The sequence below is a fragment of the Sparus aurata genome, chromosome 7, assembly GCF_900880675.1.
Source record: "Sparus aurata chromosome 7, fSpaAur1.1, whole genome shotgun sequence".
In the NCBI taxonomy this organism is placed as follows: Eukaryota; Metazoa; Chordata; class Actinopteri; order Spariformes; family Sparidae; genus Sparus; species Sparus aurata.
The window spans coordinates 14,802,386-15,089,700 of NC_044193.1; the positions used below are offsets into that span (position 1 = coordinate 14,802,386).

The 287,315-nt window shown below is 42.0% G+C and overlaps 12 protein-coding genes across 22 annotated transcripts; 4 read left to right on the top strand and 8 right to left on the bottom strand.

The window, feature by feature from the left end:
- Positions 1-5,888: 5,888 nt before the first annotated feature.
- On the bottom strand, positions 5,889-25,979 carry tead3a (TEA domain family member 3 a). Of its 3 annotated transcripts, none has more exons than XM_030423870.1 (13): positions 25,740-25,979; positions 19,585-19,826; positions 12,334-12,398; positions 12,058-12,120; positions 10,427-10,438; positions 9,901-10,011; positions 9,756-9,799; positions 9,589-9,650; positions 9,364-9,497; positions 9,111-9,281; positions 8,064-8,204; positions 7,777-7,929; positions 5,889-7,690 (listed from the first exon to the last, which is right to left on the bottom strand). In XM_030423870.1, the coding sequence occupies exons 2-13, from the start codon at positions 19,730-19,732 to the stop codon at positions 7,577-7,579; spliced, it is 1,218 nt and encodes a 405-aa protein (XP_030279730.1). In that variant the 5' UTR covers positions 19,733-19,826; positions 25,740-25,979; the 3' UTR covers positions 5,889-7,576. The 3 variants fall into 3 exon arrangements, with proteins under 3 accessions (XP_030279730.1, XP_030279731.1, XP_030279732.1); XM_030423871.1 differs by lacking the exon at positions 25,740-25,979 and adding an exon at positions 25,086-25,104; XM_030423872.1 differs by lacking the exon at positions 10,427-10,438 and having other exon boundaries at positions 25,740-25,978.
- A 7,167-nt stretch (positions 25,980-33,146) lies between these two features.
- Positions 33,147-112,105, top strand: lgr6 (leucine-rich repeat containing G protein-coupled receptor 6). Of its 3 annotated transcripts, none has more exons than XM_030422604.1 (18): positions 33,147-33,681; positions 85,455-85,526; positions 92,166-92,237; positions 94,118-94,189; positions 97,830-98,045; positions 98,228-98,299; positions 101,428-101,496; positions 101,963-102,034; positions 102,181-102,252; positions 102,647-102,715; positions 103,113-103,184; positions 103,456-103,521; positions 103,636-103,707; positions 104,842-104,913; positions 105,679-105,804; positions 108,519-108,673; positions 109,620-109,700; positions 109,812-112,105. In XM_030422604.1, exons 2-18 carry the CDS (start codon positions 85,465-85,467, stop codon positions 111,065-111,067), a joined length of 2,676 nt encoding a protein of 891 aa, XP_030278464.1. In that variant the 5' UTR covers positions 33,147-33,681; positions 85,455-85,464; the 3' UTR covers positions 111,068-112,105. The 3 variants fall into 3 exon arrangements, with proteins under 3 accessions (XP_030278464.1, XP_030278462.1, XP_030278463.1); XM_030422602.1 differs by lacking the exon at positions 33,147-33,681 and adding an exon at positions 70,315-71,114; XM_030422603.1 differs by lacking the exon at positions 33,147-33,681 and adding an exon at positions 85,139-85,339.
- LOC115584821 (adenosine receptor A3) lies at positions 40,889-44,077 on the bottom strand. The gene is made up of 3 exons (XM_030422612.1): positions 43,717-44,077; positions 41,810-42,273; positions 40,889-41,694 (listed from the first exon to the last, which is right to left on the bottom strand). Exons 1-3 carry the CDS (start codon positions 44,052-44,054, stop codon positions 41,483-41,485), a joined length of 1,014 nt encoding a protein of 337 aa, XP_030278472.1. The 5' UTR covers positions 44,055-44,077; the 3' UTR covers positions 40,889-41,482.
- On the bottom strand, positions 45,981-49,946 carry LOC115584818 (transcription factor Spi-B). The gene is made up of 6 exons (XM_030422607.1): positions 49,317-49,946; positions 49,118-49,152; positions 47,458-47,671; positions 47,248-47,366; positions 46,910-47,066; positions 45,981-46,762 (listed from the first exon to the last, which is right to left on the bottom strand). The coding sequence occupies exons 2-6, from the start codon at positions 49,124-49,126 to the stop codon at positions 46,461-46,463; spliced, it is 801 nt and encodes a 266-aa protein (XP_030278467.1). The 5' UTR covers positions 49,127-49,152; positions 49,317-49,946; the 3' UTR covers positions 45,981-46,460.
- Positions 81,566-115,495, bottom strand: ube2t (ubiquitin-conjugating enzyme E2T (putative)). Of its 2 annotated transcripts, XM_030422610.1 has the most exons (7): positions 115,340-115,495; positions 114,970-115,078; positions 114,301-114,370; positions 113,770-113,875; positions 113,529-113,627; positions 112,818-112,901; positions 112,184-112,454 (listed from the first exon to the last, which is right to left on the bottom strand). In XM_030422610.1, exons 2-7 carry the CDS (start codon positions 115,076-115,078, stop codon positions 112,338-112,340), a joined length of 585 nt encoding a protein of 194 aa, XP_030278470.1. In that variant the 5' UTR covers positions 115,340-115,495; the 3' UTR covers positions 112,184-112,337. The 2 variants fall into 2 exon arrangements, with proteins under 2 accessions (XP_030278471.1, XP_030278470.1); XM_030422611.1 differs by lacking the exons at positions 112,184-112,454; positions 112,818-112,901 and adding an exon at positions 81,566-81,943.
- A 2,217-nt stretch (positions 115,496-117,712) lies between these two features.
- LOC115584819 (uncharacterized methyltransferase YdaC) lies at positions 117,713-119,877 on the bottom strand. Its single transcript, XM_030422608.1, has 4 exons — positions 119,719-119,877; positions 118,309-118,565; positions 118,037-118,217; positions 117,713-117,932 (listed from the first exon to the last, which is right to left on the bottom strand). The coding sequence occupies exons 2-4, from the start codon at positions 118,561-118,563 to the stop codon at positions 117,736-117,738; spliced, it is 633 nt and encodes a 210-aa protein (XP_030278468.1). The 5' UTR covers positions 118,564-118,565; positions 119,719-119,877; the 3' UTR covers positions 117,713-117,735.
- A 326-nt stretch (positions 119,878-120,203) lies between these two features.
- etv7 (ETS variant transcription factor 7) lies at positions 120,204-125,718 on the top strand. 2 transcript variants are annotated; one of them, XM_030422605.1, is made up of 10 exons: positions 120,204-120,293; positions 120,384-120,479; positions 120,710-120,857; positions 120,975-121,139; positions 121,222-121,380; positions 123,197-123,331; positions 123,467-123,604; positions 124,317-124,459; positions 124,544-124,644; positions 124,744-125,718. In XM_030422605.1, exons 2-10 carry the CDS (start codon positions 120,447-120,449, stop codon positions 124,913-124,915), a joined length of 1,194 nt encoding a protein of 397 aa, XP_030278465.1. In that variant the 5' UTR covers positions 120,204-120,293; positions 120,384-120,446; the 3' UTR covers positions 124,916-125,718. The 2 variants fall into 2 exon arrangements, with proteins under 2 accessions (XP_030278465.1, XP_030278466.1); XM_030422606.1 differs by having other exon boundaries at positions 120,254-120,479; positions 123,200-123,331.
- Positions 125,719-129,364: 3,646 nt separating this feature from the next.
- Positions 129,365-134,120, top strand: pnpla1 (patatin-like phospholipase domain containing 1). The gene is made up of 9 exons (XM_030423873.1): positions 129,365-129,658; positions 129,755-129,987; positions 130,433-130,498; positions 131,068-131,280; positions 131,721-131,781; positions 131,864-132,088; positions 132,604-132,721; positions 133,238-133,360; positions 133,914-134,120. Exons 1-9 carry the CDS (start codon positions 129,451-129,453, stop codon positions 134,110-134,112), a joined length of 1,446 nt encoding a protein of 481 aa, XP_030279733.1. The 5' UTR covers positions 129,365-129,450; the 3' UTR covers positions 134,113-134,120.
- Positions 134,121-146,519: 12,399 nt separating this feature from the next.
- Positions 146,520-162,527, bottom strand: kcna10a (potassium voltage-gated channel, shaker-related subfamily, member 10a). The gene is made up of 2 exons (XM_030421962.1): positions 162,234-162,527; positions 146,520-150,756 (listed from the first exon to the last, which is right to left on the bottom strand). The coding sequence occupies exon 2, from the start codon at positions 150,591-150,593 to the stop codon at positions 148,869-148,871; it is 1,725 nt and encodes a 574-aa protein (XP_030277822.1). The 5' UTR covers positions 150,594-150,756; positions 162,234-162,527; the 3' UTR covers positions 146,520-148,868.
- Positions 162,528-176,682: 14,155 nt separating this feature from the next.
- Positions 176,683-184,903, bottom strand: kcna2b (potassium voltage-gated channel, shaker-related subfamily, member 2b). Of its 3 annotated transcripts, none has more exons than XM_030423722.1 (3): positions 184,510-184,903; positions 183,457-183,598; positions 176,683-182,857 (listed from the first exon to the last, which is right to left on the bottom strand). In XM_030423722.1, the coding sequence occupies exon 3, from the start codon at positions 182,749-182,751 to the stop codon at positions 181,258-181,260; it is 1,494 nt and encodes a 497-aa protein (XP_030279582.1). In that variant the 5' UTR covers positions 182,752-182,857; positions 183,457-183,598; positions 184,510-184,903; the 3' UTR covers positions 176,683-181,257. The 3 variants fall into 3 exon arrangements, with proteins under 3 accessions (XP_030279582.1, XP_030279580.1, XP_030279581.1); XM_030423720.1 differs by having other exon boundaries at positions 184,479-184,903; XM_030423721.1 differs by having other exon boundaries at positions 183,457-183,673; positions 184,479-184,903.
- Positions 184,904-190,671: 5,768 nt separating this feature from the next.
- ngfa (nerve growth factor a (beta polypeptide)) lies at positions 190,672-283,326 on the top strand. Of its 2 annotated transcripts, none has more exons than XM_030423055.1 (3): positions 190,672-190,750; positions 280,876-280,983; positions 281,936-283,326. In XM_030423055.1, exon 3 carries the CDS (start codon positions 281,947-281,949, stop codon positions 282,835-282,837), a length of 891 nt encoding a protein of 296 aa, XP_030278915.1. In that variant the 5' UTR covers positions 190,672-190,750; positions 280,876-280,983; positions 281,936-281,946; the 3' UTR covers positions 282,838-283,326. The 2 variants fall into 2 exon arrangements, with proteins under 2 accessions (XP_030278915.1, XP_030278913.1); XM_030423053.1 differs by lacking the exon at positions 190,672-190,750 and adding an exon at positions 262,067-262,243.
- LOC115585033 (potassium voltage-gated channel subfamily A member 3) lies at positions 192,940-202,659 on the bottom strand. Of its 2 annotated transcripts, none has more exons than XR_003984652.1 (4): positions 199,095-200,506; positions 197,064-197,138; positions 194,501-196,410; positions 192,940-193,847 (listed from the first exon to the last, which is right to left on the bottom strand). XR_003984652.1 is itself a non-coding variant. In XM_030423052.1 (4 exons), the coding sequence occupies exon 1, from the start codon at positions 202,192-202,194 to the stop codon at positions 200,596-200,598; it is 1,599 nt and encodes a 532-aa protein (XP_030278912.1). In that variant the 5' UTR covers positions 202,195-202,659; the 3' UTR covers positions 192,942-193,847; positions 194,501-196,410; positions 197,064-197,138; positions 200,535-200,595. The 2 variants fall into 2 exon arrangements, 1 of the variants encoding a protein (XP_030278912.1); XM_030423052.1 differs by lacking the exon at positions 199,095-200,506 and adding an exon at positions 200,535-202,659 and having other exon boundaries at positions 192,942-193,847.
- Positions 283,327-287,315: the final 3,989 nt, after the last annotated feature.

The window sequence follows — 287,315 nt, forward strand, 5'->3', positions numbered from 1 at the left end:
CTCCCTGTCAGGAGGGCCACAGGGGGGTCCAGACTCAGAGTTACGGGGGCACTGGCCCCTGTTGCCCCCCAGAACCGCCCCTGAATGAAGGATGGGCCTCTGCCCAGAAAAGACCCTGTTATTTATTTATTTATTTTTTGGTGTGGATCCAGATAAAGCAGCCTTTTAGCGAAGCGTGGTCCGTGGACCACCTGTCCTCTGCAAGAACCTCCTAATGGTCCTAATGGAACTAGATAGATAATAACACCTCATAGATAAAATATCATGTTTTTAATTAAGTGTTTTACCAACTGCATGTGACACTGCGGGACTCCAAAGCATGTTTGAGTAGGATTGATGTGACCAAAACTTTATTCGATAAATTAACAATTTATGTCCAAAACGATGAGCCAATTGTCTGCTATGTGAGACTGACATTGTCTAGGTTGGAGTCAGACATTGCTACACTGATGTCTCCATTCTTCCCATTAAGGTGACAGCAGAGACGATTATGAGTGGGCAGTTTAGGCTAATTAGACCATCATCTAATTAGGCTATAGTTTGTAATATTATGTTGAAGTAGGCTGATTGTTTTTTTCATATTTTCTATGGCAGATGGCAGAAATAGAAAATACTTTTATTGTTCCATTGTATGATGTCGCCATCTAACTGTTTTTCAGCACACCTTTGAACACTTGAATTGTTGTGATGTGATGTGATGAACCACAATACTGATGTGACTGGTTATGACTTCATTTATATTGTTTATTACAGATCATGTTTGGGGGGATTGTGAGCAGTTCTTGGGCTGGAAAGCTTCGCACTAATCTGGCAACAGAAGACAGACAGTGACCTAGATATAACAGGTAGAAATATAACCTCGTCCCTGAGGCCCTCAGCTGGAGGGAGCGCTGGTGGAGTGTAGGCTAAGTATGTTTACAGAGTACACATTCAAGGTACTCGTTATTTAACTTGAGTTGACATTTTGTTCAACTTTATACTTGTGCTTCACCACATTTCAACAGGAAACACTATTTTATTCCACTATTGACAATTTTGTTTTAATTCTTCTACTGCAAAGTATGTTGCAGTATTTTACTACACACTGAAATATATCTGTAACCTTGACATGAACTGGAAAGTCCATAAAAATTGAAGTTATTAAATTGTATTTAAATTACCATAGTTTCTTCAGGGCCAAGTGTTAATACGTCACTGTATGAAGTGCATCATGGATTCAATATCAGTAAACAGCAGCATGTTCCTGAGACACTTTCTGTGTTATGATGGTTCATCAGTACTTACTGTTTTATGAAAACGTGTAGTTTTAAATGAGGTTTATGTGACACATATCTCTGCTGACCTCCAGAGTCAAATCTGAGGTATCAGCTGAATGCACTTCTGATTTAATGTGTTGCAAGCAGAGTATGTTACGTGATACACAAGAAACCTATAAGAAGTAACTATTTATCTCCCCTTGAATCCATTATTACTGACCTCCTCACCATGTGCATGTGTCATGACTGGTGATGCCCTTGTGATAAGTAAGTTGTGTACAATTAAAACATTATGGATTCCCAACAACTCCAACCCAAACAAGTATTAATCTGTGACAAAAATAGAAAGATATGTTTGTGGTTGTGTTGATCTAATTATCAGAACTGTTTACATTTCCTCTCTGAACGTTTTTCATGCAAAAGTAAAGAAAGGCACAGAAAAGACACGGAAGTAGATCATCATGGTATTAACCTCAGATTGTTCAGCATGCCTCAGTCAGGTCAGCAGTTTTAGAAAACGGCTTACATTTTGACAAACCTGTGTAAGGTATAGTCGAAATTCTGAGCAGCCTCTGGGTTAGATTAGGCTGGACTGCTTTTTTGTATCATGGGCGGACTGTGTTCGACAGAGTTGAGACAGGTCAGGGCATGAGCAAGTGTAAGTCATCCTGATGAGAGAGCAGACAAGCAGGGAAGAGTCAGAATGAGACGGTCAAAGATGGACGAAGAGAAGGAAAGACGGTGAGAACAGAGAGATGAAAAAACAAGATTATACGATGCTTATGCACATGCTCTCTGCATAACCGGATTGTTTTGGCTACGTTTCTGCAGGTGATATTTTCCCACCACACCCTTTGTCTCAATACTGCCAAGTTCATAAACGAATGTGTGCAATGTACCTCTGCTGTGTCTTTGTGTTTGTGGCTGCAGATAAAGTCAGCCCTAATTGGTTTACATATATCTACCATATTTTTTTTTTATCTATAGATAAAGGAACGTGTGTCAGGCATTTGTTTGATCGCCTGATAGCGTGAATTAATTCAAGCAGGTGAGATTATGGGCTCAAGACAAAGCAGCATTGTTCGATTAGATCTGATGGCTGAAGTCCAGAATGAAAAAAAGATGGATTGCGTGTAGTTTTAAAGCCAGATTGACGAGAATTGTGAAACTTTAATCACTGTTCATCCACGGCTCAATACTTTAGATTCGAGCGAGATGCACATGAGCAACCTGTTAACTATGCTGGCTATATTTTTGTACTGCTGTGATGCTGGCAGGCGTACGTGGTACATACCACACCCTGCCTTTGGCTTTGTGTATGTTTCACTGCTCATTACCATTAGTTCTGGCGGAATGGTCTGGTGAGATGAGTCTTTGCAGACAGATAACACTGATTAATGTGTGCCAAAAACAACAACAACAAGTTTGATTGTGGAAGTGAACATGTACAGGCTGTTTGCAATCAGCCGGCGATTTGTTAATATTTAACAGGGAGGGTGATCCAATAGGATCAACCCCCTGCCGCCACACCACCAACCAACACACAGCCATGTATAGTGGTAAGACTCAAGCTAATTCAGCGATGGGGAATCACAGATTGTTGTGCCCACATCTTTACAGAGACATGGTTCCATCACATCATCCCCAATCAAGCTATTGCACACACACATAGAAAATAAGACTCTAGACGAGGGGAGGGGGAACGCCATTGGCACTTGGTTAAAAAGCAGGTGTGCAGTTTTGGTCATTTTGCTAACAAAGGGGATGGAGTCCCCCACATATCACCTACTTTTTGTAACCCTTTCAGTGTTACAGTTTTGACATCTGCATAACGACAAGTGTCACTTATATCATTTTCTGCTGTTGAAGGTAAAAATAGATATTTCTTTCCATACTGAAAACCTGAACAAAAGGTTATAAAACTGGTTACCAGACAGACTGAAGTCACACTGCAATAAAAATCACTTGTATGTATACATTGCATATGTTGGCAACCTTTGTTTCCTTGGCAAGCCAATTCTAAGGTTGGTGCACACCCACACTCATAGCGCAGTGGAGGCAAAAAAATGCGGTGTGTGTTGGAATCTTAAGTTTATATCAGGACATGTCACATGTGATGCTGTCAGACTGACAAGATAGCAGAAGCCTTGTTGTTAATAATTAGTCAAACTTTGCCCTACAGAAGCAGTGCAGTATGATGTTGTGAACGTAGTACTACAGATGTTTTTCAGCCTATACCTTTTTTTTTATTTGTACGTCAATGAACTTTTAGTGTTAGTAACATTTTCCAAAGCACCGAACAGATGATTAAGAATCTAATTTAGGGTGTCACATTAAGTGTCTTTTTCTTTGACTGATTATACAAACCAAGATCAGTGCAAACGTATGTGAACTTGATGTGAATGTACTACCAGTGAGGTTACATAAATGTGACAGGAACAACAGGTATGTGTGTGTGTGTGTGTGTGTGTGTGTGTGTGTGTGTGTGACAAGATAAACAGGACACACTGACTGGGCGAGAACAATAAGTATGAAGAGAAAATAAAGTCTTCACATGCCAGTGCTTTATCACACCAGACTTCGCTTTGGGTGAGGGCATCAGTGCAAAGGACGCCAACAGACTGAACAGACTCATCAAGAAGGCAGGGTCTGTTGTTGGCTCTCAGCTTGTTGCCCTGGAGGAGCTGGCAGAGGACAGGATGATGGCAAAACTGCTGGCAATCATGGACAGTGCCTCTCACCCCCTCCACAGAACTCTGGACAAGCTTAACCCAGAGGAAAATGTTACTGCTCAAAGCTTGCTCCTTTATGGCTATGGAGCAGTAAAGGAGCTCAATGAGAGTTCTCATTTCAGTCTCGTTGTAGTCTTTTTTTGGTCTCAAACATTTCTCATTTGTTTCTCCTAAAATTCCATAGGAGCAATAGGTGAGACTTGAGACTTTACCGCTTAAACCTTGCTCCTTTCCAGCAGTGGGGAGACATTCTGAAACTTCATTGAGAGCTTGATGAGATCTCCTTTGAAACTTACAGGGAGCCCAAGTTGAGATTTTCTGCACCTGTTTCTCAGGAGAAGCAATTGAGAAACAGGAGAAATCAGCCACAGCCTCACTTTGGTCTCACATAGATCTCATAGTTGTCTAGGAGAAATGAATGAGACACTACTGAGATCTCTTTTCCAATTTTCGTTTCCTCTGGGAAGAGCAGCTTCAGCAATAGATTAACCAACTAGACTAGCCTCAAGGAACAGCACAGGAAATCATTCCAACCTGGTGCCATCAGACTTCATAACGCTCACTCCAAAAGGTTAAAATTACTATCACTGTTAACACTCAACCTTATCCTCTTGCACATTATGTTCCACTTACCTTTACACCTCGATACCTCAGGATTTTATTTATTTTATATTGGCGTAAGTATAGTATAGTATAAGTATGTTATTGTTTTTTAAAATTGTATAAAGTACTTTATTGTTTCTCTGTTTGCCCCTGTATTTTGATTGTATTTGTACTTGAATATACCTGCTGCTATGATAACCTATTTGCCCCTCTGGCATTAATAAAGTTATCTATCTATCTAACTATCAATCTATCTATCCCTTACCTGTTCTCTATTGACTTCTTTTAAAGTAAGGTGACAGCACCACCTAGCAGGCAAGAATGACAATTGCAATCTATGAAGCATCATCACTATTTAATGCAGCTTTGAACTAGTTTGATGTATTTATGGAATAGTTTTCTTACAAGCATGAGTCTCATGAGTGTATGTTTTTATGTTGATTGCGACCTCCTAAATAAGACATCATTATGAGATGGATGAGGTTTTGTTTTTATTCTTAATCTTAAACATTAATCTGAGATATAAAAAATATAATTGTCCAAGTGGTTGTGACATTTTTGTGGGACAGCTGACCACTGAATGGACCAGTTACAAAGGCTTTGCCTAAATTAAATCTGGGGTTTGGATCAGAAATGATGATAATAATGATGTGTTTACAGGTCTTGGAGAGTATTACTATATGAGCGAAGTAGCACAAAGCCTTTTGTAGGTTCAGAGGAAGCTGCATGTAATTTTATAAATTGCCTCCACTTTCTGCTGGTCTGTCTTAGTACTCCTTTAACACTATTGGACTAATTATGGACATTTTTATAAACAAATGATCAAAATCATAAAAATATATAATCAAAACAAATATAAATCAGAGTTTTCATAGAAAAAAGTATTCAAAGATCTTTAAAAAGGTTACTATGTTTTCATGTCATTTAGTAAACGGAATGATTTAGGAAGAGACTCCGGAAGTGTGAAATCTTTGGTAGTGATTTATATGCTTTGTGTATGCGAATGTCATCATCTGATGATCTGAAGTGTCTTTTAAAGCGTTTTCGGGCTTCCCTTGGTAACCTCCTTGTTTAACATTACAAAGCAATGAACTGTGGGTAATTCCCTCAGGCAAACTCTTACAGAGAGTAGTCATAAAGGGCTCAAAATGTCTGCGAGGGATCCATCATGCACTGGACGATTTGAAAGTGGGACAGTCCTGAACCCTCGTTGACTTGGCGGGAATGCGCCTCCAAGTCTGTCTGTGAACACTGAGATTGGGCCTAAGTGTTATTATGGAGACTTTAATAATAATAATTCTGCAAACACCATGTAATTTTATTGGTACAGCATAAAAGGCACAGATTCAATTCACTGAGCATACTTGACCAAAGGAGTGATGAGGCACAGCCAACTGAGTACACAGACAGGAAAAAATAAAAGAATAAACATTTTGGCTGACCACACAGTCAACCTGGTTATTTAAAACTGAACCAGTCGGCTCTTACAAATCTTTGTCACCTTCCGCATGGTTAAAGTTAATCCTGCCATGATAGGGGGTGATACAGTCGAATAACATTTACTATAAAAAAAAATAAAACATGCTGGTATCCACGTGTACCAGAAACCAAAAACATTACATAGAACGAGAGAAAAAAAAAGCAAGTGTAAGATGAATAATTTGCTAGTGTTATCACGCAAAAATCTACCCCAGTGCACTGTGGGTGACCTTAGTGTGGTCTGTACCATACATCAAAAACAATACAACCAAAACACCCATCATATACTGTATAATGCTTAGAGTAACACTTCTAACCGTGCTGGTAAAATACAAAAGAGAAAGCTCATCTTTACAAAAAAACAAGTCTTTTTACCTTGTTTTGGCTTATAAACAGTACCATTAACAAGTGTAGTGCACACATCCTATACATCAGTGCTCCTCAGGTTAAGGCTTTATGAGCCAAAGCACATTCTTATCCCAACTCACGTGGAGGTAGAAATACTGCAGGAAGCCCACACAGTCTACGTAAAAACAGTACTGTGTCAATAAACAGTAAAGATTGTTCCTTCACACCAAAGTGTGAACTGAATCTGAAACTGGTTGTGTGAACTACTTTGTTTCCAAAGACATGTGAGCCAAACTTGAAACACCTCCTTGAGCGCTGATGGAAAGATCTTTCCCTCCTCACCACTGGAAAACCTTTGAACAGCAAATGCACCTAAAACGATGTCTCACTTTATGCTTTGACACGTTTCTGTCAAATATAAATACGGTTTTAACGTCTTTACATGTAGTGCGTTACATTCTGAGAAGAGGCACACTCTTTCTGTTAGCGTTTTGAATAAAGTAACTGGAGATCGTGATTTCACACTTAGCGACGGCTCATTTAGCTCCTACCTTACAGAGATACTACAAACTGTAGAAAAAAAATAGTCATTGTGGCAGAATTACATTAACACTGATTAAATGATTTGTTTGCAAACCTATATTCAAACTCGTCTCATATCAGTCACACCTGTGACGTAAATGCAATTCCCCAGAAATGGCAATAAGTAATCATATGATTCATATTACATACGAATATCACCTGTCTACTGGTGTCTCGTGTTTGTCAGTTTGATTAAGTTCAAATTAAAATGAGAAGCCTGATATATTTGGAGCTCGACACTGAGTGATGTGCACAATCAGTTTCAACAGGTGAGACTTAATAACATCTTAACACACATTGATGATTATGCCAAGAATGACACCACATTTGTATAAAAATCTATGAAAATACATTTCACTTGAGTGTTTAAATCATTGTTTGTTGTGGAAATGTGTGCATAGTTTGACGGAAATGCATAAACGTTAAATAACAGGTGTGATGACAGTGTGACTGTTGGTCTGTTAAGGGAAAAGGTGTGTTTAGGAGTGGCGATTCTGAGTGTTTGAGCTGGAAATAGTGTTTATGCTGTATGTATCAAAAAAGTCTGGAGAGTCTCTGCATGCACGCAGGGTGCTGCTAGTCATTAACTAGTCGATAAACATGGTACTGTGCTCCGTGTTCACTTGTAGACACTTCAAACACAAAAGCGATGCACAGCAGAGTCTCCTGAGTTTCTCTGTTGGACACCACCTAGAGAGGACAAGACACTATGGTCAGGATTTTACAGTAAAATGTAGGAACAAACAGAGATACAAGATGTGCACAGACACACACACCTGTAGGATGGTGAAGTTCTCCAGTACACTGTTCATCATGTACTTCTCTGGCAGATGTTTGAGTTTGTGGATGAAGTTGATCATATATTCACACATGGGCGAACGATGGATGCGAAACACATACTTTCCTCCTTCCATATGTGCATATTCAGTCTGAATAGGGAAAATCCAAACACCCACGTCACAATTACATCACGTTATTCTGGGCTGACTCTTTTTAGAAAAAAAACAACAACAAAAAAACAAACAAACAAGGGGGGGGGGGGGGGGGGGGTTCATCTTCTCACCTCAACTTTCTCTACCACCTGTTTGCCAAAGGAGCAGACCTTTGTCGAGACACTGATGGTGATGTTTTCTGTTCCACTGTACTGGCTGCTAACACCATAGAACACACCTGAACCCTCCTCAATGTCGCTGCTCAGATCCGCCTGAAACACGCATAACAGGATGAACAGTGAGCAGGTGTGGAAAGCGGGAGATGAGAGGAAATCAGAGGACGTCAACGGCAAAGGCACAAATACTCATCTCTGATGTGCGTCGCTCCTGCACATGTCTAAGTCAAAGATATAACTGTGGCTCTTCATGCTGAATTTCATCATCTTCCTGTGACTTTACATTCTTTATGTAATGCATTTAAAAATGTCCCCTGTGGAGTTTATGACATCTACTAGTGCGATGGATCCGTTTTTCTACAAATGGGTCTCCATCTAGTTCGTCTGGTGCAGGCATGGGGTCAGATTTAAAATAATAAAATCTCATTACTTATATAGAAGGCATTTTCTTTGCTCCTCACATTTGGAACAAGCTATCTGAATACCTGAAGTCTGCCTAAAAAAAAAAAACAATGAGCAAATTTACTGCGGCTTTCAAATAATTAATTCATAACTTCTTTTTAACTGCAACTTTTCCTTTGCTTGCTCATTTTTATTCTTTAAATATGTATTATTTTAATCTGTAAATCATTTCCTTTTTTGGCCTCTAGTTTTCTTTCTTTTTTAAAACAATTTGAAAAATTGTTATTCTCTTATTTCAAATGTATTTCGATGCCCCCTGTTGATAAACTACTGTTTAACAAGCAACTAAACCCTTGCTCCAGCATCACATTTGCCTTGCTTCCCCCGTGTGGTGAAGGAAGTTATAACCTCCGACTGTAAGAGGACCTTTGTGATGCACAAGACTGACATCAACCATCTACTGCGCTGACTGTAATATAATCCAATATAAAAAGAAACACACATTTGAGATAACAACTTACGTCCTGTTCTGCAACATGCCTCTCCAAATCCACAGTTACTGAGAAACTATCAGTAGAAACTCTTGTGTTGTGTACTGACCCAGAACTTGACGAGGAAGAATGCGTTGTGTGGCCCTTTTTCATACAGCTCCTTCAGGCCTCCTTTCTTCTCAGAGAACTTGTCGTAAATCTGCCTCACGTCTATGGACTCCAACACGGGGTCATTGTAGCCCGGGTTTGATGGGCCAATGTGTACAAAAAGGTGTTTATACTGTTGGAAGGAAGGAGAAGTGATAAGAAAGACAGGAAAGATTTGTTTTTTGGCAAACATTATATTCTATAAATGTCTGTACCGTCTCTCTGTCTCTCTGTGTCTCCAGAAAAGCAGAGTACTCCAGTAGCCGTAGTTTTGCTGAGGCGATGGTTCTGTCTTGCCATACAGGAGCTGCTATAGCAGCAGGGCGATGGGGAGGCAGGGGTTCATAACCTGCCACACATTTAAACCACGAAAACACACAATTAACATTGCAAAAATCAATGCAAATTACTCTAATCAGTGAGCTTGTGTTGACACTTACCAATTGGAGCAGGGACAGGGGCTGATAGTGTAGTGTATGGTGGTTGTGCAAAGGGCTTGATGCTGAAAAAAGAAGGAGTAGGAACCCAAAAATGAGCAATGGTACCAGCTTAAGCATAAGACATAAGACATAAGACTTTTAACAAACAAATTGCAAGTGATGCTTACTCCTGAGAATGTCCAGGCTGTCCTGGCATAGGGCCGGGCCAAAACTAAACAAAGGAAAAGAATGGGAAACAGAGCAGATAGTATTACTCAGACTTTTACCCCAAGGGTAGAAAAGAACAGATGTGTCTGTGTTTTTGTGTCTCACTCTGACTGGTGGAGGGAACGGAGTCTGTGGTTTCATCACACTGGCAGACACAATCTGAGCAGATGAGAGGTTGGCTACTGTCTGCAGTGCCTTGTCTTTGGATACCTGGTCCTGAATAAGAAAGACACAGTAATACACAATGATAGCACACAATCTTAAAAATAAAATCAAGCAAAATTGATGTTAACTTCCCAGAGTCAGCCAACCTCCAAGGCCAGTTAAAACAGCGAGCCAGCCAACATATTACAATACTTCAGCATGATGCAGTTACTATGAGGGAAGAAAGGACAGAGTGCAAAGCAAATACAGGGGGATGCCAAAGCAGGAGGCGCAGAATGCTAACAGGCTAAGAGAGCTAACTGGAGCCATCACCAGAATTTAACTAAAGCCACTAAAAACAAAAAGTAATGAGCAGGATTTTTGAGTCTGGCAGGAGAACGACATTGTGGACTATCAAGTAACGTGATGCCAACCACAAAGCACAAAGCCTGAAGCAGAAATCTGTAGTTGTATAACCAAAACTTACCAAGTTCATGGCCTATGGCAAAGGAGACACATCATTGATTACTTGAGTACATTAAAAGTAGGTCAAAGATTCACTGTTAAACATTGAAGGAAACACTGAAATGACTACACCTCAAACCTACCTTGACAAACATCCTCACTTTAAGCTTTAAAGAAAAAAAAAAAGTCTACTGCATTGTTGGGACAAGCTACATTCTATAAATCTGTGCTGTCTTAAAGCCGCGTTCTAATGTTTATACCAGGAAATAAACTGCTCCTTATCTGAACAAGTTACACAGGACATGGTAAAACCACAAGAAAACTGCATACACAGAAAACATACATAGGAGAGAACATAAAGATCAGACGTGATGTGAAAGAGAAAACCAAAAATCATCATATGAGCACTTTAAAATGTCCAGAATGTAGGATTTAGGAGGCTCAGTGTTGCTGCTGCAGTGCCACTGCTACTAACCGCCCCATCTTTCTACATGGAGTTTGCCTTTGATAGTTATTGATAAAGAAGATTTTCCTTTACCTTTGTTTTAAAAATAGAGAGCAGAAGAGAGAAAAAAGACAGGTTAGCAATTTTCTTCGATGAATACCTTGAAAGTGCTGCTGGTGCATCAGTTACTATGATCCTTTGTTTCTTATATTAGATCCAACGAGCACTGAAGTATTAGCTAGCATTATTTCCCCATTAACTTCCCCAGAGTCTTCCCCACAAAATATATGAATATCTACAGAAGGAGCAGGTCTTCTTCCGCAGAGTGCACCATGTTCGTGTAGATGAGGGTAAGACGAAGGGTGTTCAGTTGGTTGCAATCTGCAACTACATCGCTAAGTGCCACTAAATCCAACACACTGGACCTTTAAATACTCCCTGCAAGTCTGTGTGTATGTAAGCATTCGTGTAAATTACTCCAGCCATGCACATGCTTAGGTCAACAAACACATTGCATCTCATGCAATTATCTGCCTGAAGCCCAAACCTTACTAAGTAAACTTATCAATTTTACTGCCATGCATAACAAAATCTTCCTTCACACATCTAATGATACATCAAAACATCTTGTGTTTACACCAAGCTGCCCAGACAACATCAAATATGGACAGAAAGCAAATAAATTAAACATTTTGCAGAGCCTAAGCTGGCCAGTCCATGAACTCACAGTCATTCACACTATCTCACTAACACTACAACAATTTGCCATGCTTTATCAGAAAATGGCTGAGTTCTTGCAGGCTCCACAGCCCCCCATCACATAGTTTTATTTTTGAGGGAGTGCATGTAAACTATGACAGAACCCCCAATGCATGTATTTATGTAGCCTCCTCCCTTACGAACACTTAGAGCGCAAAAAAGAAGCGTTAAATCTGCCATTAGCTCAGACAAAGACATCTATGGTGATTCAATGGGTCAAGTTGGATTCGGGCTACATGCAGCGCGAAGCAGCTAGCATGGTAAAGTCAGTTAGCGAATGTACCTTGAGCTTAGTCTGAATCTCACGCGACTTTCTCTTGGCCAAGACTTGCAGGTGACTAGAGACCTGACGAAGGACAGGATGAAGGAAAGAGGATGGAAGGAAAAAGGAAAGAGAAGGGGGGATATGACTACAGAGGGAAGGGAGAGTTGATTCGCTGTGCACCCACCTTGATGCTGCTCTGGTATTCTCGTACCCTCTTACGTGCCAGAACCTGAATGTGACTAGACACCTAAGGAGCCAGGGTTAGCCCCATGAAAAAACACACATTCACAGGGTGATTTAACATTTTTAATAACCATGGCGCAATAATAATCATTCAAACAAGGTGAATGGGCAAATTACAGCAAAATAAAAATGAATCAGGGGAAGGTAAGCTCCATCTTAAACACACTGTACAGTAAGCACATGGAAATACTGAAGGTTTCAAAACACCTGAGCTTACCTGTTTGCGTGTGCGTGTCTTCCCTGTACGTAGCTTGATATAGCGAGCTATCAGCTCATTTCGACCTAGAATTGAGAGAGGAACAGATAAAATCAAAAGTCAGTACTTAAACCAAATCCCCAGGAACAGAGCTGGGTTGTGAAAGGATCATCATTGGAAAAGGGACGAATGTAAACCAACAAATACACTTTATGGAGCATCACAACTCAAAAAATGACTATGTCATCAGAATTTGATTAATCTGGTCCAAAAACAGTGTAATTTAAAGGGGGCTTTATGAATACATTTTTAAATCCCATTTATGTATGCTGGAAGCCAACAGGAAGTCAGCCAGCACTTTAAGCCCAAAACACATGGAAGCACGAGAATGTCTACTGAGGTTTTTCTGATGCATATGCCCGCTGAGCTATTTTCATAGGATGCCATCTTCAAAAGCATCCATGACTTCAGCGGACAAAACATTTTCTGCCATTATAACACTTCAGTTACACACAAAACTTGCTGGTACATGGTGTATATATACTGTAAAAATGTGCATTGAAACCTAGCCGTTTTTAGACAGGGCACCAAGCCAAGCCAAGTCAATGACCTGCACTGTTGTGCGACCCACAGCCAGGGAGTTTTAAAACCAAGAAACAGCTGATCACAGCAGTCAGTTCATCATTTCATCGGCGGATATCAAGATGAGCAACTGGACAGTCGCTGAGATCCAAGAGATGCTAGCGTCTCCTCGGTCTCTGTGGCCGTTTGGTTGTGTTAGCTTGTTGTTGTGTCGGCAAGCTAAGAACGGTTGCTACTTTCAAATTAAAAGCCCCCCGCTAAGAATCCACTTCTAAACTCCAATGGAGTGCAATGTAAAGCTCTTATTTTGATGACAAATTTGTTGTCACGGTTCACAAAGTCACATGAGATATCGCGTGGATAGTTGTTGCCGGAAAACAGTAGCGTTCCACCTTAACTCTCCTCCAGGTTACATCGCATTCAGAAATCGACACTTCTCACTGGCAGGACAGTGGCTAGTGGAACAAGCAACTGCTAACTAGAGTTGTTTAAAAACTCTCTTTTCAATAAACTCTGCGAACACAAACAATGTTCTCAATGCTTGTGTTCATGTGAAGAGACCCTGGTGATACTTTGAGCAAAGTTTCATGTTGTGCGAACCTTCTTTGTGTTTTGAAAATAGCGATTTTGACGCCATTACAAAAGTGCCCGTAGAACTCCCATTGAAAATGAGTTTGACCCGAAAACTAAAAATACGGTAAATCTTAAAAGTGCCTCTTCTGTCGTAATTATGCTTTTACACAAAGGTTTGACTTGGGTACATTCACAAAAAAGGCAGAGGTTGCATTTTGGCAAGAGTTTCGCTTTAAGCTAAGCTTCCAAACCAGTCAGTGTCTATTTCAGTTTGTATCTTACAACATAAATCTCCTCAGAATCATAAACACGCCTCGCAAAACCATGAGTTCTTCATGTTTGTCAGCCAAGGGGGTCACAGTGACATCGAGGATGTGAACTGGTCAAATTTATATTTAGGTTGTAATGAATGCACTGGTCAAGCTTTGGTATGAAGGACAAGAAGAGAATGCATTTGAAATGAAGCTAGCAAAATTAATTGACTGCTCTTTTAGTGTATATAGGACGAGATGGTGTGGCTCTTATGAGTCCACTACATTCCCACGTGCACACAATTACACAGACTGTCAAGCTTTCAATTTCTTAGGCTGTATGATACTCTCATTAAGGACAGCGTGTTTTCAAGTCAGATCTGGCCTGGCTCGATGGCAGGGCTCCAAAGCAGATACACAAGTAGTGGGAATGGAGGGAAAAAGTGGAGATGTCATCAAAATGTGGTCGCTACAGACTGCATGTTCAGCTCTTTCTCTTGCAGCCTCCCCCAGCTCCAAACCACACCTGATGATCTGCTTGTCTCTAATCGTAACTGGTGAGCAACTCACTATTCACTCTGCTGCAGATGTCAAAATAACAGGGCGGCTAAAGATAAAGGTGACCAAATGAAGCCTTACAAACTCATTCCACGGCTATAGTCATTTAATCACATAAACACATGTACTAACATCATCATCACCACCATGCTTCTTTCTGGGAAGTGGTGTGATGCTGTAGGGACTTGGGTCACATCAGGCTGAGTCACATCTCTGCATCTCTGTGGAGTTACCAGAATTCCCCAAAATCCACTGCAGAGGCTGACTCAGACCCAGCAGTCTGCTCCAGTTCCCAAAACAGGACACTTTCCTGCAGCCTACCACTACTCCACTAAAGCCAAGTGTTTTTGCTTCCAAACCAACTCCAGTTTTATTTAGTGAAATATGAGTGATTTACACTCTGAGACAGGAGGCACACTGGAAAAGGTGTTAGGAAACATGGTATTACTTTGCAAAAGTTACATACAGAAAGTAAAACCTGCAACTCTTATTTCCCATGACTTATCTACAAAAGAAGTCTTTTTTTTTTAAAAGAGCCAGGCCAGCTCAGATTCAAGGTTCTTGAATACATTTTGGTTTGTGGTTTTTGAGTCACTTGCAATCAGTTTATCAAAGACAACATGGCCTACATTGGTTGTTTGATAACATGCAGTACTCTTTGAAATCTCCCCAATAATTCTATAATTTTTATTTCCAAAAGTCCTGTATTTTTTCATATGATATAATTAATATTGCAGAAAACGTCAATATAATGTCTGTTTTGCAAGAAGCCATAGTTTCATCGGTGTTGCCCCTGGAGTGCAAGAGCAAGTGATGTCTGTCATCATCCCTATTTGGGAATACATGCTTGGCCCCCCATTACACAGGATGACATCATGGTAGTAACATATGACAGAGCAAAAACAGCACAGGGACCGGAGCTCATTTACATCTGGCCTAGTTTAGCAGGAGAAACATACTCACAAGCACTGAGGTAAGCGGATTTTGCATTTTTATAAAATTCTTACATTAGTTTAAATTTCATCTTTTCCTTGTCAGTTGCACTAAGCTATTCAATTTACTGAGCATGTCTGATCTAGTTAAGTGAAACTAAAATGTTTGATTGTTTGGCCACGATATCCACATGGACATGAAATGTAATACAGAAAAGCTGCGCAAATTTAATCAGCTGAACTCGTGTTTGAGAATTAAACTCTAAAAGACACACTGCTGTCTAGGACAGAGTAACATGTCTGCAACATCTTCTAAACTGCTAAAATGTAAATAAAAGCAGCCACATATTTGTCGGTACATACAAGATGAGAAGTACATTCATAGAGTACAGCAATTCAGACATATTTAAGTTTATCACAGCATTGAGAGGAAGTGACTCAAAAGTTTGTGGGTGGTGTCCTCCAGGCTGGTATCAAAACAAGAGAGCATGTCCAAAGCATCAGTGTAGCTTTCTAATGCGTGAATGTGTGTAGCAGTGGGACTATCCTTGTTTATTGAGAAGGAAGTGGGGGGTGGTCAACACAGTGAGCCCACACTTCCACAAAAGGAGGAAAGGCCGCAATGTTGAAACAAACTTTCCCTTTCTGTCACAGGGGATCACATATCCCCTTCACCCTCACAACACACATTCACACATATACACACATAACACAGGCTGCTGCGAGCGGGAGTGCAAACCCTCAGCCAAAAAGCTTGGAATGTTAAATGCTAGCCAAGGTCTTCAAGAAGGTAGAAAAAGACATCAAAGCTCTACTCACAGGCGGCATCCTGGACAGATCCTAACTAGAATTATCACCTCACTACCAGTTTAGATCCATGTCAGTGGAGACCCATGTAATATACATGTATGTAGTGACGACTTAATTTCACTACACATATTGACATGCATGATGCCTGTGAATAATATCCAGAAACAACTAGGGCTGAACGATATATCGTTATCGTATCTATATCTAGATATGAACATTCAAGATATTCATATCGAAAAAGCAACGATATAAACGATATAGATTACCCCCTGCTCGCCCTGCATGTACAGCTCTGGCAGTTACAACAAACATCGTTTTTACGATTGCCCTTGAATGCAACGCTAAGGCCAGCCAATCACAAACCTTATTTCATGCTTGCTTTGGATCGACAGCTGAAGCCTACCAATGACAAACATACGAGGGCGGGAGTGAGGGAGACGGAGACTGAGACGCACACACACACTACATACTAGTGTTGCCAACTTGGCGACTTTCTAGCTAGTTTAGCGACTTTTCAGACCCTCTTAGCGACTTTATTTCTTAAAAGCGACTAGCGACAAATTTAGCGACTTATTCAGATCATCAGAGGAAAGGCGAGAAATATATTATATTGTAATTCTCCTGCTGCTCAGAGTCATCGCAATCCACTGCTCCTCTGCAGCAGCGCCGGGCTCTCTGCCCTCCCGAGCGGCTGCACAGGTGGCAGGCCGGTGTGTGTGTGGGGGGCTGGCTGGGGCAGCAGGAGCGTACGCTGCGGCCGCTCGCTCTGCGGATTTGAGACTGTATAGCTGCAATTTACTCTGTTTTGATCCGTTAATTCTATGACTTCATAGTCTTTCTAGATTCCACTGGTACTTTACCGCGATAACCTGAAGCTGCTGAGTCTCGATCTTCACTCTCACTCTTTCTCTCCAGGTTAGGATGTCATCGTTCATCTTGTAAAAATGCACATAGTTCGTTTGATCTTCTCCCTCCCTCTACTGTTGTTACTTCATATATATTTGTCTCTGTAGTGAGTTTGTGATTATTTGGTAAAGACTTCTCTATCAACCATTTGTATATGGCTTGACATAATCTCTTAATTTTTCTGAAAAATGCGTGGTTTTCATCGAATTCGTAGTCATATCGTATCGTATCGATATCTGGTGAGAATATCGAGATATGAAATTTTGTCCATATCGTTCAGCCCTAGAAACAACCTTGCTTTTGTCTCTTTGTGACACTTTTTACTGAGGATCAGAGTGAGCTGACATAGAGCTTCATCACATAGTGCAACAACACTCACTTGAAACTCAATACCAGGAAAACCAACAAGCTTGTGGTTGACTACTGCTGTATGTCTATTTGTGTTTCAGTTCATTGAGAAAATAAAAAAAAACAGAGTCAAATTACTTGTGTGTGTTCAGATGCTTGTCCAATTAAGCTGATTCTGATAGAGGAGAAAGTCAAAGCCATGACAACAGATAATGCTTCAAATATGGATGATGCTGGAAATGAACAACAAATTTTAAAACGTGGATGCTTCACACCCATCTTCAATGCGACAGAACTGAAGATCGATACAATAACCAGTTTGGATGTGTGCAGGTAAGACTAGTGTCACCAATTCAGAATCTGATCTGTGTAAATGTTATGATATTAAGCGACCGACTTTTTGAGTCATGGCCAAAAATGTGTTTTGTGAGTTCACAGTGACTTCTCACAGCCAAAGTTTAATCAACTCATCCTTGAGTCCAAACGGACATTTGTACCAGATGTAATCAGATTCCAAAAAAGGCATTCCTGAGATGTTGCTTTCACAAGATGGACAGCCTGAAAACATAATGCTCCTGGTCATGGCTGTTGCCAGCACAGATGTATAATAATAAAAAAAAAAAAAAAAAAACTACGACACTGCTTATATGTAGTGCCATAGACCAAAATGAACCAGTCTTTGAGTAATTACTGCAAAAGGGAATGAGCAACCAAGAAACTTCATCATAGGTTAACCCTAACTTGACCTGAAATATTAACCTGCTCGGTTCTTTGACCCTGTCAGTGCTAGCTGCCCTTTGACCTCAAAGCTAAGGAGCCCTCTCCCAAAATACCTTCAAGCAGATCACCTGGACACAAACTCACAGGTCTTAACAAGAACGATCAATAACCCACTGACTTTTTTGGGCCGTTGTAGCTCTTCATTGGAAGACCAAACCATACGGGCAATAAAGTTTCAGTTTAATTCATTCTGTAAAAGTTACGTCTGCCAGAGAGTCTAATCTGATGAGATACGGGATTTTTTTTTGCCAGTTTGGATTTTTTCTTGCTTTAGATGACTTATTATCACCTTCACCAAAGACATTTTTTTTTTATCATTATTATTATTTTTTTTTTTTCAAAGATTTTTTATGGCATAGACACCTTTATTAAGCAGTAGACAGATAGGAAATATGGGAGAGGGGGGGGGATGTGACATGCAGCAAAGGACCTCCGGCCTGAATCGAACCGGGGTCGGCTGCGTTTATGGCATGCGCTCTAACCACTCGACCACCTGCCCGCCCACCAAAGACATTTTTTTCACTTGGCTTGAGCAATATCCCAAAAATGTTATCATGATATTGTTACACCCAAATATCACAACAAATGACATATAGCCTCTGTCAAATCCCTTATCACTCCTTTTCCTCCCATTTTTAACTTGAAATATTCCTGCTACATCAGTCCAATTAACCTGTGGTAACCTCCGCCATCCTGGAATCATTGCTACCTTGTCGAACATCAAAGTGTGTCACTTCAGCTGCCACAACACCTCAAATGATGGCAAATATTGCAATACTGGATTGTATCCAATATCTGCCCAGGCCCATTTCACTCGTGTCCATTTGTCTGTTGGTTAGTTTGTCAGTAGGATTACAAAAAAAATGTCTCAGTTGGTGCATACCTGGGAGCCTTGACCACGTACTGTCCAAAAGTCATGTGAGAAACAAGTAAAGTATAATAATAACACTTGCAAGGCCACGTCCCTACAGACGTGCATTACTGCTGCTACATTCAAGTCATCAGACTCAAGAAAAGAGTTTGTTGAAGATTTTGTGGCTATATGTGCAGAGACTGACATCAGTATTGAGGAAATATGTTGTTGTCACCTCAATAAATTTAAGTTAATTTCTATTCAATTTGTGTACATTTTAGTCATTTACATTAAAAACACAGTTTTTGGTGGAATATAACAGTATAAGGTAAAAAAAACCGGGATTCCCAAAAATTAAAACGGGAAAAACAGAATACCCAAAAATTTAAACGGAAAAAAATTAATTTGGGAAAAAATTAAACAGATTTTATAGGGCCCTATAGTTGCCCAAATACAGAGTTTACATTGCATAGTGTTCCTTGGCTACCACCTCCACTGGTGTTAGCACCAGTGGGACTTAAAAACACCAGACTATGGTATCTAGTTCGGCATGTCATATCAGTCCAAAACCCAATGAATCAATTACATCAGGATAGGAACCCGATACAGTTGGAGGATCAAATCAATCCCACCGCTAATATAATTCATTATGTTAAAACAGACATTTGCAGTTCCTCACCATACATCTTCCCCTCGTCTGAAAGTATGATCTTCCTCCTGCCGCACGGGGGGTAGATGGCCAGAGCTTCCTGAAAGCTCTGCTCAATGTCAGGACTCCATACTCCCTCGGGGTCACCATCCAATCCACGGTCTGCCCCGTCTGCCATTGGTTCATCATCACCAACATCCTCCTGCGCCCCGTCGGGGCTGCCACGGCAACTCCACTCCGACGCAATGATGACGGCTCCAGCCACAACACACCTGTAACACATTAGGACAAAATTCTTAGAATTCATTGTTTGCTAAGGATTGCTGTCTTATTGTTATGCCGATTAAACTTTCCATTCTTACTTAGTATATGCAGTTTAAAATTATAATAACAAAGTCTGATTTAATTCTAAAAGGAACACATTTTTATAACAATGCCTCCCTCACACAGAGGTTGACAAGCAACCCTCTCATTTAGCTGGGGACCACCAGTTTGACGGCTTGAATAACAACTGTGGCTGGGAGCTGAATCTTGTTATGTTACTAAGCTAAAGTAAGCTGATATGTTTGTAATTTCAAACAGGATGTTTTCACTTTTAAGGGAGAAAAGCTTTAAGGGAAAGTACTAACCAATGCCTTTGGCAAATGCAATGCCATCTAAAGTGTAAACTTTACCAAATCCAATGAAAATCAGGACAGGGCTGCTCATGTCTAGAGCGACAGATGGGGAATCATGCATCATCTCTTATACCGAAGCCATGTCATACCATGTCATAATTCTTTTGATTGTTTACTATTACTTTTCTATAAATAATAAATAAAACCATAATTATTCGGGTAAAGGGAGCGTCAACAAAGACAAAAACAGTGCAATTGACAATGCTTGTACTGACCCGGGTTTCAGGATGGTTTTCTTCTACATTAAAAAAAACATTACACTAAATATATATCACATTGTCAGAGTAGCGAGTAGTATTTGTTTTGATAGCTGATGAATTGAGACAAAAGGGCAATGCAATCAGCAAGGTTTAATGAAATTAATCCTGCTGCCTCCTAGATGTTTGGAAAACAGTGCAGCTTTAAATCGTTGATTAAAGCAGCATATACAAACCCTTAAGTGTATGTACAGGTAACAATAAACAAAAGACATTTTTGTGGTCAGAGAAATGTTCTGTATCTTAAAACCACCAACAGCTGGAAATCACCACCACATGCCACTACCCACAACAAAAGCAGCTTGGAAATCCTTCTTAAATTTGATAACAAAGAAAACGTATGAAAACGCTCCATCTGACTATGGAAAGAAAACACCTTTTCCTTGTGATCCACATTAAAATCCCAAATTGGATTCAATCCAGTCAGCCTGTTCTCAATCTGAAACTCTTATCTAAATGGAAATCTTTCAAAATATGTTTTTCATTTAGGCTTCTATGACTGTCGAGAGAATCAGGCTCTGAGCAGCACAGAACCGAGGAGGATGCTAAAGCAACTCTTAATGATCAATCAGCATAAACCATACATGTGAACAAGTTATGAAAAGTGGTTCCATTTAAAAGTACAAGGAATAAAATCAAGGCAAAGTATTTGAGCCAGGAGCATTAGTGTCTACCTCTAAGGTGTCTGAGTCTAAAAGTGCTTTCCATTTGACCTGGAAGTTGGTAGTTGGAGGTAGGAATGATGTCACACCTGACTTGACTGCGTTCCAGTCTGAAAACCGGTTCTGGACAGATTACAGACTGTTAGCTTTTGTTAACAATACCAGTTCATCAACAATTCATGGGCTTTGGCCAATGTTAGATATTCATTTATATATAGTTTTCACAATATCCCTTATTGAACAGCATCGAACAGTATTTGTTTCCAGCTTTAGAAATATCGCAAATGATAACTGGCTATTTTATACCCCATATGTGTCTGGGTTTTGGATAGTGGGATAAAAGAGAGCCTAACTATTACACAATTAGTGGTGATGGCCACTCAAAAATGTTGTATAAAACTCTGTAACAATATAATATTAAAGATAGATAAGATAGCTTTTAGTTATCCCCAAGGGGAAATTAGGTCATCATAGCAGCGGTAAGTACAAATACAATCAAAGTGTAAGGGCAAATATACAATATGCAAACAAAACAATAGGGTACTTTAATAAAATTATTAGGTTCTTATTTGTATTTGTTCACAAAAATAATATAAAAACTTTTAAAAATGAGGCCTAGTGTCAGGATGGTCAAGAAAATCAAAATAGTGTCCCTGTACTTTACTGATCTACATCACACACATTGTGACGGATACACAAGAACCAGGATTAACTCTGCGGCTGCCGAGAACAGTGACAGATGTCTTGGACTCCAAGTGTCTCCACACTTCACCAAGAGCAAGATCAGATTCTTCTAAAGTTGTTTACAGCCTCCTTAGATACAGGTGGTATTAATAGCCCTCACATTCAAGGTTAATGACCTGACAAAAGATGGCAAAACATTAAGAGCTTGTGAATTCAAAAAGACACTGGCCAAGGTCAATCGAGACACCACCAGTCATTTTATCCTTTAAAAGGTTACACCATTAGATGGAAGATGACAGAGGACGGATTGACCATGGTTAGTCATTTTCCTTGCTCAATTGTTCAAGAGAAGCTAGTTTAAAAAGGCATTACTTGAGCCATGTGAACTTTCCAGAAGCCTGCAACTTTGTCTGCATGGGCCACATGAGGAAATTACACATTCTTTTGTTATTGTTGAGGATGCTCCAAGTCTCCTCAAACACAGGCGCACATATGCAACATGAATGCTGCCTGGTGTGTAATGTTTTCCAGAGTGTGGCTAACATGGTCCCTGCCACAGGAGAACCACAGAAGATCAGTGTGGTCACAGAGCTTTTCCTGCTGTGGTGGGCTTATTGGACACACTCTGCAGAGGTTTCAATCACTGCGCTGTTGCTATAGAGATCAGACTGGTCCTGGTGAGATAGTAAGAAAGAGCAGAGCCTAAAAGGTTTGTTTGTACTGACTGGATCGGATTATCCGTGGTGTTCTGTTTGAGGTCCTGGAGACATCCCCTTGGCATTATCAACAGCTCAAAAGCCAAAACAAAACAAAAAAAACTTTTTTTTTCTTCATTTTATCACCTTAAATCACTTTAAAAACAATATCCTTTAAATTATATTAACTGTATCTTATCTTAGCTTGATATACATTGGCTTTGGGTATCAGCCAATACCAATTACCAATCCGATACCAGTGCTCGTTAAAAAAGTAAGATGTTTTTTTTTCCTTTTAAAAGCTATTTATACTTCTAACCCTGTATGGATGTAATATAACTGCCATCATTGCTGGTAAAACCGTGCAGAGAATGATTGCCATACAACACTCTTCTATTTTCTTTTTTGACAGTCAGTCAAAACCGAGTGCAACAGTAATAACAAATAATTATTCCCTTTATATTACTCAGGGAACTCGTGATTCTGTGTCCACTTGGTGTGCAGAGTCAGAAAAGACATGGGGCACACGTCGGAGAGCCGAATGTCAGTCTTTCAGGCTACATGAAATGTGCTCCCTCACTCTCATAAAGTTTGGGGAAAACAGTCATGTGATGTGTCCTCAAATACTTTATACGGTTGCTGGTGTTAAAATTGGCAACGCTCGTACCACCCCTCAAAAATACCACCTTGCATACTGAAAATGTTGCTGTTGTGCTAATGGGGTTATCTCGAGTAAATTATCGTCAAATGGCTGACATGTTGCCAGCTCCATCTGACTCCTCTACCGCATAATTTAGAGACAGAAAGCAGCTACTTCTCAGTTAGCTATGCTTAATGTAACGTGCTGGAAAACAACTTTTTCTTTGCCACTCCGAAAACAGCAGTTCCTAGGGCCAGCACAGCGCAACTTCCTGTGTTGGCTTTTAGAGCAGGGAAGAAGAATCGATGCAAGGACTTGCGTACTCGCGGATACCTGCATTTTTGGCAGTATCAGAGGTATTTCAAATACTGGTATTGTAATCAGAACAACTCTATTGTAAAGTAAGTAGTTTATTGTTCTGCATTGAAAATCTGCAGAATCTCAAAGTTTTCATATTGAGGCATATCAGACACCATATACATGATACCAATATGTATGTGATGGGCTAATATTAGCCCGCCAATATATTGGTCGGGCTCTACCATGTAACAGTGCTTCCCATTGTGAAGTAACCCTGAGGGGTCACCATGATTTATATTTTCTTGTTTTGTCAAACATTGACTATTTTTCCTACAATACTTGATCATTTCACCAACCTGGAACAATGGGATTGAAATATTTTTGGGGCCAATGCCAAAACCGACATTAGGGGAGTAGTAAAGTTCCATTATCTGCTAATATTCTTTTATACACAGGGTATAGTAAATACATGGCATAAACACACATTTCAGTCTGTGGTAAACAAACTGCTGTTGGGTCTGGAGGATGCCAAACAAAAAGGAGATAAAGCTATTGTCAACAAAAAGGAAGTGTTAACTTTGATTTAATCACTTCACAATGCCAAATAATATACATTACTGATAGTAATTTAGTTGCTACCACAACCCTCCAGGAAGAGCAGCAGGCTTTTGAGACAACTTTTGCAGTGGCCAAACCATGTAATTACAACATCCCCGATGCACTGGGGTGCAAAAAGACTTTTCCCCATACACTTATAGTGTGAAAGAAGTGGCTGTAAGACGGTGGATGCATCTTTATATTGGAGTGGATATTAAACACAAAATGTAATATAATGCAGACGACTAACTATCGGTAATGAATGTTACTAAGTACATTTACTCACGTTGCTGATTACAGGCTGCATCACAGCCAAAGTAGTGTATTTTTTAAATTTTTTTTTTCCCCCAGCAATCACATTAACAAAAAACAGATTCTGTATGTCAGAAAAATGCTGAGTACTGGATATAATATTCAACCATATGTATAGGTTGCTTGTAATATTGATACTTAAGTACATTTATTGCCAGTAATGTTTTTGATAATTCAGTACAAGTAATATTTGTATGGGTGACCAAGTATTTTCAGACATCATCTTTGCTATTACAGAAGTATGTCAAGTGGCAATATCTCTCGGAAAACTTTTACAAAAAATAAACATTGTCAACTTCATAAATATAGACTTTGTAACTCATCTGTGGTACTGGAATGTGATAAAATGTAACATATAGAACGACCAGGTTACTGCTTCGGAAATCGTGCAGCTGATGCACCACAGCTGCAGCTTTATAAATTTGAATAGAGGTGATGCAAAGTTAGGACATTTGTGCACTGAAGGCATATGCCAGTTTCAATATAGCTCCCAGTGGCCAAAAGGTCAAGTGTTTAGTGGCGTGAGGAGCCAGTAGAGCATTGGGCTAAATAAAGCTATGAGCTCAGCAAACACTGACAAGACACATGCACATTACTGACTGCCTTCTGCTCCACCAGATTTCATCACAGTACACAGGTTTTCCATGTAGCTGACTGTTAGCACCACTTGTAGATCAGGCTTTAAGCACATAAAGGTAACATCTTACACCAGATTGTTAAGTCAGTCGGGACAGTTGTGCCGGAGTTGTAACAAAGGTTTCATTTGTCCTCTTGGCTTCTGTTGAACCAGTAAGACCAGTCACACATGTTGGCGGCACTTTCACAATAAGAAGAAACGAGTCCCATCTGATAGCATTGGAGAGGGGAAAATGAAATCACGTCCAACGGTTGGGAGCCGTTTAGCTAACTGTGAGTTAGCAAAATCCGCCTTTGATCCAAAGTTGGACAAAACTTGTATCTAAGTGAGTTAGAAGTTGTTTAAACCCTGCCCAACAACTTAAAAGTGTACGAAGAGGGGTATTTTCTACATTTCAGCGGATGTAGCACCGACAATCCGGTGATAACACGCTCGAGTTGGCATGCTAGTTTTGTTAGCTTGCGGGGCTAATAATACCTCAACAAACTCCACACTAAGTCCGGGGGACGCCTGAAAAGTCGGAGCAAAATACAGCACAAGAGTAGCGAACGGATAACACAGGAGCTCCCCGCCGAACACGGGAGGCTCTGAATCAGCAAAGCGGCAGCGGGAAAATGCGAAATATGTCAAATATCCCAAAACTTCAAGCGCACACGAAGCGAAGCAGCTGCTGCGGCACGAAAGTTGCAGCACACAACAAAGAAGTATCAGAGAGCGCACTCACCTCACAATGGCTTTCCTGCACTGCTGTTACAGCCGCTCACTCCTCTCCGGATACTCCGGCGACCAGAGTAGCTTTTGCTTCGAAGATATCGTGTCTTTCCTCGGCTAAGAAAAACGAGCGTGTTTGACAGAAAAAAAGGCGGAATGCCAAGTATGAGCTTGGTATGATATCAACGCGCGGAGGAAAACGCACAGAGCAGAGGCGTGGCGTCGAAAACACACGCGCACACGCAAAAGTTTTTGTGGGTCCCGACAAAAACGCAAACTCCTCCCACGACATCAGGCTGGTCCGGAGGGAGAGAGCAGGGGCAGGGAGAGGTGGTGGTGCTGCTGCTGGGAACATATAGGAAAGATAGGCCTGCTGTGTTTGGAAGACATCATGTGCCAATAATCAACTTTTAGTGCGGCCAAAAGTAATACTTGTGTTAAGAAAAAGATTTAAAGTTAAAATATAACTTTCCTAAAAGCGAAAGTCGCACTGACAAATAGTAGCCCACTCGAGAAAGTCTTATCTGATATTAAATCAAAAGTAATTAACTTCCACCAAATCACAGTTAGAATCGTTTTTTTTTAATTGCCAAGTTTTCACACAGACGCAAAAGATCAAACAAGACTTAAAATCGTTGAAAGATATAATAAAAAAATGAACAATAGAAATCTAGAATAGACATCAAAATACTAAATAACACAATACAAATGTAGAATAGAAATCAACAAACTAAGTGACAAAATAAAAATATAGAATCAACAGCAACACACACATGGACAGAATATAAACATACATGCACATAAGTATCAAAAGTGCAAGTAAAATGTACACTATTCAAAATGAGGTAGGGATATTGAGATATGGGTACATATATGCATTGGTATGCAATTGTAATGTGTCGGATTATTTTTGAGGGGACCAAAAATCTTCACAAAGCACAAAATAAAAATTTCAGATATGCAGTTTGAGTAGTGTGCATTACACGTATATTTACATTTATGTGTGTACTGCATGCTGTGGGCTGACTGATATGGGCCTGGAAGTTAAACAAATCAAATAATTAGTATTTTTCTGATTGTCAGAATCTGATACAAAAAAGCCCTACCTCAGCTCTGATGCAGCATGTAATCTGCAAAGTAACTTGTAACTAAAGTTATTAAACAAATGCAGGCCATTAAGGCCATTAAACTCGCTGAAAATGGAAATACTCAAGGAAAGTACAAGAACCTCAAAACTGTAGTCAAGTACAGTACTTAAAGGGGCACTATGTAGTGTCGGAGAAGACATTCAAACTCAGAGTTTCAATATTAACAATAATAATGAGGCAATAATACAAACTCATGAATTTTTTTTCTTCAATACCTGAATAAACAAGTGGTTTTCAGAGGAAAATTAGGTCCCAGAACAGTTTGAAGCTAGAAAGGTGGCGGAGTCCGCCACATATACACAGAGTACAACAGTATGAAATTGAGTCATCCGGATCAGTTTGTTGATTCAGTTTATTCAGTTGTGAAACTAAGAGGGATTGTTTATTTCACGTCAATGAAGGTCTTTCTCTTTTGATTTCTGTAACTACATAGTGCGTCTTTAAGTAAAAGACTTTCTTTATTTGCTAATCTTGAGGCCTCATATGTGCTCATATCTTGCATAATCTTAATAATGTGTTCAATCCAGTTGCAACGTAGCAAGATTGGGTCGTGTGCTGGTATTATTCCAGCATAAACAAAATATACCTAACGCACTGAAATGGGGGGTGTAAAGGGATCCAGCAAGTAATTTTTGACCCGTCACAGGTTAATGCATGTCTTCTGTATTTTGGTGTGCACACACAAATGAGCCATTGAGGTTTAATAGAAACATGAAAAATGAAAATAATTTACATTAAAATGAAAAATCTGGACACTCAACAATGATTTGAGCAGATATACAGGTGGATTAATGGATCAATTCAGGCTTTTTGTCATTTTTATTAGGGACTAAGAGAGACATATGTTGAAATGAGGTGTTGTCCGCTGTGTGCAGCACTACTATACAGCCCTACGGCAGTAAACATGGAGTGTGTGTTTATTTTCTGATGGTTATGTGTTTAGACACGCACAGCAGGAGGCAGTCAGTAGAAAATTACATTTACGGAGTAATTCATCATCATTATTTTCAAGTATGATACAAATACATCCTCGAGAATAAACTCTATTGTTTCAGCAGGTTTCCCTGATTAGTTTATTTTCATTTTCCCTGTGAGAAATTTCCCACTTATGATGTCATGTATCACATGATGCTGAAAACTATTCAACTCCTAGAAATGTGCTGACTGGGGAGAGAGCTGTCAAAGCTGCTCAGGGATCCAAACAGGCTTGTGTCAGCCCTGGTTAATGATTTACATCACCTACAGTATTACTCCCCCACACTGACAAGGTGAGAGTGATTAGAGGAAAAGGCCCTGCTTACAGCTGAAGCTGACAAGTAACAGTGACTCTATTGTAAAAGGAGATGTAATGGCCTCTGTGTGAAATGTCACGAGACTGACAAAGAGACTTAAACCCACTTATTCTCAACATGCCTCTCGACTGCTGACAATAAGCTCCTGTTTAATGGTTCAGATTAAAGGCTGACATCCGATCTGGACTCCTGCAGGACTCACTTACACCTGTTTTTAACAGTTGTCAAGTCAGTGTTGTTTAGTGAGGTGTAATGTCGAACCAAAAGTGAAAATGTAGCTGTCATCTACTCACCCGCTCACGCAGATGGAGAGTCAGGTGAAGTTTCGTTGTCCACAAAACATTTCTGGAGCTTCACAGCAAAACAGTGTTGCAGGCATTCTCCTAAACAGCCGCGGTAGATGGGGACTTGTCATAAAATGTAAAAAAAAATCAACAACCGAGAAGAAGACACAAAATGGATCCGTGCACCTTGTCTGGTTTAATCCAAGTCTCCAGAAGCCTCAATATCCCACATTGATTCAAAAAGTCTTTATTTAGACCCTTTTTGAAGCAGAAATCTTCAATGTAGCTGGTAAGCTAAACGTGTTATCACACATCCTGTCTTAAATGGGCACCACTTTATGTTTCTATCTTTTCTTTTCTTTTCTTTTCTTTCTTTCTTTCTTTCTTATTTTTTGTTGCAGCATTCAAAAAAGTCTCCATCTACTTCAGTTGTTAGGGAGAAAGCTCCAGAAATGTTTTGTGGGCTACAAAACATCAGCAAACTTTCCATCAGCATGGGGGTGATCACAATGAGTACATTTTGAATTTTTACGTTAACTTATCATACTACATTGCCATCCCCATATTTCTGACACTTGCAAGCCCCTTCTGCCCCTCCTCTGATTCCTTAGCGCTCTGATTAAAATGTGATGAGGCTATAAAAGTCACAGGACCAGACTCACAGGAGTGGTTGGGAATGGAAAAAGACATCCTATTGGGTCTGATTCTGTCCCTGCTAGTGGCCACAGGAGGGCAGTACCACTCCAGCCATGGGCATTTCGAAGGACGAGCAGGCCTCCGTTGACATGGAACTGATTGATGAAAACAGTGCACAGTAACAGCGAACAAATAAGCTTCTTGTTTTGTTGTTACAGGTGCTGCGGGTTTACAAAAGCCGGGGCCATTTCTTTTAGAAGGATTAAGATGTTCATAACTTAAAATATCAAAAAAAGCGACACAAATATTTGCTTTTACATGTGTGCAGGCGGGTGTTGTGCAGCCTCACCGTGAAATATACAGTGCATGGCTGATTGCCCAATGTCAGTGTACATGTACCAACATGTCTCGATTTCAACCTGCCTGTACAAAGTTCCCTCCCTTTCCCCAGTGAGGTCTGTGGCCTCAGCGGGGACTAGGTTCACTAGTTACAGGTAATTCATATTCTTTCCATGCTGAAAGTGAAGTAGAAAAGTATTTTTAATTCAAAATCTGTCAAAAATAATGGATTCAGCACATTTTGGCATTGATGTGTGTTTTCAGAGAGGTTAACTCCCTCCTCTTTATCATTGCCCTGTTCAAATAAAGAAAGTACAAGGGGAGTAAGCTTCAATCTATCTCTCTTATTGTTCACTTTCCACATCTGTCTCCGTGAGTCAGGAATTACCTAGAGGGTAGACTCTTTGGGTTTATTCATTTCATTTTCCAGAGTGATAAACTTGTTCTCAAGACTGGGAAAAAAAACCCTCACATCTTTATTCATTTTCTTACTTCTGTTGTTGTCATCATCTGCGCCCGAGTTCATATTGATATGTGAAACTTTTATCTCTAAGTAAGACTGATACAATACAATAGAATCAGGAGCGTCCAAATACAAACACACACACTCACACATACAACAATGCAACAATTACTTGTCCTTTTGATACTTTAGTATATCTAATAACAGACAATTTAAGACCTCTACTCAAGTATTTATGATTGACTTTTAGGTACATTTAACAACAACATTGGGATTATTCTTCCAATATTGCCTTTTCTGCTCACAAAAGGCATTTTCAGTAGTTTGCCACTAGATGGGGCGCCTCATCTTTCTAGAGCGAAAACTGCTTAAGAATGTAGTTTTACCAGAGCCAGTGACAGTGAAGAAATGTATCATTGATTTATATAAACCTATTTGTGAGAATATGTTCTGTCAAACAGTTGTAAATCATTTTGTTTATCATTGTCCTAATTTGGTAAATAAGAAGTTGCATTTATGTACAGAAACATGTGTGATGTTGAAGTTGATTTTTCTTATCACAACAGGAAAATTCAGGGGCTCAGTCTAATACCTGCAAAGATTTAAATAGGATTATTTTTTACATTTTCAGGTGGGCCCAGACCTAGGTGTTTCTATTGGCTACTGTATTCTGTCCATCAGCCAATCAGAGTAAAGCAAGCCCCGCATGACCCACCTGTTGAACAAGGACTGCATACATTTGCTAAAGGGTCATTAAAAATGAATTAACATTTGTTAAACGAGCCCTAGGCCTTTATAAATTCACTTCCCACTTAAATAGGCAATTGTCACTCACACTTATTCTGGCTCACTACAGTCTATGAAGCCTGTGTTTGTCCATCCAGCACCTGCAAAGCATCTTAGCCACGGATGCTCTCAGTCAGGTGAGTTGTTGTGTATTTCTAGTTAAGGAAATATCTAAAATTTATTTTGCTGTGGTTGTTTAATTTAAACCTTTGCAGTTTCAAATTATGTCAAAAAAAAAAAAATTAATAAAAAGTTAAAATTGGGCAAGGGAGTAATGTTAGCTTTTAGCAAGCTAGCTAGCAAGTGCTACTTTTAGCTAGTAGCCGTGTCTGAATCATTGAGAAGATATTTTGTCATGTGTCAGGATTCCAAAATCATTCCTTAAACAAGCTGAATCCCCAAACAGTTCAATAACTTTATGCACGTATACTTTTATGGCAATAACTTCACTGTTGCACCTTATAAATCACATTTTTGAATACTGAACCACAGAAAAAGGCCTCTCATAAAGGATGTCAACACTAAAACAGAGGGATGCCTTGACAGTATTTTAGCTCATTAGCTAAAATGTAGATTAATTAGCTAATTATGTCAGAATACAAACTATGTTCAGAAATGTGATAAGAAACAGTGGCAAATTTCGGAAGAGCTGTGGAAACAGGGTGCTTCAAAACTTGGAGATAAAAGATAATTGAATTAGTGATGCAGTTAGGCTCATTAAGAGAGCACGAATGAGTAAAGTGAAACTACTATTAGACTACTATTTATTATAAACGTGATATAACGCCCTGTGCACCAAGTTCAGGTGAGTACACAACTCATGACACATCCTCATGTCTGTGTGTTCATGTGTGTGTCCACCTGTGCGACGACGCACTTCGCTTTACCTTTTAAATTAATGTAAATATTTGACATTGGAAATGTTCCTGTGTAAATCCATTTGCATGTACAAGCAACCAAGCAGCTCGTGTTATTGATACCAGGAGAAAAGAAACAAAGTGAGAGTCACCCTGTGTGAACTGGGTGTGAGCAGCGAAACGCACTGTTATCAGATTCAGCTATCACACTCAGTTAAAGGCAGACTAACATCACAACTGGGTCACATCCTCTGAAAACTCTGCATGATGTCTCGAGTGATGAGTAGCTTGTGTTTGATATGAGATCCACTGTCCAGTGCTTCACTGCAGCTCATTATAAACTGTGAGTGAATGTCACCAACTTCTCTTTTTCCTATGAGAGTGTGTCAGTAAGAAATGTAATCATAATTGTGACTTTCCTTTGACAGTTATATAAATGTGACATCACTCATGATTAGTGGAAATGATCTTTTGTGCATCCCAATCTTCATTTTCACACCAATCAAACATGTCTTCTTACACCTGAAGAACACGATTTGTAGGCAAGGGCATTTCTGCAGCACTACAGTTCTTCAGTATAAAACTGTTTTGTGACACAATTTGTCTTTATCCAACAATTGTCACCTCTGTCATCTTGAACTTGGCTTTATTGTGATATTGATAATATTTCAGCTGGTTGTGCAGCCCCAGTTGCTGCAGTACATTCAGAGTACATCTGCCTCTGTACAGTACAGTACAGTCTAGCTGTGACTATATTTGTCCTCCCCTCCTTCTCTCTCTCTCTCTCTCTCTGTCTCTCGCAAGGGGACAGGAGAGTCTAGAGTTGGACGGCTGCCAAAAGAGGCCGGCCCGCCATGCAGCTGAAACTTTTACAAGCCGAGCAGGAAGAGACGCAGGGAGCGATCGAAGAAGAAAAGGAGGAAAAGAAAAAGTGAGAGAGACATCTAAGCTCCTTTTTCTCCCTCTCCATGTCTGTCTCCTCTCTGTGTTTCTGTCTGCCTCTCCTTCTTTTCTCTTTCCTTGTTAAAGCCATACTGTATTTGCCCGCCTTCGTTGGCAGGGGGTAAGTGTAGGGCTGGAGGACAGGACGGGAGGGAGGGAAGGGAGGGAGACTTTGGGTTCAGAGAGTTCAGCTGAGGAGAGAAATAAATGCATAAACAACAAAGGAGACGTGACGTCAGGTTGGAGGGGCTGTCCAACCTGCTGGCTGAATCCGAGCCTCCATGGAAGAACTGGATTGTTCGCACCACGTGTGTGTGTGTGTGTGTGTTTGTGTGAGTCTGTGTACAGTATGAGTGTGTGTGTGTCCATTGTCCTGTCTTCGAGAAAAGACTCATGTGGAGTTTAAGCAGAGAAGCTGGACCATTGTGGTCTGTTTTGTCTCCGCAGTGAGTGTTTGAGGACTGGGAGAACCCTCCAGAAACGTGTGTGTGAGTGTGTGTGCGCGTTGGTCAGTTTGAGGACTCAGGAACTCAGGTAGTACAGCAGCTGCAATGAGGAATTAACTGTTTCACCTACCAAAGACAAAGCAAGCGTCGTCTTTTGTCTACAAGTGGCTGATGTACGTTTTAAAACAAGAAGAGAAAGTATTTGTTCGACATTTAATGGTAAAAAGTATTCCTCAGCATTTTGAAAACGTCGTCAGCTCAAACGTGAGCGCCGATTCGTTGGCTTGGCTTGGGATACCCGCTCAGACATCAATGATTGGTCCACGAATGGGCTACAGAGAAGGTCGGCCATTTATGAACAGATGGACTTATGTTTTCTCTCCTAATGATTTGAGGTCATCTAGAGGCGGCAGCTCGCTGGTCCAAGATCTGCACTGATGTTCAACTGTCTCGCTGGTGTGAGAAAGCAAAGGGAGACCTGGGAAAGATGCCAACAGCCGAGGGAGAAAAAGAAAAGTCACATTCTGTGAAGTATCCACCCTGCTCGCTCATTGATCCATTTAGCTGAACTCCCTCAAACCCCTCCCACTTTGGAGGGCAGAAATTATCCCCTGATGGAGGGAGAGGACAAGTTGACGGAAGGATAGAGGGAGACTCGGAGAAAAAGCGGGCAGAATAAAGATGTCGAGAAAGACAGCGACCCTCCTGGGGATTTCTCTTGGAGGCGAGAGAGCTCGGTGGCAAATTGTCCCTCAGTTTAGAGTACGTACCTCAAGAGCAATTTGGGCTTTTTTTTTTTTCAGCCACTGTGTGCAAATGTGGTGTGATGGAACAACATGGCAGAAGTGTTAGGATCTGCTTGTCTCCCTCGCCATCTGTCTGTTGCTGCAGGATAGCATATAAGTACAGTACAAGGTGAGACGTGTGTTTTGGATGATTTACATACAAATTGTCAGCGTTGCTCCCAGCTGCTGTCCCACTGCTTTGTGTCACCGCTCACGACAGTTTCTTCTCTTTCTTTTCTCGTCTTTCCGTGTCTCACTCGCTTTCTTAACTCTTTTTCTCTGACTCCTCCTCTTTCTGTTCCCCCTCTCTCGCTACAGCATGTCCCTCCCTTCCTCTTTCTGTGTCTCTACACCCCCCTCGCCTCCTCCCCTCCCCTTTTCTCCCCTTCCCTCTTGGCAGCGGTGCCAAAGTGGGCAGGCAGATCGAGGCAAACACAGCACAGGGCAGAGCAGAGGGCGATCCAAAGGCTGGCGAATTGATTATGTGTATGTTTGTGTTTTGAAGTGTCCTCTGTATGTTCTGTCTGGCGCGCTTGTCTCCGTTTTGGTCATACGCAACTGCAGGTCATGTGAGTGCATTGTGAGTGTGTTGTGGCGCTTTTCTCTTTTTGTTGTGCACTGTGTGTTTGATACCGTGGCTTGTGTGTGTGTTGTAGGGCTGTGTGTGAGCAGACGTCCCTCTGTCACCCTGTGTACGGACAGACGCACTCACGCCAGTAGGAGGGGATTGTGGGAAGGGGGTGTAGCTCTCAGAGGGTGTGCTCTACTCCTCTCTTTTCCCTTCTTCCCGCCATCACGGCCCTCTTCTCCTCCAGTCGTCCGGCCCAGCCCTCGGCTCACGTACAGGCTCCAGGTATTTTTGCTTTTTTATCCTGCGACACCTCTTCCCGTCTTTCCCGCTGTCCTATAATCGCTCTCTTCTAGTTCCTCTCGCCCTCCTCTCTATCCTTTATCATGGTCTTCCTCCTGTAAATGTGCCTGCCGTCGTCGGTTGCCACGCTGCACTCCGCTCGCCGCCATTTTGGCTCAATGGACATAGCAGAAGAAACTTTTCTAGAGCTCAGAGGGACCCCTCGACTCCCTGCTGACCATCTTCTTTCTCCTGCCTCCATGATCTCTTTTTTTTCTGTCCCTGTCCCCTTCTTTCTCGCCCCTCTCTGCTCTCGGGCACCAGGCTCTGATGGTGTGGTGAACCGTCTTTCTGTGGCTTTTCCGTACTGAACAGGTGTCTCTTTGTAGACTGGCAGGAGGAAGGACAGGCCTTCTCGGTTACTTTCTGACCTCAGAGAGGTCGACCGAGCCACAGAGCTGTTGTTGTGTTCAGTGACCAGCGCTGAAGAGCTGCACCCACAACAGGACGAGTGAGACACTTTCTTATCATCACGAGCCGTTATGATAGCTCATACGAGGGCAATATTTACTTTGTTTCTCATTCCCCTCACACACTGTTTGCACTTTGAGCCACTGCGAAAGCTCACATATGTCCATGTGTGTGTGAGTTTAGCTAAAGGTGTGACAGATTGTTAATGGTGGCAACTGTAATGTCTGTCTTGTCACACTGCGGCGTAGGCTACTGTGTGTGATACTTACTTCAGAGTAAATTGAGGCAGAAGTGAAACCGAGTTCCAGACAGACAGACGATGCTGTAAAGAAACAGGCAGGATGATGAGCGAAAATTGCAGTTTAACATTCAAGAAGTAATGTTGCTGTTCTCTCTCATTTTTTCAGTAAAGCTGTTTTTTTTCCCCGGTGTGACCTGCCTGTCGCAAAAGATAAGAAATATGCGAGTAGCGTTTGTCCAATTGATGTCTATCTTACTCATTTGTAAGGAAACAGTCACATTATTGGTATTATGCAGCATATTTTGATCATAGTGTGGTGTCAGACACCAATATGCCATGAAACGAAGGTGAAATATCACTCTTTTGCGCTTCGAATTAGATAAAACAGTAACAGTAAATCAATCGACAGCTCGATCAGATCGTTCGACCTACTTTTAGCCAGATTTTTATGCGATTTAATAATTTGAAATATCTGAATGTTGGCTGTACAATTAGCAACTGCTTATTGTCAGTACTGTATCTTGGTCTAAATATGGGTTGGTGTTAAGATGGCGCCTTCGTGCCACGTGTTTAAGAAACCGTGAATATGAGCAGACCCTTTCAATATGGCCTTCACACTTTGTGGGTATACTACTCCTAATTCCTCTGCACAGACCTCGGTCGTTTCAAATTGCTAGGCTGTGGCATTAAGTGGCAAATTGATTCATAAAAAAAAGAACTAAAAGATCCTCTGTTTACGTATATCGACATGTGACAGTGATGAGAGGAAAATGTTAAGAAAGAAGAAGCTGTAGAGAGAAAGAGAGAGAACAAGGGTTACAGAGGCAGAAAGAGAGGTAGGAGTAGGAGAGCTCTTTCCCCGCCCTCTCTTATCCTCAGATGAACTTATTGTGTTGCCTCATAATGTTTCTGAGTTTTTTCTCCTAGAGGCAGTCAGGCTAACTTCCTGCATTCAGCCTCAACATATCTGATTGGTTGATATCTTGGCTGACCGGCCGCGGTTTGAAGCGAGGCAACAGGAAGTTTCTCTTCTCATGCAGGAAGCTGCAGCTGTTTCGTACCGACATACACCACTTTGCACTCTTGCACGCATACTGTTTGTATACAGGCTCACACGATATGCATGCACAGCCTCTTTGAAAAGGGAATACCTTTTTGATGTGTGTTTGCATATATGCATGATTGCATGTGCATTTGTGTTTATGGCCTGCTCTGTGTGGCATTAGTGAATGCTGTAACATGTGGGCGTGTAGCAACACGCCAGGCCAGGCATCTGAGCTATCAGAAACATTTGAAGCCATGGTAACCACACATCTCATCAGCACATTAGCAAAAGCATAGACAAGTGGTGGAGAGGAGAGAGGACTGAGAGTGTAGATGAAGAGGAGGACAGAAACCTTTGATGTATATTTTCTTCATTCAGAGCTTTTAGAAACACAGTTGGAGGATAAACTGCAGCTGAAAGAGCAGTGCTTCTTTTTTTCTTCCTGCAGCTAATAACTCATTATCTATAAAGTATATAAATATATAGTATACATATTTTTAAATGCATTTCAAATGTCGTGGCAAACTAACCCGAGAAACATCCATCATCTGGTATTCAACCTAGCTCCACTTCTTCTGTAGGTGTATACATAGTTGTTGGACACCATGAAAGTCAACACAATGGCTCTCTTATACTGCTGCCTTATCTGGGTCATACTATCTTTTCAACAAACACATTTTGCCCGACTTATTTACCTGGCTTTTACGCCTGTGAGTCCAACCATGGTTTACGCAACAAAACAGAGGAGAGCTGGAAGCATTTTCACTGAATTAACGGGCTCGGATAGAACGTGCTTCTTCTGCGTTCTCGGGTCAAGCCACTGCGCAGTGTTGTGTCTGTGTGGCTGTGTGTAAGTACACGCATATGGCAGCAGATTTCTGTAAACATGCATACATGCGAGCATGAGCCTTGTGCGTTTGCGCCTGGTTAATGAGGATATAGAGAACATCAGAGCGGGCACCATGCCAAGTGGGCACGGAAGAGGCTCAGTGCTCCCGTCCTTCGTCCTTTAATGTAGGAATCAGGCATTCCTCAGGGAGCGGGGCAGATGAGATAGCAGGTATGATAAAATCCCCATAGCGCTCTGTTGAGGATCAGCCCTCCTTCTTCTCGCTGCCAGATGCCTGGACAAATTTTTCCTCTAGATTAAGACACGAGTAAGACAAGACATCCGTTTGCATCTTTTTAACTGTGGGAATTCTTCATCCTGCCATTTATTGTGTGGCATACTTCCTCTGCCAACTCCAGCTCCCCCACTGCACCTCCTCCTCCTCTTTGCCCACCGCCACCACCACCTCCTTCCTCCCTCATTGAAATTCTGCCTGGCACACAGACACTGCCCATTCTTGGCACAAAGCTCAGAGAGAGAGAGAGAGAGAGAGAGAGAGAGAGAGAGAGAGAGAGAGAGAGAGAGAAACACACAAGAACCTGTACCAATCGTCTGGTGCCCCGTCCGTTGTGTCTGCCAAGCATTCATCCCGTCTCGCGGACCAAGGGACCAGGAAATCCAATAGGTATTTCCCTGCCTCTGCTTCCTGCGAAAATCTGCTCCAATTCTGAGGAGTTTTGTTGGCAACTGAGTGCGCTGTGTGTGTTTGGGGATTTTGCTGATTAATTTGTGTGTTTACGTCGTTTGTATTGGGCGAGAATAACTGCGATGAATCCTTCTATCCTTTCACAGCGAGGTGGGGGGGGGGAGCTCACGCCTGTTGTTTCTGTGATATTTTACGTTTAATTAATCGCATGGGCTTTGGCTTGTCAAAGATGGTGCTGTAGCGGTGGTTTTTCATGTATGTAAAATCGCAAAATAAATGGTGGTAATTTTCGTTCAACAGACATTTTGATTTTGTTCTTTTAACTTAATCCAAAAAAAAGAGTAGAGTAAGTGAACAATTTATTTGAAACAGCTTGCCTTTTTGATTTCTTGAAAGGCTTATTTTGTTTTCTTATTTTTGAGTCGTGGCAGGTTTATAAAAATGAATTTATTTTAAAACCAACATTGGATGTTTTACGTCTGAAACACAATCAGTGCTGTTTCTGTGGATACATCTGTTCCAAACTTATTGAAAAGATCTGTGGAAAAACACAAAAGAAACACATGTAACTGTCACCAAAAGGCAGATTAACTTACTAAAGCAGGAAATTGTTTCCAGAGAAACATACCCTCACAGCAGAGCAGCGTTATCAGGGGGCTAAGAGAGGACAAGGTCCTTGTTTACACGGAATACTGCTAATATGAATTTACTACCATTTAGCCACAATTCTGCTGAGGCAGACGCACAGACAGACGGTCTAATTGCTAGATCAGATTAACTCAATAGGCCACATTTCTCGTCGAAATCTTCAAGATCGTCGCGACTGCCCCACAGGCTCGTGGCATATTTATTGTGAAGCAGTTGAGAGAAAAAAATTATTTGACCCAGCTGAGCTGTGCGTGCCCCTTTTTATGTGCCACATAGACAAAGTCCGCGACCACAGACAACAGTGCCCAATAGAGCTCACATGACTGACCGAGTTTGGCCTCAGTGTTTCCAAAACAGTCGGGAGGTGCATGGCGAACAGGATGCCAATTTTCGCAATTAACCCAGAATCACAGAATTCTCAGCCAGCATTTAATGTTAAATTTTTTTTGTTGTTGTTGTCACTAAGATGTCCTGTTAAATCGGCATTAATATGACCGTGTCGTATCGCATGTTGTCTGCTGCCCTTGTCCTCCAAACACAGCTCCAGTCGGGGGACGTTTCTCGGGGACCAAACAGAGCCCGTAGATCTGTCACTGGCACAGTGGCAGAGTTGGGCATCGTGCCAGCACACCCCCTACCCACACCACCCCCTTCTGTCTGTCTAGTCTTCTGTAATCAGGCTAGCAGGGTCTACTGCATGCTAACTATGGGCCAGTCTGGACCAAGTCTCAGGGGTTGTGACTGTATGCTAATTTATGCAAGCAGTGTACCTCCTAACCCCTTTTTCTGTCTATTTGAGGCCCAGGTCTGGCAATTAGTCTGGCACTCATTAACCCTTCAGTCGCTGCTATGTTAACCTGCTTGCCCATGTCAACCCTTATCCCAGAAGAGTTTAGCAGTTAGTTAGGATGAGTAAGGTCTTTTCTAAGGGAATTTTATAAAAGTTTAAGTCACCAAAAATAGAATCTTCTTGCTCAGTGAGTGCCAAATTTTCGAACCAACCAAATGTTGATAGTATGAGTAAATTCACAGGAACATGGACGGGAACATTTTTCTCTGTGAACGTGCCAGCCGCCTGACAAGTTGTGTTCAAGTTGCTCTCTTACTTTGTACCCGCTGATAATGAGTGTGTCGTCTCGGATCTGTTGGCTTCATCTCTGCTCTTGGCACGCGATCGATTCTCCATCACTCTCGACCGAACAGCTGCTCTTTCTTAATCGTGAGACAGCAGGCTCGGAAAAAAAAAAAAAACTCCCGAAAGGTAGACCTTATAGTGTTTTTAAGCAGACCTAAAATGGCCGATGTGCGAGACGCCATTTTGTGTTTCCTTGTTGTGTTTTGGGGGGCAGAATCCCAGCCTTGTATTCAATCAGAGGCAGCTGGTGGAAGCCATATTTGCAGGCATCTGTGTGTGTACCTCCGTCTGAGAAGCTGCAGCCAGCCTACACAGGGATAGCCCACTGGAATGAGCTCAGTTTTTGGCAAAAACGGAAACGAATTCCTGGCACAGAGTCGTGCAGCTCTTTTTCTCCCCCCCCCTTCTTTCGATCACATGCCAGAGTCTCAGGAAGCCAGTGAGTTGTTTGTTGGGCTTTCACACATAAGTGGTCTGACTTTGCGATGTCTGGTTACCGTTAAATTATTTGTGTTTGATTTATTTTAATGGAACAGATTTCTTGAAGACGTAAAGGAACAAAACAAAAACGCTCGGTCGCTCGGCGAGGATGTGCCAATATGCAAAATCTCACCGGGTCTTCTTTTGTTTAGAAGTGATAAACGTTTCTCCGAATCTTGGCAGATGAAGACTTGCAGTCATGAAGCACCCGCAGCTTTTAGCCCTAAGTCGTGATTTTGAACTGTTTCCAGGAACGAAAACAAAGAATTACACACGGAGATAAACCTGAATTATACGATTACACGTTTTTTGTGCGGGGACCGAATTTGAACACATCGACAATGTAAATGTACACCTCTAAAGTTTTTAACCTTGCATGTATTTTACAGAGAAGAATCGTTTAATAAGATAACCCTCTCTGTCTCTTTTTCTGTGTACCATTGCAGGAGAGTTACCTTTGCGGATCTTTGATGTTGAAGCAACGTGGATGCTGTCCTTGGGGCTGAGGTAGTAGATTGAATAGTTGTGGGGTTGTGCAACCTCTTTTTGAGATAACTATACAATCTACTGTCTTTCCCAAGGAGACAGCTGAGTCAGCCACTCGCAGACTGTCATCTCCAGATGGGCAATCATGCCGTCCAATCAAAACATATGCTTGCAGCAATCAACATAATACACTGTGACAAGCATTGTTTGTTTTTTTTCCTGTGCTAGAGCAGGTGAAAGAGGTTTCATGCTCCCGAACCGGATGTGAACGTGTGGCGTGTTTGATTTGGGCTCTGTCAGGGTGAGGTAGTAGGTTGTATAGTTTGGTGGGTGGGATTGCAGCCTGCTCAGGTGATAACTATACAGTCTATTGCCTTCCCTGAGGAGTTCGCTGAACACTCATCAATCTTCGACACACTCTCACGGCTGAGCACCACATTTATTCTGAGATTTTCAGGGAAAAAAATCGCTGATATGTGCTGCTAAAGGTTAGCGATGCATTGATTGAAGCTGTCAAATTAGTTTCTCAAAAGTATGTAAACATCTCAATAAAGTCATGCCTGCCTCAAATCAGTTGTCCTATAATCCGTGAATCTGATCTTGACTTTGTTTGTCGTCACCTACTGCACTTCTGCTGGTGTCATGGTCAGCAGCAGCTGTTGGGTTTGTCAGTCTAGGGCACCCTCTAGTGGACACTCATGAGATCGCTTGGACTTAAATAAAGTTTGCAAGGGAACCAAACACTACTAGTGTGGATTTCACTCAAACAATTACAGCTGTGTGCAAGTTCTAAGTTGATTATCTGTCAAAAGCCTCAAAGTGATGGTCAAATTTTCTGACAGTCTCATGAATGCAAACCTCCAACATATTACGTAAAATGACCTTTGTTAGCGTGTGGTCTTCCCTCCTGATCCAAATGTCTGTGTGTGAGTGGCTCGGCTGCTTGTTCTTGATCGGGGAACTTGCTCAACCCCTTGGCAACAGTTTGTGTTCACGAGGAAGCGTCTCCATATTTGATTGTAAGCCTGTTGTATCTTTGGGATGCGATAAGCATAGACCACAGGGTTGACTGCTGAGTTGGCATGAGACAGGAGAATACCTGGAAAAATGGATTTGTCACTGTCAGATTTCACTGTTGGTAAGTATCTTGCATATGTGTGACATATAGAAAAGAAAATCCTCTGTCATTTATAAGGACTAGAAAAGCCACCTGCCTGTATAGAGCGTCCACTGCGGGACGGCCTCAGGACCGTGAAACAGCAACAGACAGTTCATCAGGTGCAGAGGAATCCAGCAGATGGCAAACAAAATGAGAACCAGAGCCAAGGAGCAGGCCAGCCTCTTCTCCCTGAGCAGAGAAGCCTGGGCTTGAGGACAGCTCTCCTTCAAACGGCCCTGTAGGCTCCAGAAGATTCGAGCGTAGAGCAGGGTCATGACCAGCAGGGGCACCATGACACATCCCAGGAAGTTGAAGTAGACCATGAACGGGAGGGAGATAACTGAGAGGAAGGTGCAGGGTGGAGAGGTGATGGAAGGGGAGGTTGCGTTGGTAAAGTCGGACGGTAGAGAGGAATCATTGCGCCAGCCAAACAGAGGGGTGAACCCCAGTAGGCAGGAAAGAGTCCAGCACAGAGACACGGCCGTCCATGAACGCTTCTGCGTGGCCAGGGCTTTGTATCTGAGGGTGAGGGTTGTAAGAAAGAGGGAGTGAAAGAGAGGTGATTAGTCAGCCATATTCAGATGGTTTTCCTACCTGCAATCTGGTTTTTCACAGTGGAAACACACGCAGAAATATATCACTACAGACCAAACCATGTAATCTCAATTAATGCCCTCAGCAGTGGCACATGACGCAACTCAGATTTCATCACTGGTAGCTGACCACCAGTAAATGGTTCAAACAAAAGATATGTTAAAGCAACATTATGTTTTATGTTTTATTACTTTTTTTATCTTAAAATAACAGTTTCAGAATAGTGTTGATGGTAAAGTGTCGTGTAATGGGGTGAGTGGTGTCTCTGTCTCAGCCACTCCGCCCCCGTATCACTTGTTTCTGTACGATGTAACCTCAGTTAGAGGGTCGGATCACAGGGTGTTTACTTCAACATAAAAGTTTTCAACACATAACATTTTAATGACATGAATTTTGTTTGTAGTTAGCAACTACATGTCGTGACAGAGTTGGGATTTGTATTTAAAACAGTGGTGGTGCACTCAGAAACTGTGGGGGGCGCCAAATCGCACAAAATGCCAATTTCTACATAATGTTGCTTTAAGTTGTTTAACGCTGCCGGACTGTGGATGTCTTGTGAAGGACTTGAGTCGGGAGTTTCCACCACAGTCCAACTGATGTGACTCACGCGCGTTCTCATGTGCCGACATCTCCCGCTGAACACAATAAAACACATTTATAATTGTCACAAGTCTTCTTTTTCTCTGCTCTGAATCACAGGTCATAAGTTGTCAGCTAGTAAGCAGATATTTGCTAAAAGGCCACAGTAACATGAAAGGAGACATATTATGCTAATTTTCAGGATGATAATTTTATTTTGGGTTACCACTAGAATTGATTTACATGCTTTAATGTTCAAAAACACATCAATTTTCTTATACTGTCCAGTGCTGCAGCACTGTATTCCCCCTAGGTCTGAAATGCTCTGTTTTAACTCCTGTTTCCTTAAGGCCCCTCCAGTTTCCTCTGATTGGTCAGCTCACACATGCTTGACAACAACAAAGCAGCTTTGCAAAATCACGTCCTCTTGCCAAACTAGGCATAAATTATGCACATTTTTGACATAGTGACATAGTGTGATGTCACAGTGTCACAGAATTAAAGGCGGGACTACTGATGAGGCGTTTTATGAGCAGTGTTTCCTGTGGGAGAAAGGAGCTTCAATTGGTGCTTCAACCTTTTTAACTTTCAAGATCTTTTACATGCCAAAGAACATATGTAATACACTGTAGGAAAGGAAATGATGTAAAAGCAAAATAGGTCTCCTTTAAATGGCTAGCGGTAGTAAAATTAGCAATGCTATCAGTGTTTGTTTTTGTGTCCCCATTAAGCATTGCTCTTAAAATATCATGTCATCCCCTTCAAAGTTGCTATTAGAATGGCTCCTACCTGAGCGGTGTGTGTAATCGGAGGTATCGGTCCACGGCGATAGCGAGCAGCGACAGCACAGAGGCCTGAGTCAGCACCAGTACAACGCAGCTGAGGAGCAGACACAGGTCAGAGGTCACACTCACCCAGCCATCTAGTAGCACAGCCAGCGGCACAGCAGCCACGCCCACCAGGAAGTCAGCCACCGCTAGGGAGATGAGGAAGCAGAAGGTCGGCTCCCGCAGGGAATCTCTGATACCAATACACACAGCACACACCACCAACACATTGCCAAGACAACAGGCCACAGCAATCAGCACTTCTAGGGCCGTGTAAGCCACCCAACTCCACTCAGCCATCACTGAAGACGATTGAGACCGTGGAAGATAGATGAGCTATGAAGTTTGATATAGCAGGTCTCCTTGAAGGCTGTGGACAGGTGGGATGAATTCCACAGTGGAGTTGAATCCAACATAATCCTGTGTTTGCTTCTCAGATAGCGTGTTCCTGCTTTCAGGCTTCAAATGACCCAAAAAACATCCGAACAGATGCTTTTTATACGCAAACAGGCGTGCACTCCATGGAGACACCATCTGTATTTCATCAGTTGGTTGAAAATCATTTCTCACACTGATGAATGTGACTCAGTAGCTTTAGAGGAGAGGATTGTCTGAATGAGCCATTTCCTCATAGGTCAGGGTGACACTAAAATAAACATCACAATAAATAGTACATTTATTGTTTTTTAAACTTAAGTTAATAGTTATTTCAGTGTTAACAAACAATAAAATGACAATTTAACAAGCACTTGTAAGGGTTTTATAAACAGATTTATAGATGAACTACTAAGTATAATAGACAGCAGTTATGACATAAAAATTAAAAATTGGTTTATAAAGCATCCTATTGTTTGTTAACAGTGAATTATAAAGTTCGGAGAAAGTACAAATCATTTGCTTGAGCAAAAGCAGTAATACTACCAAGTAGAAATACTTAATAATAAGTAAAGCAAAATTTGCTTAAAATATTTAGCGTGTGTCAATTTGGTGCCATATTTTGGTATGTATTATATTATAGATGAATCCATGTGTAAGCAGCACTTTAATATGATGTTGGTTTAAACTGATTTCAACTACTCTACATGCAGTTGGGGATTTTTTTTCACCAATGCAACAAATCTAATTCTGCAAAGTATCAAGTAACCAGTCATGGAAAGATACAAGACAAGACAGATAACAGTACAGTTACTTTTCTGAAATATAACTAAATTATTAAAACTACTGGTATTAAAATGATACTTGAGGAAAAGCACAAAGTATATATCTTAAATTCTACTCAGAGTATTAATTACTTTGGAACTGTTGTTTGATATGTTGTCAACAGCAGTGTTCGACCAAAGGGTTTTTCTGTTTCTCCAAATCTTCGTCGTGGTCATCTCTCCAAACCTGGACCTGCTGCAGTTTGTGATCAGACAGCCTCATTGTCTTCAAAAATGGCTGATAAAAGGTTTAGATATTAATTCAAATTGTACACAATTATGATTTTAAAAGTAACTACAGTAAGTAGATGATACATGATGCAATGTATACTTACTCACAAGTAAAATTACGGACTTGCAAAAAATCTAATTAAAGTAGAAGAACCCAGTAAACCGACTTAATAACAGTGACCTCGATAGTTGTAATCAGTTGCTTCCACCTAAAGCTGTCACATAAATGAAGAGGAGTATAAGGTACAACATTACCAACCTCAAGTACCTCAAAATCTTACCTCAGTAATACTTGAGTTAATGTATGTATTTATTTTCCACCACTGCTGTAGGTATGTCATACCAGAACAAGTCAGTGAATAGTCAGGAATGTTTATTGATATTATGTAATTTTCTCCTGTGTCATTTGGTTTCCAATGTACGTGTGTGGCCCCATCATTTGACTATGAAAATTAAATTGCTTTACTTTGGCAACTCTGTACTAGAAAGTAATACTCAACATCTGTGTGTGTGTGTGTGTGTGTGTGTGTGTGCGTGTGTGTGTGTGTGTGTATGTGTGTGTCCTGCTGCTGTGTGTGTTGTGTGCTGGGGGACTTTGTAGATGTTACTGATTGATAGGTCTGTTTTCAAGGGTGTTTTTTTAGTGCATGCTAGCTTTGCATACAATTTTGGCAATGTGTGTGTTTGTGCGGGTCTGTATGTGTGTTTATGGCGGTCGGTATTTACTTCTGATACTTACTATACAGTATGTCTTTGTTCACATATATAGATAGATAGATAGACCAAGTACATTAAGTATTCTGAAAGTAACTTCATATTTATTCAGTCATCTTAAGAAAGACATTTAAACAAACAGATCATGTATACGCAAACTAATTTCTTCAAGAAGTCTACACGATGACCTTGTATCTGCTGAATATCTGCAACACAGAATCACAAAAAAAAAAAACAACAGAAAAACAAAAGAGAAAACCACAACTTTTATTTTAAGTTCTACTTATGAAGTAGATATCATGTGATAACCTTTTAGATTTACGTACAGTATGTTTTAATGCCAGTCGACTTTTCACACATTGCCAATCCAGTGATTTTGTTTACGCCATCTCCAATATGGCTCCGTCCAATAGTGTTTCATCTCCTGGCCTTTAAAATACTCAGTATTCATTTGTTTTCTACATATCATAGAATTAGAATCAGCACCAAGGAAGACCACAGTGTTGAATATCCATCGTGCCTATCCCACTTCCATGCTTATATAAATTGGCCTTCATGCTCCCTACACTAAGTCTCCTTGTAGGCCTCTCAGTGTCTTCTCATCGAAGCGGTATGTCAGCTTCCTCTTCACCTTCTGGATCTCCCCTGTGCGGGAGTAGTTCCTCAGCGCCCGCGCCATCTTTTGGTAGGTCATAGTCTTGCGGTTGCCCTTTCGCCGGCCCCACAACTGCGCCAGGCGCTCCTTGTTCTGGGAGGAGAACTGGAACGTGCCGGCGGAGGACTGGACCCACCAGATGCAGCTCCGCATCGATGGCGTCTGCAGCATCTCGAACAGGAACTGGAACAAGCGCTCCTTCCTCTTTCCTGCAAAGAAGGAAGGGGATGTAAACACAAATGTGAGGTGATAGTGAGTCATTCATGTGTGTCTGTGTGAAAAAGCACATGGAAGTTTGGTGAAGATTTGTATTGTTGAGAGTTTTGGTGCACATGTGGAGATGTGTGCGTGGATACCTGAGAGTGGGGCGAGTGGCAGGGAGTCTCTGTCCTTCCTGCCCTCTCTGTCAGATGACGGTGACGGTGAATCTTGGTACTGGGAGCTACTAGACCGGGAGTCTGAGTCAGTGTATGCAGGCGGTTCATATGAATATGCTGAATATGCAACATGGTCCTGGAAACATATGGATTATTCACAAATGTGACTCACAATTCCCAATTAGAGTCAATCACAAAAGTCTAAATTCTGCGTCGAAATCCTGTAAATGTGTCACACAGCGATGTGGTGTTGTATTCAGCTTTGAAGGAGGTAATGAAGCTTTAATTTACAGAGAGATTGAAGTTCTTGAACTCACCCAGTGGTTGTCATGGGGACTAGTCCAGGCTGGAGGCAGGGCTTGATCTTTATATTCATCGTTTGGAGTATGAGAGCCACAGTACCATTTATACGGGTGCTGACCTAAGTAGCTATTCACTGTGGACAAACAGGCATAGGATGATAAATGATAACAAAAAAATCATCCTATTATCATGTTTTTTTTTTTTTTTATCAGCATCACACTAACCTGTGATCCTGGTGGCCTGGTGCGAGTGTGTATGTGTCTGTTGCCCCACGGCGTTTGGAGGTGACGCCGGCGTGCGTGCGGGCTGGACTTCTAGCGAGTGCTCCTGCAGGTACTCCTCGATGACCTCCAGATCCACCTCGGGACAGGAGGAGGGGGCCACTCCGCTCCAGGCCCCCCGCTCTCCGCTCAGCCCGATCTCGGTCACGTAAGCCATCTGACGGTGACAGAGCAGGGTGTTGAGACATCGCACACACTCTGGTTTGTGTGTTTGTGCAATGCGGACGAGGGAGAAAAGCACTTTGCATGACGGGTGACATTTATCAGGTGTAGCCTGAGGTGTAGTTATTATCAGACTGCACACCTGCTGTTATTTTTCATGAGAAGCACTGTTGTTCTGCTGTGCACCATTGTTCTGTGGCACATCATGCAGGGAAAATGTTGCTTTTGAGATGCACTCAATCATCAATTTTAAATGAGCTGTGCATTGTCTATGAATCAGAAATACTTTAATTATTTATTTACTTTCAACAGAATCATCCGTGTTCTGCATCATATTAAACATCAGCGATCATTGTAACATGATTCATTTTTTCCATCCGGATTTCCACACAGGCATGACGTTCAAGTGATATTTAAGCTGATCCGAGCTGTGTGTCGTGTTTGTGTCTTGAAAACAAGCCAGGCCATTACCATGTGTGTTTTAGTTTGACTGGCAAATTTATGCAAGTGCATGTGCCCTCAGCAGCAATAGGCAACATTCATGTAACAGTGATGTGTGGCTTAGCTGCTATTCCTACAAATAAGCTTTCACCCTCAGCCAGCACACATCAGTTACAGTTCAATGTACAGAAGGCGATACTGGAGAAAAGATAATTGATTGTTGTCATTCCCAGGTCGTCAAATATTGGCGCTTTGGGTCAGTGTTCGGCCTGAAAAGCGCCTGTACATGTATTTGATGTCCTGGGAATAAGACTCAGTACATTTACTCAAGTACTGTACTTAAGCACAATTCTGAGTTACTTTTACTAAAATTGTTTCCATTTTCTGACACTAAATACTTGATAAAACTTAATACCACTCCACTACACCTCGAAGGCAAATATTTTGTACTCTAACTCCACTACATTTACTTGATAACTTTACTTTCCAGTCTTTTTGCAAATTGCCAGCCGAATCCGAGCCAAATTAGCGCATGTGGAATTAATTTATTTGATCAGCAATCAGATTAAGATAAGGTAATTATAATTAAGATAGTTAAAGAAATTCTGAATATTCGATCCAACAGTCAGCCAGGTCAATAAATAAACTGACATCCTGTGTAAACATACATATGTAGCCTATAATTTACTTTTACTTTTAGTTTGTTTTTTACTCACGTACATTAATGGCCAGAATTGGGTACATTTAATATCAGTTACTTGAAAGTGACTTTCACTTTTACCAAAGTAATATTTTAACACGATATTGTTTCTTTTGACTTTTGGGTAAATTTTTCCAATTCTGAACTCAACAATCAACCATGTTTCTCCAGAATCCCCATCTCTACACATTTACCATGATAGTCTCTCCTGCTTTTGTAGGATTATAAACAGTCTTTGCCATTTGTGAGCTGACTTTCAAAAACAAAACGAACAACAAATATGAAAAATAATCCACTCACCGTCTCCATTTCTTCCAACACACGTGAAGGAATATCTGGAAAATAGAGAAAACATGCTTTAGACACCAGAATGCAACATGAACAGAGAAGTGAAAGAAGCTGTCACACAATCTTGACAGAGAATGACGCGTGAGACATGACAGCAAACTGACAAAGTCAGAACCTGAATGAGTGATCACAACAAACAGAAAATCTGTACCTTGTTAATTCAGAGGTGTACTCCTGTTTTCTGGTTCAGTGCAGTAGTATCCTCGGGCACTAGAGGGTGGAGACATGTGAATATACTCACCTGAATGATGCTCCACCTGGACGTCACCACACTTATAAGTCTTTGCAGACTTTTGGCCAAGCCCCTTTACAGTGGGAGTGGTTTCCAAAATGAAGGTTGTCTTTCTTGTCAGGTTTCTTTTTTTGTGTGTGTCTATTTGGTATAACAGCTTCTTCAGTGAGAGTTTTCAGCTTGACAGGTTGTTATTCCATGGAATCAAAACATGTGGTGTGATCTGTGGTTTCTTATCGTTATATATCCCAAAGCAGAGATGCCATGGAGGAAAATTATGTGGCTTTATATTTTAGACTTTGCATCATGGTTGGCTCAAACACACTTATGCAGAGGCAATGCGGCAATGTTTTGAGTTGAGGTAGGAGGGGGAAGATAGAAGAATGTGTGTGTTTTTTTTTTTTTTAAAGTTAAACTCTTAAACACATTTGCTAATATACAGTATATGCATGCAGCTCAGTCCCACTGGTATGTTCAAATTATTAACCCTTACCTACTTTTTGTTCTGACCTCTGAGCTCTTCACACGTGGTGCTGATCACAAACCGTTCTCCACATGTTTATGAGAGTAACCAGCTGACAAAGCTTCAGAGTTTGTGTTTTGTTTTGTTCAGTTCTATGGTTAATTATTAATGAGAAACATCTGACAAAATATGACTGAGTGACAAAAGTTTGTATGCGTATGTTGGCTGAACACTTCTCAATGAGAAAATGTTTCACAAAACAGAATAAAAAAATAGAGGATGAGGCGAGGTGAAATTTTAGGAAATATAATGAAAATGAGAGAATACACAGACAAAATAATAATAAATAGTACAAAATAATAAACAGACCGAAAGAGTGGTTATAGTCTGTTGTTATCTATTGTTGTCGCATCAAGTTAGATTAGCACTCGTATCCAATGACACACATCTGTACATTTGTACGTATGTTTCCATACCTACACAAATGAGTATATACAATGAGAACAATGCTTGTGAAACTGACCTTTTAGCTTAAGGGGTAAGAGTTTACTTTTATATTTATAATGTCTTTAATCAATACATTATACATAATTAAAACTCTAGTACAGTATATGAACTATGAAAGCTTCACGGGAGTGGATAAAGATGTTTCGACATGTTGAAATTCTAATCCACACACGAGAATGCAATGCTTCCATGGACCTTCTTTAGGTTATTTTTAAAATATCATTTTTAAATTAACCCCACTTTGAATTAAATAGATTTATGTGATTGATGTTCTTCAAGTGTTGATTAAAAGTTTGCGTTATTCCTGATTGTAAGTGAAGAGGATAGTCTGTGCGAGTTTGTGTGTTTGTGGCATGTTTTGTTTCCACATGTGGAAATTATGATCCACACGTGAACAAAAAAAATGAAATGAAAATGTCCACATGTGAACTACAGAACTTTCAGTGTCATTTATCATTGAAAGTTATGTACTTCACATGTGGACATTTTCATTCATATGTGAAGAAAGACAATCACTTGGGAAAATGTCCAGTTCACACTCAACATCATTGTCTTTTCACACCACTACTACCGCTACTAAATTGTTGACAAAAAGTGATAACAGTTATAAACCATTCATGAAACATTTACATAGAGCTCATGATTGCAAAATAAGATGGATTAAATTATCTTTAAATCTCCTACTTCGGCTAATGACAAAACATTTTTTTTTTGGCTATGAGAATCATTCTAGCGGGCTTATTCATCATGAACTCTGCTTGGCACGCCATGGCCATATACCCATCTAACTCATAGATAATCCACAATATTACTCTGAAATACTGCTTTGGGCAATGGTTAAGCTAACTGAGTAGTTAGTGACTTAAAGTCATTTACAGTAAGTCTCCCTCCAGGCTGTGAACACAACACAGACTGTAACGGTGCCTCTGAAAGTCAGTGCACTAAGTCTGCTATAGCATTGTTCTTCATAAACCATTGCGGGGGAAGTAAACAGCCACAGCTATTGCATCACACCCCACATTACGAACGCATGATGTCATTGTGTGCGAGTGAGCTTCTTCTTCTTTTGTTGTCGTTACATGTGTCATTAATTCAGACGGATATTCCGGTACACAGCCAGCACTGCAACAGCCATCTTTTTCGCACGGTGCGTGTTGCTGATGGGATTTCCCCGCTCCTGTCTAGGTCTGCGACGCACAGACTCTGATAGTGAAGCAGAAGAAGAAGTTTTTTCAAATATTTCCGACAGATCAGAATGAACTGTGTTAACCCTGCGATTCACTTGTGACCTCTTTAAGCTGTTCCTCTGCAATGCATCCTCGGATGGTATTGACTGGGATGACATGACGGGTAACCTTCAGATATAAACAAATGAGCAGTGACTGATGTTTAAAAATGCATTTGACACAGGTATTTATGGCCGGATAAGCAGTGTCACAATAAATCCAAATGCGGTGGCAGTAGTCGTCGACCTCCTTCAACTGATGATATATGATATGTATGTATTGGAAGGCAGGTATTTACACTACAAGTTTTATTCCTCGGCTATAATTTCAACAGTATCAGTAACTTTACAGCTTGTCAAGGTTTCATGTAGAAATTTATCACACTGAAATATGACAACAGGTCCCGACATTGTAAATTAATCAGAGTACACAAGGAAACAATTCAGGACAATGGGTCAAACAGCAAATAGCATTAAGAAATTAGGAAAACATGCTTTATATGTTTTTTTGTACCACTTAAAGAAGTACTTCATGGCTTTTGCATAAAACTGGGTTGGAGAAATACATGGATACTTTTGAATTTGGTGCTACATGACTGAAGCGACCGGGGGAAAAGGGGGCTTCTCATAAGGTGGAGAACCTACAACAACCAGAATGCATTGCGCTGCACTGGATCATAAACACCCCTGGGAGTTGAGCTCGTGGAAATGTTTAACTCGAATTACTGCTAAACAGTACACTGAAATATGTTTTTGTAAGCATATTAAAGTGAAAAATAGAGATGGAACGCGATCGTGGTTCATATTTTCAGCCTCTGTTTTCACAGTACAGAAACAAAATGGCGGCCACTTCCGCTTCACCATCTTTGTCTATTGCAGCTAAACGAAATGCTAAAAGGAGACCTATTATGCGTTCTCTTTTTATTCCTGACTAAGTTAAAAAGGCCAAAGTCCGCACCAACAGAAGCTTCTTTCTCCCACAGAAAACACTGCTCCTGAAACGCCTCGTCAGTAGCCCCAACTTTAATTCCGTGACTTTGTGACATCACACTACATCACCATGTCACACATTTGCATATCTATGCCTAGCGGCTAGTTTGGCTGGTAAGAACTGATTTAGTACAGCTGCTCTGTCACTGTTGGTAGTGCTGGTTCAGACATGTGTGAGCTGACCAATCAGAGGATACCTGGGGGTGGCCTTAAAGAGACAGTAGCGAAAACGCGAGCGTTTCAGACAGATTAGGAATACAGTGCTGAGAAAAATGATGTTTTTTCTCTTAACAATTAAAGCATTTAAACTTATTCTAATTTAGTAGTTACCCCCCAAAAAATCAGTGACAGAAAGGAAAATGTTTCTGAGACCATTTTAGGCAAGAAATAGACTGTAGTAACAGAATCCTGGTTTGAGTTAGTCGCAACTTCCATCACTTGATCCACTTTGATAAAAAGCTGGTTAAATATTGTGTATTTCTTTCTTTCTGGTGCTGGAGTGTAAAGATGTGTACAGGTACTTGAGCCTGTGCTCAGTCGTAGATTATTAAGGGTAAAAACTCTCAGAAAATGGATTGAAACAGTGCAGCAGCTGAGCAAATAGTGCCAGTGATTTCCCCCAGTGAGACAGGCTGACCACCTGGAGTATTGCCCTCTTTATCAACCTCTCGCTCCGTCTCTCACAGACACACACATGGACACAAGAACAGACACACACCCAGACAGCTACACACACATTCAAAAACGGAAGTGTTGCTGCTCTTCTCGTATGCACATATCACAGTTTTGAATTATTTCACACAAGTGGTTTGTTTTTGTTTTATAGTGCGCTGTGGTTTTTAAATTGAAGTCAGATAAGGTTGGGGAAACCTGTTAAGCAGGGTGGAGAAGCAGCTTCCTTGAAACATCAGGAGAGTTTCCCGTACTTGATGCGCATGATGTCACGCAGCCTTTTTCATTAACTCTTGAAATGCTAACTTTATATGGAAAAAGGGTGTAGGCACATCCAGACTGTAAGCAACGAATCCTACCGCGGAGTTGGCTTTAATCTTTATGATGTGGTTAAAACAAAGGTTCTGAATATAATTCCCATCAAGGTTAATATAATCGTCCTCCACCGCCCCCAAGATACGCATCATAATTCTCTTTTATGAGCCAGCTGTCATAACTGAGTGACGCAAACAACACAGGCACTACGGATTTGTTTTGTATGCAACTAATAATTACCTATTATAAACTGTGCTAATCTTTAATGTTATTTTTGCAAAGACGCACACTCAGGCATTTAATTGGGTCAGTACTGATTGCAGACTGCTTTAAAGTCTCAAGCTAACAGTTAGGAAGCCACATACCGGAGTCTGTTTTACTATTTACACTACTTTATACTTTTACTTAAGTCTCTCTTTCAAACTAAACAGTGATTGAATGATCTTCAAGTGCTGATTGAACGGAGATGGATAGAAAACCATTTTGTGTACCAATGTGCTTAATGTCAATGAGCATCACAGCAACTCGCCGGAAAATGGGAGAAAACTATTGTGTCCATTCGGATGTGATGTTTCAATTACTGCCAATCAGAGCCAGTGCCGATAAATACCCATGACAACTACAGATTCATTGGAGCTGGTAATGAATGCCAATTGTACAAAACAAAGGCCAGACAAATGCCAGTTGATAGGGGGTTTTAGTGGGGTTTTTTGTCCAGTGTGAAACAGGATATAGGTCAAGTCTCACAGCAGTTATGTTCAAATCAAGTCTTAAAAAGTCCAAATTGGAGCAACTGACTGCTGCATATCTGTCAGGGGGGACACTGAGATGAGTGGGCTGATAGCGACTGCACAAATCTTCACCTGTATAGTCTATTTTTTTCCCAAATAAAAAATAAAAAAATAACAAAGCGCCCACTTCCGGCAGAGAGAGTCACTACACAAATACTGTCGATATGCTTATGACGCCCTGTTTTCTTTGACCTACTCCCTACAGTTTCTCCCCCCCTCAGCTCTGCCAAACCAATCACTGCTGGCTGATGTGAAACGCGTCACTACCAATGCGACAGTGCGAGAAAATCGCCACAGACTCTCATCAAACTTTTTAGCAAGTAAGCAAATAAGTGCACTTCCCAAAGTGTCACACGATTTGGTCCTGGTTTGGGCAAAAATCTGTAAAGGAAATCCCATCTTGATCCAAAACAATGCATAGAGGGAATAAAAAAATGGATGCAGGTGTGACTGTAATGGAGGTCAGAGGCAGACTTTACCATTAAGCAGCTGCATGCACACCCAAAACTCCATCTCCAGTAGTCACAGTAGCAGTAGCAGTAGTAGCATTTGTTGAGAGCAGTGGAGGTAGATTTTGAAGGAGTGGCAGTGGAAGATATTGGGTGTCAAAAACTTTACAAGCTCAACAAAAAGACTTGATAAACGTGTTCGGAAAAACCCTCTGCTTTCAGTGAAATGGGTGACGGTTAGGATTCCTCTAGCGCAGCTTGCACCTGGAGGACTCAGACGACATGATAAGACCAGAGAGACATTGGACCCTCGCAGTCAGAAAGCGCAGAAGGCAGGTGGAACCTGAGAACTGACGCTCCATGGGGGCACGGAGGTTCTCTGATTTCTGTTTTCGGAATTGCCTTAAAAATGTTGTCATTCCGCTTCATGAAGAACAAGCGGGGGCGTTGGGCGCTAAAAATAAGAGTTTGCAGCCAAAAATAAACTCAGCTTGATGGAAGGGAGGTTTTGAATCCAAGGCAGATTTCAAGGAATGTGCAGCCATGTGGGCCCAAGAGATGTCAAAGATCACTCACTTTCTTACATGCACGAAGCACTTCTATTACTTCTATACGTATTATGTGGAGTGACATAACAGCTGCGGTACATCACACATCAAATTACACCTGTTTATTAATCTTTTGGAGGGCATCCTTTACAGTATTTTACTGCCTACAGGCCAAGCAGATGTGATCACAGTCATTCTGGAGCACCTTTTGTCAAATCTTAATCTCATGTCTCATTTCTGTTCTTGTTGAGCATGTGTGTGTAATGTTGTGTGTGTAGGTGTGTGTGTGTGTGTGTGTGTGTGAGAGAGAGAGTGAGAATTATTTGATCATCTCTCTGTATTACACCTGAGTCACTTGTGTTGTTTAACGGTCACAGAATGGCAGGTGAATAACACACACACACACACACACACACACACACACACACACAAACAATGGTGACCATCAGTGTGTCAAGTTGTGAAGCACTTGAGAGGGTTTTTTTTTCCACCGTTATCAACATGGTCATCAGTGACTGATGAGTGAGGGGCCAAGTGTGTATGTGTGTGTCTGTGTGTGTGTCCAGGTGTAGTGGGTTTACAGTTATAGCCAAACCCCTTAGATTAGTGAACGTACGCAAATCACCTGTACACATGAAGGTTACTGGGAAATCCCCTAACGCCTCGACAAAAAGGTGTGTGTGTGTGTTTGGGTGTGTGCGTGCATGTTTGTGTGTCAAGTGATAAAGCCATAATCCTATAATGAACCATCGCTGAGAAATATGTTAAACACACAGCAGCTAACATTGCACACGTTTGATTTAATAACATGTAAATGGGGGGCACAAGTTCACATTCCGTAATACATGTGAGTGTGTTACTCCAGTTAATGTATATTGGAGTGGTGGGTCGACCCGCCGATGATTTAATGATTTAATGAGCAACAGTTTTTCTTTTAAATTCTGTTTGATGTTCACACCCATGGGCAGGGTCCAAGTGGCAGAGGCCAGGTGAGTCAGGTTAACAACCTGGCAGGTGAGGAGGCAGTTGGACATGCCGTGGTGAGCTGTACACGCTGTCAGAGACGCTGGCAAGTATGCAAAACCTGAGGTTGACCCCCCAACATCACCAACCTCTAACACTCTCACACACTCCTGTCTGTATTTACCTTTGTCTCTGTCTACTGTTGACTCACTGCAAAAAAATGCAACCTTTTTGTTTATTTATTTATTTATGTTTTGGAAGTTTTTTCACACCATTACTTTGTATCTATTATGGTTTTGCAAGCTGCACTTTCTTAGCTAGTAAATGCTAATGTTGTTAACGCTGGTTAACGTTAACATTAGAGCAATACAATGAGGCAAACAATTAGAATCTGGGTACAGTATGGGAGATGGTGCACTGTTCACTCCTAAGAAAGCTGCTCAGTGGCACATGAAGCCAAAGAAGCTCAGCTTCCTGGATAAAAAAAACACCCAGACGTTCGGCTCTGTGGGGCCCAGAGAGCGTGCTAACTTCTGTTTCAGTGCCCTGCTAACCTGAATAGAGATTAAATGATTTAATTTTGCAGCTTTTCTAGACTTTCCCTATTTTATTGGACCTAAAGGCTCAAATCATGATGGTTGAAGCAAGTTTTTTAGGGCCCAAGTGCATCACTCAATGTCGTATTACATGTTTTGGCCACAACGAAAGTTTGCTTCATAACCTGGCCATCATCATTAGGGCTTGAGCAGTGCAGCAGTAAAAGCTGGAACCAACCATCATAATTCTAACCCAGAGATAAAAAAAAAACTATCATTTTGAACCTGACAACTTTAAAAAAATGTTTTAATTCACAATCATAATAGTGTTTTTAAGGAAAACAGATGCTTTTATTCTCCTCCTTTCTTAAAAGCTCTGTTACTCAAGTGATGTAGAAGCTTAGAAGCACTTTATTTATTCTGCTACTATACTTCCACTCTGCTACTGCTACATGTAACTAAATGCATAATTTACTTTGACTTGTACTTCGGATACTTAAGGACATTTAATATCAGACTTTTACTCAAGTACTATTTGTATGGATGACTGTCACTTTTACCAAAGTAACTTTTATACACAGTGTATTTACTTTTACTCAAGTATGACTTTTGGGTACTTTTTACAGTACTGCGTGCAAAATGCATATCATTTGTCATTTGAATATGGTTGCTATGCTACCAGCAGTGCAGAAGTCAAGAGGTCCCACTTCAGGAGGATCATATACATAACTCATATGGGAATGCTGGAGATAAGGAGTGGGATTGGGAACTGGTGGGACTTTGCATTCCCACGGAATATTGTTTGTGTCCTCCTGTGGGCAGTCCTACAATCTGTGGCCTCAATAAACACTCATAAAGCACACAGACACAGACACAGACACACAAACCCAGCAACCTTATCGGAACTACACATAAACTCGAGTGCGAAGACTGTACATAAATCATCTGTTTTCACAGCGAGATAAGAGACAGACAAAGAGAGCCAGAGCGAGAGAGTGAAATCTTTTCTGAGCTCGGAGCATAAAATAAAACATCTCCATGAGATTTTCCATCTTGCTTCCAAAGAATACAATAAAGGGCCTGAGGGTCTTTGATGAGCTATTTTGAAACCAGTCCCTGCTGCACAGAGGAAAGCCCACACACGCCACACTCAGAGAAGCCTCGAATATTTGTCCGTAAGCACAGCTTGACCAGATCGTTCTGTATTCTCCTGCTGGAGGCCCACACCCTCCACTCCACAGCTGTTGTCATGAAGGGAGGGCAGATGAAAACAATAGCTGTCTTTTTAATCAACCTCCCACATCTGAACTCGTCGCCTCATTAGCAACAAACCCTGCACATAACATCTGTCTGTTGTCCTGCTTTACATGGTATATGAACCTTTCAGAGGGTGATGGGGCTTGGTCATTTTCATGATGTTAACATTACAGAACAAAATGTTTTGCTGTCCTCTGCGGCGGTAAATGATACTGATACTGAAACAGGCAAACAATAACAGCACAATCTCCAACTGGGACCAAGACACACTTTGACCCGTAGAGGTCTAAGTCCCAGAGAAATGCTGTTGTTAGTAATGTGTTTGTAGCTGTATGCACAGGCAGCTTTGACACTTGGACTGCCATTGTTTTTTTTTTCCAGACTAACCAATTAATTGTTTGATCAATGGATGCCAAACAAAAAAAACTTTAAAGACTGACTTTCACAGTTTACAGTTTACCATCATCCAACTGATATCTATCTTCAAATTGCAAAGATTCTTCATTTTCTCTCTCAAATGCCAAAGAAAAGCAGCATATCCTCACATTTTAGACGCTGGAACCAGAAAAAAGTTTGACATTTTTGCTAGAAAAATGACACAGGATTATCAAAACAGTCGGCAGTAACTTTTCTTTCCATCAACTAATCAATTAAGTGAATAATCCTTGCAGCTCTACCTGGTGACAAACTAGTATGGAACAAAAGACAAGAACTGCACAGTTATACATGAATTTAAGACTCTACAGCTTGGTCTCGTCTCACCGCCAACTGCATTTTTACTTGGTCCTGTCTTGGCTCTCAGAATTTATTTCGAGACCAGTCAAGGCCACAACTGCAGGGACATCATTGTTGTTTGTCACATACTGTACTTAAAGATGGTTTCTAATGGAAGACAAGTCACCCAAAAAACCTGGTGCTTAAAACAAAAAATAGTAATGTGTGTGGGTATAATAAAGATGTTAAAGCTGACTTCAGCTCCTTGGTGTTTGTATTTGTCTGCCCATAGAAAACAATGTGAAATTCCTACACATAAAATTCACCTTTGCAATTCTTGTAGATTATTATATCTCATGGTAAACTTATATATACACAAGTAAAGAACATGTGGTGACTGTAAAGGACATTTCATTGGTGTTTTGTGGATGTTTTCACATGAAAATGAATCTTGAAGATCAATTTTAGGAGTTTTTCGCACTGGTCTACACCTTGACTCGGTCTCAACCCTTCATTGCCTTGGTCTCAGTACTATCTTATGATATCTCAGTTTAGGTGGTCTAGACGGCAACACTGACCAAAATACTGGCCAAAGAAATATTTCACTTGATGTGTCAGAGATTTACCAACGTTTTAGCAACTCACCCTGAATAGGACATACATGTTTCATTCACAACCCATCCAAGAGTTGTCCAGCTACCTCACAAAAAACACAAACCAGATCAGGGGATCACCAGCATCAAATTCATCTTCTTGGAACCATGAATATGTATAGATATAGTTTTATGGCAATCCATCAAATAGTTGAGATATTTCAGTCTGGATGAAAGTGCTGGACCAGCTGATCGACAATGTCATTGCTTTATGCAAAGGCATCAATCCAAACTCTCATCCCAGAATCATTAACAATCGAAGAACATTACGGCATCACAACCATTAGGCCTACATTTTGAAATACAATGTGCTAATACTGAGGATATCAGTTCACACAATCCAAGTGTTTGCAATCAATGTCAAGTTTAGTTGCATTTATTTGTCTTCAGTCTGAAAGTCACATCTTTAAATCTGACACTGAATCCACATATGTGGTGTATGATGTAATGGTCTCAGGAGAAAAAACACAAATTAAATATTGGTAAACATTCATTAGAAGTAGAAGGAGAAGTTCCAAACAGGATGTAGTGGGAAAATACTGCATATGTGACGTTCTCTGAGTAACTGACATTCTTCACAGCTCCTGTCAGGCCTCCATTGCTATTTGGGACACAACCCACACAACCTCGGTTCGATGCACTTCACAACTGTATTCGATAAATGTTAAATCTATGGAAACTACATGCAGTTGGGTTTTTTTTTTTTTTCCCCTGCTGTGATTTCTGCACCTCTAGGGGTGTCCAGTGGAGCCGGCATGCATGTGTTGCACTTTATGGTTAGCTCTGACTGCTCTAGAAAAGAGCTTGCGATATTATGGCAGGGGAAAGGCTTCCTCTTTCTACAGAAGGGCACGTCATTGTCTGAGCGACGGTCAGATATTTACCACTTCTACTTTGCTGAAATCGTTGTGTTGTGGAGGGCTGTGAGTTCCTGCGGTTTGGGTTTTTGTCCCTAAAAGTGCGAACTAAGCACTAGAAGAGTAGTGCTTATAAAGCAATGTCAAACACTCTTTGACATCATCACGTTTGAATCTTTTAAAGCACTGAAGTGCAGTATTGGCATTTAGAATTTGTGTCAGCATTACTCATTGGGATGAAATAATCCTTATCGTCAGAGAGACTACTTTCATCAGCCAAAAACAAAAGTATTTCACTTCACATATATCAGTTGCAAAGTATGTCTGAAGTTGATCAAAACAACAACACGTGCTGCAACTATAAAGGGGCTCTCCGGCTTTACACGAGGCCGTATCAACTTCTGTCTGAGATGCTTCCTAAGGAAAGACCCTGGTCACAGTGCACATTAAAATGCCTCCTCTGCAGAAAGAGACTCAAGCCCAAGAGCAGGGGGAAACCACCGATGCAATAACCACAGACTACAGAAAAAAAACAGAGAGAAAGCACATTCTCTGTGAGGATGGTATGGACTCAGAAGTGTTGCAACAGACATTATTTGTTAATTTAGTTGCTTTATCTTTTTAAAAATATATGTTTTTTTCTACTTTCTGTGTTGATTGTCAAGCAGCAACACATCAAGGCAATATACAGTATGAAGGCGTGTAAAAAACTGACTGGCAGGAGATCTGATTCTGATTGTGATTCTGGGAAATAACACAACACATCCTGCTAATCAAAGAGGTGAATGCAAATGCATCATTCCCCCTTGTTGTCTTACCCTTCACGGCTATAAACATCAGTTGGTTTTGTTTTGTCTACAGCTGTGTTTTTCAATCCTGTTTTTGGGAGGAAAGGTGTCCCAGCGCCAAAAAAAAAAATAAAATCAAAAAATCAAAAGATAAGCTCGTCATCGAGCTCTGCTGAAGCCTGATAATGACCCATTCGTTTGAATCAGGTGTGTCGTAGCGGGGAAAAATATAAAAGATGCAGGGCAGAAACCTAAAATAGAAGAAAGGGTCACTGAACCGTGCTTTGGTGCCAGACTGTGATGTCAGTTGTATTGAAGTCACTGGGAGATGCATGGAGAGACACGCTAAGACCAAACATATCTACATATGATGGAAAAACACACTTTACTGTACTGTACAAAGCTAAATATGAGATTGCAGAAAACTTAGTGGGTTTATCTCATGTGGATTGAAGAAGCTGCTGCATCTGTCAGTGCCAAGCTTGACTGTTATGAATTCAGCAGTAAATAAATTTACTGCTGAATTCATGACAGTCAAGCTAATTCAGCTTAAGACTTTTGGTTTGCTATTGAATTCCCTGATTTTATTGCATTTTCAAAATTGTAGATTTGCGAGCTTCGCACCTATAATGTATGGTATTGTGTTTTCTAAAGCACCCGAAATGTTTTTGTCTGGAAAGCTACCATGGAAATAAAGTTAAGCATTATTATGTTTGTTATTTATTTGCAAACACTCATAAAGAGTGTATTCACCATTGAATCCGGCTGAGACACTAGAAGGTTGTCTCCCTCAGCTGGTTGTTCAGCTCCCGGCCCGCTGTAGGGATGCTGTTCCGTCTTTACCTGAAGATGGCGCCATTTCATCAGTTTATTCATAAGTCAACTCCGGGGCCCACAAAGAGCACATACAGACAACACGGTACGATTTAAATGGATTATTGTAATCATGCTCTCAGTGATGATAAGCTTCATACTTCCCAGGTGCCTAATTCCTGTTTTTATAGCTGTAATCTTTCAACTGCTGCTGTGTACTTTTCAGACGGCTGGAATTCTCGGAGGCTCGTGTGAAACCTGCAATAATAAGTCTCCTCTCTTCATCTCCCACTGTATTGTGTTGAGTCTCCTGCGAGTCCTATCTAGGTTCTGCATGGATGGGACTCTATGGAGACAATCCAATACTTTCAGTCACTGTTAACATTCCACATCAGTCTCCCTCCACGCTGACACGGCTGATACGATCATACAGAACTGGGCACGATGGCACAAACATTCATCACGCACACACACGCACGCACACACTGCTGCAGAGGAGAACTTGCACACACACACATACGAAGGCATGATTAGACAGCCTTTCCCACAGTGAACACCACTTTATTTCTAGGTCAATCAACTTTTTATAGATCGTATTTACAGGTGAACCAGTCACATAGACAAACACCCATAAACTCACCCAGAAATACACACCCACTGATTGCAGCACCACTGGCGTCGCTCAGAATAGCATCAAACAGACTGGAGTGTCTCTCTGTTTGGCTGCGTGCAGGTGCAGACCTGTCCGCTTGAATCGGCCTATTTCACCATATTAACTCTCGTATATCACACTGGCACTGCAGAGACAAGAAGCAGAGCGCAGATCAAAACACAAGAACACTTTGTCTGGGTATGACAGAGGGAAAGTGTTTGGGTATTGTGCTTGTAAAGGGATCCGTACTCACCAAAGAGAATTATTCCGCTTCGTAAACAGATGTATTGTTGATGTGCGTCAATGAAAGTGACACAACAATACTTTCTGAAAGGGGCACTACGTAGTTGTGGAAATATTCTACCTCAGAATGTTGATATTTACATTATTAATGAGGTAATAATACAAACTTAGACATATTTATCTTTTCCATGATTAAATAAACAAGCTGCCCTCAGAGGAAAATCAGGTCCACAGAACACTGTTTGAAGCTAGAAAGGTGGCAGGGTCCGCCAAATATAAAGAAAGTATGAAACAGCGTGGAATTGTGTTGTCCTTTATCAGATCACTGATCACTGAAGATCTTTCTCTTTTGATTAAAATGTATTCCCCAAAACTACATAGTGCACCTTTAATAATTAATTATATACGATGATACTTCAACAATAACAAAACACACTGACACAGATATCTTCACACAGATTAACCCCTTGCTGGTGGAAAAAATAAGTTGTCTTGTTTTCTGTTGATGACGATAAGACTTTATTTGAATTGATCTGCTCCTGATCACTCCACAGTGCTCAGAGTGGGACAGGCTCCCTCTTATGTTTATTGTTAGTTACTGCACCAATTCTACCACTTTGGCCGTCAGTTGGCTCAGACCGAAATATCTCTAGATTTAATGGTCCACAATCAGGTAAGCATTTCTATATTATCGAACACTTTAGTCTATAGCCAAATAGCTACAAAACAAAACAAACATTCCAATACAAACCAGCTGTACTAGCACCACCTAGCAAATGCTGGCAACAGCATGTATGTGATATAATATGTATGATTTGTATTATGTGTGTCTAGCTGACAGCAGATGGAAATTAGCTTCAAGATTACTCTGTTGAAATACACCTCACGGTAACATTTAGAGCACAACCCCTATATTGGTTGGCTCATATTGGCCCGTCACAGATATATCGGTTTCATTGTTAAATGTTGTCTAATATGCGGCAATATTAATGTATTATCTTTTTTTTTTTAAGGGATTATAATGCAGATTAAGATTATAAGTAAGCAAGTCATAAAATATACATAATTATTTAATTTGTCATCTTAAACAATACTATTTACCTCAAGTCATGTTTATGTAACACATAATTTAAAATAATACAGTGTACACTGAGCATATATCAATATTCAAATCTATTTCTCACTAATACTGTATTGGCATCAGCCTGGGTAAAAAATAAAGGCCAAGACAGAGTGAGAAATGATGGGTAATTTGATGTAACATATTTGATATTATTTGATATTCCATAGCTCCAAATGTATTTGTGGCATTAAAACTCGTAAAATGTTTCGCCTTCTTAACAGAATGAAATTATATCTGATAACGTATCGTACGTTGTGCATCTCTAAAGTTAAAACATATCATTCCCACTGCTGGAAAGTAAGGGAACATGTTGACTGTTGTTATTTCAAAGGTCATACAAAGACTTTAAACTGATAATAATTGTGAGTTTATCTGAATAACTACACAGGACAACATGCTGCTGAAACAAGGAGGAAAACTTTAGTGTGAGGTGCCACTAAAGTACTTAAAGTTGAATCAAAAATCATTCTGAAGGTGTTTCACAGAAATGAACATAAACATAAACTTCCACCCTGAGGTGAAGTTCTGCTACCGGCTTGTAATGGAGTGCCATGACTAACCACGTCCCCAGGCCCACTATTGTCCCATAACACAGGGGGGAAAATACCTCCACCCCTGTTTTGCCCACTCACCAGCACCCACCTTGCTTCACTCCCCCACCCTGCCCCACCCTTGCATCCCCAACCCCTTACCTCATCCCCCTTCCTCTGCTGCTCTTTCGTTCATTCATTTCTTTCCTTTGTACTGTGAGATGCAGAGAGGAAGAGAGGGACGGGGGAGGGACGGAGGGACCTTTTGTTGGCTTTCAGGTGGTTTCACATGAAAAGCCTGAGTACACACCTAGGTTGCTGCCACCGGCGACCCTCGGCGTCTCACTTGCTTCCGCTGAGTATACCTGAGTTAGCCTTCAATTGCCTCTGTATGGCCCAGGCACGCACAAATACACACACAGGCACAATTTGCAAGCGCATACATTTGTAAGTGTGGACAACTACACACACACACACACACACACACACACCTATACCTGTTGGTGGTGGATGTGCATAGGTAGGTAAGGGAATAAGGTTTGTATGATGAGGGGAGTGTTTGGGGTGAGGAGGGATGGAGTGTGTGTGTTGGGGGGGTTGATTGCATGGCGACTTTGTCTGTTCTTCTTGCGAGGAGCTCAGGTAGCCTTGTGTGTGTGTGTTTTATTCCCAGGTAGACCACGGTGAGTGCTCTCAAGTTAGTGTCAGGTGTCAGGTAGCTACTTGTCTTTGTGTCTTCAAGGCTGCCGTTGCTTGGATAGTGTTTACAGCTCAGAGAGAACGGCGGAGACAGGGAGGACGGGGGGAGGAGAGGGGAGGGAGGCCGGGCTTTGATGTGATGCAGACTGTTTGATAGCGTGTGTGAGTGAGAGAGTGAGTGTGAGAAAGAAGAAGAGAGTTTGAGTAGGAGTGCACACATACTTTTCAGTGGCACGTACAAATGTCTGCACACAACCGTGTGCCGGAGCCGGTTCTTTCAAACCAGGGCAGGACCTAGACTTTCTGGGGCCCCTGAGAATAATTTGATTTGACCCCCACCAAACCCCCATAACCAGAACCTACAACATCAACACAGCATATCTTCACAATATCAAACAAACAAGCATTATATCATGGTAGCCAACAGGTCAAACCTAAAAAGAATTAACAATGAGCACAGTATAGTGTTAAACCATGGATGCTTGAAAGGAAAGTGGATACAGCGCATATTACCCGCTTTCAACCAAAGGGAAAAACAAGTGCTGGTTCTCGGCCACCAGCAAACCTTTCAAGAGCTGGTTGCTTTTGTAATGAGAACCACATTAGTCACATCATTCAGTCATCTCAAAATTCCCAGCATTGCAAGAAAAAACTACGGCAGACTACATTGTGTTGCTCTTGGCTTTGCACGCCTACATTGCCATCCAAATGCGACTGGTCCTCTGACCACAGTTGGCGGTCATAAGCACTTTGGTTGGTCCTTGACCTCAATAACACCGCCCTCATCCTGAGCAGTTCTTAGTTTTAGACCAGCAAGGCTCCTGGCCGGGAGCCATTTCTCTGGATGTCAAAATGCGAAGAACTGATTCCAGTGTAGGTACCAGCACCCGAGCCGCCCTGCTTGAAAGAGGAGTATACATGCAACACATCCCATTGAGCATGCACAGCATGCCTGTTGTTGTGAGTGGGTCCAATAGGCCTGGGACTACTTGTACAGCAGCCCTATTCTAAATGACCAGGAGAACATATATGTATCTTTACTTTTATTTGTGAAAAATACATTCACAATTAAAAACACAATAAAGATAACAATAAAAGTTTCCTATTACATTTCCCCAGCCCTGTAGCCTACACACGATCCTAGAAAACCATGTAGGCAATAGAAGGTATAGAGCTGAAAATCCTGCCTGACTTAATTGTCCATTTATTGCATTGAAAGCATTGAGACCGTGTCTGTTGGGACAAGCTCTGATTTCTTAGAAGCCAGTCTTGCTTACCCAGCAGTCGATCTCTCTCTCCCTGCCAGCAATCAACTTAAAAAAATGATTATCGAGTCCCATCATTCAAACAAGATGGTATCCTCCCCCTGCTTATGCAATGAACGAGAAAGGAAATTATCTGGTATCCATGCTCACTTTATCTAATCAAGACCGAGAACTCCAAAAAGAGGCGCTCCTGTCTGCTCTGAGAACACGCAGGAAGCCGGATCCTTGCATTCTGGTACCTACAGCGACAAAGGCAGAACGGGATAAGCTAGAAAGTGAAAAGAAAGTGTTGCACACTTTGGCTCCCGGTGCAATTTAATTTAACAGGGAAAGTTACCAAATCCAGGGCTCCGGATGACGGTTTATACTCACAGACAAGCCAAGCGACGTCAAAACACTTGAAGAAAAAGAAAGACGTAAGGACAACTGCAATGGATATATTGGTCTACACAATCCACAAAACAAAAACACACGATAGATACGATAAACTGTGTTGCATTTTTGCACAATTTGAGCAAAAGGCCTGCATGTGCTGCTTGTTTTACGTATAAAACTGTTGCAGGTGAATAACATGCTTTCTCAGCAGTGAAAATGTTTTAGATAGAGTTCTAGAGTCATAATCAACTAGATGTGCTAGTTGCCTTCTACAGCATATAATTCCTGTTTTTAGCAAAAATGGAAACCCGTCAAAACATCTGTAATTAAAAGTGAAAAGTGCCTGATGAGCAGAGACCAGCCAAGACCGCTATTTTCAAAGTTTAGCCACCCACTGACATGAATGGGGATAAAATGTTTAAACATGCATCTCTTCTAGACTTTCCAAATATTATTGGACAGAATGGATCAAATTCTGATGATGAAATAGGGCATTTGTTGTGTTTGTGATGCACGGAAAAGTGTACCTTCCAGGGTTAGGGTATAAGGGCGCATAAGAGGGATATGATGCCATTGACCTTATGAAAGTATGGATTTCTGAAGGATTTAACATTGTTGGGTCATTTGAGAGAATGTAAATACACATCAAAAACACATTGTTTATCGTCATTCTAACACAGAAAACATTATAAACAATTCCTTGAAAGCTGCTCTGTGTAGATTTGGAGAAGACATTTTAATTATGCCTGAATAAACAAACTGACCTTGAAGGACAAACACAATTCCATACTGTTTTACTTTGTTTATATGTGGCGGACCCTGCCACCTTACAAGCTTCGAACAGTGTTCTTGGGACCTTATTTTCCTCAACTTATGCTAGCAGAGGAAATTTGGACCAGGATGGCCCCGGGGGCTAGCTGGTTAGCATGCTAACTTAAGTAGATATCCCTGCAACACATAACTTCAACACAATTTATCACAATCAGTGGATGATGGCGGTAATTTCCTAAAATATTTTCCATTTAATGCTTTCAAGCATGCATTCAAATACATATAAGACCTGTGCATCAGGATATGAGCGTCTTTATTCCTACTAAATAATTTTAAAGGCACATTTCTAGTAGGCTGAAAATCAGTTGTGGTGTTAGACAGATATGGGAATTGCAGACCCCCCCGCCCATAGGAGAAAACTGGATTACACGGACTCACATTTAACCTTGCACACATCCATCAGAACTGTCAGAACAGGTGCGATTGGAACAAATATGTGCAAACTGCAGAGCGCAATGGTGTTTGCATGACTGTTACTGAGGGAACAAGGATAAAACATTTTAAAAAATGAGAAAAAGATAGAGAGACCCATAATAAAGAGAGGGAGAGAGAGAGAGAGAGAGAGAGAGAGAGACAGGAGACCAGACATGCAAGTTTTTACAGTATGTGTGTTTTAGGGCTCCCCTCGGGCCAGACAATTAAAGAGCATTTAAAAAGATGACAGAGCGCTGCGCCCGAGAGATGTATGAAGAGCATCTGCATGTTTTTTTTTGTGCATGTGTGCCTCTGGGAATGTGTGTGTGTGTGTGTGTGTGCAATTCATGGGTGTACTGTAAGATCACACAAGGTGCTCCTCTGAACTGTCTGCATATCTGCCTGTTTTTGCATCTGAGGTTGTGAGTGCTTGTGCAAAGAAGAAGAAGAAGAAAAAAAAGAATAAAAATATAACTTGAAAACAATGCACGCCACATTTTGAAACTGACAATAGACAGAGAGAGCAACACGGGCATTTCACTACAAAGAGGAAGAAAAGAGAGGACGGAGGGAGAGAGATGGATAGAGAGAGAGAGAGTGAGAGAGAGAGAGAGAGGGAAAGCGCATGAGAGAGAGACTATGTGAAGAACGGCTCTCAAAGACTTTTTGTGGGGCCGTAACAAAGGCCCCTCAGAAAACACAGTGGCATAGGAATGTTAATTAATTAATGAGAAACTATTCAGCCTACAGAGAATGGTGGAGAAAGAAAGACAGAGGAGAGCGACAGAGAGACGGACAGACCGGCCGGAGGGGTAGACAAACTCAAACTGGGTTCAAAGGCATTTATAACTGTATTGTTTTTTTATTTTTCAAACAGCATACCGTGCACTTATCCCAGGTCTCGTTTCAACATTTTTCGAGGCCTGTTTTGGGAATTTGCGTGTCATAAATTTTGACGTTGCATCTTTGTTCTTGGCTTTGCATGTGCGCGATTGTGCGCGCGTAACAAACTGCCGCTGTCAAAAATGAAAAGCTCCTCCAGCCTCGGCTTTCCAGGAACCGAGAGAGCGGCCCAAGTTTTTTTCCCACATTGACTACTGTGCATTTTTTTGAGTTAATCCAGTGGGGTTTGAAAAGAATTCATGAGTCCGCTTGGTTGTGAAATTTTTATCAAGTCGCGGAAGACCATGTAATCTTTCTGGTAAAACATGAAAATCAACAAAACTGGAGTTATGGGGTGCGATTTGAAGCTCACCCCATTAAGGATTTCCTCCGAATTTTTAGCTCAATCGTCGTTCTGTGCAGTGTTTGATTGTGAGATACTTCTGTAGGGAAAATTTCATGACCTCCCCTCCCTACTGCAGCTTTTTTACTGCTGGGAGATACGCCTGAAATCCAACAAAAGGAACTTCTGAATAAAGTCGGCGATCCTTTGAACTGTGAGCCAGTTTTCCTTTATTGGACATAATTATTGAATGCATTATTCGCCTACTTACAGGTGCATAAGCGTGTAAGGTTTAGTTGTGCAACATATGAGGCAGTGAGTAATTTTATAGCCTTATCTGGCTGTGCACGACTATCAGTTGTCCTCGGGAGAGTTTTAATTGCACTACTAAGTCCACACAAGCAGGAAATGTGTGTTGTAATAAAAGAGAAGCAAGGCCGGATGAGATTATTTTCAAGAATCTGCAGAAATCTTGCAAGTGAGCGCAGATAGACTATGAAACACAGATAGGCTTTAGCCCCGAGGCAGCTGACACTTCTTCACAAATCCACACTCTTCTCTCTATAGACTGGAGTGTGTGTATGTGAAATGGATACGTGGGCTCCTTTGCGCCGGTCGCTCATAATCTGTTATTTTCTATGGGTGCGTGTGTGTTTCCTGCGTGTGTGCGATCACGACATTCCAGCAGCAGAAACCTGAGAAGGTGTGACTTACGAGACACTGGATTCGGCTCTTTCTGGGGACTGAGGGGTGCTGAAGTGTCAGAATTCCAATTTCCTCCAAACAGTCACTCCCAGTCACACACTCTGACCCTCTGCATCTCTCTCACACAGCACAACACACTCTGCTCCGAAGTCTGATCATCCAGATCTCGCTTCTTCTTTTTTTTTTTACCCTAAACACTGTCTCTCATTTTCTCTCAGATCCATTCATAAGGTCCCACAAGGAGAAATCTTGTCTCACTGTCCCCCCCCCCCCCCCACTTCGTCACACTAAACACTCACTCTTTCTCTTCACATTGAGCTTCCAGGCAAACAGCGAGGAGAGGAAGAGAGGGAGAAAGAGAGGGGAGAGTTTGAGAATCGCGGGCCCCTCCTACTTTCCGGAGATGCTCCAGCCCATCCCTAAATTGTGGGCCAATGAGGGTGGCTCATTCACAACTCATGCGCTCCTTCTACAATAGGTAAGGAGTGAGACAGAGAGAGCAAGAGATATATACAAGGAGAGAGAGAGAGAGAGAGAGAGAGAGAGAAAGAGAGACTGTGTTTGGGGGAGAAAGACAGTGAGAAAGGAGAAGGGAAAAGAGTGAGAGGGACGAGGGGAAATAGTTGCAGCAGAATTCAGGCCTGGGGATGAAGTGGTGACCGAGAGGTGAAGTGATGAAGACATAGATCTGGTGACAGGGACAGACTGACAGTGTGGACAGCCTGCACAGGAGAAAGGCAGTGAGAAGAGAGCCAGGAGTATTAGGAAAAGCAAGGAAAACACTGGACCATTCTCACTCAAGTCACATCAAGTCTGCCTCAGAGAGGACAAGAGCGAGTGTGACACGGCAGAAATCCCTCCAGGTGTAGATGCAGACAGGTGGACAGTCAGACATGCTGTTTGTGCTTCTGCTCCTCTGTGTGGCTGGAAGAGTTTGGGGGTCCGCCCCCGGAGTGTGGGGGTACGGACGGATCCAGGAGAGGCAGGGGTCGGCGGCACCGCCGTGCCCGTCCCCGTGCCAGTGTGAGGAAGATGGGATCTTCGTCATGGTGGACTGCTCGGAGCTGGGACTATCATCTGTGCCAACCAACCTCAGTCCTCTCACCACTTACCTGTGAGTACCAGGTTCACTTTCCTCCTGCAGGCCTCTCGCTGTGTTCTGACTGTTTCCTGTCATCCTTTTCTTCAGTCTTTCTCCTCCTAAACTTTTCCACTTCCTCTTTCATTCATCATGGTTTAATGCCAATTGAATTCATGTATAGAAATAAAGACCTGCCCTGGTAATTAATTTGTAATCAAGACAACACACGCTGCTGAATTGGAGCTGGGACAGAAGGCAGCAGTCGGTGTGATGTGTGACCAGGAAACAGCAGCAGAAACCGCATGTACATAAAAACGGACAGGGCCGAGTGGGAACATGTGTGTGTGTGTGTGTGTGTGTGTGTGAGAGACAGATAGAGAGAGAGAGAGAGAGAGAGAGAGAGAGAGAGAGAGAGAGAGAGAGAGAGTGCGTTGACCACTATGGCAAAATTACTGGACCACTTCTTTCAGTATCAGGTTTCCGAGCGCCAACTGGAGACCCAGCGTGAGATTGCATGTGTGTGTGCGTGTGCTCATGTGTATGCCTTTGTGAGTGTGCGAGCACATGACACATGCATGTGTTTGAAAGAGGAAGTGTTTGAACACAGATGTCTAAATGTGTGTGAGATTTAATGAGCAGTTTTATGCCACTAATCTGTATTTCACTGGTCTGTGATGCCAAACCTCAGTGTGTAAACACATAGAAATTGCTAGCATGTGACCCAGAAAAAAAAAAAATGTAAACCTTTGTTTTCTTTTGGTTAATAACCTGATGAAATCGCCTCTTTGATGGTCTTAATTTTGCATTCACTGAGGAAAAGTTAATTTTGATTGCTGGGGAGTGTGTTTAAAAGGCTGGCCCGAGAAGTGACACCCTGTAAATATAAATTCAAAACATGATCATTAACATTACTCATCATGAGTTTTTTAACATAATGAGCTGCAGGAATTAAGCCCACTGCCCCCACCAGGATTATTATTATTTTTTTTTACAAGCAATGAGAGACTTATATTATGTAAAAGACAGGAGATCTGAGAAGTTTCTTACACCACCCTGCTGTGGCGTGCAGCCAGATCTGACGAAATGCTCCACTGAGTAAGCCTCTGAGGACAGATTAGAGACACTTTGTGATAACTGATATTGAAGTGATAGAAGTCAAATCCAGGAAACAGGGTGTGATAGAGCAGTTGCTCACTAGGGGCTGTGCGAGTATTACAAGAGTGGTGGGACAGAAAATCTGAGGGAGGGGAGGAAAGATCAACTGTTTACGTAGCGAACGGCTCGACGGGAGACAATTCTGTGTGAATGATGCCTGACTCTCGAGCGCCAGATTTCGCTGTGTTCCTTTGAAGTTAAAACACATGTAGGGTTTTATGGATGTAAAATACGGCCTCCTACTCTCATCCAGGAATCACTCTCCCTAAGACAACATCAGGCGGTTGGCTTGACAACAGGGCCCGTCGCAGCGCACTCGCTCATACTCACATGAGAAGAGAGATGAATCTGAGATGAATCTGACAGGGAGAGTGTTGAGCCTCCTCTTAAATAAAAGTCCCTCTAAGAAAGTCCACGCTGCTTTTTAACTACCACACAGACACACAAACAATCACACACAATCACACACACACACACACACACACACACACACACACACACACACACAAACACACATCATTCCCAACAAACTCAGGAGTAATTGTTCATTTCCCCTCGTTACCTAACAGTGGAACTGGACCAATTAGTGCGTTTGAGGGCTGATTTAGAATAAGATAAATAAACTCAGCGACCAACCGCACATGCCCACACACACTGCAGCTGGGAGGAGGAGAAGAAGAAGAGGAACAAGAAGAAGAAGAAGAAGAAGAAGAAGAAGAAGGAGAAGAAGAAGAAGAAGAGGGGAATGCTGGACAGCAGGAGAGATGCCGCAGCACATGAAGATTGAAGATAGAAAAGAATCACAGATTTCTCTTTTACCTCGCTGATAAAAATCATCAAACACAAACAAAACTCAGCCCACATGCACACACACACACGCACACACACAAAAAGCTCAGCACAGCAGGGTACAGTTTCTCATTTCGTCCTGGGTGATAAAAGGTTACAACAGCGGAGAGCCGCTCCAATCCTCACCAGGATCTGTCGAACTGTCCAGCACGCCCCGCTGTGCTGTGGAGGCTGGATTAGCCTCCCAGCACATACTGTAGGCTGCTGAGGTCACAGGGATTTGCTTGGGAACGGGCCACATTACAAACCACATCCACACAACGCTGTGAAAGTATATGACATCATTCACCCGTGTCATCGGAGATCTCTTCAAAGTGAGCGCGACTGTACGAGCTGCAGTGACCAAAAGGGCAATCCAGGCTATGAATGCTATGATTCACTCGTTTTTCTAGCGTTTATTTGCACATCTGGACGACCTTGCTGTTATATGCACGTGGAAATATAATGAAACACCAATTGATAAAAAAGAAAAAAGAGAAAAGAAAAAAAAAAAGAGCTCAATACAGGTTAACTCTGCAGAGGAATTCAGCTTTTCGGAAGATGCTCCGAGCAACTCGGAGCAGAGTGGGTAGAGATTTATGACAATAATCATTTCTGTGGGCAACACATGAAATGAGCTGTCATGTGAGACGCTTTGAAAGAGACCTTCTCTTTGATATCAGATTAGAGAGGAAAGACAGTGCCCAAGGGTGTGTGTGTGTGTATGTTGAGTTAAAGAACACCATGTACAGTACGTGAGGTCGGTTTTGTCATTTGTGTAGCTGCATGAGAGGTAAGAGAGAATAAATAAGTCAGCTGTCCTCAAGACAGACTTCAACATATTCAAAAGGGGCAATATGTAAGAATCTTAATTGTAAAACATTCAAAGATGTACTAAAATTATCAACAGAATGTGGAGAAATAACAGTTTTGTCATTATGACGTCAAATTTGTAAGGAAGTTGATTTTTGGGTCTCAACCCCAACTCCCCAGGGTTGGGTTGGCTGCACCCCAAGCCAAGTGTCCCAAAGTTTCAGTATTTGAAGAGTTGGGAATGAGACTTGTAAATCAACTGTTTTGCAAAGTGGACCTTTAAGTTAGCACACTAGCCTCGGCCTGTCCTGGTTCAAAGTTCCTGCACCAGCAATGTAAACACCAACACTTCCCCTGTGCTCTGAGTTCCAAGTCACAAACACTAGCTGCATGGCTAATTAAGCTAACTATCCAACAGCAGCTTGACTTGTTGACAGGCTGCTCCTTATTTGTTTTGAGGATGAATTTGACAGCTCACCAATTCTTACATGTTGCACCTTTCAATCAAATATTTAATCACACTGAAAATGATTAATTTGTTCATAGTTTGGCTGGTGTGCGACTGTTTCTAAGGTTGTCCCCCCTGTGCTTATGTTTACACACCCTCCATCCTGCCTCAGCGGTCTCCAGTGTGTGCGTAAGAGGAAAAGTGTGTGTGTGTTGTGCATCATATGTGGGTCTGTGACTGGAGTTGAGCAGCGATTAGGTGATGCTTTGTGGTAGCGGTGAGTGCGGTGAACTTCTAACGGTGTTTCGGCCGAGGCCAGGAAACCACAGCTAGCGCATTACCAGACAGAGGAAAACCAAGGAGTGTGTGAGTGTGCGCGTGTGTGTGCGCATGTGTGTGTGAAGACCACCCAGACTGCTGAGGGATTCTTTTTTTCTTCTAGTCAGTGAAGGTGAAACAAGAGTGTATAAAAAAAATGAAGAGAGGCAGGATGAAGAAAAGCTGCGAAAGCTGTCCAGGAGAAAGGAAACGATTCAAAATTGGTGAGAGAGAAACTGTGATCGGAAGATTTTGGAATACACACACAGACACACAAACACATACACGCACACACACAGGAGACAACATCCTGTCCCTGTACGGTGACCGTGACAGCAACAGTCGTGTGCGTGTCATTTAGCCATTATGTTGATGGAATGATTCCTATCATGAGCGACCGGGGGTCACACTGTAAACATCATGTCTGAGAGAGAGAAAGAGAGAGAGAGAGAGAGAGAGAGAGAGAGAAAAATAGTGTGTTTGTGTGTGTGTGTGTGTGTGTGTGCTGTCAGTGGAGGGTCCTCTATACAGCAGCTATCAGCTCAAGCATCAGTGTCCTGGCTCCAGACGTCTCTGGTAGCCCCCCCGCCTCAACTGCCCTCCCCTCCCTCCCTCTCTCTCTCTGTCTGCCTATCCTTCCTCCCCCAGACCTATTCTCCTTTCCTCACCTGTTTCCTCTGGCCTCTTTCACATAGACCAAGAATCCATACATTAAGTGCTCGAGCGTGTGTGTATGTGTGTGTGTGTGTATGTCTTCGGAGAGCAGGTGTTGAAGTTAATCATGCAGCACTAAGTGTAAATGTACGCTCACTGATCTTGGAAAGTCAAAATGAAGGCATACATAGCTCAGGGCAGCAGAGTGAGAGAAGTGAAGGGTGTGTACCTGAGCTGAAATGTGTAAATGTTTTCAAGGTGTCAGTGTGTGTGTGTGCGTGTGTGTGTGTTGGTTTGGGGGAGGCGCTTTGGCCATAAGCCATCCAGCCATCAGCTGTGATCAGAGTTAGAGAAGAGAGTTACGCACTTCTGATTGTGGAGAGGAAGAGAGCGGTGACACATGTCATCATAGTTAATCTGTTCTAATTTAAAAGTAGATCAACTATTTCCTTCCACCGATCCATCCGCCCTTCTTTTGTTCCTTCCTTCCTGCTCGCAAAACCTGAAGTGTTTCCTTAAAATCCCCGGAGGCCCCGCCGGCAGAAAAAAAGTCACCCGGGCCTGCTGCAAAAGCGATATTTATGCCAGGAGGGTGTTGGAGAGAAGGGATAGGCAGTTAGCGTTGGATAGTGCAGCGGTTTGTGGTTTCCTGAGAGCAACCTGGGAGGCTTTTAAATGTCGCTCAGGGACAGACGGCAGGTAGGCAGGTAGACGACAACAATGGAAACAATGAGGATTCCCTCGGGAGAGGCAGGCAGGGAAGACACAGAGGCCATAGTGTGCTCCGCCACTCCATATCCTGTCATTTAGAAAGAAGCAGAAAGCAATCATGACACAAGATCTTGAAGGGAACTAGGGTGGAGGAGGTGGAGGTAGAATATGTTTGGATCTGCATGTGGATAACGGTTGGTATTTGTCAGGGTCAGACATGTGCCCACTGACCAATGTGCAGATCTGTATGTTTCGTGTGATGGCAGCATGACACGCGTGTGACACAGGGGCTAGGAATGTGCTCCCAGTGACGTGTGGTCGAGGGGTGAAGGGCTCCTTCTGATTGAGAGGATTCAGAATGACTGCATGGCCCAGATTCCTATTCAGCCCCTCTCCAACCCTGGGAATCCATGGGAATGTTTGTGTGTGTGTGTGTGTGTGTGTGTGTGTGTGTGTGTGTGTGTGTGTGCATGAATCTGTGCAATTGCACCAGCCTCTCTTTCCCACTACAGAGAAGGCATTGTCTAATCCCTGGCCAGGCCACGACAAATGTCCCTAACTGTACTGGAGCGTATACGTGCATATGTGTCGATGCACATGTGCAGCCATGACCTGTGACTGTGCAAGCTGTCCTTTGTGTCAGTGTAAGTGCTTCTGTTCAGCCAAGACGTATACCAAGGCTAATCCTTTATTTTGTTTGTTTTTTTCTGTTTTCCCCAAATAAATGCCACACTTTTGTTTAAAATCGAATTCATGAAATTGATGTCGCTAGTTTGCTCTCAGTTTCCTGCAAATAGAAGAGAGTGTAATCTAGAAAAGTAGATCCTCTTTTGCTTTTGCCTCTCTTGTTTTAGACACAAACTTTATATCAGTTGCTCTCAAAGTTTTTATAATAATAAACTGACACAAATGAAACCACGGACAACCATTTGATGAGATTTTGCCCCGTTGTCTCTCATCGCATCCATGGGTGTATGAAACACATGACTAAAATAGTCATACAGTCTGTCATTGTGTTACTTATGGATGGAAAAATAACAATAATCTATAATAAAAGCTCATCCCCACTTTAGGAGGGACCTACCCCCTGGAACCATCCTTTTTGAAAACTGCTGCTTTACATCACAATGTCTTCAGCTTTCTCTTGATTTTATATCTTCATGTTTTCTGGTTTGTATAGTGAAGTGTAGTCTATTGTCTGTCTTCTATTTTGTCACTATATTTTCTCCTCTTTTTAAGACACTCAGTTTGATGCAAAAGTGAATTTACATGTGTTATTTTATAACGTTTTCACCAGTGTCCAAATTATGGTTAAGCAAAGTCAGATTTAGAGTGACACAGGGCTTTTCAAGTTTAATATTGGATTAGGCTACATTGAATTAGAGGGGACTTTTGGGACTTGGCGCTCTACTGAGTGCCATTCTGGTTTTATATGTTTTTCCGCTTCAGACAGTAAGTCCCCACATGAGTGTTTTCTTGTAAATAAGATTTTGTATTATTCGCCATTTTTCCACTCATTCTTAATATCCTAAATAAATCCCCATATAAGTTTTTGAACAAAAAAATAAATAGTGAGCTCTAGAAATAGAGGACAATCTTTACAAGGGTGTTGATAGCAGTGTGTGTGGGACATGGTTCTCCAAGTTCCCCCTGTATGTCAACATGGGTCTGTCTGTCTCCGTCTGCCTATCTGTGTGATCGCTGGCCAGGCCTGCCGACTAAAGTGGGGCTGGCAGCGTGCAGGTGATGACTAGTAAGAGTTAATGATACTTAATGCCCTCTCCAACAACGCACCCACACACACACACGTGCGCGCAGGCACCATCAAGACCCCCACGTGCACATTACACACAAGGAAACACATTGCTTGAGCATGGATGTATGTGTGTAAGTACTGCTTGAACACACACACGCGCACGCACACATACTGACTTAATGATGGTTAATGCCCTATCCAATCCCCCTGTGCAGCATCAAAGCCTTCCACAGAACAGTGCTGATACAGCAGTGCTAGCAGGGATTAGCTCGGGAGAATGGACCACTGAGACGGGAGTAAGGTAAGGGGGAAAAAGGAGGCAATCACAGACACACTTAAATGTCGCACACATGTGCACACACACACCTCAGGGCACACGCAACTACTCAGCAAATGAGAGGATCGGCACAGCGAAGTGGAAGTAGTGGTGGGATGTAGAAAACAGAAGGTGGGGAGATGAATGAAGCAGGGAGAGAAAGAACGGAAAGGACTCTTAATTTTGGAGGGTTAGGTTAACTGAATGCAGAAACAGCAGTCAGGTCACTCTGATGGCATGAGGCAATAGTATAATTCTTGCTAAGACTGGACACTTCACAGGTGTATTTTCCATCTGCCATAAAGGAAGGCTGGAGGGAATTCTGCCACTGCAGAGCCTCCGCAACTGCAGCCAGACTTACTCACGTCTCTATTACATGTCTGAGAAGGAGCAAAAGAGGAAATCTGGACTTTTTACATGCATGGCAAGAGGCCAAACTAAATCTCTTTAAACCAACAGCAGCCACATGTCCTCATTGGTATGGGGTAAGATTTCATCAAGCTCTGATCTAAGTTCAGGTCTAGATGTTATCCGGGGGTACTGTTAAATATATGGAGCAGATGAGCGGGTCACAGATCTGTGTGCGCAGCAGCGAGGAAGGAGCGAGCCAGGAGTGGATTTGAGCAGTCTTCTAACTAGATCCAGTGTCCTCCTGTTTCTGCCATTCAACCAAATGAAGTCATAATAGAGCCTGACACTAATACTCATCGGGTTTCATTTACCGTTGTATCCACTGCTGAGAATCTGCCTCGAATCAGCGTGCGGAAAGGAACACCTCGCTGTAAGGGATACCTCCTCAGGATGTGTGGAAAAGTGGTGAAATTTGTAACCGTTTTGGCCATTATGACAACGGTTTTCTGCGGTGTGCGTGTGTCCTGTGCTCGCGAAACATTTCTTCGACGTAGCACAAATTGTTCGCTTTGATTTAGGGGGAAACAAAAAAATGCTCTCGGACAACGAACATATATAAAAATCGACACGCCAAAACAACAGATTATTGGACCATGGGCAGGGCTATGAATGCCTTTCTGCCTTCCAAAGCTATGTCCTACCCACAACAGCTGCCTGTCAGTCCTGTCCACATGTTGGAGGCAGTTGTATGTTGTGGAGTGCCGACTGTTCCAACACTTCCTGTTCCATTACTGAAGTGCTTGACCTTTCACCCCCCTCCCCTCCATCTCATGACAGGGTGTGTGTGGGAGGACAAGGAGTGGACACAGAGTGTGGACGTGCACGTGTGCATGTGTGTGCGCACGGTATACCAGGGTATGAATAAGTCCCAGAGGGCATGAATATGTTTCCCATGACATGGCCTCAGACTAAACAGCCGCACTCTCTCCACCCAGACATCCGCCTGTCATTCTCCCCTAAACCGCAGCGAGCGGAAAAGAGCACAAAACATGGGAACACAAATACACAGACGCATCTCCCTTTTTCTGTTGTTATCTCCTCCCGCCCTCCCTCCCTCCCTCTCTGTTTCTGCGCTCCTTTGTAGCGGAGTCCTCCCCGTGGCCCTCCTTGTCCAGGTGAAAGACTTCTCCTCGCCCTCTCCCTCGCTCTTTGTGCCCCGTGAATGAGAGGAAGAGAGAATAAGAGAGGGAAAGATAAAGAGAGAGTGCCTTTGGACACAAAGGGCAGTGTACCCCTCCCAGGAAGTCTGGGAGAGAGGGAGAAAAAAAAACACATCTTTAGAGGAAGGAGGAGGGGAGGACAGCATTGTACCCTCCTTCCTGACTCTTTGTGTGTGTGTTGTGAGTGTGTGTGTGTGTATGTGTGCAAGCTCATGTGTGACCGCGAGAGAAACTGAATGCCAAAGCAAGTCAGTCTATTCAGATAGAAAAAAGCTAACACACTCAGACCTCAACCTCGCACACAGCACACACTCATTCGTCTCTCTCTTTCGGACGCGGATGCACGCACACACACACACACACACACAAACACATTAATGCACACAACCATTTAGGCCCTCTTAAAGGCGGCGCCTGAGCATTGACTACCAGTTGCATTGTGTGGAATAAAAGATCCTCTTTCATCGTGGCCTTAACTGTTTCAAAGAACTAAGCGGAGAGGATCAGACGGGCTGAATCCGACTGAAGACATTACTGTCATAGTTACAGTAAAAGACAGCCAAGGTGTGGCTCGAGCACCGCTAAAGCAGAACTTCTGCCCTCCAGGCAAGGCTCACGTTGTTGATTTCCACTAAAGATCTATTACTCTAATGTTCGTCACAGATAAGCTGCCTTCAAAGGTGCAGAGCTTACCGCCATTATTGGCTGTTTGTTTGCTCAGAGTCTCCACCTGAGTGAGGGAGAAAGGGATTGGCAGGGAGGCAAGAAGAAAGAGAGGGAGAGCAGAGGAGGAAGTGAGCGGGAAGACCTCAGGGTATGGTTCGATTTTGTGTGTGTGTGTAAGAGAAAAACATCCCTCTCAAGGGCAACAACGTAAGCCTGTTTTGTTTACATGCTTTTGCATGCTTTGTTATGTACTATACCTGCATGCAATTTTATGCTTGAGCAGCACGCCAGGAACTTTTCCATAAATTGCACACAAGTTTTTTTTTCCTTTTACTTTGAGACAACTCCTTCCAATTGAAATGTATTGAGTCATCTCCCCTCAGCTTTGTCTGACTGACACATATCACCATAGATGATAGAAACAGACACCTGACTGCTGCTCTGAGGGTACATTCACCCACCAGGGTGGTCCATCATTCACCCCACAAAAGCCACCCGGAGCCTGAAGTCTGTGCATATGTCTGTGCGTATGTGTGTGTGTACTTCACTGAACATGAACAGGGGTGTCTCTCATGTGATGTGGCCAGTTGTTTTGCTGTCCTAAATCACCAGCTCTTGTCAGAAATACTTCCAGTCTGAAATTGGCTACAACGGAGCTAGGGGCACATTGACACCCACACACACACCATGCCTTTGATCATTGCGCCGATAACATACTTCAGTAGTTCTGTTGACGGCGGAGAGGAAATATGACAAATCACATAATTGTAACTACCGGACTGTGTAACGCCATGCTCCAGTGGAAGTTTGAAGCAGAGATGGCGAGAGAAAAAGAGTGAGAGTGAGTGATAGAGTGGCATAAGAGAGGGTGGATAGAAAAGGGCCAAGGCTGATGAATGGAAATGTACCTCTGCTTCTTCATGCTTCCGTTCCCCCCTTAAGACTACCTCCTCGCCATGGTTACCCTATCAATCACAGCATAAAGCAGTCAAATATCCAGTGCTTTAACTTTCTTCCTGTGCCAAACCTTCCTCTCCTACACAAGCGTACACACACACACACACACACACACACACACACACACACACACACACACATACACACACACGCGCACACACACACACACACACAGAACGATCTATCAGAGCACATTGTGTATCTGCAGCTCATGGAACAATGTGTGGAACAGGTACGGCAAAATGTCTTATTAATCCTCTGATTGGTGCAATATCGGCCACAATTTCAAACACGTCACTGTGCTTAAACACACAAAATTACATTCACACACATGAAAAAAATATCTAATTCCTCTCCAGGGAAAACAGAAAGAGATCACTGTGGGCTTTGTCAGTCATTCCGCAGGTTCAAAGCGCAGGGGGATAAAAAGAACAGTTAAGAGGCATATTAGTGAGTGTGTTTGTTGAGGGATGAACACGGGTCTCCATGTCTGCATCCTCTGCTTGGGAGTCTTTAGTTTGTCATTCAGCAGCAGATGGAGATCTGAGGGGAGACGATGGCCTGTGTGCCTCTGGCGGTTGAGAGATGTGTCGTCCCGTGAGCCGAAAGGGGCTGTTTTCTTGACGCCGCGATGGCCAAGATAGTGCAGGACAGTTCCCTGCTGAAATCCTGCATGAAAAAAAAAAAGTAAATAAAGAAAAGAAACCACATGAACTTTCATTCTGTCCCTCAAACACACACACACACACACACACACACACACACACACACACACACACACACACAGCCCCACACAGCCATCCGTTTCCATGCCCCAGCAGCGTCCATGTATGATGTGGTGAACCAGGCAACCAGGGATTGTACCCACCACATCTGCAGGCTCATTGGAAAACAATAGGGGTGTGAAAATGAGCGACAGACATCTTACCACACACACCGCAGTCACCTATAAATGGAAATAAATATTGTACTGCACACACAGATACTAAGACGCACACTTGCACTCTCTCTCACATGAAGCACACACATGCCTGTAAAATGGGGACACACAAACCCCAGCTCTAATCGTAACTGCCATACGCTGCAGAGCCTGCAAAACCTTTAAGCGCTCCCTTTCTCATTTCTATTGCGGCCCGTTTATTTGCGCTGAAAATATCTGCATGTCGCAGCGCCAGCCGACACAATGCACATGTGGTAGTCATCAATCATAATTATCATGGTTTAAAAAAGCCACAGCTGTTATTTGATTTTAAAAACAAGCCATAGCGCAGCGCCTTCCAACGATACGTCAAGTTGTCAGCGGAGGCCTTGGCCTGCACAGCAGAAATGTCTCTCTCTCTCTCCCCGGCGTTGGAGAGCACAGCCGAGCTGAGCTGCATTCAACCTTTCCCAATGACTCACCACTGTGTGTCTTTATTTTTAAACATTTTCTCTCTCCATTGCTGCGTGTTTATTCTGTCTGAGTGAGGCCGCTGTTATGGACTTCACACAACGTTTGTTTATGGCTTCTTTAATCAGGACCAGATAATGGAGAGCTGTCTCCATCCATGGGCGCATCCCCAGAAGCTGCGTGTGTGTGTGTTTCCACGCTTTCACGATACTCCAGAATGTTCCAATACATATTTTTCTCTGCAGATTATTAGTACACAGACAAGGGACAGGATTAAAGTGTGTGTGTGTGTTGTTCATGAGGCCTCGTGAGGTGATCTTCCTGTGTTCTACGTGATCTCACCCAGTCTTGATTATGTCAGCTGGTTTACTGTTACTTCTGGCAGTGTCATTGCCATGGCAACTTTGTTATCACTTATATTTACCCCTGACTTTAATCAAGCAGTATGGTGCATTACACTTTTTGTATTCATTTGCAAATTTCCGCCTGGAGCCGGAACAGATTGTGCTGAAAATGGGACAAACTTGATTCACATCAACACAGGACTTTTGTTGAGACGGAGCCAGGGCTGGGAAAAAGTCATAGATCACACATTATTTGTAAATGTACTGAATCTTGTGGCTTTTTAAGTTAAGAAATTACTTTAACTATATTTCCTTTTGGGAGCTTTTACATTTTGTATTTGCCATACTTGTTTAAGGTGTCATGCATTAATCAATGCGATCTTGAGAATAACTGAAGCCTGTATTAGATAAGATAAACATAAAAATAGGCTTTATCATTTATTTTCATTTGCTTAACCTTTATTTAACCGATTGAGATTCTCTTTTTTCAAAGGTAATTTAAAGGCACCCTGTAGAGTTTTAATTGTAGACAAATGTGGACACATTAAGTTTTTTAACACCAAACTATATTGTGCATATCCTTCTAAAGTCCCATACCTTCTAAAACATTTGTGAAGTCTTTTGCGTTTTCTTTCCTTCTCTTTCACTGGCCTGTTGCTACCTTTTATGGTGCATCACCACTTTCAAAACTGTGTATGATGCCACTCCTGTGCTAAAGAAAGTGACAAACAAAAGATCCAGGATCCGTCCCCTTGTCTGGATGTTCACCAAAAGTTAATGGGGGTCTATTCTGGGCCGAGACCCATACTTCATCCAAGTTTCATGGAGATCTGTTTTGTAGTTTTTGTGTAATCCAGCTGACAAACCAACCAACAAACAGACATGGATGGAAACATAAACTTCTTGGTGGAGGTAACAATATGGGGTCCTGCTTGTCAAACATACAACAAAGATAAGATCAGTAATTGTGATCAGATTAACGCCGAACTTTGTTCTATAACAAACGAAAGCAATATCCATGTTTGCTCTCGACACTGATCGAAAGCACCCACTCTGCCTCTGTGTCCCTGAGAAACACCTTGAATCCTTCTCTCTGTAGTCGGACATCCCAGGAGGGGGCATCCATAGCAGGAAATTCCTATGGAAGTAAACTAACATACAATTATTATGCTTTCATAAGAAAAACATTCTATGTCAGCAAAGCCTGTGAAAACGCTACATAATTATCTGACCTGCAAAAACTGCTCCTCTCCTCGAAAAGGACACAACTAACACTGCAGGCGAGAACACAACTTCTCAACTTCCCAGCACCCGATGGTAACTGTTCAACCAAAACTGTTGGTATACCAAATTTGTCTTGTCATAACTGCCGAATATGACAGGCTGCTCAAATATCCAAATTGGTGACCCAGTATTGCCATGCAGTGTTTTTTCCACATCTCTCCCAAAGCCGAATACAGATCGCGCCTGCGGATAAATTCATCCAGCCCCCCGTCAGCTTGGCTGACTTGACAAACAAACATTGAGTGTGTCAAAACTCCCAACTGCAAAGGGCTTCTGAGAGCACAGTTTACACTTGCTAGCCCGGTGGTCTGGCTTTATGAGCAATGGTTAGTGTCATACACACACACAGGCACACACACACACACACACACAGGCACACGCACATACAAGCCTCTTGAAGACTCATGCAAGACCCCAAGGGCCGTGAAAGCAAAGAAGGGGTGACGTAACACCTTTTTGCTTTCATTGTGTTTATCAATGAGATGACCTTACATGACTGGGGCCACAGGGTTATGTATGTTTTCTACCAAAGGCTGACACGTAAGTTGTCCTCGTACTATCCGAAGTGTGAAAAAAGTAGGTTGTGTGTGTGTGTGCGAGCATCCTGCACCTCTCCCTCTTTGACCGCAACGCAGCTGCGTCAACACTCACCTCCCAACACACCCTCTCACGTCAGAGTGTGTGTCAGAGACGCCGAGAAATGGAGTGTGTCTATGTTAGAGCGGTGGACAAAGGGGGGAAAGGAGGTGGTCTCCTGAGAAACCTGAGGAAGAAAGAAAAGAAGAGGGGAAGACGGAGGGGGAGAGAGCGATAGATATGAAGGGAGACTGAGGGGTCACATCTCAGAGAAGGTAGAGTGAGACATCTGGAAAAGAGAAAGAGTCACTGGGACGAGGAGGAAATTACAGCTGCCCAACAATGATTCATTGGGGAAAATTCTCTTCTACATCTCTCTCTCCTCCCTCTCGTCCTCCAACCTCTACACCTAACTCGTTAACCTCTCTCTGCACACTACTCCCCGCTCCAAATGATTGATCGCCAGATGAAGTATGCGTTCAAAACATTTGTAATTTTGCATGTCCTGAGTGTCTTCAAAGAACATCGATAAGCTTTACACTGATTGATAATTTGATACTGATGCTCGCCCCTTTTCTTTCCCTAGGGACCTGAGCATGAACAACATCAGTGAGATCCAGCCCAGGGCCTTCCACCGACTGCACCTGTTATCGGAACTGTGAGTACAAAAAATCATTCACTTAATAAACCTCCATCGTCACAACTCACAGATGACAAGAAACAGCCATTCCCCGAGTCGCTGATATGTGCAGACCTCGGTGATGGGGATTGATGACTCTGGCCTGCCTCTGATCTCTCCTACCAAGAAAGTGCCTGCAGCAATAGGCTAGTAGATCTTGGGCCGGCTGCACAAAAGAGGGAGGCGAAGGGAACCTGATAGTCACTCGGAGAGTGAATATATGGTCCTTAAAGCGTTTGGAGAGCAGGTTCTGTGCTCAGCATCCAAGCCGCTGCTTTCTTGCCCTCCTTGACTTTGTTTCAGCTGGATAGCTCAGCAGGAGCAGGACACACATAGACAAGTCTCAGCCAAGACAAACACACACTATAGGAGAAGTTCAGGTCAGGATTGGGGGAAAATGAAAAGAGCAAAGATTTATGTTTTTTCTTGTTTATAACATTAAGTATAGTTAACATTTTAAATGATATGATATAGGTGCCAATACACTTAATGAGTTAAATACAGAAACAGACATTCTTTATGCTTTAACATACATTCTCTTTTCCCTATAAAAACTGAATTTAACGAACTAAACAAAATGTTAAAATATGCAAAGAATTTGACTCAGCCACTGTGACAAATTTCTACACTGCTATAGACGCACCCTGGTCAGTGCTTCAAAAAAGTCGAAGGTATTGGTTTCATTCTCACAGGGCTGATGAAAGTTCATACGCCGCAGAAAAATCACAAAACGTTTTGCGGTCGACCTGGCCGATACCTGATTTGACCACTCAGCAGAATGCGGCTTGGTCTCAGTTTGACAAAGCCTGTCCGCAGATATGCCCCAAGGGTCTGAATGTGTGTGTAAGTCGTGGTGGGCTTAGAGTGTGTATGTCAGCTTTCACCTGATTCTTTTACTTCTGAAGCCTTGCATTGTGTGTGTGTGTGTCTGTGTGCGTGCGCGTGTGTGCATGGGGTGTTTGAACAGTCCACTGTTTTCTTTACTAATTCTTGCAGCTGCAGCCGGTGAGGCATGAGCTAATGATGATGAAAGTAAAAGGTTAACATGGAAACCATTCAGTTGGAGCAGTAGAATGAAGTCGAACAATGAAGTTTTGTGACACCTTAAAGTTCGAGAATTAAATCTAAGACATTGATTTACTGTCGTTTATTGCGTTGCTCATCTGAACTTTTGCCGTCATACAAAAAAAACAAAACCGGGAAAGGTCAGATATTGCTGATGGTGTAATAATCAGAACCACATAGCGCAGAGTGATGCTGAACATCCACGCTGACATTTGCCTGCATTGGGGAAAAAGGCGGGTGGGGGTTTTGGATGCAGCTCCACCTGCAGTGTTTGTCCAGACACAATCCTCCCAGTGTTTTACAGCCCTGTTGATCTTGCTTCCTCCATATCGCTCTCAAGTTCTGACACTTTATGGAGATGTCTGTTGCTTTGTAACTCTTCCAAGGAGGATGTTCCCTGCCTTAGAGCCAATTTTTATAGCCTGCTGACCATTTCTGGAAACATGCTGGGACGATGATGATGTTTCCAAGGCAGGGAAAGGCACATTTCTGTCCTCCACACCTGTCAAGAGGGGTTAGGCAGATGAGCCAGAGCAGGTTACCGTAAACACATTGTAACTGCGACATGTTATAGCGCTTAGAGAAACAAACCGACGGCTCTAAACACAAACACAGTCGGTTTGAGAGCGAGAGCTTTTGATGTGGGTCTACAGCACTTGTTGGTAGCGCGGGGAGAGGCGAGGGCCAGGCAGGTTGCGACTGGTAGAGTGATAAATTGTTTGATGTTGGGCTCTACCTCCCTGCCTGCCCTCCTTTACTCACTCTATCTCCCTCCTTTCCACTTCATTCTTACAGACCCCCATCTCCATTTTACTGCAGGCTATTGCAAGTTTTTCGACTTTCTTCCCTTTTTTGGCTCGCTTCATGTTCCAGCGAACCAAAACAAATCTGCTTATGGCAAGAAGTCCAGCTTTCATCCTGTTTTACACCATGGGGAGGAGAGGAAATAAAATCTTATGAGCCACATAGAGTATCCCTCTGAAGCGTGGCTCATAAACATAAATGTCTTTGCCGAGTTCTATAGTGTCAAGGTGAAAACAGCTTATCCCTTTGAACCTTACGTAAGGTGATTAAAATCATTCATAAAGCAGGTACCGAGCCTCCCTTTGATTCAATGAGGCATTCATATCGATAATAAGACGCAAGTGTAATTAACCCTCCCTCCAGCTCTTTCTCTACCTCTAACTCCTCATTACTTAATTGTACTCTATTGATCTCAGATCCCTCTCATTAAGCCTTCATTCAGTGCTTTGATCTGTAAATCGTCTCTTAATTTAATCACACAAACCTGCACGCAACTGTCAGTCAGACGGAGCATGAAGAAAGGCGACTGAGAGGCAGACTGCATGTCTATAGATTAATGAGAGGGCAGCAATGCCCACGTTGCGGTACAGACTCAGTGACTAGTTACTCATCGACATATCAAAGTCATCCCCTCTCATCAAATGTTCCGCTCTAATATAAAAGATGTGCCACCTTTTCCTGATCTAATTGCAGCTTGGAACCGGCGGAGGGTGGTTTAACTGTAGGTGAAACTGTCATACTTCCTGAACACAAATTTAGAAGGCTTTCCGCCTATCATCAGTATCAAAGTCCGCACTGTCCGTACTTCGGGAGATCACATTTCACTCTAGATTTTCCTTTGACTTCCCTCGTAATCAGCCGTTTGGGTCGAGTCTCTCATGCTCATCTTATCATTACCTGTCGTCGTCACTCACCTCCTAAACACAGAGCTGAACTCTGCCCATTCAACATGGCCTGACAGGTGCAATGATCACTGGTTTTATTTAAACCCTCTGTCAACATTGGCTTTGCTTCACTTGATGCACAATTTTAGAAACTCTAGTGAAAGTGCGGCATAAGCTGTTATCAGCTTAAGACTGAAATTCTGATCATCCTGAACTTGCCTTATGAGTAGTGTTGCAACAGTATGAGATTTGCATGTTACGATTACCATCGCACCGTATCAGGGTATTACACAATTATTATAATCATTGTCATCAGTTACAATGACCCTTAATGAAAAGAGGACAGAAGGGTTTCTTGGTTCAACAAGTGCTTTAGTATAATAACGCCTTCAGACATGAAATTTCAGACCTGAAACTTGATATTAACTTGAAATCCATCCATGCATACTCTTCCGCTTATTCAGGGTCAGGTCGCAGTAGGCTTAAGTTATTCCAGACATCCTTCTTCCTAGCAACACTTTCCAGCTCCTTCTGGGTTATCCTGAGGCATTTCCAGGCCAGATGAGATAGAAAAATCCTCCAGCGAATTCTGGGTCTGCCACGAGATCTCCTCCCAGTTCGTCTTGTCCACAAAAGAGATGCCCAAGAGATATCCAAATCAGATGCCTGAACCACCTCAGCTTGCTCCTTTTGACACGAAGGAGCAGTGGCTCTATTCCGAGCTCCTCGCCCTATCTCTACGGCTGAACCCAGCTACCCTATCAAGGAAAATCTTTCCATATGGTTCTATTTGATAACAATAATATGGTGGAATTCATAAATTCATATAATCAACAACGATATCATCTATAAGCAAATGTACATGGTATGAAAATCGTGAACTTTCATACCATGGTATAACTTGATAACAGTATACCAAACAATAACAGTATAACAAATGTAAGAGAAGTGTTGAGTGGAGGCCAGCGCGGCGCTGCTTGTCTTCCCCTCGATGATAAGATTGTCTGCTGATAGGCCAGGTGAATGACGTAGGTGAGGGTGAAGAGGTTACTGTCGTGGAATAATTTGGAATAATATCAGTTGTTTTGATATGCCACAGCTGGAAGCATCTTGGTCAATTAAAACTTTTCCTTTTACTGTTGCCAACATAGTTTTTTGTTTGCTTGTCACTCTCACACACACAAATACCTTTCCACCCACCCACAGTCTATATTTTACTCCAATAATTTTGGAGGTTAACGCCAGGTTAAGTGGTTGACCCCAGAGGCTCAACCTCCGAACAGAAGTAGGGATAACGTTTCTATTGATGGAGCAAAGGGTGAAGAAGGTCAAACATGCATATACTTTCAGACACACCCACACACAGGCTGCCTTCTCTCTGATAAGACCTGTTTATCCTCTCCTTCTTCTTTCATCAGCGACTCCTATCAACCGTTCAAGCCCTGCTGCCGCTATGACGTCCTATCACTAACTGAGATAGCATCCCAAAATATGATGTTGTCTTCAATGTCTCGGCCTTTAATCCCTCTTTTTGCTTATTATTTCGAGGCAATGTGACATGGTGATACATAATGATAATCAGCAGTTGGTATGCTTCAGTAAAGCCCTCACAGATCAGCTCAGATATCAGGGTGGTCTCACCTTTGTTATCCCACTTCTCTCCCTTGCGTTTGATCTACACAGCCCCTCTTTTTTTTTTTTTTTTTATCTATAAATCACTTCAGTAGAGTTGAATAATGCTGAGGTGGAATTTTGTATCTACGCTGTCCAGGGGCCAAGAAAAATTCGAAACATCCCCAAATCAAATTAAAAGAAAAAACAGTTGGAGCCGTGGTTTGACAAGAGCAAGGCGCCTTTCATTAGAATGAGATTGATGTGGAACGACCAGGCGGCTGAGTGCGGAACATTCACTCAGACGTGTGATCATTTACACACACACGTACACACACAAAAAACACTCACTGATATCATGGAAACAGTTGGTCAGTGGCAACCGGCAGTGTTCTGTTGATGTCTATCAAGAAAGTCTGAACACTTCTTTTCCTTTTTCAATATCCATCTTCACTTTCGACATAATTACCCATTTGACAAATGAAGTCGGCAATGATTCCACTCTAATGCTGTTTTGGCTCCAATGGTTCAGCTAATAGAGAAAGGCTGGTTGGCAGTTGGACATGCACATCATACCATAGCCTTAACTACGATGTTTGCTTTCTGAAACTCTCAATTATTGGCCCTCCACATCCCCAAGTGAAAGGAAATGTATTTTTCTTTTGTGCTACCTATATCTTTTTTCCCTCCAATGCGCCTGTAACTAATCATTGCGTTTGAACACAAACCAGAATAAGGCACTTAAGGGGTCTTAGCAGAATGAGGCTTAGATCTATTTTACCGGTGTCAGGACCTCAGCAAGGCCTACTGAAAAAGATCCTCTGGAAAAGAAGCTATTGGACTGGTCCCCAGTGACCAGCTTTTGCAATAGCGAGAACTGAAATGGTACTGAAGAAGCAGACCGACCGTCCTCTGAGGGACAACAACCAAGCAGTAAACAGGTTTCTTTATGAGTGAAAATCTGATCTAAAAGCCAGTTGAACATGTTTATCTTGAAATAAGAATGATACTTGGATTTTTCGGGGTCAAAGGGCTGCAGATCAACTCTCTATACTGAGACATCATGTGTTTGAATGAGTTTTGACTGTGGTTTGAGAGGCATGACTAAATGGCAACACAATAGTTCGGATAACGATCAGTCCATTATGTATCCCAGAGTGCTTATGTGGGTGTGCATTTATCTGTATGTGCGGGTGTGTGTGTGTTTGATAAATACAAACTCCGTAAAAGCTCTAAACTGGGCTGAGTGTGAGATTTGGCAGGCATGCGTGGGGTTGTGTGGTTTGCCACTGCACAGTAATAAGACTGAGACATGTTGACATGAGTATCAGATGTCAGAGGGAGTTTGCTGGGAGCTATCGTCCATTACCATCTGGATGATAGTTGCTTGGAAAGGCAGGCAGAGCTTTAAATCAATATTTCAATACCCTGGCACTGATGGAGCAACTCGGCAGGCAGGCAAGCTGCTTAGCATAAGGCTGAAATGTCAAGTAAATGTCACCTGTATAGTACCGGTGTGAGGAGGAGGATGCCAATGAGTAACTTTTAACTTGTGTGTTTAATAAAAGTGGGTGGTCTTGAGCTGTGAAGAGCAAATCTGTGTTTAAACTGTGCTTACAGCTTGTGACCTTGAGAGTTACTCAGTTGGACCGAACGTTATTTATTTGGACATCTTATACACACTCACAAATGACCATTAGGTGCTGTGTTTGATAAACAAACTGATTGGATTGCTTGTGTGAATGTGTGTGGTTTCTCTCCCTCGCTGTCCACAAGGCCCCTCAGAATGGGCCCAATTTACCTCAAGGACATGGAAACTAGCACATGCACGTTCACACTGCACACACATGCGCCTGTGTGCACATACATAGTATACACCTTGCCATAAACACACTCGCATGCACATAAGCCAATATACTTTGACGCTGCACTTGTTGACCCAGTCTCAGTCTCATTCAATTGAGTCTTTACTCACTCATCAGGACTCCCAGGATTGGTTAAGGTTTCAGGGTGTGCTTTGGGCCAATAGCAACCACATTGAAGGGAATAGAATATTGTTATTTGCATACTGCCCCAACAGTAACCCCAAAGCTGGAACTCAAGGATGAAGTCATATTGCAGCCCAATCCAAAAACTCAGATGAAGGCAAAAGGCAAAACTTCTCTTATGAGACTTGTTAATTCTTCTGTGCATGAGCTTATATTTAATTTTTTCATGTTCTCCCTTTTGATCTCAGTGTTTCTTTCTCTCCTAGGCGTATCTCAGGGAATCAGCTGAGGTATATCTCAGGCCACGCCCTCCAGGGTCTCCACAACCTCAAAGTTCTGTAAGTAACCTCCTCCCTCCCTCCCACCCTATCCCGCTCCGGTGGTTCAGTCCTCACCCCGAGTGGGTTGTTGCACTCCAGCATTCTGGGGGGATGGAGTCGCGCTCCCGCCTTGAATAAAACACACAGGCCATGCATCATTAACTGTAGTTAAAGTTTATAGGCTGGGGGAGACCTGCCCTGCTTGCAGTTCCTTCATTCCCAAACACGTTTCAGTTGCAAGCATGCACACACACATACACTCTCTCTCTCACACACACACACACACACACAGGTGTAATGCAGGGACCTCCCAGTCACACCACCCACCGAGATTACAGCAAGTGACAAAAAAATCACTTAAAAACGCCATTCAAAGCTGCTCTCTCAACACCCCATTTCTCAGAGTGTGTTCGTAGCCTTATGATCCATGGCTGTTAGTACTGCCGTGAAATATTAAATCGCAAAAAATTTGCAAAACAACCATAAAGACCATGGTACTTTCTGACTTGTGAGGCATCTAATCATGAGTTTCGAGCGGGTGCAAGACAAGGGTATTAAGGAGGTTTTCATGAGCTTTGGCAACCAACTCAATTCCTTTTGGACCCTGGCTGAGAAGAGTTTGAGCAGGCCTGCCACAAAATATAAACTTAGCCGAAGAATTGTGCTTTGTAATTTGAGGGAATCTGGGGGATTACCGGGCGCACAAGTTGATCTTCTTTCACCTTGTGTTGTGAAACTCGCCGAGACAGAATGAGCAAACCAGCCATGAATCCTGGACTATTATGTCATTACTGCAGAAGGACACACATATGCTGCATTCATGCAAGTCTGCAAGAGCTCAAGCTTCACATTAAAACACCCGAGCAAACTTTGGATGGTCTCTTTGACCTCAGAGCAGCTGAGCTGTTCGTTTCCTTCCTCAATATATTAGTTAAAGTCAGGCCGTGTCAAACACAAATGGACCGCTGACCTTGTGAGGAATAACTGCAAAGTTCCTGCTGAAAGTCGCACACACCCAGACAGGCGCGCACGCACGCACGCACGCACGCACGCACGCACGCACGCACGCACACTTATACACACAAGGTTATGAACCCAGAGTGGAGTACAGCGAAGCTCCCCGTAGGGAATTTCTTTGAAACAGGAAAAGACTCAATTCGATGTATTTATCATGGCATCATCATCCCAGTGGAAACATTCCCCGGATCCTCTCAAACCTGAGTTTTTTTCTACACTGAAGCAATCATCGCATCTTACACAGGAGACTATTGTGAAATATACTGGATTGCGAAAGTTATGTAGATAAATACAATATGCTCTTTACATCTTGAGACATCTCAGGCCAACATTGCAGCCATCACTAATAACTAAATAAGTATAACAATTGTCTTGTTCTTGTACTAAACTACGGGACTCTTGTATTATGATAACTTTATTGTAAGCTAAGATGTTAACTATTGTTGACAAAAGGCCTTACACTCACAGACTGAGTATTGTGGCACCATGATGCCATGATAAAGGCAGAGACGTCTCGCGTGCCACTGTCAGACAACAGTTAACGATAAATACTTTAAAGAAAGAGGGAGAGAAAGGCGTAGAAAGCGAGGGAGGGAGAGGAAAGAGAGAGGGCTATTGTTTGCTCCCCACTTCCTCCTCGCTTTTTGCTCCATTCTTCTGAGAATGACATCAGCAGCCCACCCAAGGAGCTTCTCTTTCTCATTTCTTTCTACCCTTCACATTCTCTGCTTCTCTTCAAGCTTTCACTGGCCCTTTCCTCCTTGTGTCAGATTTCCCCTTGCGATGGAATTATTTGTTCTGCCTGATGTGCCCTCATGCAAGCCACACACACTCCATGACGTATTACACCTATAACTGAATCTTCTGTGTGTGACTTTCAGGATGCTGCAAAACAACCAGCTGGAGAGACTTCCTGATGATGCTCCGTGGGACCTTCCCAACCTCCTGTCCCTGTGAGTCCCTCTCTCTCTTAAACACACTAATCAAGCTCATTTATCTCATGCAGCAGGGAATTTAACATCCCCTGGCCACCCACCCACACTCTAACCGCAGTGCAGGTATAGAGTACCACTGACATATTACAGACTCCAACAGCTCGATGCTGTACTGTCTGACGGTAAGAGTCACAGCCTTACTGTGTCAGTGCAGTTCATGGTAGCATCTGGAAGCCATGAGGGAAACAGCAGACACTGCAGGTCGGGGAGAGCATCTCCAATGAGCTGTGAAACAACCCCATTTTCCATCAATTCCCCCTCTCTTCCTCCTCCTCTCCTCTCCCCCGTTCTTCTCCCACCACCCACACCGCTATCCCCCTGGCTAATGAGAGTGTTTGGTGGCATAATTGTCTCATCTGTGGGGTCAGTGTATGCGCATATGTGTGTATGTGTCGGCGCGAATGTTGGGCGGGTGCATGTGGACCACCTAATCTGTAATTCCTTACCCCTACCCATCTCTCCCGACATTGTACCGCACACGTACTCCACATCCCTGCTTTCCAAATTAATAATTCTGTGTAAATATCCATAAAGCCATTTCCTTCATCGCACACTAAAAATTGCTGGAGTTGTAACTTAGTAGGGGCGTGCACATGTAACTCCTCTACCACCTACAGAGTTTCTCTGTCCGGTAGAGAGCAGGCCTGCTCTCCCTCAACACACCGAGGCTGCGCACACACTCGCACATCTGCATACACGTGCAGCACTACAGTTTGGGCTGTGTGAGTGAACGGCTAACCTCACAATTTTCTGTCATGGTGATGTCTCTGTCTACGTCTTCAGTCTATGTATGTGTATGTGTGTGTGTGGTCTTTCTTCACATAGAGATGCTCCCAACAAATTAAAACACACACACACACACACACACACACACACACACACACACACACAGTGCACACAGAGCCAGTGTATAGAGACGCACCTTGTCATTATAGTAATGATAAGCCCGCCGGAGAAAGATTACTGGAAAGGCTTTGGAGAATGAAGCTTGTCGGCGCCTCTCACTGACATAAAACACGGCAGGTAAAAAGGGAGACAGCACCTCAGACAGCACATGGGCTTTAAATTGGTATAAATGTATAAAGGAGGGTTTAACCCAAAATAAATCATGTCTTAATCTTGGACAAGAATCCTTTTGTCAGCAGAGAACTGAGACTGACTCAAGAAATTTGTCCCACCGTTTGGAACAGACTAATTATAACACACAGTGTTTGGAGCTATCAGATGCAGACAGATGTGCTTTGGGTCCCAACCCACAAGTCAAGCAGCGTAATCACCAATGATGAGTTCCACAATCCATATTAATCAAAAAAGAACTCCCTGTTTTGGGAGATTTGACTTAATGGCAGTGAAACGTGCACCTCCAAGTTCTCCGTCATATAAACTTTTGGCCATCTGGAGAATCGAATCAGTGGCGGCAGGTTCCAAAGATCTCCTGGCTCATTTAAGATAACTTTCTCTTTCTGTCTCTATGTCTTTCTCCCGTAATTCCTCAGACTTTGATGTGACGGACAGGAAATAGTTGCTGCTTTATTGGCTTCCGTGGAACATTCCTGGTTCTGTCTGGACCTTCTGGAGAGCTGGCAGGTCCACCCAGAGGAGCAATTATTATTTTGCCCTGGAGATCAAACCAGAAAGTTGAAGGGTCTTCCGCAGCTTTCATCCTGCGATTTGGGTCAGGGACAAACAATGTCCACAGTTGGAGAGCACAGGATGCACAAGGACGATGTTTAGCACTAAAAGAAAAAAGTGTGCTCAGGAAGTCGACAAGATGAAAATTTCTTGAAGCTATTTGTGTATGCTAGCATGCTCATTCATGTGCATTTACACGTATGCTGGAGGGTGTTTCCCTGCCTTGTGTGTGAGCATCTGCCAGTGTATACAGTTGCCTCTCCTGATGGAAAATTTCCCTGGGGAGAAAAACCCAGAGTTCAGAGTTCAAGTTCAGATTTCACTTTGATGATGCTGTTTGTTTGGTGAAGCCTCTGAGGGGTGGGGAGGCTGAGGAGGAGCTGTAGTGCGAGAATCAAAGACCCACAGTGGAAGATTGATAAGGGAGGATGTTTGAAAGACGAACAAGAGTTAAGGAGTGCGACGCAAAGGGGTTCGCGGCGGCCGGGAGTGCATCAATGAAGATGTTAGAAACAAAATGTGAGTGTGAGAGAGGGGGCCGGAGGGAGGAAAAGGAGATTAATGAACAAGTGTGAAGGGCCAAAGAAAGAAGAATAGCAGGAGGAAGTGGTCTCAGCTTGTCAACTCTGCCCTGAGGGGATCATTCATCACTATGGACAGTGTGTATGCCTGTGTGCATTTATGTGGGGTGTGTGTGTCACAGTCCACACTCATTGCCTGTGGGTTGAGGGACACCAAAGGGGAGAGGGGACAAGGGTTTGTTGGGTTTGGTTAAAGAGATGAAAAGTGCAGGAGGTGACTCCAGTACATCTATGTCAAATGTCCTATTTGTAACTACGGTCAACGTGTATGAGAAACAAAACTGCCTGAGAATACGTATGTGTGCGTGTGTGTGCCTGATAAAAGTATCATGATTCTCTCTTTTATGTTTTGGTTTGACTTTCCAACACTGAGGGCCATGCCTTTGTTAGACTATCACATCTGGATCTTTAAATATCAACAGATCATTGGTTTTATGTCCGTACAACTATTTTTGATTCTTCAACAGTTTAACCTCATCCTGATGGTTTTTCCTAGGTTATGGTTAGGCAATATTAAATCAGACTTACCAAAAGTTTTCAACAAAAATACAGCCTTTGGTTATCCAACAATAAACAAAAAAGATAAAAAATAAAGTTTGGGTTCCTTAAATTTTCACCCGAGTAAACCCTCCTCACAAATATATCATTAGAGGATCTCTGAAAATAGAAGCAGTTAGTCAATAATCTTGGTGCACACAGTTAACTGAAAGTACAGCCGTAGACTACTGGTTAAATAGTTGTGTCATCTTTGAAGTGTTTTTTATTCTTCAGACATGTGCTAGTAGGCAGCTATTGATTTTGATGAACGAAAGGGAAAGTTTATTTTCGATCGATTTCCGACTTCAAAATTGTGACACCTCTAGTGCCTGGTGTTATTAATTTTCTTCAGGAGCTGTGTTTGTGTGTGACTGGTGGAAACGTCAGGGACTGATGGCTACAGCAGGACTCCAGTGGAAAGACTGAAGGAGGGAAGAACAGCTGAAGATGCATCTTTAACTGCTCCTCCCTCCATCACTTTTCCCCCTTTTCCAGACACTGAGGGAAGTCAGCTTTACTCAACATAAATAAAAAGTGAAGTAGAATAAAACAGACTCGCCGCAACTGTTCCTACACGTTTGTGTTTTTCTCATCTTACATTTCATACGTGTCTGTGCTGGTGAAGCTCGACGTGGCTTGTTTAGCATGGGAATAAATCATGAATGAGGAGCTTCTCAGAGGCTGCAGTGAAGATGAAAGGGGGAGAATTAAGGATGCCTAATTCTCATAATAACCTTCCTGTAAGCCAAGGTGTTTCAATGCCACAAATCAACCTCTAATGCACGCACATGGATGGATTCACATGCACAAAAGCCGACATTAGACTGTGTGATTATCTCACCCCGCAGGCGTCTGGATGCCAACCTGTTGTCTGAGGTTCCGGCGGGGGCCTTCAGAGGGGTTCGCTCTCTGAGACACCTGTGGCTGGACGACAACTCCCTGACAGAGATCCCAGTGACGGCCCTGGACTCCCTGCCCTCCCTGCAGGCTATGACGCTAGCCCTCAACCAGATCACACACATTCCTGATTATGCATTCACCAACCTCTCCGCCCTTGTCGTACTGTAAGTGACATCTTGGTTTGCTTACTTAATGCTCTCCTGAGTCTGGGTTTCTCAGCCTACCAGAGAAATGATTTGTTCTGTTGATTGAGAACAGGGCGGTGGTGATTGCAGCGTGGGAAAAAAAAGGTTTTTTGAGGAGGTAATCTCTGCTTTGTTTAAAGATATTTGTGGCCTTTTTCCAGACATCTCCATAACAACAAGATCCAGAGCATGGACGCGAGATGCTTCGAAGGTTTGCACAGTCTGGAGACACTGTGAGTTTTACACACATGCACACAGACAAATGCACGCACACACCTTTAGTTTCCCCAAATTTAACCACGACATTTTCACTGTCACGCAGACACACACACCCAGACACACACACACGCAAAAGTGATTTAATTTCATAGGCCCAAATGAGTACCTCCGCTGTTTCCCCAAACACTGATGCAGGCTTTTTGATGACAAAGCAGCAGCAAGTATCAACATTCATTCAGTACGGTAGTGTTTATGAAAATTACCTTGCCTACCCAGAAAAACTGGTTCTCAAACGTTTTCATGCCAAGGACCCTTTGACTGACACAAATTAGACCACGAACCCCCTTTTGATAAAATTTTGTCCCAGAGTCCCACATCTGACAAGACCTTTGCTTTGGGGTGTGTAATTAGAGAAAGTATATAAAACTCATGACCAAAATCTCCATACAGTCCGTCATAATGTTACTCACGGACAGAATAAAGTGAAAGTAAATTATTCCCCTTTGCTGTGGACCCACGGCCTTGGAATGACTCCAAGATATAAGAAAACTCGATGAAATTTAACCTCAAAAGCGCAATAAAACCCAAAGCCATCAATTTACCCACATCGTGTGTCTGACATTTATTTTTGTGTGTGAAAGTGTTTCTTGGAACACCTGAAATTAAAGTGTTTTTATAAATCAAACAAACCACACATGCCAAAGAATAATGAAGTGTAGTGGTAAATCATGCAGTCATAATGATTAATATCCTGGTAATTTCAACAGGTGCTTGAACGTTTTCTCGAAACCACAACCAACAAATGAACGACAGGAATGTGAAGATGAAAAGTTCCTCTTTGATTACCTTGAAGCAACATCACAGATCCCTCTGTGTTTTGTGAGTGTAATTGCTAAGCAGCACTGAGGTCAAATATGGCTCAGCGCGGCTACAGGAGAGTTGTTTGAGTGTACGTGCCGTAGTGTCGATAACTAGATCCTACCCGCACGCCAAAGTGAAAACCACAGGAAACTGACGGAGTCATATGAAGAGGTGAAAAAAGAAAGCGAGAGAAAGTGCAACTGTGTCCTCCTGCAAAATTCATGGTGGTCTGATGAAAACACCGTCTCTGGCATGCTGCTTAACAACCTGTTGAAGTGTAAAAAAAATTATGCGTTCCTTTCCACATGCATGTGTGTGGGCAGATAGGCAAGTACTACTTCTGCCTGTGCTCTCACAAGGCTATGGCCAACTTAACACTCAACCTAATAGCCATTATCCATGCTGGGAAATGAGAGGGAACAGGGTGTAAGTCAGAGGAGCCCTGCTTAAAGGGATGAAGGGGAAACTAGAGAATGAGAAAAAGAGAGATGGAGCTCTCTGGACCAGAATAGTGTGTGTTAAAGTGTTTGGACCGTCAGCAGCGAGGAGAGACAGATGATTCAGCGGGATAAGATGACAGGTGTCACTGACGTGGGGATTGTGCTGGTATGAGGGGTTAATCTCTCACAGTGGCCTCACTTATGAGAAATACGAGAGACCATCTGCATCACCACCACCCTCCCCAACCCCTAGTGTGTATTATAAAATCATTACTACGAGAAGCTGTCCAGGGGACTGCTGGAAAACATATGCAAACAAGACAGAGCAGACACAGACAGACACACATTTCACAACATTCGCTGCTGCTTGGGGAAAAACACACATTGTTACCTAGAAGTACTCCATCAAAGGCATTTTTGTTGTCTTATACTTGAAAAGAATAAAAATAAATCCAGTTGACTTTGACTTTCAGATATCCTTTGACCTGGAAGGCCCATAATGACAGCACACATACCAGGGAACATGTCTTAATATGGCAATAGACATACTTTGTATGCACTCACATGCACTCTACACACATTTCGCATGCACACAATCATACTTACAATTACGGTTGGATACTGAACTTGGCACTTTTAAGAATATAGCTGAATAACAGTGCTACTACACATTCACGTTAAATCAATCAGTGCCAAAAATCTGTTAAGTAATGTTGTAAAGAGAAAGAGAGCTAGGCACACCTGGACAAACATCAAATATATAAAAGCCAAAAAGTGTGCCATGTCTCCTGCAGCAGCCGTAGCTGACATTCGCACATCTTAATCAACAGCTTTATGTAATTAATTAGCTAGTTGAAGAAGTTGTATTTGGAGATAACTGGGCTTTTTCCACTGTCTTAGTTGAGACAGTGAATCTTAGAATTTTTATTAGTGTTAGCCAAACGTCAACCAATGGCTGTGTCAGAAATTCCTTACAGACATGCTGGTCGGTTTGCTAAAGTGGAATGTGAGATCTTTTAGTAAGTCCAAAACCTTGAATGTGAATTTTAAACTATTTACAGGGAAGTATTACAGCATGCAAGCACTGCTGTAGTAACAACTACAAAAGGAAAATGCGTTTTTTTCCTTCTTCTTCTTCTTGAGATTAGGCATACGATAAGCTGCAACGGTGTACTGCTGCCCTCTACTGTTTGTTTATAATGCTCTTTTTGACAGTAAGATTTTACAATATTGTGCTGATATTCTATCAGTTTCTACATTCCAGGTATCCAGGTTGAATAAAGTGAAGTGAAAAATCGCCAGCTGCTTCCAGGTCTTTGTACAGCTTCCCTCTTTGAACCAATATTTGTCATATTTGGTGACTTATTTTTTATTGTAATCAATAAGGTTTTAATATAGAAAGAGCAAGTAACTACTACATTATTCACTTCTTTGAGTCACTAGCTGGCACTATGTACTCACAATATACAGACAGGACATACCGTGAAAACCCGCCTCCTGCCACCTCCATGGTGAGCTGTGTCGACTATAGCAGCGGTTGTTTTGATTCAGCGTTTCCTGCGAAAGTAATCAGAGACGAACCTAAATAATCAGGTCATAGCTGCAAAGGTCAAGGGTCACATCCTAACTTCACGCTCTACAGCTGTCAGCCTCTCACAGAGGAGAGGAAATGGCTACATATACATGCGCAATCAGACTCACGTTCTCACACACAGAACATCATATATGGGTGAATTATGATTTGCATTGGAGGAAAGTGAAACCTCCATCTTTCCTTTGACTTAATGTTTCTATATATCATTTTCATTAAGACTCTTTATCGTCTTGTCTCTCTCTTTTAGGGATTTAAACTACAATGATCTACAGGAGTTCCCTGTGGCAATCAGGACATTGAGCAAGCTTCAGGAACTGTGAGCACACACATGTACACACACACACACACACACACACACACACACAAAAACACACCTGCCTGACATGACTATCATGGTTGCGTTATCCCAAGTAATCCCGTTAAGTGATTTTAATGTGGCACTCGGATACAATCTCTCTCGCCCTAAGCAGGTGCTGCTTACACACCCACGCACCCGCTCGCCTGCACATACACACTGACGCGCACGCACGCACACACCACGTTTTCCCCCAGCTTCAGCAGATGTTTCGCAGCGTGCATATGTGTCACAGATACAGCGTATGTGTGCATGTTTACGTCTCACTTATCCAAAAATGTTTTTCAGCTGTGCAACGGCAGGTGCAACATGAGGACACATGACTTGCCTCTCGCTCACAAACACACTCTGTCTCCAAACACACACACACAAAATCAGAAACATATTGATAGGCCATCTGACTAACAGTGTGTTTTTATATTTGCAGGGGCTTCCATAACAACAATATCAAAGCCATCCCTGAGAGGGCCTTTGTGGGAAACCCTCAGCTCCAAACAATGTGAGCTTAAACACTTAATGCTACAATGTGCATACACTGTATTGGATACACATGTAATTTCTATGTCATGTACTACACAACTCATTACCAAAAACAAATGAATCAGAATATGTCCAAAACATTTTTTTCTCTCTCTTTCCTTGCAGTCATTTCTATGAGAACCCCATCCAGTCTGTGGGAAAATCCGCCTTCCAGTTCTTACCTAAGCTGCACACACTGTGAGTATGTGGTCAATAAAAACCATTCCAGTGAGTTAGCCCAAACACTGTTTAAATCATCCTCCGTCCCCAGCAGTGAGAGTTGAGTGGACATGTGTAATGGCCTACTGAATGATGTTGTGTTAGCGTATTTGCTGCGCTGCGTGCTGATGTGGTAAGAGAGAGTGTGTTGTAAGAACATGTTGAATGGTGTGACTTATGATGTCGAGTGAGACAGCCAAAGCAGCCTTTGTTGATGTTGGAGGAGAAGTTTGATGGCTGAAATGAGCTGTTAGACAAGGTCTGTGTGTGTGTGTGTGTGTGTGTGTGTGTGTGTGTTTGTGTGAGTGAGTGAGTGAGTGAGAGAGAGGAAAAGTAAGAGAGAGCGTTTTCTGACATTTTTCTCCAACTGCAGTTCCCTTAACGGAGCAACACAGATTCAAGAGTTTCCTGATCTGAAAGGAACCACCAGCCTGGAAATTCTGTGAGTGTCTCCTTTGTCCACATGCACAGTATTATTTCACCTAGTGGGCCTTCACCACATACTGTACAACAACAAAGAATGTGAAAAGATGTAAAGGGTTGAGGACACAGATCCCAAGAGTACAAGGACAAAAGAGATAAAAGAACAGAGAGAGATAAGGGGAGCCAGGAGAAACAGAAAGAGAGAACATGTGTGTTTTAGGATTCTCAGAGAGAAAAGGGAAGAACAGGAGACTCAGAAAATAGATAGGGAGGCGTAGGCTAGTTATGCCACGCAGTGACAGGTTTGGCGGACCTACACAGCTCCCTGTCTGACCAAGTTAGACTCACTCGACTGGGGGATCCTTTCGCTTGCTTGCACTTCAACAATGATCAGAGGATTCTCTTTTTCTCTATAGGACGCTGACTCGGGCCGGTCTCTCAGCTCTCCCTCTGGATCTATGTGAGCAGCTGCCTCGCCTCAGAGTGCTGTGAGTACACACATACACATATTGGGGGGGGGGAGAAAGAGGTACAAAAACTGAAACCAAACTGTGGAGAGTTGTGCCCCGAAGCATTTGTACAATCATTGTGCTATGAAATCCAATCACCCTCCATTCCCCCTCAAATTATTGTCCTACTATATGGCCTTGCTCACAGAGCTGACTGTTCCCCCAAATAATCCTGTCACCCTCATAATTTCCCACGCTATAAATCCACAGCTGGTCACTGTGTTTATGTGTGCTTTGTGTATTGTTGCAGGGAGCTGTCTTACAACCAGATAGAGGATCTGCCCAGCTTTTACCACTGCTCTGCTTTGCAAGAGATGTGAGGAGTTTAAACCCCAACACAACTGCAAACAAATATGCATCAAAATCTGCTCCTCTGCACATTTCACATCATACTTACAGTATGCATGCCTATATGTGTTCATCTCAACAGAGGGCTGCAGCATAACCAGATCAGGAGGATAGAGTTGAGCACCTTCCAGCAACTTGTCTCTCTAAGAGCACTGTAAGTCTACCTTTGTTGTTAGATTCACGTTCATTTTCTTGAAAGTGGTGGAAGAAGTATTCAGATCATATACTCATACTATTCTGTTAAACTTAAAAATTCACTTAAGTAAAGATATGTAGTATCAGCATCCTATACAAAAACATTGTATAAGATGTTTTTGGAAGTGGTAGAAAGAGTATCAGTTTTGTGTTTTTGTCAACATTGGTTTTCATTGGTCTGTTTGTGATCAGATAGTCTTATAGGCTTCAAAAATGCAGATGAAATGTTTAGATATTCATTCAAATTGCATCCAGTACTCAATTACGCTTTTAAAAGTAACTAAGAAGTACAGACTTGTAAAATACAGCTATAATTAGTAACTTCCACCCCTGGTTTTTAAAGTATTACTGTTGCATCAATTTGCATGTTTCATTTTGCTGCTGTCCTATGGGAACCACAATGTTATCCATGAGCTAGGAATTTTCTTAACCTTTAAAGGAACATTTAATTCCTTTTTTTTCTAAGAAAAATTGTACTTCAAAATCACCAAATTTGGAGTTACATGGTTTTTACCTCACTAGAAGAACTTGTACTAAAAATTAGATATTTGCCTCCAAAATGTAGGGGAGTGGATGTATAAAGTGAAGTAAAAGTAAAGCTCCAACATAGTGATACTGACCCTTTGGGATTGTAGGGGCCAGGGTGGGTAAGCTGCCATCAGAAAGCATCAGTATATGATGAGTTGGGAATGTGACTCAAAAATCAACTACCAAAAGAAACTTAAAATATAGTTAAGGGAGTAAATGTACTTAGTTACATTCCAACACTATTTTCTCCAACATGTTATTTTCTTGGAAATTCATCATCAGTGGTTTCTGACTTTGGGGTCAGGACCCCTGAAAGAGTTCAAAAGACATTTCTGAGGGTTCATCAGATGATGAACAGGATGGGAAACAACAAACCAAAATTCTGAAACACAACTTGCAACTCTGCAAAATATTTAACTTCAAGCCAAAAACTTTGTGCAGCATTGCTCAAGATCAAACTAGGTACACTTAGGACCTTTTAGTGGAGATTGACATACAACATTTAGTGTGTAATTCCAGTACCTTTCGGTCCATTTCATTTCACTTTGATTCTTTTCTCTGACAGTGATCTGAGCTGGAATATGATCGAGTGGATCCACCCGGATGCCTTCACATCACTTCACTCTTTGATCAAACTGTGAGTAAACGGAAGATATATAACTGTCACTGAAAGACTCTTCTACCTTTCATCTGGTCCTTCTACAGTGCCACTCTTCTACCCTAGAAGGCATGCCAGATTTGTGCATCTTTAATTAAAGTTAAGCTGTGTGTCAGTGCTGCTGCCTTACACAAACACTCCACGCTTGACTGTGTGTGCCATAGACAACCTGTTGTCTTTGGCTCAGTCTACAGAGAACACAGATATGCATTTGTTATGTGAACACCCCCTCTGTGTGGCCAGGAGACTCATCTCAGGTCATGCCAATAAAAACTGCTTCTTTGTGTAAAGACTGGCTGAAGTATGCCTAGCTAAACAAGCAGATACGCTACATTGGAAAGGAAGCGTTATCTGATAGAGAGCGTTGTCTGAACAGTTTAAAATATCTATGAGACAAGGCTTTTTTGTTGCCATGGATGACCCTCGGCAAAATCTGCAATGAAAAACATTTTATAAACTTGAGCCAATCCTGGGCGACTGTGGCTCAGGGGTAGAGCCAGCGTCTTGTTATAGAAAGGACGCTGGTTCGGTTCCCCTGGTCTGCATGTTGAGGTGTCCTTGGGCAAGATACTCAACCCCAAACTGCTACTGATGTGCTGGACGGCACCTTGCATGGCAGCCACAGCCATCAGTGTATGAATGTATGTATGAATTACTGTAAGTCGCTTTGGACAAAGACATCTGCTAAATGCGGTAAACGTAATGATCCAACAGCCCCTCTATTTCTGTCTGTATTTATCTCAGGGACCTGACTGAGAACTGTCTCAGCTCAGTACCTGTTGCAGGTTTGGGGGGACTCACTCATCTCAAACTGAGGGGCAACACAGAGCTGTATGAGGCCTTCAGTCCTGATCACTTCCCACGCATGAGGTAACACACAACCACAGTCATGCATCCTCAACGTGAACTTTTTTTGTTTTCTCACCACAGACTGATTTAAGGTGACAACTTACCCAGGTGTGTATCCTGTGGCTGTAATAAACAATGGATAACTTCCCTTCCCTTTAATTATCTTTCATCTCACAATTTTCTATTAATATCATCAATTTACCGAAAGCATCCAAGGTTGACAATAAACTAATCACACTGTCTCCCTGCAAGCCATTCCTGAACTGAGCTAAAAAATGAGGAAGCATTTGTCAGCAGCAAGTTAATTCTTGTTATAAAGATCCCCAAAGGCAGTGGAGTTAAAAAACGGAGAGTGAGTTTCAAAGGCATCAGAGATGGCAGGTGATCAAGTGGCAATGTCGGCATAACTGTAGAACATCGCCAAAACAGAACTGCTGGCATAGAGCCATTCCAAAAACACTGCACATGCACAGTACATGTTTGGGTTCAAACATCCACTGCAAAGCTGATCTAGAGGTCAAAAAACGGACAGTTTCCCTACAGAAGATGAGGGGCTCTATCTTAACGATCTGAAACGCAAGTATCAAACGCAAAACTTAAGTAGCTTTGTGGGCCGATCTCAGGCGCTGTTGCTATTATGCCGGCGGGATAAATGACTCTTGCGCCCAACGCAAATCTAACATGGGTTGGTCTGAAGTAGCTACATTACTCATAGGTGTGGTTTGGGCGTAACGTGCAATAAACCAATCAGAGCGTCATCTCACATTCCTTTTAAAAGCAGGCGCGCTTGTTCCATGGCGGATTGCTATTATAATGGCGAATTTGCCAGGCGCACGCCAGGAGCGGTTCACAACCGAGGAGACCGACGTTCTCGTCAGGGCCGTAAAAGACCGAGAAGTGGCATTGTATGGGGATGGGAGAAACCCATCCAAATTAGCTTTGATTAAACGGGCGTGGGAGGAAATTGCCACAGTTGTTTCTACGGCTGGCATCGCCAGGACATCGCACCGGGCCTCGGGAGCAGTGTGCAAGGGCCAGCTGAGGAGGGAGCAGCGCAAACACCAAGGTGCAGAGGATCCAGACCCACTACACGCTGTGGCAGCATTGTCAGACTGGACCGCACTGGCCGGGATGCGGCAAGGTATTAATGCCCGTCTCGACCGGGTGGTGATGTTGCTGTGGCCTCTCAGGCGCATCGCCTCAAGTCTCCAAACGCACCACCTGCTCCTGTTGTGCCCCTTCCTCCTCGTCCCACTCCATCTCCGTCCACCCACTCCACTAGGAGCACATCGCGCATTGCCACTCCCGGACCCTCACGGCTATGGCGGGTGCGTCGTATATCGGCGGGAAAAATAATTTGTTCTTCTGTTTAAATCTTTTCAACTTTTTTTTTGTATGGTTTGCAAAAATGGGAACTGCTTCCTTGTAGATGAGAGAAGCAAAGTGTAGACTAGGTTTTTCCTGGTCTGTTGCGGAATTGTTTTCTGAAACAGCAAAATAGCACCAGTGAACGTTTGCGCCGGAACACGCCTCCTCTTTTCGCTGAACCGCCCCCGGGAACGCAAATTCATTCCCTGATTTAAGGACGTGCGTCTGTGGAGGGAAAATTCCAATGTGCGTCGAATGCAAAATAGGAATTATACAAGCGCCAGTGTACAATTCAATTGCGCTTAGTGCAAGATAGAGCCCGAGGAGTGTTGAGAGGATTACTGTGGAAACTTTACAGGTTACGGATTAGTAGTCACTGTTAAAAGTAACATCATTATTATTATTATTATTATAACAATCATTTGAGTTACTTAATTAAATTAATGTAATGTATTACATTGGATTTGATTGATCAACACACAAAATTTGAGTAGATACTGCCCAATGAATGGAGCCAGTTGAGACATATAAAGCTTCTTGTAAGCTTTCCTTCCCTGGATGGCGCTGTACTATTGTAAAATTTGCTTTGCTCGCCCACGTTGTCCAAGATATACCAAAAGAAAGCAGTCCTGCAAGATGTAAGTATGCAGAGCAGTTCATTTTATAAACTACATATAAGCTTTTTACCAAATAGAACATATTGTAATCCCTATTAAATCTAGAGGTGGGAATCACAATGTAAGACATGATAAATACGTATAACATTATGTTGCAAACGATTGCAATAGTATCACGACACAGTGATTTTGGGATTAGCGATACATTGCAAGACAGTCATCTAACGAGATATCCCGGTCTCTGTCTATAGAAAAGTATAGAATAGAAAAAGCCATAAACTAGTAAAAGCCTTAACTGCAAGAAAACAGAACAGTTCTGAAGTTAAAATGTTGATGGGAAGGATTACTAAATGTTTTCAATCTGTTTAAATAAAGTAGTGAGCCTGGCAAGTCAAATAGTCAGGGGAAACTGCATAAATCATGTGCACCTTTTAAGAAGAAACAACAAAAAAACAATATTTGATGCCAGTTTATCGGTAATCATATTGCAAAAGTGATACGGTGTTTTGTAACTGTAACTGTAACAGACTGCGATTACAGTTAGATTGTAATTTAATTACATGTATAAGCACTTGAAATAGCTTTGAAACTTTAATGCAAAATTGTCTTTAAAAGCTGAGCTAGTAATGCTCAATCTCACATTAAAATGAACATAAGTCTGAGGGATTTGTTTGTACATTTGTTAAGCCATCTGCTATGCATTGTTTTTTCCTGGTCTGTTGTCAATACTTCTGCATCTGTTTGTTTCAGGGTAATTGAGATGCCGTATGCCTACCAGTGCTGTGTGTATGGTTCCTGTGACAGCTACAAGCCAGCCAGCCAGTGGGACACAGAGCAGAGCAACACTGACGAGGACCTTCACAAGAGGACTGTAGCCATGTACCCTATCCACGCTGACGCACATTGTAAGAAAGCATGCAACTACGGTATCTGTGAGAGAATATACACAGTTTATAACACACATGGTACACACTTGGATGAGGGGTAAAGCAATAGATGAGAATCTGGGCCCCGTACGTGCTCATTGCGATATTACTGACACAGGCCCACTTGAAACATGTTAGAGCCGTGCTGAAACCGCAGCTACCTGGCAGTGTTGACCCTTCCATGCATTCCTGTGGCAGCCATAAAATATAAATACCAATAAACCACAATTAAGTTGAAATTAAAACCGTTATTCCAACTCCATTAAAGATGAAAATAAACAAATTCTGGGTGTACCAAAGGGTAACGATAACAAAAGATGATTAAACCATGACATATCGCTGATTAAAATTTATTCATCTTTAATTGTTAGAGAAACAGTGCCGGTGATGAAATTTCACGCAAGCGCCAATTATAGTCTATAAATATTATTTTTCTTTCATCGCAGAAGAATGTTAGATCACCTCCCTTATTGCACCAATCCCCTGCAGCCAGTGCCACCCACAATCTAACACGCATATACTGTGTAAGCTGTCATAAAACCTCACACAGGCTGAACAGACATTATAAAACAGATTGACTCTGAGGGTTCGGATTATGAGGTATGGTCATGTATTTTTTCATAAGGTTTTGATTTTATTTTGTTTTGATTTTTGTTTTCAGTTTAGCTTCAGCTAGTTTCCAGAGTGGGTTTCGCAATTCGCAAAAAACTGACGCTTTGGGTTTGACGGTCGGGTTGGTTGCCATCCCAAAGCCAGAAGTCAGAATTTGATGAGTTGGGAATGAGACTCAAAAATTGACTTTCTTATTAAATGAACCAAAAATGTTTTTATTCATGCTTATGTTTACTTTTCATTTTAGTTTAATGACTATTAAAAAAACTAGGTTGGATCTCTGATTGTTGACCATAACAATCCCTTATTCCAGATGACCCTGACCTCGAGGAGTTCCAACTGGAAATAGAGGAATCCAAACTACAGACCAGCGTCCAATGCACACCCACTCCAGGTAATTGAACTTACACATTCTGTGATAATAATCAAGCTTTTATCAATTGAGTGAATTGAATTCATTATGTTCAGTCTGTTTATCCACAGCTGACAATTTTTATGTTTGCAGGTCCTTTCCGTCCCTGTGACTCTCTGCTGGGCAGCTGGCTGGTTCGTGTTGGCTTGTGGTCCATCTCCTTGGTGTCTCTTCTGGGGAACTCCCTCCTGCTCCTGACCCTCTTCGGCTCACCCGGCTACTTGTCACCGCTTCGTTTCACTGTGGCCTGCATGGGTGCTTCCAACCTGCTTACAGGCGTGTGTACATTCACCCTGGCCCTCGTGGACGCTCTAACCCTGGGAGAGTTTGGTCACCATGGTGCCCGCTGGGAAGGGGGTCCTGGTTGTCAGGCAACAGGATGGGTCTGGGTCTTTGCATCTGAGGCGAGTGTGTTGCTGCTGACTCTGGCTGCTGTGCAGTGCGGCGTGAGCGTGACATGTGCCCGTGCCTATGGAAAGTCCCCATCCCTTGGGAGTGTACGCACATGTGCACTTTTCTGCCTCACTCTTTCCCTCACCCTTGCTTCTCTTCCACTGTTAGGGGTGGGGGAATATGGCTCCTCACCTTTCTGCCTTCCCTCGCCTCTGCCACCGCCATCCTCTCGGCTGGCTTCCTCCCTGGGCTTTCCCTTGGCGCTGATTATGATGAACACCCTGTGCTTGCTCATAGTGACTGGCTCCTACATCCGCCTCTACTGGGAGCTACTTCGGGGAGAGTGTGAGGGCCTGTGGGACTGTGCTATGATCAAACATGTTGCCTGGCTAATATTCACCAATGGCCTTCTCTATGTACCAGTAGCTTTCCTGTCCCTCTGCTCCCTCCTGGGTCTCCTCTCTCTGGGAGAGGAGGTGCTAAAATCAGTCCTCCTGCTTCTCCAGCCCCTTCCTGCCTGCCTCAACCCCCTCCTCTTCCTCCTTTTCACACGAGATCACTCCCAGTTCTTCTTCTGGCCTCACCCCAAAGCACGTCCACAGCTACGCAGGGACCGCACCCTGGACTCACTGGTTTCTGTGGAGACAGAGAAGAGCTCCTGCTCCGATTCGTCGACACAGGTTTCGCTCGCTGATACCGATGCCCTGTACAGCAGGGTGCCCCCGCTCCAACCCCGACTGGATCCAGTCAGGTTTTCCCACTGCTCCTCTACTTCCTCTGTTCCTCTCATCCCATGCCAGATACCCACTCCTACTGCCAGAGATAGAGACAGGGTGACAGAACGAGGGAGCATGAGCGACGATGAATGTGTCAAGAGTTTGGATCAAGATGTGATTCATAAAACTCGCTCTCTGTATCACTCTACCATGACTCCCTCGGCAACCTCTTCTCCATGAGCCTTAAAGCTAGCTGTCTGAATAGCTGCGGACACTCAAGGACCATCGAAACCACAGCAGCAAGACCAGCTCTGGGTTATCAATCCTTGAGCACCTAAGAATGAGTCCACACAGAGAGAGTAGAGTACTCAAGAAAAGTCTGTGAGAACACAACAAAGTGCCGAAAAGTTCCCTTCACAGTAAAGACAATTAAAGGAAACACCACGCTACATCATGACTGTTACAATAAAGGACAAATTCAGACACTACTCAGTGGACTGCGTCAGTCATGGACTCACATGACAAAAAGAAAGCTCAAATAAAACTGCATGGAAAATCTAAGCAACAGACAAATCAAAGGTTTAGCCAGGGGGATTTAGGTAGAACCAGTAGAATTTTAAGTTTAAAAGTTTATACTGAAATGTGATGAGACATGCAGCTTAGAGGTTACAGATTGTTTGGTTATATTTTAAGTGGAGTCATCTTATTTTTTTTTTTAAGTTCTATCCTATTGCTAAGGTCTGATTCAAAGAAAGGGAGTCATCATCGGACACACCAGAACATTTTTACCAGAGTAAGCTAACATTTGTATACACAGAAATGTTATTATCTCATATATTTCTTTGCAAATGTATAAAAGCTGTTATAAAATGTTACTGTTTATATGTGGCAGCAAAATGCAACAGGAAACAGATGGCACATTCAGTTTCATACAGTTTACATGATTTTGTCTCAAATATGTAACTCTGCCCACGGAGGGAAGCAGTTATAAAGACTGAATGGGATGTAGCTATCTTTCTACAGACATTAAAGTAGGCTAGCAATATGTACATACAATGTAACTACCTCTGAACTAGCATGGTATTGACTCACTACAGCCTTATGATGTTTGTCTCCCTTTTTATATGCAGCAAATATATAATTTTATATATTAAGAAATAAATCCTTAGTTTGTAAAAAAAAAACAAAAAAACAACCTTGCTATTTAGGATGTACATACTTTGTATACAACTGGTACGCATATGTTTGAATAAAATTATTACCTTCATATTGTACATACATCAACCACTCTACTTGCATGCTGCAAAGGTGAAACACACTTCCACACAACACTGAGCGATGAAGCTGAACGATGGATTAATGTTAAAAATAAACTTTAATAACACAACACAGACATAAAAATGACACATAAATATGTAGGTATTTCTCAATTGAGAGGAATGCATTCATAATAAAAAGTAATAAGTATTTGCACTAAAGAGACCGGAGGCTCAAACACCTGAGATAAAAACTACATGCAGGTTCTCTTTGCTGGCTCCTCTGCCTCCTGCTGTACACCGCATGTCTCTCTTTTACGTGATGAAGCTTTTTGATCTGGAGTATTTTCTTTGTTGCTCTCCACAACTCCCTGAACAAAGACAGATATTATTTTAGACAAAGGCAGCATTGCTCATCTATGGTCTTCCACAACCAAAAAACTGATAGAATATAGAGGTCACATATGAGTACAAATGCAATAAGCTGTATCACTTTGTAGAAAGTGAATACTGGAAACATTCAACTGATAGAGCACAGCACCACCTTGTGGGTAAAATATACAATTACACACAGCTAACACAAGGAAAGACATTATTGTGCTCTGGAGCAAACTACAATAACCATGCCACTCAGTAAGAGCAGTGCAACCTACCCAAAAAGGTCAGAATATAATTAAATTAAAATACTTAAAAGTGGAAAATTGCTTCCATCATCATACACCAGAGGGACTTACCTTATTTTTCTGAACAGCATGTTCCTGTGTCCATTTTCTGGCCTTCTCTGTGAACAGCTGTTTGTTGTATTTGAACTCTGATGACTGCATTTGAAAAATGTAAGCGTATTTTTACAGTTGTATGCAGTGAAAATACACACTTGATGACAGGGTGACCGTGCAAATGCTCTCAACTGCTAGTTTTAGGAAATTTTCATTAAAAATTAGAATACAGCTACTATCTACTTGCCGCAATGTCAATGAAAAGTTGGGTGAAGTTTGTTAGTCCACAAAACATTACTAGAGCTTTACAGCAATAGCATTCTCCTAAACTACTGATGTTGTTAGAAAGTTGTCCTAAGACATAAAAAACAACAACTGAAAGAAATTAAAATGGCTCCATTCAGCTCATCCGTTATATTCAGAAGATACTTTTCATTTTGGGGTAAACTTAACTTTTAGGATTGCAAGAGATTGTACTTTTGAGATAAGAAGTACCAGTGTTTCAGAGTGATATGTAAACAAGTTATTCTGGCATTTAGTAAAACTTCTGGCTTGTAATAAAAAGAAAGAAAGCATCCTGGAAGGAGCACTCGTTTCTTTTTCCAGGTACAAATTTTAGGCATAGTGGTATTTAGTTCTCAGCCATCCTGATGTCCAAAATCAATCTAATAAAGGAATTTTCGTAATCGTAAGTAGGTTTTTGTGAGTGCAGGATTATGTGTGACTCACAATATCGGCCATGAGCGGGTCATCTGGATTGGGCTCAGCCATGAGCAGCTGAATGGAGGTGAGGACTGTGGAGATGTTTAAGGATGGTTTCCAGGCACCCTGAATAAAATGAACAAAAGAAAAAAAAGAAAAAACATTCAATCCACTGTTAGCTGGTATATTGCCTCACTCATTCAAAGCAAAAGCCAGATGATGGAAATAAAACAATATTTTTTGGATTTTGTTTGTCACCAGTTACAACCTTTGGTGGGAGTTTGAGAGCATCATGACAAATACGTCCTGAATTGTCGATGTTTGGGTGGTAAATGGGAGTCAAGAATCGTATTTTAGGAGGCTCAAATGGGTACCTAGGAGAAAGAAAACAGTGGGTAAGTCTTGCTAGACTAGAGTAAGTTTTTATAACATAGAAAGGGAAGACAGAACACATCAGTGTTAATCCTTTGAGTGTCCTCCTTGTCTCTTTTAAGATCTCTGTGCCACATATTGAAGGATGTCTCAATTCCTAAAATGCTCCTTTCAACAGTAGGCTATATAAAAAAGGACGATGCAGCTGTGCCACACATCATATTTAATTGGTATCTCTTTAAAATGATGGCTCCAGAGCAATGATTTCTTATTTTGATAAATGCCTTTCGCTTAAACTCCTCCCTCTGCGTGTCTCTTCCTTGCCTACTCCGCTCACATCTGTGGTGGGAGGGACTCAGAGCTGAGGAGAGGAGGTGAGGAAAGGAATAAAAAATGTACAAACGCAGAAATTAAATAAGGGGTGTACCTCTCTGGGACCTTGATCTCTAAGGAGAAGAGTCCACCATCATATGGAGTATCTGTACCACCCATTATCTCTGTAAACCAGAAAAGTGTGAAATAAAGCATTATCAGGTAGCTTATCACATTCACTAGATTAGATTAGATGGGCTTTATTTATCCCACAACAGGAAAATTCACTTGTTACAACAGCTCAAGATGCACAAGTACAGGAAAAAGAAGCAGACAAATATACGTAAAGTTAAATAGAAAATAAATAGGAAAAAAATGTAGTTACAAAAACAATAACATATTTACAAAAAGCAAACATGTGAGTTGATCAAGTGATTGATCGGGTAGTGATTGAGTTAAGCAGTCTGATTGCTGTGGGATAAACGATCTACTACTACCACTCAAAATTAATTTGGTATATTGGGATATGGGTGCATATATGCGTGTGCATGGATATGCAATAAACGTCAAATTAAATGTGTTGCATTATTTGTGGGGACCAAATACCAATACACAAATTAAAAATTAAGATATGTCAGAAGAATACACAATCAAGTGAAACACTACAATATCCCAAGTAGTAGGAATAGTTGAGTAGTGGATGTGGTACACTGGTGCAACAAATTCCTGTTTTTTGTTGTTTTAATTATTTCAATTTCAAGACCTTAGCGCTGAGATCACTTACGTGCCCGGAGGTCGTCTATCCGTTCCTCGGTCTGCCAGCAGGTTATCCCGGGAGGGGGCTCGGTGCTCAGCATCTGGAGTTCACGCTTCAAACGGGAAGCCCTCTGCATCTGTAAGCAGAGGACTGTTATTACTTAAGTATTCATTTTCAACTGATAAAAAACATTCGCTCAAAAGTTTAGTTAGTTAGCATCACTGTTGCGTTTGACTTAATTTTATTCAACGTTAGCTGTCGTGTTAGAAGCTCCAAGCTAGTTAACTTAACGTTTACGTTTACTGATTATGTAAACCTGTTGTCTCTGTGAGTCAAGTAACAAAACCACGGTCGAAATAAGATGTTGCATACTCGATATTAAAACACACAGACTTACTTTTCTCCCGCTTTGATAACTGTCGTCCACTTCCCGACCTAAACTCAGTTAAACTTCACTTCTTAACTTCACACCACCGTCAGAGAGGAAGCGACGAAAGCTCTGTTTTGGATTTCCCTCTCCCTACGTCATCAACATCGCCCGCGCTTAACGTCTTCTTCTTCTCTTGTTTTAAAGGCGAGTTTTCACCAAGCCAGAACACGAGCGCCACCTGTCGTCGGCTTGCGAGTATTGTCTTTATGACGTGGATACAGCATGAACCTGAATCTCACAGCCTGTCTCACTTGCCAGAAAACCAACGAGGTCAGAGCTTCGTCGTTGATTGATGTGTACATTTTGGACAAACGAAGTTGGCGTGGATGAGTTTTCTATTCTCAAAATCTATCTTTATTTGATCAATTTGTCTATGTCTAACCCGAGGCCACTGTTATTAATTCTGTCTGTCTGTCTGTTTTTTTTTTTTTTACCCCTTATTTTACTAACAGTACAACCACCCAGAGCTGTAAAAAGTAAAAGCAACACTTCAGTAAAAGTAGATATAGAAAAGTAGATAGATAAAAAGATATCACGTTAAATTATCACTTTGCAAGGTCACCCTATGAATAACACTAAGTCTTTCAGTATGATATATTATATGTACTTGTAGTGGGAGAATACCTCCTTATCCGTCAAATTATTCCACTGTCAGACCCTGTAAATCTGCTCAAAGGTTAAAATCCAAATTAAAGGAGATACAGCTCTGAGTCTAAGTCCCAATCAGAGGTGAAATCCGCTCAGAACCTAAGTCCAGACCAGAGGCCAACCGCTCAGAGCCTAAGTCCCAAAATTGCTCAGAGACTAAGTCCCAAAATCAGAGGCGAGGCAAAAGGTCTTCAGTCAAAAAGGTGTTTATTCCAAGAGAAGTTACAATTCCATGAGTTACCCCGTGGCAACTGAGAAATCTCCCCTGATCACCCCCTTTTATACCTGGGGTCAAGGTCACCAACGCCCTTCTTGGACCACCCCCCTCGTCATGATCACGCAAGACTATCATCTTCATTTTTTAATGTGTTCCTTAATGCCTACAAAGTGTCTCACCCAGGCCCCTATCTGTGGCCTTGAGTGCTCCCTCACTCCAGCCTTGTTATTATAAAGGGAGTATCTGACCTTGGTCTTACATCAGGCTCATATTCACTGTTGGCACACAACTGCAAGGTGTATTTCTCAAATCAATTTATATGCATGGTCATAACCCAGTTTATATTTGTCACTACATACTTGAGTGTCAAAAGTAATTTTCTGGCACTAAATGTACTCATAAAAAAAAAGGTAAAAAGTATATCTAAGTGCTGTATCGTAGGCAACTGGACTCCTTTCATTTTCTTAAGGACATATCGAACTGAGGAAGCCTCTTGGGTGAGAGGGGAAACGAGTCGAGTTGCCTACAATACAGCAATTAGATTTTCCCTGACCTGGATGACTGAGAGCCTTCATCAACAGTAAATAGTATAATATTTGCCTCCAAAATGTAGTGGAAGTATGAAGTAATAGAACATTTTAATACTATGTAAAGTACAAGTGCTTCATGATTGTACTTTAGTAGTAGTTACTTTTTTGCATTCCATCACTGCAATCACTCCTGCATAGCTCAATGTTTTCATCTATAGGCTTCTATAAATACCTGTAAGTTTATCATCTTTTCTAATTGTAAAGTAGCGCAGAGGCACTTTTATGAGCAGCTTATTTATTGTCTGTAATTTTGAACGTTGTAACCGGTGCCCAACACTTCAATTAATGCATTGCAATAGTTTTTGAATTTTGCAGCAATACATCTTTCAACTTTGTTTTTATTTGATTTTATGAAATTCATATCATCACTTTCAGGTCATTCAGTTATTAAAAACAAAAGGCTAACTCACTTCCATTAAAAGTTCCAGTGTGTAGGATATAGGGGCATTTATGAGCAAAAATGTAATAGATCATATAAACATATTCATAATTGTTCTCATTGGCGTATTATCTCTTGAAACTGAGAATCATTGTGTTTTTTTGTTACCTTACAGTGAGCCTTTTACATCTACAGAGGGAGCAGGTACTCCTCCACAAGGTCCAACATGTTTCTAAGGCAGCCCAGAAAGGACAAACCAAATACTGGCACTGATGTGTTTTAAGCAGCCACCGAGAACGAAGGGCGACAAGGGGTGTGCAGTTGGTTGCAGTTTGGAACCACACTGCTCTAAGCCACTAAATCCTACACACTTGACCTTTAACATTTTTATGTGAATGCATAGAAAGCAAACATAATTAACAGCGGTGTTGTATTTCACTTCTTCTCTGTGTTTCTAGTTTGTTTCTATTCATGCATTAAAGAAAAATCACAACACAGACAACCTCTCACCCTCAGTTCAATTTTAATCTTATTTCAAGGCAGTGGCATAAATAGCCTGAAACGTGATGTGGTTGCTCTGTTTGTCTTCCATATTGACGTCACTGAAGCCAGAGTCTCTCAGAGCTGCCATGTAGGCCTCGGGGCGCCAGTTCTCTCCTGGCATCACTCGCTTTGCTGCAAAAGCAGCCACATTGCTCAGCCTCAGTGTGGTCACCATCAAGCCTCCTAGGACATTTGTGCAGTGAGAAGAAAGTCAAAAATAAGGAAGTTAATCGAAGAAAGTAGAGTAGAAATAAAGACTGGCTTACCATAACAACGTCATATCCTACCTGGTTTCATTACTCTGCGTATCTCTGCGGCTCCCTTCCTGAGGTCAGGCCAGAAGTAGTAGCAGTTACAGTGAAAAACTTTATCCACAGTGCTGTCTGCAAGAGGCATCGCTGCAACGTCACAGTGGTGCAGGGTCACTTTCCCACTGGCAATAAGTTCCTTAAGTCGCTCATTTGCCATCTGTAAGAGAAGAAGGAAAACTTTTCAGGAAACTTCAACAAACTTCAACATGAATGTGAAAAACAGACTTGACTTCCACTTTATACTTGACCTGATGCATGTACTCTGAGTAATCCACCCCTATGAGGTGGCCTGTGGGCTCTGTGAGCAGTTTGGCTGCTGACTGCAGACCCAGTCCAGGGCCGTGACCCAGCTCCAGCACTGTATCCCCTGGTTGGATCCCACTCAGCTTCACAGCATTTTCCTCAAGGATCCTGTTGCGTGCTGTAAGAAACCTACTGACCAGCCACCCTGCTACTGATCGTGTTGGGTGGCCCAACTGTTTGCCCAGTTTTTCAGCCCACATCACTGAAAAAAGATGACAGAAAAGACATGTGGGTCCAGGTTAATGCAGATGGATCCAAAAACTATTTTACAACCAGAGAATGCAACGCAAATGGGTGTAGCTCGCATAGCCAGTGACCCAGTGTTTACAAATCTTGACTAAGCACTGGTTTCCTGTTAGTGTTAACAATGCATAACAAAATGGTGGCATCATAGGTGACGCTGGGTACATGTTCCCACCACTTTTCTAAAATGACCAATTTTGTCGTCATCACTTTTTAATCGCACAAGTAGTTAAATTGTGCTTTAAAAAAGGAGCTTGCATCAAGACATATTTAAAAAAGACCAAAACAAATTAGATTAAATACATTTTTATTATTGGTCAAAACAGACTTTTTGGGACACCTGTACAACCAGAACTACTTTTAAAACAAACATAAATGAAATGTGCATTTAGGAGAAATTTAGATTATTGTGAAAATAAACATCACTGATTTATTGTAAACAAATAGTCCCTCTAGATGTTTTTTCGCTCTATAATTCCCCCCATGGCTGAACAGGATGTTTCTATCCATCTGTTATAATACTGGGGTCATAATCCATATTCACGCATCTACAGACACATACGTATGTGGAAACGATGCGTCACTGAGGAGCATATTATGCATACACGACTCAGCTGGGGCCCCTGCTGGCCACCCTGTGTGGGGCGCCACTGTGTATAAGTAGATCTAGCTCTTTTTAATCATGTTTTTCCCCCCAGTCCGCAATCAAATCAAAACATGAAGATTCACAGTGAGATTTTCAAGTAATGAGCAGTTATGATCCAGATATTTCAAAACTGGGGGATCAGCCTTTTTACTCAGTGGAGGGGCTCTCTGTGTCATCAGTTGTATCTTATAGTTCCTGTAGGTACTTCAATGTTATATTCATCATCATTTTGACACCGTACACTAAATAATATTACTTTATATGCTTGTAGTCCTTGCAGAGGCGTCCTGCGTCATGCCTGTCTATTTTCCCTACTTTCACCTGGCTGATACTGCCCCCTTGTGGTAGTTAAGTATACTACTTAGGTGGAAGCTTTCTCGCTGTGTTTGGGGGCGTCGAATCCGCTTGAACTACAGTTAAAACCCTGTCAGTTGTGTTTGCTCATGTTCTCTGATGGACTTCTTACCTATCCTGTAGTTCAGCAGTGTGTTCCTGCAGTGTAACAGTGTGATCCGGCCGTGTGTTTGGTCTTCAGTGAGTGCTGCGGGAGGAGGAGGAGGAGCTCCGAGGCGCACTCTGTCCTGTAGGATCACTCATGTATTAACACTCCCACTGTTTTTTTCTTTCACTCTCTCTCTTTTTTATGTATCTATCACTCACTTCCTGCTATTTTTTTTGACACCGCCACCTAGACCACCACGCACACACGCGCACGCACAAACACACACGTGCGCGCGCGCACGCACACACACACACACACACACACACACTGTCTGTCCTCAGTCAGATATTTCTAAAGCGTGAATAAAACACACAGAAAGAGATGTTCCTATATTTGAAGCAACTTTCCTGCAAACACGCAGAACTGTTGAGCTCTCACGTGTTTTTTTTGTTTGTTTTTTTAGGAAGCGCTTTCTGCGGTCGATTCCTCCAATCAGCCAACTTTGCACACACACACACACACACACACACACCCGCCCCCCTTCGACAGGATTGTGTTTCTTTCGTTTTCATTTCCCGGAAGGATCGAATATGAAAATAGTAGAGTTTTATTTCTCCGAGCGTTTTATACATTACTCCATTTGAAATGCACTTCCCGCAGGTTTGACCGTCACTTTGTTTCATTTTTAGGACGACTCGTGGGTTTGCTGTCAAGGAAATAATCGTACAGTCGAATAGATAGAGGACAGTTCCATGGAGAACGTTTCCCCGCCACCATTGGTCAAAGTAAGTCCAGAGCAAACTGTTGCTGTCACAGAGAGCACAACTGCATTATTTATGTTTTTTTATTTTATTTATTTAATTTTAAGATTGACATTATTCAATCTTGGGGAATGCTTTCTAAGAAAAAAAATGTTTTAAAGTCTCCTTGCATTGCTGTTTCTTTGCTGCCATTAAGTGGTGAAAATGTGCACTTCATGGGCACATATTCATGTGTTGGTGTTTTTTTTTTGCAGCAAGAAAACGGGGCAAACACTCCTGTGACTGTAGTGCATGGAAGCCAAGTCAACGTCCCTCTCAGTGTGCATCACTCCCCCCCTAACCAGCTTCCTGTGGTCAGTCCTCCCACTCAGGAGGACTTGTGGCATCTACCGGGACGGCTGCGTGAGTCAAACCCTGACATGCACAGTGGAGGACTTCACTGTATGCAGCAAAGCAGACACAAACGCCACCTGTCACAGTGGGGGTTTTGACCTCTTGACCTGTGCATCTCTTTTCCAGGAATAAACCCATCTCTGTGGGACAAGGAGGATGTTGCACACTGGCTCCACTGGGCTCAGAAGGAGTACTCTCTGCGCCGGCCCGAGAAGGGACGCTTTGAGATGAATGGTCGAGCCCTGTGCCTGCTCACCAAGGAGGACTTCAGGCGCCGTTGTCCCAGCTCAGGTAGGATCGAGTGCAGAAGGAGAGCGTGTGCCGACTACTTATGTGACTGTGTGGTAATGTGCACCCCCTTTCTTTTCCACAGGAGATGTCCTGTATGAGATCCTGCAGTGCGTAAAACAGCAAAGAAGGAGTGTAATGACTCCCTCTCAGGCAACCGGGAACATCCAGAGCCCGGTGAGCTGCCAGATCCCCCCGCAGAACGTTCAAGAGGGCCAGCCCCCCACAGTCAGTGACAGCCAAGGTCAGTAATGTCAAGGAGTAAATCCGCTAGACTCAGTTTCATTTTGAGAGACTCAGTTTCTCAGAAGCTATCAATAGACTAGAGAGAACTGTTGCCAGGACAGTTAACGTTTCTGCAATTCAGTAATCCGTACATTTGTGCTCGTCATAGGTTTCAAATTTATCAGTACATTTTTATGGCCTGATGGTCATATCTGAGGTGGAGGGGGAAAGGGGTGGAGCTACAGGGCAGAGGGCAGCTTGGGGAATACCACTGCATATCCACTCAGTGGCTGAGTTGCATTGTGGGTAATCTAGGCACCAGATTTTGAAAAGCAGTCCACTTGTCCAGCAGCGCCCTCCTACAACGCTGTTCGAATCATTATCAACGTTTTCAAAACAAAAAATCAAAGACATATCACCTTTTTTTTATTATTCCACGCATTCTTCTTCCTTTTTTCAAAACCCTGTGGCTGCGTCACCCATAATGCAGCTGAGCCGCTGAGTGACATGACTTGAGGCAATTTATCAGATTACATGCAGCTTCCTCTTGAGCCGAAACACTTGTATACTCATTTTTTCACATATGCAACACTCCCTAAGAACTGTAAAATTGCCCGTTACCCATTAATGAGACTTTGAACAATTTGCAGCCGTGTTTGCGGCAACAGAAAAAGGTTTTATAAGTAAAAACCTGCTCTTTTCCTAACCCTAACTAAGCTGTTTTTGTGCCCAAACCTTACCAGAAGCATTGCAGCAAGATAAAAGTTAACACTGATCCCAAAGAACCCATAAAGTTGTTGCAAGAAAGTTTTGCACGTCAGTGGTTTGCACGAACATACGTCAGCAACCTTTATTCTGGAAATTGAGTTCGGCAAAACAGGCACAGATGTTCAACAAAACAAGGACAGTCACATTTAAGCATTTCGTTCTTGCATACAGGAAAGATCAGGACAACAAACTATCGACACCAAGGTCATATTGTTCCAGTATTCAGATGTGGGCGCACACAATCATACTGTGCAAGATAATTGCTCGAGTGTGTTGCGTATCAAATAAAACTTGTTTATCCAGGTTAGATTGTACAAACACTTCCTGATCAGAGCAGCGGTACGCGCTGCACATGTGCAAACGAATCATGCAGGAATTCATTGCTCTCTCCTCCGACCGATTTATTGCATTTGTCGATACATCTGTCAGATTCTTGTTCCCAAGTCTTAATGCACGCTGCCCTGAAAACCACATGCAAGTCAAATTATCACTTTTTCTATACATGTGAGGACCAGGGGTTGAAAAAGATAGCACAATTTCAAAATGGCATGGATTATTATGTGTATAAAATGGAAATAAAACTTGTTGTAAGCAGTGCTTTAATGTCTCGCTACATTTTGATGAACCGAACCGCCTCATGTGTATCCTGCAATGTGTTGCATGTAAAAATGTATTTGCAGCTGCAACCGTAAACCGTAACCGTAAAGATAAATGTGGATGACCAAAAAGCACAAGGGCGGTCCTTGAGTAAAATGACTTTTCTTTTTACTCAGCCCTTATGTGAGGGCATTTTACCCTCCAGTAGAGGAGCACAAACACACTCTTTGTTTCACTGGACCATAAAGATGGTACTTTCTGTTTGAGGAACAGGACTTGTGCAAGTGGGTGTGCCATGATTACCTGGAAGCCAATTATCTTTGAACTCCAGAGTCCAGATCTAACACTTTGTCCAACATACTGCAACGAGTAGTGAAATGGCCTCTTTGAGTTTAGCAGTGAATGTAAAAACTGTTTTCTTTTACTTTCTGTTTAGCTCTTTTTTCACAGTTCCTCATATTTCTCTCTAGCAGTTTCCCTGGCTTTCACAACTGCAGTGTCGGCAGCTGTTGTAACCGCCATGACCAGCCAGCCAGAGCCCACGTCACCTCTCAGAGATCGTCCCATGATCTTTTATACCTACCCTGCTCCACTCACACACACCAGTGGGTATAAACAAAGGACAGTTATAAGAAATAAAGTTCCCCCGCAGATGTAATTATTCACATTTTTTTTTCTTCCGATTTTGCTTTCCACTCTCTGTTGCTCTCTGGATCTTTCCTTCACTCTCTCTATTATAGATGGATCAGCAGATATCTCCACGTCGCCCCACAACCAAGCCCCCACACAAACAGAGGGCATCACCCAGGAACCGCTCAACCTGTCCAGCAGAGAGAAGCCCAGGAGCCCACTGCACAAAGCCAACGGCCGCCTCCCAGGTAGCTTTCAAGTTGGTTTATTAACAGTATTTAGCCATAAAATATACAAAAAACAATGTAGTTTGGGTTAGAGAAAGTGCATACATATGTAAGAAAACTGGACAGCCGTTTAAATCAAGACATTTTTGATCACTAGGTGGGGTTGAAAAACTCACAGACACAAGCGTTTGATACATCAGCTTCTCAAGTTTTTTTTTATATTGAGGCATTCATCACTGTTTACTCATCGTGCAGCAGGGGTTTTGTTCTTCGAAGCAAAGAACAACACAGACAGGAGAGTTTTGAGATGGAGTTGTACTCTGATACATAAAGCTTTCTAAGCTTGGCATGAGACAAAGAAAAAAAAAATGTCAAGATTATCCTGGCCAACTGCGATTCATGGTATTTTCCTGATAATCATCAAAATATGCGTTAAAAACTCTAAAACATAGGCAACTGGAGTCGCTTTAAATTTTTTGGTGGGCTCCTCGTCTCCCTGCCATTCTCTAGTTTGGAATCCAAAGTATTTCCACACATTTAACTTTTATTGCGGCATATGCAGCCTTCACTTGTGGTGACAGGATTAGGAATTCAGCATGTCTGGAAAGATTGTTGAGTGTTTTTATCGCCATCTACCATAATATATCTTTTATCCTCCCACCCCTGTTGAACCCCTGATAACTGATGATGACAGTTTTGGCAACACGTGTCTTCTTGTTCTAATCATCTCCAGAGTGCAGACTGCTGTGGGACTACGTGTATCAGCTGCTGTGTGACGACCGTTACCAGGAATACATCAGATGGGAAGACCAGGGCAGCCTGGTGTTCAGGGTGGTTGACCCCAATGGATTGGCACGTCTCTGGGGAAACCACAAGGTAAGCACCCAGGTCTGTCTGTTTCATCTTGTGGGAGAAAAAACGCCCTCAATGACGTGTGGTCTCTTTTTTTTTTTTTCCCAGAACAGGGACAATATGACGTATGAGAAAATGTCCCGTGCTCTGCGGCACTACTACAAGCTGAACATCATCAAGAAGGAGCGAGGACAAAAACTCCTCTTCAGGTCTCTTTGTCTTTCCTCTTTGTCGCTCTCCTTCTCTCTTTTCCCCAAACCCAACATTCACATTTATGGACATCCCCTCTTCTCTTTCCCCACTTTTAGGTTTCTCAAACTCCCACAGGACATCAAGAAACCGCTGGCCGACTGCGGCGAGTCCCCAGAACACACTCCGCCTCAGGACGGAGACTTTCCGCACAGCAGTCCTGCACATGAGTTCAGCGAGGACCATTTTGAGGTTTCCCCTGATCGTGCTTCTCCACAGCCTCCCCCATAGGAAAAAAAACCAAACAAAAATAGTGTATTGAATGTATTTAATACGATAAAATAACACACATTATTACAGAGGATTATGGTGTATTTACCTTGCATTTTGAGCTTCAGAAAATAACCCATGCATGTACAGGTTTCACAAAATGTAATTCACATACAAATGTTCTGTACAGACACAATTCCAAAAAGGTTGGGACACCGTGCACAGCAAATACAAACCGAATGCAGGGACTTGAAAATGCTTTTCGACTGAACTTCAATTGAATACCACACAAAGACAAGATATTTAATGCTTAAATATGATAAACTTTGTTATTTTTTTGTAAAAAAATGTTCCAAAAAAAGTTTGGATTGCCAGTCCTTTTATATATGCCATGAACAGCATCCCAACCTTTCTGGGGAGTCAGGGTTGTTATGTATTGTGAGGAATTCTTGCACTGTGAGGTTGCTTTTAATTTTGCTGTGAATCGTTGTATTTATCACTGTGATCAGAGCGAACACTAATGTCAAGGGATGAGGAAAACTGTGAAAGAAATTACATCAATACTCAAACAGCCAGAACATCATAGGAACTAAAATTTCTCAGGCTTTTATTGTTTGGTGATTGTTCGTGGTCACACAAAAAACGTTTGACTTGCAGGTTGAATGCCAATTTGTGCAAGTCGTACAGTTTTTTTTTTTACATTTTATTTTACAAATAGTTTGCTTTATCAACCTCAAGTTGAGGTCTTGTTAAGTTTCACATTTGCAGTAGTCTGCGGGTTAATTGTCAACATTTTTCCTGCTTAATAAAATAAATCTTTTAAATGGTGCATCCAAAATGTGTTTATCTGTATACTCAAATAATGTCTCAGAACACGTATTACCTTATTGTTACTTTGATAGTAATAGATAGTAATTTAGTTATACTTTCACAAAATAAATAAAAACTCAAGAAAACAAAACAGTAGAAGAACACAAATTGGTCAGAACTACAATCCCCTTAAAAACATCACTTTCTGCGTTAGCAGGCTCAAAATATATGTAAAGAAAACCTACATACATTCATGGTACTTATTCTTGCCTGTACCCTCATGCTGGTATCTGTACCAGCAGGGGGTGCTGTGGTAGCACAGTACCCAGTGGATCAGTTGCAGAGGGACTACACTGCAGAAATGTGTGGCTCCTTTTGCAAACAATAAAAAATCTAAACATTTCAGTGTAAAAACTAAATAACTTCTATGGCAGCAACTTGGCACATAAAAGGTTGTGAAAAGGTTGAAAATCACAATAAATCGGTTTAAATTGACTGAATTTCATCAGTATATACAGGAGCAGCTCTACAGTGTTTAGGTTATGGGTTCTGGTGACCGTTGGCGACGTCACTAACAGGACTGTTGGCTGTGTAGTCTTTGCAACTACGTATTTTCACAGTTATACATTTCATTAGTTTTACGATATACTGTGACTTTCTCAACTTGAAGAATTAGCTTTTTAATGTTTAAACATCTTATGTGTGGCTCCATCGAGAGCAGAAGTCACGGCCCTCCCGGCAGACCCCACGAGAAAGTCGCAGTTTTAACACTATAAAGACTTCCCGCATTTTGACATGAAAATACGCTGAATGTTTTGTCACCTCAAAACACTGGTGATGTCCTCTGGATTCGACTGATTGTGCAGCAGTACTGATGTCTAACAGTGAGAGGCAGCAGCAGCACTAACAACCCAAAACAAGCTGTGATGATCGACTACACTCCTAATGTCATTTTAAGAGACCGGCGGCCAAGGATGAGATAGCAGCAACACCCTTAAACCATGATTTAATCCCTCTGGTTGTCCCTCCTCACTCCGGCTGGCTGCTTCCTCAAGTGAAGACTGTTATTTTGAACTCCTTTTAAGAGGTAACACAGGCCCTGGGGCAAAGTTATTAAAGACTGTATTGATAAGCTCTGACATCAGTGACTCTCTTATCTGTGCTGCAGCCAGAGCTATCGGTCCGGACAGGAGGAATAACTTATACTCACTGAGATATTTTTGATATTAGTGAATTTGCTGTTAAATGGTGCTCCTCTAGAAGCAACATTTAATTAATTATCTTTAAATATATGAATACATTGTGATCCAGTTCTGTCATTCACAGCGGTAGAACAGACTATGTGTTTGTTCTTTCACTATAAACCCTAAACCTCACCAGGTGCATGTTTAATCATCCAAAAGCTGTCGAACTAAAAACATTGTTTTTACCTTACTACTAATGTAATGACTAACAATTCAGTAAGTATTTAGAGTGATGGTGTTATCCACCTCTCAGAGATGACATGGTTCCTTTAGGAAATTCACTTGTTTTCCATGAAAAGTACATGTTCAATCTTTATTTTTAACAAAGACTGGACAAAGGAAAAACACAGATATAAAATAAATTTGTTTTACATAACTTTCAGTCTTTAAACATTGGTATGGAGGTCATTAGTCAGCCAAATTAGTCAGTTAGTTAACCTTGATGAGGCAATGTTCAGGATATTAGGAACTATAAATGAACATACTGTTTTCTGCAGACAGCATTGCCGTAACAAGGACCGCTGTATTTCACCTTTGGTTGACATGAACGTCCTGTTTTGATGAATAGGAATAGCAGTTTCCTTTGGCATAATCAGAATTTACCTCATGATGGTCATCATCTTCAGACACTTCCTTCTCTATTTCACAGATGAGATAAGTGTTCCAGAGTCACCGGAGGCCGTTGTCCTTTTGCTTCCGTTGCTCACAATGTCAAGCTCTGACAGTGCTTATACTGTATGAGTGTAATGTTTGTAGGACTCCAATGCAGAGACCCATTTTCATAGTGAATGTTCTTTACGCTTGTTAAGAAAAGGCATAATGAGTTTCATAAGGAAAATAAACTGTTTGTCTGGGTTAGTTTGACTTACAACATAATAGGAGGGTTAGATATCTCTTTTATTATGTGTACGTTGTATGTAGCCAGTGCCACGCACGTGAAAAGTGGTGCATCGTATTAATATAGACGAAATGCAAAACTCAGATGAAGATTTTAACGATTCTGTCAATAAAGGTTTACACAGGTTTTATGGTTTTATGGAAAGTTTATGGATTGGAGGGAACAAGTCGAGCCTTTGGAAGTTCTTACAATAGACCTGAATATACACAGGTCACTGAAAGTACTCGAGTTTATATATTTTGAACAATTTGATAATCATTTGCTCAACATTATTATATAGGCTATGTTTTGCTGACGGTGTGTTTGTCTCCTGCAGTTTTCTGTCATGACCATGACCCAGCACAATGCAAAAGCGTTTTTCTATTGACTTTATTGTTTATTGCCACAGAGAGGTAGTAACAGGGACATAATCCTGCTCCAGGGTGAAGCCTGTTGGACACCCTTCCTCTACACTCTGATTCCAAAGGGACGAGGATGGAGGATGGATGAGGAGATTTGTTTCCTGTGATACAAACATGTGCCGTGTGGTCTCTGTCATACAGCTATGTGCTATTCTGTTGAGATTTTGTTTTGTTTGCATGGGACCCTGTTTGGTCCTTTGCTCTCCTTCAGAAAGATGCAGCTCCCTCTATTGGTGTATATATGCTGTGCAGTTTTTGGCTAACCTGTAATGAGCACATCTGTGTAGTTTCACTGTGGTTTTGCCAGAATACACAGTGAGGAAGGGTGTTTTCTCTTTTTTGCCGTTTTTGTTGTTTACAAGAGGAATTCAGCACCCTGTACTGGCGCCATATATATGTGAGTTGAGCGCGTTGTCTCCTATTTGTATGAACAGAAATGAACCTGGATCTGTCCATCAGAGTATCCTGTGTTGGGTCCTTGAATTTGATGGGAATTGGGCCTGGAAGGCCCTTGGATTTCATGTGTAAGATAGAAAGTGAACACTTTTCCTTGATTAGGTAACATTAAAAAGACAAAAGAACAAGCGACTACTAAAGAATAAAACATGCGGTAGTCAAAGATTTTCATTACTCAGGAAAATCAACCAAGTACTTTGATAAATCTAAACAGATTCAAGATTTTCTTTGTGTACTTGCGGTGTATTTTCAATGCTGGCGTACTAACTCAGTTTTAGACATAGTGCTGTTGTTGTTGTCAATTTGAAAATTGTTACTGTGGCATTCCAATAAAGTATTTTCTTGCAGCTAAAAACACTTTTTTTTGTTGATATGTACTTTTAGTGATGTTTAGTTTTCATTCAGCACTGCTAGACTTCATGGGATTCACTTATTCAGTAGTATCACAAGGAAAGCCGGTGTGGGTCAAGCAAACCCCAAATCATTTTAATAAGACCAGAGATGGACAAAAAGTCATTGAGTGAGAGAATGTTGTGTGCCATATCACATGGGCATGACCAATATAGTATGGCTAATTGCGGGTGGTTTAAAACATGGATTGTGAGACAGTCCTCCAGTCTTCCCAGGATAACTCGTCTCAGCCGGCTCTGACTTGATCTACTTTTAAAAAACAGAAGGAGATTTTTTCAGTTTTCAACATCTAGAATCAAAAGATTTGAAAATTCAGAGTTCAAAACCCTTGTGGAAATGTCTCCGGGAGTTTCCAGCTGTCATTATCGTGAAGTTCCACCATGCATCTCCTTCTCCGGATCTGGATTCATGGCCACCTACCAGTTAGGGGTCGCCCAGTGCTTCCTAATTCACGCACCGTGGATACTCCGCATGGCACCTTGTGTCCTGGGTGCATCTGCTGGGTCTCTGGTTGCGGCTGCTGTGGTCTGTGAAATGAGCCCGGGTGAGTGACTCTATCCTTTTTTTAAATTTTTTTTAAAAATAATTTACTTCTATTGCATGTAACACTGTTTCTGACTTAGAGTCTTCTGTTTTACAGTTGGTATCCGGGATGAGATGCTACATTTTGTCAAACAGATGAAGGCTTTTACTCTTGGACCATTAAACCCCTCAATCAATATCTTCAACTGGTTGGAGGTGGTCTTACAGAAATATCTTCCTTCCGATGCACACCAGCTGGCCAACGGGCGCCTTGCTGTGGCTATGACCCGCCTGATCGACAGCAAGCTCATCATCAAGTCAGATTTCCAGTCCAAAGAGGATGTAATACAGGTCAGTATGTCACCTGAGCAGGTTAGAGGAAACAATAATGGTAACACTTAATTTAAGGTCCAGAAACTCTTTTGTTTTTTCATTTACCAGAAACATTTTTGAAGATTCTTTGAAGTTTCCCCCAAATTCCGACTCAAAATGTATTGAACATGACCAAAATAATATTTAGTAGTAATATCCTGCTATTTTCCAAGAAGCATTTAATGGATAACTAATGTTTTTATTTAACACATACAAAAAAAAGAGAGAAGAGAAGATGACCAGTTGCTCTGTTTAACAGAGTGAAGGCAACATTTGTATCAGGTGCTCTTGACCAACCGCTTATTGCGAAATGGAAAAATATTATCATTTTTGTGGTAATTTGTAAAAAACAAAAACAAACCTTTACAGTGATGATGATACCTATCACCAATTATTACCGTCTTTATTCCCATGCTGTCCCCAGGCTTTGTTGTGTAGCTGCTTTGTGCCTGGTTACTGCGGCATGCTGCCTCCATCTATTAAAGGAGTGGTGAGTGTTTGATGGCCTTATCAATATCAGTGGTTGAATATCAGTAACATTTACTCAAGTTACTGAAGTTCTAAAGTGAAAGTTTGAGGCACACGTACTTACATTTTTTTGCAACATTAGTCTTCTAATTCCCCTTATCTTAGAGGCGAAAATTATACATTTTACTCCACTGCATATATCTGACAGTTTTAGTTACTAGTTACTCGAAAGACTACAGTTTCTTCATACCTTTCCAGTCCAGTAAAATTTTTGATTTTAACTTTTAAATTTGTGATAAACTGAAGGATGAAATGTGCAGTGAAAATTCTACCTTCAATCTAAAAAGATAAATAATGTGATGCATTGCTGTGGATTTGACTGCTCAGCAGTATTTAAAGTAGTAAAACCTAAAAATCTACATGCAACACACATGAATGTAGCAGTGATATTCATCCAAAAATATCAGATAATGATAGTGAAACACTGCAGGACCTTTACTTGCATTGGAGCATTTTCACAGTGTGTTACTAGTTTTTTACCACACTTCAACCCCTGGTTCGTAATCTAATGTATGTGATCTTATCTCTCAGCATTATGTTGACGGAGGTTTCAGCAGCATGCAGCCACTACTGCCTGTACCCTGCAGCTCCATCTTGACGGTGTCTCCCTTCTCTGGAGAGATGGACATCTGTCCTGCTGACACACCCTGCATGTGGGACATGGTAGTGAGCGGAACCACCCTGAAAGGCAACATGGCGAACAGTCTGAGGATCCTGAACGCTCTCTACCCGATGGCTCTAGAGGTCAGACCCCTGATGTGTCCCACTGGACGGCTCGTTGCAAATGTTGGGACAATGTGTAAAACATAGATAATACAAAATGTTATTTTGCAAATTATTGTATTCTGTTTTTATTTAGGTGTTTGTCCCTTTTCTTGTGGAATGGGTGTTGGAGTATATTGGTAGCTGCCTAGGTGATGAAAAAATATACTTTAAAATGAAGATTTTTAGAAATGTGGTGCAGGAAAATTAAGTTTTGTTTGATAACAGTTGGGACTGAAAGATGAGCTTATAATTTGTGTGAAAAAATATGAAGCTGTAATGACAAATGAGCATATCAGCCAACCTAAATGTTTGAAATTTGATGAATCGGTGCATTTGTCCGACAGTAACACTGTATAATAGATCCTCTAAGGCAAGAGTTTATGAAATATTGTTCTGTTTGTGCATCTTCCTCTCTTTAGACTTTGGAACAAGCCTACGACAGCGGCTACAAAGACACCGTTCAATTTCTTGTGTCCAATGGTGGGTCAGCTGCCTCTATACATAAAAACGTTCTTCTTATGCCTCAATCTGTCTGTGCCTCACGTCTTCCCCTTGTTTGCAGATATTATCCCATACATGATGATGCACAGTGTATCCGATGACTGTGACCAATCCAAGACACGGATGCGTGTGGAGACTGACTTTAATAAAGAGAAGCAGATGAAAGCAGAAAAGGAGGCCGCAACACTGACGACTTTAACAGCCTGCAGAAGCTCTGCTGAGCAGGTATCGACTGGAAATCAACAAACTGAAGAACCTCTTCCCCACTTTGAGGTGGTAAAGAATGGTACGTCTTACACTCACACAAACACACTCTCACACACATTAAACATGCAGCATTTAACCGCCTGATCTGATTTCCTGTTCAGATGTACAGAAAATGTTGAATTAAATACACTGAGGTTAAAGTCTGTCCCAAGTTTCTTATGCTGGGTATCTAAGTACAGATTTAGCAAAACAGTTATTGTTAGTGCTACTACATGTTACTACAGACATCATTGGAGCGTCGAAGCACTGAGATCGAAACCAACAAAGTCAACCAATTCAGAGGGGTAGGGCGAGTCTTCTTGAGCAGTATGACTTCTATCTTCACTGTTCAAACAGAACCATACAGTGACAAGGAGCAATTTAGAATGCATTCATACTGGTTTCTCTTGTTAGATCCATGAACTGTACAAGCAAATTAAGCACGTGATCAGTTGGTAGATAATGTCACAGTCCCCTGACGGTATCACAGATTTTTTTTATCGAGATATCGTGGAATCCAGTATATCCTTACATCCCTTGTCGTACATGTTTCAGTTCTGCTGGACACCGGGTTAACCTATCTGGGCATGTTTGGACTCTCTGTGAAACTGCTATCCTTGCTGCTCTTGCCTCTCACCCTGTCGTTCTACACTGCACTCCAGTGCAGGCATAGGTAACACGTTCACTAAACACACAGTACATGACACGGACCCGACCGGTAAATGAAGGGCTACGGCCAACAGATGACGAGCTGAACTTTTTTACAAGTTAAAGAGGCCATATTATACTAATAGTTAGTGTCAGCTACAGATGAAGTGGATCTTCGCATCCGACTCAAAGCAAAAACAAGCAGATATTTCGCAACATTTTTTTTAATGTGGCACAGGAAATTAAACTGATGTGAACAATTAAATGAGAAAGGAATCAGATTTTTGGTGTCATAGTAGTTTTGCTAGGTGACATGATGCTAATTATAATCCACTTTTAACATATGTCAACTTAAATGTGAGTGACTGGGTTAGGATGTCCCTGTACTGCTCACCTGTTAATGAATCAGTATAAACTGATGGCAGTTTATGCAATCATCACTGTTTATAGTTGTGGTTCATTATGAGTTTAAAGAAGAAAAGCATTGTATTTTAATATGCAGTATTTTAGTGAGTCTTTCCTCCCTCTCTCTGTGTCTCAGAGTGGAGTTGCTGTTCAGCCAGGTGCCAGAGTTGATGTTCTGGGCGTGGCATGCCATGAGACACTTTACATTCTTCTTCTACAGCATATTCATCTGTAGCCTCAAGAAGAACATAAATGACCGGTAGGATGGCTCAATAATTACTGAAACTATGCGTGATACTTTCAGAAGTACTGTTTACTTGTTTAACCTCTAACCTTTGGGTTCTGTTCTTGTATAATACCAGTGGTGGAAATGTTCTTATCTGGGTTGAGGCGTGGGGGTATTTCACTCATTGCCATGACTGTTACATGCTGTACAAGCACTTCAAGCTTTTCTGTTCCACATTTTGAGTACAAATTTGAAGTTTCCCTGTCTTATTTCCGTTGCCATTTTCAATTCCATTGTCACAATTTACGCTGTCAGTTTGAGCAGTGCCATTTGAAATTTTGCATTTTTTTCATGTACACACATCATCATGATCATTTTATATTTAAAATGTACTTTTTCAATTTAACCTTTTTTTTTTACTCACAGCCGTATGATCGCTCATCGTGAAATAGCACATTTAATTATATCTCTTGCTCTGACCACTGGAACTGTGAATGTCTGAACAACCGTTTCTGATTAAATTTATGAACTCACCAGTATTTATAGCTAAAGGACCAGCGGGCTAATGGTTATCTCTGTGTTTTAGGATTATGCCCTTCATGATGCTGTTGGAATGGATGAACATTCAAGAACAATGTGAGGCTCCAAAAGGACAGAGGAATGTTACAGCTGTCCATCAGACTCCCTCTTCTGACCGTTCAAAAAATGTCAGGCATCGGAGTCAATACAGACAGTTTGTCACTGCATCACAGGATTACAAGAAACCAGAATTACATTGTATGTAGACAACAGAGTATTTATCTTTTTAGTTCACCAAGCAGAAATGCTAATGCTGTTTACTTGTGTAACTTGTGCAACAAAGGTTTTTGATGGTTGAGATTTCTATTTGTTGTTTTTTTTCCCCCCACTTTATTTAATGTCAGCTGGTTAAAGTGTTACTATTATTTTGTGCTTTTGATGGATCAGTAGCGAGAGCAGTGGCGGTTCTAGACCAGTTTTAATAGGGGGGCCAGGTTGGGGCTGGCTTTTTTGTTAGGGGGCGCATACAACCCGGAAAAAAAGTTAAATTCCTCATTCAGACAAAACAATGTTTACAATTTCAGCAATTTTGATTGGGTAGTAAACTGCTGAGACACTTTATTTCTGCCTTTCCCTTCAAAACAAAATCATTGCAAGAAATCTGTCATTGTGTTATTGATGCAGACTCCCTGTCAGGGGGGCCACAGGGGGGTCCAGACTCAGAGTTACGGGGGCACTGGCCCTTGTTGGCCCCCCCCCCCCCGCCAGAACCTCCCCTGAGCGAGAGGCCCAGTTGTAGCAGAAGCCATTCTGTGTGGTGGAATATGGAACTTATCCTACATTTCTATATGACAGAAACATTCCATGAGGATAAGCAGTCTGTTCTGAAGTTGGTATAGGGTGAAAATGCATGGGCTGGTCAAAAGAATCTCTTCATGATGTAGGCATGACTGTACAGATATTGTGTGGTCATGAGATATGCTCGTGGCAATGCTGTAAAGATATGCTGTGCAAAACTTTAGGCAATAGGGTTGAATGGGGCTGAAATGAAAGTTTCTTTCTCTGAAAACCAATTGTTACTAAACATCAAATCAAATCAATTCAAATGTATTTATATAGCCTTTATATACATCCTTTGCAGCGGTATAATGGCTGATTTAACAAAGTTCAAAAGTACAATTTGACAATTTTTTAAATTCTTTATTTTGGTCTAATGCACTAATGCAATGTTGTCAGGCAACATTACTGAGTCTCCGAAAGTCTAATGTGATATCCAGCTTACAGTAAACACTAACTAGTGGTTCAGCAGCTGACTTGTGTGAAAAATCAAATCCCATCATTAATTTGTCACGCAAACTTTTTGTGAAACGTTCAAGGCAAAAAATACTTAGAGTAGCCTCAGGGTGTTCATGTAATGTCTTACTCATTTCATTTATGCAGTAGAGGTGTCAACATGTCCTGTGATGTACCATTTTAACACTGCGCTCTTTCATTCTTTGTCCCCTTGAGTGTAAACATTTACTACCTTCCTACTACTGCTGTTCATTGATGTGATGTGTCATTGGTCTCTAGCATGCCCTAATTCCTTTTCCAAAGTGACTACAGAAAATTCTGGGAACTCTGACAAATGTTGGCCAATGTGACGCAAGAATCCATTCTTTTTGCCACTGTCATTTTGTAACACTGTTCTCCTGTACTCTGAGGATGAATAAATGGTGCTTCTCAAATTTGTTTTGTACAAGGTGTTTCTGTTTCTCTTGATAAACATTAAGCGATTGGTTAACACCACCATAACACCTAATCTTTTTAAAAACGGCTGTACATTTTGAGGCAAACAGTTTCTGTTGGACTGGCCAACAACTCATTTTGGCCGACAAACATGACGACAATCAATCACCTGACTCTTTTTTTCTTCTTCTTTTTTTCCGTCAAGGGATGGGCCAAATAATATAAATATGGATTGGCCAAAAATACATTATTTTGAGATACTGGGAGGATGGTATTGCAGTTTGTTTTGTTTTTTAATTAAAGCGAAACTCTAGCCAAAAAGCAACCAAGGCTTTATTTGGGATTGAATATGAGTCAAACCTTCGTGTAAAAGCATAATTACGACGAAAGAGGCACTTTTAAGATTTACCGTAGTTTCGGTTTTGGGCGCGTTAATTTTGAACGGGAGAGCTAGGGGCATGACATGCTAGCATCAAAATCGCTATTTTTAGAACACTAAGAAGGCTCGACACAACATGAAACTTTGCTCACAGCATCACCAGGGTCTCTACTCATGAACACGAGCATTGAGAACATTGTTTGTGCACACAGAGTTTATGAAACTCACGTTAGCTGCTGCATCTCCTGTGCGTCGCCATCATGGCACACAAATAAAGCCTCGGTTGCTTTTTGGCGAGAGTTTCGCTTTAAGATGAAGATCCAGAGTAACATTAATAATATCTAGGAGGGCCTTTAGTACAGTTAACAATTTGAAAGTGTCGCCGTCTTCTTCCTATTTCTCTCTTATTTTACCATTGAGATTCTTGTTGACTAGGAATTTAAGATGTCTAGATGAACGTTCAGTCATCTCACATCAACCTCTTTACAGTTCTGCTAAAAAGTTTTCATCATAATTTGTTCAACTAGGTGTTAGCAGCTGACAGTTTTTCATGCAAGAGTCCACATGTCAGTTTGGATGAATAACTTGAATACCTAACTAAAATGTGTCCTCGACAGTTAGCCAAGAAAATAGATGACAGAAAATTAAGGAAGAGAAAAATGCAACACAGCTCAAGATTGACCCAGGGGCACTGTAGTTCATAACCCCTCAGCTACACCAGATACAGTACACACTTTATAAGCTAATCCACCATTTACACTTCTGCCAGAAACACAACATGTGTTGGAACAGATCATTTGATCCCTGCGCTCCATGTCCTTTTCATACAGATGGCCTGTTACCTGTGGAGAGATCCTCTTATATAATGAGTGTGGACGGATCATACGGATAACACACACATCTGCTGCTGTCCTACACCAGCCACTGATCCAGCCAGTCAGCCGGCAACCAGCTGGCTTTGTAAAAACGGAGAGTAGATAGAAATACGCAGGGGTTCATACATTTAGGATACTCAGAAAAAGAGCAGATTCTGTTAATTAAAAAATTGTAAAGTCTCTCCTCTTCTATCGTATTAAAGGCCATTAAAATTTGATTTGAGGAAATGACTGACATGGCTAAAATTAGACCCCAAGCTGCTCCCTATCTCTTTGGTGATGGTACCTCTGAAAAGTGCATGACCTTTTCATTAATCCCCCTTTGGCAGCAGGGTAACCAGAGGGTATTTAGGTGATATGACCACACACAAACATTATGTTTGTGGGTTGTTTTTTTTCATAATTTTTGGTTGTGATTTCTTTTTTTATCATCATTATCATTTGAAAGGTGTGGGTTGCTGTGAGAGAGAGAGGGCAGAGGATGGACAGACGGAGAGGTTGGCCAACTTTGTGCTGAGTGCCGGTGCCCTCATGATGGAGCTGGAGGACTGAGGAGAAAAGAGGACGACCTTTGACATGATGAAAAAAGGTCGCGACCTTTGCAGAGACTGTGTTCACCATAATGCCCACATATAACTAAACAGAAGCAAAGCTCCGCCCCTTCTGGTGTTCCCCGTGGGACCTAATTTTAGGAAAAAATTAGAAGCGACGTCACCTATGCAACTCTTTTGTAACAGCTGATTGCTTGTTTAGGTTCACACCATTAGCGGACAGGTTAGGGATAAGGTAACCACCCCTTTCCAGCATGTTGGAGGCTGGCTTGGATAGTAACAATAATTTATGTGTAAAATTTCCACACTGCAGGTGTATAAAACAGGCTTTCAGGTGATTATGCCTTAAGACGGCGAGGGGAGAACGAGTAGGATGAGGCAGGAAGAGTGTAGCTTGTGCTGGACAGGGGACCAGATCAACATGTGTGAAAGACATACAAAAGAAATGGAGGGGAAATGAAAAAAAAAAGGATATGTCAGCCAGACAGTAAGATCTGATTATATAGTTTTGTCGAGCGTGTTGTCTTTTAATCTCAGGGTTGGTAGTTCACTGTCAGGCTACAGGCCACATGTCAAAGCAACTAGCCCCAGTTGGCCCTTATTGAGAAACTAAATCTACCTTGCATTCATCCTGTTATGGAGGCTCATGGTGGAATAACACCTCAACATAAGCTTATTCATGTTACGTTATGATTTGTCACCAAAGCTACACATTTTTTAGGCAGGTTTGAAGTCAGTATTTCTCCCTTTTCTCTCCAAAATATATGTTTGTCTGTCCACATGCATGTGGCACTGAGGTTCAGGTGTCAGAGATGTTTCCTGTGCTTGATATTGTACAAACCCTTACCATATTGTAGGTATTTTCTCAGTTTGTGCATGTGTATATCTACATGTCTAAGTGTGTCAGTGCGTGTGTGTGTGTGTGTGTGGGGAATAGCGGACAAGTAACTCTTGTATTTATTTATCCACCAAATGCCTTTTAACCCTCACAATCCTACACAATCTCATCTCACACACAAACACACACAGATAGGAATAATTTCTTTAATCTAATCTCTTCATTTCACACACATAAACGTAATAGATATGGCAGTGAGTCATTTTAACTTACTCATGTAGTAAATATAGCTGAAGTTATAAACGTGAGCAGGTACATTCGTAACTGAAGTTACAAACTGACTCTAAATGATTTTAGATTATTTTTAGACTCTCCAATAATTTATTGTTTCATTGTAATTACCTGCAAAACTAATGGCATTCCCATCAGCCTCAACTGGACTTTTGTTCCTAACTTTAGACCTCCAACACATCAGCATGTTAGCATTTAGCTCAAAGGCCTCGATTTTCTACTTGCCAAAAGAGTTTTGGAGATTGCCAATAAAAAGGCAGACGGGAGTGTTACGACCAGGGCCTAGGGGAAACCCTGGTGCAACATGAAAATGAGACTCCCCTCTTCCCACCCTTCAAGCACCACCAGCAGCGAAGTGTTTTTAAATGGTTTTATTCACAAATATAGTGTGTACACGATCACACATGCTGGCAGTCTGGGACAGCAGAGGACAGCTTACAGGAACTGAAGAGGAGCCGGCCCTTAAACTCTTGGCTTCCCGGCAGGAACCAATCAGCTCCCTGGGACAACCTGCAATCACTCAGACACACCTGCAACCAATCACACGCACACTCACGTAAAAGAGGGTTACTGAAACAGTCAAAAAGAAACATTTATGACCTCTAGGGTCGTAACAGAGAGGCAAATCAGCGCTCGCTCCTGTGAACAACGAACGTTATGTGTGAACTGTTTTGATCCAAGAGCTCGTCAAGAGCAGAGTAGTTGTGTGGCTGAATCTCAATTTTGTTTACGTCTGCTTCCCCATGAGATCACATGAGGGGGATCCCGTGGGAGCCCAGCTTTAGTCTTCAGAGCTGTAAAGCTGTGAAGACAAACCCCTGCAGCTACACAGAGCTCTGTTCACTGTTAATTCAAGATTAGTTAATATTGAAGATATCACATGTTCAAATTTGCGCCAAATTCGACACTGCGCTTCATTTAGGCATCAGAAATGAACCTGAAAAGTGTGAAGTAGATCTGAGGAACAGTTAAAAAGATATGCAAATAACACGCTGATATAAAGAGATTCCTTGCTTTGTAGTTTAATCTCAACACGTGGTCTCAAGAAATTGTGAAAAAAAGAGTAAGTTCTAGAAGATTCTTTGCCTTAAGATGCCCGACCAACTATCCTGCTGAGTTTGTTTGTCTGTCTTGAATGTGGGTAATCTGTGGGATCTGGAAGGGATAATTTAGATTAATTCTGTCCACTCAATCAAGCAGACCTAAACAGATGTTGCCAGGTTTCACTAGGGAGCACAACTTAGATGTTTTAATGAATGAGTTTGTTGTGTGTGTGTGTGTGTGTGTCCCACGTGGATCTCTTAGACCCTCGGCAGGAGTAATAAACAGCAACAGATTGACAGTTTTCTGCTTCTAATCCTTTCCTCCTCCTCCTCCGTCTTCCAAATTTAGAGCCCAGCTGATAAGATGAAGAAACACAGTCTTGGTGATGATGCCAGACACTGAGGCGTATCTTTTCCTTGCAAAGCTGACTGGCAACTCTCCATTTGTCTTAATTCAGACTTTCTTCACTTCTTCACCTCTCTCCTCTGTTGACATCTCATCACTTTATCTAATCATCCTTTTAATTTAGAGGGTTTCCTAGTGAGTAATGTGCCACAGTGTAATGTGCATTGGTTCAGGATTAAATTCATGTATATGCAGATCCTTTTACAGCTAAAAATCAGTGTTTTTGCGCATATTGAACAATTTAGCAATAATCAATAATATATGCCTCATACAGTATATATAGTGTATAATATCTCATACAGCATAATCTATTTGTAGTCTATCACGCTGCATTGTAGTTTGTAAATGGTGCAAGCGTCCGTACACATCACTTTGACTTGGATGAAAAGGTTCAATTTCCTTCCTTTGCTATATTTATTTCTCAATAGTAACAGCAATATTATTGTTGTGACGCACTTTTAAAGTAATTCTGACTTATCCTTCTTATCATACTTAAATACAGCCTGTTACACTTGAGCGTGAAATATAAAAGACAAGACCAAGATGCTATCGCTTGAGTCCATCTCATGACCGGCTGCGGTGACAAACAGTCCTGTTCAGAGCTGGAAGTGCAAAACTTTTTCTGCTGCACAGTCGAGAGTATTGTTTATCTTGGCCTGTTTTTTGTTCTTTCCAGGGAACGTTACAAAGAGTGATGTCTCTTTTTCTGGGACATCCTGCTTTCAAAGGCAAACCTCATAAACAGTTTCATGCTTTCATATCCAGTACAAACACAACAAGATCTGTTGGCCTCACATGCTCTCACGCAGTGTTTCTGCGGATAAAGGGTTTTGTCTACAGACACCTCAGTGAAGTAAATGTGGACGGATAAAATCTTCATACTGACCTTCTATTCAATGTACTTTTAATAGAAAGGTTTCGATTTTATTTGTTTGGAATATCAGTTATTTTGAACACACAGCTGGAGATGATTCATTATTTTCTTAGACTTTTGGCCTTCCTTTTGTTTAATTCACTCAACTGCTATTATTGGGAACAACATAAAAAGAGATAAGTTGGGATACTTGGGATACTAACATACTTGCTCATCAGCAAACCACGGATATGTTTTTATGTGTTTTTATTAATATTTCTACAATACATATATTACTTTCTGTAGGCTATCTGAGCTGACTTTCTTATCAGTCAGAGGGAACAGTGGTGGAGTGATGGTGAGGCCAGATGGCTTCTGGGTGAGAGGGTAGTTTTAGCAAGACAATAAGACATTTTCCAGCTGTCTTAGTTCAGCAACAAAACCGGGTATTTTAAGGCAAAACATGATCTTTTCCTCACCCTCAGCGGGTAGTTCTTTATGCCTTGCCCTTAACAAGACCTCAAGCTTCAAACTTGTAAAGTGGAAACATGAAAAGCAGACAAAAAAAGAATGTGAAGGTGAAACACTGAAGAAGGTTTCAACATATACAACATGATATGCAGAAACATACACGGCAACATTTATTTCGGTAACTGGGTTGCATCCAGACAGACAGAGTGAGTTGTGAAAGGTCAACTTATTGTAATGGCAGTGCATAGAAACAAGACGTTTAATATTCAAGTCGCTGATTAGGGTACAAATGTGTAAAAGTGTGAACATTTTGTGAAGAATGAAAGACAAAACTAATAACAAATCCTGGTGTTTCGTTCACTGGTTAATTCAAATCTGCAAACTGGGTCCCCTCTGTGTATGTGGACACGATGACAGACGGCTATCATCACCAGGCGCAGTTAATTATAGATGAACATACACACACACGGACACATGACACACAGCAGAGGAGGGAGGCCCTATAGCTGAAACAGAAATAAACTGTCTGCCAGCTCTTTCCTCTGTGTCACGCAAACCCTCTCTCTGTCCTGTATACCTAATTGTGCCCTCTTCTGTCTGTTTTTATCTCACCCGCTCCTCATATCTCTCTCTCCGATGTGGAACTTTCCATCAAAGCGTCTCGTTAATGATGGAGCGATCTCATGCATCTTTAAGTGCTTGACGGGGATCTTCCACTGAGCAGGTTCAACCCTGAGCTCACACAAACGGACCTTTCGAAAAAGTCAACAGGGCTGTTTAGATCATTTGCACTTGAATACTGTCTTGCAGGTGTGGAATTTCAGGATTTTTCCTTTTTTAAAAAAAAAAATCTCACAAGCATATGTGCAAAGAGATAGAATGGGATAAAGGATATGAAGCAAATTGTTCATCAGTTCATCATTTATTTAACGCTTCCTGTTGTTAGTGCTTTTAGGTCAGTGTGTGTCAAGTAATAATGTAAGCTTTCTAAATGAGAACTGCTGCAGGTGTTATGCAATGTGATAGTTTTATGTGATTTTATGTATGAAGTGCATTATGAGATTAACTGTTTAACCAAGATGCATGTTGTTGATGCCGACTGTATAAAGAGTCTTGAAAAGGCGGCTTCAGTGTTGACAGATGCTTGAAGCAGTTGAGTAGAAACATGTCATGGAATGGACAATGAATAAAATGTCCTTCAGCCAAACCAGATTGGGAGGCACCATAAGAAACAATAATCCTCTTTTAGCACAGATGAGTATTTAGGTAATGGGTTAAACGTGTGAAACTGTGTGTTTTTATTTAGATTTGTGTGTGTGTGTGTATGTGTGTGTGTGTGTGTGTGGAAGCCCGAACAGTCTAATTTTATGTTTCCCCAGCAGATTAACACTGCATGCAGAAGATAATTCTGTCACAAACAGGGTAAATGAGTCTAAAATTGTCCTTTTTTGAACCTGCACCAGCCGATGAACACACTGCTGCTGGCTGCTGCTCTCAATCTCATTGTGTCAGAGTGCTGTGTGCATATATAGCACAGATATAGTGTATGTACACATATTGATGTCCCCTTGAAGGTAGGTGATGGACAAATCTCTTCCAAAAAGTAGTACAATGCAGTTTATGTCACGTACAACACAAAACAAGATAAAATGTAATTTTAGATTCATATATTGTATATTTCAGATTATAAAGGGATTACTTTGGGCACTCGGACATTCCTAAAAAATGTATGTTTGTCACTCTTAAATGGAATACACGGTGAGTTTACTCCAATCTTGATTATTTGTATAAATCTGTCGCTTTAGATATAATTGCATTTATCGTAACTTATTTAGCTTTACAACAAATACGGAAAGTAATCTGGAAGTATCTATAATTAAGTTTGGGTAATCCCTGGATAACATTACCGATTACAATTTTGATGAGGTGTCTAGTGGCGGTAATTGAATACAATTTTAGTGACCTTCCCAACCTCGCCAGGGATGCAGGCAGACTGATTGGCTGTGGTTAAAACCCTACAGCGCCATGTGACTGTGGCACACACACACACACACGCACGCACGCACGCACATACACACACACACACACACACACATACACACACACACACACACACCCTGGATAGCACACACCCTGGATAAATCACCAGAAAGAGACACCCGGATTAATATCAAAAGCTGTTTTAGTCGTCGCTGATATGATGTGATATCTGGATTTAACATTTTGTTTTTTTTAAATCCAAGTTTGAAGCTCAACACTGTCTCTAATCAAAATGCAGCTGTTCGAGCACGCTTTGAGACCTGGAGCACCATAACAGACAAAGATTCAATCTGTTACATTTGTGTTACTAAATGGTTTCACTAATATTAAGATTTTCTGTCAAGTCGTTGAACAATCGCCTGTTGTTAACACTGAGTGAGTCAATCCTGCGAAATAGATTAAAATTACAAGCATGAATACAATGCTTGATGGTGATAAAGGATTACATGGCATGTAAAGATGATATATACACTTTATTATGAGCGATGGGCAGAGGAAAGGCATTAGCTCTGGGAAAACTAAGTAATGCTTCTTCATATTTCAAATTTGTCCTCATGTTTTTTTAAAATTTTGTCATCTTTTTTACTTCAACGTTTCATTGTAGCACTCTTCCTCAGTAGTTAGATTCCAGCTTTAGCCAGAGTTGAATGTTGGCTTCTTATGTTTCTGCAAACCACCCATACATTAACATTGTACTTGTCGTATGTACAGTATGTAGGTGTTGCAGAAACAACTGTTTGAGACAAGGCAAACCACCGGATATGTTAAATGAGATGAAATGACAGTTTCAGAATTGTTTGTGGCAACAAAGCTTCACATTTTCTTTGAGATATCAAGACAGCGCAGACTTTTTAATTTGATAAATGTGTTGATGGACACTTTTAGCATTAACTCCAGGCCAGTAATTCCAGCAATTACTGTCACAAGGCTTTTAGTTACACCTGTGTTTGACATGTCGAAACCTCAATTTGGAGAGCACTAAGTTAGAGAACAAGTGTTTTAGTTCAGGTTTCCGTACAGATAGAGCGGTCATCCACCAATCGAAGGATCATTGTATTGATTCCCAGCCCTTGCAGTCGACATGTCAAAGTTTCCTTGGGCGAGATGTCGAGCCCAAATTTTGCTCTTCCAGTGGAGTTTTTGTGCTTATGAATAGTTGAATTGCTCCTGATGAGCAGGTGGTGCCCTCGAAAAGCACTACAGTCCTTTGACACTTCATATAATACGTATATGCTTCAGATATTTTTAAATAATATGTATGCTTTTACAATAAAACTTCAGATAAAAACACATAAAATGTATGTATCTGCATCATACACACTATTTCCTTTTTCTGTGCTGCTGAACACAGTAAACACTGACAATGAGTTGGCTGATTATGTTTTAATGAACACACTCTGTATCTGTGGCCCAAGGGCATTCTCTGGAGAGTGATGTGACATCGTGCCCTCATAAGTGAGAAATTCAGAAAAAAGAGCTTTTGAGAAATCTGAAATAAAACAGTTATTTTCAGGGGAAGACTTGGAACAGAAACAAGTGTTTTTTTTTCTTCTTTACAAATCACAATTGTTGTCCAACATTAGGACATCACATTAGGACTGTACTTCATTAAGACTGAGTGTATGTTTACAATCATTCAGATATATGTGTGTGCGCCAGAGATCTCTTTCAATTGTAATTTATTTCCGCACCTAATTGTAACCTATCTATGTGGCTGCCAGACCTTTACCGGAGACCAGATAGCGTGTGAACTCCGCTCTCGTCTCCTGGCTGAAGTGTCATTTTCCCCTCCTTTCTCTCTTTTCAGCGCCAGCTCTGTTTTCACTCTTTGTCCTTGGATGACCCTCGTTTCCTCTAACTATTTAGTTATAATCTTGAGTCCTACATCCATTCATGGTTTAGGGTTACTGTTGTCAGGTTATACTGGAGCAAATGCAATCGCTTTTAATCATAGCTGGAAAAACAATTTTGGTTGAGCTGACAAATAAAACTCATCTGCGCTTGTTTTTCAGCAGCATTCCTAGAGTCTAGATGTTGGAAATACTGTGTTTGTGCCATTGTTCCCAACCCTGCATAATAACACGAGAACAGCTGTGATGTGATACAGAATCAAATTCAGCTCTAAAGTTGCCTGTGAGTGCATCTTAATCTGCATTGCCAAGCGGACATTTCTAGTGAATCAGAAGTTGTTGTGATAGTTCTATTGTTTATCACCAAATACCCTCTAACTTATATGCTTATAAGACAAATCGTTGCCTCTGATATTTAAGGAATGTGGTCACAGTCTCTTGCGGGGGGGGTGAATTTAGGATGAGGTCTATGTATCTCTCAGTGTGAGTTACATGATATTCAGCCTCCTACTTATACAGTATATAAACGTTTACTCTTAAGTTTTTCTTACAAATGTATTCAAAATAAGTGAAAAATATCTGCCAATGGAAGAGCAAGTCCTAGTTATATCACTGCAATGCTACATTTAAAGTTATGTCTTATATTGAGTCCATGAGAAAGAACCATTTCCCCACCATGAAGTAGCAAAAAGACTTTCAGACACCATCTCATTAGTGCTCTAACTACTATTGCCTGCCAAAAACATGTCCTCCACTTTGCCCACCAGCTTCCTATCATGAATATGCATAAATAAATGTTCCTTGTCATTCGGTATATGAGGAAATGATATGGAGTTCCTCTGCAAGTATTTATTATCAAAGGAGCCTTTCTTGGCCTGAGACGAGGTGTTGAGGCGAGAGAGATGGGTATCAGGTTAAGCTAGCTAGCATTGAGAGCTAGCAGGCTACTCCGTGTAAACCAGACACTGGCATCCTGTTGTTGTCTGGAAGACTTCCAGTTATACAGTTTCTGCACTGCCACACGAGCCTTGTTGATCTGACCTCTCTCTCTCTCCCTCTCTCTCTCTCTCTCTCTCTCTCTCTCTCTCTCTCTCTCTCTGTGTGTGTGTGTGTGTGTGTGTGTGTGTGTGTGTGTGTGTGTGTGTGAAAGCAGAGACAGGTTACACACACACACACAATCTCACTCAGTTCACCTCTGGGGAAATCACCGACTCACATTAATTTCTTAGAAACTTTTCCTAACCTTGACCATTTTGTTCATTCCAACTGAGGATGCTGACCCCAATTAAATCACCCATCACCATGTCGGATATGTTTCTATGAAAAGAGCACGAGACATGAAAAGATGTGATTTTAAAATCCCAGAATATATTGCATACATTACAGTAAATTGTATACTGAAATGTTATCATACATACAAATACAAATACAGTGTATTGGTCTTGTCGGTGTGATAAATCTGCTGTAGCCATGACAATGCAAGCCTCCTAACTTCTTGTACAGAGTGAGTTTACAGATGAGCGGCTCAACTAGTCGTAAAAACTGACGCCATACTGTGTAATCATCATCACCATGGAGCTCACACACACAGGAAACACATACACATAATCTTTGATCATATTATTACCCAGAGATTCAGACATGTCACCGGGCTAAAGCTATTACGAGATAAAATTATGTTCCTGGATCCCAATTAACACGCCTCATTTTCCACTTTTTAAGACTTCTCTCGAAAAGGCAAACAAGTTTAAAAAATAGATATTTATACAATTTACCACCAAAAGATCACACTGCTACAGCAGCTCCATTTATAATTAGTCGTCCAAAATAGAATGGATCATGGGACATTTTGGCCTATAATATCCCCTGGCCCTGAAACAACTTCCCTCTATCCCCTTTATTCAGCAGACATCTTTGGCTTCTTTCTTCTCTCTTTCACTTTCTTGGTACATTTTCTGATAATGGTGTCACCGAAATGTTTACTTTTTGTGAAATCCCAAATTTTGAAGGATAATATCTACATCATACACAAATAAGATCCACTGTATGTGTTAAATTGTACGCCAGGTCAGAATGCATTTAGCTCTCACAAACAATTTCTAGACTGGAGAAAGGTTACAACTTCTACACTTTAAACCAAGATGAAATCAAAAAATACTGAGTATATATATGCAAGATACACATGTAGGTATTACTGTAAGATTATGTATGGCAAATTCAGCAGAATCTCAACATTACATAAATTAAGGCACTCCATTATAATACATACTGTAGAGTCAGACTGCTAACGACAGTGGATAATTCTTACCCAAGCTACTCATCAAAGAGGATGAATAAATACAACAGAATCATGATACGTTTCTAAATTAATAAATACAGCAGGGCTACAATCTAGACACAAGTCACTTACTGACAACACATACAGGAGAAATGAACTTGTTTTTTTTTTGCTATTTTTTTACAACCTGACAAGTTAGCTATCTATAACTTGGCCATCAGTTATTTGATGACAGTGGTGGCATCTATTGGGCGCCAACTGAACATTTGCTGCAAGCGATGTTCCCAAAGAAAAAAAATGAAGTCAAATCATTTTTCAGATGCTACACACACACACACTGTCATGTAGATGCTCAGAATAATGTAACCTGTTGCTCACATTTTTCATAACCTACGAATTGTCCTGAATATCTGATGAAGCATCCGAAAAAAGGACATTACAAGTAGCAGCTCTGTAATTGTATAAACGTTTTAGGCTGTCACGTTTAACTTTTTCTTTTTGACTATCATTAAATACGACTAATTCAAACCTGTCTCAGGCCTATTCTTATCAGACTATAGTCACATGGCAGCCATTTTCTTCTGACGTCACGCTCAGGGTGGGAAGCTAAAATGCTGGGATGATGTTATGCTGCTGTGTTTCTAAACTTCAGCTCATACAAGCATAGGGAATCTGGAGAAATAGTTATAATTTCACCGCTTCTCGGTTGATGAGCAACTGAAAAGATGATGGTGAAAATCTGGTCGGACATAGGGCCCTACTTCAAGGTGAAATGACATATATGATAACCCATTAGCTCACGTTAGCATTCAATCATTTCCCAGTTATCATTACTGACTTTCAACCTGGAGCTTAGCAGTAGGACATCTAGGCTTTTCACCCTTGGTGTGATGTCACAAGAAAATGGCCGCTGTGTGATTATGGTCTATTATGTCAGGAGGCACTGTGAAAATCTCAGCAAAGCCAGTGGGAAAAATGTTCTAAGGAACAGGATTAGTGGCCAACGGATAATGAAAAAAGACCAAAATTATATGAGAAACTTAAACAATCATTATTAACCGTTGAATTATGACAATGCGAGATGTTTGACCTGTTTCTGTGCAACTAAAGGAAGAGTTGTAATACAAAGTAGACTTGAAATATGTTGACATACAATCCTGAATATAAACATAATGAATTCCTCCACTTCAATGGGCCAATTTCATATTAGACACAAAAGAGGTAAGTACAGCACATCCTGTACATCCTTATAAAACACTAAGTACATATATTCTTTTCATTGATCCCATGAGACCATCAGTCGGGGGAAATCCTAGCAGTTCATTTCCTCAGTACACTCCTCTTCTTTAATGTGTCTTTCCTGCTTTGTGGAAATGTCCCACCATTCAAAATTATGTCCTCCTTCCCTTTGTCACTTTACTAGATGCCATTGGCTTTATTTAGTGAGGTTCGACTACTGATTTTGTTATCTGTCTCAGCATTCATGGCTTGTTCTGCAGCATCTGTCAAGGGCAACTTCTCCTCTGCTTCCGTCTCTCTGTGGTAGAAGTAGTTGAAGTTGGAAACAATGACGGGGACAGGCAAGGCAATGGTGAGCACACCTGCGATGGCACACAAGGTGCCCACCACTTTACCCCCCATGGTAATAGGACACATGTCCCCGTAGCCGACTGTAGTCATGGTAACCACAGCCCACCAGAAGCCGTCAGGTATGCTGACAAACTGTGTGTTAGGCTCGTCTACCTCAGCAAAGTAGATAGCGCTGGAGAAAAGGATTACTCCGATGAAGAGGAAGAAGATGAGCAAGCCAAGCTCACGCATGCTGGCCTTCAGAGTCTGTCCAAGGATCTGCAGCCCCTTGGAGTGACGTGAGAGTTTGAATATACGAAACACCCTGACCAGACGGATGATACGCAGAATGGCTAAAGACATGTTCTGTCCTGAGCTCTCTTGTGGCGTCGTGATCATCTCTGTGATCACAGTAACAAAATACGGGATAATGGATATAATGTCAATCATGTTCATGAGGTTGTGGAAAAAATCCCTTTTGCTTGGACAGACCAAAAATCTCACACACAGCTCAAAGAAGAACCACGCAATGCAGGCGGTCTCAATGATGAAGAAGGGATCAGAGAAAGTTGTGGGCTTCACACCAGTTGGAGTCACAGGAGTGTAAAATGCAGATTGGTTGAAAGGCTGAACTGCCGTGGGCACAATTTGGTCTGTGTCATCTCTGAATTCTGGCAGAGTTTCCATGCAGAAAATAATGATGGATATGACAATAACAAATACAGACACCAGTGCAACACCTCGGGCTGCGTTTGAGCTTTCTGGGTACTCAAACAGCAGCCAGAATTGCCTATACACATCATTATCAGGTAGAGGGATCTCAACATCCTTAATGAATCCTTCATCTTCTCTGAACTGCTCCATTGCCTCAATTCCAAGCTCATAGAAAAGAATTTCATCTGCAAACACATCCAGGGGAACGTTAGCTGGACGTCTGATCTTGCCCCCTGACTGGTAGTAATATAAGATCCCATCAAAGCTGGGTCGGTTCCGATCAAAGAAGTACTCATTCCTCATTGGATCAAAGTAGTCCATCCTTTTTAAAGGATCTCCTAGTAGTGTGTCAGGAAACTGGTCCAAAGTTTTTAGCTGTGTCTCAAAACGAAGTCCGGCAATGTTAATGATGACTTTCTGGTCTCCATCATCCAGCCCTCGTTTATCTACAAACAAATCCTCGCAGCACTCCTTGGCTAGCCGGCTGAAGATCTTCTCACTCTCTTTGGTGCCCTCACTGTTTAGCAGCAATTTCCAGTTGGAAATCATACTGGCACAGCTACTGCGCCCCTGTCTGCCCGGACTTGGCATGGTTGGGGACTGGGGTATTGCTAGTGTCTGTGTATGTGGAGTGGGTGACGATGAGGTGGATTCCCACATGCAGGAGGGCACATGGCTGTGGAAGGGGGGCGTAGAGGACCACTGAGCAGCTCGCAGATGGTAGTTGCTGCCCAGGCTGCTGTGCTCTGGGGGTATGTCCACCGTGAGACACGTGGTCTCATCAGCATCGGTGTCCACCTCATCCTCCAGGCTGCCGTTGAGTTCATCCAGGCTCTCAAAGTCTACCAGCGCCACCTCCATGGCTGCGGTTCAGCCAGCGCAAAGCCTTGGGACCCCAGGATAACTTACAGACGGACAGATAGGCGGCTCAGTCACCAGAATCAGCAGCAGAGTTCTAGCAGCCAGTTATCAGCAGCACTTACAGAAAGCAGGAAACCCTCTTATCCTTGATCCCCTCCAATACCTGTAGAATGAGAGAGACAGAGAGGGTAAGACTCGTGTGTTTCTGTCAGTGGCAAGGGGTTTGTTTTGTGTTTATTGTAATCAGGTGACGTCGGAAAGCACATGTTTTATCATGTCTTCTTGTTTCTAAGATACCAGTCTCTCTTGAAACCAGCGTGTGAGAAGGATGGAAAAGAGAGGGAGATAGAGAAAGGAGGAGATGGAAAGAAAGAAGGCATCATAACAGTTGTAAGAATTCATTTGCCACTTTTTGACATAGTAGAAAACTCCCTGCTGCTTGTTGTCACAGTCGTTTATTGTGGAGGCACTGTCATGACTAATGTAACTTCGAAGAGGGAAAACAAAACAAAACAAAACAAGACAGTTACTAAGTATTTAGATGTAAGTTCAGCTAATGAAGGACTTGTTTATTTGTTTATGTGCTCTCTGACTGTTCAGATCACTTTGTTAGAGGGTTTGCACATGACATTTACTACTGTACACACACGGTATCTCTTATTAAACAGTTCAAACTAGTTCATGCTCTCACTGGCATACATTTGCACATGCATTATTTCTTCTTCCCGCACAAATATAACACCTGCTCAAGGTGCACACTCTGTAATGACTCAGATGCAGGTAGACGGCGAGGGTAGTGCAGGGTAACTGGGGCTGTGCATACATTAGTGCATAATTAACTGGCTGCACAGTGATAACATGGGCCTAGCTTCTTCCAGACACCGGGGCTCGCATTCAAACTGCATTGTGCTACATAATTTCTCCAAGAAATCAACTTAGCCCCTCACGTGCAATGTGCCTCTGACCTTAAATTGACCCCAGCCACTGTGAAATTTCCCCCAGCAGAAAGATTGCACTGATCTGAAGCCGTGCATGCTTTAATCTGGATGCATTTGTCTGAATGTGCACCTCTGTGTCCGTGTGTACTGTTCCTCTGCTGTCCATGTGTGTTTGTGTTTGTGTGTGTGTGTCCGAGTGCTGACGTCTGCAGATGTTTAATTAAAGACTCCAGAGATGAGTCACCAACTAAAACCAGTGCTAGTGATACCAATCCTGCTGGGAGATGGAGGAGAGACAGAGGGAGAGAGAGTGATGATAGAAAAAAGGAGGAGGACATGAAAATTGTTGGGAAGACAAATGTGGGTGGGATGGGGACGGAATGCAAAAAAGCACCAGAGTGACAAAAAAAGAGAATGGGAGTTGATCTGTGGGTGGACGGATAGACAAGATGATGAGAGAGCAGACATGACAGAGAGAGAGAGGGGTGGGTTATCAAGAGGAACAGATGATGACTCAGGGTTAAAACAATGTGAAAGACTATGCAAACAAAGCTGGTAACGATGCTGGGAAGAGGTTAGAAGAGGATTGTCTTTGCAACACATGACGAAAGCCATACAAAACGTAAAATAAGGTAATGAACCTCTCCTCTCCTAATCGCTCCTCTTGAACCACATGAATAAGAATGAAGTAATTTGACGGTTTGAACAACCGGCAACTTTCACATGATCCTAAAAATAGCAGTTGCAAAACCAGCATGCTGCCAAGATATCAGATCAATACCTAAATAACTAAATTAGTCAATTATATTGCATTGCTTGACCAACTCCTAATGTTTTTTCCAATAATATGCCATCGACATTTAATTTAGCCTGACGTAGTGAACAGAACTGCCCACTCTCTGAAAATAATGGAGAGACAAGTGTCTGTGCCGACTCTCCAGGGAGACAAATGGTTTTCAAAACATGGTCGCACTGATTCAGATGACCTCAGATCTTTTGCGGCAGAAATGTTTAGGTTAAGATTTTGCTTTCTCTTAAAAACAGAATGACATCTGACAATGTGTAATGTGCTCTCTGTGTTAGGGATTGAATTTCATGAGCTGCAATGTGGAAAAATCTGCTCTATCCAAGGAAGAAACAAGGTAATGGGACCTTCAGTATAAACTCCCCAGATAAGCTTATAGACAGAGTAATAAGCAAGCAACACACACCTTACCTTTCTTCACAAGAAGCCTAAAGACCCTGTGTGTACAATACGCTGCAAAAAGCAAAAACAGGAGAGGGTATACAACGTTTCCTCCACAGGTTCTGCCACTGCTGCAGTTTCCTGCTACCTCCTCAATTGGCATCAGAAGGACTAATCTATCACGGACTACATTGGGTAACCTTATGCTGGAGTAGAAACTAGAGCTGGGGCAAAGGCCACATGCACACACATGTGCACACACGAACACATGCACACAAGCACGCAAACAGGCGACAGCAAAACAAAGAAGGGCAGTAAAAGCAAATAAATCTGGCAACAAATATCCACAAATTAAGTATACTCGTTGATATTTTTTCTTTATGCAGGTGTGTGTAAGAATGTGTTTGTCTGGCCACATGTACGCCATCGCTCAGTGACCTCAGGGATGTTGTGCTCAAAGCCCTCTGGACTGGAACGGTGCGATTAGATCCTCAGATCTGTCCATGCTTGACTCACTCACCCTACACACACACACACAAAGACAGAGAGGCCGTATCCATAACTGACTTATTTACAGTATCACAATAAATAATTGATGTTTAACAACTCCATTAACATGTTCAACACGACAGGGGAAAGAACGAACAATGAGAGAGTGACATGGCCACGGGAAAGCACTCTTTCTCACCCCCACACGGCTTTCTCCAACTTTCACTTTCCACTCATCTGAGCTCCGATGTCATCACCTCCTTCAACTCTTTAACTATAATCCCCGGTCTAAGCTGGACGCCTTGTGAACATGCATTTTTAATGATGTTCAGTCTCATATCTTCTGTCACTGGAGCAGGAAGAAAAAAAAGGGCAATTTAATCCTTTAAAGGCACCCCTAAGTATATTTGCTGTGAATGATTTTATGTCAAATTCCTCAGGGCGATACTGATACACACTCGAACATACATCCCTGTCCTCACGTCGTAAAATATATTTAAACACACAGGCACGGAAGGTGAGCAGCCACTCTTATGAATCCTAGAGCATGTGTGAACAACTGGTCCTTTCAAGGTGTTTTTTGGGCGTCATTTGTGTGATTGTGAGATTCATTAAATCCTGTTTAATGAAGAACATACATACTCTCAGTAGTGTATAAGCATGTGAAAATGCATATGTGCAGAAGTTAAGTATCTATGTACGTAAGAGTGAGCATATATATGTAAAAGTTGGTTCTTGAGCATAACATACATGAAAAATTGTAACGTACAATAATTAGTGATATCCATGCTCCCAATCTTGCAGCTTTGGCAGCCCAGTGTCAAACCACTGATAACTTTACATCTTTATGTGTCATACTGAATTTCACAATACATGTAATTTCACGTTCACATTATAAATATGACCTTACTCTCATATCAGGATGGTGGTTAACCAAGAGTGCTGCCAATCGAGTGATGGAGATTTTGTTTCTACATGTGAAACCACCAGATGTTTTTGAAAAGGCACCACGGCATTTAAACACTTTTAAGTGTGGAGCCACTGGATATTTTTAAGGAGACCTCTGGACAATTTCCAGCCATGGTTGTGGTGACAAGTGTCATTAAGGAGACCCCGTGACGTATCCAGTTATTCTGATCCTACCTGTGACTGGTGTTAACAATCCTTAACAATATTTTCTCCACTTAAGTCTATGGCGACATTAAGACTCCTGAGGATGTTAACCCTAGCAGAGCTCAAGATGACATTGATGCCTTTTTTTCACATCTGGCCAGAAGGCACATCTTATATAAATGGACTCTTCACCTCCAACATATGGACACTGGATTTAAGATGCTATGTACTATTTAAAATTTACAAGATCTATTTCATTAAGGGATCAGCTTATTTCCCACCTGGCAGCCATCTTTAACTCTTGTGGCAGTTGTGGGAGTTGTAGTGAAGTCCACTACACCCTTTATAAACTCATATATCTTGCATGTACAGTTTATTAACGTAATTAGGTTTTTCTTTTTGACCAATGGGGTATGGTTGTTTATATAAGATCCCCACTTATTTTGTTAGTATAAAAGGTCCCCACTGCACCCGCACCTGAGAGGCAAAAAAGGGACCCAACTACCTGTATGATCATTGACTGCACAAAAAAACGGAGAGATTGTCAATCTAATGTTACCAGTCGCATAATAGTAGGTTGCACCGTGTTAAGTGTAGCCCCCTTCTGGCCCTCGATTTAGAAAAATCAGTGCAGAAGATAAAGTGCATGGATGTATCAAATTTACCTTTGCTGACTTCCTAGTGGGCAGGGAAGTGTTTCAGGAGAAAGAAGAAGAAAAAACTACAGGATTTAAAAAGGAATAGCTACTTAGGATATAAGTGTACTAATACATTGACATATGCATGAAAAAAAACTACTCTAGCAGCTGTGCTCTGAAGCTGTGAGGACAAAAAGCTTCGGCAGTGTCACCTTGACTCGTGTTAGGACAGCGTAAAACAGAGGTGTCATATGGGGCCCAAGCCAACCCACGGTGGTCCGAATATTCTAGCCATGCTATTAATACCCACGGGGCAGTCATAGTGCGAAAACCCGTGCCCTAATGCACGAAAATACAGGCAAGCACTGCAGACATTTGGTGGGAAAAAAGCTCTGAGTGGGACAATAAGGGAATCTGCACCATAAATATGGTATTGCCTGCTGCGCTGAGCTGCTGTACATTTCAGTAAGCTCGCCATGGTGACTTTACCGCATGTGTGTAAACATGAACAGATGTTCAGGCAGATCTAGCTTAACCGGGAGGCAATCCTTTGCCTGCGGGTTAGCAAAAAATGCATTTACATGTATTACCAATATTTACCCTACATTTCAAAACATTGTATAGCATTTGCTAACAATTAACCTCTTCTGCTTTCATTGATAAGAATACATATTTGCAATGTAAACAGCGGTAACACCACTGTTACTGTCTCAGAAGGTGTCACGCAGGCGCAGTGTTTGCACTTAACACAGACGCTGTGTCTCTCCAAGTAAGCTGATTTAAGTCAGGTATCTGCCTCCTCCCCATTAAGAGCCATCACATAATGTCAAGTTTGTTAGTTTAGGAACAACACTGGTGTTTAAGAGCTCAGACCTGAAGCTTCAGATGTTTCATAAAAGCCCAACAATTGATCCAAATTGACCTGTTTTAAATCATGAACATGAAACATATCACAGAATATCCTCAGATCCAGATCCTATTTAGCAGAACCCTGATTTTGGTTTAGCTTTAGCTATCCTTTTTGACATATACTCAATTGAAAACGGTACAAACATGTCAAATTCTATATTTTCCATGATCAATGTAAGCGATTTGTATAAAGACACACATTCAATGTGAACACTTGTATTGAATGCTTGAAAAGACCTGATTTACCTGGCTAACAGGTTTATTTGTAACAGGCGATAGTCTCATGGTTGGGTATGAAAGGGAAATCTTCAGAAGGCTGGAGAGGTTCATATCTTTGGGAAATACAGGGACTGTGTGATATTACTACACAGGCACACTGCATTCTGTTTTTACTCACGTTTTACACAGCATCCCTACTTTTTTTTAGACCCCATGCTGCACTCCACTGTTGAGCTGTCAATCACCTTCAAACGACTGTTCACTTCACTCAGCACAAACTGTAGTCTGAACTCCAACATACTTTACAGAATGATATTCATTATCACAAGAATAAATCTGCAGCGTGCCAGATGTTTGCAGCTGAGCTCAGTCAGTGTATCGGCTAAGTGCGCTCTCAGAAGTGCGTAGGCGTTAACTTTCTATTCTGCGTAAAGAACCAAGCGGAGACACTCTCACTTCAGTTTGCAGTAAATACAGTACGATTGACCTTGTACTGTATGTTGGACCCTTTGACATGCTCCTGTGATGTGGTGTGGGGTTTCCTGCTGTGTGAGGGCACAGAGCTGGTATTTTTGGACCAGAGTTTTGGACCTATTAAGCAGATTAATACAGGCTGGGCAGCTCAGTGCTATAAGCCGAGGGATCTCTTCCGTCAGATCAACACAGATACAGCGAGCCATCACAGATATGCACACAAACACGGAGGGTTACCCACCTTTTCCACACACACACACACACACACACACACACACACACACACACACACACACACACACACATATACTGAGAGGCTGCACTTACTCGGGGAAATATTATGCTGCTTGATGCATCAGAGAGAACATAGAGAATGATTGAGCAAACGGTTACTAAGAAAAGAATGAGGCCATTATCAATTTTTAAGCATTCATGGCTATTTTCATTTATTGTAAAGGCACGCTATGAATCTTCTGCCACTACTGGTGACTCAATCAAAAATGTAGACACACTATGAAGTAGCATGGGATCATGGGCCTCACTGACGATGATGAAATCTTTCTGAAATGCCTCTGGCAGAAATGTAAGACGATTTACTGTTTCAAAGTTTTGTTCCTACTACATTTAGCCACGTTCACGCTCTTCCTTCCTCTCTCTTTGCCTCTCTCCTGGAAGTCATAGTGACAGACAGTCGTACAGATGGCAATTGAGAGTGTATTTTTAATCACACATCTATTATCGGAATAACTGTTTTTTTTTTAGAATATCGTAACCTCTTCCCGCTCGTGAGCTTTTCAATCACTTACTATAATATGAATTAAAAAATGTCCATTTGGTAATTCAGTTCGTATGACCGGAGCCAAACGCTGCCTCTCATTAATGGAGCTAAAAATAGACACAACATGGCCCCTCGATGATCTTCAGCGTGTGCCATATGAGGTGACACTATGTCGGCATGTTTTTCCTGTAGTGTGTGTTTGAGTGTTTGTGTGAAGAGAAAATGTGAGCAAAGATCAGGCAAAACACTTTTTTAAAGGAATGTGTTCTAGTTATTCTGTATATATTCACCTGTTTGAACAACCACAAACACAGTTTTGTCAGCTCCTCCCCTGGTGCACTGTGCAGATTACAATTCAGCACCATGCCATCATTACTATGTCAGTATGATGCAGCAATTGCAGTTAAAGTTGATATAAATCCAGTGCTTGCTTGAAAATAGTGGTTTCCATGAAGTCACCTGTCACAGTTCTGTTGAGTCTTAGAGGCAGCTTGAAATCTGTCTTGTAATTGATGTAAAAACCTCTTGATGTGAAGATGGATGCTTGTATGTCTCTGTGTTGTTGTTGATTGAAGAAGATAATTCTGGGAGAAACCGCAGCTTGATTGTTAACCAAAGCCCACGGTGACTGAAGTATGTTAAACCTTGGAAGGTTCAGCTGTTCAGAAATGCATCATTTTCAATGGTGAACTGAAGAGAGCTGACATTAAATAATGTTGACATTTTTCTTTTTTTTTTTTTTTAACCCATTTTACCCACCCTTACTCCAGACATCTGTAGCATCTGGAGCAGATTTGTGGTCTACGGGCAGCCACGAGGCATTCATAAGATGTCACTGATGCTGACATGGGTGTGTCTGTAGGCTCCAGGCCAAGTCCCAGTGCACAGCAGCTGGGACCAAAATCCTCCCTTGGCCTTCTGACAAGACACACATAAACACACACACACACACAGACACACACACACACACACACACACACACACACACACACAGACACACACACACCCACACACACACACACACACACGCACACACACACACACACACACACACACAAAACAACAACATCACAACTGATGTACAGCCCAAATCACTTCCTAAATCAAAAACTTCCCATGGGGCATCTAAAAACAGCACATGGGCCATCTTTAGACACTGAAAACACTGAAGGCAAGTATACAGGGTCATCAAAAGTCATTTATCATACAAATAATAATTCAATAGATTTCAATAGTAGTTTTATTTTTTTCTATGTTCCAACTCACCTGGGCTTACAGCTTGAAGCCTTTCCCCAAATTCTTCATTAACTAGTTTTTAGATCTGCAGCACCTGCCTGTCAATCAGCAGTAAGCAGAAATTAAACATCTAATAGCTGTTGCTGGTTAGGCTACTGCCTAATGCCTGTTGAAAAGTACACGACAGTGCAGTTACATGAACGAACAATGAGCAAATTAGTGTTTTTGTTAACTGGAAGTGCCAGATGGTTTGTTACACAGGGCCATCTGGAAAGGTGCTACTAAAAAAAAAAAAGGACTGTAAAAAAAAAAAAAAAAAAAAAAGAATACTTGGCAGGTGAGTGGACAATCTGTCTGTCACCAGCTATCATGGGCTAACCTCAACCAATCAGATCTACAGCAGGAAAGTGCTACCACCAGTGGTGCCTGTTGGTCAATCAAACTCTCAGACAGTAGAGAGAAGAGCGAAAACATCTTTACCATCCTCTGTCAATGAAATACACTCTGCAGTTCTGATAAAACTTATGCTATAGCAGCACTTACACTAAACGCTTGAGGAGCTGCCATTATTGTTTTCAAGTGAACAGTTGCTTCTCTTAGGGCGCACTCACACTTCTCCCAGCTGAAGCATGATTGTGCCATTGTCCCATGACATCGTACCGTGGTAGCATCAGGGCGGAGAACATTTAAGTCGTTTTGGTCATAAACGGCCCTCTCACATTCCTGGATTTCAAGGCGGCGTAAAACACAGTTATACTTCAAGTCCACGTTTTGCACCTTTGCTTGTGCTTACACGAGCAACAGCACCGTGCCAAAGCACATCTCCGTGTATCATGGTATGGAGCGCTCACACTAGTCAAACAAACTGGAATTTGGGGGTCAAACGTTCTTGTCGTGGTACAGATGGCCTAGTGTGAGTGTGAAAAGATGATTCAGACTGGTCAACTCTTGTTGCTTTGGGGCATCCGCAATTAACACCGAGGCTGACAAAAAGATTGATGTGTCTTTAAGTGCAGAGCCATGCTGGCACCAGACAAACATAGCCAGGAGCGAACCATTATCACGGCAAAGTTGTACAAAAACAGTGCGCGCTGCAGGTCTTCTTCGTGATAAAGGCAGGATAAAATTTACAGCATATCAGGTCGTACAAAAACACACGTTTCATCATCTTTTTCCCACTGAGTCCTGCCAACGTAAAACAAGGAGACACAAACATCTCTAAAGTAAAAAAAACAAAACTGTTCTAACTTCTAACAGAAAATATGTTCCCATAACTCACGGTAATAAGCTGATTGAGAAAATAGGCTTTCAGGTTCTTTAAGAAGTCATTTTGTCACTGTGAGTGATCTGCCTATAAAGATATAGATTTTTCTGAACACCTCCTGAACAGCGAGCAAGTGCTATTATCTCTCCCCGTATAGCAAGAAGACAGTTAAATCCTAAATCCAAAAAGGTCAAAAGGTCAAATGTTATGATTTCATTTGACCTCAAAAGCAGTGAAACAGACTCACTCTCACCCCTCCCACCGTCTACTGGGCAGAACACCCCCGCCCCGGCCGTCCTTCTCCGCAGTGGGGATTAAATCCGTCTCATTTACAGGAATATTATGTTGGTTTTTTAGAAGCAGTTTTTTTTTGTGCCAGAGCTAGACGAGGAAAATATGGCCATCTGGTCTGACTCTCCATTACATATCACTAATCTAAGGTGGCGCACAAACAAGCCACACACGTGCACGTTATCCAGACACACACGCACACACAGATAACAGATTTTGACAATGCATATTGAGTGAATCCCCACATCTGCTTGCTAAATAACCATATGATGCATACTCTGCATCAGTAGCAGATTGCTAACTTGGACAGTGTGGAAGGGTTCAAAGCAGCAAGTTTACTGGTGCATTTCATGAAAACGTAACCACTGATGGTGTTCAGCAAGATAGTATGGGGATTTACGGCTTTTGGCTGCTGATGGTGGTAAAAAGATAGCAATTGTTTGCTTTTTGCTCCAACTTTAAGAGTGTGACTGGATCACAAAATGGAGTGTGCGTGCGTGCCATGATAGGTGGGTGGAAGATGGAGGGCCTCAGCTGAGTTGTAAGCGATTCCAGGAGGAATGAGGGAGTAAATTAGACGTTTAAATATTCAAGGAATCAGACCGAACTTTAATTAAAGAGGATGTATGTGTAGATGGCTGCATGAAACCCTGCATCAGACAAAGGGTAACAGATCATGGCATTAAATATTAAGTCAAACTGTGGTCGCATTATTCCAGTCAGGGGCCAGACAGAGGCAGGAAGTCATACGAGGTGCTCTTCACCCAAAGGTGTCACTTCTCATACATGTCAAAGTTAAACATCCTTCTTCTTACTTTTGTTATAGTTGTATCGGCCACATTCCAGATCAAGGTTTACCCATGAAACACGCATGACAGCCTACACTCATTAAACATTACATTCATAATGCAAGGTGAGCTTCTAGCTTTCCTCGATCATCTTTGACAATAGTTGAAAATCAGAGATCGGCCAATCAGGGGCGTGTTCAGAAGGGCGGGTCTGGAGTGGCGTTGGCCATCCCTGAAATCTAATTGGCCACCCCATTATTCTTAAGGTATGATTGGCTACCAGCAGGAGGTGGGACCTTAGTTTAAACCAACAGTTTGATGAGTATTTTTACATGTGTGACTTTTTTCTTTTGTATTTAATCTACTTTTGGAAACTTGACATTATATTTGTTTGGTCCCACTCTGTTGTGTTGTGACTGCTGGGACATTTTATCTTTCAAGTTTTTGTAAATTGCTCTGGATTAAAACGTCATCTAAATTAATGTAATGTTATGCAAAAATAAACCAAAAGAACGGGAATGTTAGACCCTTTAAGACACTTTATTGTTGGTAGTTAACAACATGGAATGAAGGAATATGTTTATTTCAGGGCTAATTCAGATACAGATTATTAGTAATCAAGAATACCGATATTTCGAACTGATATAAATTTGCAAAAAATTTAATGAAAATTGTAGTGTCAAAAATTTGAATAATCCTAAATGAAAAGAAGCAGTTTACTGAAGTACTGCTGCACTATTTTGTCGCACAAGTAGGAATTTGAGGTTCTTTTCCATTTTCTGCCCACTTTAACTTGATCTCCACATCAATTATTAGATTGTTAATTACTTAGCACAATTTAAATTCAGTTGTTATATCTGAATAATCGAAAAAGAAATGCTGAATATCGGCTCTGATTATCGACCAGGTCGATTCTCGGTCTACTGAGATGGAAAAGGGGCAAAATAGTGCACTAAACATAATGACTGAGTTAAGTATGATACAGCTAATGATGAATCTTTTTCAGCAAATCCAACTTTATAGACTCTTAAATCAGTAGGTTTGTTCATTCTAACGAATAAGCTATGCGTCCTTTCCCTCTAATATGTTTGCATCACTTTTCACCTTCCCCATTTATTGTGAAAAAAAGTCAGATAAAAGCGTTAAAGTGAAAGAAATAAGCTGTGCTGTGTCTATGGTCCAGGCAGGAGACACACAGGAGCCACGCTCATGCAGCTGTGCAACAGCTGGATGCACACACAAAAAAGACTGAGCGCCTGCACAGGGACCTGGAGCACTTGTTCCAACAGGTGGTTCGAGGAGAGGAAAGCGGCCTACCTTCAGCACCGTGACGATCCCGCAGACTTCCGGGCGTTGTTGGTGAAAGTTTGGTGCTCCGGGCCGCGCCGGAGGCATGGTTAGTGCGCTCTGGATCGACTGACCACAGCGCGCTTCCTGTCACTGTCACCCCGGGGCTGACCGCACAGACAGCAGGCACGGCGGAGGTGCCCCGGCCAATCACCCAGGGGCCAGATGTGAGAGTGATATAACAACAGCATGATTACGTTTAATTTGGCCAATTCCCCGCTCGCAAAATCCCTGTTTTTCTTCGTCCTCCAACCAAAGCTGTGTCGCTTTATCTCGAGGGGAGGAGAGAGAGGGACCGAGGGAGACAGGGCGAGAGAGAGAGAGAGAGAGAGAGAGAGAGAGAGGGAGAGAGAGAGAGAGAGAGAGAGAGAGCGAGGGAGAGAGAGAAAGTGAGTGAGTGGGGATGGTGGGGGGGGACTAAGGAGATTAAAAAAGGGATGTTTCCTAACCTGCCTTATGCTCTCTTGACCACCATCAGCCATAATATCTTTCTACACTCATCTCTAACCACACTACTGAAGCAAAGAGCATCTAAATGTATTTCAAATTGCAGGCTCACAAGTCTGTCTTTACAGTAAACAATGCTGAAGTGCCCATGTGTGCAAAGGCAGCAGCTAATGTTTTCCACACAGGCTGCAAAGCGATTCCTGTCTAAAGTGGCTCCAGCAGCGTAAGAAATGGGGGGGCGACAGTCCTCCCCCTTTGTGCACAAATGCATTTCAAAGCGCAGCTGGAGTTAATGTGAAGCTTCAGCAGTCTGATTTCAGTCAGTTGGTTTTCGTTTACATTCTTTTTTGTGCGCCCCCTGAGAGGTTTTCTTGCTGAGACAAAAAGGATGGGTGGTAGGCTAATACCCGGTGATAATTTGTACTGTACCATTTAGTCTATGACTCCTTCAACTTTTCCAGACTCATGATGGACGGTCGGATCAGAATTGAACCTCCAGAACCAGAGATATGGTCCTCTCTGTTTAATCCTGGCCTGTACATCACCCACAGTTAAGGTAACGCTGTGTAGTTTTGGGGAAGAAATTTGAATCAGAATAGATTTTCTTCTATTTACTTTTTAATGCCTAAACAAACATACTCATATATTTTCATGACTGAATGAACAAACTGGGCTTGAAGGACAACACAATTTCATACTGATTTTCCTCTGAGATCAGTTGGTTTATTCAGTTATGAAAAAAATGAGTATTTCTGAGCTGGTATTATTACAGGTATCTCAGTTTGAATTTCTTCTCCAAAACTTCATTGTGCTTCTTTATAAGGTTGTATAGCTTGTCGAAATATTGACATTGCAATATGGATGAGTGCAATACCCAAACCACAAGAGGCTGCAAGTTTCTGTCAAAGGTAAAATGTGCGAGAAAAACAACATTATAATGAAGTACTGTCACACTACAGAGATGCCCTGGCCTCCAAATCTCGTTCTCCAGATGTAAGAAAACATGTTTTTCTGCTGGAAAACCTAATCACAGAAACTCCATTCAGAGATTCTAGTACCTGGTTAGGGTTAGGTGTACTGGCTGTGAAATTCGGACCCCGGCGTGTTTCATCTCTTTTCTTGTATTTGGAAGCCTGATCCTCTAATGCCTGCTTCATTTTCTCTCTAAGCTTTTCAGCTCCTCCTTTACTTTCTGACATTTTCATCTGATCTCGCTGTTGTTGATGCACGTCTCCAGATTGTTGAGGCAACTGGGGGCAAGCAAGGCCATCGGTCAAACAAGTCTCCTAGCAAGCCTTTCTTTGTAACTTTTGGGAAGAAAACACCCAAATTAAATAAATGGTGGACACATCAGTCTACACATCACACCTCTTTTTTCCTGTTCAACTTAGTCTTCTGTCCCAACCAATGCCAACTCAAGTGACATCACTTGAGGTGTTTATCAGACTTTGTACATCTCTCTCCGGAGCAACAGTTTTTCTGCTACTTTTTTCACCTTTTTACCGACTCTGATGTGTGAAATCAGTGTGGATTGGAGCGGAGTTCTCCTTTCTAAAGACTGTAAACTGACATTATTTGACTGCTGAACTATACAGAGAATTGTTGGCTGTATTTCTCATCTCTTACATTGTACTTGCTTGTATGAAATAAATCGTTTTACTGCCAGCAGAGGGACTATTACTGCGACCCACACATGTGGCCATCTAAGTGTTGTTTAATGATGATGAACCTTCCTTTAACACGGTCTTATTGTATATTCCATATAGGCATTTTACTTATGATGATTCCACCAGCAGCACTTTGTTGTATCTATTGCATAAGTAAATACCTATATTGCATTTCATTAGGGCCATGCAGGTCAAAGGTGTAAACTTCCCGTGGTTGTGGAGGATTGATTCATGCATTGCTCACAGTCGTAAGTTGCCATCACCACCCTCTAAATATATGCCTCCGCTGGCTGACCCCTGGAGCCTCAGGCTTGGAAAGAGAGATGCCACTGTCTGGCTCCTGACTGAGCATGGATCGTTACACGGTCACATGTCAAGTGGCCCAAAGTGTGGACAGGCTGCCCTCTGCAGGCATCTGGTGGCAATGCACTTTGGTGCACACAGTTTGTTCATGGGCAGTTTTTTTTTGTTGTTGTTGCACTTTCCATCAATTTTCTAATTTCCCTAATGTATGTTTTTGTTTAGATCTGATGTTGTGTGACTGTTTGCAGTTATTTGTGAATGTGACCTGTGGAATTTTGTCCAGGGGAAATTGCCCTGAATTACTGGCCATGTTTTTCCAGTTAAATGGAGACAGAAAACACATCAGTTACGTGACATGAAATGAAGAGAGCAGGTTCCATGCTATTAACTTAAAGGGGCTATTTGTAACAATTTGTAGCAACTTACGTGTATACATCACTATTTTATTGGACACATACGAGCAGACTGTAACGTGACGTGAAAACTGAGACCTTGCCCGTCTCTCTTAGCTGCCTACACAAGTTGTTTAATGCTGCTGGACTGTGGATTTCTTCTTGAAAGGCTCGGGTCAGGTTTAATGATAATACAACAAGCCAGACTAGACGTAGGCAACCAGGACTTTAGATAACAAACAGGAGCCATCCCAGTACAGATATTGCATGAAAAGCATATGTGTTGCTCTTAAGATGCATCCCTGAGACTAGTTCTCTAACCCATATGCTAGACCTAAGAGTCAGCTGTACAGTACAGACATTTTACACTACCAGATTAAGATATCCTGCCAGAAATAGATTATGACCTAAAGTAGCTTTTGCTATGTTACATCGGTCGTAAATATCAGAGACATTAGGAGACGTTTTGTTGTTGTTTGTCATTTACTGCTTATTCATAGCTTAGCTGACGTGTATCTCACAGCTGCTGCACAGCCACACAAGTCTGGATCATTCTGCCTGTTTATGTGCGTTTCCACCACCTCGCTCCATATTCACGATCAGGGACGTCAACTTCCAGGAAGCCTGTTCTGCATGTCTCAACAGGCCTGATCCCCTGCTCATCTCTCACACGCTCACTCACACGTCTGTGTTTTCCCAATTTCTCCCAAAACTGCTACTGCCAATGTTCTGTCTCTGCTCTGCTTTCCCATCAGAATCACAAAAAAGTAGGCCAAAAGAAGAACTACAAAGACAAAAGCTCACGAGGAAGGAACAGAAAAGGGAAGATTTTGCCCAAGACTGTTATATTATGCTTCTGGTTTATATTGTATTTCTTCCTGAGGGAATAAACAGCCCACTTGCTCATCTTATTCTGCAATAATTCAGCAAATTGCTTCATCTGTCATTGGTATGGTTTCAAGCCTCCTGTCCCCTGCTTGTTGCCTGGTCTCTCTCAAGCTGTATCACAGATTTTCTTAAAAAGTTTGGGACCCATTAAAGGTCCCAGTGTATAGGATTCATTGGCATCTAGTGGTGAGGTTGCAGATTGCAACCAACTGGACACCCCTCATCTCGCTCTTTTATACAGTGGCTGCTAAGAATGTGATGAAATGAGAAAGCGTCTTTCTATAGCAGCAGTGACCTTTCTGGGCTTTCTTTTTTTCGATATAGAAGAGATGAGTGAAGGCTATGGCGCCCAATAAGCAGTATTAGGTGTCAAGGGCACTTCATCAATGTGAATTCTCCAACTATTAGTCTGCATCATACTTTTTTTGGTTCAAGTGGGACTTGATCTGGCGAACTTCGAGTCCCCAAGCCAAGACCCTACAGACATAGCTATTGCCACCTTCTGCTCGTCTTGAAGCTTATATGGTGAAGTTTCAGGAGCAGGACCACACCTCAACAGCGCCAACTTCCGATATTCCTATAAATAACCACCTGACCCTCTCCTCGTCTTCGCTCTCGTATTCTGCGCCCCTCCCCCCCACCCAATTTCTCTCTCCCTGTTTCTTCTTTTCTTTCCTCTCCTTCGTAGGACCATGAGGGTGTCCGTCGCTGCCCGAGTGCTGCGGCGGATTCTCTACAGAGCTTCCCCACAACGCACTCGAAGAGCTCGAAGAACCAAGATCTTCAACGTTTTGTTTTCTCGTTCTTTCGTAATAAATCGTTTAAACGTATCTTGTTGAAGGTGTGGTCCTTGCTAGTGAAATTATGGTTTGTACTTGGTTTGTGGTTTTGCGCCTGGATTTTTTGCTATCATCACCTGCCTTTTGTTTTTGCATGATGCTTTAGCTCATTAACACTTGCTCTTTGTCACATCTTCCCGTCTTGCCTTAGTGTCTTCGGTTTGGGTCCGTTTTGCTCAACACAACAGCTATAATGATTAATCTAAGACCCTCACTCTTCTAAATTAACCCTTGAGTTATAGATACAATTACTAAAGCTAAGTAACCATCGATTGCTAATGCTCCCCAATCACCAGCCCATTATGTAATCCACGTCTGATGCATACTTGATCAATACACTAAGAGGTATGAAGAGCAAAACAAAGAGCCGATTAGTGTGTGTGTGTGTGTGTGTGTGTGTATGTGTGTGTCCAGTGAGCTTGTGTGACCACATTTGCAAATCTGTGTTTATCTTGTGTGGGCGGATATAAAGTCATCTCTACAATCAATCAAAGATGACTGTGTCCTTACTAAGTTCACTGCTTACTTGAGGCTCACGCCCAGATAACGCAAACTGGAACCTGCGACATAGAAAAGCACAAACACACCTGGAGATGGACAGAATATACATTCCAAAAGAGAAAAAGGGAGACATGGAAAACCAAAATGGAGACCAGGGGGAATTTTGTAGAACATGGATTTTGAATTTATGAATTATTTATGCGGTTGAGATATTTTAAGCCCCCCATATAATGTCTGTGAGCAATGAGTGGGTGGAGGTAAAGAGAGGAGAGGAAGTGGGTATCATTTGCCTGTTTCCTCACTGTAGTGACGATTATTGTACTTAAACGTACACACACGCACACACACACACTAACACCCTCTCAACATGGACAGAACAAGAACTATGAAAGAATCCTTGATGCTCATCAGCACTTTTAAACATCAACAGGAGAAATCTCTCTGCCCTCATGTAAATGGGTTTATTTTTGGATACTGGAATTGAGATGTTTTCGCAACAGCGTGTCCAAGCTGTTAACCGATATTGACAGTCGCAGAGCAGTTTCTCTTCACTGTAATAAAACGAGGAAAGCAAAACTGAAACAACTGTCCCATTCTACAACAATGAAAGCAAAATAAGAAAGCTCTCTGTTGATTTATTTTATTACGTCTTTTTTCAGTGTGTTTATTTTTTCTTTAAAGACAACCCTCTAAAAAAGAGAAAGAAGTGTTTGCGTGTCACCTTATAAAGGCAGCCACATTTGTTAACAGCATTTGTTAACAGCATTTAATGCAGCAAATCTAAAATGTGACACAACTGATTTGATGCACACAGTGTAAAAGGTGTGAAACACGCTGGACAGTTCTCCTGTAACACACACAGAGAGAAAGGATCCCTGATTTAGCTTTCCTCATGCCTGCTCGTGGACACTGGGGGCAGATAGAATAACAAATGTGGAATGAATGAAGGAGGAGTGTGTTTGTGGTGAGGGAATCGTCATCCTCTGTCCACTCAGCAAAGATCCTGCTGCATGCAGAGATGTAGCGTCAAGCTTAAAAATCCTGATATCCTGATGTGTTTTTTTTTCCTGTGATGCAAGTTCACTGCATTAGGCCATTCATGAAAGCCGCAGGGCTAGCAGAAGTCATGCTGTTTGTCAGTCTGGACACACACTGAGTCTCGCAGGACTTTGAAATCACTATTTTAATTGGTACCCTTTAGCTGAGTAGGATTTTGGCGTCTTTTCCTTCATAGTCTGATACCCACAAAGGCACAGAGGTCATCTCCAGGGTAACTAAGGTTCTGTACTTCAGACAGTGCTGGTTGCCTCCTGTCCTGCAGCTAAATAAATGCTGGAAAAGAAACGTTGGGTGCGGCATGTTTTCCTTTTCTCCTTTATTTTAACATGCATGATTTTTAGGAGTCTTCGTCACTGCTGTGCTAATCAATTAGTTGTTTAAGTACCCTGAAGCCATACTCGTGCAGAAGTAAAGCTTTGGTGTTATTTATTACTTTGGTAATAAATCTACTTAAGTTTTTAAAAAATCTAAGGTAAAAGTCCACTCTACGTATATTTATGTATGGTTTAGTATGGATCAACCAGTTATCAATCTGGTTGATTATTAGATCTGATAGAATAAATTAACTTATGGAACTAGTAACTAAAGTTATTAAATGAATACACTGGAGCCTCCATTATTTTTAACATTTATTCAATAACTTTAGTTACTAATTACTGTGCAGACTGCATGCAGAGCCAAAGCAGCGCATTTTAGAATTAAAGTTTTTCTCAATTGTTTACACACAAAAACTAGTACTTGAGACAAAATGACCACAACATGTAACTCATGCACCAACCCCCTGAACCAATTCTGCTAAACTAGAGGCACAATTCCTGCTTTACACTCAAATTGCAGTTCTAAAACACACTTTTTTCAAAACACTACACACAATTCTCTGCATTTGGCACAATTTTCATGAAGAAAATCTCTTGCTTTCACAAAGAACACTCTGTCATTCAAAATTATGAAGTGAACTGCCCTACTATGCACACTGACTCATCACATGGGCAAACACCTAGACACCTTACACAACACACTCATTCCACCAGAGCAGCTCAGGTACGTTGTCATTTGGGACAATGTAAGTTTCCACTGGGCTGCTCTGGTTCGTAACTGGTTCACTGCCCAACCACGCTTTATCTCCCTCCATATTCTCCATTCCTCAATACTATTGAGAATTTTTTGTAAAGTGTACGACCCAAATCCACAAATCCACAAATGCGTATACACCTTCTCCAAGCTATGGAAGACGCATGTGGATATATAGCAGTTGGTGCTTTTCATGGCTGGATTCACCATGCTAGGTGATGTTTCTCTTGCTGCTTGGCCAGGGAAAACATTGCTTGTGATGTGGATGAGGTGCTGTGGCCAGACCGAAACAGAGGAGATCATGCTGCACAGTTTTTTATTTTCATTTTTATTTTTTTACTGTAACTGTGTACAGTAAATTCTTCTGTTGTTTTGTAGGTAGACCGTATATTGTTGTATATGCACTTTGTGTTGGTTGGGATGTACACTGTGTACATTGTGTTTGTGGGAAAAATAAAATATATCTGTTAACGTGTATTTGTGTGTTCTGAGTATAAAAAAAATATTCTCAAATATTTTACATCACACTTATATAGTACTGACTGTAGTAAGTGTAACTGAGCAAAAAAGGCCTAAATCATTATGATGAATGAAGAAGACGTGTTTTCCATTCATCATAGTGTTTTACACTGAGCACATCCGTGTTCAACTGGTTCTTATAAATGTCTATTCATTTGATGGTTTGTGTGTGTCATTTGAAAACAAAATACCATTTTGAGAAGAAATAACATTGTTTTGAATGTAATGTTCAATTTTGCAGGAGAATTGAGGGGTTTTGCCCATTGTGTGTGTGATTTTTGATTTGTGTGTAGAGTTCTGAGAGCATGAGGCATGCTTTCAGAAAATGTGTGTAAACAATCGAGAAAAACTGTAATACATATACATATATACATTAATACTCATAATCATAAAAATGCTGAATATAACATCCAATATTCCATCGAGAAGGTTATCTGTTGTGCCATAGTATGAAGTATGCACTGCACATGCATGTAAATATATGTATAATTTACTTTTACTTGCGTTTTCAATACTTAAGTACATCTATTGCTCGAAAGTCACAGATGATATTCAGGTACATTTAATATCTGACACTTTACAGTTTTTTTCAATCGCTAACAAGCGCTTACCCATACTTCAGATACTTTTTCTAAACTCTTAACACAGACTCACACCTACAAAACACAATTGGCCAAATGGATAATTTTCTTCTCAAAAACACATCTTGTTAAATATATACTAACTCTTCATTTCAAAATAGAACACACCAACTTTACCAAAACACTGGAAATCTGACTCAAAATGAAATTATTCTGTCAAAGAATAACACTTGTTTTCACTTCACAAGGTACATGCAGTCAATCAAAGTACACCAGGTTTCAAAATACTGGCTATTGCTGACATTAAAAAAACTGCATAGACTTTTATGTTTCAGTTTTACAGGTATTTGCATGCAAAACATGCAATCCACCGTTTTTACACTAAATTTCTTGGTTGGGAACTGTATGTCCACATGTAATGTTCACATTCAAAAGCATTGCAGTAAAAAGCAAATCAGTTTTTTTTTCCTTTACTGTTTACTACAGGATGTACAGTAGAAATACTGTTTACAACATGATAGAACAGAAAAGCTTTACAGTATTGCTTACAGTGAACAAAATATCCATGAAACACACAAGAGCATTCTGAACAAAAAAACAACAGCAAAAAGCCCAGATAAAAAGGGGGGGAACTAAAAAAAAGCACAAAATTACTGTATCTAATCTCTGCAATCTTCAGGGTTAGGCCACATGTTTTCATCAACATCGCATCGGATATTATCCAAGGCAATGCACCTGGGATAAAACCGCTTGGTTTGTCGGATCCACCCTTGGCAATCATCAACAGTGATGTCCCTGCAGCCAGCATCCATGGCTTCAAGGAGAGACATCTGGTCATGTGGCTGATGGTCATACTCCTTCCACCTCCATGCAGAAAAGAACCCTAACCCTCCTCTATGGGGTTGAGGAAAGGTGAATAGGGTGGAAGGAAGAGACGTACCAGTCTTGGGTGGACTTCAAACTATGTTGTTATTGCTTGCGAATGATGGAAAGCCACATTGTCCCAGGTGATTACAAAGGTTCTCATGTTTTCACCCTCCTGATCCTGCTCTGGAACCAGCAGGCGCTGGTGGAGATCATTGAGAAAGGCAAGAAGGCGCTCGGTATTGTAGGGTCCAACCTGAAATCTGTGAAGGAGTAATCCTGCATTTGCAATTGCTACACATGGTAATGTTTGCCCCTCTCTGTCCTGGCACATCAACTGTGGCCCTTTTTCCAATTACATTTCGTCCACGTCGACGCCTTTTGGCCAGATTGAATCCTGCCTCATCTATGTATATTAATTCATGAGCGGCCTGGTTGGCCTCCAATTCCATAACTCTCTGAAACAAAGTTTATGTAAATCTCATTACTGTATACCATACTGTACTGTAACCTATTACTGTGTAGGTACCTACTTGCAAAGTGCAAAGCTTATAGAACTGGACATTGAATTGAATATACAGTACTATACCTGGATATTGTCGTTGTAGCTCCTTGACTCTCTCACTGTTCCTCTCAAAGGGAACAGTGTAGAGCTGCTTCATCCGCACTCTGTGTTTGGACAATGTCCGCGTAATGGTTGTGAGGCTGATGCTATCGATATTGTCAAATATCTCATGGTCCTCCACAATTGTAGTTTGAATTTCATGCAGTTTTATTTCATCATTTGCAACAACCATTTCTACAATGGCAAGCTCTTGATCATTATTGAGGAGCTTTCCTCTTCCCCCAGAGGGAGGAAGACGTTGCATTCTTTAGAGGGACAAAAAAAAAATCAACATATGCATTACTGTATGGCCTTATTGACATGTCAAGTGAGAATAGAAACAATCCATGTAAAATGCAATACTTACCTGTTGGTTTGTTGAAAGATGCGTATAATGGAGGCAACCATCGATCGCCTCAAATTGGGCTGCACTCTTTCACCAGCCTCTCTTAGTGAAAGACCGTGGTTGATTACATGGCCAATGATAGTGGCACGAATTTCATCACTGACTTCTGTTCTTGCAGCCCTTGGAATGCCACCACCACGCATTCTTACACCTCTACCTTGCCCTCTCCTTGGGCCTGCTCTTCTCCCTGGCCCTGCTCCTCTCACTGCACCTCTCACTGCACCTGCTCCTCTCACTGCTCCTGCACCTCTCACTGCTCCTGCACCTCTCACTGCATCTCTCACTGGGCCTGCTCTTCTCCCTGGGCCCCTTGCTCTTACTCTTCCTCGTCCAGACATTACAGTGTTTGTCTTTTTCTGTTTCTGTTTCCAAAAACATTACTCCTCAAAGTCCTCCTTTTAACCCCTGCCACTGAGCCTAAGCCAGACTGCAATCAGCTGTGGTTGGCCCAATTTACCCAACATAAATCAGCTGTGTGTCAATTATTCAATTGTTTGTTTATTATCAGCTGAGATATATTGTTTTTGAACTGATATCATTGCAGAGGCAGAGGTTTTTATACTTTATCTAAGGTTTGGAATATTGTTTTTGCTATCGTGTTAACATTCGTAAATAATACAAAAACAATCCATAATTTTGTTGGGAGGTATTGTCTGTTAAGAAAATGTAAGCATTGTGGAAATGTGTTCACTGACTGCATATTGTGTGAAAACGATATGAAATGTGTGAATGGCCACAATAGACCGATGCTGTGCTAATTGTGTTTAGAGTTTCGAAAATGTGACAACTGGTTGGTAATATGATGCATCCGCCTCCATATATATATATCTATTTATGAATTGGTGTCCTTACCTACTGGACTAACTGATAGTCAGCTGCATACAAAAAAATAAAGGGTTTAAAGCCAAGATGCTGAATTTATTATACATGATGTCTATCCTATTCAGTGTCACTTCAAACTTGTGTTTTAAATAGTGGAAATTACTTTGTTAAACACAGCTCACTGTAAACAGATACTCTGTGCTATAAATGCTTCTTCCGGGGAGACCAGATAACAGGGGAGACCCTCGCAGTGCGGCTGTCTGTGGCTGTAAGTAAAGGTATATGATGGCGAGTAGCCTATAGAATGTGGGCCGGACCCATAAATCAGTTCAGCTCATTAGACACACTGACAGGCTGAAGCTCTCCCAGTGGTGCGCTCTTTTTTTCCTCATTCATCCACCTCCTCTGATTCCCAAAGTCTGAGCCTTGCTTCCACTCCACCCCCACTATTATTTACTCCATATTTTAACCTCGCATCGTCCCTGCATCTGGTTTACTGTATATTTTATAATTTTCCATTATACCTCCTATATATAAACTGTGCCATATACACAGCCCTCTGGCAGTCTAACTACCTAAACATGAAGGAGATATTCCCTATACAGAAAGGAAACCTGCTGCAGGGCTATTTATAGAGGAGGTTAATACAGGGGGCATCCTTGGCTGGGGGAGGAGTGATGAAAAAAGGGCTTCCCCTGCTCTAGACACACACACACACACACACACACACACACACACACACACACATATACACATGCACATGAATGAATGTACAGATGTGCAAAAAGGACGTACACAGGCTTCCCTTATGGAACCTGGTGTGTCACAAATAAAGTTCAGGTTGACAGGCAATTAACTTGACTATGAATTGGTCTATAAATCAGTACATACCGCAGTTGGCAAATGTTCACAGCATGTGAGGCATTCACTGGGTCTATTGGATATTGCCTCATCTAGCATGCAAACACAAGTGCACTTGTGTCCATCAAACTGACACCCAGTTAAGAGAGAAACTGGTTGTGAAAACCTTTTGGCAATATTTCATATTTTAAATCATTTTGTGAATTGTTGCCAACAATACAAAAGCGTTAGTCGTTACAAGACCTGGGATTAAAGGATAAAATCACCTGAAAAATGTTTGCTCAGGTCGGATGAAATGTCCTAGTCCACAAAACATTGCTTGAGCTTCACAGCAAAGCAGTGTTGCAGCATTATCTCAGACAGCTGAACTGACAGATGGGAACTTTACTTAAAATGTAAAAAAAAAAAAAAAATACAACCAAAAGAAAACAGAAATTGTCTCTGGTGTAATCCAAGTCTCTAGAAGCCAGGAGATCTCAAATTGATTTTAAAACAGGGTGACCAGACTAGACAGGAGCTAAAACAGAGCATTTCCGACAGAGGAGAAACACCGTGCTGTAGCACTGGACAGTGTGAAAATACGGGTGTGTTTTTTGAGCACTAAAGCATGTAAAATAGTGCAAAATCAAAAAGAAAAGAAAAGAAAAATGTAATTACCTGAAAAGTGTGTGTTACAATGCTGTCTTGCTGTGAAGCTCCAAAAATGTTTTGTGGAAGACAAAACTTCACCTGACTTCGCTTTTGCATTAAGGGAGAGTAGATGATGACTACATTTTCATTTTTGGGTGAACTTATCCTTTAACCTGACACACATTGACAGCATGATAAACCACAGACATGGGATAAAGATGGAATATTGGCTGTCTGACTGCCTTAAAAAAGAACTTGAACGAAGCTATGTTTAATACATTTCTAATCAAACAGCAATCAGTGGATCAATACCCATCAGTCATCTTGGAAAGCTGCCTGGCCACTGTCATCAGCTGATATACCGGAACCAGGCCAACTGAGACGGCCAGAGGGAGCATTATACTCCCGCTAATATACGTCTGAGAGGAGAATCAGATCACTCATTGTGCATTACTTTGGTGCTTAGCGCTGCTGGAGAGGGACGAACATGAGAGAAAATGTGTGGGAGATGAAACATGAGAGGGGCAAATAACAGAGAGGGAAAGAGAGAACAGACTCGAGCAGCAGTGACGAGAGCAGACGGGGGAGACAACGAGAGGAGAGACAAACATTTCCAGCTGCCAGGGGAAGTGTTAGACTCTATGAAACGGTACTGATAGAGAAAATGTTTGTACTTGTCCCACTCTATTTTGCACCAGGGGTCAAGAGCTGTTGCTCTCCTAACTCTTCCTCACACTCTCAGCCTCACTTCCTCTCTTGCTGGCTTTATAAATAGACCACTTCGCTATCAGAGTAGACCGCAGAGAGCATCAGATTCACTTAAGGAGAGGAGCGAGACACAAAACCATTGAGGACGTGATGGTCGATACTCGATTCACATACACATTCGGTAATGGCTCCACTGGTGGTTTCATCAATTTACATTGTTTATGGAACTTTTAGGTTTGTCTTTAGAGTGGCTTCTGTTTGCTTTGCTTGAGGAGCATCAAGGATGAATATTTTATGAATACAAGAGTACGGACATGTTAAAAACTGTTCATGATTCAGTGATTTTTGCAATGTTTTGCCACAGGATCTACAGTAAATTCTTGGATTACATTCAAACAACCACTTTAGTCAGAAGAGGCTGATACAATCTGGCCCAATCTGAACGTGCAAACCTACGATAATCTGTTAAATAAGAAAATATCAGCGCCTAATAACCATGTAAACATTTGATCATTTCATTGGTTGGAATAAATACATTCTTTCGCATGCGCCTTTTCAGTGGTTGACGTTCCAACCCAGAGGGACAGAAACATCAGTAGCAAAACCAGACCGACCCAGAAACACAGATTTTGTTCCCAGGACTGAGGGGAACAGTCAGAGCAAATGAATGAATGACTAAATTACATTTTCTCAATAAAGTTTGAAAAAACCCTTCTTATTCTCCTTTATCAGTTTCATTTGCAGCAAGTTAGATGCTTCATAGAGGGCAGAACCACTTTGCTCTCGTCAAAAAAGTTACATTACATTACATTCTTTGGGGCACACCTTATCTAATCACTTTAATTAGAGCCCTTGTAGACAGTTAGTTTGGAATATCTAGTCAGAGTGATATTAATCAGAGCAATATTGTCCATTCAACCGCAGCTACTGAGCCACGACTTTGAAGAAGTAAATCTGGTAACCATGAAACTGCAATTCGCTGTCTTGTCCAGGACTCTCCTGAAAGAGAGAGTTTAAATCTCAGTAAGACTTTTTCCTGGTTTAATCAAGGTTAAAGAAAAAAAAACTACAGAAAAAGAAATTATTTTCTGTTCATTTCTGGACATACAAAGTATAAAGTAATGCTGATAATCAATGAGCCCAGCAGCTAGTTTTAGCTGGCATGCTTACATCAGCAACACGATGAGACAAACTGATCTTTATATGTTTTTGAATTTTCATGAAATATGAAATGCATGAGAAAGACACAACAGTAGCTTGAGGTTATCATAAAGGTGTTATTATTGATATCATCATCAAGACCATCATTGTTCATCATCGTTTTATAATTTACAATTCTTCTGTCTGATGAAAGTATCTCTTTGTATTCTCTGTGAAAGCCTTCAGATCCACACTTCCCTTCATGTGTAGCAACAGGCAATCTGCTTATTGGTTCAGTCTTTTTCCGTACAATTGTAGAAAAACACAGGCTTTTTTTTTTTTTTTTTACAGATAGTTGAGTGCCACCATGACCGCAATACAGTGAAGAGGCTGAGGATTGTCTCGCCCTCATACACACACATTTGAGACTGGCAAATAGCTGAAGGAGTTAGAGGAAGAGGAGGAAGTAGAGTAAGTGCAGGCGGTCGCCCTGGGGTAAATATGTATTAAGACAGTACAGACAGAATGCATTTGACCGAAGGCTGCATGTGTATTCAGTTAAGCCTCAGCCCCTGCACTGTGCAAGGCTCAAAGGTGAGCCAATAATAACATTCAAATAGAAAAAAACATAGTGAAAAAAACAAACAGGTCAATTATATAGCGTCTGATGACACAAACAAGTTTAAGTTCTCATAGAAATTATATTTGCTTTTGGATTTCTTAATACACTTCCACTGTTAGTCCCTGGAGCACATAAGACCTAAGAGTTAATCCACCTACTACTATACAACTTTAGTTTTTTAGGATTAATTCGGCAAGCATACACTTGGATTCCCTGCTACACAGGAATCTGTACATGGCAGAAGCTTGTTTTAAAGCTGACGCTTTTAAGACATCATTGAAAGCAGCTGTTCAAACTCTTACATACATTGTTTACATGGCTACGTGTGTTCACCACCAGCAGTGGGTTCAAGTCCGTTCACTTTGTGGCATCGACAGAACCACAGGCGCCCGTCCTGACAGCAGACGTGGCCGTAAAGGTGCATCCGGTGGCAAAAGACTGGTTTTCCTTAGTTCAGATCATCCTGATGTGCCGTCCTGTTGGTTTTTTTGTCTTGACATAGTGTCACTTCAGTGGTGTGCTTGGTTAACGAGAGAGGAAAAGACGGCAGTACAGACAAAGTTTTCAAGCCACGTAAAGTCACATAGGTGTTCGAGGAGAGTTTAGAAAAATACAAGAACAGCAAAGGAGGTTGTGGGCAGTGTTTATCTTACTTTCATTACAATATCTCCCTTCTCAACCTTTCCTTTCTTTTATACCCAGTAGCTGGCCGTGGCTGATGATGCAGCAACACGTGCTCGTAGATCTCACCTCATGTGAGCATTACATTGGCATTCCTTTTTAGTAGTCTTTGTTTAATGTACTATATGCATCTGTGGAATATATAAACAGGCTGTAAACAGTGTGCTATGGGTTGAGCAGAGTATACAGAGCACTACAGTCGTTCCAGCCTTGAGTCAAGGAGAGCGGTGCTACCCCATTGTCTCTAAAAGCTACACACTCAGCCCTCTGTTGCTCTGGCAATCTCTTTGTCTTCCTCAGTCTCTCAAACACACACACACACTTGCACAAACAACAGCGCACACCGAGCATGATGGACCTATACATCAGAGAAACGGGCACTCAGACAGTCCCCTGGAGCATTATGATACACTTGGCTGAGCAAAAAGTCTGACTGACTGACTGACTGTTTGGATTTGTGTGCATCCACTGGGCTGGCAGCAGATAGTATCTGCTGTTGTGCTTTCACTATAAGACACAGTTACTGGGCCGTGACTGCAAAAACGTTAAAGCTGAAGGGAGCAGTACATTAGTTATTGTATGAGCTGTGGATCATAGGTGCGAGAGTCAATGTGGCTCGCTGTTTCCTCTCATGTCTGACCTGCTGTTTTTTCAAGCCTCCTCACAATAGCGACAACCCTCTCCGCTTCACATGGATCGACAGTATTTCCGACAGCAATGGCAAGAAGAAGCATATGCAAAGCATGACAAATCCTTCATACAGTATATTGCACATAGCGCCATTACCTCAACAGCTATAGGAATATATGTATGTCAAATTTGCTATTTAAGTATTATTCATACGACTTCATTCTACAGTGAATACTTCAAAGGACATGCTGCGCTACAATAGTAGGTCTGTTATGAAGGACACATACGCTAGGTTCTGCATCATGAGGGCAAAATGCAGGCGATGGAATGATTGTTTGAACTGAGTAGCAAAATATAGACACTATAAATACTCACACAAATTACAGTAATATCATTTACAAACCCAATACAGTTTGCCAGGTGGCTGCACATCTGTCTCCGGTCACCAGATATTCAAGAAAGAAACACTATAAAATCTAACAGTGAAATAATGTATATATTCTTTTCATTTCTACTTGGTCCAGTGGCAGGTAAATTTGACAAATTTCTCCCAAAAATTACAAAATGTAGTCATCATATACTCTCCTGCGTGCGGATTGAAAGTCGGGTGAGGTTTTTTTAGTCCACACAACATTTCTGGAGCTTCAACGCAAAACGGTGTTGCAGCATTCTCCTAAACAACGGACTTAGTGAAAAGTCACTTGTTTTACCCCAAAAATCAAACAGTAAAAAATCTAAAATTTACAGTACAAAACGATGAGGAGGAAGCATAAAATGATGCCGGATTATAGTCTGCAGAGTGGAGGCAGGAGGACAAGCAAGTGAGGCAGGGGCAAATTCTGGAAGCAAGTTGAGTGAAGTTTTGAATGTATTTCTTCTTCTAGGGACCTGTTTCATCTGAAAATTGAGCCGAGTGGAGGGCTCAAGCTCACCTCTGCCTCTGGGTCGGGTTGCCAAGTACCATGACACACAGTCCCACAAAAAGACTGAGACACCCCTGCTTGATTTATGCCACTGTGCAATCAGGAGACCAATAGAAGAAATTATGGCTAAAAGCCAGAGCATCTGAAGGGGGTGCTCTAGCTTAACTGCAAGTGAAGGTTGTGAGGACCCATTGTCTGTTTTCTTTTTTTTTCCCAGGTGTTTTTTTTACATTTTAAGACAAGAACCAATCTTCTTCATTTGTCAAGTCCAATGCTGCACTGCTGTTTTGCTGTGAAGCTCCAGAAATGTTTCGTGGACTAACAAACTTTCCCCCTGATTTTCTATCAGCATAAGGAAGAGCACATAATAACCAAATTCTCTCTCTCTCTTTTTTTTTTTATGTTGTAGAGGGCATGACAGGCTAAAATGATTTATCCTTTTAATTAGGTAGGAGCAATTCATTCGCTTCTCCAGCAGGACTGAAAAATACAAAGCTGACTTTGCTGGTATGACAATAAATGGACCTTAAAACGTGTCATAGATCAATTTTAGTCATCAATGAGCTCTGTCCTTATTACGAACACATTAAAATAGTTAATTTATCTGCCACGAACCGTGTGTTGAAATGAAACCAAAATCTCACCCTAGTTTATGCTTTATCTCATTTGTATCTGTTTCTACAAACATGGAATGCTATGAAGTCAGTAACAGGGACACTTACGCTGCACAGCGGTGTTAAACTGAACACTTGGACCCAGGTGGCAGCTAAGAGAGACACTTAACGGTGCAGTTAAGGGGATGGAGAAATAGGCACTCACTCAGAACTCTACAGAGAACTTTTTTCACTATCTGTCTGTCCACCTTGGACAAAAATGTAGGTGAGAAGCACACATTCATCATATCATTTCCAAAAAAAAAAGCAACAGTAACACATTTAAAAAAAGAGAGAGATTTCCTCTGTTCACCTGCGAGCGTGAGCGTGCACTGGCTGGAACCATAAAGAAAGGCATAGTCATGGCTGAGAGTGTACAAACTGTAAATCCACTTGAGCTTCATCAAGGAGAACTGGCAGGAAGAAGAAGGTGGTGCGCTATTGTGGTCCAGAATTACAGCACAGTGCTGTCATTTACGTCGGTCTCTACAGAGACCACTGGCCTGTACTAGACGATATCTAGTGAGGGCCTGGGGAGGGATGCGAGTGCTTCTTCTCTGGCAGACAGAAGCAACAAATGACCAGTTGGCCAAAAGCATATTAGTATCGCTCGCTCTCTGTTGCTCAAATTCAGTATTCCCCTGACAGAACAGCTGCGATCTTGTTGATTTTATGTTTCTCTGAGTCAGGACCTTGGCAGTTTGAGCCGCAGATTGAAGTTGCTCACGAGTGCTGATAGTATGGCCTCTTTTATAATTGCAAGTTAATAGGTTAAAAATAAAGGTTATGCTGATCTTAATTCTTGTTATCGTGCATCAACTCTAGGCAGTTTGAGCAAGAAGTTAGAAACTACTGATCCCTTTACACTGTTAATATTGATTATTACTGGTTAGGCTACTATTTGGCTACTGATGCGAGCAGGATGACTACTGTCACATAGGTAAGACTAACACCATGCAGACACTGACAATGTCCTAAATGAGACGGGTGGCAGTCCTATGATATGCGCCTTAGCATACGGGAGAACATGAGGTCTTCTCTAATGACATTTTTCGCCGTGTAAATCTCACACATCTGCTCTGGACTCCCACACTGGGAACCGTATGTTGGCCAACACGGGGAGTCGTACCTTAATCCTCCCTGTTACAATCTCCATAGAGCTCAGCATCTACAGTGCCTCACATTATACATCCGTACGCTTTTTAGTAATGTTCACATAGTTAGTGTTGGCCAGGGTGCAGTTTCCTGTTTTCATGCCCTCAAGTCTGAAGTCCTCAGTGCTGTAGTTCACAGCCTCCTGGATCTCCACATAGTCAGACTTACTGGGAGAGGACACACTGCCGCTCCGACCACTCTTCTTTAGATCGTCAGCTGAGCTGGCTTTATGCACACTTGGACTTAGATATTGTGCCTGCTCCTCGCCCTCTGTCTCTCTGTGGTAGAAGTAGTTGAAGTTGGACACAATGACAGGTACAGGCAGGGCAATAGTCAGCACACCGGCAATTGCGCAGAGAGACCCCACGATCTTGCCTCCGATGGTCGTTGGGACCATGTCTCCGTAGCCCACGGTGGTCATGGAAACCACAGCCCACCAAAAGGCCTCAGGGATGCTGCTGAACTGGGAGTTTGGCTCGTCTGCTTCCGCGAAGTAGACAGCACTGGAGAAAAGGATCACACCGATAAAGAGGAAGAAGATGAGGAGGCCAAGCTCTCGCATGCTGGCCTTCAGAGTCTGTCCCAGGATTTGCAGCCCCTTGGAGTGACGAGATAGTTTAAAGATACGAAACACCCTGACCAGACGGATGACACGGAGGATCGCCAGAGACATCGCCTGCTGTCCTGCTTCTCTGTCTTCTGGCCTCTCTGCTAACTCTGTGCCCAGGGTGATGAAGTAAGGGATGATGGCCACAATATCAATGATGTTCATGATGTTGCCAAAAAACCCAGCTTTACTGGGACAGGCAAAGAACCTAACCAGGAACTCAAAAGAGAACCAGATGATGCAGAGTGTCTCCACGATGAAGAAGGGATCTGTAAAATAATTTGAGCCCTCATAGACATAGGTGCCGTTCAAAATGGACTGGAATGGATAATTGTATTCTTCGTCATTTCGGAAAACCGGCAGCGTCTCCAGACAGAAACTGACGATCGAGATAAGAATCACCATGACAGAGATGATGGCGATGATGCGAGCAGGACCTGAGCTTTCTGGATACTCAAATAGCAGCCACACTTGTTTCTGAAACTCATTCTCTGGCAGAGGCCGCTCCTCTTCCTTAATGAAACCTTCATCCTCCCTGAAGATTTCCATAGCCTCCTCACCCAGTTGATAAAACCGGATCTCCTCGGAAAAAATGTCCAGGGTCACATTAACAGGCCGGCGCAGCCTCCCTCCTGATTGGTAGTAATAGAGAATGGCGTCAAAACTCGGTCTATTCCGGTCAAAAAAGTACTCGTTCCGGAGAGGATCAAAATACCTCATCCTTTTCTTGGGGTCCCCCAAAAGTGTCTCGGGAAACTGGGAGAGGGTTTTGAGCTGCGTCTCGAAGCGCAAGCCTGAGATGTTGATGACGACCCTCTCGCAGCAGTCATGATCCGGATCTGGGTCGTACTGGTCATGAGGCTGACCCGGATGTGCCGCCGCTTCATCCGCAGGGTCGCTGGTAGCAACTGTCATTCTGGAGGAAGATGGGACCTGCAGGTTTCAGACAAGGTGGGGCCACTTTGGGCCTCGAGGAGATGAAGGCTCTGGTTTGGGTACAGGCAGATCTGCCTGTGATGAGCTACGGGACAGGGAAAAGAGCAGAGAGAAGCTGCAATAATGAATTCCAAAATGTTCATTTAGATTTTGAGCATGCAAATCCAACAACTTATTGCAAGTTATTGCATTTCTGAGACATTCATCTTATCAAAACACAAGATCTTGGCACACACCAAAAGTGAATGTAATTCCCAGAAAATGAAAATAGGCAAGAGCAGGGTGGTAGAAAGTAAGAAACGGGCAGGGAGCAGAACCATTTGAGAGAATTGGCTCCATTGTGTCTATGTGTATTAGGTTATGAGTTCTCTCTCATATGAGCGCAATGCAGGATCAATATGCTCGCCCAGTAATACTGTATCAGCTCTCACAGGGTGCAATTACAACCAACCAATCTGATTATGTGCTGAGTGCTCCATACGATCTCTGAGATGAATTTCCTCTCTCTATATATGACAAACACCCCCTCCAAAAAAACCAAAACAAAAGCTGAGTAACACTCGATAAAGTCGCTGATCAAATGAATATTTAATTGTGTGTGTGTATGGAGACATACAGCCACGTTATGATATTTGAGAAGAATTTGGGCAGGTAAGGAGAAGAAACAAAATCAACAAGTCCTACCTATTCGCTCTGACACTCGCGGGTCTTGGTGACAGCGTGTCCTCTGCACAAAGTTCCCCAGCAGAAGTGTCCGCTCAAGAGTCGGCCTCCTCAGTCAGAGCGGCTCCCTCCCACCGGCCATTTATCACCCGAACCTCCGGCTCTGCAGCAACGTAGCAGTGGGAGTGGCAGAGGGGGACAAGGCGTGAGGATGCAAGAGTTACCTCTCTCCCCTCAGCTGTGACCAGCAGATGCATGCTGAGTTAGGCTACAGGTTGAAGCTGGTGGCGGGCGACGGTACTGATGGTGTTGTGTGAATAAAGTGGTTGATGTCTTAAAACGCTGGCACCAGCGAAACATGCCGCTCCCTACTTCAAAAACAATACGCTGCCACATCAACAGCAAACGTGATCCTCTAGGCTGATGTCTTACTGACTTACTGGGGAGGGAAGGAGGGGTGTGTGGGGGGAGTGAGGCGCTCACATTTCGTCTAAAGCGGAATCGCCTGTTGGATCCCCAAACAGGGGGTTATTATTTCTTATTTTTAGCTCGTTAAAACAGTATTCATCTCCTCTCATCTTCCTCCACCTAGATCGGATCATCTTTTTTCTTCCTTTTCTTTCCTGATTCACTGGTGTTATCCAAACGAAAACACCAGTGATGCACATTAGTAACAAATGGAGGCGTATGTTCACAACCCATTCCATGGAATAACGCAGCTCCTCTGACAGCGTTTTATTTAAAAAAAAAAATCTTTTATTTTGTTAAGGTAAACAACAATTTTGGCAACAAAAGCAAGTTCAAGTTCATGCACTCAGATATTCAAACATTACATGTCGGTGTTGGGAGTTGATCGGCAAGCGCGGGTGGTGAGTTAGTTTGGAGAGGCAGGTGCCAGACATGCTCAAGCCATTCGCAGCCCCTCTCCTGTGAGGATCATTCACAGCCACAACAAGACCCCCCCATGCACTAACAGCAAAGCAGCATAGCATCATCTCTCGGGGCTACAGCATTAATTCAGATAATGGCATGCAGGAATTCACCCTGGTTCTCTTGGTGCGCAGACGCATTTACATTTATTCCGTTTGTCTCCTCTTTAAAGGTGCCTTGAGGTCGTGAGTCCGCTCCTTCATAGCTCTCCTTCTTCCCTTTGTTTGACCAGTCTGTCCAGCGGCTGTGTCATCTCATCACGACCATCCCTTCTTCCCATGACGCTCATATTTCACCACAATTCACCATAGTTGGGACGCGTGGGCTGCAGTCGGGCATCGCAGCGCATACTAAAAGAGCCGTCTTGCGCGCCTCGCCCCATCCCCGACACTCCTGTCCTCGCTGCTACACATTAAAGGGGAAGCGTCGCTCTCGCCACAGGGTGGAAACGGCGTTTTCCAACAAAACATGCGCGTCTCAGGAGAGGACTAAGACTACAACAACACGCATAGGTAGAAGCTGACAGCAGGGTGAGGAAAAGATCTCCCCTCCTCTCTGGTGCATCACTTGACATCACCAACAATGTAGCGATTTCTTTGACCTGGAGGAATGTGAGGGCAAAAAGAAGTCACAGAAAACAAAGGGAGAAGCTTTTGATCTAAAATGAGGGGGGATTCATTGAAGGAATGAGGGATTGTGCAGGCAGCATGCACAGGCATCCCCCTGTGCATGCTGTGGCCACTGTGTGAACAGGTCAAATCCTGGGTCAACCTGCCTCCTGACCCCCTTGAGTCATTTCCCGTTTCTAATGGCTTGAGTGCTTGACTGTGTGCCCATGTTTCAGTGCATCACTGTCTGTTTTTGTGCTTTTTTTCTTCTGTCTGCACGAATATAGAACATAACATATAACTAGAATGGCACTGGTTAAAGTTTATATCTCTGCCAGGGCTTCACAGTCCCCTTTAATTCAACCAACCATGCCAGAATAAAACTCCATAGCCCTGTATCAGTCTGAATTATAAACCACCTGTAACTGCTTCACCACAATTAAAGATCCATGCAATGTTTCCTGAGAAATTCCCCAAAATGTTGAAAAATCCAGAAACATTGAATATATAATGCCAGCTTTTTACGATCTTGAGTCTTAAAAATGCAGGTCTAATGCTGTCTTTAGTTTGGTTGCCCTCACAGGGTAGGGCAGGGAAGTCAGGTAAAAAGAAAGAAAAAGTAAGAATAGAATACTGTGCGCAAACACACATTTTTATTTGGACACACTGAATTGTGCTAAAGTAGCCTATATTCTTGATTTTTTATTTTTTTTTGTTAATCAATGCATTATTTCCTGAGAAGCTGAATATGTCAAAAATGTCTCTTCTCGCAATGTTAAGGAAAGTGAGAAAAAATTATTGGATCCTCACCAAACGTTATTGGGGTCTGTTCTTAGCAGAGATCCATCCTCCATCCAAGTTTCATGGAAATCCATCCGGTAGATTTTATGTAATCCTGCTGAAAAAAACAACAACCGAGCAACAAACTAGAATGGCACTCTGTAGAGTGCATACTTCCGCAAATCCCCTTTAATTCAATCAAGCCTGATCTAATGTCAAATAAAACATGTTTAAATCCACTAAATTCAGATTTTTTTTTGTTTCACATAAAATTGTACTCACTCATAGATACCAGCCACCTAAAATTGCCTGATTTTTTCATCCAGATCCATGAATTAATCCCTGAGAAATTATTAAGAAACACCTTTTCTTGCCACTTTAAAGAAAGTGAGAAAAAATTCTTGGATCCATTCCCTCATCCAGATCTGCAGCAAAAGTTAATGGGGTCTTTTCTGGGCTGAGACCTGTCCTCCATCCAAATTTTGTGGAAATCCGTACAGTAGTTTTTGTGTACTCTTGCTGACAAACCAACCAACCAACAAACAAACAAATAAACAGACACGGATGGAAACATAACCTCCTCTGCAGAGGTAATAAAATGTGTTTGCTGCCTGTGGGGTCCTCAGTGTTTGCGTGATTCAGAGGCAGGCTCTAGTATAATTTGTTGAGCCGCTGGTTATTCTGTGCTCATTTACAGACTTGCATACTGTATCACAGTCTGCTAATAACTGCCCGGACCTAATGAGCACATGCAGCCACAAATTCTAACACACACAGGATCGATGCTAGCGGATCTCACAAACAAGATGAGGTTTATGCTGAGAATCCAACGATTACATTACTGGATCAGCTCTCACAGCGAAGGTTTCCTCCACTGCTCGAAAGTGGGCCAGGTGAAATCCCAGATATATCTCAAGGCAGAGAGTGGCAATCACACAAGAAAGAAAAAGAGACTCTACAACTCCCTAAAGAATACAGGAGAAACACCACATGGCCTCCTCCTTATGTGTTCTCCTTGCTCTGCCCAAGGACAGGTTCAGCATAATATGCAATCCTTCACCGATCGAAATGTCAAAAGACTGATTAAGATGGCGACATGGGACCACAGGGACTGCAGCAGTAGTTCACTCTGCTCATAACCAATCTGCCACTCAGGCTGAAGGTCTAAATGAGGAGCTATTGACACTTTTACATAAACGGACTGATTGATGGCCGGGCACTCTTTAATCCTCATCGTCCGTGAATGTAAATGAAGAGGGTCCAATAACAAATGCAGGGCAGCTAAGGACCCAGCCACCAATATCCAATGCTGGGTGTCAGCAGTGTAATGATTTATCATCCACCACCACATTCAAAGCAGTCATCTATTACAGTTTTACTAGCAGCAAGAGGCACTAAGAGAATATGATGTGGGATTGAGTTTGTTGGGATTGGGGGAAAGGTGAGTCATATCCTCTCATGATTGTAATGTTTGATTTAACTATTCTGCATTTACAGTTAGCATACACTTAACATTTCATGTTTAATGTAATGTTTATAACCATGACTAGTAACTAACTTTACTAGGAGCATAGTGGCCCCTAACTAAAATCACAAAATTTAGGGGCGCATGTATGTATGTGTATATATATATATATATATATATATATATATATATATATATATATATATATATATAGCAAGTTGTAACTGCTCCCAGATGTTGGAGGAAAACACAAGATAAAGTCAATATGTCTGATACACTGAAGAGAAATGTTGTAATGTACACAACAATGGTTGAAGTACATAAGAAGTTTATTTGTACCATGAGATGAAGATGATTGGAATAGTGTTTTGAGAGGGATCATATGAAATCTTGTGACTGTTACAATTGAATGTGTTGTTTCTCATTATTTCATAGAATGAGGAGAGACTGCCTCTCCTTAGTCAACATCTATGCGCTGCGTGTGTGTGGCTCTTAAAAGAGAAAAAATGTGTCGAACTTGGTGTTTGACCATCTCTCTTTTGCACTAGACAAGCGACTGATTTTAAGTTGCCACGACAGAAGATTCTTATTGAGTTTGTTGGCGCCCAAGGCTAAAATCCTGTGGGGGCCCCTCTAGCCAGAGTTTACTGTTAAGTTTTAAATAATCTGAAACCAACAAAAAATTTACAAAATCCAAACTTTTTTTTAATTTCCAATGGTCACATCAGTAGAATTTTCAAGTTCATTAATAACCAGAAAACTTTAAATGTAAATTAATACCTAAACACCTTGTGACATTGTAAATAACCCCCATTATAAGGCCAGTGATAATGAACATGTAAAGCATTTTGAGGCAGCAGCGGTGCACAGTATACTGTCTCTATGAGAGGTTTAAAAATGTGCCTGGCTTTGCCTCTCCCCTGCCTTGCCCCTCTGCTGGCACAAAGTGGACCTAAACTTTTTAGGGCCATTAACCCCCGTAAACATTTAAGATCCTCAGTTGTGTGTCTCCAGTTCCCTCTCACCTTCAGGTTGTGCCAAGTCTCAGAGTGGCACAATTGATTCTGTTTTGTGTTCAGCCGAGCAGACCAAATGGAACCACCCAGAGAAACTTAAGAATGCTTTCAAACTAATGACCCCACATGACTGCTTTGTCTGAGAACTTTTTCACAGTACAAAACATTTTGTTTTAAAATTTAAATCTGGCTCTGACTTTGTGCAAGCTGGGGTTGCATGATATCATTCCCGTGATATCAACTCATTTCATTAATTTACTAAGAGAATCATTTCACGCAATCCCACACAAATCATTCTGTCGAGATGATTAGCATATTTGTGCATCGGTGTGTGAGTCAGCAGATCTCCACGCCTAAAACCTCCACCCTTCTCTTTGCAGCAGAACATGTGGAAGGGAGAGAGGGAGGTGGAGAGACAAGGGTGTTGATCCAACTTATGACAGCAGACTGCAGGGGAGGAGCTTTTTCCTGGGTGACCTCTGCTGGTGCTGCAGCAGGTGATCACTCACGTACATGAAGTACACACAGATTTAATAAGCTACTGTATCGGCATGACCAGCTCACGTCCACAAGTCAAAACTCCATGTTAGGAAACTAAACCTCTGTTTATCCCTTTCACACAGCGTGGCTGCTTTGTCTCTGTTACACTAATATTCCTAAATTACTGGATGACAGCTCCACATGCCACCTAATCTTTCGCCCACCTTTTCCGAACATGCATGCCATGTTTGCCTCCAAATAACACTCCACAACGGGGATTCTCCCCTGTGACAACCTGCCAAGGAACTTTAATCCCCACTTTAGCTTCTTTTGACCCATCAACCTTCTTTTCCCACTCATTTATCTCCCTCCCTGCATGTCTCCCTCTGGGGTCCCCGCTATATTTAGAGATTAACCTTGGAGGTTCTCTACCTGCCTGTTGAGAGCAGCCAGGCCGATGATGATCACCGCTTTCACGATGAGATATGTGTCCTTACCTTCGGAGTAGAGTACTCCGCTATTGATTCTCGATGCGGTTTCACTTTCTGTGGTTTTTGTCAGCCGTTCGAAAAACAAGGAAAAATCAATGACCGACAGTAACTCCGGAGGTGTGGCTTAGCTCAGAGAGGAAAGTTTTGAGTGTATTAATAACATCCATACTGCATGACGAGGTACATGAACATCTATGCTATATGCAGAGGTATCCTTGACAATGAGTCTTGGCCAATGTTGAATGAATGTGCAGTGACACTAAGGAAATTAAAGGAAAGAAAGGTTGGTTAAAGATGGAGTGAGGGGACTAACGGAGTCAACAGGAAATGTGGCTAGAGGTGTGCAGAAAATGAAAATGACGGGGAGGGATGGCACAATAGAGGTGGAAGGGGTAGCATATAAAGGTCACAGCGACGGAGTGATGAGTCATTCAGTCAAGCAGCAACATCTCTCTCTCTCTCTCCGTGTCTTGTCTGTGTGTTTCGAACGATCACCCTCTCCACCATCTGTCCGTTTGCTGTGACAGCAAAAACTGAGATGACTGGCAGCCGATCACTCCTCCCACCAGCTAGGAAAAAAACAGGTCTTAACATCCGGGTTTGAATGTTTTTTGTGCGCCTGCATGTGGTGGTGCACATGTGTATGCCCGAGATTGTTGTGTTTTGTGTGTTTGTATCGAACATATGTCTGCATGTGTCTCCTGTGGCTAGAAACTTGAAGTGACTAGCCAATCAGCATCCAGGAGTAATCTGATCTATGCCAAGGCACTAGCAACAGCATCATCCTCCTTAGCAACCATCCCTCCCAGCTGCCAATAGTGGGGCTCTGCTCGTGAGCATGTAAAGATCACTCCATTGAATGTCACAGAGAAAGTGAAGGTGGCAAGAGGAAAGCTTGAAATTGTTTAATCTTATGTTATGTTAGGTATATTTTGTAATCATGCATGTGCCTATTTTTTATAAGTTGTTTATTAAAAGATTAATAGATTTTTTGAAAAGCTTTTAAAGGGTCTTCAGTGAATTCAGGTCAAGTCAAATCCGATTGTTCCATAGGGCTTTAAAACCTAATGATATAACAATTAGTGAATCTTTAGTTTTGGATGAAGAAAAACGTTCCTTTTTCTTCACTCTCACTGCTCTCCCAGTGTTGTTGTCTGCTGCAGCGGGCAGCTATTTTAAACAAGAAAGCTCTAAAACCCACCTTCTCAGCCACAAACAGGAGACAGGCAGAATTAGTGTCTAGCTGGTGAACATAGTGGAACATTTAGCATTTACAATGAAGATGTAAAACATTTTCTTTTCAATTAATTTTGGGCTGCTGCTTCCGCAGACTGGGATTACACTGGATGAGCTGTATGGGGCTATCTTGTCTTTGTTTGTTTTTTTTTTGTTTTTTTGGGCGGGGGGAGGGGGTTCTTTAGGTTTTTACACTTTAAAACGTCCACTCTACTTCAGCTGTTAAGGAAAATGCTACGTCGTTGTTTTGTTGTGAAGCTACAGAAATGTTAAGTGGCGGCAAAACCAGATTTTTACATCTGCATTAGGGTGAGTAGATAATGACTGAATTTTATCTTTTTGGGCAAAAGTGATGATGAGCTAATGTTGTATCATAAACTCATTAGTAGTTGTTACAGACCTGAGATTTGTATTTGCGACAGTGGTTAAAGTCAGAAACTGTGGGGGGCGCCAATTCGCATAATAAGCCGGTTTCTACATAATGTTACTTTAAAGTCTTAATTAATTTAAAGTCAATCCATGCTCATGGAGATGATATTTCCTTTCATCATCAGTATACCTGTTATCCTGTATGTTGTTTTAGTTTAAATATAATAATCAAATCTTGGCCCAAGAGTTGTGTTGGCATTGTCATAACTCTGCTAGACCTGCTGCGGAGTCACTGCACGTTGTGACCAAATCTGCCATTGAGGCAATACACTTATCCTTTGCCAGACACACGCACACACAGGCACACACATATATACGATAAAACACAATGCACAGAGACGATAAAAACGACAGCACCGATCCCTTTCAGACACCATTTACACTTAAAAAAGCTGTAAAAGTTCGTACTGAGAGCTTCAGCCTGCACCTGTAGAGGGCTGAATCTGTTCTATGTGGCCACTTTCTATACCTTCCAACAACTCTCCCTTGTTGCTATGGAGATTTCCTGCTGTAGCGCAATGGCTGCTGGTGAGCTTTGATGATGTCATGGGTGTTTTTGTGAGCGTGGTTGTATCTTTAAGTAACGTGTTTAGTAAGTGAAAGATTACGGGCAACGAGCCTGGAAGAGAAAGAGTACAAAGCGGGATAATTGTGCTGGAATGATAAACACTGAGTCTAGACGACATCACCAATATGCCTTAAAGAAAGGCAGCTTGATTCTCGCGGACACACAATAGCCCAGAGGGATGGCAGAGTTACTAGCGAGCTGCAGGGCTCTCTGGAGCAATAAAGCACACTTGCTCATACACAGGGTGACAGTGTGATGGCTGCAAACCTCTGGTAGAATGTTAATATTTATCTCCTCTGCACAGGCACGCATGATATGAAGTTTTCCACTGGGCTCATACACAGTTCAGCTCTCTTTAAGGTCCAGTTGAATGTGTTTCAAATGGAGATTATGTTCTTCTGGGAAAAGCTGGGAATCACCATTCCTTTCTCCAAGCCAAATACAAATCCCCAGTCCTTCTGTCTACAGAACAGTGTCTTTTTTATTTTATTATGCTGCAGTATACTTTCATTAAGAGCTGGTCTTCTAATCCTGTTAAAGAGAGGTTGTATTGTTCTGACTGTTGATCACAAATGCAGAGTAGACTTCTGTTCTAGAGATTTGTTCGCTTCTCGAAGAATGTCACTTTGTGAGGGTCCCTTGTTCTGCTGTCCCGTATTAGGGGTCCCCCTTCCTTCTCTCAGACAGAATAGTGCCTTTTATCATTCTAATTGTCCTGAAGGCACATTGATTATGAACTGACCTTCTCACCCTGTTAGAGAGAGGTTGTCTTGTTGATCACAACTGCAGAGGAAACTTCTGTTGGGTGAGAGCTTCTCTGGGTTTGGTCTTCTAAAGTGCTGCGAGCCAAGCAACGTTGTTCACTTCTCAAAGAATGTCACGTTGTGAGGGTCCCCAGTCCTGTCAGAGTGAATAGTGTCTCTCATTGTTCTATTGTCCTGTAGTGCAGTTTCATAAATAACTGCCCTACTCACCCTGTTAAAGAGAAGTTGTCTTGTACTGTCGGTTGAGCACAGCTACAGAGGAGACTTCTGTTGTGCGAGTGTTTCTGTGTAATGGGCCTTCTGAAGTGCTGCCAAACAACATTGCTCGCTTCTAAATGGCTGTCAATGAGTGAGGCTCCACATGGGAAACACTTATTTAACACTGACATTTGCTGCACACAGTGTGTCAATGGATATTAATGCCTCAATTAACGTAGGAAATTGGAGTAATTTTGAACAATTGTTGAACCATCAGCCCTTACTTCAAATTCTACAATGAATTTACACAACGGAGGGAATGACAGACATGGATTAACTGTACAGAAACATCCACACAGGGGTTGTTATGTAGTTACAAACGTCTCTGATCATTTGCAACATCCTAGAAAGTCACTCAGTGCAGGTCAGTGATCAGCAATTGAACCTTGATATTCTCCCAGACATAAATGAGCACCATTACCTCAGTAATTGAGTGAACGCAGGCTGCGGCCCCTCGCAAAGAAAGACATTACAACTCATAATCTCTTTATATGGGTCATGTTAAAGACGGAACATAGTAACACAGAACAAATACCAGTATACACAGCCTTCCCCTGACAATATTCTACCCCGTCCCCGAAAAGACACCTGTGCACTCTGGGATACAAGAGAGCTATTCACAGGCATGTGTATACGTGTGTGTTTGTTGTGTCTGCGTTTGTGTGTGCATGCCTTTGTATTGTTCTCTGTGTCAGGGGAATAGCTGCGACCAGCACACATACATATGTGTTTAACGTATTAGCAATACAGAGCACACAGAGCTAAGAAAGGCATATGGCTAACAGTCTTTGATTGGTATCACAGTTTCATATCAGCAAATCACGGGTGGCCTCAGACTTTGCCACTTTTGACTCGAAGCAAAAAGCTGTTTGTCAGTTAATGTCCGTAATGAATATCATTACCCAGAAGTATGAGGACAGAATGTAGAAATCTGTGTAAAGTCCAGGAATTAGATGTGCTTTGCAAATTGCTGGCTGTTTCCTGTATCTGTCCTTTTGAATTGTATATAGAAAGCGGTATGGAGATATGTCAGAGTCCAAAACACAGTTCCAGCTGAATCCTGTCACTGCCTGGTTCACTTCTGATCTTGTGATGGTTCCATCAACTCCAGAAAAGAAGCAGTCGCGAAAACTGCAGCTACAAAATCGTATGTGTGATATTTTTATGCATCTGTTATTCTTGCGATTGCATTTTGTTGCATTTTGGATTGAGTGGTGATCCTCCAGAGGGGGAGACCTGCTAAGCACCGCTTGTTAGAAGGCCAGGTTTGAGGACGCGAGTCAGGAGGAGGAGGGTAGGGAAGTTAAAATTGATCCAGTGGGAGCTCTGTTTCAACTCTTAACTTTGGCCCACCGGGCCCAACAGGAAGACCACAGTCACTGCGCTCCTAAAAGGAAGAAAAAAGGTCACTGCAGATAAACAGGGAATCTGTACCTCTCTAAAATGAGACATTTCACCCATGTCATATCCGCTCTCAATTATTAGAATAAATGCTGGCAATGCATGTTTCTGCAAACCATGGATATGCTAAAACTTAACAATTCTATTGGTTACAACTCAAGTTTCTTAAGGTTAAATTTTCCATTTTATCTTATGACAACATTTACTTTCTAGCTAGGTTTAGGCACAAAAAACACGTATTTAGGATTGGGAAGACATTACATTTTTGCTTAAAATAGCTTATTTTATTGCCACAAACAAGGCTAGAGAATTCCAATATCTATTATTTGTCACCACAAACACGGCTTAAAAATGGTCTCCTTAAAAAAAATGTATCTAGTGGTCACTCTTACAAATCTTGAAACACTTCCAGTCACCTCACCTTAAGTCCACCACCATCCCCTTCATCTCAAGGTATGAAAGACAGCTCGTAACCATGTAATGCAAATGTGATATGAAATGTTTTATAGAAATGTTGGTATGGTACATATCCTACAACATCTACAAATGTGGAAATGGTGGTTTGCAAAAACGTTAACTGCTAACATTTTTTCCTGGCGGCTGGGCTGTATTGTCCCCCCCAAAATACAGTCTATTTACCTAAAAGGGAGGCAGTCTAACTGGGATCGTCAGGATTTCCAGGAGGTTGTATTGTTCTGACTGTTGATCACAAATGCAGAGTAGACTTCTGTTCTAGAGATTTGTTCGCTTCTCGAAGAATGTCACTTTGTGAGGGTCCCTTGTTCTGCTGTCCCGTATTAGGGGTCCCCCTTCCTTCTCTCAGACAGAATAGTGCCTTTTATCATTCTAATTGTCCTGAAGGCACATTGATTATGAACTGACCTTCTCACCCTGTTAGAGAGAGGTTGTCTTGTTGATCACAACTGCAGAGGAAACTTCTGTTAGGTGAGAGCTTCTCTGGGTTTGGTCTTCTAAAGTGCTGCGAGCATTGCAACGTTGTTCACTTCTCAAAGAATGTCACGTTGTGAGGGTCCCCAGTCCTGTCAGAGTGAATAGTGTCTCTCATTGTTCTATTGTCCTGTAGTGCAGTTTCATAAATAACTGCCCTACTCACCCTGTTAAAGAGAAGTTGTCTTGTACTGTTGGTTGAGCACAGCTACAGAGGAGACTTCTGTTGTGCGAGTGTTTCTGTGTAATGGGCCTTCTGAAGTGCTGCCAAACAACATTGCTCGCTTCTCAATGGCTGTCAATGAGTGAGGCTCCACATGGGAAACACTTATTTAACACTGACATTTGCTGCACACAGTGTGTCAATGGATATTAATGCCTCAATTAACGTAGGAAATTGGAGTAATTTTGAACAATTGTTGAACCATCAGCCCTTACTTCAAATTCTACAATGAATTTACACAACGGAGGGAATGACAGACATGGATTAACTGTACAGAAACATCCACACAGGGGTTGTTATGTAGTTACAAACGTCTCTGGTCATTTGCAACATCCTAGAAAGTCACTCAGTGCAGGTCAGTGATCAGCAATTGAACCTTGATATTCTCCCAGACATAAATGAGCACCATTACCTCAGTAATTGAGTGAACGCAGGCTGCGGCCCCTCGCAAAGAAAGACATTACAACTCATAATCTCTTTATATGGGTCATGTTAAAGACGGAACATAGTAACACAGAACAAATACCAGTATACACAGCCTTCCCCTGACAATATTCTACCCCGTCCCCGAAAAGACACCTGTGCACTCTGGGATACAAGAGAGCTATTCACAGGCATGTGTATACGTGTGTGTTTGTTGTGTCTGCGTTTGTGTGTGCATGCCTTTGTATTGTTCTCTGTGTCAGGGGAATAGCTGCGACCAGCACACATACATATGTGTTTAACGTATTAGCAATACAGAGCACACAGAGCTAAGAAAGGCATATGGCTAACAGTCTTTGATTGGTATCACAGTTTCATATCAGCAAATCACGGGTGGCCTCAGACTTTGCCACTTTTGACTCGAAGCAAAAAGCTGTTTGTCAGTTAATGTCCGTAATGAATATCATTACCCAGAAGTATGAAGACAGAATGTAGAAATCTGTGTAAAGTCCAGGAATTAGATGTGCTTTGCAAATTGCTGGCTGTTTCCTGTATCTGTCCTTTTGAATTGTATATAGAAAGCGGTATGGAGATATGTCAGAGTCCAAAACACAGTTCCAGCTGAATCCTGTCACTGCCTGGTTCACTTCTGATCTTGTGATGGTTCCATCAACTCCAGAAAAGAAGCAGTCGCGAAAACTGCAGCTACAAAATCGTATGTGTGATATTTTTATGCATCTGTTATTCTTGCGATTGCATTTTGTTGCATTTTGGATTGAGTGGTGATCCTCCAGAGGGGGAGACCTGCTAAGCACCGCTTGTTAGAAGGCCAGGTTTGAGGACGCGAGTCAGGAGGAGGAGGGTAGGGAAGTTAAAATTGATCCAGTGGGAGCTCTGTTTCAACTCTTAACTTTGGCCCACCGGGCCCAACAGGAAGACCACAGTCACTGCGCTCCTAAAAGGAAGAAAAAAGGTCACTGCAGATAAACAGGGAATCTGTACCTCTCTAAAATGAGACATTTCACCCATGTCATATCCGCTCTCAATTATTAGAATAAATGCTGGCAATGCATGTTTCTGCAAACCATGGATATGCTAAAACTTAACAATTCTATTGGTTACAACTCAAGTTTCTTAAGGTTAAATTTTCCATTTTATCTTATGACAACATTTACTTTCTAGCTAGGTTTAGGCACAAAAAACACGTATTTAGGATTGGGAAGACATTACATTTTTGCTTAAAATAGCTTATTTTATTGCCACAAACAAGGCTAGAGAATTCCAATATCTATTATTTGTCACCACAAACACGGCTTAAAAATGGTCTCCTTAAAAAAAATGTATCTAGTGGTCACTCTTACAAATCTTGAAACACTTCCAGTCACCTCACCTTAAGTCCACCACCATCCCCTTCATCTCAAGGTATGAAAGACAGCTCGTAACCATGTAATGCAAATGTGATATGAAATGTTTTATAGAAATGTTGGTATGGTACATATCCTACAACATCTACAAATGTGGAAATGGTGGTTTGCAAAAACGTTAACTGCTAACATTTTTTCCTGGCGGCTGGGCTGTACTGTCCCCCCCAAAATACAGTCTATTTACCTAAAAGGGAGGCAGTCTAACTGGGATCGTCAGGATTTCCAGGAGGTCTGTGCAAAAAAATTCAACAACTTTCACCTAGGAGAAAGAGAGAGAGGAAGATGAGGTAGAGGGGGGAGAGGAAGAGGAGGAGGAGGAGGAGGAGGAGAAAAGAGAAGAAAAAGCAAAATTGTTAGAGCCACACAGCGTAGCCAGACCCATCACACAGCTCGGTGGTCTTATTAACAATGCAAGGCTGCGCCTTTTCTCCCTGCTGTCTCATTATCTCTCATGCGAAAATCAAACTGTAAACACCGATAGTTCAGAGGGAGAGGAAGATGGGAAGAGTAGATTAGAAGAGAGGAGAGGAGAGGAGAGGAGAGGAGAGGAGCACTTTTAAACTTTTGGAGAGAGACCATCTTGTAACACGAAGGGGAACATTTCCTCTGAACTTTGCTCACTGTCAGCCTCATTTCCCATTAAGCTGTCCTCGGGTGAAGTAGATGTGCATCCTAATGACCCACTTACTGCAAATTACACTGAATCAGAGCGTCAACTAAACGTCTATACAGTAGTAAACATAAAGAAAGAGGCGCAGAGGTAAGGAGAGGAAATTAGGCTGACAGAAATAAATGTAACACACAAGTGAGCGGCGGAGATGCACACAAGCACAAGTGGACAGAAATAGAACTGAAGAGAAGAGCGTGCAATCGCACAGTAATGTACTCCACTACATCTTTGTTTTTGTCTCTAACTATCCATTCCGCACGAGGCCATGAGAATAGCTTCCTGACTGACCAATCTCGTTGGATAATAAACAAGTCTCTTCTGTGATATATCTCGCTCACTGATCAATAGACCAGTGTTTCCCCTCACTGGCGCTTTTGTGCGAATTGAGAAATGAGCAGGCCATTTAACTGATGACTTATATGGAGTTTTTCACTGACAAAAACACGAGGTCAAGGTCAGGGGTCAAAACGGAAAAGGAATAATCAATGAAGAGGTCGGTCTGTGGGACCTCCCACTTTGCCTTCGGGCCGAGCCAGCTAATGAGGCCGCCCTAATTATTACTCTACCATGACTGCAGAGGTACACATATTATTAGTGTAGCGACACAACACATGTGCTCATGCAAGTCGCACTGATTCATAACATTGCTGTAGAAGTTTTATCTCCTTCTCACCGTCTGTATCAGTTAATCACAGTCGGAGACGATATGGAACATAAATCTAGACATAAATCTGCAGAGACAGCAGCAAGACAAGACTATGTTGCAGGAAAAAAAGGGGCAGGTTTTCAGCGGGTTAACATCCACAGGTGTTTTTTAGAGTTGTTACAAGCACACAAGTCATAATTTACTGTTCAGCAAATAAAACACAGAACAAACAGCCTTCATTAAACAATATCTGTTCATCAAACAGTCTGTTTGCTCTTGCTGTCTGGTATCTCGGGGTTATTTGACCTTTGTGTCTCTTTGATGTCAATGGCAAGAGAAGAACGAGGTCACACAGCGAAGCGCAGCCACCTGTTCTTTTGGCAGGAGATGGTGATTGGCCACCAGGAGGCAGCGCTGAGGCCAGCTGGGTGGTTGCACGCGGTTGGTGCCCTTATTGTGTCATGAACAAAGTCAGCTGAAGGTTAAGAAAACCTTGGAACACTGCAGGAGCATCAGGCCCAGGATATAAGATAGGGGAAAGCCCTATCTAAGCCCTACCTAAGCTCTGACAGGGAGCCTAAATATGAAACCCTCAACTGATGTGAGACTGTTATGTTGAGCATTAAGGATTAAAAAAAAAACACACTTTCACTTGCATCATGTTTTGATATTAACTATAAAACCGATGCACGGATTGTAGGGACTCCATGTGATCTGCACCTGTGTGTGGTGATGTCCTTTCTTATGTTCGGGTCACACTCCAAATTGGACTGACATGCCTGAATTGAAACACTGATGTAAATCTGCAAACATGAAAAAAAAAATCAAAAAAAAAACAAAAAACACACTGCTTCGTGGCTAATGGTAAGAGGCATGACAGTGCTGGAAAAAAGACTCACCAGTTTCATCAGTGGGAGAACAGCAGCCTCTGCTGGGCGCCCGCAGTAGCGCACTCCAGACAGCCAGACACAATGCGCTCCCAGTCCCATTCATAATTCCTCACGCGCTGCTGCCTCTCCATCCTCTCTCTCTCTTTCGCTCTCTCTCTCTATCTCTCTCCCGGCTCATCATCGCCTCTCTGAGTTGTGCCTGGTTCATTTTCAGTTCATTGTGGCAATTCGTAAACAGACCTCTCTCTCTCTCTCTCTCTCTCTCTCTTTCTTTCTTTCTTTCTTTCTTTCTTTTTACTCCAATTTGTGTTTAAGCCAGTGGGCCGAGCTCTTTGGTGAGCGATAGTGGCGCTGGGTATGGTTGGGCTCGTGTTTTTTACGCACGCGAGAAAAAAACAAAAAACAAAACAGTCTTATTAAAGCCTGTTTCGATGAGGATCTTCGATTTAGCTTCCAAGCCATCTGGGAGGTTACTGTGGAAACAAGGATGCCATGGCAACGGTGACCGGGGTTACCGAGGAAACGACCGTCACCATGGAGACTGCATCACAGCGGGCTATATTTGAGGCATCCAAAGAGAAGCACGCGCCATCTTTGATCGCTGTGTGTGTGTGTATTTGTGTGTGCGCGCTGTGTTTTCCTCTCTCACGTGTGTCCTGCCCCGATGAAAACACACACTAACTGTCGGCGCGGGGCCACGTGTGTGTGTGTGTGTGTGTGTGTGTGTGTATGGTGCCGTTTACGCGTTAAAAAGCCTATCAGGACAGTATATATTTTTTGTTTGTTTGTTTAAAAGACAGTAGCATTTGGACTAGACTTTAACGCACAATTAAGGCATAGCACAGAACGGTCTAATTGAATAATATATGCAGAACTGTGTTTTTCAGACATCACATGTGTTTTAACACACACACACACACATAACTAAATGATTCTGAATATTATACACAGGCTATGACTGACTGAATCACGACTCATAACGCATGTTAATACAATGTGAGTGTCCGTCGAGGCGCGTACATGTGAGCTCATCTTTCACAGTCATAAAGCCTCTATAACAACCTGTTGTGGTAACACGTGGGCTGTTGCACTCTGCACAACAGGTCCTCACTCAGGGAGGAATAGTAGGCCTGACACCTCAAGGAGCTCTCTCTCTCTCTCTCTCTCTCTCGCTCTCTCTCTTCAAGCGCGAATGGAACCAGACAGAATTATGAACTCGGATCGCTGAAATGGGAAAATCCTGATTCTTTGAATGGAGCACAATGCAGCGTCTCTGAACAGACAGGGGTTGTTTTTTTTTGTTTTTTTTTTTGCCTCTCTCTGTATTCCTTTCTCTCTGCGTCTGATATACGCGCTGCTTCCACACACGCTGGTGCGCAACGACAGAGCCAGCTGTGTGTTGACACTCCCCCCACCCCACCCCACCCCACCCCCCAAACCCCACCTCACCTCGCCTCGCCTTTCCTCCACCCCCCTCCACCCTCCTGCGCTCGGGGCCGTGACTCACTGGCTACACGTCGGTGAAAATCTTTTTGTTTATGTTGACACAATTGTTTTGCGTGGTGGTGGTGTTGGTGGTGGGGAAGTTGGGCTGCTGTTTGAACGCGCTGTTGATCCCGTGCTCCTCTATCACCATGTACTCGCTCTTGCTGAGTGAGGAAGAGGAGCGAGTCTTCCTCAGCTCCTCTGTGTCTGCCAGAGGCTGACAGCTGCCCACGTGCAGGTACTGTGCCTGCTCCTCGCCCTCTGTCTCTCTGTGGTAGAAATAGTTGAAATTGGAGACGATGACGGGTACAGGCAGGGCAATGGTCAGCACACCGGCGATGGCGCACAGAGAACCCACAATTTTCCCCCCGATTGTAACGGGGTGCATGTCTCCATACCCCACGGTGGTCATGGTGACAACAGCCCACCAGAATGCGTCCGGGATGCTGTTGAAACCCGATTCTGGGTCGTCTGCCTCAGCAAAGTAAACAGCGCTGGAGAAGAGGATGACACCGATGAACAGGAAGAAGATCAGCAGGCCCAGCTCACGCATGCTGGCCTTCAGAGTCTGTCCTAAAATCTGAAGCCCCTTTGAGTGACGCGAGAGTTTGAAGATGCGAAACACCCGGACAAGCCTAATTACGCGCAGAATGGCTAATGACATGGCCTGCTGTCCGTTTCCCTGCCTCTCTGCCAGCTCTGTGCCCAGGGTGATGAAATAGGGGATGATGGCCACGATGTCAATAATGTTCATGATGTTTTTGGAGAACGTGGCTTTACTCGGGCATGCAAAGAAGCGCACCAGCAGCTCGAAGGAGAACCAGATGATGCACAGCGTCTCCACCACGAAGAACGGGTCTGAGAAGGGGCTGACGAAATATGGGAGCGTGCCATTAATCACAGGCGCAATGGTGATCGGATCCCTGTTCTCGTCCCTGAACTCCGGTAGTGTCTCTAAGCAGAAGATGACAATGGAGATGAGAATGACCAGGACAGACACTATCGCTATGCCCCTCGCGGGACCCGAGCTCTCTGGGTATTCAAAAAGCAGCCACACCTGTCTTTGAAATTCATTCTCTGGCAACGGCCGCTCTTCCTCCTTTATGAAGCCCTCATCCTCCCTGAACTTCTCCATAGCCTCCTCGCCCAGTTCATAAAACCGGATCTCCTCAGAGAAAATGTCAATGGGCACGTTGACGGGTCTTCGGATGCGCCCGCCGGACTGGTAGTAGTACAGGATGGCATCAAAGCTAGGTCGGTTCCGATCGAAAAAGTACTCGTTCCTGAGGGGATCAAAGTACCTCATCCTCTTCTTCGGGTCCCCCAGCAGCGTCTCTGGGAACTGGGACAGAGTCTTGAGCTGCGTCTCGAAGCGTAACCCTGAGATGTTGATGACGACCCGCTCGCAGCATTCGTGGTCCGGTTCGTATCGGTCCAGAGAGTGGTGGCCCGGGAGAGCCGCCGACTCTTCTAGCATGTTGTCACACGCCACGACCGTCATCACGTCGGCCTCTGTCTCGGTGTATCCGTGGTTCACCAGATTGTCGCCCCGGGTTTTGGTCACGCTCGGCGGGGGTGATTGCAGGAGGCTGAGGTGGTCGTCCATGCGCGGTTGAAGACGCATACAGGGGCGGCCGCCTCGCCCCCTGTGCGAACCCCGGTCAACGACAGCCGCCGCCACAGCCTCGTCTCCTCCACCGTCTCTCTCCCTCTCTCTCTTCTTTTGCTTCACTTTCACTCTCTACTGTTGCTGTTCCCGCCCACAGGGAGAGATCTGGGTTTATAAACAAGCCTACCACCCGCCCACGGCGCGCCAGCGCTGGGTACCTTTCTCTGTCCTCCGCCAATCGCAGGACGCACCGATGTACACAAGAAGCAACAGACGGGCATCATTCAACACCATCGTTTGGGCGTGCCCGCCTCCCTCTGCCCCTCTCTCCGTCCTGTAGACACGCGCTCAAGCACACATACACACGCTTGCAGGACGAGTCCAATCAGTCTTCTTTTTAAACAAGGTCACTGCCCACTGATAGGACATTTTCAAATAGGCTACTCATAAATATATCAGAGCCTCATTTTCGTTTTCTTTTTTCCCCCGAGACAGCCTTAAGAGTTGCGCCATTACGCACAGCCTTTTGTCTGATCCAAGAACAGATTTGGGTGCGCCATCGTGGTCAGATTAAAAGCATTTGGAAATTGAATTTAAATGTGACGTCGGTTTCTTCATTGCGGGCAAAAACGATGGTTTTAAGGACTGGCATCGCATCGGAGATCAGAAGTACAGTTGATGCTTGAGTCACAGAGAGGGGATGCTACGTGTTTAAGTGAGCAAAGAGGAGCAAATGGGGAGGGCGGGGCCGGCAGAGAGGTCAAACAGGTCGATATGAGAGAGAGACAGGGCTTTTTCAAGCAAAAAGCAGTATCCGGAAGAATATCAAATATGTAGTATGAGCATCACATCCTGAGGAATACGCTGATGGTCGTGACATGGAGGGACACTTCCCCTCTGTAATATTTAAGGGCCAATCTTCTGAATGTCAAAAGGGTAAGGACAGAACACAACATCACTGGTCCTGTGACAAATTGGATATATTGAAACAGGCAGGGTGAAAGAGAGTAATCCTGACCATCACCACCTAAACCTGACCAGTTTCTCCTCTCATGGATTATCAGCAATGCCCAGCCAACTTTACAACTTTGCGCAGAGTGTCTTAAAACCTTAAAGTGACCAACTCCGGATGTGTGGTGACTTGACCCCACATTTCATCACTATTATACGAGAAAAGGCAAGAAAATTGAGTGCGGCAGTGATACATCGCAGGCAGATATCAATCAATAGACTATTTCTTAGCCATCAGTTGTTTCTCCAGGGGCTTCCTCGAACAATCATTTTACTGTCTAGTGATATAAATTGCAGGGATATTTCTGAAGCGACGCCCCTGGGTGCTGCTGTCCGAGGTGCTGAAATGAAAAACCGAGAGAAAGTTACCACAGACCAAGAGTTGTTTTTTTTTCTGACTTTTTTTTACAAAAATATTTCCATGGCAGAACTCTCCTGCAGGCAGAAACAATCATTGATTAAGTCAACCCGAGTGGGAGGAGACAAAGCAGTGCAGGGAGCAGCACTAAAGCTCGGTGAAAAATGCAAGCAGTCAGAGAAATCTGGCAGCGCAACCACTGCTGTCTCTTAAATGCTGAGCTGCTCATGAATTAATCGGAAAATTCATTGTTTTCTGCTTTTTTAAAAAATTGTATTGGCTCCTTTTGTCAATCTTTTCCTTATGTCTCGGTGCCCTAGTGACATCAGAGTCACCATGGGAACCAAAAACAGCAATGACGCTGTTTCATGTCCAGCTGGGGACATTTGCTGCACCTCCTTCACTGAGCCTGGTTCAAATTGTCAAACAGGTTACCATACTGTATTTGAAACCTGTATGGTCAGTATTTGGAGTGTGTGTACATATATATCCAGTACATAGGAGGAAATGAGGACAGTCTCCCAAGGTGAGAACATTCTGACATGAAGGTCTTTAGAAGTATTGCCAAAGCCAGACACTTGTGTTTTCTCCCTTGTGTGTGTGCGTATATGTGTGTGTGTCTGTGGGGAGGTGTAAGTGGGTGGGTGGTGGTGGATTTGTGAGCTTATAATAAAATGAGAGAGCGCAGGCATGAAGGTTGGCCGATTCCTCTCCGCAAAAAAAAAAAAAAAAAAACATCAAATAGTTGGCTAGTGGCATAAACCATTTCAGCAACTCTCTGCTAGCTCCTCAGACATTCACACTGTAGTGTTTACCGTCACGCTCTGTGTATGCAAACACACTCTCAGACAACAAACCAACAAGTGGTGGAATCACAATGCCAAAAGGAGGGAAAGAGACGTTGGGATAATTGTGATGGATAACTCTGCCTGCTGCTCATGAGCATCCGCTTCCTCCTGATCAAATTAAAAGAGAGTCGGATGACTGGACTAATCTGAGAAGTTGCCCATCAACATGGGAAATGTGAGGGAACTCCCAACCTGACGCGCAGCCCCATCCTTGCATGCGGGGGCAGTCGGGGATGTTACATTTCGTCTACTCCCTGGATTCTTTACCCAACTTGAATCGTAAGTGTAGAATGACAAAACAAAACCACAACCAAGAAATGAGAAGTTTTACTTACCCACAGTGTCTTTTTTTATATTGCCACTGGGGGGCACCAAGATTGGTTTTGACCCAAAACAACAAAGCAAGACAAAAAACCTTAAGCAAATGATTTACCTTGTAGAGCCCCAGAGAGAGAGAGAGAGAGCGCAAGAGAAAGAAGATAAACTGTATATTACCAGCAGCAGGGTCTAGGTTAAACTTAAACTAAGTTACACTTTTTAATCATAATTTAGACCTTTTCATCAGGACGTCAAACAAGCAAGTACAAATACTCAAGTTTTGTCATTAAGGTCAACAATTGTGACCTTTTGATCTCAAAATAACAGCTTCAGAGTAATTCTGATGGTAATAGTCTTGTACGAGGGTGAATGGTGTCTCTGTCTCAGCCACTCTGACCCCCATCACATGTAACTTCAGTGAAAGGGTCTAATCACAGCTTTACATGCATGTTAACTCCAACATACAAGTTTTAAACACGTAACCTCGTTACAATGTAATGAGTTTTATTTCTAGTCAGCACCTACGTTGCATCCGACAAATTGTTACAGACCTGGGATTTGTATTCACGACAGTGGTGTTGCACTCAGAAACTGTGGGGGTCGCCAAAATCGCACAAACTGCCAATTTCTACATAACAACAATTTCTTTTTCTAGAAGTACTTGTACTTTTCATTACCTGTTGCTTTAATTTTCTATTTCAGTATATTACACAGGAAGTTTGTACTTTTATTCCACCATAATATTTTCACTCATTTTCAATCAATTTGATAATCATTACATGGTAAATAAATTGTTAATTCAGCTTTAGTTAATTGTTGTTTGACTGTTAACAATACTTGTAAATGTAAATGTAATAACATGTAAATGGTTAATGAATACTGTGTAGTTCATCTATAAAGATCAGATTGCAGCTGATGTTTACAAACCTGATGTTTACAGTTGCTCAGTATATGGTTTATCAAGCAATTCATTGTTTGTTAATCATGAAATAGGTATTAATTAAAGACTGGTTATATATAAATGTACTGTAATGTAATTTATTAATGATATTTATCTTAAGGGGTACCATTAAAACCCATTGTTACTTTCAAATTTGTTCTTTTTAACTAGAGAAATTGTCTCTACTTTTACGTCTAATACTTCAGTCAGTTTCAGTGCAGATATGCTTGTAATTGTGGTATTGCTACTTTTAAGGTCGTATTTGTAAGTAAGTTGACTTTTAAGTCGCATTCCTGATGCTTTAGGATTGTAGGTTGGGTCGGCCGTCGTCCTAAAGCATCAGTATTTGATGAGTTGGGAATTAGACTTGTAAATCAACTATATTCCAACTGTACATTTTCTGAAGTTTTCCTCCACCTACCTACCTAATGAATATTTTTCTCTCACTATTACAATGACAGTGATTCTAAAAATGTACTGAAACAGAACAGAGGTTTGATGGAAGTATAATTTCGGAAGCATGGTTGTCATAAAAAATGCATGTAACTAGGCTTACAGAGTCTATACTTGCTATTTTCTTTAAATAATGTAATACCTATATGTATAATGACAAAGATTACTAAGAGCTGTGACATCGACGCGTTCAGTGTGAAGCCTGTTTTTTTAATGAGGCCACATTGAAGCTGTCTTGTATTAAAAGGGCCAGTCAGTCCACGGGGAGAGAGCTCAGGGACAGCCACAGGGCCTTTTAATGTGGTTTCCACTCTCCATGTTAAATATAGGACCACCCCAACTCCCTTATTAACCTACGAAATTGGGCTACCTTGCACATTGCACTTGAATGCCTCAAAGTGGAATGTGGCTGACTGAAAGGCATTGAAACAGGCCCAGAGAGCATGTGAGGGGGAAGTGGGTCATTTTGCAGGAAGAACAGCTTAGCTGGCTGAGGTCATGGACATCTGGTTGCACTTGAGAAAAATAGGCTGGTTTGGATCTTCTGCGAGGGATGCACAGCAGCATCCATCTGCGCAGTTCCTGGAAAAAGAGTAAACTTGATGTCTTTAAGAGAAAAACTAAGGATGAGGAATCACGTATCTGGCAACCCGTCCCACCAGTCAGCATGAAATGTTGTGGTTGTTCGTTAATGTGATCAGTTTCTTTCAAAAAGTGTTCCATCTCCTCAGGAAATATTAGCATTTGCTTCACTACCACCCACCACACGACTGCCAGTGCTGCTGTAATGGAACATCTATTTTCATGATTGTTTGTCTTATTTGCTTTGCTTGTATCTAATTAGGCTCTGCCCTTCCCATCCGGCCGAGTCCACATTGTTTAGTTTTTTTCATCCTTCTGCGTAGATTTTTCTTTTCTTCATGATGGGTTGAATGTTGTTGCCGTGCCAGTTTCCTTGAGTGCAAGTTGTACTTGCTAAACAAAGATGGCTCTAATAGCAAAAAACAAGTCACACCCTATTGGATACAGTGGTGCTTTCGACCTACATGCTACCATCAGCATGCTTAACATGTTCGCATTGACGGTGCTATCAGGCTGATGTTTAATAGATGTTCATAATCTTATTTAGCATATTAGCATGCTGGCATTTGCTTATCAGCATGAAGCACATAGTACAGCAGAGTCCAGTAGTTAAGATATTCAAGTTTTGACCAAAGTAATGACTGACTGAAAGACTTACATTGCCATTCTAGCATGGCTAAAAAGTAATACAAGTATTTCTTATATTTTTGCTTTATAGTTGTAAAGATAAAACTAGTCACAGGAAGGGAAAATGATCAAATGGCAATGACATGTCTGAGCATGTGAACATATAAATCTAAAAGATGGACTTACTCTATGATGGGAAAACTTCATGTAGGTTGTGATTGGAGGCAATCCATCATTTTGGCTCTGGAAATACGTGTCGGCTGATCACATGTCTGCGAAGCTGTGGAGAAAGTTTAAGCGCTTTTCTGGTTTTATTCCTCGGGAGAGGCCTTAGGGAACAGCAGGAGGACTAATGTCAGAGGAAGATGGAGACGGGCAGACAGACATCTTTTATTCACAAGGGAACAGGAGTCTAATTTATATGGTGAGCGAGTCATCGCATGCAGGATTTACGTACATCGCTAATCTACATTTATGGCAAACCTTTTAAACTGTTCTGCACGAAAAGTTAATTTGGGAAGACGGAAAATAATTTGCATAGCATTATTTTTATTGCTTCCTGGGCAAGCTGATGCAATGACGTGCTATTGTGGGATGCAATGACAGCCATAGTCATGACTCTTTGTTATTACCCCGAGACAACTAATTAAATCCACCAGTAATCTATATGATAAATTAGATCCAGACTCTAATCTGTACACTTTTTTTTTTACAAGCAGTGTCTTCCTGTTACTCAGCCACTGACATGCCCACATCCATCCCACATCCTCTTGCTCTTCCACGTGCACATAAACAATAAAAGCACACAGGGGTGCTGAGGGGTCCCATATGGACAAAGCACCTGTGTGTGTGGACTAATTAATCAACAGCTCATATTAGCATAACTATAGATATCAGGACAGGAGTGCAGCTGTACACGACAGAAGAGGGAGACGGGAGGAGAGGCAGAGAGGGAGCGGACAGGGCCATTCGTTTAACAAAGCCAGACTGGCCAGAAGCCACATCAGGTCCTGCTGTAACCCCGGCAACGGAGAGAGGGATGGGGGAAGGAAAGGGTGAAGGAGAGGCAGCAACGTGGCTGAAACTCATCTGGCTGTGGCACTGTGTTATTGTTTGAGCTGGACGATCATCTGTACATGCTGGGTGGAGACAAAGAGGTAAACAACCAGTGGGCTTGCGGGTAAGGCGCGCCACATGTGGATGCACAAACACAGAGAAAAACACAAGGTCAGTCTTTGCTTGGGTTTGAGTGAATTCCCCACTTAAAGGCATTACTTTCTCAGGTTATATTGGATCTAGGAAGGAGTTCCAGCATGACTAGAGTGTCACAAATTGGAAGATGCAGTGGCAGGCGATATGTATCCATAATAGATACAGTCCCAACAGAGCAAATCATCTGCAGGGGAGAGAGAGGGGCTTCCCTGCTTCATGCACCACCCATCACTTCCTTTTGGATACGGAATGAGGACAGAAACAGGAAGACAAAAACCTTCACATTTGCAGAAGATAACACTGCAGGGCTGAAGTTGATTGAACTGTATATTAAGGCTCTGGAGACCACGCAGGACTTTGATGAATTATAAAGCCTTGTAATTATCTATTAATTAGACTGTTTGTCTTTGTGTTCTGCCCTACTTAGACCCTACTTAGGAAACCAAATCTTTCTCATACTGGAGAGCAAGAGTGAGTAAGAGCTACAACCACGAGAACAGCTGCCGGGTAATTGCATTTCACTTCATGTCAGTCCATAAAACATAAACCACAGTGCGTTTTCTTTCCCATGGTAGCAGATCTGGTAGCAAAGAGCTGGGGAAGACATGATCGTGGGCATCCCAGGATTTGAAATGCAGAAATGGGAGATCATCATCACCATCCCCCCCTTCAACCCCTCTCTAGGTTGACATCGCTCGCACCATACTTTCTCACATCATTTTCTCCCCCTCTGTGTCTCTCACCTCCACTCATCCCTTTCCACGCCTTATAATCTTTTTTTCTCAACGGCCTGACTTTATAACATTTCGGTGCTGTCCTTGGAGGCAAGACATATCATCTCCTTTACACTCCCCACTGTATGTCGGCATCCCTTTATTTAATTTCATTACTTTCCTGAGGACAAAGGGTAGGGACGTACACGTTTTCAACTGTATATTGAATTTCATAATGGAATTTCCCTTTTTGCAAAATGTCATCATTTGCAAGTAATTTGGGAAAGTAAGTGCAATTAAAAACACGTCAGAAGTGCTAATTGGCTGATATGATGCTTTTTAACAAGGAAAAAATGATAAAGATGTAAACATTCAATAAGGTGCACAAAAATGTAGAAGTAGTTCCTAAGTAACGAGTGAAGAATTAATCGGGAACGACTTGATAGTTAATGAAAAGTTAATGCGTACTTCCTGACTAACTGTGATTTCAAGACTATATAGTAGATAATGAAGAGTTAAAGACACCATTTATTCATTAATATAATATCTCCCAGTCTGTTCTCCAGTAACTCATCATTAATTACTGTATAGTTCCTGACTCACAGTTAATCAGGAATTACTCATTAACAATTCATTAATCATCAATATCACTCGTTCCTCAGTTACTACTCACACTATTTGTGTACCTTATGGGAAAGTGTTACTCACAAGACTTGCAGATTTTATATTACACACTATCTTATGAAGTATATTGACAATGCTGAATCAGCTCAGTTGCATTTATTCATTTATTTTAGCTGTTGACTGTTGCAAGTGCCTGTTTATGTATTACGATACGTGGAGTATTATTTATAAATGGAACATATTTGCGGCCATCTGTGTTTACAGTTTACCTCTGTTTGACATGCTGCTCTCTACACTGCTGCCTGACTCCATCTTTCCGCTAACGCTCTGTTCAGGAAAGCCACCGTGTCCCCAGTTGGTCCAGATGGTTGTTGGTACACACAGAGAAATGCTGTATGCTCCAGTGCATCCACAGAGGCCGACTGTCCTCCACATGACAGGGTGGATCTCTTCTCTCAGTTTCAGCATGAATTCATTTCGGACACAAATTATTAAAACACTGCCTTTTTTTGGGATGTCAATTGTTGTTATTCCTGTGAAAAGGTACGTGGATGATGACAATAACATTTCACAAAAATGTACATTTAGGATTATAATTGTATCACTCAATTACAACTGTATGCTAACTGTATAACTCTATTGAATAATCACCTGAAACTTAATATGATCGTCATTTTGCTACCTTATAATTAGCCTTTTATATCTACAGAGGGAGCTGATCCTTTTCCCATCTCCACCTCCAAGTTTCTACAAACACCTTCCACAAGGCTTGTAGAAAAGGTTGATTCAGTTGATTGCAATCTGCAAATTCACCACTTAATCCTGCACACTGGATCTTTAAAGCAGCTATTATCATGCACCTGCTTTTAAAAACAGATGGGGGTCAACACAGAAGAGAGCAGCCTAGCTTGACTAGTGGAGATACCGAACATTTACCCTGTTTTTCCAGTTCATTAACGTGTGGAGCTGAGCGAGAATGAAACATCATAACTGTTTTTCGAAAACATCAATGAGCCTGTATTCTACCGACAGAAAGCTTCAGAGATTTATCACTGCAAACAACACGATTTAGAGAAGAAGGTCCATGCTCATGTCGAATGACCCCCAGTGGTAATGGTCAATACAAAGAGAAAATGCCAGTAGATGGCTAAGGAGTGCCGCTCCAAAAAATCCAAGTATTAGAAACCAGGTTCTCTCTGGACCCAAGGACATATCATGAAACCAAAAACTGAGAGGTTAGACTTGTGCTTTGCTTTGTGATCGATAATTCATAACCAAAAATTGCCAAGGCACACTGCAGTGTTTAGTTATTATGACTTATTTTACAAGTCGAACCCAGAATGCACAAATATTGCAATACCTGTCGACTATAGTGCTATGCAGTGAAAGGCGCGTGCTGCATGTAAAAGTGCGCTAGTCCTGTACTGTCTCTACTGTGACAGACTCTGATGTAGCTTTTTTAATCCTTTCAGTTGAAGACAGCCTGCTGATGATGGCAATCCATTAAAGTTTGTGCAGATAAGCTCGGGAGAAGCAGTTACAGCAAAGTCATGCTAGCGACTCTGTGAGCCTGTAATTAGGCACAGCAGATCAAATATGCTAATGACATTGTTAATATGTTGATGTTTAGCAGGTATTATGTTTACCCTCCGCTTAATCTTTGCTAGTAAGCATCAGACTAATAGGGATTCGCAAAACCCTACATTCTTCCACCAACAGTGAAACAGCTGTGTAAGACTAACCTGTGGTTCTTGTTATTCACACCATTTTTTGCTAGAAAAGGAAAACAGTAGGTGAAAGGGTTATATTAAATAAAACTGTACAGAGTGAGTAGAGTCTAGCTGCAGGTGGATGCATGCTGGAGGACTTCAGGGACGGTGGCTTCCACTGTAGGCCACCCGTCTGCCCCATTTCCATATTTCTCTTCCATGACTTTTTCCCGCTGTGTTTCACAGACAGATGAAAAGGGAAAGGGAAGGTGTTTGAGCCCAAGCATGTGTGTTTGTGTCACGTGCGTGGTGTGTGCTTGAGTGATGGTGTCATGGGAGGTTCAATACCTTTTCAAAGCCTGCCTTGACTCCACAGAGGCAGAGGCAATAAGTCATTAATAGAACCAAGCTGACGCACACACACTTTGTGGCTGGCGCTCCTTGGTGGCCCTCTGGCCTCCATCTACGCTCCCTCTCAGGCCGCACACCCTTGGTAAGTGGGTCAGGCCGTCTTTGCCAACAGCAACGGTGTGAACATGCACTTTTCTCCTTTTGTTAATTTTTCTTTTGCTCCTTTCACCTCTGGTCACACTCCCCATCTCACCATATATAAATCTTGCCTCGTCTATTTTTAGCATCACCTCCTGAATTATCGCCCCTCTACTGTACATCTGGCGCGCTCAACAAATGTGCAAACGTCTGAGTGCATGGAGGACATTTAAGTAATACACAAACTAATTGTTAATCCCCTTGAGTACAAGATCACACAGCCACACTACTATCTACAGATTCAGCAGTCTTTAATGACAGTTTGCCTTCATTAACATATTACTACATACATGACAAGTCACCTCTAGGTCCCCTGGGACCAACTAACATCTACACAGTTTGACAAGATTCTTTGTAAAAACCCACTGTCATTATCATGTTCATGCAAATGAAGGCTAAACCAAGAAAGTTTACGATTATTGACTTCACGTACATTCCTTTTTAACGATTGATGCAGTCAAGGTTAACTTTGCATGATGTGGGTTTAGACAAGGGACAGTGTCAGTACAGGTGAACCGTAAGTCCCTATATTTGCATACACTTTTGCTGACTCTGAAAAACCCATCTAGATTTCATGTAGTACATGTCTGTAAATTGTGGATATGTTCTTTATCTAAAATCTTTATGATGCAACTTTTTGTCTCTTTAAATTAGATTTTGAATTTTATTTTCTGGTTAGGTTCAGGCACAAAATCCACTTGGTGAGAGTTAAGAAAAGATCATGTTTTCACTTAATATACCTGTTTTGGGCGTCACAAACACGGCTGGAGATGTCCCATTTTCTTATTAAAACATATGCTTTTTGCCCCCATAATAAAGGATTCGATATTGCCTTTGGTCCTCTTAAAATGATCCAGTTGTGTCACACTTACAAATGTTGAAATGTACTCTGGAACTGCAGTCACTGGTATGTTTAACTTTAAAATTTGGCATCCAAAAGAATACTTTCTGTCACTGTACGGTGGCACAGAGCTCGGGGAGCAAAGCGGAGCGCTGTAATCGGCGCTGCAGCCCAGGCTCGCAACAACACAACTGGGGCTAATGCTCATTAGCTCCGTACTACTACCACACTCCATACGCATATAGAGACCGAAGCTAGGGAGCTCCGGGACAGAACCAGATACACAGAGACTTGGACACATCAGGAGAGAGCTTGAAGAAAAGTCCGCGAGGTAGTTGGACTCTGTGCTGCCCAGAGACGGCCGGCACACGGGCCCTAAAATGGTGTATTTTGGTTGGACCATCTAGCCCCGCCTTCCCGCAGGCTGCTGCCATTACCTTCTCAAATGATATGCAAACCACGCTCTACTTGCCCCTCCCCTCAGGCCCCTCCCTCTCGACGCCAAAACAGTGACAGAAAGTTGAAACTGAAAATCAGTGACACTGAAAAAAAACCAACATTGTAAAAAAATTTGTCACTGAAAAAAGTGACATGAAGAAAAAATCTGAAGATTGTCATTGAAAAATACAAAAAAATCCCAATAAAATAAAATGATAAGATTTTCGGATTTGGATTATTTTAATTAGTTTCTTTTTTCAGTGCCAATACTTGTTTCAATGCCAATACAACTGTTTTCAATACAAATGTTTTGATGACAATGTTTACTTTTTCAGTACTGGTTTTGTTTTCAATGCCAATTTTTTTTTTGGATGCCAAATTTTAAAGTCACCGTTCTGGCTCCATACACTGGCTTGGTAGCCTTCTTGCCTCGCTCAACTCCAACACTATCCTCTCCATCTCCGTCAGTGTCAGTCGTGACATAAACAAGTAGTGTGAATGTGGTACAACACATTTATTAGAAATTTCAGTATAGTTAATATGACAGGTACAACTGTGAATGTATCAGTGGTTTGCAGAAACATTAACTGTCAACGTTTTAAACAGGTTTGAAAAATACAGATGAATGTTGGGTAATATTCATCAAAGCATCTTAATTATTCAGTATTTAAGTTTCCTCAGCAATCTGTGCTTCATGTAAAATATTGTTACATTTCAACAACAATTTGGGGTCTTTTCAGTAAATGTAGAAACTACCTAAATTTTGATCACGTATTTCTGACAATAATAATTGTACACCTTTGCTAGCTATGCTACTATTTGACTGTATAAAAAATGCTTTGCTTTCAGACTACTCATTTACCTTTCTGGCTAACACAGAGTGCAAACATTCTGATGTGTAGGCATGCCAGTGATTCAAAAAATGTATATATACAGTAGTCATCTAAATGTTTATCTTGAATCTGTTTATCTTGCAACACTGTGAGGGGCCATGCAATTAGCAGGCAGCTTGATTCCCTCCTGCTGCCAGACGCTTGCTGGGAGAAAAGTTTCCTATATTCCACAATAAGAAAAATAACTCATCAGGATTCAGGATGGTGATTTCTCCAGCCGGTTGAGAGGCTCACTGCTTGACGCAGTATCAACACTACAGGTCAGAGGTCACATACGTCTTTGCTTTAGAAACATTTAGTTACACTCACACAGCGACCGGATCATTCCAAAACTGAGAATACAACTAGAAGGAGACGAGGTCTTCAGAGAGTTTACTTGAATCTTTGTGCTGTTATGTAGGGGTAGAATATTGCTGTCCTAATTTGGTGTATCTGTTCTCACAGCAACGTCTTCTTTGACGATAATGCATCATTTTTGCAATTACCTTCCATAACGTATTTTGATTATCTCACGCATAAATGCATCAAAGAAATTGGTTTTCACTTGTTCCGTTTATTACTAGAACTCTGGTTTACAATTTTAATACAATACTATTATACGTAGTGGTCTTTAGAAAGAAGAGGAAAATGCTGGAAAAAAGGTTTGACTGCCGTATGTCATCAACCAGTGAGTTCCTTTCAACTGCTGCCGATTAACATGCATGTCAGGACTGACTCAGGAGCCTCTCCAAATAACAGCTTCTCTCCTGCAGTCAATACATGTGCACACACACACACACACACACACACACACACACACACTACACATGCAGTCAAGTAGCTGCAGTTACTGTTTGTGTGTGTGTTGTCCACCATTGTTTTCTCCTCCATCAGTCTTACTCTTGTATTGACCCACTCACTCATTCATCAGACTCATCTTCTTTCCATCTGTCTTCACCCCCCCATCACTGGCCTCTGCAAAAGGTGTTGCCTTGATAAATTATTCAGTTATGGCATTTAGAAATCTCTGCCCTTATGAACAGAAATGTGTGAAATGTGTGTGTCATATAAACCCTGCCCTCAGCATGTGTGACATCCTCTCCCCACTGTTACAGGTCAAATTATCTGGGTTTTTTTGGAATCCAATTTTTTTTAAATCACATGTAGATTTTCTGACGGTGTGGTGCTTTTTTGTGGTGCAGATAAAAAAGAGGGTCTTTAAAACAAATTTCAAAAAAATATTTACAAACTGAGATACTAAACATGTACAACTGAGATCAAGTCAATACTAGCTCAACAACAACAAAATAATATTAACTAATTAATTTTATTGGACCACAGGGAGAAAATAGGCGGGACTTAGGAAGGGACAATTGAAACCATATCCCAATGTCACTCTGGTAATACTCTCTTTTAAGCCTATGTCTATAATCCCTATATCTATGATGCATATGTGTTTAACCCTAACCCATTCTGGACTTAATGAAAACGCACCCATAGCGCTGTATGAACATAGTTATAAGCACCTGTGAATATTCATAATGCTCTATACGAATAATCATAACTCATTATGAAGCTGCCGTCCACAATGCATACATACTCATAATGAGTTACAGTGTGCCTGTAGTTATAAGCAATCATAAATATTTAAAATGCTTTAAAATAACTTTCAAAACACTTTCAGCAATTGAAACTTCATAATTGCTGTATTAAAAGTCTTATCATAATGTCATCATTAGTCACTGTAAGTGGTCGTTGTTCTTTTAAAGTGAGATGGGAAAAAATTGTGGGCCTGAGACTCAGTTCCCATCTCACTTATCACACAACTTCAATTTCACTGGAGAATAAACTCGACTCTTATAGCCATAGCTTCGCCCCCATAAAGCCTCCTGACTGTAAAACTGTTTACTGTCACCACTGTGTGAATTAAACAACAATTACGTCAACAGTTTGCCAACCACTTTTTTTCTTTTCTTTTTTTAAATCAATCAATACAGGTAAGAATGGACATTTTGTAAATTATTTCGTCACGTTAACTTTTCAAAGACTCTCCTTATCGCTCGGCACATTGTGTGCCTGTGATTCTCTGCTCGTTAATTAGACGCACAAGCTCTCCGCTCCCCGTTGTGAGAGACGACAATGTGATGAAAGAACTAACCCAATTTCTCACTGCCTCTCATACAGGGCGGTCGATATGATTATCTCAGGCACACACACACTTTCACGCATGCACACGTATATGAATACGTGTGATTACTCTCAGCTCTTGCAGTCTTATGATGTATCCCAAAGATATATAAAATCTCTCCTGGTGGACAAGTTTTTACGAGTCAAAGAACTAATTGAATTATTCGAGAGTTGAGCGCTTCGATAAAAATAGAAAAACTTTCAGTCAAAGAACTTACTGTAAGATAATGAGTCCAGTGTACTATTTTTGTCAGTGGCATCATTCATAGATTATAAAGTCTGTACATCTGTGCCTTTCACTCTCTTCTAGTGGACTAAAGGCCGCTGTCCTGGGACGCAGGGCTATTTCTATTTAGAGAAGGCAGAAGGCAGGAGAAGAGAAGAGGAGAGCAGGAAAAAGTTGCACTGTACATTTTAAAAGTTGACTTGACTTTAAAAATGTCAGTGAAACCAATTACCTTAAGAATAACAAGTAGATTATTACGTCCTGCCCAAGCTAAAAAAAAGGTTTTAACAACTTATCTATCTAAAATCTATTCAACTTGGTTTCTTGGTAAATCAGTTTTTAAGTAACGTCACCTTTTCAGATTTTACAGTATAATTCCCTCCTATTTGTCCTTGTTTTTTTCTAAACTGCAGGTCTACGATTTTATTTCATTTTAAATATCTGTAGATATCTTTACATTGGTAAAAGTAAAATCACAATCCGAAAGGTAAATATGTTGAAGTACACTGTATAATCTTAAATTGTTAACATTTTTTAGCTTGTGTAACTTAGATGTAATAGTCTACTTTACTTGGTAATTCTAAGGTAATCGGTAAGTATGTGGAATTAAATGTACCTATCATCACCTTTTTTTACTATACTATAATCTGATATTCAGCTTTTTTAAAAATCTGATTGCCTATCAAATAGATTGATTTGTGCTTCTTTGACTCTAATGCAGCCAGCAGTCGACAAAGTATCGAGTAACTAAAGTTATCAATTAAATGTATTGTGGCATAAAACTTTTTTTTTTTTAAATCCTTCCAAAATGTGGTGAAGTAGAAGTAGCAAATAATGAAAATACTGTACTTGAGCAAGTGTGCTTGGTTACATTCCATCAATGCCTTTTAACAGAAGGACGAGGAGAGGAAACAAGGGGAAAGGAGAGAGGAGATGAGGAGATATGGTTTGAAGAAAGGAGAGAAGAGAAAAGTTAAAGAGAAGTGAGAAGAGAGGAAAGGAAAGGGAATGAGAGAAGTGAAGACAGAAGAGGGAGAAGAGACAAGAGAAGACAAAAAGTTCAAAATTATGGTAAGAACACAGGGTATTTTTGCTCCATCTTCCCCGTCAGAACAGGGCAAAGGGCTAATAGCACTGAGACTGCGGAAGGCCAGAGCAACTGCAGGAATCAGAGCAAACAAAAAAACGGCCACACAAAGACCCACAGAGAGACAACGCACACATACATGCTGCCGAGACACACACCCACTCACCATAGACCTCCCCAGCTACCCACTTTGACAGATGACTTCCCCGGGCATCGAGGGGACGTGAGACAGTGTGAATTGAATTTCAGAAGGAAAAAGGAAACGCACGCGCGCACACACACACACACACACACACACACACACACAAACAAAGAAGTGCACACTCACCAACACAATGACATTGGCACAGTCAAGTCTCAATTACATTGCAGCTATGGATGTCCTCAATCTCTATGAGACCTAGCGTCATTTTGTCCTCCATCATACCTCTTCATCTGTCCTCCATTTTTCACCCTTTGTCTCCTCCATCCTTCAATTTACTCACAACTCACCCGCTCTCCTCCCATTCCAGTCTCATCCGGGATCTATCTTGTGTGTATATCTATCTGTGTTCCTTCAGATGCGTGTGATTTTGTGCATGCTTATACGTTCATATGGGTGTTTATTCTAAGGGAAGACCAGGATGAGAAATATATATATATTTTTTTTATATCTATGACACAGGGGGACTGGAGCTGTCCTCAGACTTTTGACTATCACTGTCTATCTCTGCCTGACTCCATTTACATAATCACACACTGGCTGAAGGGTTTTCATCTCTGAGCACATAGGTTGTATAAGGTTAAAGTGCACCTGTGACAAAGAAGCGCAGGTGAGGCACGCTGGATGAAAGGGGACTTGTTTTTTCATGCGAAATGTAGCTGTTGAGCTGAATCCTCTTCATTTGCTTCTCGTTTGGCAGGTGGAATATTGTGTCTCTACGTTTATTGTTTTTGCATCCTGTGCGTTTGTTTGTTCTTTAAATATTCAAAATTTTTCCAACAAGTAAAATCATGAAAAGAGCATAAAAGAAGGTTGAGCTGGGATGGCAGCCCCATCGCCAGGATATACAGTTGGCATCTGTCCAAGGTTGACACCTATAGCTAACATGGCATATCAAGTCCCCATCATATGTTTTTTAGTTGGCTTTCTTATGAGGAGGTTGAGCGAACGGATCTGGTGTTACTTGCAGCCAACAAGGTTGCCAAATGAGCAACCACAGTTTGAGTCACACCGCTGTATTCTTAAGCACACCTGGGGATTTTTTCCAGTTGTTTTTTGTGGCGTCAAAAGTGGGTGCTTTATCAAGGAGACCTGCAGACAATTCCAGTCTTGGCTAAAACAGGCTATTTTTCACAGAAAGTTGGACCATCCCCAAAAAATCTACCTAAACTTGAAGATGCATCATGAAGAAATGTACTTACATGCCAACGATTATTTCGCTGATTGGGTTGAGGGAGGACCTCCTGATTGGATGCGACTTAGAAACGCAATGATAGCAACCTGTCAATAGCAAACCAGCTACGCCCTAAAAGCATAACCTGCTTTATTATCTATTTACAAAATAAACATTGTGCTGAATTGAAGACTTGAAACCAGCAACTTAGACCATAAACTCATCAGGGAACTGTTCAGTGAGGTAATAAATCAAGTGAGAAGCAGGGTCATTTTCACATAGGCTTATATAAAACTTCTTTTCCACCTGCAGCCAGTGGTGTCACTCCCTGCTGGCCATTAGAAATAGTGCAGGTTTAAGACACTGATGCATCGGCTTCACACAGCTGCCTGCTGCATCCAGAAATGAACCAAAACAGTCCAGTTGCTGGCCATAAAACCAAAGCAATAAAGCGAAAAGCAGTATAAAGCTCCTTAGAGCTGAGGGAAACAACAGAGTTTGATGCTATATTACTGAAAAATCATGATTACAGCTGCTTGAAGCTTTCATCTCTTATCAGTTCATCTTTTTGCAATATTACATACAGTTTATGTCACCAGACTGGCCATCAAAGGCACTGCAAATACACTTAACTCCTGTGTCTATCAGTACAGTAGTTAGATGATCTAAAGGCCACTTGAAACTAATTTGTTCAGCCCCGTGTGCTAGTGCCAAGCAGTGACCTTCAGGAGGACAGACAAAAGCAGAGAGGGTAAGAAAGGATACACGGAATCAAGGATGGAGGGATGGACGGAGAAAGAGATGAGGGGTGTGCGATTAGGGGGGCAGTCATTTCATTAAACTGCTGACTCTCTTTTGGCCTATAATGGCCTTTACCATAGCAACAATGCCCGATAGAGGTATGTTAATAATGTAAGAGAAAGGAGAATAAAGCTGCCAATCAAAGAGCTTCAGTCCCCACTACTCTGAGTGAATTATTCACCACAGGCACTGATTAGAACAGGGAGAGAGAGCGAGAAAAAGAGACCCACAAAGGTGTGGAGAGCCCGACAAAGAAGCGATGTGATGTCAAGAGAGGCAGACGACAGGAAGAAAGAAAGGTATTCGCTTGTTACATAACTCGGGAGTTGAAAGGAGAGAGCAGAGGGTTGTGGCTCATATCAAACAGATAGAGAAAAAACATTTTTGAAAGAGAAGGTGGCGAACACTGCCCCGCTGGAACAAGGTGTACTACCCTCTGTGTTCATGTGTGTAAAAAACGTGTTGTTCTGTGCTAAAGATGTAAAGCCAGGTTTATAGCAACATGCCAGTTGACCTCTGTTAACCTTTGTCTGACTGCTACTGTCGGCCTCTCATCCCGTGCATAAGTGCGGATCATTCAAAGGTGGAAATGCGCACTTAACGAGACAAAGGCAGCTTATGAAAACATGTCATCTTCTAGTCACTGATCGGAATGCAGATTGCAGACGAACAGCTGCAAACACTTTAAAAGGACAATGACACATAGCATAGTCATTCGTGTGAAAGGCACGGGGCGGGAGTCTGCGTGTGTGCGCGCAAGTGTGTGTGTGTGTTTCCTAGTGTGAAATTCCAGTTCACATGTGGGTAAAAGCCAATCACATATGAACAAATGTAATTCACGTGTGTAAATTGAATTTATTCCTCTGTGGCAACCGCAGGGCCAACCATACCCATGACTTCTGGAGCTGCATTAAACTTAAGTAATGTAAATACAGTCATTAAAGATAATATGGTATAAGTTATTATATGTTATTCCAAACACGCTGTGCTGTGATGTACCTCCTCAACATTTAGGTGGCTGTGCCAAAAAAATATATTGTCCCTTATATCATGTAAAAAGGCAATAACAAGGCGTGATGTTATTAAGTTGAGCCTCAAGGGGGAGTACAATGGCCTGAAATTGTCTCTGATCTATTCAAAGGACAAACTGACATATCAAATAATAATAAAAGGCGACATCTTTGACAGGAACTGGGAAAAATTGACCTTTTACCAAAACATGATGCCAACAAGTAAGTGAGTTGTTAGAAATGGAATACTTTTGTTGTATTTGTTTGAATGTTGAATGTCTAAAGAGCGACAGGTCTGCACAGAGAGGTGGTCGAGGACATCAACTACTTTATTACTACTGTAGTTAAGATACATCATGTACATAATCTAGGTATGTCTTTAAGTAAATTGTTGTATAAAGCATAGTTATTTCAAGTCAAACAACTATGTTTTCCTAAACCTAACAGTCTTAGTGCCTAGACCTGACCAAACCACAAGTATACAGAGAAGTTCCAGTATGACCGTTGCTGCTACTCCGCAACGGTCGTGTTGTTTTGGGAAAGGTGATATACTGTATCTGTCTTTTGGGAGGCAATTGACCTCTGTAGTTGTTTAGGTATGAGAATATGTTGGGAAATGTTATTCATATGTGAAAATTCCCCATTCATATGTGGCATTATTTTATTTTTACATGTAAAAATGTGTGAAAATGTGAAGAAGCACATTTAATTTGTTCTACATGAAGAAATTCTAGTGCAAACGTGAAATTAGCCAGACACATTTTGAAGTATCTAACTAACATGTGAATATGTGAACTTCAATAATATGTAATGTATATGATGATAAAAAGGCAAATTATTGGTGAAAACGTTCAAGTGATGTTTTCGTCCCGCACGTTAAAATATCAGTCATGTGAACATGGCTAGCTGCTCGAGAAATATTTAATCAACGTGTGAAAGTTTCACTGGTTACATTTTCGTGAGGAGATGCACAGTCGATGTGTGTTGGACGGAATGTGTTCTTCTCAGAATCGCGTTGCAAAAGTATTAAAAAGTGCAAAGAGATGGTTAACCTCGGTGATAAATTCCTTGACATTTTCTCTCCTGTTCTCTTTCTGTCTCCCTCCTTCACACACAACACCACTTCCTGCCCTTTCAATTAGCAATAGCTGAAAAACAACGCTTCCTGGCAAACCTTTAGTCATTAGGATGCAATTAGCAACTTAAATACATTGAGCTCATGTATAAATTTAGCGCTTATATGATCACTTCATGCTAGCGGAGCAACGCGGTGATGGAAAGAAGCTGGTAATTAGAAGCCTGTGGCACAAAAGGAAATGTGCCACATAATCATTTACACATGCATGCACACAAGACAAACAAGCCAGAACACACACACACACACACACACACACACAGACATGCAAGATTTTTCCATAGGCAGAGGTGAAAATGCTCAAAGTTCACCAAGTTCTTTTAACTGTCAGATCTACAGGTTACTTCCAGACTTCCAGTGTGATATGTCTACTACTGACTTGTTACTACTGACAGGCTGTGAATAGGAAGTGATTTCTGTTCAGGGTTGTTAACTTTTAACATAACATAACATGACACAGCGCGTGTGAGAAAAGCGTCCACACGTGTTGATTTGGTCTTTCCTTTCATGACTGTTTTTTCCAGGACTGTGGTGGCCGACATTCTGTGATGAAACATCCTCTCTCCACATGTTGGGAATGTGAGTGTGCCTGTGTGTGTGTGTGTGTGTGTGTGTGTGTGTGTGTGTGTGTGTTGTGTGTGTTGAGGGTGGTAAGACGTTGCTGAGCTTTGTTTTTGTCATGATTACACATGGTGGAATAACGCTTCAGGCAACCAGATGGAGTCTCTCTGTATGAGAGCTACACAATCAAGTTAGTTTTTCCAGTCCACCATTTATTTACTGTGTAAGTATGGACGCACGGCAGGGAGGCAGACTATTAGGCAGCTCCTCTTTGGATAGATAATTCCAGTTCTCGACAGGATAAGCCTTTTAAAATAATGCTGTCACTCAGGGATGAACAGGAGGAGGAAACATTATTGTGTTGCTGATGGGGGTCTCCAACAACTTGTGCCAGTCACGTATCATTAAGGGGTAAATGTCCAACTCTAGAAAACGATCGTTATGTGTGATTCAAATTATTATTTAAGTAATTCAGAATCGTTCAGCTTGACGTGCTCTGTTTAATTATTTCCGTGTTTACTCTCCACACTGGAAGCTGACAAAGCTCAGCCTCTGTTGTAAGTCAGTATTCGTAACTGTCCTTCTGTTTGGTGATGAAGATTGTAAGAGGCTGTCAAATTCCCATAATTATTTTCACAATGTTCATGTTTACTTACATTTATGTTGGATACGGGAGGCTGAAATTTAAACACATGTCCTCCCTGCAATTGAGCCACCAATGAAAAAAAAAGTGCCTGCAGTAAAAGTTTAGTTTTTCATTTCAAAAGCACCTCAAACTTTTGATTGCATAAGTTATTTGGGTAATTTAACATGCACATAACCTCAGGTCAAATATCAGATACAAGTATGCACCATGTACCAAACCTCAGGTCCGATAGCTGCGAACCTGAATCCAGCTAAAGATCAACAAAATGATCAAAACTTAAAAGAAAGGTTGCAAGGATCATGAGTTGCATACTTCAAACCAAGTTTTAAACGTTGCAAAGCTACTGTCTGACATTCCAAAAGCCTGAATGCTTAATGGTAATGATGGTCCTGGAGCAAAATGTATTATGATGTCATAGGAAGAATGCTATCATGCTGTGAAACAAGTACCTACCTTACCCATACTTGCCAACCATTTTTCCCAGGAGCCTCCTGTTTTTAATTGCCCTTTCCTGATTTCCTCCTGGGGAAACAATTCTCTAGTGTTTCTCCCAAATTAAAACTCATTTTCACACCTTTTCCCCGTTTTAGCTATCACAATCTGTTCCTGGCATTTAACTGTACTGTCCTGCCTCGTCCTCCTCAGTGATTTAGAGAGGGGTATCAGACGTCCTCAAAAGGAGAATCCCCATTTCTTAAAGTGAAACTCTCACTAAAATGCAACCTAGGCTTTTTCTGTGAATGTAAATCTTAAGATTTACCGTATTTTTGTTTTCGGGTCAAACTCATTTTCAATGGGAGTGCTTGGGGCAAATTAGCGATAGCATCAAAATCGCTATTTTTAAAACACTAAGAAGCCTCGACACAACATGAAACTTATCATAGTATCACCAGGGTCTCTACACATGAACACCAGCATTGAGAACAATGGGCCTCATTCATGAACCGTTCTTACGAACAAATTTGTTCTTAAGTCCCACTTACGACGATTTTACGAAGATTGTGGCATTCATGAATTTTTTCTTATCTAGGATTTTCTCTTGGCAAGAACAAATCCTACGAACACTCAGGAGTACTCTTACGCACATTTCAGTGCCGAAATGTTGGCATGGTTGTGTTTTCTTCTCTTGTGTAGTTCAATAAAATGCAATATTACAGTGATAATTCTGTCATATTTATTCATTTAATATTTTTGGTAATTTACAAAGAATTTAAATTCTAAAATAAATTAAATGTGCCTATGATTTAAGATAAATCAAGTAAATTGGAAACATGCCATCAATTAGTAACCGCTCCCAGCCGTCATGGCAGTTGAGAAGTATCGATCTCCGAACGCGACGTAACATGGAGGAGAGTTAAGATGGACCACTAATGTCTACTATCTATCCCTACCTAGCTCCTTTTTCAACTTCAAGGTCGATATTGTTTTTTGCTAATGACAAAACAATGTGTTATCCATGCATTTATATGGAACTAAGCTTTAGGAGCGGTCCACCTTAACTCACCTCCATGTTACGTTGCATTCGGAGATCGACACTTCTCACTGGCAGGACGGTGGCGAGTGGTGGAAACATCTGCTAATGTGAGTTGTCCAGAAACTCTCTTTTTAGTAAACTCTGTGTACACAAACAATGTTCTCAATGCTGGTGTTCATGTGTAGAGACCCTGGTGATACTACGAGCAAAGTTTCATGTTGTGTCGACCCTTCCTAGTGTTTTAAAAATAGCGATTTTGATGCTATCGCTAATTTGCCCCAAGCACTCCCATTGAAAATGAGTTTGACCGGAAAACAAAAATAGTGCCTCTTTTGTCATAATTATGCTTTTACACTAAGGTTTGACTAGTTCACAAAGAAAGCCTAGGTTGCATTTTGGCGAGAGTTTCATTTTAAGGCACGTTTTAAAGGAAAGGGACTTGCGATTTGTCGAACCTTCCGTGTCAGTTTTTCTCAGTCAGCCAATCCTGGGGGTCGCAACCAGCATCAATCACCGCTGAGAGGCTGACAAACATTGAGCAGCAACATGCACAGACAGAACAATAGTAGTAGAAGTATAGTATTTGATATAAAAATGCAGTTGCAGCATATTTATTCTTTTGTTAACATCATTCTTTGAAAATCTCCAGGATGCAGGAAACAAAGTCTGTAAACTTCTCTCTGGCGGAGGAGCACCAGACCCAGGCTTTGATTTGGATATCTTCCCTATGTTTGAGGTCTCAGGGTTGGCAAGTATGAGCTTACCTCCTCCAAGAGACCAACTTAGCACGTCATGCAAACATCTTCCAGTCCCTGGATGGGTTTGACCTGCTGTAACACGGCGTTTCTCATACTTTTCTTTATTGCCCTGTACATCTGATATTGATAAAAATGCACTCTGCTTTTATGACTGCAGTCTGGAGAACCAGCATATCCCGTCATCTCCTGAGCCATGACTTATTGTGCACCTTTAGCCGCCTGCCTGTAAGCTAGGGAGCCAGCGTTTGAGATAAAATGACCCTTAATCAGATGAGTTAGACCGTACGGCCACAGCAGCCTGATCATTACTCAAGTACCTGCGCTCCTGTAACATAGAGAGCACATTTACGAGAAGCCCTGATGTTGAATAACACATATATTTCATATATAAGTGTCACCTTGTACCAGGGTTCTACAGGCCTATCCACTCTCCTGTAAGACTATTAGTGGAGCGATAAGAGGCTCCATTAGTGAAGGCTGTGTTACATCAGGACAAAACAGCCGAACATATAGAAGGCTGGCTGTGAGCCTGATGTGCACATTAACGTGGACGAGCTCCTGTTTCACACCGGGGGCCTGAATGTCCTAGATAGACTGACACGAATGCACACACATCCGCATAGACATGAATGTGTGTAGATGTATTGTGTGGCTGAGGCAGTGAAGTATTATAACAGCGTTTTTAAAGAGATTTCAGAGAGATCAGCACTGCAACCCTAAACAACCTGTAGCTCACTCTCCACATCCTCAACAGATCATGTCAGACCTTCATACCAAATACAAGCACAACAACCAAAACAGACAAGCTCAGTCTACGCAGCTTATTTATGATCCTTCTCAAAACCGCAAGGGCTCAGAGCGACACTCAGATGAGCCGTTTGCCTGAATTTTGTTCCAGCCACCATTTTCCACCAAGGCTGACATGACAGTCACTGCTGCTCCCTAGTGGTCTGTAAAGGGAAACCGAACAAGGCGCACTTCAAAAAAAGTTGAAAGTGCTGCACATACTCCCCGTCGAGACAACACAAGAGAGAATGAGGAGATGAAAAAGAAAAAAAAACTGAATTATGACATTAAAAAGAAGGAGAGGAGAGGGAAGGCAGGTGAAGAGAGAGGATTAAAAAAAACAAAAAACAAAAGAGATGTGGAGGGAGACAGCCCGCCTTTGTACTCCGCTACAAAAGAGCAGACAAAGAACCGTGGACACCTGATCACCACAGCCCTGGACCAGAGAGAGAGAGAGAGAGCCCGCGGGAATAAAGAAAGAGTCGGACGAGGGCATGAGGTGGATGTGACTGTATATGTGTGTGTGTGTGTGTGTGTGTGTGTGTGTGTGTGTGTGTGGGTGTGTGTGTGTGTGTTTTATCTGGGGAAGGGGTGAAAGCCAGGAAACAGGTCCCCATTGTGCAGCATGGGAGTAATGAGGGCGGTAATGAGGGTTTGGGTTTCCAGAGCTGCCCATTACAAGTGCACCATGGCTGGGCCCAAGAGAGCCGGGGGTACCGGGGGAGCAGAGGAGGGCTGGTTGGTATCAATGAAGAGAGGGGAGCTTGATCTAGATAGCAGCTAACAGCCGTCAGTCTCCAAACTACCACACAGGGAGTAGAAGTGACACTGTGGACTTTGATAATACAAGATAATGGATGCTTATGATTTAATATGTTGAATTGACATATTTATTGTTCAAATGCTAGATTAAGATATTGGCATTTTATTCCCCATAAAAAAAAATAATAAGAATATTTCCTGTAAATAATGTTGCCAGGTTGGGTTTAATTGTCATATTGTTTTCATTTGGCTCATCTCTTGTAATTTTATTATTGACCACCTGGGGGAAGCAAACAACACTGATGCTTCCATGTTTCCTCCCAAGCTCTGAACATGTCATACTGAACCTTTATCACCAACTTCATAGCTATCAGTCAAGCTTTATTTTTATTTGTTTACCACCACAGTTAAGCATACACATACATACTCTGTACTGTTCTCAATACCCTAAGACAAACATTTACCATAAAACTTGTACGCATTAGCTCAATCTGTACCAAAACTCAAGAAGTACACAACATAAAAGGGCAAAGGGAAAAAAAAAGGGAATGTATTTATTCTAGAGTACAATATGATTTATTTATTTTTGGTTAATGTGTGAGCAACCATTTACTATTTCAGCTGATTTAGGTGGAGCTCATTTACTTTATACACTATTGGGTACTTTAACCTATAGCATCATACTTTACAAGCTCATTATATACTGTAAATGTGAAAATTGTCAACTGCCAAGTAACAATAGCTCTCATATGAATGTAGTGGAGTGAAGCTTACTCTTTATAAATGGCAAATGTATAATTTCTGAAAGGGGCTCTGTGTAACTTTTGCATTGTGCCGGAAGCTGGTCGCTAGTGGAGCGCAATATCAACAAGAGTACTTGTATTCTGAGCATGTATTCTGAATTGTCTATTTGATTTCGCTCAAGACCAGAGTGTTATTGTGTGAGACTGTTGAAGTGTTGTCATGTTTGCGAAGTTACATATTGGTTTGTCATTCATTATTTAAAATTGGAATCCTGTGAGTAATCTCCTTTTTTCACGAAAGGTAAATGTAATCTAATCGAAAAAATGTTTTCTCTGTAACTTTACCGGAATACAGTTACCTGGTTTATTTTGTATCCTGGTTACGTAATCCCATTTAACAAACAATGAAATGCTGAGATGGTTATTATTTGAAGTGTTACCAAAGTACATTATGACCCTCTGTAATGTAATGTCATGAAAGCATGGGAGCAAAAAATGGAAACACAATTCAAAAAACCAAAAATGAAGTGTTTCTGTAAATGTACTTCGTTACTTTCCACCACTGCTTAAACTTAACCAATTCTAATCTTAACCCTAAACCTTACCTAAACCTCAATCTCTCTTTTAAGGTAAAAAGAATTGGCAAAAATGTTCTCACTTTCCAGATCGGTAGGTCTGAAATAGCTGTTGGTTCTCGTTACGATTTAAACACAGAAAAGGATCATCTTTACTGTCAGTGTGCAGGAGATGACACAGGGGACACAAATGCAAATAAACCAGTGTTAAAGGGAATAAATGAAAAGTTGAGACTGATGAATAGATAACAAACACACACACATGGCGGTGTGCAAACACTGCGTGCATTTTTACTGAAACACAGAGCCGCGACTTCCTCTTTCACTTGAACAGTTAAACAACCCCTATAATGCAAACAATATATTTTGCCCAATCTGACAGGATGAAAGGCCACAGCGGAAAAAAAAAAATAACGTTGATAGCGAGGTGAAGAGGGATTTACTGTATAATACATGTGTACTTTCTGTATGTATACACAGTGAATTAGTGAGCTGTCATCTTTATGAAACAAGCCTGTGGGCAGTCGGCCCTCCTGGCTGGGATATCATGGAGGACTGAACAGCAACACTACACTGGTTTATCTGACCTTTAGTGGAAATCAGTCCAGCTAAATGACTCTTTGATGGCTTTACAGTCTCCCCCCCCCACCCCCTTTTCCCTCGAGGTGTACGTCTTAGAAAGCTTTACTGTCCCAGCTTTACAAGTGTTTTGTCCAAAGATACGAATACCATACCTGTGTGTATCCGTTAGGGCTGAGCTGTAAAGCCTTGGATGTCACCTTGTCATCCCCCGGCCTGGTTGTCTGACTGTGTAAACTCAGGAGACTGACGCTGAGACCGGGACAGAACGAGCTAGCAAGTGGAATGTAAGCATTTGGGAAATGTGAGAACTTGTCTGCGACTTGCACTCTGTGTGCAGTCAAGAGCACCATTATGGTTTGAGCTTGTGTGTGTGTGTGTGAGTAGTCTGAATCCTCAAAGTTTACCTGACTTTGTTTTTACAAAGATTTAATTTGCTCTTGCAGACAGCCTGAATATAAAACAGCAGCGATCACCATGAGAGAGTTATCTTAATAGTTCATTTTGCAGTAACCCGCTCTCTTGCAACAGTTTTTCAGAATTAGGAGTCGTATGTTGAAAATGAGAATGGAGAAAAACACTGTTTGGATGGTAAAAAACTCAACACCTTTAGGTTATCTGGCATCTTGCCATGACACTTTCCATCACACTGGTGTGAGTGTGTGAAATTCATCATATTTTGGGGACACAATCTGTTCACATCATCACATGTTGAGACCTGTCTACCAGATGGGGACAAGAATCCAGTCCCCACAAGAGTAAGTATTTACTTTAGGGTTGAGACTTGGTTTTGGGTCTGCTTGTGCGTGCTCGTGTAGGCCTGCTTCTGTTATTGTGTGGACTAATTTGTACCTTGAGAGTTTAGCAATCATAGGGCTCTAGGAACGGTTGTGTCGCTTGGCTGGTCCATCCAACCCAATCACCAGAATAATCATTGATAATGTCAGTTCTGATGAACATGGATATGCTCAAACTCCACAGTTATTCATGTTGCAACTTTGTGTTTCCTGGTCTTAAATTTTCAAAGAACAATGCTATGATCATGCTCTGGTAAGTTTCAGGCACAAAGGTACACTTTGTCAGTGTTAGGAATTTATCATGATTTTGCTCAAAAAACCTGATCTTGTTGCCGCAAATGCAACCAAAGATGTCACGAGGTCTACTTCCAAACATCCAGTGCTTTTCGCACTTCAACACACAGTACAATTCCAACTGCACAGAATAACAATACTGTTATATGATCTGTCTGTATCTCCTCATCTTTCCGCAGCTATGATTTGGAACGTAACGTGCCACGGTAGTTGACCACACAACAATAACTAAATTACAATCCAGACTAGCAGAACCATTAGTGGAGCAGAAATATTTGAAAAGGTTCAGAATCTGAGAACAATTACTGGTGGCAAATTTTACATTTAAGCTTGTAACAATGCTGTGATTATACGTTGGTAAGTTTCAGGCACAAAAATACACTTGGTCAGGGTTAGGAATTGATTATGATTTTGCTTAAATTGCCTGTTTTTGGCACCACAAACACAGCCACAGATGCCTGGAGGTCTCATTACAAACATCCAGTGGTTTCACACTTCCAGATGTTGAAACGCAGTCTCGAACCGCCATCACTCGCTAAGCAGCCACTAAGCCTGTGACCAGTCTGTGTGTAGTGTTTTTTCCCCCTTCATTTGGTGAAGCGAGACATAACAAGTAAGACAAGACATGACCCAACTAGTCATATTAGGAAACATGACAGGATAAATATATTATGGAAGGAAAAACAAACATTGAATACAGAGAGAGGCGACAAAAAAAAAAAAAGAAAAAAACTGATGTTGAAATTCTGTGGCAGTCTGTGTGTGGACTTGTGAGCAGTAGCGCGGAGCCAGCCAGAAAGGGATTATGGAAAAACAAGTAAAATAGATAATAGTAAGTCTGAAAGAAACAATCAATAAATATATTAATAAATGATAATTAAACCAGAGATCGCAAGAAAGAAAGAAAGAAAGAAAGAAAGAAAGAAAAGATAGAAAATACATATTTATATGCTAGGTTCAGGGAAGTTACGTGACATACATAACGTAATGAAAGTTGCTTTGGTGACATAGATACGTTTCCAACAGAAGTTACAGAAGTAACATAGTGATTTGAACCCAAAGCACAATGTTTTCCGGAACCTAACCAAACTGCAGCTGTATGATGAAGGTGTGGTGCGGCTGGCATGCCGCAACGATCATGTTGTTTTGGGAGATGCTGACAATCTATTCAGTCATAATAGTGTGAGGATGTGTTGTAATGTCCTGTGTTTTTATGAAATATTATCTGCCCAACAGTTTCTAGTGGCGAGTGGGCCCGGGCCCGACCGAAATATCTCTCTGACTCTTACATGGAGTGTCAGGAAATTTTGAAAAAAACATTATTGGTCCCCAGAGGATGACTCAGAAAATGAAACATCTCAAAACCTACTGGATGAATCAACATGACGTTTGGTGCAAACAGTCTTTGGTGTGAGGATTTGAAAACCTTTATTGATCTTCTGAGATACTGAGTGCTTTCAGGTCTAAATTTTTGTTTCATATGTGATATTTTGAATAGTGAGGACTGTTTTGCCACACTTGAATTCTTCCTCTTGACTTGCTGCGAAGGTTAAGTGAAAATTTTTTTCAGGGTAACGCCTGAATGGTTAGGATTGAGGTTAGTATCACAGGAATGCATGCATCAAGAAGCCTCCACACAAATATTCAGCCGATGTACAAACAAACTGTCATTGTTTAGGCTTCCTTCAATGTGCTGAAAAGAACAATAAATAGCACATCATCATCTTATTACAGACTGTGACGGTGGTCTTCAGCAGTCTACCGTAGAGTGTACGATATAATATGTAGACACAGATCTTTCCACATGGTACAATTCCAACTACACAGAACAACAATGCTGTTATATGATCTGTCTGTATCTCCTCATCTTTCCACAGCTATGATTTGGAACGTCACATGCCACTGTAATTGACCACACAACAATAACCAAATTACAACCTAGACCGGCAGAACCATTAGTTCAGCAGAAATATTTGAAAAGGTCCAGAATCTGAGAACAATTACTGGTGGCAGCAGAGAGACGAGAACAGAAACAACATGCATTTCAATATATGGTTGTTTAGCTTTTTGGCCCCTGTCCATACCACCTATATTCCCCTGATGTTTTTCATTTATATAACTACAAGCAAAGACTGACTGATTTGTTTTGAGCTGCGTGGCTGACTGGCTTGACAAAGATTTTTTGGGCTTTTGATGGAGGCAGATGAATGAATGTCTTATGTGTTTTTGTGCAAAATAACACCAAATTCTTTTATAATGTTGGGATTTTAAATGCTGCCCAAGTTGCAAATTGATTCTTTATTTAATCTATTTATTTATTTTGCATTTTTCTTTTCAATGCATTCCTAGAATGGCTCCAAACTGTGAAATCTATGATTAGCCAATACGCTCCGGATGTGTGTCTGCAAGTTGAGCTTTGCCACAAAAGTTCAGCTAGAGAGACGGCAGCAGCCTCCCTATCAGCCTATTAGCTCTCAACTATACCCCCGACACTCTAAGCACACACCAGCGGCCCCACTGCACAGCTCCTAGCTGTAAAGTTCCCTCACTTCACTCACACTGTTTGGCCCAGCTCCCGGCCACGCTGCTCCTCCATTAAGGGTCCTTCTGGCAGTGGGGCTGCCCTATCGAATGCCTGCATCCTGTTTGATCCCATCCTAGATTTCAAAGGGAGAAACCTGATCCCCGACCTGGGTGAGGAGGGTGAGGTAGAAAGAGGGGGTGAGCATGGGGAAGGATGGTGGGCAGGGAGCACAATGTTTGTAATAAATGGGTATAGACAGAATCTTGGTCCCCTCTCTCTGTCTGGCCTCTCTCTCCCGAGGATCCTGTTTCAGCGGACAGGTAAAGATGGACAGGCGGTCAGGTGGGTTGGGCTTGAGTTGGTGGTCTTCTCATGTGTCCCATCCTCTAGATCAGAGGCCTCATTTATCAGCAGTTTTTTGCGTAAATAGTGCACTGAGAATCTCGCTTTATCATTCACTTTTTGTGTTTGAGAACTTGTGTACATGAGTGTTGTCATGATGCTGGAATTTCTGACTTGGACAGAAGAGTAAAGATATTTGACACCAGAAATTGATATAGAAATGGCAGAAGGCATTAAACTTTTTAAGACAAATAGAACAAAGCTTGTGAACTGTGCGTTTAGAGCAAAATCTAAGTTCATTTACTTCTGGAGGAGGTGGCGCTACAGCATGTGGATATTATATGCATGTGACAACTCACTGTTGGAGAGGAGAGCGGAAAAAAACACGCAGCTAGTACTGGTATGTCGGTGCTGCAATGAATCTGTTCTGAAGCGGTTTCATATGTTTTCAGGATTATGTATCAGTAATTTGCTATTTTGGAAAAGACAAGTGTACATTTACCGTTTCTGCATTTGAACAACTCTTTGTGGTAGACAAGTGTAATCATGTGAAAATTGATTCCCAAATCACCAACACAAACTTTTAACCACCTTATTAAACTGTCAACTGTGGTTTAAGACGCGTGCTGTGATCTGCTGCTGTAGTTATCGTGGTATAATCCACCTTCTTTGTTAGTCATTTTGGTAACTTCCTTTATCTGAAATGTATAGATTTTCACAAGGTCACAAGCACTTCAGTTTATGTATTTTAAGGGGAACTTTGGTTTAATCACTTTAAAATTCCTAAAAACACATTTTCTCAGTCAGCTTCTTACTGTGAGTGATGTGTTCCTGCATGAACACACAATTTTTGGCTCAATCGTTTAAAAATGGAAGCAGTTTTGGTTATTGCACATGAGATGTTTCTGTCTGTGCCTTTAAGGTTTAAAATGGGTGGGACTCTGGTCATGTGCGTCTGTGCAGTGAGCACCAGTCAGGATTGAGGATCACAATGAGGCGATAGTTTTGAGGATATTTACTTATATTGCAACTACTGTCAATCAAATCACTATTTTTGAGTGCTACACTTTAATAGCTAGGGTCTGTAATGTTCAGAAACACATTTTGTTATACTGGGTGAAATGATCCTGCTATCCTGAGAGTAGTCAATACATTATGTATTCAGAAAAAGGAACGAAAATAATCTGACCTCTGTGGCAGCTGTAGGACTGAGGAAAATCTGACCAATCCGTGCCGTCCGGCCCGGACACCACGGATTGGTCATTGGTTCATGTCTCGTCCTCTGTCCCTCCCTCCTCCGCGCATGCACATGTTACGTTTCACTGATGCCGGAAATATTCAGCACACTCCTCTGCAGAAATACGAGTTGCAGGAGAAGACGTTCATTTGGTTACAATGGCAGAGAAAATGCAGCCAGCGTTACTTGTAACAGCACACCTTGCTAAAAAGGCAAGGAAAAGAAAGCCTGAGGCAGGAAAGGCTGCGACGAAAAAGGCTCTGGATAAAGAAAGAAGTCAGACCACGTCAACATCAGTGTGGCGTTTGAGCGGTGGAGACAACTGGGGCATGTGAAGGGCTTGAACAGTGATGCAGAGGTTGCTCTCTTTCTGTTGGACAGGTAATTATTTGTTTGTTTCAGGGGGATTTGTTATTTTCATGAAATATGTGAGGTTTGCCAACTTGGCTACGTTTGTAGCTCGTATTAGCACAATGCTAACGTTAGCTTCTTTGTGTGTTGTTTTTAGCCATGAGAATGGCTAATGAGTCGGCCCAATTTCCACTGGATAAGGGTCCGCTGCGTTGCGGCTCCGATCCGGTTTTGGTCCGCCGTCCGGCAATCCCCACCGGTTGCGGTTTGAGTCCGCAATGGCGCAGTATGGTAGACAGCTGGCCTCATGATGTGTGCTAGTGTCAACACGGAGTGTTTTATTTTGAAAAGTAACCAGATGTAGTGTGTTATTTTAGCGCTTGACTTCCTGTCTGCTCCGTGCTAAATACAGCTGAATTGCTGCGTCTTGCTCCGGCATCTCCTTCTCCCTGCTGAGTCCCACTAACAGACGCGCGTTCAAGTTTGTGGGGGAGTGGCTTTAGACGGAGCACTGACGGGATGGGGAGGGGGGGGTGGAACTTAGAGGAAGTGCCACTTTCAAATCTTGCTAGCTCTCTTGCTAGCTCTCCAGGATTGTAGACCCTAGCTTTAAGTAAAACAAATAAACTTTCTTTTTTTTTTCAGAACTTTCCAGGGGCTTTAGGTTTAAACCAAATTTTAAATATCTTTGCCTCATTTTTTGGACAAGTCAGTTAAAAGTGACTCCTATATTTGGCTTTTGCTGAACATCAATAAGCAGTATCTCAGTCTAATAACCTCAACCAAGGGGGTTATGCTTTCACCCCTGTCCATTTGTTGGGTTGTTGGTTGGTCAGCAGGAAATACAAAAACTGCTGAACAGATCTCCATAAAACTATGAAGGAGGATTTGACTCAGAAGAGACCCCATTAACTTTTGGTGTGGCTTGAATTAAAAGGGACTCTTGGGGGTTGGCGGAGGTATGCACTCTACTGATTACCATTCTAATTGTCTATTCAATGTTCTATCTTTCATATTGCTGCATTTTCCCACAATAAGTCATCCCACATTAAGACTACTAAAGGATGTTCTTGACCGTTTGCATTTTGAGAGCATGGCTCATTTAGATTAACACATACACAGGCAGTCGGTTGTAGAAAATCATCACTCTCTACATCCAAGTATGCAGGCTAAGAAATTAAAACTATGATCTCCAGCCTATCACGAGAAAACAAAATAACTTTTCCAAAGCAGCTTTTCCTCCGCTTAATCATTATCACATTTTCATTTCATCGCTCTGCCTCTGTTTCTTTTCTTTTGCGTGTAAAGTGTTTTTAATGAAATTCTTGAGGCAAGGCAAGGTCAGGTTGGACGGGTTATAAGCATGGACCCCGGGGGCCTTATGTGTTCTGGAGCAATGGTAGGAATTTTTACAGTTTAAGAAACAGACCCAATCGGCGTCCAAGCAGGTGGAATTCCAGCCAGCGGATGTGGCTGTTTTGCACTCGGCTTTATGAACGTGAAAGAATTACCTTGGCCATGATTGTTGACACAAGGCAGTAATCTGAAGTGATGGCTTCATCTGTCAGACGTGTAAACAGATGATAAACACTTGTTTGTTCAGACACGAATAGCATGCAGTCAAAGAGAATATACAGCACAGCATATCCATTCCTGCACATGCACAGCTGAACTGGTTGCTTCTCACATTGTTTCGACGTCGACATGCAGGATGTCGAGTCACACAGGGTGAGCCATCATGTGGCTTTAAAACTAAAGGCTAATTATCAAATTTAAATAAAAAATGTCGAACCCAGACTTGTTTATCTATACACTCTGCTAAATCATAAACAAATCATGGGCTTGTCTTTCCGTGCCTTATAAAGCCATGGAGAAACCCGCTCACTTAGAGTAAGGCCAGTCTGCTAGGGCATAGCTTACTGTTGGAGTAAACTAAGTCCTAAATGGTGTTTTAAGGACTGAAGCGAGTCCTAAAAGGATCACGATGAGTTCTAAAGAAATCCGTGAAAGAGAAACCAGCCAAAGAAACTCCTTTGATAATTGAGGATTCACATTACACAATACACTCCTATACATATGGCTATATTTTAGTCATCGTTAGGGTTGTGAGTTTGGATTTCAGTCTGTTCAGGGATCCTGAGAAATCTGCAGTGCTAAGATTCCTGTTGACTCTTAAATCACCCATGCATCCATAAAAAGTCTGGCCGACAATCTAGAGGAAACCGCTGATGTAAGAACCCATGTGCACGTGTGTGTGTATGAGTTTGTAGAAGGAAAATCACATGGGATCTTACCCAGAGGTGTACCCGGGGCAGGTTGCGCCGCTATGTCACAGAGTCAAGAGAAGCCAAACGTGCACCTGCGTTTGGAGCTGTACCTGTGATCCGCACACAGCTGTCGGGGCAGAAAATGGCTTCACCTGCTGAAGAGGACTTCCTCCCCCAGTTTTAATTCGATCAATATTTGCACGCGGGGCAGGAGTCCGCTTTGCACATTTGACTGTGCAGATGAAAGCCACATGTTCATTTAATGTATAGGACGGTAGCTTACTCACTCACAAGGCTGCATGTTGCGAGCCGTGGTGGTCTGTTTTCTTCTCTTTTACGAGGTGAATTAATGGCACACACAGCCGCTCATTATGTGAGACCTTTACTTCATGGGTTCAGTCAGAAGCTAGCCAGCACCTTCTTCTATTTCTTATATTATGTATGCTCTTTTACATACATGCAGGCACACACATTTGTAGCATGTTTCCTGAGAGGTTAAGTAATTATCTGTGCTTAAGCAGAGAGAAAGTTCACGCAGTGGAAATCAAATGTTACGTCAATTAACCTGAAACCCCACCAGGCAATTACAGCATTTCGATTTTCGAGTAATTACAGCAGCGTCTACGCCGTTTACATTCTGCACAGGCGTTGTCTGCGCGGTAGAATTTCAATGCACCGCAGAAGCCACGTGGTTTGACGCAGGTCTGCATGTTTAGCTAAAAAGGGCAGTAATGACATTACTGTGGCTGAGCAGGCAAACGCCTCGACTTTACAAGCCCCCATCTGTGTCATTAGCGTTGTAGTGTACCATATCACCACGGGTCATGCCTGAAAGCCGTATGGTAAGAGCCTGACAGCCTGAGCACTCATTACAGCTGTGTTAATGCTGTTTGGACTGAGTGAGGGGTTAATAAAAGTATGATCAGCGATGAGGACAAACCGATCTGTCTCACTTTGGGGGTTTTATGGCGCTACATAAACGCGCCTTGTAAACTGTTTATTTATCCAATTAAAGGTAACGAGTCCGACTGACCCAAAGAACAACTTGGGGCTACATTTCCCCCCAAAAAAACAGCGCCATGATTTGTCCATATGTAACATGTTCGTATTCACGTTTGCCTCATCGTCTTCCCCTCATCTCCAGCCACATTCCTCCAGATGGGACGGGGCGTGCTTGAGTCTGCGCTCCAAGTTCTTGTGCAACTTCATCACCTGTCATATCAAAAGACATTTTCTTCATGTCATCGTGCTCTTTGGTCAAACGGTCTTTCAGGATAAACAATAATGTCACTGGCAGAAAAATCAGCGGTGACAAAAAGCCACGTGATTTTGATAAGCTGGGGAAAGCAGTAACTTCCCCTCTCGGCTCGGACCCGTGTTATGGTTTCCAAATTGAAACTCAAGCCCGCAGAATGTCATACAGCAGCACAATGCAGCATGCTGCCCATGCTGTGCTCAGCATATGTGGGCAGGATTGGTTTACTAGAGTCCGATGTTTTATTTAGCATGTGTCAAAGTGGCTGTGTGTGTGTGTGTATGTGTGTGTGTGTGTGTGTGTGCGTCTGTCATGAGGGCATGTACCCGTGTGTTTAAAGGAGCATCGAGGAACACTAATCAACAGTCTATTAAAAATGTGATTGATGAACTTTGGCAGACTACGGCACCCCAAACTTGCACAGGCTTCACTGCTTTTGTGTTTGCGTACGGTGTGCGAGCACATGTCTGTGTGTCCATATGTGGATAATGTTTTATTCAGCAGATGTCACTGCCCCTGGTCACACTCATCTGAACAAGAAGAAACAAGGATGCAACCTTAAACCGTGGGCTTGGATGGCTTTCTTGTAATAACCCTGACATCATTAAAAATAAAGGGTGGGACATGACAATTACCACCTATTAGAGTCCGTCTTCAGTTGCACACCGTCTGCAGTATTTAGCTCTGGCCTGTGGTTAGAAGCCGGCATTTCAACATGGAATTAATAATCCATGCTAAATATCACGTGAAATTTACTTTTTCATGTATGAAAAGACAAGTTTTACATATGACATCTTCATATGAAATTGTCAAAAAGGACTTGATTATTATAACCATCCAATTCTTTGAGAGGAATTTTGGAAAATGTTCTTTTCTGCTTTTAAGTTACGGTGTCTGAATTATCGTGTGTCCGACTGCACAACTGGAATAAATATGGAGATTTTGCAGATTACTTGAAAGCTTTTAAACTTGATTCTGTCTCCCTGCAGAGACATAAATACAATTAATTCAAGATGTAACTGGGCCATAAATGTGTTTTATAAGCACATTCTTCACCAACATGTTGAGCAGCATAATCAGAGCAGGGATCCTCCAGTGAGCCGACTTGAGAGGAGAGAGGAAGTCATTTGGGCTGAAAGCTGCGCTCTCTGGCCAAAACGCTACTCAGAGATGAATCTCTGGGTTACATTAGCTCTGATCTTTGTTTATCTCACTGTTCACTTCAAAATTGACTCTGATGGATGTTTGTCTCTGGATATATACATCTCTGGGTGTTTCAAATCCACTCTTTTATGACACCATTTTTGCCTTTCATCCGCTTCTCTTGCTCTTGCTTGCTTTATCACTTGTATGTTTCCACACTGGTCGTCTTTCTTTCTTGGAAATTGGAGGCGTCCACAGCTCCATCATGCCATTGGGACTGGAAAGCCATTCATGCACGCTCTCTAAGAGCTCTGTATACACCTTTCCTACCTTTGTAAATGTAAACACTTTATATGGTTCCATGTTTATTTCCCACACAGTGTTTGCCACCATTTGACGGGATGTAAACTGGAGCTAAGTGGTCTTTCGGGCAACACAGTTCCTCTGAAAAGGCTTCTAAGGACAATTTTGTATTCAGGGGTAGCCACTTCTTCAACATCCTATCCCAGTCTGGCCCAAAGTAAATCCACAACTGTTGTTGGACCATTTGGAGTACACAAACGGTTTTGGGCTCTTTTGCCATGGTTTTCTTTTCCCCCAAGCAGTTATAAGCTCTGGAAGCATTAATCTATGGGTGTTTGAACAGGCCCTGTTAGTTGGAAAACACAATGGGTCCACATCATATAGTCTTACATAAAAGTTCAAATGAGATAACAATATCAATTCAAATGGATACACACTGGTTATAGATTTTTATTTCCTCATTTTCATTATCTTTAGTCAAAAAGAAGTGCTTAGGTGGGAAAAAACAGCCTATTCTAAGAGCACATTTCCACATAAACCTTATAAACTTGCATCATATCCAAGTTAATGGCTTTAAGAACTATAAGTAAGGGATAATTCCTGACGAGGTGTCTATAATCAGGAATTAATGGACGACGCGGAGGCCTTAGAATAGTCTGACGTGCAGCAATTATGAACACCTCGAAGGGCATTATCCCGTTTATACCATGGTCACTTGCCAAAGAAAAGAAATTAAGACCATTAATTTATATTTACATGCATTTTACAATCAAAATATAAAGTTTTTCACAAGACATAACTTAGTTTCCCAGGTAACGCCTGAGGGTTTGATAAATACCTGGAATCATTACCCTCCCGTAAGGTTCTTATGAAACGGAAATTCTGTTCACTCCTCCAGTAAATAGGACGGACCTTAGATACGACTTGACAACATTCTAGTCCGCTCAGCGATGAGCCAGAAAGCTAATGCTATGCTAGCAAGATTCAAAGTCAATAACATTGCGTATGGTTGACAAACAGTAAATATAATTTGACAGTATGTTTAACAACAAGACTACCTAGCTAAACAGTCGTGTCATTGTCCCCAAATCAATATCAAGATTTTCTCGAATGAATGATCGGCTGTGTGTAACGTTACTATGGCAGCAGCCTGAAGCAGAGAGTTGAACAGCAAACCGGATGTGAGATTATTTGCGTATATGATACAAAGTATCAAAGTTCAGAGGGGAAGTGTACTTTCTGCAGCTTGTGTGTTACAGTCGCCATCCTGTGGTGTTCAGAGGTTAAGGCACTGAAGGACTAATGGACTGCACTCAGTGTTGAAAGACTGATACACCAGCAAGCGCATTCATTTAGAATGGTGAACAGACAATTTGACTGGAACTACTTAGTAGATGTCCATATATCAGGGATTAATGGACACCCTGCATCCAATCAGAATTGAGTATTCCCCCAGATCATGGTATAATACTTGATATTTTACAGGATTTGAAATCTTGTTGACTACATGTTGTATTGATCCTCAACAGGCTGGCATGTCAGTGGCTCAGGAGAGTGGAGAAAGACAAAGAGAGTTGGTCACTCATCTGCACCATCACCCACTGTCTGTCGTAGAGGGCTCAGAAGTTCCTATATGCTCAAATGAGCTGTCAGTGGCTGAAATTAGAGTTGTTGTTTTTTTTTTTTACAGCTAAAGGCATGAGAACGCATCAGTAGGTGTTCTCTTTGACATTTTGTCACCATTTAATCATGGAATACTGTGTTTTGGACAGAAAATGTTCCTGAAATTGATCTACTGTACATTTGGGAATAAGAAAAAACGAGGATGATGCGCTACTGACACACTGAGACACTTCATTGGCGAGTTGGCAAAACTTTGTACATGCTAGTTTGTTAGTTTACTTGTTTGCTGGTTGACCCTTTCTTTAACACAAATAGAATTTATTAGAACCTATACTTTCTAACTATGTCGGGCATGACTACAACTCAAATTCAAGCAGTTACAGCCATGGAAAACCACTGCCACGATGTTCTCAGCAGCAATCAATTAAGATAAAATTTGCTTAGCTTCTGTTTGTAGAGATTGGCAAGCTAGCCGTGTTGGCCGTGGGTGGGCCGTTGAGTTTTAACAGGCTTTAGTTGTCCATAGTGTTTGAGTCCGCTCGGAGCATGAACTCCACATTTACGATAAGGCCGGAGCCATTCCACCAAGCAAACATCTGCATTTACAGACTCCGGCATGCCTGGTTTTCTGACATAGATACGACCATTATGACGTTAATACTGTAACCAGAGGTTCTAAGTTTTATCTTCGGGGCAGACAAAATATAAATCACGTAAAGATAACGTGCACACAACTCCCTCTCATCCACTTCAAGTGCACCGATAAAAACCCCCTGCCTCTTTCTCACTGATGCCACATAATTGCGAGCTTCCGGTTATATGTCACACACTCAGGATTTATACCGGCACTTATTAGGCTTTGTTTAATTGATTGCTGCTGAGAACATCGTGGCAGTGATTTTCCATGGCTGTCTACCCAGCCGCAGACGTCAGGATAAGCTTCCATACTTGTGTGAGTGTGAGACAGAGCTATAAACACATGTTAATCGCCACGGACACCTGTGAATACTTCACTGTAGGGCCTCTTTCTCTCTCTCTCTCTCTCACACACACACACACACACACACATACATACACACACACACAAATGTTCATATATCTTTCCTCTGCTTGAATCACATCTGCGTCTGTCAGAGTGGGTGTATGTAGTGAAAGTTGGTGGTTTTTTTCCATGCGATTATTCTTTGCGGGTTATTCTTTGTGAGTCATCTCAACATGTGTGCAAGCCTGCACGCACACACACACACAAACGCACACACAGGCGATCCCTGCCTCCCGCAGACTGGGGATGGAGACCACCTGGTCACAATCAGTCAGGGCCAGGGGTTAAAATCATTGTGTCTTTAGTGTGGTGGAGAAGGCTCACGGAGGGATTGGCCAGGCAGGAAGAAGGATTGAGTTGGACCCGATTTAGCCACACTTACCGAGCCTGAACACCTTTGAAATGCATTCATCTGTTTAGCGAATCTCCTCGTGAAACTTGCCAGGCGCTTGGCCACAACGGATGTGGTCACTGTGTCATGTCTGCTGAAATATGGAGCGCTCTTTTCAAGCCTTTTCACAGCCAGAGCGCCACGTCCACTGCTCTGATGTGTTACAAAGGAAATAGTTCTGATCAGGAAGGAATTTTAATGGTCCAACACAGGTGAGATTTCACCAGTGAGGGAATGTACAGTTTTGAAGTACTTTACTAGTTACTTTGCAGATTTCATGCTGACAGCCTTTTTAGATTAATTCGATTCATCAACAATCAGATGAAAAGTACCTGATAATTAGTTGACCCATAGTATACGGTGAAACACATACATGTTAAATATTTGTATCATTTACTTTACTTTTAATACCTAAGTATATTTAACATCAGATAACTCCAAGACTTTTGAAAGCTTTTCACTTTAATTTATCAAATAACTCAACATCAACACATCTGAAAGTATCTGGTTTTCACTGGGCAGGAAGATAATCTGTAACATAACTAGTAACTGTCAGACAAATGTAGTGGAGGATAAAGTACAGTATTTACCTCTGAGATGTAGTGGAGTAGAAGTATAAAGTTCCATAAAATGGAAATACTGAAGAAAAGCACCTTGAGTTTTTATCTGCACAGTCCTCGAATAAATGTACCAAAATATTGATTAACGATTGTGTAATGAAGAAAATAAATAATAAAATATTGGGGAAGTGCTTTGTAATCATCTCGGGTACACAAAGAACTTGTTTGTTAAGTTTCCTGTTGGTTCTTTTCACTGATGGAATGTAACTGACTTACTTTGCAGAAATAAATATTATATAATTTAAGATCAGAGACTTTTTAGTCAAGTATTATTCATATGTGTGACTTTCACTGTTGCCAAAGTAATACTTTGATACGATATCTTTACTTCTACTTAAGTATTATTTTTGAGTACTTTTTTCCAACACTGGATTTCATGTTTCAAAGTATTAAACACTTCTTGTATGACAAATCAGGACATGGTCAACTGGGCACCAAGCTGTCTGAACTTTCAAAATGACGTATTAAATCAGACATTTAACTCAGGAAGTAACGGTAATGTCACAGACTTTGGTGTCTGCTGCCGCCATGACACACTCCTGAGCCCAGGTAATCATCTGCAGCTGTCCACAAACACACACACACAGACAGGAACATTTGGGATTCTTTAGGATTTCTAGGCGCATTAAGAGCGAGCAGGCAGATTGACACTGACAAGAGCAGACAGTGGAACAAAGGATGGCAACCGCGAGCTTGATCCAAACAACGCGAGCAATTTCCTGCCACCTCTGGCCTGTTTCTGAGGGCGAGCTCCCCCTCCATGCCGCAACGTGTCAATCTCCAGGTAAGAAGCTGGAGCTCGTCAGAGGCAAAGAAAAACAAAAGTGGTCTTGAGTAACATGTTTTCTTTTGGCTGTGATACTGTGGGTGCCAAAGGAGTCTGTACGTTGCAGAGTGCTGGAGGTTTTTGACACCACCTGCCTCTCACCATTCATCTCCGTGAAGCAGTCTTGATTGGTTGTGTATTTTTCTTTTTTTTCTTTTTTTTTTTAACCCTGGTTGTCTTGCGAGTGTATGTGTGTGTGCATATCTGCAGACACTTAGCTGTAATTGTGCTTTTTTAAACAGTTTGACAGTGCAGACCCATCACTCTGTTTTTGTTTGCAGACTTCCCTTCAGCACAACGTAGCGTTTCAGAAGTAGCTGGAAGCCGCTGGCTTAAAATAGCTGTCAGTCGCTGTGTTTTATCCCGCACTTACATACTGTGCTCTGCCAAACGGGGACTCAGTGCCATCTGTGATGTGGCCAAATCAATCAGATTGTCAGCTGGTTCTAATGGCCGCCTTGTCCCTGTGCCATGTCATTCTTTCCTAAAGTGTTTCTCTCCTTTAGTCTGTCTTCTGTCTCTCCCTCTCCCTCTCTCGTTCTCTCTTCTAAGCCCCCTTTTTTTCACTTAAGATCTGAAACAGAGCTGGCCACAATGGCAACACACGGAGAGGTTGTTGCCACAATAAGCACCGCTCAACAAACAAAGAAATAAATGTGTGAAAGAAAGCCAAGGCTGTTCGCTGTTTCCCCCTCTGCGCGGGGCCGACACTCTGCAGACCCTCGACGTGGCAGCAGGAACACGTGACATCATCAATGAGTCGCAGGACATAATGCAAACAGGACATTCGTCATTCAGACAGTGTTTTGTCAGATTCATACGAGCAGGACTTCATTCACATTTTGTTTCTTTTGGGTCCACGAATTCCTTCCTTAACATATATCCTCTAGTTATCCATTAGATTAAGATGCTTTAATCTATATGTGCTCAGACTGTGTCCACCGCCATTAATTGAGACGCCAGATTTGAATTGAACCAGACTGAAAAAATGTTTTTTTTTCTTTTGTCTTTCAGCTTTTGTTACGCCTTGTGATGAATTCATCAATATGTTTCCTTTGTTTTGTTTTAACTTCAGTTGCTTACGGCTGCGAGACTCATTTCGTCTCATCTATCCAAAAGAGATTCTGAATTTGAGCCCCAGTTCTGGCAAACGATGGTGCGCATTAGCAAGAGGGAGTGAATGACTAGCGCCTAGGGTGCTGTTTATATTCAAACATTAAAAACATCCAAAAGTGGATTACTTTTATGTGATATCAATTTCAGTTTTGAAAACCACAGGCCAAAAAGCTTTTTGAAGGTGGTTTATCATCTGACAGAAGCTAAATCTCTTTTTTTGCCCCAGCCAAGACGGTTATGTTTTGACCTGTGTCTGTTTTTTGTTGGTTGGGTTGGTGATTTCTCAGCAGAATTTAACAAAAACTACTGAATGAACTTCCACGAAGCTTGGATGGAGCATGGGTCGCAGCCCAGAATAGACCCAGTTAACTTTTGGTGGATCCTGATTTAAAAAATCAGGCGTATTTAGGAGGCTGGTATCTATGAAACTGGACCTTTCTTTATGTTGCAACTTTATGTTTGCTTGAATTTTCTTTTCTATATTTATGCTGCACTTATGCTTTGTTAAGGTTTAGGGACAATAAAACACTTGGTAAAGGTTAGGAAAGCATCATGGTTTGGCTTAAAATACCCGCTTTGGGTCGCCAAGTTCATGGATGGAGACGGTCCAACTTCCTGTGAAACATAGCCAGTTTTGGTCGTCACAAAGACCACTAGAAATGACTCAAATTCCGGTAGTCTGTTTGGCAGCCTTGTCGAATGGAATAACGCCCCCACACCTTCCTCATAATAAGCATATAATCTTAACATGATGGGAAAGTGATGTGAACCGAGGGCATTGCTGTGGTGTTTGCAGACACGTTCATTGCCAACGTGATATCCTGGCGACTGGGCCGACGTGTGCGATCTGCTGACGGCATTTCTGCATCTGTTTGTGGCTCATTTGACAAAGTAGGTCAAGAAAACCCTCTGTTGTGTCCACGTCTCCAATATTCACCAGGCCACTGGTGCTGATGACATCAGATAAATACATGACTCACAGCCGAATATCATCATCGATCGTTTTCCATTTCCCTCTTTCACGTGCAGACATACAGCACACACACGTACAGTATGTGCACACACGCAGGGTTGTTTGTGGTTCGGTTTACGTTGATGTCATTTTACAAGCATTCAGTGCCGCGTGCTTGTCAAACTTGTGGAGATGAAAGCGCAGGAAGTTGGTGAGAAGCTTTAAATCTTGTCCACGGGCCGACAGGCGCGACTCTAGAATTACATGCACGATGACACATTCTTATCTTCATATTCTCTGCTCTTCAGCACGGAGCTCAAACAGTAGCTGTCTACAGCCATGAAACTCTAACTCATGGTGAACTCTGGCTGACTGGAGAGTCGGGTTGCAGCCTGGTCTGCTGACATCTGAAGCATGGCAAAAATGTCCATTTACATACACAAATTATGAAGGTAAGAATGATGGCGAAGCATCGCAAAATGCGTCCTGCTATTTTTGTCTCGCTTTTTCTCCCACAGTTGAGATTGTGGTAAAGCTTGTATGGCTGAGGTATAAGGTTGTAAAACATGGTGACGGGTTATGGTTTGGTGAAGTGTGGTCACAGGCTGACGGAGAAGTGGTCTTGTGTGGTCCCACTGGGTTTGGATTGAGTTAGTCAGAAGGGTTTATGAATGGACTGGAGGAGACAACTTTACGGCTCTGAGGCCCTCTCTCAGCAGACGATACTAAACACCGGGAGAGCTCGGTTCAGCGGACCGCCGGGAGCCCCAGAACATGACAAGTATGAATTTAAATGTGTGTGCATGAATGCGTGCATGTTGTAGATTCCATCTGCAGCTCCCCATACTTTGAGGGGAATACATTTTGAAAGGGGCAGACATCGCTGAGTAGTCCCTTTCTAGATGAACTCTATTCGTAGGATGTGGAGATAAAGTTACGGTTATAACTTGTATCACAGAGAATCAAGCGCAGGACTCGGTGTTCGTCTACTAAGAAAGTTTTCTATGGCAGAGAGTGAGTGGAAAAACACAGCAGCAATTACTGCGAAAGTTAAGCTTGGCCATAAACGCAGGCTGGAAATGCTTACTTGACAACGTCGAGTGTAACACGGTAAGCGGCTCCACTTCCATTGCTTAGACACAGGATATTGAAATCTCTTTGGGGTCCATGATGAAATGATTATGAAACAGTCCCCATCTATGAGCGTGGCCATGGAGCCCCGCGCCGAACGGAGGACGAAGCCGTGACATCTTTTCCCAGTTAAAGAGGCTTAGAGAGCAGCCATCGAGCTCCAGTGACCTGTCTTGATTAGGAAAGTGTCTGGCTCTGATGCAGGGTGTGTCTGCCAAGCTCTAACCAACCAAGAACGGTGTTACACACACACACACTCACACACTGAAATCAAATGAAAACGTATTCTCCTTTTTTCTCTCTCTCTCTCTGTTTCTTTTTTTTTAGCAGACTAGAAAAAGCTGACTCAAAATATAACTATTCCCCTTATTTCGGGAATCGCAGATTGGGGTAAGTCTGGGTTCCACATCATTTCCCGTCATCCAGGATCAATTAGGTGCCTCATTCCATTCCGCTGATGTTTCTTTCACTCGACACGGGATTCAAAAGAGTGACTAGCATCTAGTGAATCCTTTTTTTTAATAATAAAGACATGATGCTCGATCGATGTTTTTACTTCTCCACAAAACAGCTGTTGTTCAAAACTGCTGCGAGACCAAAAATCACTCCAGCTGAGCCCCTGCTGAGATGACAGTTCTTTCTCAAATGTATTCAAATCAGTGCCTAATCCCTAACCACTAAGCTGGGATAACTGCAGAGAAATAGCTCACAATCAGCATCCTCCATCTTTTCCATAACTCTTTGTTTCGCCATTCCTGTTTTTTTTTCTACCATCCCCGCCCTTCCCAGTCTTCAGCGTATTGTATCCTCATGAGTGTTTGACCCTGCCTCGCCCACCCGAGGAGAAATACATCAAATAGCTCCAAAGAAAAGCGGACAGATGTGTTCGAGGGGGAACATCTGTCTGGAGCTTTCCCCATGTCAAATGAGGTGCCAAGTGCAATGAAACTCAAAGAAAGCTGTTCAAGGAGGAATGAGAAGACAATAAAATTCATTTCATCTCAACACTTGACTTTTTGTCCTTAAGGAGCTCTCGCCGTAGACAATTAGGCATCAATTTCCTCTCAAAGAATGAGTTTCCTGCTCTTTGGCCCCAGATAACTGCACGAAGACCGGCTTTGGATGCTGTGTGAGAGGTTTTTGGCCGAGTGTGCGTGCATGATACTCAGCCATCTCAAGGCCAGAAGGCGAGAGATTTTTGGAAAACATAGTACTGAGGTACTCAACATGACTTAGAACAGCAATTTGGACATGGGACAATATTTCAACATTTTATTCACTCGACTTCCACTTGAATACAGATGGCTTTTAAAGGACGATTCCAGGTTATTACATTTGGCACTTATTCTCATAGTTTTGACCTTCATCTCTATTAGCTATTATAATTTCTTGTGTTATGGTGCACTTGGGGACGGAAAAAAAAAGAAACGTGTTGTCAAATTAACAGACCTTTAGTGAACAAGCCAAAGGGAAAGAGATTGCTCCAAAATAGTTCCTGATTGCCGTGTGTGCTTAATCTCTACAAAAACCCGGCAGGTCATAGCTGAACTAGGAGGTCATTCTTAAGGCCGTGATGCATGTTTACAACTAACAGTTCAGAAAATATGTCGCAGGTTCTCACTACACCTGACACACATGTTATTGCCCTCTTAAAACGTCTTATTTTGTTCCAGCAATTAGCTCGCTATGTACGAGGTCATAATCACCAACTGAAAACCCTGCCAATTCTGTGAGGCCACAGTTGTAACACACCTCAAATAACCATTAAAACTGATTAGATAATGAAGTCGCTTTTTTTTTTTTTTTTTTTTTATCGCAAAGAGTTCATCAGACTTAACAGCAAACTGATGATCACTACTGAGGTCATGTCTGTGTACAATGATCCTGCCGCCTTGGGAATAGTTTGGTCATTACAGTAAAAGTAATAAAATGGGGAGAAAAAAGAGGCTTCAGCCAAACTGGAGACTTTTTGAGGTTGTACAATTGTGCTCAGAGCAACCAGGAAGGCATGCTGATGTTTAGTGGATATACTGCGGGTGGACACCAGGGAAACTCACTGTTTCACAGATTTTTCGTTTTCGTCGAGTTCATCAGTTCCAAGTTCTAACCTGGGCTGAGCTGTAACAATAAGAGTGAAGAACACGCCACAAAATAATGTATCTGAATAATATTATTCCCCTTTTCATGAAAGCCAGACAACCAATCAGAGCATCTCGTTCTCATTCCACGACAGGGGGTGCTTGAACACAGCTGTAAATTGAAATGTAAACTTCCTGACACAAGAGAGGGCAAAAATACCTGACCTGAATACCTGAATACACACACATAACAAACTGACGTAACAAACTCTGGTAAAAAAAAAGGGTCTGACTTGGATACCAGTACCTGTCAGATGTTTAGTCTGCTGCCTCACCTCGTCCAGATACCATTTTTCTGCGCATTGAAGACTTTTCGACTGCCGTAATAGCCAAAGCGGGACATCTGTGTGCTCCCTGAGTTTGCCCTCTGAGTCTTTGTTTAGTCGTTTCCTGCGGTGTCTGCTCAAACTCAAATGGCAGTAAGTATTGGTGACAGACCACAGTCTTTCTCTGTCTTGCCACATCTGATGCAAATTTTTGTTCATGTCCATGCACGCCCCCATCAAATACGATAGCCAAGATGTGTTCAGTTGTCATTACAGTGATTGTTGGAGCGCTTTTTTTTTTTTTTAAGATGTGTTGCAACCATCCCTACATCCGTCAGCCATTGTTTATCTGGCTGAAGCGGCGTGGGTGTTTGACATTAGCACAGATGAAAAGCCTCACATTTTGCCTAATAGACTTCCCTCTAATCTAATACATGTACGAGTAGGATTGTTCTAACACATTTTATTAATCATGATTTACAGAAAATATTCACTTTAACGATTTTGGTCACAGGATTTAGGTATTTGCGTTATTTGTGCAGATCAAAAGTACGTCCCATTAACAAAATCATCACGCCGCAGCGTAAAAAGACAGAATTCACTGGCAAGACGACAGGCAAACAACTTTTTAAATGCTTGTTCCCTGAATGGAGTTTGGTTGAGCAAACATTAACCCTGGGCTGATGAAAGTTAGGGAATCACCAAGGTACCAGAACTCTATCCTGTGGGGAACATGAACATTTGACAGTGTGTCCAGTCGTTGCGAAATTTCAATTAACATCACCAGCAATGTCAACCTCATAGGAAATGTCAGAGGATCACCGAAGTCAGGTTGCATCTTCTGGGAACCATGAATGTCTGTCTAAACTTCACCGAAATACATTTAATATTTGTTGTGATTGAGTCACGCAGCTTTCTAGACTCTGGTGATTTATATTCATCTATGTATCCTCTCAGGTTAGCAGGATTAGCCTCAGTTTTATGCTTCATGATTTGTGCCTTTTTGCACGCTCCACCTTCTGTCAGAAGAGTCCCTGAACTCAACGACACTCTTTCCGTGATGCTCCACAGCTCCAAACAAATGACATCTGCCTTACATCCAATCCCATACACACTACACTTTCTTCGTTTGTGTCTTATGCTTTGGAGCTTCCTTTATCCCTTTGTGAAAGACCTTGTAACTGAAGGCCGACCTTGCCTATTGCTCTCACTTCATACTTCTTCCTGCTCCCTTTTCACCTATTTTTTTTCTGTCCATCCTTCACTGTGGCGCTGTAATGGTTTTAACATATGCTGTTTTGAAGTAGCGGTTAGAAGCTACTGTGTGGCAGTAGATGTGACCTGTGTTCTGTTTTTTTTTTCATTACTGTAACTAAGCCTCTGTAGGCCAGTACCAGCCCTGCTGTCCGTCAGAAATCCACCGCAGTTCGCCACCCATAGAGGAGCCGAGAGGCTTAACGGACCATACTGGTGGTTTTGCACAAGCAGCCCAGTAAATCCTTGCTTACAACTGACATAACCGACACTCATTTCCCAACTCATCAGACTGCTGCTCTCATTTCTATGCATGCCTTTTTTCTCACCTTCTGGGAGCACATTGTTTTCTGGTCATTTTTCTATCAAACTCAACTTGCAGAGACTTGAAACTTTCTCATCAAATCATATTGAAAAACAAGTTGGTGCTGTTTTTTTGTTGAAGTTGCTTAAACTTTTTTTGCTTCAACTTATCATTCTGGAGTAAAAACTGATCTGATGTAATGGCTTCAAAAATGACACCATCCGTGATTAGTTTCCTATAAACTTGCTTTCACAGTGTTGTTTGGTCTACAGCAGAGTTAAATTTTTTCCCAGAAAAACTAAGGTGTAATTACGGCACAAAAGAAAAGCTGTCACTGCACAGCCACAGCAGGAAAATATATTGTTTTCCCTGGTTGCTATCCACGGCTAACAGTGGAACAACTGGAATAACCGCAAGAGAAAAGAAACCTACTTATGGAAGAGGCTTAAAGGTGAAGAGGGTGAGTGATAGAAACCAATGTTGAACAAGAATGAACTAAATGGAGAGCACTGGTGTTGTATGGACTATGGCCATGCTGCTAGCGGTAACCATGCTGCTAGCGGTAGCCATGCTTCTAGCACTGTCTTTGCGACAGCAGAGCCAACAGTGACACTGCAGGGAGTCAATGCTTTTATTTTAAAAATGCTTTCACTGTATAATTTAGCTTATATGTCAAATTGCAAGGAAGTCAAAGTCAGATGTGCGCTCTCTATGTATAAAACAGGGCCAGAGATTCTGCATGCAGCAAACAAAATAATCAGTTAGCAAAGATGTAACTCTGCGGAGTAGTGATGCTTTCTCAACAAAATGTCAGACAGAGAACTGATTCTCCAGAATCCAGAACAGCTGCGCCACTTTGCACAAGAGTATACTGAGGAGAAAATAGTCCTGATGTAAGCAGAAAGAGACATAACAAACAAAAAAAATAAAGATGGACACTGTTACCTCATCATTGATTACCCAGAACACCAGCCTTTGGAACCAACAGACAGCAGCTGGTGTTAGCTGTTTGAGAAGTTGGAACAAGTCAAGTGTGTGACATCATCATCCTAAATTGCATCACGATCTTGCAAGTAAACAGCACAGTTGACAAAGTTCTGCATCCCACCCAGCTAGAATGTTTTGGTCTGAAATGTGGTGTGAATCAGGCGGCAGTCCAATCTGAACTGCTCATACCCAGGACATCTGTCCTGACAACAAATTAAACGCGGTACACGCATAAGACCAGTTAATCTCTGCTTTTAAAATAAGTCAGGGAATAGAATATTGTTCATGGACAAAATCATCATCAAGATTTGAGCTGGAAGTTTCACCTGAACCTTTCATTTGAAACATTTAACAATTCGGCAAAATATTATAAAAGTCAAGTACGAAGGTTAAAATATGGCCTCATGCTTTGGCAAATATCTGGAATTGAAGATTTATTATTGAAACTGGGGTTTAGACATGCAAAACCACTGGTATGGTCCACAAATACTGCAGAAAAGCTTCTTGCATTTGGCAATCCTGATCTGGAAGGCAGTAATATTAAAAGATGAAAGCAAAAACTCATACAAACACAAACAGACATCCTAAGTTTTAAGTTCGCATGAATTTGCGAGAAAGAATGATTTCAGCAGAAGACTTATGTAATAAAACAGTAGTTGCTTGTTTGGTAGCTGTTTGTTTGGAAACATTCAAGAGTAATCTGAAGTACATGTTTCGGAAGTATCAGCAGCGGCAACACGTGCATCTCAGAGTTCGAGGGAAACTTCTTAATAATACTGATGCCTCTGTTTGTATCAGCAATACACCATCTCCAGAGCCTTTCCAGTAAACTCTCTGCTTTGGTTAGATCTAAACACTGACAGGAACGGTTTTGAAGCTTCAATGTATTAGAACTGGTGCGTGTCCTTCTTGCTGTGTGCTCTGCTGTGTACACGTGAATTATTTGTCCCTTCTCACAATGCATCCCAGTCCTTTGGTGGCGCCAGAACGAGCGGGTGAGCTCATTTCCATTACATGTTGTGTGTAATGTTGGCATTTCCTATTTAATCCCCCCTTCAGTCTGACACTGATCTCTGTAGTAGAAGGACAGCTCAGGACAAAGGAACGAGCCTAAAAGCTCATAAAATCTTCAGATTAAACAAACTGTTCATTTTTTGATATGTTTGTGTGAGTGACGAGAGCCATACTGGATCCTCTTATCTTACTATTGTGCAATGCCATTCCCTTCGTGATTCATCACTTGATTTAGTAAACGATGTTTGGTGTTTTTTTTTTATATTTACTTTTTAAGACATCATAAAAAGGAGGTGAGTTGAGTTCGACTGCAGCACTGTTGTATTACAAGACGAGGCTAGCAATATTCTATATTTCTGTTATAGTCCACAATTATTTAATAATTACTTGAATAATTTTCAAATGACAAATACATACCTTCATTTTTATTTAAATAAAAGGTAGAACAGGAGTAAAATGGGGACTATTATTAGCCATAGATTTACATGTCTCAATATGCAACCGACAATGACATTAAAGTACAGTGTCATCAGCGTGTCCTCATCAGAGAAGTAGCCTAATAGGCGGCACAACTTATTACGAACCATATTTATGTGTATTGTCAGGACTACAATGCACGCTGCAACAGTTATGTTGTTTTGGGAACTGTTATTACATAGTTGTGGCAGGGCAACTTTTTTCAGTCATTTAGGTGTGTTACTGGTGTATTTGCATATAACACAGATCAACGATTATGCTGACATGTCCCGCCTTTCCCTAATATAATGCTTCATCAGCTTGGCACCTTGGATGTGATTCCATTCTGACTGGGGAGAGAACGCCACAAACCACATCTTCACAGACTGAAAGTGTTTAGACTGTTGGTTAGAGGTGTGGGGGGTCATGCCTGAAGGTCTGTGGGGGCGTTAATGAGGCTTTTCCTGAGGTGAGTGATCTCTTACAAGCATACCAATCTTATTCTCTCCCATTTGCATTCCAGCTAAGTAGAGTAATCACCCTCAGGGTTCTCACACAGCTTTCACCTGGTTGTAAAACTATTCAGATTAGTCAGAGTTGGGAACACCCTGGGATCTCCATGGTGTCATAAGGTTGTCATTAAATATCTTTATATCTGCTGGTATAAACAGGGCTCTTTCCCGTCCTGTAAGGGAAGCCCTGCATTATGTAACCTGTGATCACAGGTATACAACACACTGGGGTACAATGTCGTCTTGACGGACAGTTATTAATATAGAACTGGGCTCTCTGGTTGCCATGTCAGATGTTGTTGACAAAGACTTCTACTTCAAAGACAGTCTGTGAAGACAAGCTCAGTTATGTTTGCCAGACTCAGACACTTCACACTGGTAATGGAGCATCTCAATGTCAACATGCCGGAGACAAAAACATGATTTCAGTCAAACTTAATTAAACAAACAGGACTTCTCAGAGGTTGTGTTTGGACCTGTGAACGTGTGAATGAGCGTATGTGTGTGTACGCGAGAGTGTACATGCTGACCCGGTTTAACCCTTTAAAAGACTGTCTACCGGGTTTCCAAGGAGTAAAGCCAGGCCAGCTGCCGCTTTGTTCTTCTCCCAGGTGTCTCTTTTAACTCACCCCTCGAAAAATGACTGTGCGTCCTCGCTGCACTGTAACTCCTCGCCCTCTCCTCAAGCTCAGACATTGTCGGTGATGATTCCATGTGATAATCTCTCACAAACTTGGCAGCAGGTTTTAATACCGGACTCTTAGTTGCTTCCGACGAGCCTTTATAATCACCTGTTTTGGATTTCACTATGACTCATCACACAATTGGTGTAGCCATATCAGGAGTATAGGACGATAAAAAGGTGACTGGATCAGCGGTGCCAACACAGAAACTGTTAACCTTTAAAATGCGTGTACCTTAAACACATAATACTGATTAACCCTCCACCGCCAAGTTAGTTTGTATTTCACAGACACAAGACGCTCAAGTTTTTAAATTTGGAGTCTGTGGTGGCTCTCCTGCACTGGCGTCCTGCATTTTACGAATGTAAAATGTCAAGTCCAATGTAGTATTGTCATTAACAATGCTGAAAAAATGTCTGCATTGTTAATGACAATTAAATTATATTGTTAGGAAACTTTGCAACATGAATTTGTGGCTCTTTTCATTGGATTTCACCGAGCGCTAACTGTTATTTCACTATGTTATTCACTCTTGATGAATCTAAATTATCGGTGTCAAAGGGTTACTATGACTATACTAGAATTAAACAAAATCAAAATCCCTCTCGGTGATCACCAATGACCCACTGGAACTGTGTGGCGTTGTCTCTCCCTGCAGAGAACCCAGCCTCCGCCTGTGTTTATCTAATTTCCCATTATTTGTTGCATTAGAGATTCTGGAGAAAGATAAATGATCGCTGATTCTCATTAACAGGTTGTCAATTACTGATGCTTTGTTTATCAACCCGAAACGTCAGTGTTTAACGACCTGAGAATGAGTCTCAATCAATCAGTCAATTTTGAAAGGCGTGTTTACAAACAGAAACTGACAAATCCTGCATAGTGTGTCTTTAAGTCACAGTCTGAACAAATCTCACCTCATGACAAAAACAATAAACGATCAGGCAGTTTATTTTCTTGTACACGTCAGTTTCTGAGGCACTCCCGTGCCGGCCTTGTGCAGACTTCTTTAAATCAACTCTTGCCAAGCACCTTGGTAACCAGGAAACATTTATAAGCCTCAATTAAATTCCAATTTTACACCTTAAGTCATCTGGCAGCAGAAACTGATTACTAAGAGACAACGCCTATGTGTGTACAGCTGTACTGTGATGTGAAATAAGCAGTCTCAGAGAGTGAGAGGTGACAAAAGTGAGATAAAGCTCGAGAGCAAAGCAAACTACTTCATGGGCGATGTTATGTAAGGAGCCGTTTCTCAGACGTGGATTAAGCAGTGTTGATGCCCTCGTCAAGCTGTTACAGAGTCGACTGCTTTTTTGTCATTCAGATATTTGACTTTGAATAAATGTACCTTCCGGGTTCATTCAGACACGACGGGATATTTACAGACAGAGCCACGTGCTCACAAAATATTTAGCACGCGGTGAAATAGAGGGAGCACTATCACAGGCGGAAAATCGGTGAGTTGAAGAGTTTAATAAAGGAAGGATTAAGAGTGTTTTCTGTTTATTTCCAAACTGCTCTCAAGCAAATAACATTTTTATGTTATTATTTTAACTAGAGATCAGATGGCTATTTATTTATTCATCCATGCAGTTGGATTATTATTTAGATTTGTGCTTTTTTTCTGGTCTGTCAAGGCAAAGGGGTTCATTCAGAATGTTTAGTTTTTCAATTTATAACAGTGATCTTAATCCTGATCATTTAAAGAAATGTACTTTAGTTTCTCTGAAGGCTTTATATTAATCTATGGGCAATGAACTCAGTGTTAAAAATGCTGAGGCATTTTTGTCATGTCACCTAAAACGCACATAAAACTGTTACCACATTTAAACCAAAAAAAAAAGGGCTGCACTCTTAACTAGTTGGCGTCATGGGTAAAGTGATTTACAGTTTCTTTATCTTTGATGTTTCAGCGTGGGCTTCGTTAATTGTTTCAGCTTGGAAATGGTTGACTGCAGTTCTAGTCATTTGTAAGGAAACCTGCAGATATTTCCACGTGGAAAATTACAGGGACACATGTTCGTGACGTGAATGAGGGTATCAGCATTGTCTGATTTGAAAACGAGTTTCGATAGCTATCACATATTGTTCGTGTATTATATGATACAGGTATTGGCTTGGGCTCGCAGTCGCAAAATATATTGAGTGAAAATGAATTGAAAAAATACTTTAACTAATTGAGAGGCAATCATTTCCAGTGTAATGTAACGCACAGACATCAGAGGACATGTTCTGGCATGTACTGAGGTAGGATGTGAGTCATGGAAGTTCCACATTTGGCAGAAAAGTGGTGGATTTTGAGACTGTGGCTTACATCTGTGTCATGTACAGAGGGGGAAAAAATATCAGAGATGTTGGGAATTTGTGGGAAAAACTGAAGGAAAGTGGATTTTGTCAAAAACTTGGGCGTAAAGAATCAATGCCCTTGCGCTATTAAGGCATGACTATATGATTGCTGCTGGAAAATTGACCACAAAAGAGATTTTGATATGTGGGTGAGGATGCAAGCCAAGGGATTTCCTGTTTATAGCCAGTTCCATTTCTTTGCATTTATTCCACATGGGTACATACGTATGCAGCGCCACGCGTCCTGGGTTCGCTCCCAGATTTATTCCCAGACTTTCTATACCATTAGTGGCTCCTGTTTGTGACTGCTTTTTTTATCGGTCCACAATGTACATACTTTGGAACGATATCAAACTGCAACAATGTGTTTTGAGGCAGAGATCTAAACGTACATGTCTATGAGTTGTGAGCTGTGAGCAACAGACCCTGAGGCTGGGGCTCCATTACAGGAGACAATGCCCTCTGTGTGTGAGAAACAGCCAGTTGCTAAAACACTTTCCAATGGCGTTGGGTTGTTTGGCACAGTAGCCATCGATGTATAGTCACAGAATGACTTGTTTTATCTATTTTTAGAATTAAAAGGGTATCGTTAGATTGGCCCACTAACTAGATCTTTGATTTTTTTTTTTTTAAGATTTTCTCTGGCATAGACACCTTTATTAAGCAGTAGACAGATAGGAAATACGGGAGAGAGGGGGGGCCATGACATGCAGCAAAAGACCTCTGGCCGGAATCAGCTGCGTATATGGTATGCGCTCTAACCACTCGACCACCTGCGCGCCCCACTAAGTAGATCTTAAAGGAGACATGATATACTCTTTTTCAGGTTCAGAATTAAAGGTGGGACTACTGACGAGACATGTGTTCTCTGTGGCAGGGAGCAGCTTCGGTTGGTGCAAACTTATACTCTTCTCGCCCTCAAGATCTTTTTATGTACACAAGAACCTATAAAACACTGAAGGAAAGGAAAAATATCAAAAGCACAATGGGTCTCCTTTAAATCCTGAGGAAAAAAAACAGCAAGATTGGAGTCCAGATTTATCACTCATATTAAAAACACATTATTTTCAACTAATACAGGGGTGACTTATGTCTCCCCTCTCATGACATAACAGGGACTCCATATCGGTCCAGCTGTGGGATGCACAATGGCATGTGGTCTTAAGACTTGCTCTCATCCCTTAACTCTGGCGTCAACCCAAATGCAAAATCAACACAAGATGTTGGTAGATTCAACATTTTGCCAAAATCTCTGGGAAAGGGTTTCAGTAGCAGTGGGGCATGTCATAGAAACAATGGTGAGAGAGGCTAAAGGTTAATACACTTACTTACCGAGCACACAGAACCACAGTAACAGACACAGGCACTTATAAACATACACAGGGACTTTGGGTTTAATGAAGTGCTCGGTTTCCACTGAGAGGAGATTAGGGTTTAGGGGCAAACTGTGGGAACAACTGGAGAACTATTCAGCTTGTAAAAAAAAAAAAAAAAACCCAATATGATATGTAAGCAAACGTTTTTTTTTTTTTTTTTTCTACAGGTTCAGGTATGCTATGCTGTTGTTTTGAATCCATTTGTACATACCGTACATGGCGCGTATGAGTGTGAGCCGGGCTGTTTGCTAGCCTGTGTACACCGCGTGGTGGGACAATAGCAGGATTCTGCCCAGTGAGGCCGTGGGAGGAAGGGGACAGAAGAGTCAATGAGTGAAGAGGCTTCTGGGATGCGTCAGCGCAAGGCCATGATGAGGGTGTAGGAGGACGAGCCCTGAACTCAACAATGCGCAGAGAAACAGCCATTCAGTCGCCTCGCAGGAAGACACGCATGCGACCACGGGCACACACAGTCAACAAAGGGTGCAGGTGAAATCAAGCCATTCATCCACCTTCCCTGTGACGTATGGATAACTGAGCTAGAAGGCCTCAATCAGTGGCTGATTCTTTAGTATAGAATTCACTGGCCATTAAGGAAAAGAGAAAAGTTAAAGGTGAGATGTGTCATTAATTATTGAACAGAGTCTGAGCTGAGTCTGATGCTTATGTGAAGAAGTATTGAGAAAAAAAGGATAAGGTCCTGTCAGAGGTCATATCAGGTTAATGAAGGAGTTTCATACTAGTTTGAGAGAATATTTATTTTCTTTTGATTATTTTCCAATAGACTGAATATTTGAAACAGTTTCAATACTCATTTTCTGACATATCAATACACCAGCCTCCCTATCTCACTACTTTTTATAGTTAAATATAATGACAGTTCGCACAGTGAAATATCCGGACACGAGGGATGACTGGAAAAAAGTTTTGCTATTGCAAAATTCAGGAAGTTTTTCTTATTTTGCCCTTTTCCGATAACCATTTTATATTATGGCCTCTGGTGGCAATGTTTGACGGTGCAGCTTAAGAGTGACAGGAAATTGGGATGAGAGAGGGGGGGTGATGACATTCAGCAAAGGTCCACAGGTTAGATTCTTACCCTCGGCTGCTGCAGTGAGAGCACAGCCTTTGTACATGGGGCACACTCTCTACCAGCTGAGCCACGGGGGTGCTCTGCTTGATTCTTTTTCAGATATAAATCTTCACTGCTTTTAGCATCTTAAACACGGTAAATGCCTACCCCTTTAAAGCATCTGGATGCGTAATAAATGCAGTCACGTGACACTCGAATCAGAGCAGTATGACATCAGTCTTGGAATTATTGAGGTGAATGTGGTTGTGTGCTTGAACACGAGTGTGTTTGGCTTGAACAGCAACTCTGTGGCAGGTTACAAACCTGTCCGACCGCTTCCCTCATATTTGATTGAGATACATATCGAGTGTGGCCAACGATTAGCCGGCAGTTAAGTGCTTGGAAGAAAACAGTCGGGGTATTTAGATTTGGATGTGGATCTTATGCTGGTGCGGGTGCCCTACGGCTGCATATCCGTATAAGAAATGAACAGATATATTGTTTCGGGCCATGCAAATACAGGAGATGGTGCAGTAACGCGCAGAAAGTGTCTCGATAGTTCAGCACTGTGGGGTAGAGTCGGAACAAGACTTCGAGTCTTTGCAGGAATTTATAGAGCCGTAAACCAAGGACCACACATGAAAGCTGGATTGTCACTCATCCATGGTATGACAACACATACGCTCACACACACACACACACACACACACACATGCATTGTAAAAAGGATTCACACCCAATTTTAAAGTACCAAACCCTGACAGAACCACAAACAGTCTTCGTTAATGTTCATGGGAAGGGTGTGTTCCGTTTTTCAACATAACAAATTTGTCATTGTTCTTGAACATTAGCTCAATGATGTACCTTTTATAAATGACAGAAATGAGTGAAACCGGCCAAAAAGGTAAACCTTAACTCGAACAAACCACCTGAGGTCACAAAACTTGATCAACCACACAGTTTTTAAATCACCTGCATTTAGGTCCGGGCCTGAAACGGGGTCGAAGTCACGCACGCATGTCCTCCAAACCAGTCCCAGTGTCAAAAATGCCTGAAACATGAGGATATTGGTGCACTCTTGACCTCCTCTCAACCCTTCCAGCCCGAAGTGATCACCCCTCCTCAGCGTTTGTCACCCCGAACAAACCCTAGAGTGGGGTGCGGGGTCAGAGTTCACCGGCTGGGGTTTCCCCTTTCAGACTCAGCCTTGATAACAAGAGCCGAGGCAGTTTTGACAGTGACACGAGCTTGTTCACACACATACAGCCTCGAGAAGAGCCACACCAGCTTTAGGGAAATGCCCACTTGGGTTTGAACCCGTCAACAGGGGTCAAAATTCTTGAGCAGAGAGCGATCCCTCTCAAGTTTTCACCTGTGTTATTCCTTCCAGGGCCCATTTGCACCCAATAAAGTTTTCTCATTAACAAAGAAAAGAAAAAAAAAACATCAGCGTTTCAACTCAAAGTCAATGGAATTTGCATTTTCCCAGGAGGAGTAGAAAGGGATGACACTGACACACAATCCTTCCTTTCTCTCATTTTTCTTTTTCTTTTTTCCCACTCTTTCTGTCGGTCGGAGCAGAGGGGTGGGATGTCTGTCTGCTCAGCGCCAGGGGCTCTGACAGCGATACGGTTCAGGTCAGAGAGGAGCTGTGAAAGAGGAACGCATAGAACCAGAAAGAGGGTGAGAAGGAAAGACGCAGAGATGGGAAAATAAAGATGCATAAACAAGAGAGAACTGTCAGACAGGGACTGTTGTGATACTGGAGCCCGGAGGCCCTGCTGAATGCAGGGTGTGGCTGAGCTCTACCAGGGTGAGGAGATATCATAGTTGCATGGTTTGACTCTATCTGCCATTTTTTTCTCCATTGACAAGTGGCAGCAATTAATTCCTGCTTGCAATAGACCATCAAAGTTCTATTCTTGTAATTCCTGAATTTCACTGGACTGCACATCATCTTTCTATGTTTGGTTTGCGAAAGGTTGTGCATATTTTCTTGTCTGGAAGATTGCAGTGAAGCACATTTCTGAAATGCCCCGTGGATCCTCCGCACCGAGCACGTTCGTGGTTTAACGTTGAGTCTTCATCCAAGCAATGAGTCAGGTGCGGAACAACAATGACAATCCTTGGAAGCTTTCACTTGACGAGGCAAAGCCTGACCTCAATATGACGTCAAGTCTCAAATGAACAGAAGTTGAATCATCCAGGGGTGAAAGTTTGTTTCCACCAATGTGGAAGAAGGACACGCTTTGATAAAGGGGTCAGCGGAAAGAGAGAATGAATAACGGCAGCTAGGTGTAAATTATGAGCAGCTGTGCTTTTTTTTTTTCTTTCACGGAGCACGTGGAAAGGGTAGGCACTAGGACCTGCAGTGAGCCACGCAGGAGGGAGGGAGCAGCTTTGGGACTGCTCTTGCTAAACTTTTAGAACAATCCATTTCCCAAAGAGTGTGGGAGGGAGACAGACAGGGGTGAATGGCCTGAGACCTGGATTCACAGCTTTAAAAGCAGGAGCGGGATTTGGCGTTTGGGATAATTCTGCGCCGGTGCCCGGAGAGAAGTGAGGTGGAATATAGCAGGGTTCATCTGGAAGGTGTCAGTCCCTGAGGGCAGAGAAGTGAAGGAGCATTAATAGGGTGGTGAGTCCTACCTTGTTCTTTTTTTTAGAACTCTTATTAAATGTGGTGTTAATGTGTGGTGTTTAGGAGTGTGTGCAGGGACATGGAGAAACAGGAGGAGTGGGGAGAGCCTCTCTGAGGGGGGTGATTCACACTGAAATATCCGTCATACCTGTCATTAAGTGAAAGTGGAGCCTGGGAATTGAGATTGGAGTCAGCAGCAGCCAGTCGGTCCTCTGTTGGTGGGGGGAAGAAAATTCCAGCTTCCAGAGTACCACACGTTAAGAACAAGTTTTGTTGGGTGATGAAGTTTGTGTTCTCAGATGAAAATGGTTTTCCAGGTTACACGTTAGGAGAGGAGAAGGTGTAGAGTTAAGAGAGGACAGAGGTGAGGATTACAAGAACTACAACAAAAAAAGTTGGGGTCTCCAAAAAACACTTGAATGGGAACCAGTTCACTGTTCAGAAAACTCCTGGGACATCAGGTTACCTTCCTTCTCTCTCTCTCTCCCCCCTTTTTTTTCTATCCGTCTCTCTCTCTCTCTCTCTCTCTCTCCCCCTCTTTTTCTATCTGTCTCTCTCTCTCTCTCTGCTCATGTTACACAACCCTTAAAGGACTTGTAGATTGTGATGAGCTCCAGTGTCCAACATGAAGTATGCCGCTGCCGAGGTTATCCTCTGCGTCTGCCGGGTGTGGCCTGGTGCTTGCATGGGCGCTTGCAAGCCGATCAGTGTTTTACACGCTCTCATATGTATATTTGTGTGTGATTGTGTTTGTGTATGCAAGCGTGTGTGCTAAACACAGACCTCATGCCTGCCACTCCTACCAGGGAATTCCTTTCGGGCTCTGACAGGGGAGGAATGTCACCGCGGACCAACATTTACGCACACAAATAAACATTACAGAAGGCTCTAATGGCAAAGTTAGTGTTGTTTTGATCTAATTTGAACCTGAAGAACATGTAGCAAATGCAGGTGGGAGTCAGCTCACCGCACAAATGTCTTGACATTGTCCACTTCAACTTTGTGTGTGTACATCTGTGTTGGATAGTAAAGAGTATCAAAACGTTCAGTGAAGGCCAGCGAGCAAAGCTCTCTCAAGAGAGAGGTGCTCCGCTCTGTGCAAAAAAATAAAAAAAAATCTAAATTGTTTACAAGCCTCAATTTCGCTGCCAGGGTGTGCCAGAGGGGAGCAGGCTGTGTTTTCATCACCTCTCGGTTGGTCCACAGAGGAAGTGGAAAGAGAAAGCTGCAGCAATCTGGCTATATATCTTCGGTGACATCTCAGCAGATACTATACTTTCTCCATGTGGTCAACACTGGATCATTCAGAGCACATTCACTTTAAGTTCAGCTGAAATTATTAAGCACATATTTTCGTGGCCTTTACTGTATTGATTTTACGAATTTGATGTCCTTTGTCCTCTTTAAAGGTGCACTTTGTAGTTTAGGGGAAGACATTTTAATCGGAAGAGAAAGATCTTCTTTGACTGACTTTTTTTTAAATGCCTAAACGAACTAAATAAACAAACTCTCATCCTCTTCATGACTGACTGAGCTGAATAAACAAACTGACCAAAAGGACAACACAATTTCATACCGTTTTCTTTGTTTAGATGTGGCGGTCCCTGCCACCTTTCCAGCATCAAATGGTGTTCAGGGGAACTCATTTTCCTCTGAGAACAGCTTGTTTTGGAAGTTATGATCGTAAATAATAAAACTGAGTTTCAATTTCTTCTCCAAAATCACATGGTAAAAAGGAAAGTGAAAGGTGATATTTCATTGTCACTTTCCTGTAATCAGCTGACAGGCAGCAGCCTGCATAGCCTACATATGTCTGGTAAACCACAGCATATCAACAGCATATCTACCAGTAGATCAACCACACATATAATATCTCTCGTTTTGGCTTTTTGATTGAGTTTGCAAACATCCTAGAACATAACAATGTTAACAACCACAAGAAAGTGCAATAATAGTTCAAAGGCTAGATACATAGTAAGCTTTAAACAGCTTATTATCTAAATCGTTTGTTTGTTTGTTTGTTTGTTGGTACGTTGGTTTGTCAGCAATATTATGAACTACTGAACAGATTTCCATGAAACTTGGATGCAGGATGGGTCTTGGCCAAGAATAGACCCCATTAAAGTTGCAATATGTAAGAATTGGCCACCTTTTAAACTCCAAATAGGGGGCAGCGTATCAGCAGAGTCGACAGTTAAAGCTGCTAACTTGCACCTTTAGCTACTTAGCTCAGCTAGCCATGCAGTTAGTGGTCTGGACTGGAAGTGGTATTATGATAAAGGTCGGGCTGGAGCTAGCTGATTAGCGTGCTAACTTCAGTAGATATCTCTGCAAACAATACATCAACATCTTTGAATTAATGTCAAAATTCATATTACTTGCATTTTTTTTTTTTTTTTTTGCATTCTGTGCAGAATTTTAATTAATTCTTGAATGTTTTAAACTTATATTCTTACATATTGCACCTTTAACGTTCTGTGGGTCTTGATAAAGGGACTGATCGGGGACATTTTTCTCAGTTTTTTTAACAATGTAAGATTTCTTGACATTTTTGGTCAGTTTCTTGGGGAATAATGCAAAGATCTTGATGAAAAAAAAAGGATACATATTTAAGTGGCTGATATCTATGAGTTAGCATAACAGAAGAGTTGGGCCTTTGCGGAGGTATGAGCTCTACTGAGTGCCATTCTAATCTTCGGCATGAATCAATACCACTGCTAACATTCAACCAACTGCTTGTCCTTTGACTTGTAATGTCTCTTGGCTCACCTGTCCATCAGTCATGCAGAATGATCAAGAAGCTTCCAGACAAAAGGGGCAATAGTGATATAGCTTCTTTCCTGCAATATTATCAACAATAAATTAAAAATAATTTTACATGGCTTTTAATTGAATTAAAATGGTCATACTCTACATGTGCCTCAAACCCAGACGTTCACTCAGTGGCGCTGCTAAAAACAGCTTCAGCCATATAAACTAGTGTGTGTCTGCATATAGAGGGCAGATGGACAGTGCTGTTTTCCCCGCAGACAAAGATGTCTGTGATTATTCATGACCCTCTCAGGTTTCCCTTTGAAGCTGAATTACAGCTTTCCCTGTGTTAGCACCTGTGTGTGCATGTACATGTGTGTGCATATATATGTGTGTGTGTGTGTGTGTGTGTGTGTGTGTGTGTGAGAGAGAGAGAGAGAGAGAGAGAGAGAGAAGGGCGATAAATGGTAACACTTTACAATTAGACACAAAAAAAACTATTGAGTAGTTGCTACGGAACAAATGTTAAATGTATTTTACTGTTACTATAATTGCTTTTGTGTACAGCACCAGCACAGTAATGGTTAACTTTTCTCAGTACCCATTGGTAATAAATTAAAAAAGATGGTCGGTTGTTTTCTAGGTTACCCAAACAAAGATATGGACATTTGAGCTCTCTTAAAATTTAGAGTGCATCCACATTAGTATTGTTATCCATCTTATTATTAGCTAAAACATCCTGGCTAGTTGTTTGGAAGTTAACAGGTGAAGCACCAGTTGATAGATTTGTCCTTGGATTCTTGGGATTTGTTGTACTTTATTCAAAAGTTTTATGTCTAGAGTCAGAGTTTATGCATTGAAGCAAGTGCATTTTCACAGATGCGTGGCTGCATAAATGCACTGATGAACAATAATACTGCCCATGTCTCACAAATTATCTTTATCATACAGTTGCCAAGATTGGAATAATATAAGTTTGTAGAAATGTAAGATATATAACTGCTGTTTCGGGCATGCAAATCTATGAGATTTTACTCACTCGGATTATGATAGGGGAGGATCAACCCCCGAAGAAATAAAGATTGGAAAAGTGCGAGCTGTCTAGACTGCAGTGTTGTATAGGACACCTGGGCAGGGGAGAGGTTGTGACAGCACACCTGGACTGTCAATTTAACGGTGGCTATTTTACCCGAGGGGCCTCAAACCAACTGCAACAACCCTAACAGTCAGGTTATAAACACAAATATTATTTGAAAAGAGGAAGGTTCTAAAAGAAATAGCAGTCTTCTAGTATATCATGAACATTGTTGTTCAGAAACTCTAATGCACGGTAGTGGATTCTTTGTGTCATAAAGCATTTATTCAGCAAAATCAAGACCAGATATGCCCCTGCAAAAGAGTGACTTTCCTAAAACAACAAACTGGCAAACGTGAAAATAATTTATCCACTTTGCAAACCTATTTTGGTTGAACTTTCAATTACTGCTATTGTCCTGTCTCCACACATACTTTTTGTTCCGACTCGCACCCAGAAATTCCTCTACTTTGGTAAAGACACCACCAGATTTAGCTTGACTTGAAGACTTCTAGTGTTAATAGAAAATCTGGAATGGTGCCAGCTGGCAACAAAACACTAATTAAAGGTTTGTTCACACAGAAACATGACATCTCATCGCTCCATCTAACAAAATAATATCCTATTTGTTTTTGACCCCGGGCCCAGGGAAGCTGACATCTTGAGCACAGATTTACCATGTAAATGCAACGCGGTGTTACTCTGCAAGACCTTACGTGGGCCTCAGTTGAGTTATATGTCAGCAAAATATAACCCATAAATGTGGTTGGAAGGAAATGCATTTTTAATAAAAGGAAGAATGAGTTACCATCCTTTTATTTTATTTTATTCTTCCTCTTTTATTTTCTTCTTTTTATGTTTTCATTTTAAAATGAAGCTGACACATGCTGCATGTTTCTGCATGTTTTACTAGTATGACATATAAGCAGCCATCCCAGTGTCTGTCCAACTTTAACTCAGATGACATAACAGTTACCTTCCAAGAACAAAACATGTCATCAAGCAACAGAAGGAATTTCTCTCTGTGCGAAATAGGAGTCTGAACATCTTGAACAATGCTCGCCTGTTTGGGAAAGATGAGGAGACAATAATTCACAGGTCAAAATGTAAACCGTGGCGCTGCTTCGGTTATCATTTGGGTCACTGGAGCTGCAGTCTGGCACAGGTCAGTGCTCAGAATGGGGTAAGAACATCTGGCGTAAAGTGAACCAGCTGAAGTGTTCTGTGTGAAAGCGGTGGGAGGGCGGCGAGGTCAGAGTTCGTGCTCCAGGTGACGTCTGTGTTTGTGGAGGAGAACGGGGGGATCTGGAGGTCACGGCAGGTCAGGATCCTGAACCGCGTGGCACTACAGGAGCAGGGCGGAAAATACGGAAACGTGACATCACCTCTCCGTAGTAATTCTTGTTGACGTCTCCTTTACAAACAACTTCTCACAATGTTTTGGAAAAAATTCATCCAGCAGAAATCTGGGCTAACGTTGTTTGACATTCTGTAACTTACTGGATTTGGACAGAACTATTGTCGGGCCTGAGCTGCATTCTTTTATCCCAGCACCTTTTTTTTCCCCCATATGGACCTGGTTTTCAGCTGTTTCGCACTGTACAAAATCAAGAATAATACATCCCCTGTGTTTGGACTTTTCCATACATCGAAAACTCAATCCAGGGCTGTTGATGCAAGTCGGCCTTTGTGTTTGACTGTTAAGGATCTTGATTTAGACAGGTGCTTGATCAAAGGGTTTGCCTGTGTCTGCGTGTTTCTTCGTCGGTGCACATGTTGCACTGCGTACGCTTAAAAAGAAAAAAAAAAAAAATGACAACTGAATGTGCCGACATGCCTGCTCATTCCACATTAAATGCCTCTATGACTTTCAGCTATGGCTCGCTCTCCTCTCACGCACGCAGCCCAAACACACACACAGTAGCTGATAAATCACTGAAAAATTACCGGCAGCTTTTCTTCCCCGCTAAAATAACAGTGTTGTGGTCTTAATCTGTTGACTGAGTGCACGTCTGGGATTTTGAATTGTTTCACCGCAACTTCTTTTGATGTGCGTGTGTGTGTGTGTTTGGATTAATGTGATGACACACTCTCACTCTCGCTCTCCTTTCACCCTTTTATCTCCACTGCTCTCTTCGCCATAGCTTGTCCCGACATGAAACTCTCCGTCGTTGCCATCAAACTTGATCTTGATCTCAAATATTCGGATTCGCTCGCCCGTCGGACATTTGATGTTTCTGAGCTGTGCGATAATCTGCTCACGATCATGTTTGCTCCAACGAAGGAAGGAGCACAGTGGAAATCTATACGTTAACCGCACCGACATTGGAGGAATGCGGTCTGAACATGCGTATGAGCAATGTGTATACGTGTACGACTGTATGTACATGTGTGTTTGTGTTGGATACCCATCAGACACACACACACACACACACACACACACACACACACACACGCCTTAGCCCCAAGGATACAAGAGAAGCCACTTATTATGCACTTATTTGGATTATGCCGATTTGAGAATGCACAGCATGCAGGAGGATGAGCCACCGGCTAGTCATAACAGATTGGTCTCCTACACAATGAGCAGAAAATTAATACGGCCCCATTCTTCTTGTGGTTGTTTTAGCCAGACAGGATCTCAAAGACAACACAAGGGAGCAGGCACGAGGGACTCGACAAGGAGTTCTCTCCCTGCTCTGACTTCAAACAATCCATCTCATCTGTCACCAAGTTTTGCTTTAGCTTGGATTGATGGCGACGTGAGGTGTTTAAGGCAGGATGACGCTGTAGGAAGCCATTTCTCTCTAAAGTGAATATGAATTCATGTGCGACATGCAGACCTGCTGGGAAAGAGCCACTACATCTCTTTCAGCATAGCTCCGCTCACACGCTGAACATGGCATGCTGCTAACAGACAGAGGATGGGCCTGGGAGGTCCCACGCAGACAGGTGGTTGACATCAGCCAGAGGGAGGGAGGGAGGGAGGGGAGAGGAGGGAGATATGGACTGAAGGGAGGCAGAGAGATACAGGAGAGAGAAAGAGAGAGAGAGATGACAGAACGATGTGGAGACCACACAGAATAGAAAATGGCCGGGTCAAGTCTTCGGTGAGAGGGGTGAGACTGCAACCAAACAAACGACGGGAGTGGCGACAACATCACATTTTTACACTCTTCGGAGGATTCGACACAGTCCTGACAGGACCATCTGTAGCAGTGAAACAAAGTGGATTGTGCTAGTTTGTTGTGTATGATTACACGGAGTGCGTGCGTAGGAAGTATTTAAGGTGTGGGTTGGACCATTTTAACACAGGTCTCGGGGTTCTGCCCTAGAAAGTTTTTTGATAGAGTGGAATTCTGTATTCCGGCCTTTTTTTTTATATTTATCCGGCTATAGTAGCATGAGGAAAATGATCAGCAGGCCTATGTTTGCACCTTAAATACAGAGGAAGTTCCCCAGAACACAAATTGGAATTTATGAAAAAGCTAAAACTATGTAATTTGATTCAATTACTCATTTATAGCTTTGTAGCGCAAAAATTCAACACATAGTTCGAAAGAAATATCCAAATAAATGTTACAAAACGAATCGCCAGCAATGACTCAATGACGCTGTTTTCGCTCGTACTTTACCTCATTTCATCTCTTTCTCTCTCTCCCTCTATTTTAGTCTCATTTACCATCTTCCCTTCCTCCTTCCTGTCATGTTTTCCGTCTTCCTACCTCCTTTACTCTCTTTGTTTAGGGCTTTTTGTGGTGACGGTTTGACACCCACCTTAACTCACCTGCCTCGCATCGACACTTCAATGAGTAGTTAACATTTGATTTGCATGCCTCAAAAGGTTGTACATATGATAAAAAGCAAGACTCACAAAAATTAGACAAATCATACACGAAAACACATACTGCATACGAAAGAGAGTAACAGGCCTTTGCATACTGAATTCTGAGTTTAAAGTCAGAATTGTGCAGAAAAAAAGAAAATTAAAACTCAATTGACTTGACTAAGTCGGAGAATGTAATTTAGTATTTGGGGCAAGTTATGTGGAAGGCTGATTTTGAAAAGATGTGGCGTAAGTTCGCCAAAAAGGTTTATAGCAATCCAACCAATCATCGTTGAATTGAAGTTTGTGCACGGTGGCTCTTAAAAGGCACATGGCAGCAGGGTTTCATCAAGCCAATGAGATACCTGTTTTGCTTCAGTATCCTGGAGTGAGGTACTTAATCTCTTCATGCTTCAGAGGTGCCACAGTGGCTGGTTGAACTTCCACAGCGCACAACTAAAGAAAATTTAATTAAGTTTAAATTGGTGTGACATGGATTTGATTCGTTAACGTGGAGGGCATAGCTCAATGCTCAGCAGGCTGTCAGATCTACTTAAACTGCACTTTCATGTTAAATTTAGTTAATTATCACTTGTCTCAAGAAGGGAATTAACCAAAACCTTTTCCTGATGGATTAGCTCTTCTGCCCTTCAAATGTGGAAAATACTTAAGATGCTGAGCGCATACTTTCATTACAGAATACAAGTACTAACATAAAGAAAATACCATACATGCGTATTGAAATGCATGATGCAACATATACCCATTTCTCGTCTATGGGCCCACACCCATGCTTATGGCATCAGACAAGAGAGCAAGCACAAATGGGGCGTAATGGAAAACTTGGGTGTCTGAGTGAGCGCATCTTTCAATTTACGCCCACGTGTCACGTGGAACCGAATTTACCTGCGTGACTCATTCGCCGTCGCTGTTTTGTTTACGTCAGCATGCAGTCAAAGCGCAGGCAAATCTATATGCTCAATTGACTCGACTGTACAAGCTGTTGAAGACGCATTCAAATCATAATGCAGATATCAGACTGCAAGATGAGTCAAATCGACCTCGAGATGACAAGCCGGATGACTCACTCCAACATTAGTCAGTGATCTTTATCGGAAGCACAGCTGGGGTTTACTTCACCTAATCAGCATCAGCAATTTCAGTCACATACACGCTGATATAGTTATAGTCTGCAGGAGGATCAGTATCAACATGAGTAAACCTCTGCTTGGAGACCATAGATGCTTTTCAAGTTCTGCCTCGGTGGATGCCCTGAGAGTAAATAAGCAACATGAGCTACAACACCGCTTAGACAGTTGGGTTTCAACCTGCTGGAGCAGAGACAGCAGACAAGTTGTGTTTTATCTGTTAAAGCTATTGGGAGGAAAGACACTGCAATGGAACTCTTGTGTCTTTCACTCCTCAGCTCTTTGTAGTTCCCTGTAGCCTGGATTCCTTCCCTGTCCTTGAACTCTTGTTTGGCTCCACTTGTGACCCACTACAACCTCTCTGCCTCTTTCTATCACAAGCGCCTTTATTCACTAAATTCCCAAGACATCTCATTGCCCATCTGTAGCCCACCCTCCATTACTCGCTGCCTCTCCCCATCCCTTGATGTCTCTGACTCCTTCCTCTCCATCCCTCCGTCTCCATCCCTCTCCTCATCCAGACAGGCATTCTTGCCTCTGGCCTTCCTGCTCTCACTGCCTCGCTGTGGGATTTTAGATTCTCACCAGGAAGGGGGAGTTATTACCACAGCCATGCCAAAAGATTAACCACTTGTCATGAGAAGATTGTTGAATGTCAAGGTCATAAAAACTAGGGTCTGGAAAACATGTTAATCATTGTGTTCATCCTGCCTCCAAGGCCTGGAGGACCGGCCTCCCACGTCTGCTGGTCCAGTGCAGGGAGAGGGTGGGTCGACTGGGGATGGGCCCGGTTGTGGGGAGGGGAAAGAAAATGGGGAGAAGACCTTTCACTCACACGGCCACGGTGCTCTGATTGTAGTTGAGCTTTACTGCCAAAAGAACATCATGCCCAGAGTTCTGCTGGGGTTCAAAGACAGCAGCAGAGAGTTCATTACAAGGACATTAAACCGAATCACATCACTGAAGGTAGTTTTCTGTGACAACCTTTTAAAAATAAATTAAAGGCTCTACTGATGACATTTTTACATAAACGAATAAAAAATAAATAAATAAATAAATAAATAAAATAATTAAATAATACATCTACAGAACTTATACAAAAGGTGTAGAATGGAAAAATTGTTTTTCCTAAAAAACACAATCATCACATGATTGTTTTGTTTATGTCTGTGTAAGAATTCTGTTGGCTCCAGCTTCTAACGAAGTTTGTATCACGTGGTGGGTCGTAAGCAATCAGGAGTCTTGGTAGTTGCCAGTTTGTGGGGGGGGGAAAAATGGAAGATTTGCTGATGTGACTGATGTGTGAGAGATGTGACAGCGATGTTAGGAACGTGTTAAGGCATTTTCACATTATTGTCTGGAAAGGTTAAAGTTCATTGTCCTGAACTGTGCTGACCTTTGCTGGCAAAGCCAATCCCTGTTGCCCACTGCCTGAACTTAAAGATGAGTGAAACGCAAATTACTAATTGTGTCTCTGAATTTCCAGAACAACACAACAACAAATTGGCTTCACATCAAGACATGATTAAAATATATTCATATTTGCTCCATAAAATATCAACATGCATCTGCAGGTGCCAGGTTTGTTTAAAAAACCCTGAAGCGGAGGAATCGACTGCTAGCAGCGTTGGAATTGTAGCCAACGGGAGGCATTTGGAGAACAGGGAGTCCTGATTAGTAAATACTGTGGCAAACAAAACAAAACATGCACTAAATGACTTTTTTTTTTTACTTATAATATGAATACACGTTTAATTGTACTCATGCACAACAGTTTGTGATGTTAAATCCAAATTATTTCAGTTGTATTTGCATTGCTGGAAGAATGAGCTCACTCATGTTGCCATAGTGTCTCACACATAAACACAAACATGTCGCCCACCTGCCCCGAGACATCTTCAGAAAAGTTCCTATTACATAAAAAAAACAAACAAAAGTGAGCAGTTTCTCTGGGAAAGTTCCACAAACCGCATTATTAAACCACAACAAAAACAATAAAAAGTGATATTTCGCGGTGTACAAAAAGCTGCATTGTTCAGTTTACAGTTTCTATTTGCCGCTCATCTCTTTCGTCCAAATGTAATTACTGAATTTCGCTCTCAGCTAAAAAATGTTGTTTATTTTGGAGCACGGTCACAAACAACACAAGGATTCAATCTTTCTATTATGGTGATTCAGTGTCCGACTTATTGTAGGACAATGTGGGACGAGTCTGAGGTTACACTGTGGGCATGTCTCTGCTTTGTTTTAGAGTTGTCCTTGCAAATAAGAAACAACTCTGGGACAAATACTGTGCCAAGAGCTGACTTATAAAAGGAGTGTTACGCATAGCTGAATACGTGTAAAATCTCAGATGATAAAAAAAGATCCTCCTCCGGACAGAGAGATACAGTTTACGCCAAGCCTGTGGTTCCTGGAACTGTGTTTCATTATCTTGGACGGGAATGTGAGCCTTGTCAGTGTTGAAGTGCCTTGAGCCTTTTAAGAGAAAGGAGGACATAAAGAGTGTATGGAGACTTAAAATTCACATGTGTGTGTTTCTGCACCTGCTGGCTGACAGGAACTTTGGATAAATGCAGTGATTAGGTATTTGGGACATTGGTAGACTTTCTTCCCCCTCTTTGCTTTCACATCTACTTGTCCTGGACAGTCTGCATTAGGGAAAAAGTCAAAATGGAGCCATATGCAGACAAAAGTCCAACTGTTTTAATGATCCCAGTATTGAGACAGATTCCTTCAGTGTGAATGAAATCCTTTTGTCCGGGATTCTGGCATGTCTTTAGAGAAATCACTCTGCAGCTTCTTAAGCAGTGGCCAATTATCTGTAGCTCATAGTGCTAAAAACGAACAAAACAAACACACATGCATAGTCTTGGTTTGAGATGGCCAAGTTGGAAAAGAGATAGGGGTATTATATATCCATTGACAAGGGTCTATGGATATGATAAGAAAACGGTTGTGCAAGTTTTCCCAAAACTCAAGGAACTGGCCGAGGACCCACCTCTGCACCTGCACATGTGCACTTGTACTGAGTTGAAATCTGTTATTGCTGCTCGACCCTGAAATTGCCGCGTATCCAGGAAGTTACCTCTGGCTATTTACCGTGAGAGAGAAAGACAAAACCTCGGTCAGATTCCAGGAGCAGAAAACTGAGAACTCAGATAACTGACAGATTGACAGGCGGAGAAACAGAAAAGGGAGGCAGCGAAAGTAACAAATCAGCAGGATGAAGACGCTGGCTCATTGCCAAAGCATTTTCGTCCGAGTTTCCACAACTTGGCACCCTGCTTATTTTGAGGATACCTGACACAGATACAAAGCGCTTACTTGATCACAGCTAATAAAAAGGAAACACTAAGCAAACCGGGGCTATATTTAATCCTACAGGCGCCAAGGCATACAAATGCACACATGCTAATCAAAACAAGCAATCGAAATCAAACACAGACTTCTTGACGACTTCTTCATACCCCCTTTCGCAGCATGGCACCATGTTCCTTTAAGCTTTTATTGCAGGTAAATTTGTTTAAAACGGTTGCTTGTAAAAATCTGATGCCACAGGAATATTTCAGACATCTCGCTGGCAGAATGTTGCTGAGCTGGAAAACATTCGGCGGGTGAGTGAAGTGAAGCGAAGTACCCGCCAGTATCAGCCAGCTGAGTTGAACGAAAGGTCAGTCTTTCGAAAGCTACTTGTAGAATTTGAGTGCGTGAGATGAATTTACCTGCGCGTTACGCCAGGCATATTTTATAGCTGCACTCAGTTAACCCATCACACTAATACAAGCTGATGTCAAGAACTCCACATATGTTCCCCTTTCCGTAGTGTAGCAGTTGGTGAGCTCGTACTTCAGGAGTTTTCACAGTAAATGTTCTTTTGTTCCTCATATCGTACGTGGTTTGTCATTACAAATGGAGTCAAGTGCTTTAACAGGTTGTGCGTGCCTGTCAGTTTGACGTTGCCTGTCTCTCTCTTCCTGTGTCCTGAGGCCGCAGCGGCAGAGTTCAGTGTTTAAAGTATCCCTGATGTACAACAGGTGCCTCGGTTCTCACAGAAAATGTATTTTAAACATGAAGACGAGGGGAGAGGACGGGGCAGAAGCTGATCTCTCCCATCTCTGCTACTCACATTACAACTGTCACATGGCTCAAGTCTGATAGCGGTCACTTTAAAGTTTGTTCAGCCTGCCTTGGATTTGGAAACAAAGGTGCAGATAATAACTTTTTACATCTAACTAAGGGAGTATCTGCAGTACTGTTTATAGAAATTAGTTTTTACCTTCCTCACTTTAAAGTGCTGAATGTAATCAGCAGTTGATAGCAGTTGCATGTTGCTCTGTTTGCCAATGAGTAAACGACTGGTAACGCATTTATAAAATGAGAATATCCCGTACTTTTTCTGTTGTCTGTGATTCCTGTAAAATAATCTCTATAGGAAGAACCAATGATGACTAACACCCGCCACAAGCACAATCCAACAAGTCTAAAGGTACAGCTGACACTGCCTCACCTATTGTTGTTTTTACCTAGCTCTTGTTGCTAATGTTGATGAATTTGAAGCTAGCTACTGTTGCAAAGTACTGTCTTGATTGGATAGCCTATCATCAGCATATTCAACCAGCTGACTTGTTTCAGTTACTGTAGCTATGCTTGCTTTCTTGCTAATGTTATCTCTACCAAGTCTTAATTTGCTGGTTTATTTATTTACTATCTGAGTGGATATGCTAGTTGGCTAGCTTTCCAAATTACTCTCCTAGCCAACCTGATCTATGATGGTAGCTTTTGTATTTGGACAATAGTGTGCTTTTTTGAGAAAACAATTAATGATATAAAATGTTAAGCTGTACTCCTTTCAGCTTACAAGCCGAGAGCGATACAAAGCAGGGGCAGTCGACAAGCTAGCTGTAACCTAAGCTTAGCTGTGGTGAGCAGGCTTGCCGTGGCTTGACTGCACAATATGGGGCCAAGCTAGTAAGTAGGCCTATCACAAATAAAATATAGCAGTTTTAGTCTGAAATATTGTCATGTATACCCAGCATTAAGTTTTAATTTCAGTGTTCAGTCACTTGTATGTCAAATCATGGCCAGAATAAAAAAAATTTTAAGTTTCAGACAGTACCTTTTAGGGTTGTGCCGATTGACGATGCCAGCTGAACTGGAACTACTAATCCTTGACCATCGTAACATTGTGATTTAAAAGGCTGAGAGCACAGTTAAGTAGCGTGTCCCCTCAGAGTTGCCGTAGGGCAAGAGTGGTTGTTGTTTATGATGTGTAGGGAGAGGATAAGAAAAGAAGTATGTTGCTGCTGAGTGCAACATTACATCTCCATGTCCCGTTTAATAATTTTCTATAAACAAGCTCAGTAAGGCGAATGCAAGACACAAGAATTTGTGGCAGCAGTGTTTCTTTTCCCAAGGGCCGCTGTTTCTCTCAGACATGCTGTTTTTATACACAGTCTAATTTTCCTTGGCCAATGTTGTTTTATGCATACAAGGCTGAACAAAGCTAAGTTATGAATATGTGGCGCGGAGACGACAACGCTTTTAGACCTGGCACAGGCACGTATGTCGTCAGTAACGGCAGATAGTTCCCTCTGCAGGGTGAGAAAGCTGGAGATTCAGGTGAGCAAACTGCAGCAGCTACAGTGGTGAGCGAATACGCAACTGCTGGCCTCAGACAACACTGACAGGACATGCTGCCTCAAAATCATAAACAACGACATCATCGTCCATCACAGTGTTTAGCTGTATACATCAGCATATGCCAATTCAGCGGACATCGCCCAACCCAAGTACCTCTAAAGACAGTTGCACCATGTGGAATAAGATAAACGGTAAAGATAAGCAGTCTTCAGTTGGTTTGACGTTCACCACCATGTTGCTTTTGAGTGTTTTTTTTTTGTCTTATGAAAAAAACAAGTTTTCCGAAAGTTTACTAAATACAAGAGTTTTAAATTGTTTCCAAGAATAGTCAGCTCACTGACAGCCATCCAACACTGTTTGGAGAATGTAACTTCAATTTTGCTCTTAACAGACGCTGCATGACATCATTTTGCGTGACAAAAACTTGATTCATGGCAGTGTCTTGGCTGCTGTATTAGTTTCACATTGCAGCTTGTCTAAACTGTGACAGGCAGATTGTCCCGGATGACAAGCTTCGATTACAACTGGGAATGCAAAAGGTGACTAGACGAGAAATGGACACAATGCACATGTAAATTCTGTCGCAAACCTCCATTGTAACTCCAGTTGTTATTCCAAATTCAACCTTCTATAAAAGTAAGATATGCTCCTTATAAGTCAATGCATGTTTCAGGACTTTATGGCCACTAGATAGCAGTTTCCTCAGAGGAAAGAAATATATCCTTGAACATTTGGGTGCGTGTAAAGGTGAACAGCGAGCAAGTTGACCTGGCAGTCATCCCTCTTGATAATTATTTCCAGTGGATGACAGCGGGAGGAACTGCACTACATCACTGATGAGAGACACAGAAAAACTGTTTACCTTTCTCTGTTTTTCTCCGCATCACCCTCCCGCTGTCTCTTTTCTCTCTCTCCGCGCAGCTGTCAGTCTCTCTTTCTCACCCCCTCATAATCTGACGCCGTTGTCAACACTCCCGGCGAGAGGTGTGTGTTTGTTTGGGCAGACTGTTGACGTGATGCCGTTGCTCATCTTTTAACAGGGACTTGTATCTAATGACTAATGTATCACACGGAGAGGAAGAAACCTCTGCTTAATGTAAACTAACCGCGGATTGATGGCAGGCAACGCTCTCCAGAATGGGCTGTGTTTTTGGCCCACCTGCCTTGTTGTCATTGTATCACAGTCAACACACTGCACTCTAACCACAAGCAGACATTTGGCAGCTTGTAGGTACCAGAGTCTGATCAATGGAGCATCTTGTGGACTGGCAGACTGAATTCAAATGTGTTACTTGCTAACACTACATAATCAGTACCAGTAGATATGTGGCTGGGCTCCACTGCCTTGGGCTAAGCAATTAAGTCTCTGTCTGAAGTATTTAACTCTCGTGCCGCATACTGATTGGTTCTCCCTTAGCACGACTTCTCTCCACATGCTCTGATCAAACTCAGGAAATCCTCTTCAACCAAGGTAGTGCCACGAAAATGCTCGTGACATTTGAAAGCAACAGAAATGGTCCTGATTTACAGTTTGGCATGCGCGATGAGCCTGTTGGGAGAAAGGGAACCTCCTTAGAGCCGGGGAGGTTACAAGTGAGCCACATGAGGCTGTTTACATAAACATCCTCCTTGGTGCAAACTGTATGAGGCATGAATCATAAAAAGGATATCAAACAACTGCTTTGTTTATGCCAGCGTGTATTAATACAGTGTGTGGAGCATCTGGGAATATGAACCATGCTGCGTCTGTCATTTCTCTGGTATTTGCTTAAATGGTTTTTTGGAATACCTGTGTCAGGGCTGTTTTCTAGAAGCTCTCTCGTTCTCCCATGTATGTTTTTCTGCCTGGATACTAAAGAGGAAAGCAGCTCACCGTCCTGTGCACGTTAACAGGCAGGGAGCTTTTTACGAAGTACTCTGAGACTTCCTGTTTTATCTCTACCATATGGATGGCCTTTACCCCACACCGTTTGATATACGATGGATGTTAGTATGTAAAAACCATTGGACCATTTCAAATAACATTTCCCTCTCAGCACCTTGCAAATGTGGATGAAATATCTAACTTTCCGGTGCGTCCCGTATACGATTTCTGGAGCTGAGCTCAGTTTTGTTTCTGCAAAATGATAACACAAACGCCCAGCATTTGGAGCGAGTCCAAACTGTGCTCGCTGGGATACAGGAGGGGCATCTCTCAAGCTTGTGTGTGCATGTGTTTGTTGTTTTGCATACAGCATTTGTGGGAGGCTGTCGGAGGGATCACCAGACAGGTTCTGATCAAATGCTGAGGTAATCCCATAAGTCAGAGGTGCTCTCTAAACCGCTCTGACCCCTGTGCTCCTGCGCTGCAGTGTTTACGCTGGCTCCGCTGACATTAAACACAAGCCACATATTTTTGACATTAGGATCCTCCCGGCTCACCCTGGGCCGTGTAAATAGTGTGCTGCCCGTCAGCCGAGATCAATCAGCTCGTTGCCTGTTTGGACCAGCTCCATGTGTGTGCAAGTTACTAGGTGTGTGTATGTATGATTGCATCTATTGAAGCCAAAATATATCAGTCAGTTTCTCAAGGGTTTCAAACAATCCGCTCACTCCATCGGCAATCCCAAACTGACCCCATGCAGCGGTTAAAGAAGTGCTCAGATCTTTTTATTTGAGTAAAAGCAACAATACCACAATGTGAAAGTATTTCATCATGTGTCAGTGCCCTTCATTCAAAGATTTTAGTATAAACGCGCAAGATTTATATGTAAAAGGCAGGCTGACCACTTTTGGAGTCACTGAACATTATATTATATGATCACAATTGCTGATTAATTAACATGTAAGCAGCTTTTAATGGTGAAGCTATTCGGGGGGTAACGCCTTTGCTTTGCATTGTATTTAAGAACACATCACATGCTTTGCACAATATGAAAAACGTGGTCTACAGAACGGAAATCTCAAGCACACGAGCATTCTTAGGTTGTGAGAAAATACCTGAAATATGATTTAAGAGGCTAAACTTCTCTCATCCCATCTGAGTTGCTTTTTTTTCTTTTATTGATCCAAGGCCAGTGACATCTTGATAATTCTCAGCTGCTCGAGGCTACCTTTGAATTTTCGTCCATGCAGGCGATGCAGGCAACACTGACCTCTTCTGGTTGTCAGATGCCGCACTGGGAGGATTTAAATGCACTTATTGAGAGAGGACCTGCGCGCCTCAAAAGATTAACGTCTTGCAAGCGAAGGCCGTAAAAATCAAACATGCTCAGCTAAACATTTACAACACCACTAAACTTTCCGACACGCACCGGCAGAACGTTGTAGATAAGTCAGAAATACTGACACTCCAGTTTCAACTCACCTCAGCGACCTTCTGGGTGTTTGTGGAGGAGTGTGGTAGGAGTGTGGGGGGGGGGTATCCACACACATCGCAGCATCTAGGCATGCAAGCTCTCCATAAAAAAAACAGCCCGACATGCATTCCCACATGAACTTGTGCGGCATGTGTTTCTAAGTTGTTCACGGCGGATTGCTTTACGCTTGTTATATGTAACATCTCATGAGGTGTGAGATGCCGCACATTCCAACGTATGGCATGTCTAAACTCTGAGAGTTAAACATGGCGAGTGTGAGTGTGTACTTTTCGGGAGATAAGGTCAGATAATGGGAAACTGTGTGCGTCTCTCAGAGCAGTGGTGGTCAGGGGAAGACGGATGAGATTGCCGGTGTTATCAAAATCATCTCATCTACTCTACTAAGCATGATTACCGCGCTTTAGTGCACTTCTTGCATCATTTTACTACGTGTTTCAAGGTGACAGTCTTTCAGTTTGAAGAAGAAAACTAGAAATATACAATGAATAGAAAATGAGCTCAATTTTGTTTTCTCTTGTCCCTTTTACTGTTAACTTGGAGACTGTTGATATCTTAACTGAAATAATGCTGATTCAAGTATAATGTCATGCTCGTGTTTTCTTTCATTTGTTTTCTTAGTGTGTCCTGCTGCAACATTAAAGTTAAGTCTTTGCTGATAAATGTAGACATATCCCTACATATTCTTTAAATTACCAGTCTGGATTTAGTCAAATATAGATTGCACAACAATTGATTATACCTTGTATGAAGAGCTGAATTGTGAATCCATATGTTAAAGCTGAAGTTTTTGGTCTGTGTGTGTGTGTGTGTGCGTGTGTGTGTTACAGAGCTGTGGTTCAGGGGGTCCAGATGGTAGGCATGAGGGGCCCGGTCTGCACTGGAGTCTGGCTCTAGAGTCCACAGGGGCTCCCACTTCAACTGGACACATTCCACAGGTACGCATGAACACTCAGTGCTGCAGCACACACAACTCAGCTGGGTTTTTTGTGTACCAGTAGTACTTTTTGGTATAGTACCCTCTGAACCCCATAGAACCCGTGGTACTGTACCTGTATCGAAACAATGGATCTGCTTTGCGTGTCCACCGCAGACAGTAGTTTTACATGTAGGTGGGGTTGTTAACAAGGGCTTTGAGGGTTACACAGTTAATTTTTCTAGCAGGCACAGAGTAGAGTGGACTTATCATTGGAAAGGATCCTGCCACCTTTCTAGCTCCAAACAGTGTTCTGTGGACCTTATTTTCCTCTGAGAACAGCATGTTTGAGTTTGTATTATTGCCTAGTTAAAATGGTAAATATTAAAGAGTTTGAATTTCCTCTCCAAAAGTACGTAGTGCACCTTTGATTAAAGAGAGTGCATACCTCCACCGTGGCCAAACAGTCCCATCTTATACTCACTCATAGATACCAGCCACCTTAATGTGTGACTTTTTTAATCTGGATCCATACATTATTCCTAGAGAAAATAACAGAAATGTTGAAAAATCTGTCAGTGTCAAAGAAAGTAAGAAAATGTGTGGATCTATCCCTTTATCGGGATGTCATGGGGTCTATTCTGGGCCGAGACACATCCTCCATCCAAGTTTTGTAGAAATCTGTTCTGTAGCTTTTGTGTAATCCTGCTGACATACCAACCAACAAACTGAAAACTTAACCTCCTTGGCAGATGTAATAACTGCCCCAAGTACTCGACTTGAGTACTGCGGTGGAACCATGGACAACAGCCAGCTGAAGGAACCTTTTAGTTCCTTAAAAATGCGCTCCTGGGAGTTGAAGTTCCTGTAACTTTAGGTGGAAACGCAGATCCCAACTATAATGTGAGCTGTATGTGTAGATCAGGTAAAGGCATCACATTGTCTGATTTCTCTTTTCCCCGTGTTCGGCTCAGGACGTGTGCCCATGAGGTCGTCACCACTGGTCCTGCTCCTCTTGATCGGCGTCCAGGCTCTACTGAACATGGGAGGTGGATTGGCCTGGAGCGACGGGGCAGCCAACCACAAAGTAGGACAGCGGACGGCAGCCAATCACAGAGCAGGACAGCAGCAGACAGCAACGGGGGACCACCTTTCTGAACACCATTCTTCACAGGAACACCGTAGGACCAGCCACCACAGGACCAAGAGGCCCCATCGGGCCACCTCACACTCCCATGATAGGAGCCCTGTCGCCGGGCACTCGACGTCAAATTCCCCACCGGACCCATCTAGCCCAGTGGTGGACCCCAAGCTCTTCTCCAAGAGACGCTACCGCTCCTCACCCCGTGTTGTCTTCAGCGAGGTGCCCCCATCACATGATGCCCTGGAAGGCGAGGGCTATGACATTGAAGGGGTTAGGGGGGCGAGGGTAAGGCGCAGAGCGGGATCGCACACCATGCACCGAGGGGAGTACTCAGTATGTGACAGCATAAATACCTGGGTGGGCAACTTGACACGAGCCACAGACATAGCTGGGAATGAGGTGACAGTGCTGCCCAACGTTACAATCAACAACGTGGTGAAGAAACAGTTCTTCTATGAGACCACCTGCCGATCCCCCACGCACAGAGGCTCCGGGACTGCGAGCGGGGGAAGGCAAGGGGGCCGGGGCGGCAAACAGGGCTCCAAATCAGGCAACTCAGGCTGTCTGGGCATCGACAGCCGCCATTGGAACTCCTACTGCACCAACACACACATATTCGTAAGCGCCCTGACCATCTTCAAGGAACGGACAGCATGGCGTTTCATCCGCATCAACGCCGCGTGTGTGTGTGTTCTCAGCCGGAAGTCTTGGGCAGGACGACTGGGGCACTGACGGTGGGAGGACGACTCGTGACCAGTGAATTATGAACCAAGCACACACATTTCTACTAAACAGCCACTGCAGCTTTATTGCCAATACTGTAATCCTCCTCCCCACCTCCAAACATACACACACACACACACACACACACACACACACACACACACACACACACACACAGACCATAGCATTCATCCAACACACACACACTCACTCACACACACACACACACACACACACACACACACACATACACACACACACACACACACACAAACAGCGTCATCTATCCAACCCCTTGGCCCCTGACCCTACCTCAGTCTGAGAAGTTCTGGTTGTTTTAAGTTATGAGGACTGCATGTCATATTTATGGTTTATACAGTCAAGTATGAAAATATATACAGTATGTGTATATATACAAAATGAATCCAAGCTTTTAATGTTATTATGTTATTCTTGTTGTGTTGTTGATGCTGTTATTTATTAAACACCTCAGTACTTGCCTGGTGTCTTGTGTCGGTTGAAGATAGTGTTTTATGTCTGCGTTTTGGCTTCAAAGCTGCTATAATCAATATATTTATATTAATAATGAATAAATTGTCGTTGTGTTGATGTTGACTGTTTTGGTTTAGTCTCACTGCTCTCCTCAGCATTTGATTTAAATACAAAGGCAGCTTTTTTCAATAAAAAGAAAAAGTTCTAATAACCTGAACGTACAACACCTGTCCCTCTCAAAACAGCCAACAGAGACAATTAGCAGCTTGTTTGGTGGAGCATTGAGCGGTTAAAGAGCAAGATATTACCCTCAGGAGTTGCTGGTGGCCCAACCAGAGTAGCAAGGACAGAGAGGAGAGTGAGTGTTGTCCAGAGACATGACTCCAGGTTAATGTAAATGTCAATGCTGCTCTGTTTCTTCTCAATGTGTAAGAAGGCAACTGCTCTCCATGTCAACTCTTTGAGGTGACCATATTTGATTGTGTTTACTGCCCCCAAGTGGCCAAAAATCGAATAACGCAAGGTTTAAAGTGATGGCACTGCACTTATGCTCAAATGAGAGGATGGGAGCCCCGGCACGAGATGCATCTAGGGGTTAATAAGTAATTAGTGGGGTAGGAAATGGATTGTGCTCACAATAAGTACACAAAAATAAGTTTTTTCTCCCCCTATTATTATTTTTTTCTTGTGAAATAGTTACCTATAGTTAGTTACATCATCGGGCCCCTAAAATTAAATTAAATCAAATAGCTTGAAAGAAGAAAAATGTGAAGGTATTCATACAAGACGGAATATTAGAAGATGAAGATGTTGGTTCCCAAGCACAGCGAAACTTGGTTACTTTCATAAAAACATAGTTCAATATATACAGTAGTGCTCAGAATTGTCCATACATGTGTTAATAACATGTAATTCAAGTCATTCTTTAGTCCCAATGATTTCTACAACTCTCATTTTTATGTGATGGAATGAGTGGAACAAATACAACTTTGAAGTTTGGTTCAATAATTCATTTATTATAGGTCGTCTGACCAAATCTGCTGGATCAAAAATATAAACACAGCATCATGGATGATTGATTTTAGTGACTACAGAACGTTGTGTCAGTCAGATTTCCTCTGTGGCGTGGCCTCTCAACTTCCTCTGAGTGATTATGATTGATCACGGCAGATGGCTTTTCTGAGCCCATTTTAACAGGGCTCGTTTGATACACCCATTAGACTCGGCCACAAACACTACAATGGGAAGGTCTAAAGAGCTCAGCATTGATCTGAAAGAGCACATTATTGATTTGAACAAGTCAGGAAAGTCACTTGGAGCCATTTCAAAGCAGTTACAGGTCCCAAGAGTTCTCCAGAACTACTTGTCCCCACAGTCATGTATAGGAAGGACAGTGCTGTATTTTGAGTTAGAAACCATGTTTGACATGACATGGTTAGACCCACTGTCTCATTTCAGTTCAGATTTTCCCATTTCTCTCAAGATTTCATATGAAGCTTTTAGTAAACTTCACTGGTTTGACTGACTTTATTAGTTGGGAATTGTTGAAAAAAGAAGTAGAAAGTAGTACTAATGGAGTGAATTATAATATGTATTAGTTTAACATCATATTAACAACATGTTGATGAGTATAGTCACTGGTGTTACTTTCTTTATGGGTAACACCAGTTTAAAAAAAGATTTTAAAAAATCATCAAGCTTCATTTATGTGTATTTATAGACTCAATTACTTATATACTACTATTTAATACTGAAATCAGCAATCACTTAATCCACTTCTGATTTAAATCCTGCTTATTCCGAGTATGAATACGGATACAGAGACAGTAACTTAGTAACAGATACAGATAATGGTGTACTCACTCGTTCACTGTATATATAAGTATGTTGTTCACAAAAATTGACTGGGGGCCTCTACTGACTCCCTTTTAGTGTCTTTTGGTGTGAACCCAAATATGTAAATCCTGACACAGAGCTCCTCTAGAAGACAGGTAAACAAAACAAGTAATAATGCGCTGACCTGGCTTATCATTTGGGGTTGATTTTGTTCTATGATATTCCCAAGATTATCTGCAATCAATCAAATTACAATGGTTACGGGGTCTCTGCGACAGACAGTAACCCGCTTTAACCAGCAGGTAATTCAGCCCCGTGCGTGAGTGAGTGCCAATTACAGAAATCCACAAAAGATGAGAAGAAGATCATTTACCAAAACAGAACTCTCTGACAGGATTCTGTAAGAATATGCCTCCCGATGAATAAACCGATACCTGATACCAAATGAAAAGGAGAGGAAAAATGAGTGTATTCTGCGTCTCTCCTCACATCACATCCATCCCCGGGTGTCAGACTGTGCTCCCACCTTGGCTGCTGCTTAACAGATCATACAGAACACGGCACTTTTTTCAGCTTGGACCGTGTTGCCAGGAGACCTCATCACAGCAAGGCTCTCTGATCAAAGGCTTTCTTTTGAAAAGGTGACCTCGGGTAACCTTTCACTTTGGCGGGAGCCGCAAACGGGCGATGTGGTTCGTTAAACACTTTCTCTCCATTTTTGTTTTTTTGCTTGCAGCAGCTGTGAAGTGAAACAGTGAAGAGTGAAAGGTTCAATTGAATTCTGGCTGCAAACTGTAAACCATCACAGACCTCCAAGTAGACTGAATGGAGGTTCTCTGCATTCGCTTCTTCTAGTGATTTATTCCACATCTTATACTTTTCGAAACTGGGTAAAAAAATATAATAAGCATCATGATAAATGGTGAAAACATAGTAACTTATACTTAAGTTAATAATCATGTCACTGTTAAAGGAGACCTTCATTAACAATGAATGCCTGTATTCACATGAAGTGAAGCTAAGTGGAAGCTAAAAAGAGGACAGAGCTGACTGGAGACACATGTGGGCAGTGCTGGCTCAGGCATGTGTGAGCTGACCAATCAGAACAGACTGGGTATCTGGAAGAGGGGGGCTTTGAAGAGACACAAATAAAAACATGAAGTTGAAAATGACCACAATATGTCTCCTTTAACAAACCCCACAATGCTTGATAGACCATATATTAAACAGAGAGGGGGCTCTGGATTGTGGCCTTTGATGACCCTGATGACCGACCACAAGCCGAAACATGTCGATCTGATATAGTTGTCGTCTAAACTCCAAGAGCTTTATGACCTCCTTGAATGATATATACTGAAAAGGTTATAGTTGCAGCTTCACAATAAACACTTGTTTAATAGACATTCTTGGTAATAAGTATTAACAAAAGAGAATTAACTATACATTTGCCATTCATTGATGATGGTTATAATAAAGTTGTTTCCTGCTCAAGTAGGCAATGAATGGATAGGTGGATGAATACTGTGAATGTATAGCACTCCCTCCCTTCATCAGCTGCTGTCAAGGAGCCCTTAAAACAAGTCACCATCATTAATGCACAGCACAGCTTTCCACTATAAAGAAATGATGGCGTGTTTGCAGTGTGACCTGTAGATGGTGCTGTGCAGCCACAGATAGAAGTCCCTTCCACCAGTAGATTCTCCTTCCAGTTTGTTTTATTGCAGCTTGATTACATAACAAAAATGTAACGTTAGAACAAAAAAAACTAATGAAATTAAGAAAAGAAAAAACGCCTCCTAATGGCGTGAGACCATCGCTGACCCTCGCAGCCAACCATCATCACGGTCTGTCATCAATAATGACCTCAGAGCTGAGGAAAAGGTCCAGGCCTTGACCCAAACATGGGTGTGACAGATAATAACAAGCTATTACTGATCCCACCCATTCAAGGGAGAAGGAGAAAAGCGAGGCACTTTATTCAAATTCGAAAGATATTTGAAATAACCAACACAGCAGGTTAAATTAATTAAACTTTGTCAGTCGCATCAAACATGGCCACACAGTACTATATTTGATCGCGTCAAACCCACAATGGGCCTCTGATATATCACTTTGAGCTTCGAAACAATCTGGTCAGCTATTTTTACGACGCGTTCTTG

Excerpts from the sequence above, each read along its gene's own strand:
- tead3a (XM_030423870.1), bottom strand. The coding sequence starts at position 19,732 with ATGGCAGACGGGGCAGACCGTGGATTGGATGGTGACCCCGAGGGAGTA. Across the intron at positions 12,121-12,333 it reads AGACACGCACACGCAAACAG|GTGTCTAGTCACATTCAGGT; the intron begins GTAAGCTCAGGT and ends CTGGCTCCTTAG. Across the intron at positions 9,498-9,588 it reads CCCTGTCCCTGCTCCAATTG|GTTATGAACCCCTGCCTCCC; the intron begins GTAAGTGTCAAC and ends AATGTGTGGCAG.
- LOC115584821 (XM_030422612.1), bottom strand. The coding sequence starts at position 44,054 with ATGGCTGAGTGGAGTTGGGTGGCTTACACGGCCCTAGAAGTGCTGATT. Across the intron at positions 42,274-43,716 it reads CGATTACACACACCGCTCAG|ATACAAAGCCCTGGCCACGC; the intron begins GTAGGAGCCATT and ends CCTCACCCTCAG. Across the intron at positions 41,695-41,809 it reads GCAGTGGACGCTCTATACAG|GTATTCTCCTGTCTCATGCC; the intron begins GCAGGTGGCTTT and ends CCATTTTTCCAG.
- LOC115584818 (XM_030422607.1), bottom strand. Across the intron at positions 47,367-47,457 it reads CCAGGCCACCAGGATCACAG|TGAATAGCTACTTAGGTCAG; the intron begins GTTAGTGTGATG and ends GTTTGTCCACAG. Across the intron at positions 46,763-46,909 it reads GCCACTCGCCCCACTCTCAG|GAAAGAGGAAGGAGCGCTTG; the intron begins GTATCCACGCAC and ends CCTTCTTTGCAG.
- lgr6 (XM_030422602.1), top strand. The coding sequence starts at position 70,870 with ATGCAGACAGGTGGACAGTCAGACATGCTGTTTGTGCTTCTGCTCCTC. Across the intron at positions 94,190-97,829 it reads CTTCCCAACCTCCTGTCCCT|GCGTCTGGATGCCAACCTGT; the intron begins GTGAGTCCCTCT and ends CTCACCCCGCAG. Across the intron at positions 104,914-105,678 it reads CTTCACTCTTTGATCAAACT|GGACCTGACTGAGAACTGTC; the intron begins GTGAGTAAACGG and ends TATTTATCTCAG.
- ube2t (XM_030422610.1), bottom strand. The coding sequence starts at position 115,078 with ATGCAGAGGGCTTCCCGTTTGAAGCGTGAACTCCAGATGCTGAGCACC. Across the intron at positions 113,628-113,769 it reads CTCTCAAACTCCCACCAAAG|GGTGCCTGGAAACCATCCTT; the intron begins GTTGTAACTGGT and ends CATTTTATTCAG. Across the intron at positions 112,902-113,528 it reads ACCCGCTCATGGCCGATATT|TCATCAGAGTTCAAATACAA; the intron begins GTGAGTCACACA and ends TTTCAAATGCAG.
- LOC115584819 (XM_030422608.1), bottom strand. The coding sequence starts at position 118,563 with ATGTGGGCTGAAAAACTGGGCAAACAGTTGGGCCACCCAACACGATCA. Across the intron at positions 118,218-118,308 it reads ACTCAGAGTACATGCATCAG|ATGGCAAATGAGCGACTTAA; the intron begins GTCAAGTATAAA and ends CTTCTCTTACAG. Across the intron at positions 117,933-118,036 it reads ACGCAGAGTAATGAAACCAG|GAGGCTTGATGGTGACCACA; the intron begins GTAGGATATGAC and ends CAAATGTCCTAG.
- etv7 (XM_030422605.1), top strand. The coding sequence starts at position 120,447 with ATGGAGAACGTTTCCCCGCCACCATTGGTCAAA. Across the intron at positions 121,381-123,196 it reads CACAGTCAGTGACAGCCAAG|CAGTTTCCCTGGCTTTCACA; the intron begins GTCAGTAATGTC and ends ATTTCTCTCTAG. Across the intron at positions 123,332-123,466 it reads TGCTCCACTCACACACACCA|ATGGATCAGCAGATATCTCC; the intron begins GTGGGTATAAAC and ends TCTCTATTATAG.
- pnpla1 (XM_030423873.1), top strand. The coding sequence starts at position 129,451 with ATGTCTCCGGGAGTTTCCAGCTGTCATTATCGTGAAGTTCCACCATGC. Across the intron at positions 129,659-129,754 it reads GGTCTGTGAAATGAGCCCGG|TTGGTATCCGGGATGAGATG; the intron begins GTGAGTGACTCT and ends TCTGTTTTACAG. Across the intron at positions 132,722-133,237 it reads GCACTCCAGTGCAGGCATAG|AGTGGAGTTGCTGTTCAGCC; the intron begins GTAACACGTTCA and ends TCTGTGTCTCAG.
- kcna10a (XM_030421962.1), bottom strand. The coding sequence starts at position 150,593 with ATGGAGGTGGCGCTGGTAGACTTTGAGAGCCTGGATGAACTCAACGGC.
- kcna2b (XM_030423722.1), bottom strand. The coding sequence starts at position 182,751 with ATGACAGTTGCTACCAGCGACCCTGCGGATGAAGCGGCGGCACATCCG.
- LOC115585033 (XM_030423052.1), bottom strand. The coding sequence starts at position 202,194 with ATGCGTCTTCAACCGCGCATGGACGACCACCTCAGCCTCCTGCAATCA.
- ngfa (XM_030423055.1), top strand. The coding sequence starts at position 281,947 with ATGAGGTCGTCACCACTGGTCCTGCTCCTCTTGATCGGCGTCCAGGCT.